Source organism: Dipodomys merriami, unplaced genomic scaffold, assembly GCF_024711535.1.
Source record: "Dipodomys merriami isolate MVZ:Mamm:240054 unplaced genomic scaffold, mDipMer1.0.p SCAF_15, whole genome shotgun sequence".
NCBI lineage: Eukaryota > Metazoa > Chordata > Mammalia > Rodentia > Heteromyidae > Dipodomys > Dipodomys merriami.
Genome location: NW_027202826.1, coordinates 31,916,788 through 32,205,145, shown reverse-complemented (window position 1 = coordinate 32,205,145; position 288,358 = coordinate 31,916,788). Strand labels below are relative to the sequence as shown.

The following is a 288,358-nucleotide window of genomic DNA, read 5'->3' as shown; positions in this document are numbered from 1 at the left end:
AGAAGATACAAGAGATCATCAAATTGCAATGGAAGACAGTCTGAGAAGAAAGAAATAATAGGACTACAAAACCATCAGTAACCAACTAGTGAAATGCTACTACTATCAACTGTTACTTTCAAAGCAAATTGAGCCAGGCATCTATGGCTCATACTTGTCATCTTAGCTTCTCAGGAGGCTGAGATCTGAGGATCATGGTTCAAAGCCAGCCTGAGCAGAAGAATCTGGGAGACTCTTTTCTCCAGTTAATCAGCAAAGAGCTAGAAGTGGAGCTGTGGCTCAAGCAGTAGAACACCAGCCTTGAGCAAAACAGCTCATAGCCAGGTTCCAGTTCCAAGCTCTATAACCAGTATACACACACACACACACACACACACACACACACACACACACACATACACACACAGTATACATACAGTACATACATTATCTAAAAATCTTGAAAAAATTCTTGAAAACCAGGTATGGTGTGATACACCTGTAATCCCCTCAGTTGAGAGACTGTTTGTTCATTTATCTGTCTATAGGGGAGACACAGAAATGGAGGGACAAAGGGTGAACAAATGCACAGTGGTCCTCACTGGACACCGTGTGGAAAATGAATGATACAACTTGTGGGTGGGGACAGGAGGAAAAAACTGGGAGTGAGTGAGGGAAGGGGTGACACTGTTCAAAAAGAAATATACTCTTGACCTGACTTATGCTAACTGTAATCCTTCTGTACAACACCTTTCTAATAACAATAAAAGAAATTTAAAAAGAGTTCGAACATCATTCAAAGGTCCACAGTCCAAGTCTGTTAGGAGCCTCAAGATTCAATGCCTTGAATCCATGTTTAACAACAACAACAACAACAACAAAGTCACACACTTCAAGATCAATGGCACAGAGTAAGTTTACCCATGTGGAATGGGAAGAACAGGAGAATACAAGAAGGAAACTGACTCTAGTCCTAAACCCAGCAGGGATGACACTGGATTGAGCAGTTCGCCGGGCAGTGCACTTGCATTCAGGCTCTGGCAGGTGTAGGCCCAGCCCTCTCCATGTGCAGCTCCCGTGACCTCTGTCCAGATTCCCAGCATTCTATCTGGGGTCTTCACCCTTCCTGGGAGCTGCCAGCATGAATCCTGACCCACATCGCCTTGCCTGGCCAGGTCCCTTTGAAATCTTGGTGGAAGCCTCCATCACCTACAATTCCCATTTTGCATCATTTGCGAAACCATCATTGATTAGAGCAGGCGGCCAAGGCCTGTTGGCTGCTTAAGCTGTTGTCCAGACCCCTTGGTTCGAGGCCTCTAGCAGCAGCTGAGGGTCACAGCAGCAGAACTCCCTAAAATCCTTTCCTACTGCGTGCAGGGTACCCTAGAGTGCAGGGCCAAGTCTTTCTAGTAACTTAAAGTCTGTACCCTTGATGCTGTTATAAGTATGACTTGCCTGCTTGTGAGAGGCTCTGCAAGTCTCTCTCCTGTTGTCTTGGTACAAGATTTGAGACCATGATTTCCCCTGGCAGCCATGTCACCCTTGTCTGCAACTTTAAATGCAGTCCTTGTTGAGCTCAAAGTACACATTGTGCAAATCTTCCACTCTGTGTGTTAGCTTCTAATTCTGATGGTGAACTTGGTTAAAAGTAGCCAGAAAGAACCATGCTATAAACTGAATGCCATACTGCCTTCAATTTTCCTCTACCCAATTAAATTCCACTCTACTCAAAGTCTCAAGATGTGAACTAAATCTACACAAAACCTTTTCCCGAGTGTAAAATGAAGTTCATTTCATCCCATTCCCAGTAGTCTTCATTTTCACTTGATCCTTGGAGTACCTTTACCGTCTCCATTTCAGTCAGCACTCTGGTGTTCTGAGCAACAAAATGGCATGATTGCCAGGTACTGGTGACTCATGCCTGTAATCCTAGCTGCTCAGGAGGCTGAGAGCTGAGGATTCAAAGCCAGTCCCGGAAGGAAAGTCTGTGAAACTCTTATCTTTTATTAACCACCCCCAAAACTAGAAGTGGAGCTGTGGCTCAAAGTGGTAGAGTGCAAGTTTGGAGCAAAAAAAGCTCAGGGACAGCTCCCAGACCTTGAGTTCAAGCCCCTCAAAAAAGGGCATGAATTACTATGTACCTTCAAAATGATAAGACTGCATGTCAATAGTCCCAATTTTCTTTTCTTTTTTCTTCTTTTTTTTTTGGGGGGGGGGTCCGGTTGTGGGGCCTGAACTCTGGGCCTGGGCGCTGTCCCTCAGCTCTTCAGGTCAAGGCTAGCACTCTACCACTTGAGCCAAAGCGCCATTTCCGGCTTTTTTCTTTTTGCTTATGTGGTGCTGAGGAACTGAACCCAGGGCCTCAGGCATGCAAGGCAAGCGCTCTACCACTGAACCACTTTCTCAGCCCCAATAGTCCCAATTTTCTAATCAAAAGACAGAATGGCAAGATGGCTTAAAAATAAAAACCTCACCTTTTTAATCTTACAAGAAAAAGCAGTTCTTTAGGATAAAATGGTGATAAAGATGCACCCAGCAAAACAGATCCTCCAAACTAGGTCAGAGCATCTATACTCCTTTCTGATAAATTAGATTTCAAAAAAAAAATCAGTCAGAAGCTGTAAAGATCACTTCACACACATAAAGAAGTGCAGGTCTAGTGTGGTATGAGAGTAGTAAACACCAACAGTATTTAAGTGGGAAACAAGGTGTTTGGTCAGACTCTGTCCATCCTAGAGAAAGGACAAGCAGGGTTAACATTTGAAGTTCACATAGAAGAACCAGGGACTGCATTTATGAACTCTTGTTTTATGACTACATTTTGTTACCCTAAAGGTACAAGGTTCAAGGAATTCATAGTGAGATTTCAGCTGATACATCTAGAAACAATGGAGACCCCCACAATTGTCCCATGTATACAGAAGTATAGATTCCACTTCACCTCGGTTTGACCTTGTAGGAAGGCTGGTTTGGGATTTGCCTGTATTCATCCAGCAATAAAAGACACCCAGAGGGGTGCACTAGTGTCTCATGCCTGTAATCCTACTAATCAGGAGGCTGAGATCTGAGGATTGCAGTTCAATGCCAACCTGGGAAGAAACGTTCATGAGACTACATCTAATTAATTACAAAAAAAGCCAGAAGTGGAGCTGTGACTCAAGTAGGAGAGTGCTAGTCTTAAGCAAAAGAAACTCAAGGACAGCGCTCAGGCCCTGAGTTCAAACCCCAGGAACAGCACAAAAGAAAACAATAAAAGACACCCAGAAACACCCCACGTCAACCTAGACATGCTTGCATCTGGAGACCTGGTATGGATATTTAAAAACATTTCCTAAGAGCTGAAGCATTTGCATTTTCCACCAAAATGAAAGTAAATAATGATCCTCTCATCTATTTCTGTCTTTTGAAATAAATAATTCTTGGTTTCCTCCCCAGTGCCAGTCGTGGGGTTAGATTTTAAGTTTGTATAAAGCATGACAGCAATGACAGGAGCGCATCAGACTGACTTTAATCCAAGTGTTCACCTGTTTACACTGTGGGTTTTATCTAAAAGATACAATTTCAGTTTGGAATCCAAGGTTTGTTTCTATGTATGTCCACTAGATGGCACTATTGTTTTAAAGGAGCAACAGTGATGGCTCAACTTTCCCACTGAAAGTTTCATCATAAAAAAGTTCTATCATGAAAAATTCAGATGATTCTTTTTCTTTTCTTTTTCTCTTATTTATAAATGACATTCATATTTAGGTTGCATGCCATTTAACAAGCTACATTCGTTACAACCTTATTAAAACTTTATTTAAAGTATCTCAATTGTGAGTTCTTGTCAATGTACTGTTCTTATCTGTTCCTGGCTTAGTTACAACACACGAAAATATCAAAAAGAAAAATCGGAGTCAAAATATCTCAGTCAAAAAAAATGTAAGCCTTAAAAACAGGAATCCTTGCTTAATGAGTCAGAAGTAAAAAAAAATTCATAGAAGTTTAAGTACCAGCCCTAAACATAAAGTGCCTAACCAAAAGATAATAAAAGCCTCAAGTGTGGAAAAATTCACAGGAAGATTAAAGGTGAGTGTCTCCTGAGCCTGTCTGTCTAGTACTTGAAGAACAATGTCGTTGTGTGTTCATGCATTCCTTCCCATCACACATAACCAATTCCAAGTGTGTATTTTACTATTACCTAATGCAAATGGCATAGGAAAATTGCAAATTACATTCCATTCTTATTTGCAGCTGCTGTCATGAATATAAAAATCCTTTTATTAGCTGAAAGTTTGTCATGATTTATCAATAGTTTAGAATATGTAAGGCAGCTTGTTGGGCAATTTTTATAATATTTATGACTGGTATTTTGAAAGTATTTGCTCAGCCTCTTATGGTATTCTGTGCTTTATAAATACATCTTACTTGGGGATTAATTCTTAACATTATCTTTAGGAAATACAAGTCTGTGGGAGCACACTTGTAGCATAATATAATAGTATCATTAATTATAGGTTTTGAACCTTCAACTTAATGATGTTTCTTCCCATGAATGCTTTCACCACCCAAAAAGTAAAAAATTAGCCAGTCCCTATGCAAATTTTTGGAAAAATTAATTGGAAATATCCAACAGTTTGTTTTCCAGAAAGTTAGTGCAAATCAATTTGACCTCATTGAAAATATCATATGGGCAGGGTGCTGGTGGCTCACGCCTGTAATCCTAGCTAATCAGGAGGCTGAAATCTGAGGATCACAGTTTGAAGCTATCAAGGGCAGGAAAGTCTAGGAGATTCTTTTTTTGTGTGTTCTTAATATATATATATATATATATATATATATATAGAGAGAGAGAGAGAGAGAGAGAGAGAGAGAGAGAGAGAGAGAGAGAGTAAAGATACTGTACTGAGGGGTTACAGTTACATGAGCAAGGTAATGAGTCCATTTCCTATCGAGCATTAGGGGAAAAATAAAGGTGGAAGATTCTTATCTGCAATGAACTTCCTAAAAGTTGAAAGTAAAGCTATGGCTTAAGTGGTAGAATGTTACCCTTGGGCAAACAAAAGCTCAGAGACAGCACCCAGGCCCCAAGCCAGCACACCCACAAAACAGAAAATATCATTTCATTTTCTTTTTCTTGTCAGCGGAGGGAAAAGTTTTAAATTAAATTGAAATAGCTACCAATACCTTTTTAAAAGTTATTTTCAATGCCCTCATAGGTTTTGCAAGTCCATGATCTTTCTTACATATTTACTCAGATAAGCTGACATTCTCAAAAAACGAACAGAGCAGTTTGATATACTTCCTTTCCATCGTTTTTCCAAAATGAAATTTCAAACAGCAGGGTTGGATTTAATATTCTATGTACAAATACAAAGTCCTCCGTGCTCTGTAAATGTTACTTATAAAAGCTTTGTACTTTGAGAAGCCTAGAATTCATTTTGGAGCTAGCCAGCTCCATCTATTAAGGACCTGCGACGCTGGGTGGTGAGATATTAAGTCAGAATTCACTGTTGAGTTGCAGGAATAAACAGAGGTCAGCTTGCTAGGTTATCTCAGCGGAAAAATGACTGCGGGTGCCTTCATTTGTTCACCCCACACCACCACTTTCTTCATTCATTAATGCCTCACAGAGATGTATGATTGCCTTTGAAGCATTCAAAATTTTATACACCTCTGATTTTAGTATGCTTTCATGTCTTAATTTGAATCCTTGGTGTTTTATTTCTTAAATATTAAAAATCTGCTCATCACTTTCCACTGTGTGTTGAAAACAAAGGCAAACTCCTTGGTGTGATGTGTGTATCTTTCCTTCCCCTCCCCCCCTTTTTTAGGGGGTGTCAATCCTGGGGCTCGAACTCAGGGCCTTTACACTGTTCTTGAACATTTATGTTCAAGGCTAGTGCTCCACAGCACCATTTCCAGCTTTTTGGTAGTTAATTGGAGATAGGAGTCTCATGGACTTTCCTGCCAGGGTTGGTGGTCCTCAGACTTCAGCCTCCTGAATAGATAGGATCATAGGCATGAGCCACCCATTATTCTATACACCTTGTATGTCCTTCCAATCCTACCCACTCTCCTTTCCCATCCTCCACTTTAGTAATGCTTTCCCTCTGCTTGAGACTATTCTCTCACAATGACCTATACCTCCTAGTTCTTCAAGACAAATCTCAGATTCACCTCCTTGGTGAGGGTCTACTCCTTTCCCAATTAGAAACATTTGCAATCTCCATCCAAGGTACTGCTTGAGGCTTTTGGCTTGTCTTTATCCAGTCTTTGACTAGAAAACTGAAACTGAATTATGATTATGATTACTATTATTATTATTATTTTGTTGGTGATGGGGCTTGAACTCTGGGCCTGAGCACTGTCCCTCAGCTCTTCAGCTCAAGGCTAGTGCTCTACCACTTGAGCTACAGCGCCACTTCCAGTTTTCTGGTCACTTATTGGAGTTTCTTGGACTTTCCTGCCTGGGCTGGCTTTGAATCGCAACCCTCAGATCTCAGCCTTCTGAGTATCGGTGAAGATCTGTCCATTTTTATCTTGCCATTTGAAAGTCTTACCACACTATCTCAGGCATCTCTTCCCATTATCTTCTCTCTTAGATGTATTGGCTTTCTCCATTAAGATATAAACATGTTCCAGTCTCTCCTAAAACCTTTGTGACTGCATCCTCTTCCAACTTGTGCCCTATCTCTCTTTTTCCCTTAACAACTGGAACTCTTGAAAGGGTTTCCTGCGCAGAAGTTTCACTTACTTCTCCATTCCACGCAATCTGCCTTCCATCCTCATCACCCAAGCTAAGCTATCCCACAAGGCTCCCTGGGAACGTTCTGCTTGGTAAGCCCAGTGCTCATCTCTTTGACATTTCCTTGTTTGGTTTCTCCCCATGGTCTCACAGTGCTGACCATTCTTTCTCCTTTACAACGCTGTCTGCCCTTTCATTTCTGTGATGCTTTGTGATCCTGGAGGCCCTGCTCCCAGCACCCTCCTCCCTCCATAATATCCTAACTCTACTTTCTGTGAATGGCAATCTAAACCTCAGAAACAATATTAGGCTAGTGGCTTTTTTGTGCCTATATGCCAGTCCTGGGGCTCGAACTCAGGGCCTGAGTGCTCTCCCTGAGCGTTTTTTGCTCAAGGCTCTCACTCTACCATTTGAGATACAGCTCTACTTCTGACTTTTGGTTTTGTTTTGTTGGTGGTTAATTGGAGATGAGTCTCACAGACTTTTCTGCCTAGGTTGTCTTTAACCCTGGATCCTGAGATCTCAGACCCCTGAGTAGCTAGGATTCCAGGCATGAGCCACTTTTTTTTTACCTTCATTTTATTATATTCATTCTCCTTTTTCTTCCAAGCTTTTATACTTATGTACAGCCAACGCACAGTACATCTTGAAAAAAACCAAAACATCACATTTCCTCTCTCTCCACCCAAACCTTTGTGCCTCATTATTTTGAAAGCTTGTACTTCCTATTCATCAAGTTTCCCAAAGAAACAAGAATGTCTTCCCTGAATTATACCTCCTTGATCCTTCACAAAGCTCTTCTCCATCTCTTTTCCATCACCCTGGCTAACACCACCATGTTTTTACCATGAACTTCTCACTTGTCTTCTGCATCCAGTCTTGATTTCTGTGACTCCATTTTCTATGCTGCAAAAATAAACTTGACCCTGTCATTCTATCTAGTCAGGAGGCTAAGATCTGAGGATCATGGTTTGATCCTCAGCAGCCTAGGAAGGAAAGTTCATGAAGTTCTCATCTCTAACCACCAAAAATACTAGACATGGAGCTGTGGCTCAAGTGGTAGGGAATGAGTCTTGAATAATTATAAAAGTTCAGACGTAGTACCCAGGTCCTGAGGTCAAGCCCCACAACTAGTTCAAAACAAACAAACAGACTTGACAAATAAAAGCCTGCTTATTCTCACTTAAACACAGCAGTTACTCTAATGACTTGCAGGACAACTGCCTTAGGATGGGACATAATGTTGTATGTGACCATAGCTGGCCTCATACCGATCATCATACTGGACATTCCACAGGCCACAGCCTCTCTTGCTGGATTACAGGCGTGAGCTCCTGGTGTCTTACTCCCATAGGGTTTTTGTGGGTTCTAGGGCACATTATGGAGACAAAAGGCATTTAAGAAACCATACAAGACAATACACACTTGAATGGAACATTGCGTTGTCTAACTTGTATTTTAATGGATATTATGTGAACTGGGAAGAGAATTCAAGAAGTGAAAATGAACACACAGGAAAAGCCAGTGTCTCCCCTTTGTGTCCCCATCTGTCTCCCTGGCTTTGTCCCCAGACTTTCCTCTCATCCTAGGGATGAAAGCTGCTATCATTTTCTTGTACTACCTTCCAGAGATCTATTGATGTTCTATTGATGTGCAAGTTGTTAGGTTAACATTTTATCAGTCTTTTTTTTTTTTTTTTTTTTTGTCTTTTGGTGCCAGTCCCAGGGCTTGAATTCAGGGCTTGGGCACTGTTCCTGAGCTTTTTTTTTTTGCTCAAGGCTAGTACTCTAACACATTGAGCCATGGCTCCATTTCCTGCTTTTTGGTAGTTCATTGGAGATAAGAGTCTCGTGGACTTTCCTGCCCAGGCTGGCTTTGAACCATGCTTCTCAGAGCTCAGCCTCCTGAGTAGCTTGGATGACAGGTGTGAGCCACCAGCATCTAGCACCGAGTCCCTTCTTCCCTTCAGCCTGAGGCAGCTCCCTGGAGCTGCTCTCCCTGCTCTGGTAACTGTGGGTCTATTTGAGTCTGAAATTGCCATCTTTTTCAGCATGCAATTCCCCCAGGGAGCACAGGGCCCGGTGAAGCTGAAAGTTGCTATATTTTCTGCTCAGGAAGCATGGGAACTAAGTGATCCCTTTCCTCACACATTCCCGTAGAAGCTGCAACTACTGAAAGCTTTCTGCATGCGCTAACTTCATGGTGTTGCACATAAAATGATAGAATTTGGGGTTTCGGTCAGATCTGATTGAGGGGAATAAAAAGCATACGTGAAACATTCTAAATATCTGGTGGGTTTAGGTCCTATTCGGAAGAAGATGAATTGAAAGTGTTAATATTATAAATCATGGTATGAAAAGTCTATTAAAAAAAAAAAAGCCAGACCTGGTCTATGTATTGTTCCTGAGCATTTTTGCTCAAAGTTAGTGCTCTATCACTTGAGCCACACACCGCTGTTGGATTCTTTTTATTGTTAGTTAATTAGGGATAAGCGTGCCATAGACTTTTCCTGCTGGGCTGGCTTTGAACCAAGGTTCTCAGATTCCAGCCTTTGAGTAAGTAGGCTTACAGGTGTGAGCCACCAGTGCCTGGGTAAAAGACAATCTTTATGTTGAATATGTGGTTTTAATATTAGAGGCTAATTTTTAAAGCACTTCAAACGAATGTTGTCCATTGCCGCATTTTTAGAAGACTCTTCTTTAAAATCTTCTAGTAAAATATAGCTGGAATGTCTAAGACCACAATTTAATTGATCAAGATGAATATTAGGAGAGCCTGGAGCCAGGTGCTAGTACCTCACAGCTGTATCCAGCTACTTTGGAGGCTGAGCTCTGAGGATCCTGGATCAAAGGCAGTCTTGGCAGAAAAGTCTGTGAGATTCTTATCTCCAATGATCTACCAAGAAGCTGGAAGTGGAGGTGTGCTTCAAGTAGTAGAGTACTAGCCTTAAGCAAAACCAAAACAAAACCCAACCCCCCTTAAAACTCAGGGGTAGTGTCTAGGCCCTGAGTTCAAGCACACACACAAAAAAGTTGTATGTTTCATAGATTATAACATTGATTATAAAAGCATCAAAGGTAGATCACATAGCCCATAAAACCATATGCTTACCTTTTGTGTGTTCAGAAGGTTTGAAGTATAATCTCTCAGCAAGTTTCTCTTACTACAGACACTGCTCTCTACATTTGATCTCTAGCATTTTTTTTTATTCCTGTTATTGACTTAGAAAACCCTCCACCAGCTTCTACTCTGGCAACAGCCATTTTATTCTGTCTTTTTCCTAAGACCCCAATATTTCTAGATTCTGTGTAAAAGAGACTTTTTGCAATATTTATTGTTTTGTGTCTGACTTTATTTCACATAGTATAATGTTTTCCAGGTTCCTCTGTGTTGTTGCAAATAAGAGAAGGTGAGTGTGCATATGTGTATATGTGCATGTATGTGTGCATGTGTGCATATGTGAGTATGTGTGCATATGCATGTATTTCTTATTTTCTTTATTCATCCACTAGTGGACATTTAGGTTGATTATGTATCTTGGCTACTGTGAATGAACATGGAATTGTTACATCTCTTGGACATACTGATTCTATTTCCTTTGAATTTATATCGAATAGATCCGTGGGATTTTCATTTTCCTTTTTTCATTTTACTGAGATAGGGATTCTTGTTTGATTGTCCTGGCTGGTCTTGAATTCACAGTCTGCTTGCATGTTCTTCCCACATCGTTGAATTTACAGGTGTGCACCACTGCACCCAGTTTGTAGTTGTAGTTTTAATTTTTGAGGACTGTCTATATGGTTTCTTCTAATGCTTGTAAAAGGGCTTCCTCCTTCCACCTGCTGCCCAGCGCTTGCTGTCTTCATCTTCGGTGGATAGGCAGTTGGAACTAAGGGCCTAATGCTCTACCCTTTGAGCCTACCACTGTCCCTTTTTGCACTGTTTTTCAGATAATGGCTCAAGTTTTTGTCTACAGCTGGCCTGAGACTAGCCCTCCTCCCTTGGCCTCAGGCAAGGCTATTTGAGATGGGGTCTTGCTGAGTTTTATCTCAGGTTGAGCTTAAACAGCAATCTTTCCGATCTCTGCCTCGGTAGCTGGGATTAAAGGTAGGAGCCATACCTCCTGACCCTAGTCTTGTTTATTTTAGCCATTTTGAAACTAGATGTGTTAAATAAAACACTATCAAATTACTGTTGTCATTAAGGTTTCCTAATCAGGATCTCTCCACGCTGAGGTAGAGCTGTTCCCATAACTCCTATGCGTGCTCTTCTTCTTCCCATTGACAGACACTGTAGGAGAGGAAGAAACACTCTGCCCTCTTTGATTGGAATCAGATGAGTTGCTCTTTAAATGGTCCTTCTTGTTCTTCTGGTTCACTTGGTCAAGGTTGCACAGGAACGCTCTGCTTGACTGTTTGGAATCTGTGAGAATCAGCATTCTGATGAAAGAAGACAGCTTCTGTCTTATCTAACTCAGTCATACTCAGTCCTGGCATCCCATCTCTTCAAAACAATATGAGAATGGTGCTCCAAACCGACACCCCTCTCTAGAGGTATGTCAGTGGCTGTCTCTGCAGCTGTTGAGTGTGTGGATGATTACACCACCTCTGGTAGTTTTAAAATGGCCATAAAGCCAGGTGCCCAGTGGCTCACAGCTGGAATCCCAGCTACTATGGAGGCTGAGATCTGAAGATTGCAGTTCAAAGCCAGCCCAACCGGGAAAGACTGTGAGAATCTTATCTTCATTTAACCTCCAAAATCGCCGGAAATGGAGCTGTGGCTCAAGTACTACTACAATGTGCTAGCCTTGAGCAAAATAGTACAGGGACAATGCTCAGCTCCCCCCCCCTCCCCCAGCTCAAGCCCCACAGGACTCTCTCTCTCTCTCTCTCTCTCCCTCTCTCTCTCTTTCTCTCTCTCTCTCTCTCTCTCTCTCTCTCTCTCTCTCTCTCTCTCTCTCTCTCACACACACACACACACACACACACACACACACACACACACGCATTGCCACAAAGTCTGTGCAGTTCAAGTCTATTTCTTCACTTCTAGATTCTGGATCAGTTTTGTCAATTGCTTTGACCAATAAAATGGAATAGCAGTGACAATGTTCATTGTCTTTACCAAGGCTCATGGGGCCTTTCCTCCTTCCCACTCCCCTTGCCCTAGCCCTGCCCCACCCCAGGCCTTGGTATTCATGGCCCAATGTGCTACTGTGTTCCATGCTTCCTTAGTGTTTATCACCGACTGGCCATCTCTATGGAAGACTCAAAGAAGCCCTCTCTTCCCTTGCTTAAAGCTAGGAGTAGGACGGGAGGTGTGGCTCCAATGGTAGAGCTCTGGCCACATGAGCAAGTAAGACTTACTCACTCCCCACCCTTGCATAGAAATCATGGTGGAAGAAGTTAGTGTCGATGTTCCTGCAGGAAATACATTGTTTATTTATATGCCTATGAGGGAAAAAATAACGAGCACATGAAATCCATATTACTGTTTAGATTGTTAATTTCCTTTTAAAATAAGCTATTTAGTGAAAAGATCTGTAGCTTACACAAACCAATCAAGTCAGTAATAGTAGAAAGAGGCTGTGTTTAAATACAGGAACTTCTGGAAAATTCTGTTGTCAGGCAAATTGACTCAAATCCCACTGGGTGCATACACACACAGTCACACAATCAAGTTTACTTTTCCTCCTTTCACCAAAAAACGACCTTTTTTGTTGGTTGGTTGGTTTCTACAAACTATCTCTTCATCTTTGTCTCTTGTTGACTTTCACTGCAGTTGCTCACAAAAATAAAACAAGTGTTTGATGCTTCCTCCACTGATAGCAAGATTGGAATTATTGGAATATCTACTCTTTCCTGGAGTCAGGAAACGATTGTTCTATTTTTCTCTCTCCTTGCATAATGCTGGTGTCTTGGTAGAATGCCATTGAACATAGTTGCCTTTCATTTTTCTGTGCCCTTCTTTGTCTCTTCTGCCTTTGCCATTTGTCTCATGCTTTCTACAGTATGATGCCACATCTCATTTTGGTGCTAAGCTACATGTCATTCTTTTTTATTCCTCTTGGATTTCTCAGTTCTTTTAATATACTTTCTCCCAATTATTTTCCTATCTGTGTGTGTGTGTGTGTGTGTGTGTGTGTGTGTGTGTGTGTGTGTGTGTGTTTGCTCAAGGCTACTGTTTAAGCGACAACCTTACTTCTTCTTCGTTGGTAAGAGTTTCACAAACTTTCCTGCCAGGGCTGGTTTCAAACACTAGTTCTCAGATCTCAGCCTCCTGAGTAGCTAAGATTAACAATATGAGCCACCTGACTTATATTTCTTCTTTTTTTAAAAATACGTTTTGATTTTCATTAAATGGGTTAAAAAGGTGCTCACATACAGCAGATTCTATTATTAGTACACATCAGTTACATAGAAAAAGTGTTGCTATAATGCATAATAAATGCATATAATATGCTTTGATTATATTCATATTCCCTATGCTTCTCTTTACCCTCCTTTGGATTCCCTCTCACTTTTCTACCATCCCCTTTTCCTTTTCTATCATCTCCCCACCCACCACCCAAATTCTATTTATGAGAGAAAATGTGATACTTTTCTTTTTAAGTCTGGCCATTTCCCTTAATTTGATGATCTCCAGTTCCATCTATTGTCCTGCTAAAGACAGGATTTCATGCTTATTTCTGGATGACTAATACTCCATTGTATTTCTGCAGCATATTTTTCTTTATGCACTTGTCCACTGACAAGTACCTTGGCTGATTCCACAACTTGTCTGTCAATAATAGTGCTGTGATAAACATGGCAGCCAGGTGTCTACCACACACAGGCTTTGATTCATTTGGAGATATATTCAAGAATAACAGGACTGCATTATATAGAAGTTCTAGTTGTAGTTTCTCAGGGAATCTCTGTAGTGATTTTCAAAGCACTTGTACTAATATCCATTTTATTAAATTACATCCTAAAACTGCATAATTCATTTTCCCACTAACACCTTCATTCTTTCGTTCCTGCATCCTAACCAGCATTTGTTGTTGCTTATGTCCTTGGTGATAATCACTCTGACTAGGGTGATACTGTCTCAACCTAATTTGATTTATGTTTTCCTGATGAGCAAACATGTTGAACATTTTTTTCTTATAAGTGTTGGCCATTTTTACTTCTTTGGAGATATCTTTTCAGTTTATTTACTTATTTATTGATCAAATTACTTGTTCTGGGAGTTTTTAAATTTTTGAATTTATTATGTATTCTGGATAATAATCATCTGTTGGACAGGTAATAGGAAAAGAGTTTCTCCCATTTTCTGTAGTGTTCTCGCTCTGGTTATTGTTTCCTTTGTTGCTACAAAGCTGTTTTTAATTCAATGCAATCTTTTTTTTTTTTTTTTTTTTTTGGTGTTCTTGCTGAGCTATTGGAGTTCCTGTAAGAAAGCAATTGCCCAAGCCTACATCATCAAGTCTTCCATTGGTGTTTTCTGCTAGTATTTTCAAAACTTTAGGCTTTATATTGGGGTCTTTAATTCATGTGCAATTAACTTTTGTACTTAGTAGGAAAGAGGATCGAGTTTTAGTCTGACTGTGGGTATCCAGTTTGCTCAGCATACTTGGAAAGAGATCATCTTTCTTTTACCGCGTGTGTGTGTGTGTGTGTGTGTGTGTGTGTGCGCACATACACTGGTGTGCGCCAGTCCTGAGGCTTGAGCTCAGGGATTGGGTGATGTCATTGAGCTTCCTTTGCTGTAAGGTTAGTGTTCTATCACTTGAGCCATAGCTCCACTTCTAGCTTTTTTTTTGGTGGGGAGGGGGGGGGTTGTAGTTTATTGGAAATAAAGTCTTATGGGCTTTCCTGCCTGGGCTGGCTTCAGCCTCCCAACTTACTAGGATTATAGGCGTGAGCCACTGGTGCCCAGCTTTGCTTCATCTTTAAGCTCTCTGCCTTCATGCTTTCAACTTGCTGTCCCTTAGTTCAAATGATTTCTTCTGCCTGTCTTTATTTTCTCATGAGTATTGTAAGTATTTAACTATGATTTCTTCTTTTCTTGTTTTCTTTTTCTTTTAAAAAAAAATCATCTCTCACCCATCAACTTCACTGTTTATTTCAATCTCTTCCACTACATTATGTCTACTGTACCTATCCTGAAATGTAGAACTAGAAATAAAAGGCTCATAAATGTGTACGGCAATGAAAAATCAAGATTCAGACACTGGAAATGCTTCTGATGTTCTCTGTGCATTTGAGTCCTATTTGATTTATATGACTTACTCCCTCAGGAACATCCATACTCCAAACAAGCTACAAAATCTGAGCCTATTTCACACATAGTGAAACTAAAGGAAGACACTCTTAGGAGAACACAAAGGCACACTATCTATGTGCATCTGATCATACAAAATAATACCTATTGAAATGAACTCCAGATAATGGAAATAACAGGTTTTTTCCCTTTGTTGCTGCTTTTGTTTTCTTTTTGTCTTGTTTGTTCATTTATCTGTCTTTGGGACGGTAAGGAGAGGCGCAGAAATGGAGGAACAAAGGGTGAACAAATGTAGCAGTGGTACTCACTAGATACTATATGGAAAATGAACTGTACAACTTGTGATGGGAACAGGAGGAAAAAGGAGTGAGTGAAAGGATGACATTGTCTCACAAGAAATAGACTTTTTACTTGACTTATGTAACTATAACTCCTCTGTACATCACCTTTATAATAAGAAAAATTTAAATTCTGCCTGAAATTGATTAAACTTGATTGTCTTTGGTTCTAGAATGAAACTGTATGTAATGCCATTTGTGTATTCCTTATAGAGTGGATGCAATTTCCCACTATGTGGGAAAGTTTTTCACAACAAATGACTTTTCTGTGTTTTGACAGATAAATAAATCAGTTCAAATCATGTTTTAAAATTCAAACCTATTTGAATTTTCATTGATATTTTACTTCTTCTAATTGCAAAAAATATGTACCTTCCCAAAATTTGTAATCTCTTTGAAATCTGAATAATCTTAGGTCTTGACAGAGCAGTGTATGCGTGGGATTTGAAGTGATATTGTACCAAGATTACCACATGAATAGAAATGTATTGCTTTAGAAGTGTGAAGAAGTATTATCAGGCACCAATAGCTCACACCTGTAATCCTAGCTGCTATGCAGGAGGCTGAGATCTGAGGATTGTGGTTTGAATCCAGCCCAGACAAGTAGAGAGACTCTTATCTCCCATTGACTAGCAAGAAGCCAGAAGTAGAGGTGGCTGAAGTGGTTAAAGCACCAGGCTTGAGTGTAAAAGCTAAGCAAGAGCATGAAGCTCTGAGTTCAAACTCTGATACTAGCATGCACAAGCATACACACACATGCACACACACACATACACACACACACACACACACACACACACACACACACACACACACACACACACACACACACACACCAGGCAAGGAAGATAAAAATGAAATTGCGAAGTTCTTTCTTTTATTATATTGGAGAGAGAAAATTACACATAAGGATTGAACTAGAAGAATGAAAGGGGATTTAGACTAGATAAATCTAAGCTTTTATAAGGAAAAATCTAATTTTTCCCTTATAACACCAATGGTTTTTAGAGTCACATCATCATATTCCATTGGTATGGAAACTGTTTTCTCCAAATGTTAATTTGATGATTCAATTACAATTTATTATCCAGAAAAAATGACTCTGCTTGTCTTAAGTGACCCGAAATAATACAATTTTTTCTTCAAGGGATCATAATGAGAGTTGAGAAGTTATGCTCACAAAATGAGAACAACCCCTGTTTCTCATTACGATCCACATAAAGATTTTGAATTTTACAGCTAGTGATTCATATTTGATATTTTCTTATACTGGAATCTGATTTGGCAGCGTGAACTAAACAACACATTCCTTACCTAGACATGGCTTTTTAAAATGTTGAAATGGAACAATATCCATTGTTAATTGGTTTAGTCCTATAAGTAATTTAATATATTTGCCTCTGATAACATACACTAAAAACTTAATCTGATTTAAAAATGATGCTATCCTATTATGGTTTTAAATTCTCAAAAGGAAAATTTCATATACCAGACCACCAGGAAATAGTTAAAAAGTGAATGAGTTGATGACATGACTTGGTTCATTATTTACTTATCTAGTTCATTCTATACTTCACATTTGTAAATGATGACCCAGCAGCTTTTCCAAAAGGAGAGGGAAGACTGTAAGGGTGCAAAGAACTGCCCCAAGTTCAAATTTCTTTTCAGTAAGAAATACAATGGGCTCTATAGTCTCATCCTTAAAATAGGAATAAGCCATTGAAATTGGAGATGACTTTTGTGGGGACCATTGAGAAGATATTTGGAAACCACCCGGTGACCAATGGGGGGAAAACAGACAAAAAGATGGGTACTGGTGGCTCATTCTTGTAATCCTAGCTACTTAGGAGGCTGAGATCTCAGGATCACAGTTCAAAGCCAGCTTGGCCAGGAAAGTCTATGAGACTCTTACCTCCAATTAACCACAAAAAAGTGGGTCTCTCGTAAATTGGTAGAGTGCCATCCTTGAGTAAAAAATTTAAGTGAGAGCATAAGGCCCTGAGTTCAAGCCACAGTACTGGCACAAAACAAGTAAACGAACAGGCAAAAAGTTAACAGGAGAGTGCCTTTAAAAAACAACTAATTTCTAAGCCCAAGAAGTTATTTGTAGGTCAAATCATAGACATAAGTGTGTAATTGCATGTGCTGCTTGTGTTAAGATTTTGTTTTTGTTTTTAACTGCTATAGCTCTCCTTTCTACATGATTTTTGGTGGACAAGCCAGTTTGGTAAATGTCTTCAGGAAAGGACCCCTACTGTGTGGATGACAGTTTAAATGGTCTTCAAATACGAGAGAAGACTCAAGTGGCTTGAGTCAGTTTGAGCTATTTCTACCTCCTTCTGATTCAGTCTTTAAAACTTGTGACCTGAGAGGTTTGTGGCCAGAATTGATGAATAGATGCACATTTGTGAAAACAGTCCATGTGGCTAGGTGTGCCAACAGAGAGGCATGAATCAAAATTGGTGACAAAATCCCTCCTGAAAAATGCCCATTAACATGACAGTTAACCTAGGAGAGGAAAACAAATTTGTGGAAATAGCTGACTGAAGGCAGGAAAGCAGCAACTCAGTCCTGTAGGCATAGTTGAAGAGCCCAGGTTTTGGAGTCAGGAGGAAGGAAACCTAAACCCTAGGCCGGCCACAGGTCCCTAGGGGCCAGGTTTGAGAACTACAAATAGTTATATCTTCTTCACTAGCTAGTCTACGAATAAAGCAGATCAAATTTGTCAAAGGGAGAATAATTTATAGAAGGAAGCTTTATGAAAACAAATATTGGGTCAACCCTGACATTAATCATTTGGTCCCTCTAAAGGACTACATTTTGTTTTTGCTTAATTGCATAAAATGTTTTGTGCATTTTCAGGGAAACTGAATCTAGAAATAAGAAATAGAACATGTGTGTGTGTGTGTGTGTGTGCCAGTCCTGGGGCTTGAACTTAGAGTCTAGACACTTGTCCCTGAGCTCTTTTGCTCAAGGCTAGTGCTCTACCACTTGAACCATAGCTCCAATTCCTGCTTTTTGGGTGGCCAACTGGAGATAAAAGTCTCAGAGCTATTCCTGCCCTGTCTGGCTTTGAACCATGATTCTCATACCTCAGCCTCCTGAATAGCTAGGATTACAGGCATCAGCCACTGGTACCCAGCTAAGAAATAGAAATTATTTAGCATTAAAATAGTTTACAAACATTATAATAGTTGAATCCTGTCAATATCCATTAAGGAGTCCATTTTACAGATAAGAAAGCATATCTTTGGGGAATTCCTTTCCAAAATCTACACAACCCCGAAGTTAAGAAGCAGTGTAAGAAACTGACCCCAGGCTGTCTGGCATAGAGGCCTGTGTTCTTTCCGGTACATCTGAGTCCATTCAAATTTGTAACATTTAAAAAATAACCAGGCTCTGTGTCTGTGTGGCCTGAGGGCTCATGGTATCACTGGCATGTAACTACCAGGAACTTGGCCAAATTGTTCACATGAAAGACTTCTTCTTTAGCTGGGCCTCCCAAGCCAAGGGATGCAGAAAATAAGGGGATCATTAAATGAATCCGAATTCTAGCAAAGAATTTATCACGTATCCCAGATGCCTGGTTATGTCAAAGAACACATCCCTCTCCTGAGAATTTCCAACCTCCTTAAGGTTCTAGACCTGCTCAGTACTCTTCCCTCTTCCTCATGTGCAGTGTTGGTGCTCTCCAGACACTTGCTGGGAGCTAAGGATGGTACTTCCTGTCCTTCCCGTATGGCGGATAGAGTGTTGGGTTCTGAAAATAGCAAACCCTGCTGATGGTCCACCAGCTCTGACCCCAGAATGGTATGGAATTCCCACAGGGTGAGATCTGAGGTCGTCATGATTCTAGAACATGGAAGTGGATTCTGGATTGACATAAAAACTGCTCGGGTTTTTCTACCATGCAATTAATAAAACATAATAGGACAACTAATAAAAAGAGGTTCTACAGGAAACAGGATGAATGAGCAGACCCAGTCTTTGAAGTGAAACAAATAGGGATATTATGTAGGAGGGACTCCGTTTATTGGAAGCAAAAGAATATCTCTTTGACAAATCACCCCAATGCCATTTGCTTTATTGCTAGTTCTATTTTGGTTCTACATATTGCCAAGAGAATGAAGCACAAGTTTCTCCAAACGTGATGTCTCCAATCTGCCCACATTGCAGATCAATTTTCTTCTTCTATGAGTGCCATTAGCAAAATCCATCCCAGGTGAGCCATTCTTTCTGGCCCCTCTTAAATGTCCCTTGAAATTTCCTTCCTGTGAACCTTTCCCCAATAATGCTCTCTCTTTCCCCACTGATCCAAACTCTTCCCCGGGGGAAACCAGTTTTATCCTGTAATTCTGACAGCTCCCTTCGCATTGGAGCAGCAGTGAGGCCATGTTTGAAAGCCAGCGAACCTGTCACTGCCAGGCTGTATGCTCTCTGAGGGCAAAGAAGCATCTGTCTTTTTAATAATACATCTTCAGGGTCTGGAAGGGAATAGATATTTAATACATATTTATCACATGTAGAAAGAAAGGGAAGAAAATATGTCGGATTTCATTTTATAGACTTCTGGGCAAATGCTACCCTTTAGATTTCTTTGCACAAAGCTCTGAGCTCAATGCCTTGAACAGAGTAAGAATTTACCCCCCCCCTTTTTTTAAACAATGTACTTAATCTTTGGGAAAACATGCAAATTGTATTTGAGGTTTTTAATAACCATTTTAATCTTTTTTCTTTAATCCAGTGATTTTTTTGTAACATAATGGGAATTCTGATTGAAATTAAATGTATTTAAATATAATGATATAAAAACCATTCAACTCAAACAAACCAAGACTCAAGGAAAATATGCTCATATTATCCACATGTTTCAAATTAGGTGATTCTCTAGAGCAAAGGTTAATTTTGTAAGAGTCTCTGATGTGTCAGAGCCTATGTTTGTCTATGCTCTTAATACTCCTTTCATGCCCTTTGTATCTCTATTTAAATGTTACTCCCCTTTCCTCTCCGCACCTCACTTTCTTTTTGCAGTACTGAGGTTTGATCTCAGGACCCCACTCTTGCTTGGCTGCTGCAGTACAGCTGAGCCATGTCTCCAGCACTGTTTTCCACTGGCAATCTTCAGGATAAGAATTCCCTTTGCATCTGAGCATGTTCCTGAGTATAAAACCTGTCCACTTTTAGGCCTCTCATCATCTCTGGCCATAGACAAATGTTACTGTGTTCGGATTCTTTCTATGCATACAGTCTTGTAGACTTTTTGGCATAAGCTGGCTTGGCATAAGATCTTTCCCCATTCTCACCCTTGCAAGTGGCACTTGTACTCAGCTAGTATTTCTTTTTTTCCTTCCTTTCTGTAAAATGCTAGGGATGGAACCCAAGGCCTCACAAAACTCGGGCAGGCACTCTAACACTGATCTGAATGTTACAGTTTTGTTTTGCAATCATTCTTTGATGCCCTCTGCCTCTGCCCTCTTCTCATGGATTTGCATAGAAGTACACTATTCCTTCCGGTTACATGGTAAATACCTACTCTCCACCAAATAGTAGGTTCCTCAAGACCTGGGCCTCACTTCTTCTTCCATTCCCACAGCTACCACACTGCCCAGCCTATAATAAGTGCTCAGCCACCAGTCCCTAAATGATTAAACAACTTCAGGAAGAGTAAAAGGTTTAGCACTAGTAGGACTTGATATTTTGTACCTTTCACATTGTAATACATGTGAGAGTCATCAAGTTAGAGGTGATCGCTGATTTTTGAAGGGACACAAGAACAGTGCTTCATGCGTTCTGCGACAGCCCCACCATGGTGAGAGAGAGGAGTGTGGCAGGAAAGGGATTGGAAGGAAACGCATGGATCTGACTGCCCAGTGCTGACTGGATTCAGGTTTTCTGCAAGCTCCAGGACCTGCAGGATGCTTTATCTCAGTTCTTCTGTCCCATTTGCCAAGGAAAGATGTCGACTGTACCATTCTATAGAATTGGGTGTTCATATAGAAGGGAAGACTTGCATTTGGGGAAATGAGAAAGGTATTCAATTGGAAACCAATCTATTAGCAGAGTGTCACGATGAGCCTTTGAGATCTTTGCTCTGTTTTCATGACTGGATTTGTTGCTTCTCAGAACCACTCCAGGGCCTTAAAACAACAGAGGATCCCAAACAGTTCTGATTGGTATGGATTCTTTCTATTAATCACATCAGAAATCTTTAAAATATTTATTAGCTGATTTCCAAATAAATACAGCAAACTGAGAGTACATGTTAAGAAATATCAGCATTCTCTGAAAAATGACTGTGTATTCAAGAGAAAATAATTTAGTGAGCAAAGTATCTTTGTTTCACTTAAAAAAATCCCTTTAATGGCTGGCTTAATGGAACACAGCTGGACCCCTGTATCATTTCTGCATTCAATATGTTGCAATTTGTTGTTGTGTTTGAAGTAAATGAGGAAATTCCAGTTCCACATAGATATATAGTTGGAAAATGGAGATGTATTTTAAACAACCTTTTCAAATAGTTCTGGGAATTACTCTCCTTCAACATGACACCCAAATGTAACAAGTGATAGTTCCTTAAATCTTATCATCGCAATGTGAAATATAAAACCACATCAGTTAGCGTTTCATACTGTATTGCATTAAAATTCATTGCTATATTTTTCACTCTTCATGCACAACTTTATAATGTGCATTATTACTCATTTGGAAAATATGGAGTTCCGTGTGTTATGTAAATCTTCTAATGTTGATACATTTCATTGTATGATGTCTAAAACCACATTAATAGAGATGATTGCAATCTTATTAGAAAAGACTTTAAGCACTGGAAAACTGTCAAGCTCATGGTGGCAGATGCATGTACTCTCAGATCTACTTAGAATATTTTACTGAAGAGAAATATTGCAATAAATATTTATATGACATAAAATATTGTTTACCTTAAAGTAAAAATTTCACTTTATACATCTGGGGGGGGGAAAGCTGGCCAATATACAAATCAGAATAAACCAATTTGTTTGTTGGTTGTTCTTGCAAGTAAAAATCTATTCCATGAAGAAAAATAAAAGCAGCTAGATTAGGTCACAACTCAATTATCCACGGAGTTTTAGTTCAGGACAAACACTGTACATGCTCTGGGGAATAGCAAAAGAATTTTATGTGTGTTTCCTATTTTGCCACACAGAATATTAAAGAGACATAGTCAAGGGCTGGAATTTAATTAGGTGAATAAGTTTTATTGCTTCATCAAAGGCATTCTTAAGTAGAACTGACATTTGTGTCAGTGAAATATAAAAAAGTAACTTGGAGGGTGGCTGAGAACCACTGCCTTGATCACATGAAGGTGCTAGCAAATTTTCCCACCATTGCCTAAGTATCATGACTGAAAAGGCCATCACAGTAAAAACAAGAGTCAATTAATATCTTAAAATTAATTTGGAAGTAGATTTAGCTTTGTAGAACTCCCTTGAAAAGAAGCATCTGAGGATCTCTCTTAGAGACTAGGACCACATCTGATGCCCAAGATGGAGGTTTGAATTTGGAGGTGAGGTTCAGGTGGTAGAGCACCAATATTGAGTGAAAAAGCCAATGGGGAGTGTGAGGCCCTGAGTCAAGGTACTGGCAAGGAAGATAAATAAATTAATAAATGGATAAGTCAATAAATTATAAGACAGGGAGAGCTAAGAGTCTCTCATAGATCTAGATTGTATTCCTAATTGTCTAATCAATTTGGACTATTTTTCCAATGGACTGAGTATTTATGAACATTGTAATTTAAAAATAAATTTGAGAGCCGGGCACCGGAGGTTCACGCCTGTAATCCTAGCTACTCAGGAGGCTGAGATCTGAGAATCTCGGTTCAAAGCCAGCCCGGGCAGGAAAGTCTGTGAGACTCTTATCTCCAATAAACCACTAGAAAACTGGAATTGGCGCTGTGGCTCAAGCGGTAGAGCACCCGCCTTGAGCTGAAGAGTGCAAGGACAGCCCCCAAGCCCAGCATTCAAGCCCCATGACTGACAAAAATAAATAAGTAAATAAGCATAAATTTGAGTATCAAGAAGTAAATATCTACCAAATATCTACTGGGGGGAATAATACTACATAATCCTCAAAACACCATCCATAGATCAGCTAAATTATTTTGGTGGGGAGAGGGTTTGGTCAGTTGTGGGGCTTGAACTCAAGGCCTGGGCATTGTCCCTAAGCTCTTTTGCTCAAGGTTATGGCTCTACTGCTTTGAGCCACAGCGCCACTTCTGAAGCTTTTTTCTTTTCTTTTTTTTTTTCTGGTTAATTGGAGATAAGGATCTCATGGACTTTCCTGTCTGGGCTGGCTTTTAACCACGACCCTCAGATCTCAGCCTCCTGAGTTGCTAGGATTACAGGCAATGAGCCACTGGCACCTGGCTTCTTTGTGTTTAACAATACTGATGCTCAGAGAAGTTCTATCCTACAGCAAATCATTTTCAAAAACTACAATTAAATATGTACATGTTCTTTCTAATATGGCACATAGACAGTTCTCTCAAAACACCCAGAAAACATAATATAGATGAGATATATGATATCTCATATATATGTGATACATAATATAATGTATATTATATATATCATGTACATATGCAATATGACTGATTTTGCAAGTGGTTTGATTTTTTTGGAATACAGATGATAGTAATATATACAAATAGACTCAGGTCATTAATAATCGGAATGGATGAGAAGGGATTTTGTGGTTATTAGCGTTCAGTTTTTTCCTAATGGCATTTTAAAGCAAGGCTGCAGTCATTGATTATCTCAGCTCCTCATCAATCCTGTGACATTTTAGGGTGCAGACACTGTTTCCCCCATTGTGCTGAGGAGGGAGATGACCTCAGACCAGTACTGGTTTCTCTGCACCATTTCTGGCACCGCCTCTTCCATCAACTTTTCCTCAGGACAGTGTAACTCAGACTGTATGACTTACCTTAGAAAATCCAACAAAAACAATAAATAGCACACAAATGCTTTTCTTGATAATTCTCTCTTCTCCTCACCAAAGGAGCTCTTTGTCTCTGTCCTCACAGTCCTACCTTCTCCTTCTGATCCTTCTCTTATCTGACACAAACACGAATTGTGATCATTTGGGTCAAGATCACTGGGACATTTTGTGAAGTTACTTTCTAGTTCAGTCTTCTTGACCCCTCTATCTTCCATCTAGGTCACTGACCCTGCCCTCCCTTGAATTCAGTGTCATCAATCTTCTACCCCTTGTTCTCTTCCTTCTTTCTCCCTCTCTCTCTTTGACCAGCTCTTCTTCATCTCTCCATGCCTACAATGTTGTCCTACTGCCTTCATCCCTTCTATCCTTCCTGGCTGCCTTCCTCCTCTCCCTGGGTTTGCTAACCATCTGAGCACTGATGACTCCTGATGAATCTTTCAGGCTGACTTGTCTCCCACAGGAAGTCTCCTCTGCTCTCTTCCACAGGGCTGCACTCAGAAACCACAAGCCCCAGCCTAACACCTGCAAGATAGACCTTAGATTTCTTCTAAATCTTCCCTTCTCTCCAAGTTGTTCTCTTGGCTAATGGAACCACTGCCTGCCTTGCCCCAGACAGAAACATGGAAATCAGTTTAGTTGACTCCTCCTCCTTCACTTTCTCCTCCTCCTTCTCCCCCTCCCATCCACTCCACATTCCATCTAAGCCTTCTCTATTCAAGTTCCTAGATGTCTCTGGTCTTCCATATGGCATTCTGGAATGCTGCCTTTCCGCATTGAGATCAAATCTCTCTCTCTCTCTCTCTCTTTCTCTCTCTCTCTCTCTCTCTCTCTCTCTCTCTCTCTCTCTCTTCTCTCTCTCTCTCTCTCTCTCTCTCTCTCTCTCTCTCTCTCTCTCACACACACACACACACACACACACACTTCATACCTGTTCTCTCTCTCCTTTGTATATTTTGCAGTGATATCAAAGAAAAATTTCTTGTGTGTGAGCCACCAAGTTCTGGGCAAAGAAAACTTTCTACGATAACACTGGATGGAACCTTCAAACCTTTCCTTCTTAAAATCTAGAATGATTTCTCCACCACTGGACCTGAGACTGGGACCTGGCTTTCCTTGAAGCTTCACTTGAAACCCAACTGCACTTCACTTCTTGTTTCCCAGGACACAGCATGTACTTTGATCCTTTTTCTAACCTCCTCACTTAGAAGAGGTTAGCGAATGGTTGTGGGATACCCTTCCCCTTCCTCACCCTGGTCCTTGTTTTCCTTTGTCTTCCTTGTCCTCCAGATGGCTACATGGAAGTCTCTACTCTGAGCATCTTCTGAAAGGGACTAAGCTACCACGCACTGGATTCATTAGGGTTAGCCATGTTTTTGTTTATTCCCATCTTCCATGAGACAATGACCACGCCCCAAGCTCCTTAAAGTTGAACATCATTCATGTCTTACTTCTTAGCCTTTGCATCCGACACAGATATGGCACACAGAAGGAAGTTAGTGTTTTGTTAATAAACATCTGCACGAGCGCAGAAGCTATTTCTCTCTATCTCCTGAGCCTTATGGGATTCAGGGTTGTCTTTTGCCTACTTCATCTTCTTCTCTGCTAGCCAAAATGCTGCCTTGGACATATAGGCATTTAAAAAAAAAATCATAGCTGAGTTTTTGGGTACTTTGTTTTTTTGGGTTTTTTTTTTGTTTTTGTTTTTTTGGTCCGGTCGTGGGCCTAAACTCTGGGCCTGGGCGCTGTCCCTCAGCTCTTCAGCTCAAGGCTAGCGTTCTACCACTTGAGCCACAGCGCCACTTCCAGCTTTTTTCTTTTTGCTTATGTGGTGCTGAGGAATCGAACCCAGAGCCTCAGGCATGCAAGGCAAGTGCTCTACCACTGAGCCACCTTCCCAGCCCTACTTTGTTTTTTTGGGAGGAGGGGAGAGACTTGAACTCAGAGCCTGGGCACTGTGGCTGAACTTTTTTTGCTCATGGCTAGTGCTCTATCACTTGAGCCACATCTCCACTTCTGGCTTTTTTCTTGTTCACTGGAGATGAGTCTCCAGGACTTGTCTGCCTGGGCTGGCTTTGAACTGTGATTCCCCAGATCCCCACTTCTTGAATTGCTAGGATTACAGGAATGAGTTATGGGGACCCTTACAAGATCATAGTTTTTAATAAGGCTCTCAGTAAGACTAATTCACACCTTATTTATCCTCATTTCGGTGATGTAATGAGGTCACAAACAGCATTTTTCATGCTCACAATATTGATGCTCTATTTTACAAAACATTGTACCATTTATTATTAGAAGTTAACACTCTAGAAACTGGAGTCTAAAAAATACAAGTTTGCTGGAAACTAGGTTCACAACTGCAAAAACGAGATCACTAAATCACAGAGTACTTTAAAAAAAATAAAGATTTCCTAGCTCTGGCCAGGTTGCTAATTAGGTAACTTCTTATCATAATTACTAGGCAGCCACAGATTCTTGCTTGGCCTCACCAGCCCCAGTCTGGTAGGTTGCTTTTCAATTGTGAAAACATCTGCTGAGTTTCCAACCCAAGGAGCCTGGAGGGGAACCCGTCCCAGGGTGAAGGCTGAGGCAGGCAGGCTGCAAAGGGGAGCAGGAAGACCCAGTTCGCATACTCTGCTTTCTGGCCTCCAACCTCAGGCCTTCTTGATGTAATATATCTCCCTGCCTCTTGTCCCAGAGTTGTCCCTCTACCGTGCACCTGGACCTCTCTGCCAGTGCCATGGACCCTGGCCTGTCAGGGGCTTTGCAGCTCTGCCAGAGGCTCAGTGTGACTCTCAATGTGTCTCTCCCTCTGTGTGTGTGTGTGTGTGTGTGTGTGTGTGTGTGTGTGTGTGTGTGTGTGTGTGTGTGTGGTGGGGAGTCCTGTTTGGGGAAGGAGGAACGGAGGGAAGGGAAGAAGGATGGAGGGAAGGGGGAAGGGAAAGATAGATACAGAGAGACAGAAAGAGACAGAGGAGACACGGAGACAGAGAGAGACACAGGGGGAGAAGAGGGGGGAGAGGAGGAAGATAGAGACCCACCAAGAAAACAAGGCGAGGGTGTGGGGAGAGATACACCCAGAGACTTAGGGAGATAAGAGGAACAGAAAGAAAGGAGGAAGATAGACTGAGTCAGAGAGAGGCAGAGACACAGTGCGGTGCGTGTGAGTGTGTGTGTGTGTGTGTGTGTGTGTGTGTGTGTGTGTGTGTGCTGGCGCCCAGCGGGAGAGAGGGAGGGAACGAGGGAGGGAGGGAAGGGGGGCGGCAGCGGGCAGGGGAGGGGGGAGGGCGGGCAGCGGCGGGGCGGTGGGGGGGGGGAGGCTCCCAGCTTCTGCGGTGACACTGGGAGCGGACGCTCACTCCACACTCCCGGCGCGGAGCCACCAGCGAGCGGAGCAATCGCAGCCGCGCCCCGCCGCCGCCGCCGCCGCAGCCCGCTCGTGCGCCCCGCGCGCCCCGCGCGCCCCGGCCCCCGCAGCCCCGGGGAGCCCGCCCCGGCCGCGCTCGGCCCCGCAGCATCCTCCCGCCCGCCCCGCCCCCCTCAGCGCCCGCACACCCTCCGGCCTTTTAAAAGGAGCCCCGCCACCTCCTCGCAGCCCCGCAGCCCCGAGACGCCCCCCGCCCGGCGCTGCGCCCCCACCGCCCGGCCTCAACTTGGGCGGCCGCGCGCGCAGCCCGCCGCCTTTGAAGTTTGCAGCGCCCACCGCAAAGTTGGGACCTTCGGGCCGACTCCTCCGCCTGCGTCCGCGCCGGCCGGCCAGGGCCCCCCCAACCCGGTCCCGGAGCCTGGGCAGCCGCCGCTTGGCCCGACCCGCGGACGAGCACTGTCTGGCGCAGCGCACGTCGAGGAGAGATTTTTCTCCCACTCTTCTCTAGGAAGAACAAACGGAAAATTCAAGGTAAGTACCCAGAGGAAATCCACCGTCCCCGCCGCGCCGGCCCGCCGCCCCGGGACCCGCCCAGGATCCAGGATCGCGGGTGCCGCGGCGCCTGGGAGCCTCGGTCTCCGGGTCGCGGCCCGGACGCCGGCTTTGCGCTTCTGCCGGGTGGGTTGTCGCCTCGCTTCCCTGTCCAGGTTCGAGTCCCGGGCGCGCGCGCCCGCCCGCCCGCCCGCCAGAGCCGGTGCGGGCCCGGGGGGCCCGGGGCCTCGCGTGGGGCTCGCGCCGGCCAGGGTGGCGCGCGGTACCGGACACCCCCGCCCGGCTCGCGCCTCGCGTGTCCGCGGCGTGGCGGGCTGGGTGACCCCGGATAGCAGGGGCGCCCCACCCCGCCCTACCCGCGACCCCCCGACCCCCGCGCGCCTGAGCGCGAGTCCGGGTTCATCCACAATGAGGGTCGGAGGGTCCCAGCGCGTGGGAACCTGAGTGTTGGGTTTTTTCGGGGGGCGCTTGACTACTGAAATTGAGGTGCGGTCTCAGTGAGCGCTTGGCTCCCATGGCGCACCCCGCACCCCACAGCCGTCGCCAGGCCCCGACATTGCGGGGGGGGGACACACACCTCGGTCCCCCCGCCATCCCCGCGGGGTCGGCTCCAGGCCCCCTTCGGGGCGCTGTCCATCCCCTGAGCTGCAAACTGCTAGCTCCCCGAAACCGAGATCGTGAGCGCCAAGTGAACCTGAGCGAATGTCTGGTTTTGATTTTTCGCGAGAGTTTTTTTTTTAAAGCAACTTGGTTGGGTTGGCAAATTTTATTTATTTCTCATTTTTTATTTTCCCCCAAACCCGCTAAATCATAGGGAAGAATTTATGTATATTTTGGTTAGTTACGATGGATCTCCCCAAATCCTTCTCCCTTCCCCTCTCCTCCTCCTCCCCCTGCCTGGCTTCCTGAACCTTTTTTTTTCTTTTGGGAAGGAGGTTGGGGGGGGTCTCCCCACCTCCCCTTCTCTGCCTCCCACCCTGGTCCCCAGAGCGTCTGTGAGAACCTTGGAAATCATCAATGGAATTAAATAGGTCCCAGCTCCATTCTCTCCGCCTCCCTTCAAACAAGTAAAATCCTCCCCGGGTCGCAGAAGTAGAGATAAAACATCGCTGCCTCCCGAGGGAGCGGTTGCTGAGAATTTGATGGGATTCAATTGTTTTATTATCCTGAGAAAAGTGATGGATGATTGCCTGGTTCTACACGGGTAGAACTGGATTGTGCGCAGGGAGGGTGCTTGGCCATTTATTATTATTTCTTTCTGTTTATTAAGACTGATAATAAGGCCGTCACCCTAGCTGAAAGGCAATGTTTACACTTGGTTTGATTTTTTATGTCAGTCTCTTATTACAGTGGTTTAGGGGAGTGCAAACATCACAACCGTATTAATTCCTCACGCTGGCATATGGGATTCATCAGATGTCACAAAGATACTGGCATTTCTACTCCACCCCCCCCCCCCCAAGTTTTAACCCATGAACTTTTATAAGGTTGCAGTCATGAAATGTCATTTACTTCTCTCTGCCTTCTTCAAGTTAAAAAAAATCCTCTCCCACATAATTAATTATGGTTCCACTTCCCATTGTCAATCTAAATATATATTCAGGATTAGAGTAAAATACCGAGTCCTTACTGTTTGCAAGTGTCTCCCAGGAGCTTAAATTCTTATTTGGAGGTGGCAATGGAGGGACCAGAAAAAGTTGGAGAAATTACTGCTATTGCAATTTTCTCTCCCAGGTTTTTCTTTCCTGGAGAGAATGACATTACAAGTTCCTCCTCAGTACAATTCTAAATTTCAGTGTAGATCTTAATCTTTACCACACGCTTGAAACCCAGCAGCCAGCCCGCCTTGTCTGTCTTATTGTTTTCATTTTTTTGTGTGTCAGGGTGTTTTACTCATTAAACCTTTATGTCAAAGACTTAGGCTCAGCGTGGCAGCCACACTCTGTTTTAATTAGTAACTATCATAAAAAAGAAGCTAGAACTCTGTAATGGGTCTCAATTGCTATGAATTATGTGTGGTTTAAATTATGCATTGATTTCAGCAGAAATGAAACCATGAATACAAAACATCTTTTAATCACTTGCAGATACAGCTTTTATCTCTGAAGATGTAACAAAATATATAATTGAAAAATACCCTTTTATGAGTGCAGGAAGCCCCCCACCCCTTACTCAACCCCCAGTTTATTTGTCCTGCCTGGTACTTAACTCCCTGTAGCAAAGTTTGAATGTTGAAAAGACTAACGTCCTAATGGGAGCCAAAGTGGTCACTCTTCAGGTAACTTAATGAAGATACTTTTCCAATGGGCATCAGGAACCTAGATACTCAAATGTTAGTTTTCTTTCTTTTATTTATGAGCCAGACTCTGCATATGTTTTGGGAGTGGGAGTAGGGGGGGAGAAAATGTGCTGTTTAAGCACTTTGACCAGTTATTTGAAAGGAAGGCGATAAGTAGAGAAATATATGCATACTGTAGTTGTCTTCCTGTGTTGATTTCCTCTGGCTAGAGGTCAGAATTTGAAGATCAATTCTGTGTGGTCATTATTAGAGCAAGATTATGTATTCACTTTGACGTGACGGGTGAATGGATAATGGAACTATTAGGCCAGAACTAGCAGAGACCAGAGACACAGAGTGTGAATTACATAGAATTTGCACTGACTTTTCATCTCTCTCTTCTCTAGTTTCACGATGAGAGGGGGATCAATTTGATTGCACAAGTATCTCTTTTTCTCTTGTCCCTCTTTCTCCGTGTCTCTTTCTCATACACACTGCTTTTACTGTTGATGTTGTTGTAATTTCCCCTGTCTTCTGGCCACATCTTGCTTTGAGAAGTATGTACCCTAGAAGCAGCCAGTTAGCAAGTGGACTTTGCCAGGCACAGATGCCATCAGTTAATAACTAGGGAAAAGTACATGCCGTGATTATCTGTACTGGGTCAAAGAAAAGCACACCCTGCAATCATTCAGCTAATTCATGGTCTATGAAATGATTTCTAGAAACTTTGAAATTTATGTTGGAAGGGTTGTTCTGAGAAGAAAAATTTCTTTTCCTGTTGGTTTACTCATTTAGTTACACACACACACACATACATACACACACACACACACACACACACACACACACACAACCACAACACAGTTGAATAGTTACAAGCTAAACGTGCACCAAATATTGGCTCTGAAAACTCCTCCAGGATCAAACTCCCCTAGTAGTTTAAACATTTCATTTAAAAATACTCACCCTTTCATGCCCTGAAGTTAGGATTAATTCTGCTTTATTTTTACCTTTCAATTACAAATGGAAGTGAAACAAACCTTAGGATGTAGGCAGTCCTCTGTCCAGGTTAATTTCAGTACAGGAAGAAAAGTACATTAACGACAGGTGTTATTAAAAAATATAACAACATGTCCCCAAGTATGTCATGGAAACATCAGAATACTGACATGTTATTGTGCCACAGAGTTGTATGCTAAGCATAAATCCAGTATGATTTTTTTTGGGAAAGAACTGAAAATTTTCAGGGAGTCTGTGTTTTCAGATCCATATAATACCAGGCATCAAAACACCCTTCCAATGAGATGGGCCAACAAACGCCCAGTCCAGTGAACCAAGCAGGTGTATTTATGAGATGTAAAGTTGAAAGATTCACTCCTTCCCTTTAATTTTGGGTAATTTATTATGAACCACAAGCCAATCCAATATAGACATATGTGTGTATGTGTGTATATGTATGTATATATACGTACGTGTATATATATGGATATATACATATATATACACATATGTGCATGTGTATGTGTGCATAATTGTTTTGAAATACTTTGAAACCATGAAATACTTGTGGCAGTATAAATCCCCCTGAATAAAAGTATGTTACTCATTTTTTTCAATTTAAAAATTAAGGGTAAAGAACTTGATCAATGTAGAGTAAAAGCAAACTAGCACTTCATATTTCTGTAGACATTCTCCTTTGGAATGAAGAGATGGATTTGACCACAGGACAGTTAAGTTACAATGTCAACTTTTTTTTCTCCAGGAAATCACTGAGCTACATTTGATTTAAACTTCACTTTATAGTCTACAGACCTCCCCCTTATAGGAAAAGTACAGAGACTTCCAAGATTATGTGATAATATTATTTCAATAATTTCCAGATCTTTTGGAAATGGATTTATTTTAGTAAGTTGGTGAGTAGTTCTTAGTTTTCATTTGTTAATTTCTTCCTGTAGCAAGCTTGAACATGAACCATATCTAATGTTTCATGTATTTTCTTAAGTATTTTAGTCTGACATGCAAAAACTCTGAAATAAATCTTTGCTTTTAGAAAAAGAAAAATATGTCCCTCATAAGGTACTATAAATACATAGGTAACTAACCCAAACGTTTCCATTGGTTCTTCTTTTGAAATATTTTGCTGACTTTTTATGATTATGAGGAACCATCATTAAAATATCTAGAAAGATTTTTAGAAAAATAAGGTTCCATAAAGTTTGGGAAGAACTCAAAACATGATTAAGTATAGAAATCAACTCATTTGAACCAAAATCCTAGGCACTGCGTCAGTAATGTGGAGATAGCTTCACATAATAACCAATTCACACACACACACACAAAACCTCATTGAACAACATGCATGTTTGTCTGTTTCCTATCTGGAATTGATTTCAGTTAATATCACAGATAGTAGTGATGTATGGATGCAGTGGAGATGGTTCACATTTCTTTCTACAGAATTTCTTCTCGTCTGCAAGGAAATCAAGGCAGACGCTCACGTCTTTCAGCTGCGTGTGCACTGGGAGAATTTGCGTTCGACAATCTTAAAACGCAAGCCAAAACTATGGGCGTTATCCAAATGTGCATTTTTACCAAGATCTGAAAATCATCATCGCTCCATCTTGTTTTCTGAGGCAATGTTCCTGTCTCCACAGAGGTAGATAAAACAAAGACTGGTTGTTTCTTTTTCTTTCCTAAAATAAGTATAAAGTCTGAACTCAGAAAGTGTCCTGTCTTGTTTTGGACATCACCACAGCGGCTATTTGTTTTTCAATTATAACACAGGAAGTAAGTTCTTTATACGCAGGGACTGTGTGTGCTGTTCAGATCATTGACAAAGACCACGAAGGAGCAGCTTTAGGGCATTTTTTCTGGCAAACATTATGTCTAGGAGGGAAAGCTAATGTCAAAGGGCAGATTTCTTCGGGACTACTCTCTCCAATTTTAGATGCTTGGAGTGTTCAGAGACAGTGGAATGGGAACCATTACAGCGTAAAGCCCACTGCAGTGGAACATAAACCTAGCCGTGTACAGATACCTCAGAGACAGACCTGATGACTTCCTTGAGTTCAAGTTGTATGTGAAGAAAGTTCATAACCAAGCACATTGCTGTGCATTTGACTGGACCAATACCAGGCATTTCTGATTGAACCATCATACAAAAAAGTATCACACAAAAAATACACACACACATATAAATGTGCATGATCTCATGACGTCTCTTTACATTGAAAAACACATAATAAAGGCATTTTGACTGGTACAGATGCCTTGTTATGCTTGTATGTAGATCGAAATGCGATGTGAATGTTGATAGCACTCAGTAAATATAACTTCATGAAAATAACCGTCCTTATGCTTATTACTTTCTGTCGGCTCTGAGGCTTGAACTCAGGGTCCTGTTCCCACTGGGCTTTTTCCACTCAAGGCTGGTGCTCTACCACTTATGCCACACCTCCACTTCCAGCTTTTTGCTGGTTAATGGGGGATAAGACTCTCTTGTCTTCCCTTGGCTAGCTTTGAATTACAATCCTTAAATGTCGGACTCAAGGGTATCTTGGATTTCAGATGTGAGCTATTGGCACATCTTAACCTTTTAAATGAATGCTGATCGCATTGTCCAGTTTTGAGATTGGGTTGATTCCCAAGGAATGCTTGTCACATACCACACTAGTGACAGAGATAAGAGACAACAGTGCTAGCTGAAGCACTGGATTCCTGGGGAAAGGGAAAAGCAGCGATCACTCTTGATCACTTAGCCCCACTTGGCCTCTGGTAAATCGATTCTATAGGTGATCCCATACTGAGTTGGTCAGCCTGCCCAAGCCCAGAGCTGGCACAAGCAAACAAACAACCCAACCAACCAAAAATCCCAAAAAGTAACTCTTTGGTTTCAGGAACAAACACAAATGAGACTTTTCTGACATTTTTAACTGGAGGTTAACGACCAAATTAATCTCTATGCTCAAAATTTGATTAAAACATCTTTCATAATTCACAGACTCCAAAAATACCATTTATTTAGTCCAAATCCACGGCACCATGATTGTCTGCTGTCCACAGCACTGTTTGGTTTTGTAACAATTCACTAGGTAATAACTTTTACATAATCATTTTATTAGATAAGCCCCCACGCTTCCCACCACAACCAGTTTCACAAATTCTGCTTCAGTTATGAAAAGCAAGATCTTCAGTTTGCTGTATTAAATCTACTTAAAGTCATGAGATCACCTCCTGAATGCAAATCTCTTTTTCTTTCTTTAGCTCTGTTCTTAGTCTGACTGACCAGCCATTATAGTCCAAGTGGCTGAATGTTTCTCTAAGCATTTTTCACTGAGCTCTCTCTCTCTCCTCTCTCTCTCCTCTTCCCTCCTTCTCTCCGTTCTTCCACCTCTCCTCCCCTCTCTCTATAGTAGACAAGATCCTGGAAACAAATTATTTGGAAAAGGAAACAAAAGGCTACATTTCTTCACTAATAGGAAAAGTTGGGATTAGAAAAGATACATGTTACAGATTTATCAGAAATGCATAACCCATGATATTGAGATTTATATTTCAATTATTTTAAGTAGGTTCATCACTAAAAAATAATTTTTAAAAACCCAGTCTGTTCCAAAACTAACAGTATGTAGTAGTTTTTTTATGGCAAACATTATGTCTAGGAGGGAAAGCTAATGTCAAAGTAGTAATAGTAGTCATTCAGCACTTTCCCCAGGGCTGTATTATTTATGTAGCATTTTTGGAAGGTAGAACTGAAGTTAAGTCAGTTCTAAGATCTCTCCCCTCTCACCTCCTTCTGCTCAAAGTTAGGTTCTACCACTTGAGCCATAGCTCCACTTCCAGGTTTTTGCTGGTTAATTGGAGAAAGTGCTCCCTCAGATTTGTCTGCCTGAGCTGGTTTCAATCTGTGATCCTCAGATCTCAACCTCCTGAATAGCTAGGATTATAGGCAAAAACCACCTTTATCTGGATAGGACTTTTTTTTTTCAAATAAATGTTTTTTAAATGAATTGTATGACTTTGTATATGAGAGCTATTATAGACATAACTGAAAGCATCTTCCACATATTCTAAAAGTTTAAATTCCTTATAGTAAGAGAAAATAAGCTCAGATGCTGGAAGTAGTCATGCAAACACACATTATTAATACTTTAACTTCTAAATTTAATCTATACTTAAAAAAAATCTCTACATTTAGGGGCCAGAAAGGTAGCTCAGTGGTAGAGTGCTTGCCTTGCATGAAAGAGGCCGTGGGTTCAATCCCTCAGCACCACATACGCAGAAAAAGCCAAAAGTGGTGCTACGACTCAAGAGGTAAGAGCGCTAGCCTTGAGCTGAAGAGCTGCCCAGAATTCAGGCCCCACAACCGACAAAAAAAATCTCTATATTTAAAGTTGAATCACACTTATAAAAAAAAAATGACATCCACTAGGCAGTTCTGAGATCTTTATTTCTTGTCAGCGCCCTGTACAATGATCACTGATCTGTGCTGCCCTTCCTTGGTCTTTTCTTTAGGAGAAAAGAGAAGAAGAAAGAGAGAGAGAGAAAAATCTTTCATTCATATATTACTTCTTTAGGAAGAAAAGATGAAATACTTGTGGATCAGTATTTGTGGTTTATTGCAGGTTTGCATGCATATATCCTTTCACAGTCATTGGCTATAAACTGTTCATTAAAAATAACTGTAGGAGCTTGCCACTGGTGGCTCATGCCTACAATTGTAGTTGACGAAGCTGAGATGTAAGGATCAGAGTTCGAAGCCAGCCTGGGCAATAAAATCTGTGAGACTCTTATCTCCAATGAAGCACCCTAAGAGCAAGAAATGGGACTGTGGCTCAAGTGGTAGAGTACTAGCCTTGAGCAAAATAGCTCAAGAGCAGCACCAGGCTCAGAGTGCAAGCCCTAGGACTGGCTAAATGGCAACAATGGTGAGTGTCTTCATGCTGTTTGCCGCTGGAAAGTGTTCTTTCTCTAGTGATCTCTCATCCAGCATAGGTACTACAGGAACTAACTCTGATCTTCATGGCTGGAATCTCCACACCTGAATCTTAGACCTTTTGTTCCTTCCAGTGTAGCATGCTCACCTGAGCTAGGTTTTTATTTTGTGTGCACTTGTGTGTACGTGTGTGTGTATGTGCCAGTCCTGAGTTTGAACTTAGAACAAAGTAAGAATGTGCAAGAATCACAAGATTGGAAAAGACATAGCCATCCACAACGTGGTTACTAAGAATGAGGTCCCTGAGCTATCGGCATTCTTGTGTGTGAGCTTGTTAGAAAGGACCAGTTCCCCAAACTGACTTTGCATTTAGGTAGGAAACTGAACAACCTGTGCACATCTTAAGATCTGAGAAGTATCCTGTCTTTTCTTTTCTTTTTCTTCTTTTTGTTGAGACTGGGACTCAAACTCAGTACCTGACATTTTGCTCTACCACCTGAACTATGCCTCCAGACTCTACCCTGCCCATTCTTAGATAAGAATATATCCTCATCAAATCAAAATGTGCATATTTCAGAGGCATTCCTAGATAAGACCATGTGTATTTATTTACTTCTTTTTGCTTTGTGCTGGTCCTGGGGTTTGAACTCAGGGCCTAGGTGCTGTCCCTGAGCTTTTATGCTTAAGATTAGCACTCTACCATGTCTAGCTTTTTTGGTGATTAATGGCAGATAAGAGTCTCGTGGACTTTTCTGCTGTGGTTGGCTTCAAACCATAATCCTCAGATCTCAGCCTCCTGAATTGCTAGGGTTGTAGGTGTGAGCCATTGATTCCTGGTTTGGAAAAGGTATTCTTATTTCTGTCTACACAACCCTCAACATCAAGGAGATACTCCTAACATATTGTGGCTATATCACAAGAGAGTGTCAATGTTAAAATTGTTCCTGAAGCACGGAGTGGTGTCATTAAGTCATATAAAGCATGTGTTGGGAACTTCCCAAAAGGCAAGGAGGCTTCCTCGCTTGCCAGAGTCAGAGAACTACATCAAATGTGATAACATGTCCAGGAGTCTCCGCTCAGGACTGTGGCTTGCTGTGTTGATTTAGATGGTTTCTTATCAGTGTCTCTCTGGGCGCGGTTAGTATCTCCACTCCTGTTTATTAGATAGAGCTTTGTGTTACTGCACTGCGGTCTCCTTCCCTCTGATGCGTTGTACCTGGGGCCCATCTGGACAACCAGAGGGTCTTTAATCCCTTCCATCTTGAAACCGACTTTAAAGCAGCCATGTCTCCTGTCATCTGGCCAGTCCTAGCAGGACTGAGACAGCCTCTAGGACCCAGGGTCTGTCTGCTGGTCCTTGTGTCCCTCTTGGGGGTTGTGGGATGGGCAGCTGGTGGAAGTTAACCTGCAGATGAGGAAGATGGCCAGCTGTGAAGCTTCGATGTCTATCCTGCTCCACCCAACCTCCCCATCTTCCCCAGTGTCCTCTATAGGTTAAAAGTTCCTTCTGGTGGCTCATGCCTGTCATCCTAGCTATTCAGGAGGCTGAGATCTGAGGATCACTGTTTGAAGCCAGCCCAGGCAGAAAAGTCCAAGAGACTCTTATCTCCAATTAACCACCAAAAAGCCAGAGGTGGAGCTATGGATCAAATGGTAGAATGCGAGCCTTGAACACAAAAGCTCAGGGACAGAGCCCAAGCCCTCAGGTTAAGCTCTGGGTTGGGCACAAGAACAAAAACACAAAAAAAGTTCCATCTATTTGGAACATTCTAGAGCTCTGCAGGGTTTTACACTTCACTAAATCTCCGATGAAATGCTCTTCCCCAGAGCAGCCTGTTCTGCGCACAGCCTAGAAAGGCTTCTCTCTTATCCTCCTCCCCATTTCCATTTCTTCTCTAGCCCCTTTGGCTGCCTGACTTTCTTTATAGGGCCATTGTTCACTGGAGTGGGAATATTAATTATATCCACTTGTTTATTTACTCATCATTTCTCTTATCCACTAGTTTCCAGTGTCTTGCCCTCCATTACATCCCAGAGCCCAGCACCCCGTCAATGCCCAAGTGATCCAGGGCCCCTCTTCCTGTGAACTCTGCCATACACCATGTTCGCCTCTTGAACAGGGTTGCTGCCTTGTTGGTGGGCGCTGCTTGTTTCTGCGTCATCAGGAGCTGGATTGTACATGATGCCTTTGATCAAAACCTTCTGTGGTCCATGTGTTCAGCAGCTGCAGCTGCAGATGTGTTAGGAGATAGAGCAAGATGGCTGCTTTTCCCCTGCAAAGCAATATTCAAAGCTAGGTTTTCCATAACACATAGACTGTCTCAGAATTTGGATAGTTTACATGCCCTCGTTGGTCAGTGTGTTGAGAAAAACTAAAAAGCCTTTCTTTCTTTCTTTCTTTTTCCTTTCTTTCTTGATTGCTTGCTTGCTTTCCTACTTTCTTGCTGGTCCTAGGGCTTGAGCTCTTGGCTTGGGTGCTCACGGTCCCTGAGCTCCTTTTGTTCATGGTTAGTACTCTGCCACTTGAGCCACAGCACCATTTCTGGCTTTTTCTGTGATTAGAGATAAGAGTCTCATGAACTTTCTTGCCAGTGCTGGCTTTGATCTGTGATCCTCTGAACTTAGCCTCCTGAGTAGTTACAAGGCATGAACCACTAGCAACCAGCTTAGAAATTTTTAAAATGACTCAAGTACCTGAGATAGAACACAGACAAGAAATCAGGGTAATTGCTGGCTGAGGAGTGAAGGGATTTGAACTCAGGGCCTTTGTGAACTCAGCAGCTTTGTGAATCCACTTTCCTGGTAGAGCATTTGGTGGTGGTTGTTTTATCTTTGGGTCTGTCCTTGTCATTAGCAAAACCAGAAACGGTGTCAGTTCAGCAAACAATGTGATCATTCCTCTGTTGCACCTGTCCTTCAGACTGGGGAGACTCACCATTTTACCCTTTGATGTATTACGAATGGATAACAGTGGTCACTTTTTCCTTGCACAAACCTCGGGAGGCGTGGTGCACAGCGACCACCTTGCCACTCACATCTCTGCTTTCTCGTGTACCTGTGGGTGTCTGATGGGCTCTGATGGGAGCTGGTTGCTTTCCAGTCTTCCCTTCGTGGAGCCACCATGCTTTTCTGGGCTCAGACACCATATTCCCACTTATCCTAGGCTGAAAGTCATCCTGGAAGGTGCCCAGAGGGCAACAGGCAGGAGTGGGTTTGAGGAAGGTTCATAGGTTTTATTTAGCTGATCTGTTTGGACATATAGTCCAAAAATGGTTCAGTCACATATATTTGATCTTCTTCCTCCTTTTCCTCCTCCTCCCTCTCTTCTTCCTCTTCCACTTCTATTATTATTGTAATTATTATTATTATTATTATTATTAGTAGTAGTAGTAGTAGTAGTAGTAGTAGTTTGGCTATACTGGGATTTTAGATTAGAGATTCATGCTTACTAAGTAAGTGCTTTGCTGCTTGAGCCATACTTTTAACCCTTCTTGAACTGTTTATTTTATTTATTTATTTATTTATTGTCAGTCATGGGGCTTGAACTCTGGGCCTGCGCGCTGTCCCTCAGCTCTTCATCTCAAGGCGAGTACCCTACCACTTGAGCAACAGCGCCATTTCCAGTTTTCTGGTGGTTTATTAGAACTAAGAGTCTCACAGACTTTCTTGCCCAGGCTGGCTTTGAATCGCAATCCTCAGATCTCAGCCTCCTGAGTAGCTAAGATTTACAGGTGTGAGCCACTGGTGCCTGGCTGACCTGTTTATTTTTTCAGAGTCTCACTTTTCCCCACAGCCTAGCCTGGGAGTGTCTTGCTTTTTCCTCTAGATGACTACAATCCTCCTGTTGTATTTCCTACACACCTAGATATCAGGCACGAACCACTACATCTACTATTGAGGGGAGGAGGGTGTCTCTCACAAACATTGTCACCCATGCTGTCCTGGGACCATGCTACTCCAGATCTCAAGTTACCAAGGTGTGAGCTACTGGGATCTAGCCCAATTGTTTTTTATTTTTCTTCTTACTTTCTTATTTTTCTTCTTACCTTCTTCTTATTTTCTTCACACATCTGTCTTCCTTTTACTGTTACCAGCCATTTTTCCCCCACAAACAGTCCCTTACCAGAACTTAAATATGAGTTTGGACTTCTTCCTGCTTTGGTTCTTTTTGAAGTGTTAGTCCATTTGAAATATCCTGTGCAGCTCAGATCCTACCCAGAGTGTGGCAGATCCATTTCCCACCAGGACAACTGAAATCAGGATTTTAATATTTCTAACCCATGTAGCGTACTACCTTGCACACCAGGCTTTCTTTTCTCTTTTCTCCTCTGTGGTAAACATATTATTTGATGTAAGAATTTGTTTTACTCTCTGGTTAATTTCATTTCTCGATTTCTTTCCTCACTTCCTTTGTGTGCTTTTATTGTATGCATTCCTGTAATGAATGTGATACCCTCTCCTCAGTTCCTACCTTCAGCTCCCCTCCCGCCACACACACGCTGGTTTCCTGTCTATTCGGCACCCAAATCACTCCATTACGCTCCATCTGGCCTCCAAAGTCGATTCCATCCTCACTCTGCCAGATGCAAATGCAAGGCCCTTCATCTGAGCTTTTGGCTTTTACAAAAATTAGTGTGTGTGTGTGTGTGTGTGTGTGTGTGTGTGTGCTGCTGTTTCTATAATCCTGTCCCTACAATCTACTCTCTGCATAATGACCAAGTAATTGTTTAGAAAGCATGGATTAGAACAATGTCCTGCCTTCCTTAAAAGGTTGGCCTGGTGTAGAGTCCAAACACAATTGCAAATTTCCACCTTGTAGGCACATCTTTCCCCCCCCCCCCCATCCTTCCTCCTCACTAATGGTGTTTCCTTTTAACAAAGCTCAGGGCTACCTCAGGACCTTTGCACCAGCTGCTTCTCTGCCTGGAGTGCTCTGTCTACTGACATGTCTTCCACTGACTTCCCTTTCGCATTTAAGCTCATTGTAAATGTTTCTTCTACCAAACGCTCTCTAAATATTTAACATGAAGTGACTGTCACCTCATAGACCTTAATATGTCCATTTTGACCTTCTGTATAGTGATGAGTGCCGCCTGTGCTGACTTCTGATTTATGTTTGTGTGCATGTAATGTCTGACACTATCCCTGGAAGATGCCATTGACATTTTTGGGCTCTGTTGCCTTGGGGTGTGTGTGTGTGTGTGTGTGTGTGTGTGTGTGTGTGTGTGTGTGTGTGTGTGTGTGTGTGTGTGTGTGTGATGTACATATATATTATATTATAAGTAGATTGTTAGTTCTTAGGAGAGTTCTTTCAAGCTCCTACATTACCAGATTCACTTTGGAATATCCACTTGGCAGCTGGCAGTTGGTCATGGACAACTTGCTTGTTTGTTTTCATTGATTTTTAAACTCCTCTGTCCTTACTTTTGGTTTTGCTGTGGCATTCTTGAGTATCTCACTGAAAGCTCATTTCTTGGCCAAAGTAACTGTTAAAAAAAACACAAGGAATGGGAGGCATGTTTTAGGGTGCCTGCCAATGAGCATTAAGTGTCAGCCAGTACAACTCCAGGTCTCAAATGGAAAAGAAATCAAATTTCTAAGCCAGGCACTGGTGCCTGCAATCATACCAACTCAAGAGGCTGAGATCTGAGGATAATGGTTCAAAACCAGCTGGGGCAGGGAAGTCCGTGAGACTCACAATCACCAAAAAGCCAGAAGTGGAGCTATGGTTCACGTGGTGGAGGAGTAGCCTTGAGTGAAGGCTACTCCAGGGACAATGCCCAAGCCCTGCGTTCAAAGTCCAGGACCGCTCACACTCACAAAATCAAATTTCTAAGGGTTCCGTATCTGAGAATCTTGACACTTCTTGACTCACCTTCTAGGCCTGGTACAGGCAACCGTTCCCCCCCCCCCGCCATGTTTCTTCTTTGTTAAATTGCCATGGAAGATGTGATGTGCAATTTGTAAACTGTGTTGGGGATCATCACACGGGAAGTCATTTGCACCTGTTGCTGATCAGCAGGAAATGAGGCTTAGTTAGCCTCATTTAGCATTTAGTTAGCCTCATGTTAGCAAGAAGAACAAGGAGGCTTTTGTTCTCCAGGGGTCCTTTGCTTCTCTAAGGATAGTAGAAATGGGTCCAGCTATCTCAGCTCTCAAGAGACTTTCCATAGAAATAAGGCATTTATCATTTTGACCCTCCCCAACTTTGTGCCTTTTCATACATTGCATTGAACTATTTGCTAACAGTGCATCAGATGTGTTTTAGGAGGTCTATGTCTCTTGTGAAATGGAGTCTGGATACCTGGATCAAAACTAGACCTCTCTGTAGCCATTTATTTTGGTCATTTCTACTGTTAACTGTGCACTTATTTATTTACTTTTTATTTTGGTGGTGGTGCTGTCTCTGAGCATCTGTGCTCAAGGTTTGCACCACTCCACTTCTGGCATTTTTTCAGTTTAGTGGAGATAAGCGTCTCAAAGACTTTCCTGCCCAGCCTGGTTTGAATGACAATCCCAGCTTCCCGATAGCTATATTTCCAGGCGTGTGTCATTGGTGCAACCGTCTCTTGATGCTTTTTGTTAGCATAAATGATGATGAAGCCATAGAGATACTGACTTTATAGTGAGACCTTCTTTCAAGGAGTTCCTACTCAGAATTCAACACCAGATTTCCCTGACTGGCCCTGTTAGAAACTGCCCACTGTGGATATAAGAGCAGGTGAATGACAGGATGGAAACTTTATTTGAATCCTTGGTATGTTTCAATTTTCTGTTGCTTTTTAAAAATATATATATATTAATTTAATTTCCTTTTAGAATGAAAGTTGGCAGTCACCCAGGGAAGAGCCTGAGGAGATCACAATCATTGATGCTGAAATGCACCGGAGGGCCCCTAAGCCATAGAATTACAGACCTAATAACACTAAAGCCCTTCGTAATCGCCCCACATGTGATGCCAGCCCTCCTTTAGAGAACAGAGAGCACAAGTCTGCCAGGCAGGGCTGGCCCTGCTTAGCTGGAGGAGGGAGGAGCTGGCAGCTGTGCCCAGGCTCTGAGGTCATGGCAGGATTCGAGCTCACCTCCCTAGGACCCACACTGCAAGGCTGACCGAGAGCCATGCACTTCCTTGAGGAAACACCAGCTATAACCAGCGATAGCGTATGCTTTTTTTACCCCCCTTTGCTTCAAATTTTCAACCACAGCAGAAGGTATTTTTGGAGTTTTACGACCAACCAGCTTCAGGAAATATTTTCATTGTTTGCAAAAGGCAACAAAACAAAGCTGCTTCTGGGAATTCAACTTAAAAACAAGAAATTAGGATTCTTGTTGAGTTTCTGCCTGGAGATGATTCTTACATTCGGGGTTGGGCAAAGGGTGGGCTTTGTATAAAAGTTTTCCTGCCCAGCAAATCACGACAGACACAAAGGCCAACGTGACATTATTAATTATTCTTATTCTTATTTCTTCTTCCTTATAGCTCACATGCCATAGATTTCCAATCAGGTGTTGCATGGATGTTTCAAACAAAAAACAAAAATGCCCTCTTGTTTAAAAATAGAAGTTAAAAAGACTAAATATTTGCATTGAAAAGGGGGGAAAGAAAAAGAACAGAAATCTCTGCCCACAGACCATCCCTTGAAATTATCCCCACTAAATTATAATCATGCACTTTCTGCTCTCTGTAATTAAACATTAGATTTCATTTATTTTTCATTTATTCCAGATGCAGTTGCTTCAAGTCATTCACAATACCTATCCTTTTGGCTCTATGGAAATGTGTGTCAGTTTTTTGGCCTATAGATGATGGGGAGTTTTAAAAATATTTTTTATTGTTATTATAAAAGTGATGTACAGAGAGGCCACCGTTATATGAGTCAGAGAAAGAATACATTTGTTTTTTGGACAGTGTCATCCCTCCCTTCATTCTCCCAGTTTTTCCCCTCCCACCCCCAACTACAGGTTGTATAATTCATTTTCCACATCATGTCTAGTGAGCACCACTGCTGCATTTGTTCATTGTTTGTGATAATGTTTTTTTAAAAACTAGATTCAGTTATTTCTGCAAAGAACTTGCAGCCCCTGCATCTTGCTGGCAGAGTGGTAGGCCATTTGCTTTGATCCTGTTTGCATAGGTAGACACAGCTTTTGGCTGCTGTTCTGAGGGGGCATATAGCACCCAGAATGGTCACATTGATTTTATCTGTGTCAGTCACCCCTATTCAGAGAGCCATGGACAGTGAGATGAAAACACAAAGGGAATATGCAAATTTCTTCCAGTGATGAAATACTGTAACTACAGTATAAAGGTTGTGAACACAAGCTTCCCAATACTTTGACACAGTTTCCTATCTTCTCTCTCTCTCTCTCTCTCTCTCTCTCTCTCTCTCTCTCTGTGTGTGTGTGTGTGTGTGTGTGTTTGTGTGTCTGTGTGTGTGTGTGTGTGTGTGTGCACTTAGAGCCTGGATGCTGTCTCTGAGCTTTTTCACTCAAGACTAGCTCTCCACCAATTGAGACAGTTCCACTTCTGACTTTTTGGTTAAGCGGAGATAGGAGTCTTACAGATTTTCCTGCCAGGGCTGGTTTTGAACCGTGATCCTCAGATCTCAGCCTCCTGTGTAGATAGGATTACAAGGATAAGCCACCATTCGTAGTTCCCTATCCTTAAGGTTTTCAGTTGCCATTTATAGTTAAATCCATTTAAGGCAGTAAAAATAATTCAGATCTGTTTCTTCACATCACCATTTATACAGTTTCAGACTAGAAATTGTGCTCACTAAATAAACTAGGTTAAACAGTTTAACCAGGATTATCAAGTAGATTAGCTGGTTTCAAGTAATTGCAGGTAAATTATATTTATTTTATCATTTTGTTTTATCATTTTACTTTATTTTATTTCATTATTTTTTTTCTTTCTTATATTGCATGTTTTGTGCCAATATTGAAGCTTGAACTCAGGGCCCGGATGCTATCCTTGAACATTTTTGCTCAAGGATGATGCTCTACCACTTGAACCACAGCTGAGAATCAGATGAGAATCTCCCAGATTTGTATGCTGGCTTCAGACTGCCACCCTCAACGCTCATCTTTCTGAGTACCTAGGATTAGAGACAAATTTCACACTACCAGCAATGTAGCTTCTATAGAACCCCTGAAGCCAGTCCCATTTGCTTTTGGGTTTTCTGTGTTTTGTTATGATAGATATCAGCCTGGGTGTTTGTTTGATGCAGTGGAACATTATTCAAGTGTGCTTTTATGTTTTACTTTGCTTGTCATTTGGCCATTTTACATTTCATGAACATTTCTGTGGGTTTGGGCAGGGGGAATGGCTGTATCAGGTGCCTATTACTATTTATTTCAACTATGGTAAAGCTCTATAGAATAAGAAGCTCAAATTGATGCTGAAAATTATTTGATAGATTCTTGGTACATTTTTAATCATCTACTTTTGGGTTTTGCACAATAGTGCAAATACTTCATAACCATTCTAGATATTTCTTTTCTTTTTCCTTCCTTCCTTGCCTTCTTTCCTTCCTTCCTTTTGCTAATCCTGGGTCTTGAACTCAAGACCCGGGCACTACCTGAGCTTTTGTGCTCAAGGCTAGTGCTCTACCGCTTGAACCGCATGTGACTCCACTTCCAGCTTTTTCGTGGTAAATTGGAGATTAATGTCTTAAGGATATTTTCTGCTTGGGCTGACTTTGAACTATGATACTCAGATTTCAGCCTCCTGAGTAGCTAGGATTGCATGTGTGAGCCACCAGTGCCCGGCTTGAGGTAGTCTATTTTCTAAAGATTGTGGAAGAGCAAAGAATTAAAATGTTTTTCTTTTCTCTTTTTAGTTTTGGTAGGACTTGAAGGTATGCACCAAACATGATAAAGGCCTTTGAGTCATGAGCAATGTTCCAATCCAAACAGTGAAAATCACTCTTCTTGGTAACCAGGATGACACACAGAGTGTTTCTGGATTGTGCAGAATTATATGGTCCAGTTGATTGGCTCAAATAGAAAATGAAAGATATTTGGCATGATCTCAGCAACTGTCTACCTCGGTTCTAACTCTAGCCTCGGTAATAGAAAGGTAGAAAGATTTCTGGCTGAGCATCTCCTGCATTAGCTACCAAATGGCCATGAAAAGTTGTATAATTGAGAAAGAAGGGCTGAAAAGTCTGATTGATGTTAGTTAACTTAAGCTTTAAATTTAGGCAAGCCTTCGATACTCAGAAGTAATCAGGAGGGGAAAAAAATGTCAGAAGCAATAAAAAATTAAGCCATTAGAGGGCACTTTTGTAACCTTATAAGAGGAATCTGTACTTTTTTTTCTTTTTTTCTTTGGTACAGTAACTGGGGCTTGAACTCAGCACCTAGATGCTGTCCCTGAGCTTTTTTGCTACTTGAGCCACAGCTCCACTGCTGGTTTTTTGTTTTGTCTTGTTTTGTTTTGTGTGTGGTTAATTGCAGATAAGAATCTCATGGACTTTTCTGTCTGCCTTTGAAATGAGATCTCAGATTTCAGCCTCTCTTGTAGTTAGGATTACAGGTATGAGCCACCCCTCTGGTGGCCAGCGTGAGTCTTGTTCTTAGAGATGGACTTTGTTCTTAAGAATAATTTTTAGTTATTTATTTAAAGTCACTAATTTTAAATCGTAAATGTCCAAGAGACACTTTTATTACCAAAAAATCTGTAAAATCTGCCTTCATTTAAGCCAATTGTAAAGTTTTTTTTTTATTTTTTATTTATTTATTTTTTGTCAGTTATGGGGCTTGAACTCTGGGCTTGGGTGCTGTCCCTGCACTCTTCAGCTCAAGGCAAGCACTCTACTGCTTGAGCCACAGTGCCACTTCTGGTTTTCTGGTGGTTTATTAGAGATAAGGGTCTCACAGTCTTTCCTGCCTGGGGAGTGGATGCTGTCCCTGAGCTTTTGTGCTCAAGGCTAGCACTCTGCCGGTTGAGCTACAACTCCACTTCTGGCTTTTTTGGTAGTTAATTAAAGATAAGAGTATCATGGATTTTCCTGCCTGAGCTAGCTTCAAACCACAATCCTCAGATCTCTGCCTCCTGAGTAGCCAGGATTACAGGTGTGAACCCTTTGACACCTAGCATAAATATGTATAATTCTTATAACTAGTTATTTTTTTTAATTTAAAAAGGTATCTATTCCCTATCGTTGGTGGTTTAAATAACATCTACGTCAGTTAATAAACTATACAAACCAGTAAAAGAAAAATTAATGAGGAAAAGCTTAGTGTTAAGAAGTATGGAGAGTCGGGGATTTTCCTTTGCTTCCAGGCTAAAAATTAATCTGCCATAGTTTCTCGGACAGTAGAAGAAGGCAAGAGACTGTAGGATCAAGGACTTGATTTCTCAGAGCAATGATGGTGGGAATGCCACCAGCACTTTCATTCATACATTCTCTGGCCCCCAAATCCCACAATATAACAAGAAACACAGATAGTGCAAGAGTTTCACGGCAGAGAGGAACTTGAACCTAGGTACTTAAATCTTTTATAGGAGAGCAAAAGAGCTATCTTTGATTCCAAAACCTTACCCTTCAGAGCTGTTCATGGACATACTAGGCATCCCTAATCCACAAATCTGCAGTCGGAAATGCTCCAAAATCCAATATTTTAAACACTAATATGACTCTACTTGTCAAAACTTCAATACCACTAAACTTGTTTCATGCACAAAAGTACTATAAAACATTCTATGAGTTTACTTTCAGGCCATGTGTCTAAGGGGGGTAAATAATGTATGTGCTTAGATTAGATACCTAAAGCATCTTATTATGTAGATGCAAATACTCTAAAATTTAAGGAAGTTCTCAGTCCAAAATATTTCTAGTCCTAAGCATTTTCAAATAAGGAAAATTGCTCCTGGATTGGAAGGATCAACATCATGAAAATGGCAATACTTCCCAAGGCTATTTACAAATTAAATGAGATACAGTATTCAGTATTCCAACCTCATTCTTCAATGAAATAGAAGAAGCAATCCAAAAATTCATATGGAACAATAAAAGACCCTGAATAGCAAAAAAATGATCCTTAACAGAAAGAATAGTGCTTGAGGAATACCAAGAGCAAATTTCAAACTCTACTACAAAGCCATAGTAATCAAAACAGCTTGGTACTGGCACAACAAGACCTGAGGAAAATGCAATTTACAAGCATCCTTTATTTCTTAAAATGGAAACAAAAATACAAATCGTGCCTTCATCTTAAGGTTGTCACTAACAGTAGCTAAGACAGAACATTTTCGAAAAGTGCCAAGAACACGCATGTTTATACACAATAGAGTGTATTAATATCATCCCATTTCTTAAAATTAGCCAATTTAACAAAGCAAATGGTCGTCCTAAGGATAATGAAGGATGCCAGGGAAATTCTGAGCATTCCTGAGGGGCTGGAGCTGATATCAGTACCCCAAATATCCTAGGGTGTTGGGCTGCTTAGGCAGGCAAGTCATCCAGTAGCTCTGTGAAGCTGGCGGCTTTATGGGCAACCTTAGAACTTAATCAGTGGGGTTGCCCCTGAGTGGCCCCTGGGAAAATACACCCCATTATCTCTCACACTAGGCTACCAGAGTGTGCTTGCTTTCCTCTCATACAGCAAGACAACGTCCGACAATTTCTGAAGCAACTCTTTAAAAGCAGTTCTCCTCTTTGTTAGTGCTAGTGGCTCATGCCCATAATCCTAGGTGCTCAGGAGGCTGAGATCTGACGATCATGGTTTAAACCAGCCTGGGCAGGAGAGTCCATGAGTCTCTTAGCTCCAAGTAATCACTAAAAAGCTGTAGTAGAACTGTGACTCAAGTGGTAGAGCACTAGCCTTGAACAAAAGAAACTCAGGGACAGTGCCCAGGCCCTGAGTTAAGCCCAGGACTAGCATGTGTGTGTGCACACGTGCACGCACACACACACACACACACACACACATACACACAATTGATCTTTTTGGCTCTCAAGAGGAAAAATTTGGATACTACAGGAAGAATAATGTGAATGGGTTTATTTGTGCTAAATTAATAAATATTGCTAAACATGTTATTCAGGGTAGAAAGGAGCAAGGGTAGATGGGGAGGAATAGTGGATACTATATAACATAATATATAATAAATGTAATATAGTATATATAGTTTAATATATAATAATATATTATACAATAATAGGTGATGGTAGTCCCATTCAATTTATCTACCTTATTCCTATTGAGAACAAGTTTGCTGAGGTTTGGTTTAAACCATCAATACATCTCTTGTTGCTCTAACTTGTTATTAGTAACTTATGAAAGATTCCACTTACATTCCCAGCTTCTCTTGGATTTCTCCTTCACAATCACTTGAATACTGAGGGATAGATTATTTAATAAACCTAAAGGTACAGGTGGACCCATTGCAACAATGAGATGTACAAGTAATTATGTAGAAAAACGAACTTTACAACTTTGGCGGGGTGGGGGGAGTAGGGGAGATATATGGGTGTGGGGGGGGCGGGTTATGGGAAGGGATAGGAAGGGGAGACAAACAAGGAAGCAATAATGCTTGATAAGAAATGTACTCATTATTTTGCCCATTAATTGTAACTCTTCTGTATGGTATTTTCATAATAAATTAAAAAAAGAAAAATATGAAAAAGTTATGAAAGACAACTCAAGTATGTAGAGGATATACCATGTTCATACAATGAAAAAAATTAATATGCAAAAAATACAAAATAAAAAATAAACCTAAGGGACCTGGTGTTATTAGTAGTGTGCTAACTGGTTTGAGGAGGATGTTAGTACTCCTGTAGGAAATCAGCATCCATTTGTAGAGGTAATGGATCATTTCCATCTAGCTAAACTCTCCAGGAAACTGAGGTCCATGCGAGTCATGTACCATGGTGAAGATCTTTCATTTAGTTAGGTAATATGACAAAATATCAGGTTTCTTAGTTCCCAGTCAGGTTTCCTTTCAAATGCAATGCAGTGAAGACGTAGGGATCGGAAGTAAGCAGTGACTTTAGCTTTCCTGAGAGATGTAATACAGGATGGAAGATTGGGCCTACCCAGATCTGTATCCTTCTCTGATTCATTCCAGTAGAATAGCACCTACCTCACCTAAATGTGGCAAGGAACTTGGTGAATTTAGTGCATGGTGACATTTAGTCATTGCAGAGATTTGGAACGGAAAACACCAAGAAATAAAATGTTTGAAGCCAGGTGTCTGTGGCTCACACGTGGAATCCTAGCTACTCAGGAGGCTGAGATCTGAGGATTGTGGTTCAAAGCCAACCTGGACAAGAAAGTTTATTAGACTCTTATCTCCAGTTGGACACCAACAAAGCCAGAAGTGGAGTTGTGGCTCAAGTGGTAGAGCACTATCCTTGAGAGAGAAAGCTCAGGGATAGTGCCCAGGCCCTGAATTCAAGCCCACAGGACTAGCACACAGACACACACACAGACTCACACACATACAAACACACACACACACATTTGGAAATAAATAAATATACTGAGAAAGATTATTATGAAATACTGTTCACACTTTTATTTAAAAAACAAAAAGCTTATTTCTTCCAAAAAATTTTAGTTTTTAAAATCTATTTTTTATTTATTTATTTATTTTTTTGGTCCGGTTGTGGGGCCTGAACTCTGGGCCTGAGCACTGTCCCTCAGCTCTTCAGCTCAAGGCTAGTGCTCTACCACTTGAGCCACAGAGCCACTTCCGGCTTTTTTCTTTTTGCTTATGTGGTGCTGAGGAATCGAACCCAGTGCCTCAGGCATGCAAGGCAAGCGCTCTACCACTGAGCCAACTTCCCAGCCCTTAAAATCTATTTTTGAACATACTCAAGGCAAAAATAAAAGCAAAGCAAGCAAATGTTTCAACTAGATGCATATTAGTCATATCCATAGTAATGACTATTTCAGTTGGTATTCACCTTATCTCAAATTACTGTCAGTTTTACTTTTACATAATTTAATGTACTTAAGTGCCCAAACATTGTATATCTCTAATATTTAATATTTTCCAGGTGTATGCTAAGTCAAAGAAGCAAGGAAAGTAATTCTTCACATCGATTTTTCTGTGAGGGGAAAAAAACAACATATACCTAATTTTCATGATAAGCAAAACTTTTTAGTAAGCATTTAAATAAAAGAACTTTCCCAGATAGGCTGCTTAATGAAAACAGGCACTTGGAAGGCAGAGGCTGTGATATCGTTACACCAATGGGAAGTAGACAGCATCAGAAGTTACAGGGCTTTTGATAAAGTCAGAGATAAATGCTGAAATATAACTTAGTGAGATTCATGAACAATGTTATCCACAAACATTCCACCTCTCTCTAGCTTGTTTTACAGGGAAGAGCCAACCTTTCTAATGGGGTTGATACAGCTTTTGATGTACATGTTGTTTGGAAGGGGCTAAGGTTCTGTACCAATTAGAGATCAATAAATAACTCACCTAATAACTTACCTATGGAGGAGTTTAACTTTATAATATCTCTGATCTTGGAATAATAATAATAGGGCTGGGAAGGTGGCTCAGTGGTAGAGCGCTTGCCTTGCATGCATGAGGCCCTGGGTTCGATTCCTCAGCACCACATAAGCAAAAAGCTGGAAGTGGCGCTGTGGCTCAAGTGGTAGAGCGCTAGTCTTGAACTGAAGAGCTGAGGGACAGTGCCCAGGCCCAGAGTTCAGGCCCCATGACCGGACCCCCCCCCAACAAATAATAATCTTTAATTTTAAGGAACTTTTTTTTCACTTGCAGTAATTTCCTGTCTTTGGATGGGTCCCTGTGACTTATGTTGTAAGTAGTAGTTTTACTCTCAACTAGCATTTAGTAAACTCACTGCTAAGGGATGATTCTGGTTCTGATCAAACTCTTGCAAACCTTTTATAACTGTGCAAGGGACTGACCCTCAGAGATCACTGCAGGTCAAGCTTTGAGACATTGTTAGAAAGCATTTTCCACAGTGATTGTACTGGTTTGTGCCATAACAAAGTGCGAATTCTCTGTCTGAGTGCCCAGGCACGTTAACATGCTCAAATTCCTTTTGTTTCACAGTCTTTTTAATAGCTGAAATCTTGGTTAATTTATTCTCAGCATCATGAAATATTTGAGGATACACACACACACACACACACACACACACAAGTTACCTCAAGTTTATGTGCTTGTATCAAAGAAAAAAAAATTTGTCTTGAGGAGGCTACTCTTAGAAGGGGCAATGCCTATGTACCTCTCATCATATAAAATATTTTCTGAAATGAACGCTAGGAAATGGTAACAAGAGTTTTTTTTCTTCGTTGCTGTTTTCCTTTTCTTTTTGTCTTGTTTCTTCATTTATTTGTCTTCGAGAGAATAAGGGGGCACAGAAACGGAGGGACAAAGGGTGAACAAATGCAGCTGTGGTCCTCACTGGACACTATGTGAAAAATGAACTCTACAACTTGTGCATGGAAATGGGAGGGAAGAACTAGGAGAGAGTGAGGGAAGGGGTGACATGTCCAAAAAAGAAACATACTCTTTACCTGACTTACGTAACTATAACTCCTCTGTATATCAAATTTATTTATTTATTTATTTATTTTGGTTTATTTATTTTTTTGTCAGTCGTGGGGCTTGAACTCTGGGCCTGAGCACGTCCCTCAGCTCTTCAGCTCAAGGCAAGTGCTCTTCCACTTGAGCTACAGCACCACTTCCAGTTTTCTGGTGGTTTATTGGAGATAAGAGTCTCATGGACTTTCCTGCCCAGGCTGGCTTTGAACTGCGATCCTCAAATCTCAGCCTCCTGAGTAGCTAGGATTACAAGTGTGAGCCACCAGTGCCTGGCTGTATATCACCTTTATAATAACAATATTTGTTTTGCCAGTCCTGGGGCTTGAACTCAGGGTCTGGGTGTTTTCCCTGAGCTTCTTTTGCTCAAAACTTAGCATTCTACCACTTGAGCCACAGCACCGCTTCCAGCGTTCTCTATTTATGTGGTAGGAATCGATCCCAGGGCTTCATGCATGCTAGGCCACATTCCCAGCCCAACATTAAACAATTTTAGACACAAAAAATCTCCAAGTTTCTGCCAAATCCAAAGCCTCACTGAACATGTTAGCACATTTCTCACCTGCAGCACTGTCCACCTGCAACACTCATGTCAGTGTGGCTTCTCGTTGACAGGATGGCACTGCTCCACTGGGGGCTGCTGTGGCTGCTGGTACCGCTCAGCTCAAGAGCCCAGAAGCTCCCAACGCGAGATGAGGAGCTCTTCCAGATGCAGATCCGGGACAAGGCATTTTTCCATGACTCCTCTGTCATTCCGGATGGAGCGGAAATTGGCAGTTACCTCTTTCGAGACACACCTAAAAGGTATTCCCCCTGTGGACTGTCTGTATCACTCAAGAAACAAAGAAAGGCCACCTTTCAGAGGTAGATTCGATAATCTGAAAAGCCACGGATGGAGAGCATTTCCTCTTTGCTTTAAGTAAGGGAGAGAAAATGGCAATGATGCTTCTGATCTTAATGAAGTCTGTCTGTTCTCCTACTGTAATTTCCTTTGGAGTGGAGGCAGCCATCCCTACATTTCTTGCATTCCAGAATTATTGTTTTTTTATTTTTAGGATGGTAGGACACATCTAAGGACACCAGGGTTAAAATGAAATTATTTGAATACACGTGATGTTTTAAGGGTTTACATTGCTTAAGAAAGATAATATTTAACAAATACAGCTAGATTTTAAGAGAATCATTCCAGTGATAAAACTGATACCATTCATTTCCTTTATCCCAGCATGAGCAAATTAATAAGTTCACATAATATTTCTAGGTATTTCAGAGATATGGTTTTTATATTATATGTGTTTTTATATTATATGTGTTTGAATTACATAGATCATAAGTGATTTATCACATATAGTATATGACACATATTATATATGATATATAATGTATGATACATCTATATAACATATATAGATATGTTATATCTATGATATATATCTTTTTACATATAATAGGATATATATCATATTGTCATATATGTCACACATACAACATATCATACATATTATATATAGTTGGATATATAGCATGATATATGACATTATATATTATTTATATATTACTTACATATAATATATATGATGTCATATATAATATATGATATATGATGTTATATATCGTATATGTGATACCATATACAGATAATATATCATATGTAAAAACAATTATACATAAAATTACTTAATTTTCTATTTTGTGACCCCTCTCTACCTTTCACTGTTAATTATTGGATAGCTATATTTCAGAAACAATTTCTCCTTTGAACCTGAGACTCATTGACATTCTAAGAGATAGACTTCCTTACACCATTAGTCATACAATTCCAAAGATCCATAGCTGTCTGTTCAGCGAACAGTGAACAGTAGTGGGTGAAGGCTGTGTCTTAAACCCCTTCTACTTAGTGCCCCAGCAGCATCAGCCTTTGGTTCATTGAAATGAATGTTATGATTAGTTTTTTTCTGAAATGAACTAGTCTGTGGGTATCATTTCAGCACTGCCTGAAATGGTTTGTTTGAATGAACGTGATAGATAAGGAACTGAGTGAACACTTAAGTGGTTCTGTGATGGAGTCTCATGAACTAGAGAACTCTTATGTGGTAAAAGCACAGAAAAGTAAAGGCATGGTGTCAGAGTAAGAGCCCTATGCCTCAAACTTTGGTTAGAACTATCTGAGCAGATGTGGATGAGTTCAGCCGTGAAGAGCAGCAATGTTTGTGAGCACATGAAGTTGGTATTATCTAGCCAGAGGCCCTGGAACACAGAAGTAGACAGCCGTGAATATGACTTTTTGAATTAGTAATGACTGTGTGAAGGGCCCAGAGGCTCATGGACAACATTAGCAAATTCATGGAAAACCAGCACCCGTCCTGCAGCGTGCCTGGACATACTTTTGGTTTTGACCTACATTGCATTGACAGGGTCTATGTGCAACTACACCTAGGGTTAGATATAGGTAAGGACTGATTTTTAACACAAAATGCCTTGAGATTAATGTTTTCCCATGATTTCTTATTATATTTGTTGCTAGTAAATTCAGCTATAGTACCTTGAACTTTTGGATTTTCCCTACAGTTAATATTATCTTTTTTATGTGAAAGTGCCATTTTTATTTTGCCAGATGATTAAAACTGAGAAGCATGATTTTTTTTCCAGTAAGTCTTGATAGTCCCTAGAGTCCCTTTTAGAATGCTCATGGTGTGAATCATCCACCTTCCCGCAGGTATTTCTTCATGGTTGAAGAGGACAACACCCCTCTGTCAGTCACGGTGACCCCATGCGATGCACCTCTGGAGTGGAAGCTGAGTCTTCAGGAGCTGCCTGAGGAAGCCAGCGCGGAGGGCTCAGGTAAGGCACTGGCTGACCTGGCCCCTGATCCCTGCATGGATGGCAGGAATGATCTATGCAACACAACACCTTCTGCCAGGAAGAAAAGTCATCTGGTGGTTCACACCTATAATCCAGGTACTTAGAAGGCTGAGAGCTGAGGATCCTGGTTCAAAGCCAGCCAGGGCAGAAAAGTGAGACTCTTGTCTCCAATTAACCAACAGAAAACCGGCAGTTTCCAAAGGGTAGAGTGCTAGCCTTGAGTGAAAAAGCTGAGGGACAAGGCCCAGGCCCTGGTTCAGGCTGTACAGGAGAATCTGGAGCCTCTGGGAAAGAGAAATAGCTTGAGAGGACATTGATCTTGCTAGAACAAAAATAGAAGAGACCATCAGGGTACAAGTTGCAGGTGATGGGTGTGGACTAGCCTTATCATTATCCTTGATGTTTTTGTTGAACATTTGCATCACTGGGTGGACTTTAGTTCTGGTACCTGGATTTTGCTCTCAGAAGTTCTGATGTAGCTGAGCGCTGGTGGCCCGAGTTACTCAGGAGGCTACGATCTGAGGATTACAGATCATAGCCAGTCTGGGCAAGAAAGTCTATGACACTCCTATCTCCAATTAACTTTAAAAATAATCTATAAGTGACGCTGTAGATTGCTAGCCTTGACCACAAAATTCAGAGACAGAGCACATGTCTTGAGTTCAAGTCCCATGACCAGTATCATCACATACATACATGCACATTATGATTTAATTATTGTAGAGTATAGACTAGACTTTGGGTTTTTTTTTTCCCCAGCATTCTCCCTGAGAGTTGTAGGTGATCTTAATACTCAGCCAAAGTGAAGACCTTTGTGTTCCAGGGAACATGGAGTTGAGAGTCATTTGGCAGTAGTCACAGGCAGGATGTAAAGAAACTCAGCTGCAAGAGGGAGCTAGACTCCTAAAGAAGATGCTGATATTGCAGAGCAATTTAAGAGCCATAGAGTGCTGCTGCTCCTTAGATGGGCAACACAGCCTAAAGACAATAGCTGGAGAAGCTGGGACAACTGGCGTTCTACAAAAGGTGCTTACACGCTGTGGGACTGAGGAAATGTGGGAAATACCCATAGGGAATGATAAGACTAACTCTATTCACCACAGCCAAGGCATGGAACCAGCCCAGATGCCTTTTAATAGCTGAATGGATCAAGAGATTGTGGTGTATATGTGTGTGTGTGTGTATGTATGTATGTATATATATATATATATATATATATATATATATATATATATTCAATGGAATTCCACTCTTCATTAGACAGAGTGATATCACATCATTTGCAAAGAAATGGAAGGACCTGGGAAAAATTATGTTAAGTGAAGGGAGTCAGCCCCAAAGAGGCAAAAGTTACATGTTTTCTCTCACATGTGGAAGTTAGAACAAGTTTCTAAATATATGATAAATACCTTGGGGTGGTAGGCAAGTGTATACAAATGTATTCACTGAAATAGGGTAGATTCAAGTGGGGGAACTCAGTGTCATTCTTGAGGTAAATTAATTAAAATCTATCTAAATTTATCTTTATTAAAATTCTTTAATAAAATAAGCACCAGGAAATGGGTACCTGAAAGGGTTGGGTGAGATTAGCGGGGGGGGGGGGGGTGGGGGGAGCGCGGAAGGGGGGAGGGAGAGGGAGGGAGATAGACAAATGAAGAGAATAAATGGGGAGAATGCAGTAAAAAAGTCAATGTAGCCCACAAAATTAAGAAAGTGAGGAAGGGGTGGTTAGGGAGGTGGGATGAGAATGTTAAAGGGGTAAGGCTGATCATGACACATTGTATTCATCCACTGCTTTGTTGAATGACAACTCCTTGGTCCAACTATGTACAGATAACAAATTAAACAAAAGACGTTTATACTGACATATATTAAAGTTCATACAATTGCTAAAAATAAGATAAAAGACATGGATCTGCTATCTGCTATTAACAGCGTTCAGCCCATAGTTTGGAAATATGAAATTCTGTGTATCTCACTTCAAAATAACAAAGTTTGTTTCATTCTGGTTAGGCAGCCCTTCATTAGGGACTGGAAAGTTACTTGTTGTTAATATTTGATAATGACATTAACAAAAAATGGAAAAAGTACTTTGCCTTTAGGACTCACCTCTATTATCCCTTAGACTTAAATTTTAGCTACTTAAGAGTAGCCTGTATTAGAATCAGATTGTCCAGTACAGCTGCCAGCACTGAATTAATGAAATAGTGAATTAATGAAATAGCTAACCATCAACATACAAATGGATTCACTCCTGTTCGTAAATAGATTGACAACTGGGATTAATAATCTCTAAATAAATCTCTAAATATACATAATAATAAGAATTATTAACTATTAATAATCTCTCTATATATATGTATATAGTCTGATCTAAAACTTCCACCAACATGATTCCTAAAAATAATTAAATTCAGAAAAATTCAGGAAGACATTATACAGAAACACTGTTTACAATGGTAAAAAAAATTGAGCAGTAATATTATTTTATGATATAATATTAAGTAAGAAACACAAAATTCAAAAAGCAGGTTTGTCCAGTTGCTTTACCTCACGAGCTTCAGCGAAAATGAACGGCAATTGTATCAACTGGACCAAAATGTGGAAGGGGAAAGACTGGATGTGAAAAACCAATGTAGGAATAAAATACTCTCTGAATAATGAAAATGGATGGTGTGTGTGTGTGTGTGTGGTGTGTGTGTGTGTGTGTGTGTGTGTGTGTGTGTGTGTGTGTGTGTGTGTGTGTGTGTACTCTCTGAATAATGAAAATGGATGGGGTGTGTGTGTGTGTGTGTGTGTGTGTGTGTGTTGCTGTACTGGGGATTGAACTCAGGGTTGGGTGCTGTCCCTGATCTTTTTTGTTCAAGGCTAGCACTCTACTATTTGAGCCACAGATCACTTCTGGCTTTTTGTGATTAATTGGAGATTAAGAATCTCAGGAACTTTCCTGCCTGGGCTAGATTTGAACCATAATGCTCAGATCTCAGCCTCCAGAGCAGCTAGGATTACAGGCATGAGTCACTAGCACCTAGCTGAAAATGCATGGTTTTTTAAATCTTGTTTTTTTGGGTCACATTTTAAAAATTATGAACATGTCTTCTTTTTATCCTGGAGAAACAAAAGACAAGCCAAGGTCGTAGGTGCATAGGCTGGGTAAACCACAGTGACACACAGCCCGTGTTTCTGTCATATCTTCCAGGTGACCCCGAACCCCTGGAGCAGCAGAAGCAGCAAATCACTAATGAGGAAAGCACAGAGCTGTTCTCCTACAAGGGCAATGACGTCGAGTATTTCATGTCCTCGAGTTCTCCATCTGGCCTATACCAGTTGGAGCTTCTTTCAACAGAGAAGGACACACATTTCAAAGTATATGCCACGACCACTCCTGCATCTGACCAGCCATACCCTGAATTACCCTATGACCCCAGAGTCGATGTGACTTCTCTGGGCCGCACCACAGTGACTTTGGCTTGGAAGCCGAGCCCCACAGCCTCTCTGCTGAAACAACCCATCCAGTACTGTGTGCTCATCAACAAAGAACATAATTTCAAGAGTCTCTGTGCTGTGGAAGCCAAACTGAGTGCGGACGATGCGTTCATGGTAGCACCCAAGCCTGGTCTGGATTTCAACCCCTTTGACTTTGCCCATTTTGGATTTCCTTCCAATCCTCTGGGTAAAGAACGCAACTACCTTGCAAAACCATCTCCAAAACTTGGCCGCCATGTCTACACAAGGCCCAGGGCGGACATTCAGAAAATCTGTATAGGAAACAAGAACATCTTCACCGTCTCAGACCTGAAACCAGACACTCAATACTACTTTGACGTGTTTGTGGTCAACAACAGCAGCAACACTAGCACAGCCTATGTAGGGACCTTTGCCAGGACCAAGCAAGAAGCAAAGCAGAAGACTGTAGAGCTGAAAGATGGCAAAATTACTGATGTGTTTGTGAAGAGGAAGGGAGCAAAATTTCTACGGTTTGCTCCGGTCTCTTCTCATCAGAAAGTCACCATCTTCATCCACTCCTGTCTGGATGCTATCCAACTGCAAGTGAGAAGAGATGGGAAACTTCTCCTGTCTCAGAGCGTAGAAGGCGTTCGGCAGTTTCAGCTGAGAGGAAAACCCAAGGCAAAATATGTTATCCGTCTGAAAGGAAACAAGAAAGGAGCGTCCATGTTGAAGATCTTAGCCACCAGCAGGCCCAGCAAGCAAGCATTTCCATCCCTTCCTGAAGACATGAGAATCAAGACCTTCGACAAGCTTCGCACCTGTTCTTCAGCCACGATAGCTTGGCTAGGCACCCAGGAGAGGAACAAGTTTTGCATCTATAAAAAAGAAGTCAATGAACATTACAACGAAGAGCAGAAGAGAAGAGAGCAAAACCAGTGCCTCAGCCCAGCAACGAGGAAGAAATCGGAAAAGGTCCTCTGTAAATATTTCCATAGTCAAAACCTGCAGAAAGCAGTGACCACTGAAACCATTCGAGGCCTCCAGCCAGGCACATCTTACCTGCTGGATGTTTATGTGATCGGTCATGGTGGGCACTCTGTCAAATACCAGAGCAAAGTGGTGAAAACAAGGAAGAGCTGTTAGTTGTCTCCCACAGAGGGATGTGAGGTAGAACTCTAGGAAGGAGGTTGTATCACTTGATCTAGAAACTGACTGTACATGGAAAGAAGCATGTCAACCTGTGGAAGCTGACACTGATTGTAACTCAGAGGAGACGTGTTCTGGGGTATCCAGTGGTACCTACATGCATTCCAATCCAGAGGACATCTTAAAGGAACAGTCACCTCCTACCCCCCCCTTTGCCCACTGCATGAACCACTTCTAAATTATTTTATTACCTGAAAGTTTTAAAAGATAATGCCACTCATTGCCCCACTCCTGCAAAAGAAATCATTTCTCTCTATAGATGCTAGTGGATATATAAATTATTTTATAAAGTCTCGTTTTAAATGTCAGTGTGTCTATGATTGTAAACTATTCAATTCTTTCCTGTCCAAGTACAGATGGAATCTAAGTATTATTAAGTGGACAGCCCTCTAGTCAGTTATATTGCTATTGTAAATTCTCATTTGTTAAGTAAAATGTTGAAATTCTATATGTATCTCCTGTACAAAGTGGACATACATTATATTCGTGTACATATAATTAAAGATATTAGATTCTCTACTGTTCATTTTCCCAAGCAGCTAACCTTGTGTATTCAGTTTCCAATCTGTCCCTAAAACTGCACCTTTCTGTATTTTGGCACCAACATGATCTCCTTTGAACAGACAAGGGGACACTACGTTTCTCTACAGAGACTATAGTTAAAAGGAGCCAAGCATTGTTTGGGATGAGCGTTACTGCAGACTTGTTTTAGAAGAAGACATGACAAATGTTCCCTCGCAACCAATGAATTGTCCTAAAGTATATCAGATTTTAAACATTTGCTTTAGGTTGCAAAATTGAGGTACTCCCAAGTATTTTTAATCTGCTTGAATATATATTGAATATGTAAAATATTCAATATATATTGACTATATTATATCATATGTATGATATATAGCATACATATATTACACACACACACACACACACACACACACACACACACACACACACACACACACACACACACACACACACACACACATATATTGGTCGTTAATTGGAAATAAGAGTTTCATAGACTTTCTTGACTGAGTTAGCTTCAAACCATGATCCTCAGATCTCAGCCTCCTGAAAATCTAGGATGACAGGTGTGAGCCACAAGCACCCGGCTTGAATATTATTTTAACCTCTACTTCAAGCAACTTACCAAACACCAAAATAGACTCTAGTTAGGAAGAAGATGACTTTGAAAGCTGCTCTTCCTAACATTGACAGGTTGCTGCCTTTAACCACGATTTTTTCTAGTGGTTCCCCCACACACACACCAGAAAAAAAATGTGCCTGCAGTGATTTAGGCAGATATAATAACTGAAGAGCCTATACAATGGCCGCTTGGGATGGTTTCATTCTCCAGAGATTCGGTCTGTAAATTGTGAGAACACAAGTCCAAGATTCAGAATAGCTTGGAATTTCTAACAGCTTTAGGAAAAGCTGTTTCTTCATATCTTTTCTGATCTATAAAATTGGGTGGGGGTATATTTAAAGAAGATGGCACAGTTAGAGACCAAAGTAAGACCCTAGTGCTTTTCTTTGGTATGATTCGATGACTTAACATTGTTCTGTACGTAAAAGTGAGGACAGCAGTGATCTCTCCTCATTGTCCTCTGTGTGTTGGCACTCAGGGGCTAACCTTGTGCAGTGTGGGACCGTCTACCACTGAGGGAGTAGCAGGGGGAATCCTACAGAAATGGGGTGTGCTCATCTTAGGAGAAAATATACCCTTCCTCAGTATTAATTGGTCCAGCCAACAATGACTGTACCTGTACACAGGAATGACATCCCCAAGAAAATTTTAGAACAAAAAGAACACATATATGCAGTGACCATGTAAACAATCACCTTGGAAGCACACAAAATAAGTGGGTATCGCAGATACGTCATAGTCTATGTTATGAATGTGGGCCTTAGAGCCCCAACTTTCTCACATTACCTGCATATATATTATTGAGGGCAGTGTGTTAAATAGTGAATCAAAAAGTTACTGTTGGTTATGCTGGCTCATACCTGTCATCCTAGTAACTCAGGAGGCTGAGATCTGAGGATCATGGCTTGAAGCCAGCCAGGGCAAAAAAATGTCTGTGAGATTCTTATCTCCTATTCATTTCCAGAAAACCAGGAATGGAGCTGTGGCTCAAGTAGCAGAGTGCTAGCCTTGAGTAAAAAAAAGCTCAACAGCCCCCCCCCCAAACCAGGGCCTGAGTTCGAGCCCCAGGACTGGCATGCACCTGCACATGTGCACACATACAAAGGAGTAAAAAGTTAACAGCTGTTTCTGGAGGTAATGGGTTTAACTCTCAGATATTGTTTAATGCCCAGGAACCTGGGAACCAGGCCAAGCCTTTTGACTTTTCATCCAGCTGTGATGGTGGTTTCTACAGATTCTAGGTATATGCAGAAATCTTTTCATGGCCCTGGTGAAATTTTCCTTTTTACTTGAAATTATAGACAAATGAAAGATACACTGTAAAACGCCTATTATTCATAAAGAAGGGGGAGACCTATTAAAGTGAAGTGCCCATATTTACTAACATTAGACTTTAAGAGACCTGAGGGAGCTAGGGTCAAGAAAAAAAACCTTGCTGGGTGCCAGAGGTTCACGCCTGTAATCCTAGCTACTCAGGAGACTGAGATCTGAGGATCCTGGCTCAAAACCAGCCCAGGCAGAAAAGTTTGTGAGACTCTTATCTCCAATAAACCACCAGAAAACTGGAAGTGGCACTGTGGCTCAAGTGGTAGAGCTCTCACCTTGAACTTAAAAGCTTTGGGACAGCACCCAGGCCCAGAGTTCAAACCCCCCAAAAAAGAAAACCCTCCCAAAAAAAGAAAAAAAAACTTTGTTCTTCATTAACAAAAGAACCAAAAGCCAGCTAAGAAAACAGGTGGCTAAGACCTTTAATTCTAGTTACTTAGGAGGCTGAGTTCTTAGGATCACAGTTCAAAGCCAGTCAAGACAGGAAAGTCTGTGAGACTCTTATCTCCAATTAACCACTAAAAAGCTGGAAGTAGAGCTGTAGCCCAAGGGTCAGATCACTAGCCAGGAGCACCCAGGCCCTGAGATCAAACCCCAAGGACCAGCACAAAAATAAATAACAGTAAAAACATGTCTTGTCTACATTAAGCTCCAGGAGAGCTATGCTATGGCAGGCATTTGTAATCCCTGAGTACAATCATGACATTTAGGGCTGAGAAATCTTTAGGACATTTAGTTCTCATTTGGTTAACTTTATTTTTCAGGTACCAAATAAGAAATTCGAGACGAGAGACATAAGGATAAATTAAGAAAAGTTCTTAAAGTCAAAATAGCCAAGCAGTGGTACTCTCCAGATTCCAAAATTCTAGCCAGATCATTAAACACCAATTCTTGCTGTAGAAAAAAAAAATTATTCTCAAATCGACACAGCCTATTTTTCTTACTTTGGATTTCCAAACAGCTTATTTTTTTTCAAGACCATTTCAGAGTTTCTTAAGAACTATGTGTTATCTATAATTGACCACTCTAAATGTGCAAGGAAAAGATTATGGTGATTTTGTGAACTTTAGAGATACAAAGATTTCTAAATTAGACATGCATGCTCAAAATCTTGAGGTTTTTAAGATTGTGAATGACTCAAGCCTATCCTCCTAGCCCCTCAGGAAGCTGAGATCTGAGGATGCTGGCTCAAAATCAGCCTGGGAAGGTAATCCAAGAGACTCTTAACTCTAATAAATCAGCAAAAAGCCACAAGTGGAAGTATGGCTCAAGTGGTAGCCAGCCTATCAATAAAGCCAAGCAAAAACTCAAATGTTCTGAGTTCAGGCCTCAGAGCAGCACACACAAAATAAGATAATTGATCTGTAGCTTTAATGGTGAACCCTGTTACTCTGGATGCAAAATTATTCAGAAGCTATACAAATCATAGCACACTATTTTCTTGCTGAAATCACTTCATAGTTGATATCCAGATCCATTTTTTAAATGTGTATGCAAAGATTAGTGGAGAAAAAGACATACTAACATTTTTGTTACTCATACTCATGTGTATATATGTATATATGTATATGTGTGTATATACACACATCTATGTGTATATGTATATATGTATATGCATGTATATATATATACACATATATGTATATATGTGTATATATGTATGTATGTATAGATATAGATAGTTTGTGCAGATAGATAGATAGATAGATAGATAGATAGATAGATAGATAGATAGTTTGTGCTGGCCCTGGAGCTTGAACTCATAGTCTGGGCACTGTCCCTGACCTGCTTTTGGCTCATGGCTAGTGCTCTGCCATTGAGCAACAGCTCCACTTCTAGCTTTTTTCTCTGAGTAGTTTATTCGAGTTAAGAGTATCACAGACTTTCCTGCCCAGGCTGGCTTCGAACCACCATCCTCAGATCTCTGCCTCCTGAGTAGCTAGGATTATAGGCATAAGCCACCAGCACCTGGCATCATAACATTTTTTAAGTTATAATTTTGGTATTAGGAATAGTCTAAAAGTCTAAAACACATTCATACACTTGAGTTTTACAGTTTGAGAAAGTCTTAATGATTCTTAATGTTTTGTGGAGGATGGCAGACCCCCAGGGAAACACACACACACACACATGTGTGCACATACACACACACATACACACACACACACACTTTAACATACATTTCAAGATGAACACCAAAGCAAGCTGAGTTCCCTTTCAGTACTTCACGAACTCTTCTAGAGCCCCAGCTCTACTATCTAACTCCATATAGGTAGAATGGAAGGTCAGTTAAAACCTGAATTCAGATTCCTTTACTCCCAGCTGAACATTCACACAGGACTTGGTTTCAAGTGTGTCTTCATTTTGGAGAGTCACAACTCATCTATGGGTCCCATGTGGGATGGCTATAAAACAAAACCAGAATAGGACACGATGTCTCTCTTATCACTTGGGAGCTCACTCGGGAGCTTCTTCCTTCCCCCACTGTCCTATGGTGCAGCAGATATAAAATCAACTGCAAATTTGCCTCTTGCTTCTCTCCCAAGACCAAGCAGAATGACTGCCACCCCTCACCTGTCTCTGTCATTGTTAAAAGAATCTTGAGTTATCGCCATTGAATTTTCCCCAAACAATTTTGGCTAGTAAAATACACAGTAATGTGGACGTTAGCCCTTGTGTAGTTCGAAGGCTGAGAAGCAGAGAGAATGGTTTTCTCTAAGAAATTACTTCTGAGAAGAAGTTAGAGGTGTAATACAAGCCCTGATTTGATTCAGGGTTTGAATTCTATCCTACATACAATTCATGCTGGAAACCTTCACCCGAGTCATCATCTTCTATTTAGCTGTCAGCCCACTGCCTTTTCCACTTCCTTAGGAGTGGATAAATTCACTCAAGAAAATGATTTCTTCCTATCCCTACAGTTGTCCTTCCCCACCTGTGAGAAACAATCTTAGTAAATCAAATTTGAAAGACTTTTTAGATCCACTTTTGACCTTTTCCTAAGGTCTGGTCTGCATATTTTGATGTATGCTCTCTTCAAGGTCAAAGTAGATAAAAGGCAATTGCTCCATTTCACAGAAAAAGCAATAGCTTCAAGATTGAAGGATTCAAGATCTTAGGTATAATGACACTGTGATATTGTCATTAAAGACAGTATCACTAAAGACAGGAGGAAATCACCCTTCCTATAGTGTCCGGGAACACCCCTGAGTCCTAGTAAAAGATCTACTTAAAACAGAATTTAAGAATAAAGTATCAAGCTGGGTGCAGGTGGATCATGTCTATAATCCTAGCTACTCAAGAAGCTGAGATCTGAGGATAACAATTTAAAGTCAGCCCAGACAAGAAAGTTTATGAGATTCTTATTTCCAATTAACCACCAATAAAATTGAGACATGGATGTATGGCTCAAATGGTATAGCTCTAACCTTGAACAAAACAACAGTAATGTGAAGCTCAGGGACAGTGCCTAGGCCCTGAGTTCAAACTCCAAGACCGGTGCATGTACATGCGTGTGTGTGCACACATGCACACACATACACACAAGATTATAGTATCAGAATGTGGCTCTTCAGTCTGCCACAGAGGAGAACCTTCAGGAAAGTCGAAAGTTCTGTTGAAACTTGAAACATCTCATGCTAAAGCCGTGCTCTGAGACTCTTCAGAACTGAGAATCACTTTTGCCTGAAAACAAAGGTATAGAACAGAGAAGGGTATGGGGAAATCAGATCTCATAATGGGTGATGGAGCCAGATGGAACAGTCTAGAAAATATAACCATCTCACAAGTAGATGAATGGGTTGTTTTCATCTTGAGTTTGGAGTAAAACTGTCTGGGGGCTTGGAAGGTAGCTCAGTGGTAGAGTGCTTGCCTTGCATGCATTAGGTTATGGGTTTAAGTCCTCAGCACTACATAAGCAGAAAAAGCCAGAAGTAGCTCTGTGGCTCAAGTGGTAGAGCATTAGCCTTGAGCTGAAAGCCGAGACACAGTGCCAGAGTTCAGGCCCCAGAGTTCAGGCCCCACGATCAAAAAAAGAAAAAAAAAGAATCAAAATGTCTGTTCTCTCTCCCCCCATGAATACCAGACAAAATTAATATCCAATTCAATTACCATAGTTTGTAAATAAGCAAATAACCATGTCTTGTCTAGAATTACCTTTTAGTATTACTCTCTCTATTTGTATAAAATAACAGAATAATATGAACATTTGTTTGCGGATATACTTGACAAAATCCCCAAATTGTTCATATTTAACTATTACTCTAACCAGATCTTGCTTCTGTGAGAAAGTGCTTGTAATAAAGAAAACCAAGTACTTCCATACTTAGCAGGCCTAGAGATCGGAGTGCTCTACCTCCTCTCTTTTCTAGAATGTACTATGCAAAAGGATTCCACATAGTGGCCTCTTCACCACACAGATGAGAAGTTCCATTATACAAGACAGATAAAGAGCTTTTAAAAGCAACATCCCACCCCAAGAATCTCATGGGTCTCTGTGTATTTCTGGGTTGGTATCTAATACTATGCAGATAGTTGGAGCCAAAATAACTAAGTTGTGGCTTAACCATCTCATTGTTGTAAGGCTAGACACAGATCACACTAGGTACAAGTAGATTGTGTAATCTTCAACCCATGGTTTTTTTCTATTAACTGCGTCCCCCTACATCCCAGAAGGTTTTCCTGGATGCAGTCAGAACATGGCGAGAGAGAACACAAGCATACATACACTAAAAATAAAATAAATAAAAAAATAAAAAATAGCCAAATGAAATGGAGCCAGCTTAATTATGGTAAAGTGTCATGTTCAAAATATATTTATAAAGTGGCGCCAGTGGCTCATGTCTGTAATCCTAGCTACTCAGGAGTCTGAGAGCTGAGTATCAGAGTTCAAAACCAGCCTGGGCAGGAAAGTCCGTGAGACTCTTATCTCCAATTAATTCCCAGAAAACCGGAAGTGGCGCTATGGCTCAAGTGGTAGAGTGCTCGCCTTGAGTTGAAGAGCTGAGGGACAGTGCCCAGGCCCCAGAGTTCAAGCCCTAAAGCCACCAACCCCCCCTCCAAAAAAACACCCCCAAAACACAAAAACACACGTACATTTATAAAAACAATCCGTTAGGTGTCCATGGCTCACACCTGTAATCCTGACTATTCAGGAGGCTGAGATCTGAGGATCACTGTTTGAAGCTCGCCAGAGAAGGAAAGTTCATGAGACTCCTATCTCCAATTATCCACTGAAGAAGCCAGACATGGAGCTGTGGCTCAAGTGCTAGAGCACTAGCCTTGAGCTAAAAAGCTCAGAGAGAGCATTCAGGGCCTAAGTTCTAGCCCCAGTACCCACATACAAAAAAAAAAAAAGAAAGAAAGAAATTATGCCTTTCCATTGAGCACTTCAAAATGGTCATACTGAATGGCTTCTTTCTGCCCAATAAAGCCTGGTCCCTCTTCCAGTAAAGAGGTGTAAATTACAGGGCAAATTGCAGCTTGCTGAATTATGCCTCCTCCCCATAGCACAGGATCAGGGTTTCTCTTGGGTGAAGACAAAGAAGATCTGTGGGCAATCATCAGCTTTGGGAAAAGACCTGAGAGGTAGGAAAAGAGGGAAGGAGGGCAAGAATCACAGCATTTCCATCCAGGCTGCATTTTGGACATGTCTCATTGACAAATGGCAGAGAGCTGAGCTTCAAACACAGCTGTGTACTGAGCAAACTTGACCACTCCAAATACCAACTTCTTGGGTGAACATTCCAGGATACCAGGGTTGAAATGTGCAGATAAACACTCTGCTCTATGAGGGATTTTTTTTTTGGTGCCAAAGCATACAGAATATTTAGAGTCTGCTATGGAAATCTTGCAGGAACAGAACTTCTCATTTTCAGATCTCTAAGGACTTGAAGCCATTCTTAGACTACTTACTGCCTTTCATAAAACCCACTCCAACTTTAAAAGTCTCCTGATGGCTTACCTATATGAAAAGAAAGAGGAAAAGACTGTATTTTGACTCCACTGAATTTTCTCTTCTCCGCTGAAGTTTTGCAGACTAATAAAGAGACAGATCAGTGGGGGAAACAGTGCTGAAATGGGAATTGGGTATTTTTTTATACTTCATTTGTAAAATGAGAAGAGTAGTGATCTCTAAGTTTCCTTTCAAGAAAAAAAATCAGGGAATCTAACAGCCTTTAAGAGTGTACTGAGTGCCAAGCATTTGAAATATAATCATTTAATCCTCAGAATACAGCTCTGCTGGAGATTTTATTGTATTTTTATTGAACAGTTGAGCAAATCAAAGAAGCAAGAAATTATATAATGTGCTCAAGGTCACAGATGGAGCTGGAATTGATTCTATGGTAGGGCTGGCACCAAGTATATGCATTTTCTATGTTCATAGGATGCTTGTGAGTTCTACAGCTTATTAGTAAGGTAGAATCAATCAGACAAAAATATTTACCCCAAAGATTATAAACCTTGCTACAGTAAAGCTGCCAGCACAACCATGTTCATTGCAGCACTATTCACCATAGCCAAAGTATGGAATCAGACCAGATGCCCCTCAATGGATGAATGAATCAAGAAAAAGTGGTATGTGTATACACAATGGAATTTAATTCATCTATTAATAATAATAATAATAATATACCATTTGTACAGAGTGGGAAGGCCTGTGAAGTAGACCCAGAGACACAAAGGAGCCATGTTTTCCCTTATATGTGGATGGTAGATTGAGCTTACAAACTTAAAAGTATAAATATGTTGAGTGGTATACAAGTTGTACAGTTGTATTAACTGAATATGGTAGATTCAAGGGAAAACTCAGTGTAATTCCTTAGAAAGACAAAGTCAAAGCTTAGCAAAATAAAATATCAGGAAGCAGGTACTTGAAAATGGTGGGGTGGGTGAAGGGGAGAGGGGTAGACAAATGAAGAAGAGAAGGAGATAAATGCAGTCTAATGAAGTAAATCCTTCAAAATTCAGAAGAGGGAGAGAAGGGGTGGGTAGGGAGGGATGGGTGAGAATGTTGAAATAGGTACAATAAAAATATACCGTATTCATAAACTGCTTTGCTGAATGACAACTCCTTGTTCACTACTTAAAGATAATAATGAAAAAATTAAAAATTAGAACATGAAGAGTGCATTGACAAAAATGGGAGAAAGTGAAGATACATTCAAAATGGGCCTGGATATCCAGAGATTATCTTCATGGGCAATATAAAGAACTAGAAAAAAATAATGGACAAAGTATTGCTAATTTCCTATACCTGTGTAGAATTTTCCTATCTTATACTGAGTTACTTACCACCCCAAAATCTTGCTTATTGGTTGCTTTTATCTCTTACTATACAGAATTTGCTGTAATAGCTATAATGCAATGTGAAACATAATGTTAATAAATCTTTATTTAATCCTTTTTTGTTTTTACCATAGAAGGAGTTGTCTTTGTTTTCTGCCTTCTTCCTTACTTATGTACCATCTTTTGTTATAGTTTATTATTGTTATTATATATGTTAATTTTACAAAGTGGTTACATGGTAACCTTTCCATACAAGCATATAGTATTATTTGATCCCATTCACCCTGCTTACTGCCTTAGAGAACAGACAGCTGTCCACAGAACCCACTGGCAGGAATCTACTTTGAAAGTTTGTTAGATGTGAATACATTCTATGTAGAACCTGGGAAGTTCTTGAAAATTATGTTCTTTTGACTTTGTTCCTATGTAAACTTCACCTCAAGTACTTGATGTTGAAGAAGCTAGCCACATCCACTGCTGGAGTCAGGCTGGAAGCTAGAGACCTTTGTGCCTGGCATGGAGCACAACAAATCCTGGGACAGGACAGAGGTAGCATCATCTGGGTTGGGATTAGCAGGCTGTGGTTTCTTTCATTAACCTTTCTCAGACAGATGCTAAGGACAGATGAAGACCCAGTTGTCCCTCTTGGCCTCTTTTAATATAATTTTTTTTCAAATTGCCAAAGTGAATTTTGTTTTATATATGTATATTATATAACTATAATATCTAATGTAATTATTATATCATTATATTATATATCATAAATAATTCTGACATAATTACATAGTTACATACAAATTAATATTTAATAAACATATAATCAAACATATAATTATGATTTATGACATGATTTTATATATAACTATGTTATATATATTATATGTAATATAATTATATGTAATATATTATTGTATATAATATATAATGCATATATAATGCATAATATAATAGATAATATATTTTATCTATTATCTATTATAATATATTATATAATACTTATGCATATCATATATTTTATAAATAAAATATAAAATATAAGTATATAAAAATGGTTTATTTGCATATATTATGCAATATAATTACATTATATACTATACATAATTACATTATGTTATCGCATATTATACTATTTTATTATAATTCTTAATATTAATTATAATATATTAACTAATATATTATAATAACATATTATATTCTTAATATTAGATGCGCATATAATACATTATATATAATTAGTTAAAAATATATATATAGTGTGTGAAACAACAACAGCAACACATAACAGGAAATTTCAATTATCACTCTATTTCCACAAAGGCAACCTCTCTTCAAAATGCTTTGTTGTACTATGTGGTTCTGTGACTGGTTTTTCCCATTTTGGGGGGGTGCGCTGGCTTGCACCCCCCTGCACCCTGACTGCGTGGCTGGCGTCGGTCCCTCTGCTTGAGGGAGGGAGGCCACCCGGGTACCCACAGTCAGGACCCAGCGAGCGGCCTGTGGCCTGGCCTGCGCTTCCTGTTCACAGGACCTTCCTCTCCCCGCCAGCAAAACACTTCAGAAATCCTCTTCATCTTCAGCTTATTAGTATTTGGGCAGAGTAAGGCGGGGGAAAGGGTACCCCTGACAATACACAACATTGCTTGGGGGGTTAATGTGCACATAATTGTAAGAATCAGATAAATATAGTTAAGTGTAGGTTCGAAGAAAAATGTTTTAAAGTCCATTTTAAGTGCGTTTTATATTAACATTTAGACTGAGCGCCGTTTGGAGTGATCCGGTGTTTCTGTTTCACAGTCATTATGTTGACATTTGGCAAGTCAAGCTGACATGTTTCATAGAAATTTTCCTTCGGTGCATGTGGCAGAGAGACTGTGTTAAAAGCAGGTCACCCCTCCCCCCCCCACACACACACAAACACACATTTCTCTTTTCTATTTCCTCCCAAACCTCTGCTCCTCCAAGCTTGATCCACTTAGAGCAAAGAGTCAAGTGTTTTTGTGTTTTTCTTTTTAAACTCATTTTGTTGTAGCAAAAATACTTAACATGAGATCTACCCTCTGGGCACATGATTAACACAGCCCCAGAATTCATCCATCTTACAGAACTCAATCTTCATCACCAATGATCAGTAATTCCTCATCACCTGTCCCATTCAACACACCTGACTGCTTTAGATACCTCAGCTCAGTGGAATCATGCATTCTCATTGTGTCTTCCAGGTTTACTCATGCTGCATCTGAGTCTTTTTAAGGCTGTATATACTTCATTGTATGTATGTGCCATGTTTTGAGTATCCATACACGTGGTTTTCATATACTGGCTATTGTGAAGGATGCTGCAGGGAACACAATAGCCTGGGAGCCTTTTTAAGACTATGATTTCAATTCTTTGGATGTATTTTCAGAAGTTGGAGTCCTAGATCACCTGGGGATTTTATTTGTAACCTATTGTGACTTTCATACTGAATTCCGTAGTGGCTGATCAGGCTGCACTCCTATCAGTAGTGTGCCTGTGTTCCAGTTTTGGGGCAAGGGGGGAGGTAATGGTTCCATGGTAACCAGTTGTACAAAACACTTTTTCCCTATGCTTTTCCATATTTCTGTGTCTTTTCTGAAGAAAAGCCTAAGTCCTTAGTCGCATGTTTGTTTTTTTTTTTGTTTTTGTTTTTGTCGGTCGTGGGGCTTGAACTCTGGGCCTGGGCGCTGTCCCTCAGCTCTTCAGCTCAAGGCGAGCGCTCTACCACTTGAGCTACAGCGCCACTTCCGGCTTTCTGGTGGTTTATTGGAGATAGGAGTCTCATGGTCTTTCCTGCCGGGGCTGGCTTTGAACTGCGATCCTCAGATCTCAGCCTCCTGAGTAGCTAGGATTACAGGCGTGAGCCACCAGCGCCCGGCCTTAGTCGCATGTTTAACCTGTTATTAGTATTTCTGTAACTGTGTCATAGAAAAAAAAGTGCTTTCTTTTTCTTTTGGTACTTTTTTATTGTAAAAATACTGTACAGAAGGGTTACAGTTACATGAGCAAGGCAATGAGTACATTTCCTATCGAGTATTGTTGCCTCCTCCTTTGTTTTTCCCCTACCCTCCCTTCCATCTCACCTCCATAACTACTCACTACCCCTCCGCCCCTCCACCTAAGTTGCAAAGTTCGCTTTCAACATAGTGTCTTGTACATCTCATTGTTATAATGGGTCAACCTGTATCCCTATTTAAACATTCTGTTTTTTCCCTTCCCCTCCCCAAATTAGGGAAGTGTATATACAAGATGCAGGGCACCGACATCAAATACAGTGAAAACAGGGGTTATACCATGGGGGAGGAACATACAAAGAAAAAAAATTCACATGGTACATCATAAATACTTTAGAAACAATAGCAAGGAAGAAAAAAACATTTGTGTCCCTATCTTGGGGTTCATTTCGCTTAATATCATCTTATACTTGGTTATTAGTATTTTTGTAATTGTGTCATAGAAAAAAAGTGTTTTTTTAAAGGTATGTTTTGGAGCTGGTGTTCTTATCAGATAAATGGTTTGCAAAGATTTTTCTCTCAGAGGTTCCAGAGGTGGCCTTTTGACTCTGTGACTGGACAGAGGCTTTTCTAGTTGTTTGTGTTTTAGGTTTTTTTTTTTTTAGTTTTGGATGTGTCTTGATGTTACATTCATGTCTTTCTGAAGTCAGTCTTCACCTGACTTGTGTTTTGAGTCTCAATTACATATCCTGAGGTGTTGGAGAGTTTCCTGTTGAAATCAGAGGTAGTGGTGAAGGAAAGATTCACCTTCTCTCTCACTGTCCTCAGTGGAAGCATCTAGCATCTTTAGGTTACCTGGAGACTTTCTCCTGCTTTGCACTGTTTGGGCTATAGACCTATTGAAGACAGGCAAAAAAGGCGGGGCAGGGAAGTGCAGGGTTAGCTTTATTTGTCTGGGGTTCGGTGTCTTGTCACTTATCTCTGCCCAAGGACTGCAGGTAAACACCATGTTAGTTCCATTTCATGCTCTGTTACAAATTCTGCTTAAAGAAACAATCAGAGGTGGTGCTGGTGGCTCCCACCTATAATCCTAGCTACTAAGGAGGCTGAGATATAATCACAGTTCAGAGCCAACCTGGGCAAAAAAGTTCATGAGACTATTATCTCCAATTAACCATCAGGAAACCAGAAATGAAGCTGTGGCTCAAAGGGGCAAAGTACTAGCCTTGAGCAAAAGAGCTCAGGGACAACACCTAGCCCTGAGTTCAAGCCCCACTACCAAATCCCCAAAATAAAGAAGTGATTAGAAAAAAGTAAAATTAACTGCTCCCTAGGACCCTATAGACAGCTAAATGAAGATTTGATTACTATATTTAAAGCATATAGAATAAAAAAGAGATATTACATGTGCATTTCGGGTAAGATAAAATATACACTTGATGCTAACATCTGTTTTGTTTTACTAGTCCTGATTTTATATGTATTTACCAAACTTTATATTTATTTAATATAACTACACAGAGGAATAAGGTTATTCATAAAACCATATAGAAACTATAATAGCCATAACATATTTGGCTTGGATTGATGCTTTCAAGTCCCAGAATAAGAATGGCTTTTAACTTTTCTTTTTATTTCCCCTCCCTGCTTTTGTCTGGCTTTCTTGCAAAGTTTTTTCCTTGTTTCATAAAACCAGTTGGGGATGCATCTCTCTTCTTCTAAGAAACAAGTTGCATAACATGAAAAGTTACTGTTTTCTTACTACTTGGTAAAGCATTGCTGTGTAATAGCTGGAGCTCTTATCCTTCTAGGATCTGAGTCTTTATACGATTATTTATTGATTGTATTCTATTCAGGTTTTCTATTTTCCTAAGCCAACACTTCCGTTCAGATTTTCTTTTAAAATGTGGCATTTGACATGTTTTGTGAATGCATTGTTTTAAAGTTGTTCAGGTAATTATGTAACGGTGTTTGCACATTTGTTTTTGTTTTAGTTCTGCTTTTTTTTAAAAAAAATATTATTTTCAGTGATGTCTTAGTTGCTGGACTCTTCCCAAGAACTCATCTCTTTGGTCTGTTGTCTGTTTTGTTTTATTAGAAGCAGCTTCTAATTTCATTCAACTTCTAAATTATTTCTTGGGGAGGCATTATTAATTGTGATATTATCTCTATTTCTGTTTTTCCAAATCCCCTTGTACTTATACTGGTTTTTTATATTTATACATTTATTTATTTATTTGTCTGAGACAGAGACACTATATCTGTTGCATTTGTTAATTGGCTGGTATTCTTCCACCTCAGTTATACCTCCAACCCTATACTGCTGTTTTTATTTTTTATCTATTTATTTTTTGGGGTCCGGTCGTGGGGCCTGAACTCTGGGCCTAGGCACTGTCCCTCGGCTCTTCAGCTTAAGGCTACTGCTCTACCGCTTGAGCCACAGCATCACTTCCAGCTTTTTTCTTTTTGTTTATGTGGTGCTGAGGAATTGAACCCAGGGCCTTTGCATGCAAGGCAAGTGCTCTACCACTGAGCCACCTTCCCAGCCCCTTTATTTTTATTTTTAAATTACATGAATTGATAATTTAGCTTTTGTATTTGTGTGTGCTAATTCTGGGGCCTAAACTCAGAGCCTGGACCCTGTCCCTATGCTATTTTTCTCAAGACTAGTGCACTACCACATGAGCCATAGCTCCACATTAAGTTTTTAGGCTGGTTAATTGGAGATAATATTCTCATGGATTTTCATGCCCATGCTGTCTTTGAATCACAATCCTCAGATCTCAGCCTCCTGAGTAGCTAGGATTTACAGGCATGAGCCACCAGTGCCTGCTTTGATAATATTTTTACTTTTACTTTTTTTTTTTTTTTTTTTGGTCTGTCATCGGGCCTGAACTCTGGGCCTGTGTGCTGTCCCTGAGCTCATCAGCTCAAGGCTAGCACTCTACCACTTGAGCCACAGTACCACTTCCAGGTTTTTCTGCTTATGTGGTGCTGAGGAATCAAACCCATGGCTTCTGCATGCACGGCAAACACTCTACCACTGAGCCACCTTCCCAGCCCTTATTTTTATGTTTTAAATGTTTGAATAAACTCACTCTGGCCATGTAATTCCTATGTCACAGTGCAATTCAACAACTTCTCTGCTTGCTTTTATATGGGTTGTTGTGATTATTCCATTTTCTATCACCTGTGAATTGAGATATCACTTTCTTTTGGCTATTTAGATTGACCAAATTCCACTGTGGTCAAATCACGTGCTCGGTTCAACATTTGTTCTTTTAAAGTTTTAAAGATTTTTTTTTTTTTTTTTGGTTGGTCGTGAGGCTTGAACTCTGGGCTTGGGCACTGTCCCTACACTTTTCAGCTCAAGGCAAGTGCTCTCCTGCTTGAGCCACAGGGCCACTTCTGGTTTTCTAGTGGTTTTTATTGGAGATAAGTGTCTCACGGACTTTCCTGCCCAGGCTGGCTTTGAACCTTGATCCTCAGATTTCAGCCTACTGAGTAGCTAGGATTACAGGTGTGAGCCACCAGCACCTGGCTGATTTTTTTTTTTTTGGTCACATATGTTGGCTCATGCCTGTAACCCCAGAACTCTCAAGAGATAAGATCAGGAGGATTGTGGTTTAAGACCAACCAGGGCAAAACATCATCAAGACCGCAACAACAACAAAAAATGTGCACAGTGGTACACGTATGTAATACCAGCTAGGTAGGAGGCTTACTAGTAGAATCAAGATCCAGGTCCAAACACAAGATATCTGAAAGATAAATATAGCATAAAAGACTGGGGCAATGGCTCAAGTAATAGGTCACCTGCCTAGCAAGTTTGAGATTTAAATTCAAATCTCCTATTACCAGAAGGAAGAAGACAAAGAGAAGGGGGAGAAGGAGAAAGGGGAGACATATATAGATATGTTCTTTCTATCTTATTCATGATCAAATGCTCCATGAGGGTTTATAAAGAAATGAACATTTATAAAAAGTGAATATTTTCATTATGGAAACTACTGTTTCCATAGGCAGAATGACTAGTCATGCAGTTTGTGGTTTGTGTCATTCAACTTTGTACTTATCTTTTTCTTTTTGGTTTGTTTTATGCATCCATTTTTGATAAAAAAAAATTATTATAATCTCCAACAGGTGTAGATTTTTAAAATTTTCCATGTAACATTCTTAGTTTTTGCTTTATGTAGTGTGTGATCCCATGTTTTAACATGCTCAAGATTTCATAGCTTTCGAATGCTGTTCTCTTAAGTCATTTGGGAAGAGAATCTATACCATATGGTTACTTGCTTAACCAATGTGTTGTCTAATATTATTTCTAATGAAGTTTTCATAGGTTGATAATTTGCTAAAACTATTTCTATCCCTGTAAAAAAGATATGTTTCGTGTTTGTGTGTGTGTGTGTGTGTGTGTGTGTGTGTGTGTGTGTGTGTGTGTGTGTGTGTGTGTGTGTATGTGTGTATGTGTATGTGCGTGCTGATTCTGGGACTTGAATTCAAGGCCTTCATTTGGTTTTCTTGCTAACAGCTGGCTGCTCTACCACTTGAGCCACAGCCTTAGTCTGGCCTTTTCTGGTTAATTGGAGATGGAGGCTTATGTTTTTTCCTGCCTGTGCTAACTTTGATTCACAATCCTCAGATCTCAGCTTTCTGGATGGCTAGGAGCCATCAGCACCCAGCTATATATTTCTTTTTGAACAACTTAGTGATGAAATAGAAATGGACTGTTAAATCAATGATAGTGTTTTGCTGATTTTAAAAGTTAAATAATTATTGAGTTGAACTGTATTTAATTTTATTTTTGTGAGAGTCCTGGGGCTTAAAACTCAAGGCTTGGGAGTTATTCTTGAACTATTGTGCTCAAGGGTAGTGCTCTACCACTTGAGCTATAGCTCCACTTCAGCTTTTGGGGTGGTTAAATTGGAGATAAGAGTCTCAAAGACTTTCCTGCCTGGTCTAGCTTTCAACTGTGATCCTCAGACCTCAGTCTCCTGAGTACCTAGGATTATAGGCTTGAGCCACCAGAGCCTGCCTAAATTTCAAATTTTAAACTCTTCGTGGTCAGTGGGAAAATGGGTACATGATTAGTTACATAGATAAATTACCACAGAGCAAACTTATTCTACCAATCTCTTAAAGAGATAGCTTTCCCTAGCATCAAGCCCTAAATAAAGCTTGAGAAGAACTATTCTATCTAAGGTGATGGTACAGAAAGAAAACAATGATGAATTTTCTCTTCCTACAAGGGAGTGATGGACAAGTCAGGACAAGACTTGGGAGGTTCCGGGCAAGACATCGCTCTCTTATATCTGGGACTGGCAATTTAGGCAGAAGGGTACTTACTCATTTATCCATGCATCACAGGCCCTTGCACACTCCTGAGAATTCAGATGGCATCTAGAAGATTGGGATCAGCAAACCTTAACCAAATTGACGCTTTTGTCTCCCCTCGAGGGCTGTTGTTGATTGCTTGGAAAGCCAATATTTCCAGACCATTTATTTCAAATTCATCCCACTCCAAGGTGTTATTTTGCATGGCCAGCACTCCTGTACTACCCCTGGCACAGCTGTTGATTTCTCTGTAATTAAAATCCTCACAGGGAGAGCCGAAAACTGGCCTTTTACCTCATGTTCTCATTAGTTTGGCTTTTCCTTCACATTGGATCTCTCTTTAGGTTTGTCAGAAGGAGACTTTCATTACAGTCTTTTGGCTGCAATGTTGTTTTTACCAGAGCAAATGGAATTTGAAAATCCCAACCAATCGCCCTTCACTGTTTTGCCAAGGGGAAAAGAAAAACATGGCTAATTGGTCTTCCAAAGGGTGTCATTTCAGTCCTAACGAGTGAGTGGTTGGTCTTCAGGGTCTATTGTTTAAGAAAATTTGCACAAATTTTAAGTCACAATTTTAGTGGAAGATGTTGAGTTTGGGATTTTGTGTGAGGTTTAATTTCTAGAACTCAAGAAGGTAGTAGGCACACTTTCCTGTGTTACTGACAGCCGTTGGTTGGTTGGTGAGTGTCAGCTTTGAATGTCTAAGACAGAACTGAAAATTGCTTCTCAGAAGATGTTTGTGGCCCTCACAAGGCCATCTTTGGCTAGTATTTGTCCTACTTTTGACTTCATCATGTCTTCTTGAATTCAACTTACCCAGTCACATTTGAATGTTACAAGGCACAAAATTGGAGCTGGTGGCTCACATCTGTAATCCTAGCTACTCAAGAGGCTGAGATCTGAGGATCATAGTTCCAAGCCAGCCCAGGTAGAAACGTTAGTGAGACTCTTTTTTTTTTTTTTTTTTGTCGGTCGTGGGGCTTGAACTCTGGGCCTGGGCGCTGTCCCTCAGCTCTTCAGCTCAAAGCGAGCGCTCTACCACTTGAGCTACAGCGCCACTTCCGGTTTTCTGGTGGTTTATTGGAGATAGGAGTCTCACGGTCTCTCCTGCCCGGGCTGGCTTTGAACCGCGATCCTCAGATCTCAGCCTCCTGAGTAGCTAGGATTACAGGCGTGAGCCACCAGCGCCCGGCTGTTAGTGAGACTCTTATCTCCAATTAACCACCAGAAAACCAGAAGTGACATTATGTCTCAAAGTGGTAGAGTGCCAGCCTTGAGTAAAAGAGCTCAGGGACAGTGCCCAGGCCCTGAGTTCAAGCCCCAAGATAATAAATAAGTAAATAAATAAAATAAGATAAAATAGAATACAAATTGGTGTGTCTACCTCTAGGTTTTCTTCTTTCAACTCTGGTTGGATGTGTTTTTGCTAACCCAGAGGAAAGAGAGGAAAGATACCTGCTTCCTGTCACTAACTTTTATCAGCAAGGTATTGGGGGGCGCCTGGTACCAGGCCTCCACACTTAGCCAGATCATACCCAGGACCCATAAATCAACCCAAGGTTGCTAACACCATTGCAGACAGCAGGATCCAAAGAGGAAATTGCATTGAAATGAAACCTGATTTCAGATCAAAGAAAACCTCAGCCTTGCAGTACTTCTTTTTTCTCTCTCTCTTTTTTTCTTCTTGTTGACATTAGTTTTACTCTAGTTTCCTGTTACACTGCTTTTGCCTCCTTATAAACCAGGACTGGATCTCTGTAAACCGTAGCAATAACAGAGGGTTGGAAGGCATGTGCATTCAGAGACTAACACTTCAATGACTTCCATTTGACTACATAGCAAAATAATCATAAAGAATTTATCACTCGGATAAAAGAAGGAAAAAGCTGTGTTAATAATAGCCTATGTGCATCTGTAGCTGGCAGGCTCTGTTCTTTAACTGTATTATGCAAACATTACACTCTATCGTGGCCCACGGCTGTGAGCATCCCGTGCCAGGGCCCCACGGTGAGCCTGTTTAATGTTATGACTCCAACTTCAGTGATTACATTCTCTGACACTCGCCTGTTGGGGAAGCTGATGTCGCGGATCTTACTGTTTTGGTCTTCACTCCTTAAAGCCCTCCCTGTTTGCAGTGCAGATAAGGTGGATGTTTTGATAAGGTGAGGAATGTGAAGAAACAAATGGACACCATGGTGAGCCACCCCCTTTGTGACTTGTTAATTCAGAAACAGAATGGAAGCCATCTCACCTTAGATGTTTCTAGTAAGACATAAAACCCACAGAGACACAGATATTACAGTTGGGTAATTGGGGGAGGGTTCTAGAAGCCATGCAGTCTAGCACTGGCATTTTGACGCTCCACAGAGACTCTATGATGAAGCACAAGGCCCAGGCTCACATAGCAAGTTACAAAGACTCTTTGTGTGTGTGTGTGAGTGTGTGTGTGTGTGTGTGTGTGTGTGTGTGTGTGTGTGTGTGTGTGTGTGTGTGTGAGTCCTGGGGTTTGAACTCAGGGTCTGGGTGCTGTCCCTGAGGTTTTTTCTCTTCTCAAGTCTAGTGCTCTACTACTTGAGCCATTGTTCCATTTCTGGCTTTTAGGTAGTTAATTGGTGATAAAAGTCTTACTTTCCTGTTCAGGCTGGCTTTGAACCATGATCCTCAGATCTCAGCCTGTTGAGTACTAGTACAAGCATAAGCCACTAGTGGTCAGTTCCTTTTTGTCTGGCTCTTCTGTTCACTCACACAATTCCAAATGTTATCAACAATTGTTAACATGATAGTTGCAAATGTTCAAAAGTATCTCCGGTGAGCAAATATAGTCATTATATTAAATGTACATTAACAAAAAATGAACTACATAATTTGACAGTGGGGATGGGGAGGGGAAACAGGGGAGAATAAGAGAAGGGGTGACATTGAAAAGATGCACTGCACTCACAACCTGACCTATGCAACTCTGACTTCTTTGCATAACTACTTAATAATAATAATAATAATAATAATATTAAATTATCTACTCAAAAATCATCACAGTTACCAAAACTCCATGCAAATCTAAACTCTCTTGAAATAATGTAAGTAGTGGTGGTCAGGAGGGAACACTTTTATTGATTTATATTTTTCCCATTTGCCATAACAACGATCATTTAAAAAAATACTTCCATGGAGCTTTACTTTAGAAATAGTGATTGGAAAAAATTATATTAAGTGAAGTAAGCCAGACCCAAAGAAACATAGGTCCCATGGTTTCCCTTATTTGCAATATCTAGTATATGTCTGAGTCAAGCAGAAAAAGTCAGATAGGGTGATGTTAGGGAAATGAACCCTAAGATATGTATTCAAATATTTTTTTTCTTTCATGCATTTGTTTCTAACACATTTATAAGATGATTTCTTTGTTGCTTTGTATGTCCCTCCCCCACGGTATAACCCCTGCTTTCACTGTATTTGATGTCGGTATAATTTGTGGAGGGGAAGGGGAAAAACAAATCGTTCAAATAGGGATACAGGTGGACCCATTGCAACAATGAGATATACAAATCGTTATGTCGAAAACAAACTTTACAACTTTGGTGGGGGGGGCAGAGAGGATTGGGGGGGAGGCTGGGGAAGGATGGGAAGGGATAGGAAGGGGAAACAAAGGAGGAGGCTACAATGCTTGATGGGAAATGTACTCATTATCTTGCCCATGTAATTGTAACCCCTCTGTACAGTATGTTCACAATAAAATAAATAAATAAAAATAAAAAATAAATAAAAATAAATAAAAAAGAAATAGTGATTGGCAACAAAAATATTAGAGTGAGAGACGGACCCCTCCAACAGTTCTTCTTCAAGCTGCTGAGTCCTGGCCTAATCCAAGCCCATTTTCTCTCAGTAAACAAGTCCAGGCCAACCCTTGCTGAGGAGTTAAGGGGCAATAATCTTCAATAACAAGTGTAAAGCTTATGAGGTACCTGTTGTTTGTAGGCCTCTGGATGGAACTCACACCCCTTCTTGGCAAGGCTAAAGGCAATGAGGACTGATAAACACCAGAGCTGGCTCAGAAACAGAAACTCAATTTGCTTTTGTAAAACAGGACTAAGTCACAAACAGTATCAAAGGAGGAGGGGCCTCATCAGAGCTGACCCTGAAGATGGGTTTTTGACACAGAGCAGATAACAGGAAGGTCTTACCAAGCAGGAGCAGAAGATGGCCAGCAAGGTGCTGTCTGGGGACCAGCCTCAGGCTCCTTCATTGCAAGCAACATTAGTGGCATCGCTTTTCCCACCATTGAAAGCCGGCATGGAAATCTACCTTGGAAGATGTTGCTGGGGAGATGTCTTACTGTTCCACTCTGGCTGTGAGGAAGGAAGGATTTGCAGTCGCCATGCAACAGGGAGCAAGAGACAGAGGAAGGCTGAGTTCAACATGGCAAACTTGAAACTACCATTCACAGTGGAAGCCAGGCACCAGTGGCTCGGCCCTGTCATCCTGGCTACTCAGGGGCTGAGTTCTGAGGATGCCGGTTCAAAGCCAGCATGGACAGGAAAGTCTGTGGGACTCTGATCTCTACTTAAGCAGCAGAAAGCCTCAAGTGGCTCTGTGACTCAAGTGGTATAGAGTGCGGACTTTGAGCACGAAAGTTCAGGAGGAGCACACGGGCCCTGAGTTCAGTAGCTGGAATTATAGATGTGCACTGCCACACCTAGCTTATTTGTTGAGATGGGAAAGTCTCATTAACTCTTTTGCCTGGGCTGGCCTTAAATATGATCCTTGTGTTTTTCTCTTCCCAAGGATCTGAGATTACAACCATAAGCTACTGTTCACCACTTAGCACTTCTTAAAGACCCAGTTTGTCATAAAAAATGATTTGGCAATATTATTCTTAGAAAGTGGCAGAGGTCACACATTAAGTATTTGTACAATGATACACATTTTAGGTCACTTCTACCCCCGTTCTCTTGCTTAATTTTCACCATAACCCTATCAGCAGGAATTTTATCAATAATTTCAGAGAAGGATACTGAGGTTTAGAGACAGGAAGTAGCTTCTTAAAGGTCATATACCTGCATTAGGACTGTGTTGTTGTCAGATCTTAAATCTGCCTATCTTTAATTCTTCTTCTTCTTCTTCTTCTTCTTTTTTTTTTTTTTTGTGCCAGTCTGGAGGCTTGAACTCAGGGCCTGGGCTCTGTCCCTGAGCTTCTTTTGCTCAAGGTTAGCACTTTACCTCTTGAGCCACTGCGCCACTTCCAGCTTTTTCTGTTTATGTGTTACTGAGGAATCGAACCCAGGGCTTCATGTATACTAGGCAAGCACTCTACCACAAAGTCACATGCCCAGCCCTATCTTTAATTCTTTTATTTTCCCTTGGGTTGGCCCTGAGGCTTGGACTCAGGGTTTCAAGTTCTACTTCGGCTTTTTATGCTAGAGGCTGGCACTCTACCACTTACGCTGCAGCTCCACTTTTGGCTTTTTGCTTGTTAATTGGAGTTAAGAGTCTCACAGATTTTCCTGCTCAGGCTGGCTTTCAGCAATGATCCTCAGATCTCAGCCTCCAGAGTAGCTAGGGTTACAGGCATCAGCCACCAGCCTATTTTTAATTCTTGATGGATGCCCTTGTCATGAGAATATGAGCTCCACAAGGCAGAGAAATCTGGCTAGATTCCTCTGCCTTTACTATCTGGATGCCCGCCTAGCTAGAATTCTCTTGTTGAATGGAGTTTTGGTACATATACCACAGATGTTTTAAAAATTATAGGAGCTGATAAAAATTGCCAGTATCCAATCATAGAGATGAAAAAGGTATTCACTTTTAAAATCGGGTTTTACTGCTCTATGGATCTGTTTTCTAGATTTTGGATTTTGTGCTGTTGGCTCCATTTCTACAATGATGTGAACAATGTGTGGATTATTTGAGACTACTTGTGACATCATTATTATAACAGTTATCATCAGAACAGCCCAAATCTTTATCACCATTTTTACTAGTACACTAGGAGAAACGTTATTAACCTGTTCATACAATGGATAGAAATGGCCATGATAAAGAATGAATCGATTATATGATTTTGGAAATTCCTAGTTCAATTACCAAAAGAAGCATTAGACATTTTTCTTTTCTTTATTTATTTTTTGGCACTGGTCCTGGGGCTGGACACTGTCCCTTAACTGTTTTGCTCAAGGCTAACAGTCTTCCACTTTAGTCCCAGCTCCACTTACAGCTTATTTTGGTCATTAGAGATAGGAATCTCATGGACTTGGACTTTTCTGCCCAGGCTGGCTTTAAACATCAATCCTCAGATCTCAGCCTCCTGAGTAGCTAGGATTATAGGCATGAGCCACCCGCACTTGGATACCATCAAACTTTTAATGCTGTCCTGGACTCAGGATGTTAGCTTCTTCTGAGATTGCTGTTATGATTTGAAACTACAATGTGTTAAAGGTTTGATTATCAGCTAATGGGCTTTTAGAGATGATTGTATCATACAAGCTCTAATTACATCAATGGATTAGTTCATGGTTGGATGGGCTATTGGAGGCAGGGCCCACTTGGGAGAAGAGGTTGCTGGGGCTGTGACTCTGATGGGTATGTCTTGTCCCTGGTCCCTTCCTTTCTGTCTCTCTGCATCCTGCCTGCTGTAAGGTGAGCAGCTCAGCTCCATCATGTATTCCCCACCAGGATGGTACAGCCTGGCTGCAGAATCACAACATTGGAACAAGAGAATGATGGACCGGAATCTCTGAAACTGTAACCCCAAATCATATTTTTCTCCTTTAAGTTGATTTGCTTATGGTTTTTGTTTGCTCATTTGTTTAATAGCAATGAAAAGGTGAATATAATTGCTGAACATTTTCTCTAGGGAATAAAGGTCCATCAATCTCCAATACACTCAATTATTTATAAACTCTTGTCTTTTTGACCTGAGTGTTCCAGGTAGGCACTACATGTGAACTTGAAACACGCCTCAGCTCAATACCATATAGCCTCTGCAATAATATCAATTTTCCTTCTAAATATCTGTATCCATTACTATGATATCAAGATGCCTCAAACTCTTTCTCTCCCCAAAATGGAAAGCTGCCATAATTATGTGACCTCTACAAGAGATTTTTTTAATGTTCTCTTTGGATAATTCTGATTTAATTTTATTATGCCTACAAAATAAGGGAAAAATGCAGGCTACATTTTATGTTTAGATCACAGATCTAAATTTATTATGAACAGTAGAATATAAGCTTCCATCCAATGTTAAATCAGCCCAATGACTGGATATACCATTCTTTACAGAGACATTCAAGGGGTGAGAGTTAAAGAGTAAATATTTATGCTGACAATAAGTGAGCTTGTAAGGTGGTCCATGACAGGGTAATGCTTTGGAATCAAAGAATTTCCTGATCTCTGCAGAAGCTTGCTTTAAAAATAGAAACAAATTAAACTCTAAGCCACTAGAAAAGTGGAGTCTCCATTCAAACATAATGATGTTGAATTCCATGGTAATGACCTAACTGGCTATTTATGCTAAGCAAGCAGCATTAACTGAAATTATTGCACTCATAATACTCAAATAGAAAAGTCTTTGGAGAGACTCAAAGGGTTCATTGTTAATTGACAAAGGTAAATTGTAATTCAGAGTGGGGAAAGAAAAACATGGGGGAGATGACAATACACACTGCTGGAAGAGAATTGTAATGTACGTATGCTATTCCTGTTCACATCAGATGACCTTCTCAGGGTTAAGATAGATGCTCCATTATTTACCCCTACTTGTGTACCTAAATTGGATATGAGGTCAACACATGTATGGCTATTTGTTAAAATATTGCCAAGGTTGTGGCCAGTGTTTCTATTACTCATCAACAACACAATCCTAGCAAGACTAAAGCAGTGCCTTGGTTAAGAATCAGACTTCAAGTCCTGTCCCATTCACCATCAAACAACCAAAATGTTTAGACTTTTTTTTTCAGTTTTCAAGATGAAAACTAGGCTCTGGTAGTAATCCAAACATTTTCTACCTTTTTCTTTTTGTTTCTGATCTGTGGAAACACATTGCATCTCTCTTTAGTGACTGGGCACATATTTTCCTGGCACTCTTACTAATGACCATTGTGAAGTCCAGGCTCTAGTAAACAAACAAACAAACACTTTGTCTTCAGTATTCAGAAAAGGTGTAGCAAACAAATAAAATTCAAAATGAAAATGAACTCAGGCACCCATGGCTCATGCCTGTAATCCTAGCTATTCAGGAGGCTGAGGTCTGAGAGTAAGTAAAGTCTGAGAGACTCTGTCTCTATTTAACCACTCACAAGCCAAAAGTAGAGCTGTGGCTCAAGTGGTAGAATGTTAGCCTTGAGCCAAATACAGTTCGCTCACAGTCTGGATCCAGGCCCTTAGTTTAAGCCCTAGAACCAGCACAAAAATACCCCCCCAAACAAACATGAGCAATGTTTTCAGGGGTTCCTCAGCTGGACGATATGAAAACAGTAAACTAAAGTCCTTTTGTCATTCACTAGCTTTCTTTCATCTTATATATTTATCAGGGTCAAATGCACAGATTTAGTTAAGAGATTTGCCTCCAATCCCTGTTGCAGGCTGCTATGATCAAGGACTTTAGCAAAGAGAAGCGCATAGAGTGGAATCTGCAAGTACAAACTGAGTCTTCCTAATTTCCCACTGAGCGCAATCCAGGGATGATGAGATCCCTGCCTGTCCAAGGAAGAGACTTGAGAAGGTGTTGTTAGTTTCAATACCATATCAGCCCTTAGGATGAGTGCACTTACAAGTTATCTTCTGCCAGTACATGGCTTGAATTCAGAGCCTACTTCATGTCCTATAGCTTTGCTGCTCTACCACTTGAGACTCAGCTCCACTATAGCTTTTGGGTAGTTAATGGGAGATGTCTCAAGAACTTTCTTGCTCAGGCTGGGTTTAAGCTGAAATTCTGGAAGCATTTAGTCATGCTGAATCCTGAATCCTACAAGTGAGGTGCTATATTACCAGATGGCTCAACAATTCACTCCATATTTTTATTTTAAAAACGCAAGCTTACTCTTGTATGTTCTTCCTCCATGATATAACCCCTGTTTTCACTGTATTTGATGTTGGTGTCCTGCATCTTGTATATACACTTTTCTAATTTGGGGAGGGGAATGGAAATAACAAAATGCTGAAACAAGGATACAAGATGACCCATGGTAACAATGAGATGTACAAGACACTATGTAGAAAACAAACTTTACAACTTGGGATGGGGAGGGGGGAGTTGGGAGGTGGGCAGAGAAGGGATGGTAAGGGAAAAACAAAGGAGGAGGTAACAATGTTGGATAGGAAGTGTACTTATTACCTTACTCATGTAACTGTAATCCCTCTGCACACTATTTTTACTGTAAAAACATAAAAAAGCAAGCTTAATCTGTAAAACATACACACACAACATGGTTTTTGTTTATTATTTATTTTTATTTTTAGTTATCTTCACTTTGTTAATGAGGAGTTATTAAAGTTGTATTTTGGGATCAATTGACTATCTTTTAAAAAATGTTCATACTTTTAAAACTTTAACCAGGGTAATGAATATGTTTACATTATAATTCAGAGTGCATATGCCTACTGCTGGCACTGAAGAGGAATTCTGTGAAACAATACTTACACCTATGAGGCATAATACTTTATGATACTTTCTATTTTTTAATTAGACTTCATTTATTTTGAATATACTGCTGCAATGTAGTAAGGTGTTGGCTCATGAATGGATTATAACTCAACCTCTGATCAGTAATATGTTGTCTGACCAGTGATCATTTATGTGACATTGTTCTGTAATTTTTTTTTACAATTTTTCCTACAATTTCTTTTAGGCTTGGTACTGTCAGTCAAATCATCGTTTTTTTCTCAGTCACTTAAGGTCTAGACTGAGAAGCATTCCTTTCCCTCCTGGAATTCTTTAAAAACATCACAGAAGGATATCCGGCCTCCCCCTGAACTCAGACACATCTGTCACTGGGAGTCACTCCCTCTTCATAATGTGCAGAACTGAGATGTCAGTTGTCCCAATGTCCTTCTCTGTACTTTTAGGGTATGGGGGTGTAGAGGGGGATCCCAGGTGTGCTGGAGTCTTCCTACCTATCTGTGCAGTCTGTTCAATAGCTCTCTTCTGGGTTGCACTGGGAAACTGGGAGAAACTGGGAGAAACCTCAAAGTTCAGACAGGAAAGTGTGGTCTATGCTCACAATACAACATTTTAATGATTATTCTGCCTCCAGACTACCCAGACTTTAAAGCAGGGACGGAAGTGGGTCACACTGCACTCATCAAATACTGTCTCCTCCTCCATTTTCTCGTTTCTCAGTTTCCCAGCAACTGAGGGCATATTTTGGCTTCACTTTGGGTCATAAAATCATCACACTCTTTCAGACATGTGCTTGGTGGCATGAACCTTGAGGTGTTTATTTTTTCAATATAAAGCTTTCATACTTCAAAACATTTTCTTTCAAGCTGTTATCTCAGCATTTCAAAAGTCTACTGGAAATTGAAGAACCAATGGCTACCTTTTGTTTGCTTGTTTTCAATCTTATCATAGCTAAAATTTCCTCAAGCAATAGTTTTCTCAGGTTTCCCCTCCTAAGACAAGGAAAGGATTGTCTGAAATATATTTTTAAATATAGACCAGCCCCATTTACAACTGTTAACATTTAAGCAAGTCAGGCACGTTTAGGGACAAAATTCCTTACTTGTGGGCATTACCCCTTTCAAAGACAACAAGCATGACTTGAATAGCATCCTTTCCTGTTGTTACAGCTAAAACTTACTTGAAAAACTTACCACTAACCAAGTCAGATCATCAAGACACTATGACTCATTCTTTTAGGTAAATGTATAATAACAAATTACCTGCCCAGGAGAGGATTTTTTGTTTAACCACTTCTTTTTTTTAATTATTAAATATTTTATTGTTATTGTAAAGGTATGTACAGGAGGATTATAGTTACATGCCAGTTAAAGAGTACATTTCTCTTCAAACAATGTCACCCCTTCTCACTTTCTAGCCCAGTTTTTCCCTCCCATCGCTACCCACAAGTTGTATAGTTCATTTTCCACATAGTGTCTAGTGAGTACCATTGCTACATTTGTTCGCCCTTTGTCCTCCATTTCTGATTCCCCTTCACCCTTCCTAAAGACAGATAAAGGAACAAGCAAGACAAACCATCTTTCATTTTAACATATGTGATCTGTGAACTTGAAGTAAGTATGTTCAGAAACAGCTAAATGCAGGTAGCTCACACCTCTAATCCTAGCTACTCAGGAGGCTGAGACCTGGAAGATAGAGACTAGAAACTAGCTTAAACCAAAATATCTGAAAGATTCCATCTCCAAAATAACCAGGAAAAGGCTGGGATGGAGGCATAGCTCAAGTGGTAGAGCATCAGCCAAGCAAGGTAAGTGAATACCCTTTGAGTGCTGGCACAAAAAGAAAAGAAAAGAGAGAGAAAGTGAAAGAGAAATAGAGAAAGAAAGAAAGAAAGAAAGAAAGAAAGAAAGAAAGAAAGAAAGAAAGAAAGAAAGAAAGAAAGAAAGAAAGAAAGGAAAGAAGGAAGGAAGGAAGATTAAGAAACAAGGAAAAGAAAGAGAAAAAGAAAAAGGAAGGAAGAAAAAGAGGAAGAAAAAAGAAAAGAAAAAGGAAGGGAAGGAGGGTGGGAAGAAAGAAGGAAGGGGGGAAGGTAGGAGGAAAGTAGGAAGGAAGGGAGAGAGGGAGGAAGAAAGGATGAAGGAAAGAATACATCTTAAATTGAGCATATTCAAAATGTTCAAAAAGTGCCCACCCATCACGTGCCTTCCTATGAACCAGTGTGTCATTCTTTGGTGTGTGTCTGTTTGAGGAAAGGATTGCTTTGCAAATAACTCCACTGTTTCCTATCCCTACTGAAGTGCGGAACCTCTCTATATTCTTTTCATTTATGTATTTTTTTTTTTTTGTTCCTGTCCTGGGGCTGGCACTCATGGCCTGGGCACTGTCTCTAAGCTTTTTGTCTAAGACTAGCACTCTACCATCTGAGCCATAGCTCAACTTCCAGCTTTTTGTTAGTTAATTGGAGATCAGAGTCTCACTGGCTTTCTTGCCTGGGCTGGTTTTGAACCCCAATCCACAGATCTCAACCTCCCAAATAGCTAAGATTACAGGTGTGAGCTACCAGTGCTTGGCTTTCTCTATTCTTTTATCTTCAGATTTTCTCATTTGCTTTAAACTCACTAACAGAATCTATTGTGTTCAGTTAGAGGACTACATAGTAAAATTAAATCTGTATGGTCTCACATTTAATTTCTTATTCTCAATGGATCTTTTTAATTTCATCATGGGTAAAGAATTCCTCACTCCTTCATGGTATTCAACTATATATGACAGATTAGTTTTCTTTCTTATTCCTAATGTGTAAAAACAGATACATTAGCCCCCTTACAATATTGTATTTTGAGGTTTAATTTTAATTTAGCTATCTTATAGACACATGAGAATTTCTGCAAGAGATAACTTGTGGTTACAAGCAGGAATGGATAGAAGTGTGTCATAGAAGGATAAAAAAGAAAGGATCAGTGTAGGAAAAGAATGATGTTCAAAGCTAGTACTGCGAGAGTAGGGAATAGAAGGAAATCTGAGAATCAGTCAAGAAAAGAGTTGATCCATTTGTTTATTCTACTACATCAGTAGATGAAAGTATATTGTCAAAAACATGGGACCAGCAGAGACAATGTCATTGAAGCCAGAAGCCAGAGAGGGGACAGTTAATATTTGCAAATGACTCCACTCAAGGAGAGATGTAGTAATGAGTGTGAGTAGAAGAATTAACCCTTTTAAGGAAATGTGATATGTTCTTCCCAATGTCTCAAGAAACTAGTAAATACAAAGCAGGATGAGTAGTTTCTTCTATTCATATTTTCATGTGCGTGAGGTCCCTGCTAGTAAATCTTTATTTGCAAGGGGGAATGGGAAATGGAGGTTTTAAGAAGATGTTAGGTATAATCAAAGGGTCACAGATGTACAGTGGCCCTGGGCCTACATGCTGTCCCTCAGCTCTTCAGCTTAAGGCTAGTGCTCTACCACTTGAGCCACAGCACCACTTCTGGTTTTTTTTCTTCTGCTTTATGTGGTGCTAAGGAATTGAACCCAGGGCCTCATGCATGCAAGGCAAGCACTCTACCACTGAGTCACCTTCCCAGCCCCACAGTAAAGATTTTGAGGGCATAGTAACCTGCTTGATATCAGAAACTCTCCTATCACATTTCCCACAACTTAAAACTCTTCATCAAACTTAGCACAAGAAACACTCAGGCTTTGAATCACTTTTATATGAAGAGTCCTGTATAACATAAAACTATACAAAACCTGTATGTTTTTCTTCTACTAAGTTGTTTTTTGTTAGTCTAGTTTGCAGAGGTCCAGACAGAAGATGATGGGGGAAGGTAATATTTTCCTCTGCTATATAGGCTATTAGAAAATTATACCTATGAATATATAACCAGCATTCATAATGTCCTCAATAATGTACTATCTAGAAATGAATTGGGCAAAATTATGTGCATGGTTTTCAGGAGACAAACTTTATAAATAGATCTCAATAAATAGAAAGTCATTATGTTCTTTGGAGAAAATTTTGAAGATGTAATTGTAATGAGAGGCAAGCAACCGATCCAGGCTCAAGACTTTATTGGGGAATAGACCTGCTGGGCTGCTGCAAGCAGGAATGGAGACAGCAGCTGTGGACAGGTATGGGCGGAATTTAAACTCAGTTTTAGGGGGTAGTCACATGGGTCACATTACATGAATGGTGGGAATTCATAGGGGAGAGTCAGTTCTGAGAAGGAGGTGTTCTATGGGCTACAGGAATTGTGGGGAGAGTCTCCATCTGAGGAGGAGTGTAAGAAGGCTATTGCAACTGGAGGAGGAATTTGTCCCTCACAAGGGGAAAACATCAGGGAAATAAAAACTTAACAGATTTTTGTAAACAGGTAGGAACACAGGGAGGGAATTAATAAGCAAGCTGACGCTGAGACCTTAATTTTTTCTTGATTTATTTATAAATGTAGTACAATCACAAATATATCAAAATAGTTTCCTATTTAGAATAAAATGGTTTTTATCTTGGGACTTTTAGCTTAATAGTGTGAAATTATACTATATGAATAAGCAAAGTAAAATAACTGGTAAAACTGAAGGAAAAGGGCAATGGAAATTTAATATCTCAGATATTAAAGTATAATGTTTCAAAAAATAAAGCAATGTGGAACTGGGACAGAAACAGGCAGATGGAATAATAGGACAAAATAGAAAAACCCCAAAAATAGACTCTAATACATAAAGATGGTTAGGGTATGTCAAAGGTAACATCTAAAATAACGTAGAATTAGAATGATTAGACAAACTTTGAAAAAAATAAAAGGAATGAAGTTGAATCCTTTCCTCATAAGGTTCTATGGGATAAATGCTGAACTGAATTTTAAATGTAAATTACAAAATGTTAGAAATATGCATATTTTTCTTGAGTAAATAAATAAATAAGTATGCATATTTTTCTCTTCTAAGTGAATTCTTAATCTTGACATTTGTCTGACTCAAAGTCTGAAAGCCATGGCCCAATAAAGGCTCCCCAAAACTGAGATCCACAAGCCAATCTTATTATTATCATTATTATTATTTGAAAATTCTAAAAACAGAAGGGTTACCATTACATAATTCATGTGATGAGTAAATTTCCTTTTGGACAATGTCACCCCTTCCCTCAATCTCTCCCAGTTTTTCCCTCCCATCCCACCCACAAGTTGTGTAGTTCATTTTCAACAAACCAATCTTTAAAATTAGGGCAAGTGCATAAATCGACAATTCACCAGAAAGTTAAATGTGCTTGACTCACTAATATGGAGAAAAATGTGTACACTTACAAAACATGTGTATCTTCTCAAGTAAAAGAAGATGAAGTTAAAATGCTGCTCTCAGATCACACAATCTAATTAGCCCATAATCTAATTAGTGATTTTGATTGCAACTACTTTGGGCGATAATATTGGAAATGCGAACTCAAATTTTTGCAAGTAAGAGAACAAAAATGATGCTATTCCAATGGAAAACATTTGCCAGAGCTGATTAAAATGCTGAATGTCCATGTCCTCCAAATCAGCAGTCTACCCACTGGAAGTTTATAATGTAGATTATCCTGCCCTTACAGAAAATGCAGAGTGATAAGAGCATTCATAACAATCACAAAAGCAAAAACATAGAAACTTTCCTCCAGCCCATCAAGACAGTTCTGGCAAAATTAGCTGTGGGCCAATGACATCACGAAGAGGATTGCAGTCACACCAAACAGAAAGAAACAGGAAATGGAAGAAAAGAAAAGAGAAAGGGAGACGGGTTTAAAAAAAAAAAGAGGAAAGAATGTGGATCCTTTATTATATGGGTATGGAAAGAGTTCTAAAACATTAAGTATTAACAGCAAGGTAAAGAAGAGTGTTGTGTCACCTTCTATACAGACACCTAAGAATGTATATATGTTGAAATGTTAGAAGTTCACATAAAAAGTTTGTAGAATGTCAATGATAGAAGAATAAAAGGATCTCTAAAGTGTGTTTTAGAAGTGGGAGGGAATGGTGGATTGTTATTGGGGACTTTGACTGTCAATCAGGCTTCCTTTGTTCATACCAACTGCTCTTCCCAGTCATGTCCCTCCCCCCAGTCAGTACCTCTGTGTTTCCATGGAGACATTCTCTTTGTCTAGCAAAGAAGACTTGACCTTGGGCTTTCCCCCCAGTTTATCAAACCTTCAGCCCTGAGCCCTCTGAGGTAAATTGTCAACTTCTCATGGACTACCATGGAAAGCAACTTGACCCTCAGGAGCCTGTCCATTGTCACTCCTCTAAGAAACAGCGAATCTCTGTTATTGTCAGAGGAGTTTGTGCTCAGCATAAAAGTCAAAATGGCATTTCATTCTTGTGTCTAATGAGTGGCTAGAATTCAGATGTCAACAATAGCCATGCAAAGAACAAAAAAAAAAAAACAGCATTTGCTAAGTTTGAATGCCAAAAGTCAAAATAGATCTGATAGAGAGATCTATGGAAATGAGGCCAGCCAGGAAGCAGGAGCTGTCTAACCCAAGGGACGCTGGGCTCAGGTGACTCCAGTGAGATCTGGATTAGGAAGCATGGAAAAGGGAACATTCTAGAGTTCAGAAAATTATTTGGTGTGAAGATTTGGGAAGGGAATAACAAAGGAAATTTTTTTTCTTGCCAGTCATCTTGCCTTAAAAGTATGAACAGATATTAGGAAATGTGGAATAGGAATTTCTTGAGTTACCATAGTTTTAAAATCCCATAATTTTAGAAATGTGAAGCTTATGCATTCATAACTGTGTTTAAGACCTGTTCTTTCTTTTTCTTTCTTTCTTTCTTTCTTTTTTTTCTTTCTTTCTTTCTTTCTTTCTTTCTTTCTTTCTTTCTTTCTTTCTTTCTTTCTTCCTTCCTTCCTTCCTTTCTTTTTCTTTTCTTTCTTTCTTTCTTTCTTTCTTTCTTTCTTTCTTTCTTTCTTTCTTTCTTTCTTTCTTTCCTTCCTTCTTCCTTTCTCTTTCTTTTTTCTTTGTTTCTTTCTATTTTCTTTTCTTTCTTTCTTCCTTCCTTCATCTATCTATCTATATCTGTCATCTATATGTAATTTTTTTTAAAAAATTAGTGTAAGATTACCATATTGGGCTAGGTGCCAAGTGGCTCACACCTGTAATCCTAGCTACTCAGGAGGCTGAGATCTGAGGCTTGTGGTTCAAAGCCAGCCTAGGCAGGAAAGTCCAGTTACCCACTAAAACATGAAGAAAGCTGGAACAGAAGTTGTAGCGAAAGCAGTAGAACACTGGCCTTGAGCATAAATCTCAGGGCCAGCACTCAGGCCCTGAATTCAAGCCCAGGACCAGCACGAGCACACACATACACATATATACATACACCTTATCATATTGAATGCTAAATTGGTTAAAGTCCAACAGGATGATTAATTCTGGGTTTATGAGTCCACCAAGCAAAAATGTCCCACCCATACACATATGTTAATCTCTGCCAGGGACTGCCAGACAATTCCCCCATCAAGATGACAGCTGTCCTGAAGGCACATACTTCGTTTGGTGTCATTCTCTGCTGGGTACATCGTGGTGTTCCACAAAAGAAGTGACCTGGAGTGCTATACTGGTTTCCATTTCTGTTCTGAGTTCAGCCATATTTGGACCCAAATGAGAGGTAAACAGAAGTCTAGGACGTGCACACACTGTTAGGTGGAAATCATTTTGTGCAGAATGATGGCTAGAATGTTTCTAGTGGATCCAATATGTATGTTTGCCACTTCCAAGGTATTCACTACAGATTCATTTTCAATCCAAAGGTCAAACACTAAGTACATAAACTCAAAATCTATGTTGGAGAAAAAAAAAACACTTCACTTTTAAAAGTTGAGAGCAAAATGAATACTGACCCCAGTGGTGCCAAAAACAAGATTTAAGGACATTTTCCTTGGCTATTCCCTAGGACCTTGGCTTGTGTTGTTGGCAGCTTTTCTACATTGTCATGAACTGAAAAGCTGACCAGTGGTTTTTGAAATACTAAGTATAAGGATTTCCATTTCCAGAACCAGCTGTTAGTATGTGTAAACTTCATGCTCTTCTTATCTAATTATACCACTCATAAAAATATTTTTCTCTCATATAACTGATTATGGAGCATTCATAATTAAATGCTTTAATATTCTATCTTTATTTTAAGCTCTTCCTTCTCCTCAAAGCATTCCATTATGCGTAATAACTTGTATCACAAATCATCTCACCTTGCCAGCAAAAGTGTGAAAGCCACAGAATGCAGGCACAATGTCTGTGGCATGCCACCAAACATTAAAAGCCACAAATGTGTTTTCCTTGAGGAGCTGAAAGAATCAAACCGTGAGGGCTCAGAATGGCCTGGAAATTTTGGATTCTGGCAAAGGTATTTGAATGTCAGAAAAACAAATCCCGAAATGCATAACTTACAGAGAAATTCTGAGCTCTGGCTTTTCTGTGGGTGTTGCTCATGACTAATGGGGTGTTGCAATGTGAACTTGGATGCCGTGTCTCCCAAAGGCATGTTCACACACAGGATGGGGAGAACCCCATATCTCTGTAAGTGTAGTGTCACACTTGGGAAACGGAGGCGGAATTAGTACTGGCACTAGGATTTGTCTGCTATTTCCTACTAAGCAAGCTCAAAGGCCCTAGTCTTCCCTTTCTTGATAAAACAAAAGGCAGAAGAAAATCAATTCTTTCTTACAGAGTTCACACCATTCTAGCAAATAATACAAGTGTTTATATGATCTCTTTGGTTTGTAGATCGCCTACTGGTTGTCCTTATGGATCAGTTCATTGGATTATGAGATTATATCAATCTCATTTTCCACTTATAAAGACAAATTAATACTTGATCACCAGAGCTTAGAAGATGAGAGAGAGGACTTGATAAAGCCCTGTATCTGCAAGGAATATTCACATTGCTTCAGATTTTTCTCAAAGATAACACGTGAAGATTTCCATCACAAGCATTTATCATTATCCAAGGCAGATTTAACGTCACTAAAACATATGAACTATTGATGAAACAATAAGAGCTCTGCCAGACACTCTGATGTCATATCCTGGATTTTTGAAGGCTACAGTGTCTGAAATTATGTAATAGTTAAAGCCAAAGACCAGTCACAACTTCATTTTCTTCACAATATACATAACTAATCAAAACTACCGTGTACACTTGAACTCTCCAACAGGAAGGTTCACACGCGTTCAGCCAATAGCTACACACTCCTCCATTGTAGCTTTCTTGACTCAATTCTCTCTCTTCCTTGAAATCTTAAGACATTGCTTATCATGGCCCTTCTTCATTTAGATAAAAACAGCATTGCCCACATGCGATTTCAACCCTTGCCTTCATCTCCAGCAGGAATGAAGAAGAGCAATGGACAGTAATCTAAAAAAGAGTAGAAATTTCTCTCTTAGTAGAGAAAAGGTGAAGGATTATCCAAGTCTAAAATACAAAGAATTGGCTACTCTGTATAATAATGTTTTCTAGGATAATAATAATGAGGGTATTACAACAACAACAGCAACAGAGATTAAGCTTAGCCACCCTACCAGTGTTTGATAGGCACCAGTCATACTGCTAAGCACTGGATGTTACCTTATTAACTCTCACTTTTCATGAGTTTAGCCCACATAAAGGAAACATTCCTCTATGCATAGACTGGCAAAGATCCTACTGAGCGATTTGTAACTATATCCCAAAATAACTTTATTAATAACAAAAACATTACAATCTCTTGTTTCATGAAAAACAGATAAATTAATTTGACATTAAATGTCATCATCTAAATATTATTTTTCTTTAAGAAAAAAGCACCAAATTGTAATACACAAGACCTCTTCAGATGTATATAAAATACTATATATACTGAAAAGAACCCCAAAGATGAGGAAACGAAGGACCTCTTCTTAATTTGTCTTATCATTTTCAGATGACTCTGTATTCCTTACCTCATATATGGTGTATACCCATGCACAACTGAGAGAAGGTGAGAGCAGAGCACAGAATCAGTGGAAAGTGGGTGAAAAAACACAGCAGCGGGGCCTATCAGCTACACTGGACATTGATGAAAGTGAACTAGGTGACTCAAGGGCAGTGATGGGAGGGAGGGAATGAGAAAGAAGAAGGGAACAGCTGATACTAAGCAAAAGGAAAGAAATGTACATGCCACCTGATATATGTAAAGGTGACCCATCTGTATATCACCTCAAAACAACAATAAAACATTTTAAATGTCATAATATATATCTTTATTTTGCCTCTAGTATGATATTTTGAGCTACTAGCAATAAAAATGCTTTATTCCTTATAGTCAATTTCCTCTGTGTGTGTATGTGTGTGGGTGTGGGTGTGGGTGTGCATGTGCCTGTGCGTGTGCTCCAGTTCTAGTGCTTGAACTCAGGACCTGAGTACTGTCCATGAGCTTTTAGGTTCAAGGCTAGTGTCCCACCACTTGAGCCCCAGACCCATATCTTGCCTTTTGCTGGATAACTGTAAGTAAGAGTCACAGACTTTGCTGCCTGGGCTGGCTTTGAACTATGATCCTTAGATCTCAGCCTCCTGAGTAGGTAGGATTACAGATGTGAGCCATCAACATCTGGCTTAGTCGATATTTTTTAACATTTGACTTCATGTTCATTGAAGTACTCTTAATGCCTAAAGTAAAAGAATCATCAAAGACTTTTAAAATTAGGTTAAATCAATTTATTCAGCCAACCATTACTTTTAAGATGAACAATAAAGTAATTCAAGACTTGTGTTCTCTGCCATGGTGTTTTTTATTCTACCTTAAGAATTTCTCTTGAGATTCAAAATGTTTGAACAGCACTTTCCCAATGTAAGCACACAGAGTAACCCGTTACTATCCTCAGAGATTTGAGGCCACAGTTCACTGACTCTGCAGGAGAGCTTTCCTTGAGATTATCTAAGGTCTGAATCTATCTGATAATCTCCTTTCAACTCCATTGTCAGTTCGAGCTCATCTTGGACAGGAAGCAATTTTGTTTTGTGATAACACGTGAACCTTTGGAGGATGCTCAAGATGCAAAGTTTATATAACACCAGCCCAACTGAAGACAGATGGAGTGCCCGTCGAGCCCCATGGACCCAAAACAACAGAAAGTTGACCTTAGCTAAATATCTTACAGCTTGCTTTGCAGTTTCAGTTCTTTTCAGAGTTACCAACCACTTCAAAGTTATTGCAGACTTACAGATTTTTCAAAATACTTCTTTCTGTGATAATACAGTGACTCTCTATTTTGTGTTTCAGTTGGAGAAATCTGTCTTGGGACCAAATTTGTATGACTTTTTTTTTCATCGCATGAAGAGAACTATCAAGACTGAGAGTGGTTTTTAATATAAAATATATTCTCTACATACTTTTATGATATTCTAGTTATGAAAGCATTCAGAATAAGTCCATCTTGGTGTCAATAACAATATCACGGCCTTCATGGACAAATTGAATCCAATCTGCTAAGAACTACAGCCTTCCTATGTAGCTTTTTAATCATCTTTTAAATACAATTTTTTAAATGATGAGGTTATCCAACTATTTAACACTTCACATTGAGCAGGGGTCAATTTACATGGATCATTTAGGAAAGATTCAGTTCCACAGTGGTTACATTTTTTCTTCTGTTTGCTACAAATAAAAACAACAATTAGTATCCCTCCCGTTTAAGAACATTACAAAAACACATTAAATCAGTTGACATTCACAAGTTTATAATGAATTTCTTGTGTTGTTGTGTTGCCAAAATTCAGGGAATTAACCAATAGATTGCAGTCGAATCCAGAGCTGAGGGTAGTTTATGGGGTTTGCCAAAAGGACAATCCCTACATTGGGGAAAATAAGCTAAGGCTTTTAAAAGGCACTTTGGAATCCTTTGATCACTTGGTCAAAAACTATTCCACACAGTGAAAGAATTCTGCACGTTTCAAGGTCCTGTTGGCTCCTTTTGTGACTTGTACCCCACACCTGTACCCACATGTCTGTTGTACTTGGATGGCAGAGAAGACAGCACTGACTTCACTTGTGGAGGGTGCTGTGAAGTCTGGAGCTCTCCTGTTTCTGTTTCCTACTTAGTTTTGTTTGGTCTCAATGTCACACACACAAGATTGAGCCAAGCTGATGTGCTTAATAGTCCCTAATACAATGAAAGAATAACCAGTCAGGTTTGGTTCTGGTAGATTCATTTGAATTTGGATAATTTCTGATCATTGCTCATTATCTACCATATTCAATAGGTGCTAGTACAGCTTCTGTAAGAACACTGGCTTTCAAGTCTAGTTTTTAAAGCTTCCCATTCATGCGTCCATCCTTCCATCTATTTATCCTATTTGGGGGTGGCACTGTCACAGTTAAACTACAATGTGGTCATTGTTGTGGATTTTCACCATAGTGCAGAAGATCACTGAAGAATGTGTGATTTTTAGTTCATACATTCAACTAAACAAAGAGAGAAATTTGGACCTCTGTAAATTTTTACATATTAAAAGAAGATTGTGCCAGGCGCTGGTGGCTCATGCCTATAATCCTAGCTACTCAGGAGGCTGACATCAGAGGATCACGGTTCAAAGCCAGCCTGGGCAGAAAAGTCCGTGAGACTCTTATCTCCAATAAACCACTAGAAAATCGGAAGTGGTGCTGTGGCTCAAGCGGTAAAGCGCTCGCCTTGAGTTGAAGAGCGCAGGAATAGCACCCAAGCCCAGAACTCAAGCCCCATGACTGACAAATTAATTAATTAATTAATTAATTAAAATAAAATAAAAGAAGATTGTGGGGTACCAGTGGCTTATGCTTGTAATCCTAGCTCCTTAGTAGGCTGAGATCTGAGGATTGCAGTTCAAAGCCAGCCTGGGCAGGAAAGTCTCTGAGACTTTTATCTCCAATGAAGACAGAAGTGGAGCTGTGGTCCAAGCGGTAGAATGTTAACTTTGAGCAAAAACGATTAGAGACAGTGTATAGGCCCTGAATTCAAGCCCCAGGACCGGCAAGAAGATTTTGTTGTTGTTGTTATTGGTCATGGGCTTGAACTCTGGGCCTGGGAGCTGTCCTTCAGTTCAAGGCTAGTGCTCTACCACTTGAGCTACAATACCACTTCTGATTTTCTGGTGCTTTATTGGAGATAAGAGTCTCATGGACTTTACTGCCTGGGCTTTGAACCATGATCCTCAAATCTCAGCCTCCTTGGTAGCTAGGATTACAGACATCAGACACTAGCTCCTGGCCCAGCAAATTTTATCTTATTTTTAGTTCAGAGTTGAATTTTTCCTACAAATTGTATGTGAAACTACTTGGGTGTGGTAACATTTTTTAAATGTATATTGTACAGAGGGGTTACAGTTACATGAGTAAGGTAATGAGTGCACTCCTATCTAACATTGTTACCTCCTCCTTTGTTTTTCCCCTATCATCCCTTCTCTCCCCACAGGGATCCCCAACTCCCCTCCCCCCAAGTTGTAGAGTTCGTTTTTAACATAGTGTCTTGTTCATTTCATTGTTGCAATGGGTCAACCTATATCCTTGTTCAGCACTTTGTTATTTCCCTTCCCTTCCTCAAATTAAAAAATATATATATATATACAAGATGCAGGGTACCAGTAATACAGTAAAAACAGGGGTTATACTGTGGGGAAAGAACATAGGAGAGAAACAAAAGAAATCACACAGTACATTATAAATACATTAGAAACAACAGCAACAAAGATAAACCCTCTTGTGTCTCTCTATCTTGGGGTTCATTTTGGTTAGGACCTTCTTATATGGTCATATGTGCATACTTTTTTTACCTTTTCTACTTGTCTGGTAAGGTTATCCTAGACGTATACTAGTTAGTACAAATAAAAGAAACCATGGGACCTATGTTTCTTTGGGGTCTGGCTAACTTCACTTAGTGTAATTTTTTCCAATTCTTTCCATTTCCTAACAAATAGAGCGGTGTCATTCTTCCTGATGAAGGCATAGAATTATATATATATATATATATATATATATATATATATATATGTATATGTTTTTCCCCTATCATCCCTTCTCTACCCACAGGGAGAAATATATATATGATATATATATGTATATATATATATATATATATCATATATATATATCACATTTTCTTGATCCATTCATCTCCTGAGGGTCATCTGGGTTGGTTGCATATCTTAGCTATGGAGAATAATTCTGTGATAAACATGTTTGTGCTGGTAGCTTTGGTATGACCTTGTTTGTGATCATTTGGATAAATGCCCAAAAGTGGGATTGTGGCCCAGCAAAATTTTTAAAAGAAGAAGTATACTTCAGAACCTCTAACTTCTATAAGCTTTCCTAAGACTTTGAGGACTCTGGAAATCTATCTGCATGATTAAACTGTTTTATAATTTTGGGGGGTATTAATGATGGAACACAGAACCTTCTACGTATTAGGCAAGTAGTGTGCTGTTGAGCTACACACTGACCTCTATAAACATTTAATGAGAGATTTTGTTCATGATTTGATTCTGTGGATAAGCCTGATGATTCTTTACTCCAATTTTCTCCCAGTTGTCCTGTTGGCTTAGTGGGTAAATGGCCTGTGGCATTTTCAAGAGACAGCTAAGAGAAAGCTGAGTGTTGATGGAAGCCCCTTTAGTCTGAGTTCCTGAGGCTATTCTTCTCTGCTCACAGTATTTTCTGCATGGTTAGGCCATCACTAGATGACCCTTAAGTAAAAATGATTTCAGGAATACTGCTACCTCTACCTGGGACATAAGAAAACACTGCAGCCAGGCTCTGGTCACTCCTGTAATTCTAGCTACTCAGGAGGCTGAGATCTGAGGATTGTGGTTTGAAGCCAGCCTGGGTGGGAAAGTCCCTGAAGTTATCTCCAATTAACTAGCAAAAAGCCAGAAGTGGAGTTGTAGCTCAAGTGGTTAGTGTCAACCTTGAGTAAATAAAGCTAAATTACAGTGTGCAGGCCCTGAGTTCAAGTTCTAGGACTGGCCTGCTCCCCCCACAATAAAATAATAATAATAATAATAATAATGGAAAAAAGAAAATACTACAAAGCTAAACATCATCACCTTTGCATTTTCTACAGTGACCACTGTTAAATATTTGGATAATGTTAATTCAACTAAATTTGAAAGTTACAGGAGAAGAAACTATCTTTGTGTTATCAGGAATATACTTTATAACATAATGTGTAAACATAATGTGTTTTTTTTTCTTGGTGCCAGTCCTGGAACTTGAATTCAGGGCCAACACATACACATAACTTGAAATATTACTGTTCATACATTAAAAAATAAAACAGCAGAATAATATCTTTTCCAAACTTGACCATAAAACCCTAAACATTTATATACCATACTAGTACTACGTAAAACTAAATGTACTTTTCTAAACTGCTAATATCTGTTCATGAAGTTTATAAGAGGTGATTTTTTTGGAGTAAGATTGTGCGAAAGGACCAACAGATGAGATGGAATCAGAATGAAATTCTCCTAGGCCAAGTAAGCAATACAGTTTAAAAGAGACTAATATTCCAGAAACACAAAAATTCAAAGCAATGGACTGGGGCCCTCTTCTGTCTGGGCTATTGTTAGGAAAGAAAAGAAAAAACAGAAAAATCAAAAGATATAAAATATCTTTGGTATTTCTAAGCCTTATAAGGAAACCACTGGGCTGATCTGCTCTCTCAGTCTGTTCTTTGGCTTTTTTGGTGTTTCCTAATTCCTGCTCGTGCTGCCTTACAAAACCTGCTGTTGTGTAGCTCAGTGGAGAGCTTTTCCATCTCACACACAAAAGACACTGCCTGATAGATGAATGGATAATTAAAGCCAATTAGGGTCTTAAACTAAATTTGTTAATTTTTTCTGCCTTTGGACATAATAAAAATGGTCTAGCAATCATTCTAGGAAAAAAAGTCTAAACTATATTTCCCTCATTTCTACAGAAAATATCTCTAAATCTTTGTCATGACAAGCAATCACCAAAAAGAGTTCAGTCAAGGAACAAAGCAACTTGTTGATTGTGGAAATGTGTTCAGCATATCATATTCTCTTGTTTTGTTTTCCTAGATTTTTCTGGATGTTTGTGGTTCATCTCAAACATTCTCTATGAATTTTTTAATTATATACATAAATTATGTAAGTACATAAAAATGTTAACATTATTATCTCCAAATGCTGTGTGGCAGTTCTGTGGTGATTCTTTTATTTGTCCTGTATTTCATTTTCATATAGTTTAAGTGTTCTACAATAAACGTATTTTCAGGAAAAAATTAAAGTTAAATGATATTGATCAAGATGCATTGTACTCATATGCTGCTTTGTTGAATAGCAAATCCTCTGTACAACTACTTAAAGGTAATAACAATATTTAAAAAAATAAATAGTTCAGACAGGTATTTTATGTAGTTAAAGAGAAAACTCCTTGAATAAAATGTACCCTTATTCAGATTTTCAATGAGTCATTCTTATGAAATGGTTCTAATTGGAGCTTACAGGCAGGAAGCTGGCATTTCTGTGATTTGCTCCCAGAAATAGTATTAATTGATTTAGTATCCTTAAGCTCTTTACTTAATCTTCTAGCTCACCCTTTGTGAAGAATGGATAATAGCCATTCTTGGAGAATTACAATGGAAAACAAGCATAGATTTGTAAAGTGTCTTAAAGCTAAATTGATGTACTAAGGACCTTTGTAATTTGGGGTATTGTTTAAGAAAACTAAGAGTATAGTAGTTAATTGTCCTAAAGTGTCTTTGTTCATGTGGCAAAAGTAAGCAGAACTTTCTTTAATGTATAGAGTTAAGATTCGGAAAGGAAGTGACATTCTTTAATAATTGCACAGGCATGTGTAAGAAAGAAGAGAGAGCAATAGTGATCCTACAGCCTATTCTTCCATAATTTCATGTATGCTTTTATTTTTTTTTCAGGCGATTGAGGTTTGCAGGGTCTGGGATTTCTTGAAGAATGACTCCCAGGGCAGTAGGATGGGAGAAACATATTAGAACACTGAATAACTGTTTGCATCAAAACCTCTTGTGTGTATGGAAGCAAACTGACAAGAGAGTATCATTTCACTAAGTATCTTTGTGTGTGTGTGTGTGTGTGTGTGTGTGTGTGTGTGTGTGTGTGTGTGTGTGTGTATGTTTGTGTGTTTATGTGTGCATGTGTGCCTGACAATACTGGGACCTGATCTCAGGGCCTGCCCTCTTGCTCACCTTTCACATTCAAGGATGATTATCTACCATTTGAGCCACATCTCACTTTGGATTTTTGCTAGTTAACTGCAGTTAAGTTTATTGGATTTGGCTGACAGGGCTGGCTTCCAACTGTGATCCTCAAATCTCAGGCTCCTGATCAAAATAATATCTTTTCCTAACCTAATCCAATTTAATTTAGTTATTGGTGTGTGTGTATGTATGTGTGTGTGAGTGTGTGTATGTTGATGAGGGTTGGTGATGGTAATTTTTATAATTTCTGAGGCTTAGAAAATAATAGGCTAAATTGAACTACTGATTAAAATCAAATGGTTTTTGAACTAACTTCTAGAAGCAAATGATATCAGCTTTTATCTTTTCAAATCATTTGCTTGTGGGCAAATCAACATATATTAAAAGAAAAAGAAGGCATGCTTTTAAAATAATCACAAGTGTAGAAAAAGAAAATAGCATCACAAAACCGGGGGTGGGTAAGAGGGCAGCCTTTTCCCTAAGGGCAGAAAGACCTCTTAAATATTGACAAAAGGCCTATTTAATTGATTGAGAAAGTAGATTATGTCTTTGATTTCTTTTGAGTAACTTATGGTTGGAAATCAGTGGTGCCACATGTGGTTCGTGTTGAGTTCATGTCAATGCCATTCGTTCCCCAACTGCCTCATTTCTACCAACACTAGACTGTACAAAAAAAAAATCACAAGTTCAATCTCTCAGAAGCAGAATGGAAAAACACAGGGCATCAGATGACCTTGCCTGAGCCCTGAAGTGATATTATGTCCTTGCCCTAATCTTTTTCCCTTCTGGTAACTGAAGGGGGCCCATCTTGTATTGAGCAATTGCTGACAAAGTTCAGAACTACCGAAAGCAACTTTTGTAACTTCCAGACCCATTCATTCCAAGACCCAGCAAAATCTGGCCAAGGGACACATGTACACTTATCTGCACCCAAAGAAACTTTCTGCCCTTTAAATGATCATAGCGGAGTTTTATCTTGTAAAACTTTGCAGCCTAATCATATTCTTTTGCATACTATTTTGCCTTGTTATAAATCCTTATGGGACAATAATACCTTAGGAATTATAATAACTGCTATCTAATAAACATTTCATATATACTATTTGTTTCTTCATGTGTTATGGTCCTTATCTCATTTCCAGCCAACAAAATTCTCAATAATTATTGTAATAGTTATGGCAAGTATATTATTGGCTTTCTATCCCTAATCAACATGGTAATTCAGTCAAAATATCCATTTCAGACTTTACCGAATTATGGAATGCTAGCTATAATGAATTACTGTGTAGGCATCCTGGTGTAGATTTGTAAAGTCTAGGTAATTCATCTGGTTAAATTGTTTGTACTTACATCATTGTAAGTGACCTAAAGTTTTTTTGTGTGTGTTTGTGGGGATTTACCTGGTATTTCAGTAGTGAAGAGTCAGAAAGTTCTAGCTTATGCTGCTGCTGTTATTCTCTAATCCATCCATCCATCCATCCATCCATGTATCCATCCATTTATCATGTTTGTTTAATGCTTTTCAAGAATGCTGACTAGTAGGACATATAGCAGTGAGCAAAACATACAGTAATTGCCAGGCACCAGTGTCTTACACCTGTAATCGTAGCTACTCAGGAGGCTGAGATCTGAGGATTGCAGTTCAAGGAGTTCACATGAGGTAGCACTAAATCTGTATAATTTTAAATTATACAGAATTAAAGCAAAGTATGGGGGAAATAACTAGGATGTGAATACCAACATTTCCAACTTAAGGCAAAGAAGATGCCACTGAAGGATGGCTCAGAGTCTATGCTGACTTCTCTTGATCCAGTGCCAGCACCCCTGGCCCCATCCTTCTGTTCCCTAAAGGTCAGAACAGGCATCTCATAGATTCACACGGAGACTCAGAGATTAAATAGCTTCATTATTCAATTTATGGTGAGGAGGACATTTAAGATGCAGAGGGGACATTTCAAAGGGAATGGCACAGGGGGAGGGCAGGCAGAGGGAGTCCTGGCTGGTGATAGGCAGTAATACACAGGGACTATCTAATGTCCACTGGTAACCCTGCCCCCCACCCTAGAATTGTCCCTACATGAACACAGAAGAGAAGAAAGATTTCATGACAAATGAATTCTTTATCTTTACTTTGGAGGAATGGTTTTGTTTCCATTTAAGCTGTTAAGGGATGATAAAGCTGTGCACAATATTATATAAATATATTAAAATTCAGCTTGAAAACCAGGCACCAGTGCCTGACATCCTAGCTATATCCTAGCTACTCAGGAAGCTGAGATCTGAAGATCATGCTTCAAAGCCAGCTTGGGCAGGAAAGTAAGACTCTTATCTCTAATAAATTATCAAAAAGCCACAAGTGGATCTGTGGCGCAAGTCGTGGAGCACTAGCCTTGAGCAAAGAAAGCTTAAGGATGAGTTCAAGCCCCAGCACTGACAAAAAAAGTCAGTTTGAAATCCAATGGCTTACAGGGCCATGGTATAAAAAAAAAAGAAAAAAAAATCAATCTTGAGAACATGAGGAAAGAGAAAGAAAAGAATCTTTTTTTCCAAAACCAAATTCCTTGTGCTTTTAATATTCTAGCCAAAGATAATATTGGGTTTGAAATATATAGAGGCATTTGAAGAATTACATACATCTCTAGTTATTTGTACAGAGGAACATACTTCTGAATTTCCTTTTGGAAGGAACACGAGAAGCATTTGAGTTAATTTAAACAGAAATGCAGTATCTGAATTGCTTTTTAAATAATTTTCTTCAGGGCTAATAAACATGGATCCCTATTTTATGGTATGAATAAATCCATGTCTGACTTCATAGACAAAAATGTTCAATACCAAGGAACCAAATTCCAAGCTGGATTAAGTTGCTCTTCAATGATGTTTAATCATGGTATTTATGGAGCATTGTGAGATATCTGTGCAAATGGAAAGATACTTGTAATCAAAGGTTATTGGATGAGGAAAAATGGTGAAGACGATATTAGAGGAGGAAAATTCAACCTTCACTCTGCAGCTGCCTTCATATTGGAAAAACTTAGACGCAAAGAAGGAAACTTGTGCTGACGCATCCACAATCAAGTGCTTTGATTCTTGGGTTGGAAATGAGAGACAGAGGGAACAGTGTGTGTCAAGTAAACCACAAAGATTCATCTCACAGGGAAGATACATTTTAGCCAATAAGAACAGGATGGTGCTCTTGGCTTATGCCTATAATCCTACTTACTCAGGATGCTGAGATCTGAGGAGCTGAGGAGCTGAGGATCATGGTTTGAGGCCAGATCAGGCAGGATAGTCTACGAGACTCTTTTTTTTGTTTGTGAAAATACTATACAGAGGGGCTACAATTACATGGGCAAGGTAATGAGTTCATTTCTTATCAAGCACTGTTGCCTCTTCCTTTGTTTCCCCTTCCCTTCCCTTCCCATTTCCCATCCAAACTCTTATGTCCAATAAACTACCCATAACAAAAGGTAAAAGTGGAGCTGTAGCTGGCTCAAGTGGTAGAGCACTAGCCTGGAACATAAAAGCTCAGAGACAGAGCCCAGTCCCTAAGTTCAAGACCCAGAATATATATATACATACATAGAAAGACAGACACAGACAGACAGACAGACAGATATATAGACAGATAGATAAGATAGATAGATAGATAGATAGATAGATAGATAGATAGATAGATAGATAGATAGATAGATAGATAGATAGATAGATAGATAGATAGATAGATAGATAGATAGATAGATAAGAGGAGAAGAAATGGCAAGTAGATTCTTGGGACTCAATTATGGAGTGGGTCTATCTCAAGCATGAAATTCCTGTGTGTAATGGTTAAGTTGAAGAGAGATAAATTGAATGAGTACTTGCCACAATGGTTTTTCTTCCTCATTACACTTGAAGGAGTGGAAGCTGTGTTCCTTAGGCTCTGGGAGGTTTGTGGAAAGTCATCAAATGTGGAGGCCATGGACAGTGTGGGCTGGCCTGTGTTTTGTCGCATACATAACACGTGTGTGATAAAAGGCAGAAGAAGCAGCCTGGGGGTAGATGTTTACCAGAAAATCCATTAGGTTAAGGAATATATTTACAGAAATTGTCTGGAGACAATTCCAATTGTCTGGAGAGAGTATAAGAGAGAATTTAGTTTTACAGTGATTAGAAAAATAAAAGGCTGTGTAATTCTGGTTTTAGTTACCTAATCTAGTGAAAATTTTATTTTTTCTTTCTTTTTTTTTTTTGGCAGGGCTGGTGGAGAAGGGTTGGCATTGGTAGGGATTGAAGTTAAATGACAAACTTCTTAATTCATGCTTCAAGCTTTTTGCTTTTAGTTTGTTTTTCAGGTAAAGTCTAATGCTTTTTTTCTCCCAGGCCTCCCACCCCACCTTCAGGGTAGGTGGTACTACAGGAGTATAGCATCATGCTTGGTCTTGAAATTTTTACTTTGTTTTTTGCCTGTCTTGGGGCTTGAACTCAGGGCTTCGACACTGTCTCTGATCTGTTTTGTTGAAGCCTAGTCCTCTACCATTTCAGCCACAGCTCCATTCTGGTTTTATGGTGGTTAATTGGAGATAAGAGTCTCACAGACTTTTCTGCCCAGGCTGGCTTTGAACTTTGATCCTAAGATCTCAGCCTCCATGAATAGCTAGGTATACAGGCATGAGCCACTGGCGCATAGCTGAACATTTTACTTTGTAAGGCCCATTCACACCTGTTGTAGAATCAACCATGACAAAAAACTATAATCACTAATGGTTGACATTACCAAGCTTTATTTACTGTATTGAAGTAAGAGCAGCAAACCTCTTTAGCATACTTTCCAACAAAGTGCCACTTAATCTTCTGAGAACAATTTCTATGGTTGAACAATAACAAATAATTGATGCTCCTAGAATGTAGAGCCAGGTTGAATTTCCTTTTGTGAATTTGTTGGTAACAAACATGGTATTCTCTTCTATGCACATGAGGAAGTGAGGAAAGCTTGTTAGTAGCTCTCCATGACAACCACTCTTAAACCAGCTCTTCACTAATGCAGACTGGAAGTGAAAAGTGAATTTTGAAGTCATAAGACAATATTGCAAGATTTTTAAACAGTGAAGAAAATCAGCCACAGGGCTTTTTTCAGCAAGCATACAATTAACTATGAACTTGTCCAGGGTGATTATTAAAAGTCTAGTTGAGTCAAGCTCCAGTAGTTCATGCCTGTAATCCGAGCTGCTCAGGAGACTAAGATTTGGAAGATGAAGATTTGAGGCCAGCCCTTGAAGAAGTCTTTAAGATAACATCTTCAAAATAACCAGTAAACCCAGGTAATTTGAGGGAAGGGTGGAGTTTTGGTAGATGGGAGTAGCAGACATTGGTCAGAATGCATTGCATTCGTAAATTGACCTGTTGAGTTGAAACTCCTACTTAAAGATAATTAAAGAAAAAATAAAAACCAGCCAAAAGCTGAGCTGAAGGTATGGTTCAAGTGGTAGAGCACCAGTCATAAGCAAGAAAACCAAACAAGAGTTTAGGGACCAGGTTACAATTTTCATGAAATTTGTATAATTTCAAATTAAAGTAAAATCATGTTATAAACTGTTCAGACAAACATCTATATACTAGTAGATTTTCCATGCAAATAATGAATGACTTCTGTACTGTTAGAAAAAAATCAGTAAGTATTGTTTGGTTGATAAACTGAAACATTGAGCTATATTTTTAGCATATGAGAGTGTGTACTTTATTTTTTATGAATTTCTTTTAATCCTCAGTTAATGACTTACCAAAAACAACTTGAAGAAAACCTGCCCTATTGGCCAGTTACCAGCTAAAGATAGAAAAGATAGAACTTAGTTGTGGACTTTGGAGAACTGAGCCTCTGAGCACTCTCTATGGATGCAGAGTAGAACTGGAGGTGGGCTAAAATGACAGAATTCAAGAAAAAAACAGTTCTGTGACACAGAATAGACCTTAGGAGTACAAACTCTCCACACTGAACCCATCAACCAACTTCACTTACAAGTTCCCTGTTTTCTCTCACACCTTTGACATCCTGTGGAAAATTATATTGGGAATTAGGAGTCTCTGATTCAGAATGCCAACTTAAAAAAAAATCCCAGCTGGGGCTTGATGGCTCACATCTCTAATCCCAGCTACTCAGGAGGCTGAAACTGAAGATCATGGTTTGAAGCCAGCCCAAACAGGAAAGTCTTTGAGACTCTTATCTCCAATTAAGCACCAAAAAAAGCCAGAAGTAGAGCTGTGGCTTTAGTGGTAGAGCGCTAGCCATGAGCAACCAAGGTCTGAGCCCTGAGTTCAAGCCCTAGGACTGGCACCACACACATACACACAAAACACTGAACACACACACACACACACACACACACACACACACACACACACACAATAACAAATAAAAAATTGAATTTGCCATGAGAATTGTCTCAGATCTTCAAAAAGATCAAAAGCTGTATGAACCCTGGCAGACACCTGTGGGAGTTTTCATTAAGTTTCTTGAGGTTCAGGGCTTTGTGTGGGTTTGCAAAAGCCACAAGCTAGGAGATGGACTTGAATGATGTAGCATAGATGAAAGGCAGAAATAATAGTCTTCTGACAATAAATTTATTAAAAATCTATCAATGTTACGTTTATTACACAGAAATGGGCTTCATATTTGGCATAAATCCATTCTCAAATCTTCATCATCAGATTAGCTCCACAAAGATATTGGATTTAACAAATACCAAGAGATTAAAAGGGGGCATCCAGGCTGGAGAAAGAAATGCAATATAACTTGACACTTGGGTTTCATGGCGACCGGTTTTCAAAGGGATCTTTTACATCAGTATCATTAGATCAGGGCTTTATATCAAGGCCCAGATTACTAGACAAATTATTCCAGCTTGAAAGAGTTAAGATGTTCTTGAGATGTGAATAGCTCTATTGATTGGGAGGGTCAGATAAATGCTCTTCAGTATGCTTCAAATATCTTTCTTATTATATTGTTCTTACTGCCTGCTTCTAATGTGGTAATTATGGCCAGCACTCAGCTATCCTTAGTGATGGAAGGCAAGAGTAGTAGAAAATTAAAATCTTCAAAGTCAGCAGGCAATTCTATTTAGATATTAATTTTTTAAATAAAGAGCCATGCTTGTGAGTAGAAATTTAAAGATCGACTGATTACTCACTTGTAGCTATGTGATGTGAGGCTCTAATTTCTATTTATTTAAAAGGGATAGTAAGAATTTCTACTACTTTACAAGATTGTTTCAATGATTAGGAATTATAGAAAGCACTTACTTATGCTAGGCCTCTTGTAAACTATCAGATCATGGATAGAGGTATGTCTGTGTATTTAATAAATTACATTAAGCCAGGCAACAGTGGCTCACTTTTATAATCCAAGGTACTCAGAAGGTTGAAATCTGAGAATCACAGTTCAAAGACAGCACATACAGGAAAGTCTTTGAGACCCTTATCTCCAACAAACTACGCCTCTCTGTGGCTCAAGTGGTAGAGGAATAGTCTTGAGCAAAAGAAGTTTAGTGATAGGGCTCAGGTCCTGAGTTCAAACCTTAAACCTAGCACACATACAAAAGGAAATTTCATTAAGACATTTATTGGAGTGACACTTAATTCTATTTTCCCCCTTTCTTTTACCACCATGAAAATGGTAGAAGTAAAGACACTTAACAGTGTACAGTAATTATCTTTAATGAAGAATTGACTGAGTTTTCTTTTGAAAAAGATTAGATTTTAAACAAAGAGACAGAGAAAATTATTCCAATAACAAAATAGTTATTGGCAATGTTAAACTCCAGGGGTTAAAATACTTCTTTTTTTATTGCCTTTTTTGTGGTTGTTGTTGGTTGTGAGGCTTAAACTCTGGCCTTGGGCACAGTCCCTCAGCTCTTCAGCTCAAAGAGAGCACTCTACCACTTGAGCCACAGCACCACTTCCAGTTTTCCAGTGGTTAACTGGAGATGAGAGTCTCATGGTCTTTCCTGCCTGGGCTGGTTTTGAACCGTGATCCTCAGATCTCAACCTCCTGAGTAGCTAGGATTACGGGCTTGAGCCACCGGTGCCCTTTCTATTGCATATTTTGAAGAAGTATTATTAAATAGTTGTACAAAGAGTTTTCAATTCCTATGAATACAGTGCATATTGATCGATGTCACCCTTCCCCTGGTGTTCCCCATTCCCCCTCCCATCTGTACTCACAAATTATGTCACCCCAATTTTACATATTCTATACTAAATATAATTTACATATTCATATAATATATGGAAAATAATGACTGCAAAATACTTTTTAAATGCCATCTCAGCAATACATTCCTTATTTAGTAAGAAGACTAAGTCCAACTTGGGTAAGAGGTTTATGATGACTGGGGTGAATCTAATAGCCTGCTCTAATACTTTTAGACTGTATAGTTTTGAAATGATGAATGATATAAAATTCATGTGTTAATGGGACTTTACTTGAAAATACAGGTGTTGTCCTATGTACCTCATTAAGATAAAATCAACCTAGAGTAATGTGGGCATGTAAGTCCCTATCATTGTTGTTCTAAAATTGTCCTTTGCAGAGCAACATGGAGAAAAGATACTCTGAGAAAATGATGGTGACGATTCAGTTGTGACAGCCAAAGTCAATGAAGACCACAGCAGCCCAAGCCACCAGAAATCAGAGCAATGCATGGGCTGGCATTTCCTCAGCACTGCTCATAGGAATCCAACCTGCACATACCTCGATCTCAGACCTTGAGTCTCCAGTACAAGACAGGCACTTCTCAGCATAGGGATGTGCCACTGTGCAACTTTGTGAGAATAACCCTACTAAATACAATGGGGAAGAAGAAATATAGAAATAAGAAGAGCTTGCTGATTTCAGATGCACAATAAAGTTATTGATGTTTAGAACTGGAAGTAACCTTCAAAACATACTGGCTTATTCTGCAGCTGAGGAACTGTAAGGTAGAAATCCGGAGTGTATAGAAATAAATAGATGAACAAGGCAGGCTCCCATTCCTGGTCTTTTTTTCTCAGTTACTTACTTATGGTTACTTGCAGGGACAGCAATCTACTACCAAAGTCAGGAAATACTACACATTAATGGGGGGAAAAAACAACAAACGCTGATATTCAGGTTGGGCAAAGGCCAGGTTTTCATTATGGGATTGTCAAGAAAGGCTTACCACAGTGGTGTGTGTGTGTGTGTGTGTGTGTGTGTGTGTGTGTGTTGCCTGACTTTGGGGGATCCGAAGGAGAAGGAAAATGGATAGGAAGAGTGGTGGACAGAGCATTGCGTGGAAGAAAATCACGGGAGCACACATGCAGGCCAGGAGCACTCACAGGGATAGGTGTGGGGTTGGCTTGAGAGGATTAGGAGCACAGGGAGTGCCGGTCCCTTTGGGAAGGTGAGAGATTTTCCACTCTGATGGTTAGGAGGTAGACCAGGCTGCGGAGAGCCTGAGAGTGAAGCAGGAAAACCACGTGTACATATGGATCTATGGGTCGAGGGTCATGGGCTCGTGCTTTGCTGGGTGAGGGAAGGCCCTTTGACTTGGGGCCCAGATGTCTCATCTGTCAAGATTCAGGACTCTTTTCCTAGGCATCATCAGTGAGTGATCAGATCTGCCTAGAACAGCATCTAGGAACATGTGATTTTTTTTTGACTGCTGTCGATGCTTCAAACCTATTTTGAGTGAGTGCATACATAGTACAGAGAGAGACTCCACCCAAAACCTCCAAATGTGAACATTTCTGTGGGACATGTCAGTCTACTGTCACTAATCTCAAGCCGCTTCAAGAGTTGGGTGCTAGAGTATTGTGAACATCAAATGACATTGTTTCCCAAAGGTAGAAGCGGTTTTAAAAGGAAATTATCAACTCACCTGACTACATTTAGAGGAAAATAAGACACGAGTTATTATTCTATTGAGAAAATATTGTATAATAGACATTTTATTATATATGCATTAAAAATTTTTGTAATATCCCCATTCAATTTTTATTTTCAGTCTACTATCCTTCTAAGAAGCTATATGACCCTTAATCATGAGACAATTACTGCACAATGATAACAACATGTATATATATGTATATACTCATACTTATGTGTATATATTTATATAATACATTATATATTTATGTGTATATGGATATACACATAAATATATGTATATACACAATGCCTATACACATATAAATATGTGCATGTACATATATACATATATAAATCACATACACATATATATACATATATAAATATAAATATATAAATCACAAGGCTTTAGGATAGCATAAATTCCTACGTTAGGAAAATGAATGAAGAATTAGTTTTGAATGAAGAATTAGTTAAATTCAAGTTAAAGCAATCACACTTGTTCTGTTTCTTCCCCTCCTACCACAAATTAGTAAAGATTTTCTATTATGTATTATAAATATTAAATTACACTAACTTATTTTATTAAAATATTGATTTATTGTTATTCCTTTATATAGACATATCTTTAGTTTTGCTCTGATGTGAATTTTTGTGTCCCCTGAAAATGCATATGTTGAACTCCTCATCCCCAAGGTATTGCTATAATGAAGTGGCAGCTTTGGGGGGTCATTAGGCCATGAGAGTGGAGCTCCCACTGCTGGGGTGAGCAACCTTATGAAAGAGGTCCCAGAGAGACATCCTTCCCCTTCTGGCCTAATATAGCAGAACACAGACTCTTAGGAGACACCCAATCTGTTTCATCTTGATCTTGAACTACAACTGAGAGAATTAACTTTTTACTGTTTATAAGACACATTGTTTATAGTATTCTGTGAGAACAATGTGATTTGAAAATATTCTCCCCTTAAAAACCCATTTTAACCCAAAAAGTCATTATCAAAAATAGCTGCATTTGAACAACTTATGTTGGATATAGTTTATAAGGCCATATGGTTTGTGGACACATTCTCTCTGTTGCTAATTACACACTGGCCCATTGATTTTATATATATATATATATATATATATATATATATATGTACATATATATACCATATATATTTTTACTCTGCTTTTGAAGTACTTGCAACTAATTCAAAATACTTTACAAGTAGAAGTGAATTTGGTCCCAAATGTTTATCTCCAAGTTACAGATGTTTTCTTTCTTCAAAAATTTTTTTGCCTTAGCTGCATTAAAATCCTTTTTAATTTTATAATCAGAGTTAAATAAATAAACGTTTCCATTGGGAAAATTATGGACTTTCACCAGCTGGAAACTTCACTTAGGTAAATTTATGTTTATTCTGTAGTAACACCATAATGCATGGCCCTAGCTTGAAATCACAGTGTGAATTTAATCTGCAAGCTCAGTCTGAGGCTCCTGTCTTTCATAAAACTGAACACTAACCCACCCCCAAGAATGAGTTATGATTTGGTGCTAAAACTGAGAATATCTACAGATTGTTCTGAAAGTAATATCCCAATTGGGGCCACTTTATCTTTTTACAGTGGGATATTTAATTTTACTGTGCTAAAAATATTTGTCAAAGGGGCAAAAAAGTTTTTGCAAAGAAAAGACCTTTGGTTATTTTCTCTAGTGTCATAAGGCAATTAGTGTTTCAATTACTTTGACTAGAAACCAAAGTATTTTAAACATTCAGATGAATTTTAAAGGGAAGGAAAATAAATGAACCAGGCCAATAAATCATGCTTGAATTTAGGTATTAGATTTAGGTATTGTGTTCATTCCCATTCTCTTTGTCAAGCATATTGCAGATACACTGAATATAACTAGACCCACACATTAGCCATGCCATTATAAAACTATACATATATATAACTATATATAATAAATCTGTGTGTGTGTGTGTGTGTGTGTGTGAGAGAGAGAGATAGAGAGAGAGAGAGAGAGAGAGAGAGAGAGAGAGAGAGAGAGAGAGAGAGAGAGAGAGAGAGTGTCCTAGGGCTGGCACTCAGGCCCTGGCCACTGTCTCTGAGCTTCTTTTTTGCTCAAGGCTAGCTCTCTACCACGTGAGCCCCAACTCTATTTCCAACATTTTGGAAATCTGAGTGTTTTTGGAGACCGGTTTTTTTGAATCTCACAGACTTCCTGCCTGAGCTAGCTTCAAATTGCAGTCCTCAGATCTCAACCTCAATAGCAAGGTTTAGAGGCATGAGTCACTGGTGCCCAGCTCATAAAATGACTTTATACATCACTGTGCTTACTCCATTTCACTGAATTAAAAGAGAAGAAAGTTGGCCTCTTTTAACAGTAGATAAGCAAGCAAAGTGCTCTCTGAGTTACACTCAATGCTCATGTATATGCAAAAACATATGCATATATGTGTATGCACATAATATCCCCAGAGACTAAAAAAAAAACTAATGTTCAAGACACTGCTTTTGGTCAGTGTAGAACCAGAAATCATTTAGGTTTATTATTCTACTTCCTCTTTTCTTACATTTTTTTAGTTTTATGTTTTGATCTCATTTTTCTACATTTTAATTTTTAAAAAGGTACAAGCAATACAAGAATCCATTTTTCTTGTAAAACCATAGAATATATGTTTAAACTTCCTTTTAAAATTCACCTTCAACTACGTGCTGGTGGCTCACGCCTGTAATCCTAGCTATCCAGGAGGCTGAGACTGCGGTCCAAGATCTGAATCTAGCAGGGACAGGAAAGTCCATGAGACCCTTATCTCCAATTAAACCCCAAAAAGAAAAAAGCCAGAAATGGAGCTGTAGCTCCAATGACAGAACATGGGTCTTGAACACAAAAGCAGGTGCTCAGGTCTTTTCACAGAAATACAAAGAATTCAATGTGTATTTTGACTTTTTTCAGTCTACTTTGAAAGATTCAGATCTCCTCAACATTTTACTTGCACCTGTGTCTCCATAAAAAATGTGTAGCATGGGTTAGTGAGTTTTGTCATTTTTCACACAAGTAGAATGCTATATAAATAAGTGTGCATATTACTTTTTTTTGGTGGTATTGGGGTTTGAACTTATGGTCTTGGCCTTGCTAGGCAAGTGCTCTATCTTTTGAGCCACACCTCCAGCTTTTCCTGCTTTTATTATTACTCTGATTACTGCTTTGAATATTATGTATGCTCAGGCAGGCCTGAGCCACCATCTACCTATTTGTCATATGTAACTAGCTCAGGTATGCATCACCTTTTCCAGCTATTGATTGCAATAGAGGTCTCATGTTTACACCTAAGTTGACCTCCAGATCTCTGCCTCTCACATAGCTAGAATTAAGGAATGAGCCACAAACACCTGGACTGTGTACATTTATTATTTTTATGTCATGTGACTGAGATCTACCATATTAAGACATGTAGATCTATTTCATCTGCTTTAATTATCAATTGTGATTATGATATTTCTTTTTAACATGATTTTTTAAATTTTAATTTTATTGTCAAGGTGGTATACAGAGTGGTTACAGTTACATAAGTATGGTAGTGATTACATTTCTTGTCTAGCGTTAATCCCTCCCCCATTTTTCTCCCTCCTTCCCTCTCCACTGCCATGATTATGATATTTCATTATCTGATTCCCTTGTCAGAAAGTGTTTGTCATAGCAATTGCAGTAAGTATTGTGGCAATATTCTCTATAGACATGTGTGCTAGTGCTTCTATGTAAGTAGAAAACTTGAGGCCAGACATGGTGGTTTGAACCTGTTACCCAAGCTATAAAGAAGGCAGAGATCAAAGTTTCCTGTTTTGAGGCAAGCCCAGGGATTTTTTTTAAGTTAGTGAGACTGGAGCTCATAACCTAAAATAAATAAACACCAAAAGAGCAAATAATTTAATTAACAAATGGGCAAACAGGAAGTTCTCAAAAAATTACCAATTGGGGCTGGGAAGGTGGCTCAGTGGTAGAGTGCTTGCCTTGCATGCATGAGGCCCTGGGTTCCATTCCTCAGCACCACATAAGCAAAAAGAAAAAAGGAAGTGGCGCTGTGGCTCAAGTGGTAAAGCACTAGCCTTGAGCAAAAGATCTCTGCGTGAGGCCCCAAGTTCAAGTCCCCAACTGACAACAAAACAAAACAAAACCTTTTTAGAAGAAGGAAGAGGAGAGACTGGCATTAGGAAAGGATAATATAGATGAGTCGAATTTGATCAAAGTACATAATATGTACGTTAGAAATTTAATGTGCTGAATACCTGTGACACACTCTTATAATCCTTGCTACTCAGGCTGTTGAGATCTGCAGATCACAATTCAAAGCTGGCCCAGTCTCAAATCCTTGAGGCTCCGATCTTCAGTTAACCAGCAAAAACTCAGGAGAGGCATGGCTCAAATAGTAGAGTACCAGCTGTGAGGAAAGAGCAACAGAAGTGGAAGGCCCTAAAAAGAAAAAGAAAAAGATCACAATGTAACCATTTTGTATAATTTGTGCTAATAAAAATTAAATTAAGGAAAACCAGGCATGGTGGCATATGTCTTTGAATATCAGAATGTAAATGTTATCAATGGAATCAGGCTTTTAGTTGAAGACTGAAAATGGAGTAGCTATTCCTTTTTCTGCCTTTCTAGGTTCTTATTTTTAATTAATTAATTAATTTTGTTTTGGTCATGGGATTTGAACTCAGGCCAGGGTGCTGTCCCTGAGCTTTTTTGCTCAAGGCTAATGGTCTATCACTCTAAGCCACAGAGCCATTTCTGGTTTTCTGGGGGTTTATTGGCGCTAAGAGTCTCATGAACTGTCCTGTATGGGCTGGCTTTGAACCACAATCCTCACATCTCAGCCTTCCAAGCATGAGCCACTGACACCTGACCCTCTGCCTTGTTGGTCCTGAATATGCAGTATCTATGAGTCTATAGGTTTAACCTGAAAGAGCCACCTTAACACTCTGTATTTCTATGTGTTTCCTATGACTTTGCTGGGATGAATTGACCAAAGCTATGATAATTGACAAGGGTCATTACCCAGGTGATAATACATACAACCTGGACTTCTCCATTGACAAGGGAATCCTAGGTGAGTTCAGGGGTTCAGGGGTGATCTGTAGGTGACAGCTGCCGCCCAGGTGAAGTTGAATCAATCAGAAAATTCACCTGGGTCCTATATGCATGTATACATGCATGTATATACACATACATGAATATGTATGTGTATTTATGTATATACGCACATTGCCTTTTTAAATTTTTATTTTATTTTGTTGTAAAGATGCTGTACAGAAGAGTTACTGTTACATAAGTAAGGTAATGAGTACATTTCTTGTCAAACATTATTACCAACTCCTTCATTTTTCTCCCATATCCTCCCCCCCCACATTCCCCCTCCCCGCCCACCAAAGTTGTAAAGTTCATTTCCAACATAGTATCTTGTGAGTATTGCTGATGGTTTGCTCTTTGTCCTTGTTTCACCATTTTGTGATTCCCCTTTCTTTCCTGAAATCAGGTTGACTTTTAGTTTGCAAACTGGAAACCTCTATTTAAAGAATAAAATAAAATAAAATGAAGCCCATTAAAAGTTATAAAAAATTAAAAATAAAAAAGGATAGAGGAGGGATAAGCAAGAGTAGTGAAATTAATTTGAACAAAGTACATCATATTTATATATGAACATATCACAGTGAAGATCCTTTGCATACTTCACATATGCTAATACAATTTTTCTAATTTGTTAATATAGTTAATAAAATGAATTTTAATACCAAATTGCTTTTTTAGTCAATTTCAAGTCTAACATTATATTCTATAACATTATATTCTTTTTACTACTGTGCTAAGTATTGATTAGTACTAAGTAACACATTATTTAGGAGTTTTATACTTGTGTTCAAAGTGAATTGGATTATAATTTATTTCTGTTAGTACTATGTTCTATTTTTATTACCAGAACACTGAAGTTTGTGAAATTAATCCATTAGATTTAACATAATCTCTAAATTTTGAATATGTACTTATTTGCATCCTGATGCAAATCTGAGTCTGATAGTTTTTTTGTGTAGGTATATTATTAACTATCATTGAACTTATTTTTTATTGTTTGGTTTGGTTTTCTGCTATTTTCTGAGCCTGTTTTGATTATTATGATTTATTGTCAGATGGAATATTATTGGGATAGAAAATGTTTATCCTTTATAAAAAAGTGATAATATGAATCAATATTTATGAATGGACTAATAAAGCATTTTTGATTAAGCATCCTCTTTAAGTTTAAATTTTCAAAGCTGGCTAAATTATCTTCTTCTCAATTGAATTTTGCTGTATTATGAGTTTGGGGATGCATTCCCTTTTGCAAAGTTCCATAGCTACTACATAAATACAAGCATAAGAAATATTTTACATCCCCTATCTACCTGACAATCATTTTAATTTCATGGGCCAAATTTGTTCCTCAGATCTACTTTATTATTATTATAACAGTTATTATAATATAACCTCCACTGAATTGAATAGGAATTCAGGGAGACTGAGGGCAGAACTTGGAATCACATTTGCAAAGATATTGACTTTTCCTGATGCATGTTTTATTGGGAAATTGGACAGCTAAATTGGCAAGGATTATCTATAATAAAGTATTTGAACCTCATGTATTAACATATATTGGGAAAAGAAGAAAAATGTTTTACTGCGAATTGCTACTTTAAAGATTTGGATTTTCATTTCCTATGGGTAGGAATAAATCGGGAGAACTACGCATCCCCACATTTTTCTCTACAGATCTTTTAAGTTTAAAAACATTGCAATTGCATGAGAAAAATATTTGTATCATATACAATAACACTGAACTGCAGGAGAGGCAAAGGGGAGGAAATAAAGTGGAAGGAAGAAGGGTATGGAGTGAAATATTAAACCTGAGAATCCAAAATTCATTCACCAAATAGTTTTAAGATTAACTCAGATTATTTCACCTCCACATGCTTATTTCATGAAAATTACGGTAACAATCTCAAATATGTCTTTTTTTATTTTCTAAACTTCAGAAGGTCATACAAGGGGCTCATAATTTAACATGTCTGTCTTAGTGTCCAGTGCTTCTTTATCAGGGTCACCCCTTCCATTCTAGCTGTTCCCTCCTCTTAGACTTATTTCCTGTTTCCACTTCCTTTATCACACATGAACATTGAGTATTCTGGCTGTATCTCTCCCTGCTCCCCTTCTTACGTGTCCATCCACCTTTCCTCTTGCCCCTCCTCATTCGAACTGGTTTCAACTTCCAGACATTCATTTTGCTGAACAGTCCTTTAACTGGTCAAGTAGTTTACTCCTTGGAGTTGTTCTCCTGCATATATTACAACTTGAGTCAACCTAATTGTGTATATATGCAAATATCCCTGTGTGTGTTTACAGTTGAGGTTGTATTTTGGGCCTAAGATCCACATGGGAGAGAAAAGACAACACACCCTTTGTATAATTGGGCTTGGCTTATTTTTCTCAGTATGATATTTTTTCTTCTTCATATTCTTTTTTTAAATATTTGAGCTTCAATTCTTGGCCTGGGCACTGACCCAGAGCTTTTTCATTCAAGGCTAGCACTCTACCATGTGAGCTACAGCTCCACTTTTGGCCTTTTGTAGTTAATTGGAGATAAAAGTCTCACAAACTTTCCCACCTAGGTTAGTTTTGAACTATAATCCTCAGATCTCAGCCTCCTGAGTAACTAGGATTAGAAGCCTGAGCCATCAGGGCCCAACTCATGGTCTATTTTTAAGATTGACATTAATAATTAGAATATATGTCATATGCATAGGCAAAACTCAATTTCATGTATCATAATTCAAGAAGAATTCCCGTTCTGCATTGCTTACTCTGGAAGCCGGATTTTGGGTGACAAAACAGAGGTAGTGAATAATCAGTCCTGTTGTAATTATTTAGTTTGTTTGGATGGAAAATGTTTACCCTAATGAGTTGTTGAGTCATGAAAATCCAACTTATGAATTTAACAACCATTAAATATAGCTTAACTTTCTAGATGGTATACTCCTATTGTCCTGGCTTCCTGGAGACTGAAAATTGGAGGATGGTGATTTAAGTCCAACACAGACAGAAAAGTTTATGAAACTCCATATTCACAGTAGCATCAAGTAGCATCAAGTATCAAGGATACTGTTTCTATCCTTCCAGCTACAACAGGAAACTTAAAATAGGTGGATAATGGTTCAGGTGCAAGCCCGGGCACAAAACAAGACTGTGCCAAAATTAACCAGAATAAAAAAGGGCTCACATTGTAGCCCGGTATAGAGAGCCAGTTTATTGAGTAGGAGGCCTGAGATCAAGCACCTGTACTATCAAAAGGAAAGGAATAACCTAACTATTGCATACATTTCATGTCTGCTTTAGGTTGGGGGAGTGGAGACTGATAAAAGTTTTCTAGAAGCATATTCAACATTATGTATCATGTTTTCTCTTAATTGATACATAATAGTATATTTTGATTTTTTTATTTTCTATGCCAGTCCTGGGACTTCAGCGCAGAGCCTAGGTGTTGTCCCTGAGTTTATTTGCTCAAGGCTAGTGCTCTACCACCTGAGCCACAGGGCCACTTCTAGCTTTTTGGTGGTTAATTGGAGATAAGAGGCTCACCAGGCTGGCTTCCAACTGTGATCCTCAGATCTCAACCCCCTGAGTAGCTAGGATTTATAGGCATAAGCCACAGGTGGCCAGCTACAGTGTGATATTTAATGAATATGTACAATGTAGGACAATGAGGATAATTGGTTTATCCATAACCTCAAACATTTGTCATCATTTCTGTGGAAAATTCAAGTTCCTACTGGCTAGTAGAAATATGCAATTACTATTCTCCTGCCAACCACAATTCTCTACTCTACTGTAATTCTTTTGTTCAACTTCACTTGAATATCCCTTACTCTCTTCTATGACCCCCTCCTGTTCCCTTCTCTGCTAATCACTATTCTATTCTCTACTTCAATCACATCAACATCTCTAACTTCTACATATAAGTGTGAGAACATGTAATATTTGTCTTTATTTTTTTGGTGTGTTTTACTTAATCTAATGCCTATAGGGCCATACATATGGCTGTAATTGATAGGATTTTGTAGTTGAATAGTATTCCACTCTCTGTGTGTGTTTATCTTCTTATCCATTCATCTATGAATGGACATGTAGTTTAATTCTGTATTTTGGATATATGACTAATTTTGCAATAAATTAGAGCAGCTGTCTTTTCAACATTCTGGCTTCTGTTTCTTTGGATAGTTAATAGTAGAATTACTAGATCATATGGTAATTGCATTGCTTGTTTTTTTGAGGAGATGCTAATCTATTTTCTTTTCTTTTTTTTTTTTGTGTGTGTGTGTGGGGTCTGATCGTGGGGCCTGAACTCTGGGCTTGGGCTCTGTCTCTCAGCTCTTCAGCTCAAGGCTAGTGCTCTACCACTTGAGCTACAGCGCCACTTCTGGCTTTTTTTTCTTTTTGCTTATGTGTTGCTGAGGAATCAAACCCAGGGCCTCAGGCATGCAAGGCAAGCGCTCTACCACTGAGCCACCTTCCCAGCCCCTGCCAATCTATTTTCTATAATGGCTCCATTAATTTCCACTTCCACCCACAGTGGGCAAGTTTTCCTTTTTTAATTAATCGTTGTCTTCACTTCTTATCTTTAGTCTTTTCTTTTTTTATAAGGATCAGTCTTAGTGGGGTAAGATGATATCTCATTTTGATTCTGAATTACATTGCTCTGCATATGTACAATTCTACAGTTTCTTTTGTTGTTGACTTCTAACTTTATTCTATGCTATGGTTTTGAGTTTGTAATTTTTGTTGAGATGTGTTCAGTAGTCTGTGGCCTAGTATTCCTATTCAGAAGAGTGCTGATAAGAATAGACATTCTGCAGCTGTTAGATAAAATGTTCCAGAAATGTCTATTGATCTATTAGTATGGTTTGTTGGTGCTCTGTGCCATTAATGAAAATGGCATGCTGAAGTTCCGGATTAATGTTGTATAATCTGTTACCCATTAGTGGTAATAAAAACATTTGCTTTATGGATTTGTTTTGTGCAGTTTGCAGAGTATATGTATTTACAATTGTTATATCTTCTGGCTGAGTCAATCCTTTTGTAATTATTAAATGACCTTCTTTGTGTCCTTGTGCAATTTTTGACTTAAAAATCTGTTTATTTATAATTACTGCTGCTACAATCTATTCCTGTTGGCTTGGCTTCTGTTTGCATGAAACATTTTTTCCAGCCCTTCATTTTCAGTCAGCGTGTCTTTCCTGCTGAATTAAGTTTCATGTAGCATCATTTAATTAGCTCTTGACCTTTTTCGTTGGTTTTCTTTCTTTCTTTTATCTTTTGGTCAGTCATGTGGCTTGAACTCTGGGTCTGGGCACTGTCCCTCAGCTTTTTACCTCAAGGCTAGCACTCTACCACTTGAGCCACAGCACCACTTCTGGTTTTCTGGTGGTTTTATTGGAGATAAGAGTTTCACAGACTTTCCTGCCCTGGCTGGCTTTGAACCATTATCCTCAGATCTCAACTTCCTGAGTAGCTAGGATTACAGGTGTGAGCCACTGGCACCCAGCCTGTTGTTTTTCTTTTAATTCTTTCAGCAAGTCTATACTTTTTAAGACAAGATTATTGATAGCTAGCAACCTATTGTCATTTCATTGTTCTCTGGTTGTTTTGACAATCCTTTATTGTTATCTTCCTCTTTTGCTGTTTTTCTTTGTGGTTTGGTGGTTTCTATAGTGGAAGGTTTTCTTTCTTTTCTTTCTTTTTTTTTGGGGGGGGGTCTGGTCATGGGGCCTAAACTCTGGGCCTGGGAGCTGTCCCTCAGCTCTTCAGCTCAAGGCTAGCGCTCTACCACTTGAGCCACAGTGCCACTTCCGGCTTTTTTCTTTTTGCTTATGTGGTACTGAGGAATCGAACCCAGGGCCTTTTCTTGCGTGTGTCTCCTGTACCTAAATTCACACATTTTCATGATGGCAGTTACCCTTGACTTCCAGAATTAGGGGGCTACAAACATCTCTTCCAACACTGGGATGCATTCCCTCTGTCTATCTCTATCTGAGAAAAACCTTAACTTAACTTACTTTATTGTTATTATAAAGGTGATATGTACAGAGAGACTGCTATTACGTAAGTTAGGTAATGAGTACATTTCCTTTCAATCAGTCTCTCCTGTTCCCTTGCTCTCTCCCAGTCCCTCCCTCCCATCTCCATCCACCAGTTTTATAGTTCACTTTCATCAGTGTCCGATGAGCTCCATTGCTTCACTTTTTCACCCTTTTCCCTTTGAGTTCTGTACCCTCCCCTAACCCTCCTGAAGATATACACTCGAAAACACCATACATAAAGACAGTAATCACAAAGTAAAACAGTTTTTAAAAAAGAGAGATCTCTTGTTTCCATATCTTGGGGTCCATTTAGAACACATTTTAATGGTATGCCCATTTCCAAGATGGTAAGGAGCTGTAGCTGCTTACAACATAGATGATAAGATGTACTGTGGCTCTTTTCCCAGCTCTCTTTCCCAGCTCTTTCCCAGGTCTCTCCCAGGCCTTTCCCCACTGCATGAATGGGCAACGTGGCCTGGTGCCAGCCAGAACGATGAATAAACCTTCCCTTTACCTGAATACCATGTGCGTGGTATGGCAACCTCTTTTTAAAAACCTGGCAAGGGCTTAAAGTCAGGATAGGTGGGATTCCTCTCTGTTTTGTCTCCCCCCTCCTTTTTTTGCTCTGAGGAATACCCACAGTTCTGACAGCCTTTTGTGAACCCATCTGTCTGCTGCGGACACAGCTCATCTATACCATTGCTGGCCTTCACATCCATGTCCTCGCCACTTCTCTACAGTTCTCTGTCATTCAGTCTCTGTCCAGATGTGGCGCCACACCAGAGAGCTCCTACGGCCTTTAGCTGAAAGGCCCGTCACCTCTGAAGCTGAGGACGCTTGGTTTTGGGGGTTTGGCCATTTCTCTCTAGAGGGCTCTGGGGGAAGTCGGGACGCCGCTTCTGCCTGGTCAGCTCTCCTTCACTCACCAGACTGACTCTCCTACACATTTAATGGGGTGCTGTGAATCACGCCTAAACCATGAAACCCCTTTGAAATGCCTCCTGCGCTCCCTGGAATCCCAGAGCACCTCAATTTTATGCCATTCTCAGATGTACACAGTTTTTGCTACTGCAATGGTAAATGGTCAGAAGTCTGTTTAATTTCAGGCTTTCTTTGCTCTCTCTCTCTCTCTCTCTGCCATTCATGTCCAACTTTCCCTATCTATCCCTTTTTCTTTTCTACAACATTCTGGCTTATGCCCTGAAGAGTGTGACACAGGCTGGGTCCTGGGGACCCCCGTCTAGGTTCCCTCTCAAAGGCAAGCCATTCTAGGTTTGAAAATTGTCAGTTTCCATTATTTAGGTTTTCTTTGCATTTTTTCAGAAATTCACCATCTTGAGTTCACTATCTTGGCGCCACATGGTGGGTTAAGGATTGGGTCTCATCTAACTCTTAACCTTCCACTAAGCTTACTCCTCCATCCATCTATTCTAAGGTGCCTTGCTAACAAGTTGCTCTTTTCACAGGCCCTGGTAACTGAGGGCCAACCATCTGATGTGCTTTGTTAGCAAAGATGTCTAAACATTGTTGTCAAAAATTTTAGGTTTTGAGTTTTGCCTTTTTTGTTTGGTGTTATGTATTCTAGTACTGACTACGTGATTCTAAAATACTGGGCATATCTGTGCTAAGATTCTCAGCACAACTAACAAGTTTTGCCATTTCAGAATATTTGTTGGTCAATTCTTGATAAGAACCAGGTAAACTCTACTTATTCTACTTGATCTCCTTGTTGCTTTAATTGGAAATAATAAAGGGCTTTTGTGGCAAAGATGCAGTTCAAAGCTAGCCTGGGCTGAAAAATTCCTAAGACTCCATCTCCCAGCTAACCTGCAAAGAGCCAAGCTGGAAGCATGGCTCAAGACTCTAACCAGCAAACACTGAAAGTGGTACTATAACTCAAAGTGGTTCAGTGCTAACCTTGAGCAGAAGTGCTCAGGGACAGTGCCCAGGCCTTGAGTTCAAACCTCCTTGAATATCAACTGGGACAAGCCATCCCAGCAACGACCACCTAGACTCAGCCAGTCTGGGGAACAAGGGAACATCGATAGGAGTAAGAGGAGATGATGTCATATCAGCCACTTTGTTCCTGCCCTTTCAAAATTAACCAGAGCTGGGAGGTCAATAGAAGTAAGAAGCCTGCCCATCTAGTGTCCATACCTGTCTACTTATTAACTGGACAGGAATTCATATTCTTGCCTTTGTTACCTGACTTCTCTACCTAGTCACCAGATGTCAGAAGTAGCTAGGGACATTTCTACCAACATTTTTCAGCCCCAAGTCCTTCCTCTTGCCATTTATTTGCTCTCTATTATTTCTTTTCCAGCCCCTCAATGCCACATGAGACTTCTCCAGACTTCATCTAAGGACTCACGCCACCAAGGGACAGCTGCTGCTGGCTGCCTTCTCTGGGAGGAGACCAAATTCCAGCCTTTTACCCCTATTGTCGACGCCCCTTGTCAGAGAGAATCCACGCCCTATTTCATGATTATTAAAAGACTGGAATGTAAGGTCCACTCTTGGATGGCAAGCAGACTCCACCCTTCTCCCAGCAAAGTCTCCACCCAGTACTTGGGTTACCTAGGCAACTGGCACACCTGGAAGAGGTCACATCTGCATCCGCTAAGGTCACATCTGAATTGGATGTGGCCACACCTTTCTCAGCCTATACCCTAGATAAGGCCTAGCCCAGGCCCAGACGCCCTCTTTTCCCAACTCTCTTTCCCAGCTCTTTTCCCAGCTCTCTCTCTTTCCCAGCTCTTTCCCAGGTCTCTCCCAGGCCTTTCCCCACCACATGGAGGGCCGGCATGGCCTGGTGCCAGCCAGAACGATGAATACACCTACCCCTTGCCTGAAAAAAAAATATGTACTGGGCATGGGTTTTTGGTGTACCAATACTAGGACTTGAACTCAGGTCCTGGGCCCTGAGGTTTTTATGCTCAAGGTTGGCCCTCTAACACTTGCGCCACAGCTCCACTTCCAGCTTTTTACTGGTCTATTGGAGCTAAGAGTTTCAAGGAGTTTCCTGCCTAAGCTGATCTCAAACCATGGTACTCCAATCTCACTTTCCTGAATAGTAAGATGACGGGCATGAACTACCATTCTCATGGTCATGAGCTTCTACTAGGTGACAATATAGCTGCTGGAATTCCTACAATTATCCAAATTGTGTTTGGGACTGGTGAGAGCTATAGGAGTTGCCTGTGTACTCATGCATGGCAGCAATGGAGAACCATTAGAGAACTAAAATTTCTCCATAAGGAGAAGTTTGTTTTGGCTACCAGATGCTCTGGGAAAGAGAGACAGTGTTGATAATTGATCAACTCTGGAAAAGCTGTTTTAGCACCTAATGAAGGACTCGCTTAAGAGCTCATTCTCTCAGGGTGAGAAATTACAGCTTGTTCCTCATGTGGATTTCATGATTTGCTTGGTGTACATTTCCCTACATATATTGAAGTGGTTTCATCATTTTTCCATTTCCTAGCCTTAAGTACAAAGATCAATTCTGGCTCTCTTTCCTTCCTGTGTCTATTATTGTTCAATATGTTCCTCACAATTTTTCTTGCAGGCCAAGCTGTCCTGCCAATGTCTACCCTCTGGAATCTTGCTGTTGAATCTGTCTTTGCTTATAGGCTTGCAGTATGTTATGTTGAGTTTTACCAACAAACGGATGCTTACAATAGGCTTCCTTTTTAAAAACAATTTTTTTTCTTGTTGTGAGTTCTGCACTGTTTTTGCATTACTCTGCAGGACCAGTATGCTCAGTTTCTAGTCTGATTGTCCCATTTCTGTGTTCCCTTCCTAGTGACAGAAATTCTGTGAAACCTCCTTTATAGAAAGATGTCCTCTTGGAAGTGGCGCTGTAGCTCAAGTGGTAGAGTGCTCGCCTTGAGCTGAAGAGCTGAGGGACAGCGCCCAGGCCCAGAGTTCAAGCCCCATGACCGACCACAAAAAAAAAAAAAAGAAAGAAAGATAGCCTCTTGCCCAAATTCACACTGTTTCCATGGGTCACAACTACAGGCTGCACGAGATACCTTTGTATCCATTTAAACAGGCTTCCTTTACCCACTCTGAAGTGGCACCAATTGCAGGACTATTTTCATGCACTGTGTGTCTGTCTGCTGTCTGATAACTAACAGCACTTATTCTTCAAGCTCGGTACATGATCAGGAATTCTAGGAATACTTGTGGCAGATCTGAACCAAGTCTATCTACTTATCTATACATCTACCTACACAAGTATCTACACATCTATCTGTCTGTCTATCTATCTAGCTACCTCTCTATCATCTCTAAGAGTAATAATCTGATATCCCTACTCAGATTTTTTCCCCCATTTTTCTTTGACAGCGTCTCCCTGAGTTGTCCAAGCAGGCCTCCTGATTCTCCTGCCTCTGACTCCAGAGTGCTGGGGTTACACGTGCCACCATGACTGGATTATGTTTTCCTTTTGTTTTGAGTTTTTTTGTGTATTGAATTTTTGTTTGGTTTTGTTTTGAGTCATGACAAATAAACACATATGTACATATGTGTATATATATGTACAGATGTACATACATATATATACATATAGGGAGAGAGAAAGAGCAGCAATCTCCTTCAAGAGCATGCCCCAATGACCTTCCTTTCTTCTTCTAGTCTCATCTCTTAGAAGTTCTTTCTAACTCTCAATAGCACCTCAGACTGGCAACCAAGCCTTCAACACATAACTTTTGGGGACACATTTCACCACCAAACCATAACCCCCTTATTAAGATGGACAATTCAAGATCTATTTTTGCCATGTCTGTTTGAGAGAAGAAAATAACAATTTGCCCTTATTCCTTTCTTCCCAAATTTAGATTAGCAGGAGAAGCATTTGTTTGTACTTTGAATCTTTTGTTAAATTTGATATTAAGTATCCATTGATCTTTTTCCTCCCAGGACAGTGACGGATTTCCTGTTCATCCGTGTTGTTTCCTGAGTACTTCTCTCTATTTCCTTCTTCCCAGGGCTCATGTTATTGACTTCAGGTTAGGGACCCCAAGAATATGATCAGAAAATGTTCCATAGGGTCTGTTTATTGTGAGTTCTTTGAGTGTGGGGATTGTATATCTTTTTTATCTGTCTTTTGGAATGGTTCTGGACTTTGGACCATCCAATTAGGACACTTCTTGTGTCCACTGTCAAGCCATAAAAGAGTTGTTGTTCCTCTTTCTGTGTCACTTGATAGATATTTTTGGTTTATAAAGGAGTTGAATATTGCCAGAAATATTTACTGTTTGGTCTTGCTGAAATATGAGCATAAGATATGAAAGTGTCTTTTTTAAAAATTAGAGTTATATGATTAGAAGTCATCTTCATTGGAAATTAATATTTAAGCTATAGGCATATATTACTTTTTAGCATTTCTATTGGACTATGATTCTTTCATGGGAACTTGTGGGTCAACTGAAATATTCCCAGTCCCAGCTGACAGTATGTTTCACCAATAATGCTTGCTTCCTTTTTAAAAAATAATATACTCTTTCTCTCTCTCCCTCCCCTTCACTCACATTTTTATGGATTTCCTTCTTGCTGGAACTTCAGTAGGGTTGCTGGGGCTTACAGGTAACAGATAGGAATAATCTAGATTGGGATCTAGTACATTCTAGGCACTTGGTACTCAGAAGCTTAACCTTGGTTTCCTCCTACCATGTTTGTTCACCCCCCCCCACCCTTGGGAGGGGGGCGGATGAGGGGAGGGAGATTCCTGTTATGAACAGCATGGCATGGTATTTGGGGGTGAAATGACCAGCACTTGTTTCTTTAATTTTCATTTTACAGCTTAATTGACTTTATTTCCAACAGCCTGTAAGTTTTTGCTAACTTTTAAAAGGATTTTTATGATACTTCCTTGGCACTACAAGTATGTTGTAGAACTAAGAGATGAAGGGGGACTTAATGTTCAGATTTTGTTTTTTCAGGTTTCAGAGTAAGAATTAGACACCCTTACTGTGGTTTTTTTCTTCATTTTTGAGACAGCACCTCAATAAGTCATCCAGGCTGGCCTCCTGATTCTCCTGCCTCTGTCCCTTAAGTGCTGGGATTACACATGTCACCATGTCTGGACATTCTTTCTCTTCCTTCCTTTCTCTCTCTTCATTTCTTTATTTTTTCCCTTTCTTTTGCTTGGTCCTGGGGCTTGAACTCAAGGCCTGAGCCTTGTCCCTGAGCTTCTTTTGTTCAAGGCTAATGCTCTACCACTTGAGCCACAGTGTCACTTCTGGATTTTTCAGGAAACTAAAAAGAAGTAAATTTTGGTGTTTTGTTTTCCCAGTGAAGCTTTTACTCTACCATGACACTAGGACATAAAATCCCTAGTAACACAGACACAGTTAAAAGGATTGACTAGAATGTATGGCTAAAATACTTCATGTAGAATTGTAATTCAAGTCTTCCCCTTAATGAAAATACAATACATTGATAAGTACACAGCTTGAATGTAGTTAAGTACAGCAAACTTTGGTTACTTAGGTCTAACAATGAAAATGAAAAAAAGTCCTCCCAAAGGCAAATTTGAGAATTAAGGAGAAATATATTTGAAACCATTTCTCTTGAGTCAATATTGTGCCATATATTTCTAGCATAAGTAAATCAGGTATATGATAGTGCTTTGAATATCAACTTTTTGATATTCTTATTTACTTTTTTAAGACTGCATTTAAACTTTTGATATAAAGCAGACTTTTAATTTCCCATCTTTCAAAGATAATATTTAAAGGTCACTCTAGCTTTTAAAGCTTTAAGAAATGACTCATTATACTACCATGTCTTAGAAGCTTCAAAATCAAATTTCCGGTCAGTTTTGTACATGTCGATTTGGCAAACATATCTTTTTTATGTATTGCAATGGAATAATAAAAAGCTTTTTATTGCTTGTTGCTATGCTTTAGTTAGTTGATTTTTAAAAGATTCCACTTAATATACACAAAAATGTTGCATGCTTTCATGACATACACTGAATACTTGTGTCCATTGTAAGACAAATCTCTGACCAAGATTCATAAAAGATTTGGAAAGTTTCTTATTTTATTGATTCCATGTTTGGTCTAATGTTTTATTTTTTATTTTTTTTTTATTCAGTAAGGATTCCTGCACTCAGACATGAACATATTTTAATTTAGCAACTTTCTTCTTGAGACAACCAAAATGGAGCTATGGTACCCAAAACAAAGGTCGTGTGCCATGAGGGTTGTATCAGGCTGAAAGCATTAAAAAAGCTATGGAAACTTCTGTGCTCAGAGACAACTGTCAGAGAATTTGACCGAGAAGTGAGCATGGCTTGAGGCTGGTGGAAAGGTTGTGTCTTAACAAATTATTACCTTCTGGTAAATATGTCAGAAATTCGTGGCCAAAATACCAATTATGTTACCTGAAATTTGGGGTAGCTAAGTTGACCTTGGTCCTTGTATTTGGCAAGAGAGTAATTAAAACAAGATGTGAACATGGTAAAGGTGATAGGAAAATATATTAGAAAAGAAACAGGACAGAGAAAGAGCCCATGGCATAGACTTGGCCTAGGAAGACAACTCTTCAGCCCATCTCCACCATCAAGGCTGTCTTCTAGGTTAAAAAGAGGTTACAAAGTGGGGCCTGGAGCTAAATAGTAGTGAGACTTGGAGAACTTAGATAGCTTTCTGACTGGTGGGTCTCCTTTTTGCTTCCTCTAAGGAGATGTACTCATTCTTTTGTAGCTCCCTGCCTTCATCCTTTGTCAGGCAGGTTTTGGTTTATGAGTTCATCCTGTCATCTGCAAATTCTATAGGCTACAAGTCCCTGATTGGCTGCTTTTCAATCAGCTGGGAGGGAAATTGCTGAATTCCAAGGGGAAAATGCCAGGGTCCCCTCTCTGGGTTGTACTATAGTTCCACTTAGATCCAGGGTATGTAGCCAGGATGGGTGTAAGCCCTGCTTCAAAGGACCCCTGAAAAAGCTACTTATTGCAGATGCTTGTGAGCCACAGTAAAGAATGGGTTCCATGCTCAGCAGACTAGTAAGAAATTCTCAGATCATCATCTGAAACAACTTTCTTTCCAGAACTATTTATGTGAAGAAGATCATGGAAGGAGATATGGCAGGGAGAGAAAATAGCATGGGCTAGGTAGAATACAGAGGTGAGCAAAGCCTGTGAAACTGGTCAGGTAGAATGTAAAAATGGACCAGATGAAATACAGGTGGAGGTGAGAAGAGAGAGGAGAGAGAGGAGAGAGGAGAGGAGAGGAGAGGAGAAAGGAGGGAAGAGAGAAGAAGGAGGACATAGAGAGAAGAAAGAGAAGAGGAGAGGAGAAGAGAGGAGGGGAGAGGAGAGGAGAGAGAGGGAGAAGAAAGGAGAGAAGAGGGAGAGAGGGGGATTCAGACAATAGGGTCCATTAAAAGTCATCAAAAGTACCCTAACTAAAGGTGTAAACTCCATTCCCACCGGTTCTCAGCAAGCTATGCTCACTGTCACAGGGAATCCTAATAAACCTTTGCTTTTACACTCCTGTCTCCTATGAACTTTTACCAATCCCTGGCTCAAAAACGAGTAAACCCTCAAACATGACAGTTTACTGAACATCTACTACATGTTTCAAGGCCATCTTCTAACACTAAATCCGCCCCCAGCCCCAATTTTATGTTTTACTTATTGATTTACTTCTCCATCCAACTGTCGGGTCCAATTCTACGGCAGGTCAAAGGCACCAAAACGGAAGCATGGTCAAGTCATTGTTCTTTTCTCCTCAGACAAAGCTACTCTGAGATTTGTAATGCTGCGCTTACATGATACCCCCTCCCCCAGACTTTTTTTTTAAAAAAATCATATATATTTTCTATCTTACATCAAAAATATCTATTTGGGAGCTTTGGGCGGTGTTTATCTGAAATCCTGAAGACCCAGTAAACTTTTCCCCATGATGTGTGTTCCTCATCTTAAACTTTTGCCCAAATCGCCTGCCTGTGTGATGAATGATTCCCAAGAACGTCAAATTTGAGCATCCAATTATTTCCAAATAGACTTTTGGGTAGAAAAACTACTGAAAATACACGAAAGTAGACAGCTGGTCTTGCAGAATGAAAGGGGTTTTTCATCACCAGATCACTCTGTCCACCCAACAAGCTTTATTGAAGACACCGAGCCAAGCCTGTAGCCATATTTCCCCGTAGGGGGACCGGCTTCTATTGTTTGGGTATCCCTTCCAGCCTCCCCCAGTCCTGAGAACTCCTGGCCGGTCTGATGATTCTCAAGCCAGGGGGTGACTTAGCAGTAGGCACCCCGGGGATGCGGTAACTTTCCAGAGGCCTCTTAACCAAACAAGAACCCTACCGCTGGCTTGCGATCGGATGGGGTTTTGCACGGGCTGGTGGTAGTGTGCACAGCTCTCTCTTCTGCACCTCCCCGAGCCCATGTTTTCCTTACTCTCCTAAGAGTGAGTTCCAATCTCCGAAACCAGCGGGAACATGACACCAAACTGCCCAACTCAAATGGGGGAAGCGTGGAAATTTCCTAGGCTTCGGCAGGGTTCTGCCCGGGGCCGCCGGCTTGGCTTTGGGAGGATGCGCGCGGCTGAGTCTGCCCTTTCTTTCCGCTTTGGCTCTGAAGCCCAGCGCGAACACCGACCCGCCAGGGAGTGGGGTTCGGAGGACCGCCGAGGCCTGGACACCTCGGGCTGGGCCAGGGCGAGAAGGCCGGCAGCCCGGGAGCCCGGAGCTGGGGGGCTCGGGGCTCTCCAGGGTCCGCGCCGCCAACTTCCGACCAATCAGCGCGCGGCGCTCAGAGCCGCCCCCCCCCTCTCCCCACGTCCCGGTGCGCCCGGCCCGCGACCCCGGCCCGCGCCCTCGCGCCCCCCAGCCCGGCCCGCGCCCCTCAGCCCAGCCTGCGGCCTCCCCCTCTCCCGCGCTACTCTGCGACCCCCCCAGTGCTCAGCTTGAGCTCCCCAAGTCCGGCCCGCGTCCCCGATCCCCTCCTCCTCCCCTCCCCCAGCGCGGCCCTCACCCTGGAGCCCGGCCCGCGCCCCGCGGCGGCTTCGGGCCCCGCCAGACCCCGGACGAGGAGGGGCTGAGCCGCGGGGGATCCTGGATTCGCCGGAGAGGTGGGGATTGTGGGAGGAAAACTCCATTTCCTCCTTCCCCGCCGGCTTCTTCCCCTCCGCCGCCGCCCATCCCGCACCCCAAGTCCCCACGTGTCGTGTCCCGGGGCCCGGCGCGGACGCGCGGACGCGCGGGGCGAGGACCGCGCCATGCTGGGCCTCTACGTGCCCGACCGCTTCTCCCTGAAGTCCTCCGGGGTGCAGGACGGCCTGGGGCTCTACACGGCCCGCAGAGTCAGAAAGGTGGGTGACCCGGCGCCCTGCGGGACCCCCGCCCCGACGGCCCCTTCCCGCGGGCCGCGCCCGCCGCCGCGCACCTGGGCACCCGGGCAGTGCCACGTCGGTGTGGCCGGCCGGCCCAGGGTGGGGCGCCGCCTCCCCGCGGCCAACTTCTCCTTTCCCCCAGCCAGGAAGCCGGTCCACACCAGAGTCCCCCCTCCTCCTCTCTCTTCCTCCCTCTCTCCTCTCTAATTCCTCTTTCCCCCTCCCTCATCCCTTCTTCCTTCCCCTCCCTCCTCTGCCCTCCTCCTGCCTTCTCCCTCCTCCCTCCTCCTTTTCCCCTCCTCCCTCCTCTTCTCCTCCCCCCCCCCCCCTCTGGGGTTCCTCTTCCCTCCTCTGGCTGTAGCTGTCCAGGCTTTGCCAGGCCAAAGGGCTGGTGTCATTTGGGCAGGCAGCCCTCAGCGCCTTTCCTCAGCCTCAGGATGACTGTGTGGTCCAGCCAGGCCTGCCCCTGGAAGAACCAGTGTGGAAGGAGGGGAAGGGGGGCTGTGAGGAGCCCACCCCACCCCTCCCCCAGCCTGGGAAGCAAAGGACCCCCGCCCCCCGTGCAGACTGTGGTGGGCAGCTTCTGGAACAAGCCAACCAATGGGCTCTGGATCTCCCCCTCCCCCTCCCCACACACATTTACATTTTTCTCTGGTTTTGGGTCAGAGCGTAGTCTTTAGGATGCTGACTAGGGAGAGAGGTCACTACTGTATTCCATATCTTTGGATTAAAAGTTGCAAAGTTCAAACATCGAAAAACTTGTGCTATGGTTTTTGCACAGGAAAATTGACATCTGGAACCTTAAAGGCAGGTGTGTGTGCACACGCGTGTGCGCGTGCATACTGAGAGCCACATTTTACCCAGTAGATACTTTGTGCTAGGCTTTATACTTGGGAGTTGACCTTTATTATATGATTTCACCTGCACAGTAATCCCTTGAACACTTTTAGTTCTTGTTTAAGAATCTCTGCAGTTCTGTTGCCTGCTGAATTAGTGAGGAAGGCTCCATAGTGTGGCTGCTGCATGTGTTAATTTGTGAGAATGTTCAAATGTAAAAAAAAAAAAAAAAAGAAAAAAATTCCAGCAGTCAATACTTAATTTCTATTAGAGATAGATATTGTCACATGACCAAATGTTAAAGTCAACCTGCCTCCAAGGCCAAATCTAACCATCAAAGCACTTCTGAATGCAGTTGAAATTCTGTTTTTATTTTATCCTCTTAGTATGCAAATTACCCAAAAGGGCTTTTCTGGAAAGTCTTGGTTGTCAGTGTAATTACCTAACAAACTGGACACAGTTCTATTTGTGTGTGTGTGTGTGTGTGTGTGTGTGTGTGTGTGTGTGTGTGTGTGTGTGTGTGTGTGTGTGTGTGTGTGTGTGTGTGTGATTGTGTGTGTCTTAGTCTTGGGGCTTAAACTCAGAGATTGGGCCCTGTCTCTGAACTTCTTTTGCTCATGGTTAGTCTCTACCACTTGAGCCACAGCTTCACTTCTGGCTTTTTCTTTCTTTCTTTCTTTCTTTCTTTCTTTCTTTCTTTCTTTCTTTCTTTCTTTCTTTCTTTCTTTCTTTCTTTCTTTCTTTCTTTCTTTTCTTTCTCTCTCTCTTTCTCTTTCTTCTTTCTTTCCTTTTTTCTTTTTTTGTAGTTTAGTAGAGATTAGAGTCTCATAGACTTTCCTGTCTGAGCTAGCTTATAACTGTGATCCTTAGATCTGTGCTTCTTGATAGTTAGAATTACAGGTATAGGCCATAGGCCTGAACGTAGTTGTTAAAGATCATGTTATTTATTGTTATAACTAGCAAGACATCAAACAATTCTTCAAATGTAAAAATTATTACATGATTCTGGGCTTTTTTTGTTTGTTTTATATCACTATTTAGATTATTAGTAACAATGTACTTCTGAGTTTAAAAAACTAATTTTAACCTTTTCAAAAATGTATTTGGCTACTTCTTGTCTATGCAGTGTCTAAGTGGGTCCAACATGAAGCTGTGTGTAAGAGGTGTAAGTTGTATGTTGAGAGAAGGGTGAACCCTAGGCCTTGTTGTCATAGGGTGACAGCAAAAGATGCTGGGACTCAGGGAAAGTGAATTGTATGGGGACTATACTATGATTGCCATTGTTGAGCCCTTTTATGTCATATGTATTATTTCACTGGGCTCTTCCAATGAGCTTAAGGCCCTCCCTGCAGCTGTCAGTGTGATCATGTTCAAATGAAGACATTGCTGCAGTGGTGTTCCGTGCTGTGACCCTGGGGCAGGGACAGCTGTGGTTGTGGTTGTGAACTCACACATATTCTGACTGAATGCTGCTTGCCACTGAGTGATTTGTGGATAGAATTGTTGGAAATAAAACTGAAGTTGTTCTGGAAAACCTAGGCTGCAAAGTTACTGAAACATACTCTTGAGTCTGACCCTCCCCCCTTGCACGCAGGAGCCCAGGGCCCCCCACACTGTCATCTCCAGGCACATATCATATTTTATCAGACACTAATCTCCAGTGTCTCATTGTTATCCCCAATTTACAGATGACAATATTGCTCACTAATTATACTTGCTGGAATTTTGATAGTTTTCCTTATATTGGTCTTTTAATTTTTTTGGGGGGGGGTCCGGTCGTGGGGCCTGAACTCTGGGCCTGGGCGCTGTCCCTCAGCTCTTCAGCTCAAGGCTAGCGCTCTACCACTTGAGCCACAGTGCTACTTCCGGCTTTTTTCTTTTTGCTTATATGGTGCTGAGGAATCGAACCCAGGGCCTCAGGCATGCAAGGCAAGCGCTCTACCAATAAGCCACCTTCCCAGTCCCTCTTTTAATATTTTTTCTCCTTTCCAACTTCTTCTTCTTTTTTTCCAAGTGCTAAAACATGTGATCTTGAAAGATAGCTATTTTCTTTTCTTTTGCAGAAGCCCTTTAATTGCTTACTTAGCCTTAGTATATCTGAGTTAGTAGGTAATTGGGGAATTTTCTTTTTTAAAGAGCTAAAGACTAAAAGAAAAAGTAAAGAATAGAAAAAAGGATGTAGAAATAAGATGAAATGTATGTCTACCAATTTCTGGTCTCCTAATTCCAGTAAAGAATATTGTTGAGGTGCCAGACACTGGTGTCTCATGCCTATAATCCTAGGTACTCAGGAAGCTCACATCAGAGGATTGTAGTTTCAAGCAAGTTCCAGGCAAGAAAGTCTGTGGGACTCTTACCTCCAATTAATCACCAAAGTGGAAGTGGAGCTGTGGGTAAAGTGGTAGAGTGCTAGCTTTGAGCAAAAAAGCTCAAGGATAGCGCCCAAGCCCTGAGTTCAAGCCCTAGGACTGACTTACATACACACAAAACAGTATTGCTAAGGGCCTTTTCTCCTTAGCTGAGTACATACTGTCTGTAGTGAATTTACTCTGATGGTGTGGTGTGACTCTACTCCTGGCTTTCTTCCCTCCAAACTCTGTGTCATTGCCTAAGAAACTTATTTATTTATTATTGATTGATTGACTGATTGATACTGTAGTTTAAATTCAGGGGTCACACTTCTCTCTGATTTTGAATAGAGTCTCTTTCACTTTTCACTGAGGTTGTCTGGACTATGTCCTCTTGTTTATGTTTCATGTGTAGTTGGATTGTAGGTATGGCCACTGAACCCAGGTTCTTCTTGCTTGAGCTGGGGGGGAGAGGGTCTCATGATCTTCCTGGGCCGGCCTGAAACAGTGATCCTCTGGAACCTCAGACTCCCAAGTAGCTGATATGACAAGTGTGATCCACTTGGTTGTAATGAATTCTTGATAGCATTCTGAGTCCATGAAGGCTAAGACATTCTCCCATCTTACTTTGCCCTTTCCAGGAATACTTTTCAGTTCTTGCTTTAAACTTTACAGATACATGGGATCTCATCTATAGTCTATAGATGCTTTTCAATGCCAGAGTTATTGATAGCACTGAGATGCTTCTTTCCTGTCGCTGTTATCATAAAGCATCACAAGCTTAGTGGTTGCAAACAACATGGATTTATTATCATTTGGTTTTGGAATGTATAAGTCTAGAATCAGTGGACATGGCTAGTTTTGGGGAGAGATTGCAAGGGAGAATCCATTTCCTGACATTTTGTGGTTGTCTAGAGGCTGGCTGCATTTCTTGGCTCATGGCCCCACATCAGTTCAACCTCTGCTTATGTTGCTATAGCTCTGTTTCTCACTTTGACCCTCTGTCTCTGTCTTAAGGACCCATGTGACTGGATATGCTCCAGATACTCTATAATAATCCCCTTTATCTCAAGATCCCTACTATGGCCACATTTGCAAAGTGCCTTTTCTAATATACAGTAGCACATAAGGTAGCACAGAATCTGGGATTGGGATGTAGCCCTCTTTAGCAGCCTCTTTGAGTCTACCTTGTCTCCAAACTATAATTCTTTTGTGCCCCAGTTATCGGACACATTTACAAGATCAACTAGGATGAGTCCTTTCTCATAGGCTGATCTTGATCTCAATAGGTTTAGAGTACTCCCTGTATATCTAGTTGTATTGATAAACATTCCGTTTCCTTTGCAATATTGATTCTGGCCTGAGTCTACATGATTAGCATTCCAGCAGCAAAAGTCAGGTGAATAGGTCCTTCAGAACAAAGAAGAAGGAGCAGAGTAGAAAAAGAATAGTGTGTGCTAGTACTGAAGGTATTAACACTGAGATTTACAGTCACTCAGCAAATCGCTGCCTCTCAGGGTCTACTTACTTCCAGGGGACCATCTCTCTGTCTTTCAAACCCAAGGCAGCACTCTGTTTCTCACTGAAGGAATTACACTAGAGACATCTGGTAAACAACAGTCCCAAGTAAAATAATACTTGAAATAAAGACTCACTCCTTAATTTGTAAAATAGAATAAGCTAAAAAGATGGCTAAGGTCAAGGTAAGTTATATAGCTTATATAATACTTGAAATAAAGGCTTAACATTTGTAAATAGGATAGGTTTGTAAAATAGGATAAGCTAGAAAAAGTTAAGTTGAAGTTGTATCGGTTAGAAAAATAATCTGAGAAGGAAAAACATAAAATGTAGGAAAAATAGGTAAATGGAGGAAAAGCTACCATGCATAAACATCAATACAAGAAGACTAGATTTTGTTGGAATAAGGTTCTTTGTTGATGGGTTTAGAAGGTGAATCTGGTAAGAAATAATGGAATTTTATCCTACAGCTCTAATTCTGCCAGTGGATGTTTATCGCCATTTCCTGGTGGCTGCAGATAACTGATTTGGAGATAGAATCAGAGTTGAAATCATTATTGTATGTCTGCCTTGTGTGATATCTCCTGTGTTCACAAATTCATACTGCACCTCAGTGGCTCATGGTGGCTTTGTGTTTTGTGTTGTTTTGGATTTAAGAAATCCATAACCAATCCACATGTACTGTTTGTTCTGAAACTATGTGTGTGTGTGATGATAACAACTACAATTAATGAACTGATCCAACAAATATTATGGAGCAGTTGTAGTTCTTAGAGATGGTCCTTGTGTCTAGAGGCAGATGACAGTATTAGGTGTTTTCACTTAGTTCTTGTGAAAGCCTGTAAGTCAACCCTTATTCCTGTCTCATGGTCTTGTTGTTTGTTTTGGTGGTATTGGAATTTGAACTCAGGACCTTGAACTTGCTAGGTGTGATATGACTGAGCCATACTAGCTCTACTTTTTATTTTGTTTTATTTTATTTTTAGGATAGAGACTGTTCCTGCCCAGACACTCGACCTGTGATTCACCAGGATTCCTGTTGTCTCTGCGTTATTTTGAGCATCCAGATTCCTTCTGTGGAGATGGGGTCTTGAGGACTTTTCTTTTTGGGGTAGTCTGGCACTGTGATGCCCCAATGTCAGCCTTCTAGATAGTTCATGGTTTATTATTACCTTCTGCGGTGCTTGGTAAAGATTAAGTACATGGCAGAGTGGACTGAAAATTGAACCACATCCATTAGCCAACTCCTCAAATTTATTACAGACATACCTTATTTTTCCATCTCTTCTGTAGATTGCCTTTCACCACATTTCACCGCATTTCAATTCAACAGCCAATGTACTGAGTATCTGCTTTGAACAAGGCAATGCCTGAGGTCTCGCAGAATGTCCTGGGAAGGAAACTGAGAGGAGGGAAGGATTGGCCTACTCAGTGGAGGATGGATGGTATTTGTCAAAGTTTTGCTCTGTAACGATGAAATAGAGGTGCTGGAGCTTTCTCCTCAAAATAATACATCCTGCCTCTAACCTTCGCTAGCGGACTGATCTTAATCAAGTTATGTAAACGCTTCAAGCCTCACTTTTCTTAGTTGTCACGTAGGAAAATTTCCACAAAGGATTACTGTGCGGGAGCATGGCACCTGTGAGTGCAGTATTATTAATTCTTTCATGGTGTTGCATTTCTTATGCAGCTTTTCTTTCCTGCTAGCAAATACTGGTTAGGTCCCATTTTGAGTCAAGAAATTTTGTGTATGTGCGTGCGTGCGTGCGTGCGTGCGTGTGTGTGTGTGTGTGTGTGTGTGTGTGTGTGTGTGTGTGTGTGTGTGTGTACTGGAGTTTAAACTCAGGGGCTTAATGTACCCTACCATTTGAGCCACACTCCAAACTCTTTTTTGTTTTTGTTTTTCAGACAGGGTCTCACGTTTTTGCCTGGAGCTGATCTCAGACCAAAATCTTCCTGACTTTACTTGCCCTGTAGGTGGAATTACAGGGCTGAACCATGATGCTTTGGCTTTTTGGTTGAGAAAGGGTGAGGGGCATCTTGCTAACTTTTTAGTAATCCTCCTGAGTAGCTGGGATTAAAGATGTAAGCTACCATGCCCAACCCTTGAGAAATGCTTACTGTTTTCTTATGATGGTACTGGGGGTTGAACTTAGGGCTTTATGCTGGCTAAAAAAGCATTCTACTATTTGAGCTATGCCTCTAGTCCTTTTCTCTCTCTTTTTTCCCCCCTTGGTACCTGTCCTGGGGCTTGAACTCAGGGCCTGGATACTGTCCTTAGGCTTTTATTACACAAGGTTAGCACTCTACCACTTGAGCCACAGCTTTTCTATAGGCTTTTTTTTTTTTTTTGAGTAGTTTATTGGAGATAACAGTCTCATAGACTTTCCTGCCTGGGCTGGCTTCAAACCATAATCCTCAAATCTCAACTTGACAATTAAGTTGGATTACAGGTATTAGCCACTGGCACCTGGCTGCTCTGGTTATTTTTGGTATAGTATCTTGCTTTCTGCTTGTGTCCTAACTGGATTACTAGTAATTAGGGACTAGTAATGAGGATGATGAGTGTGCACTACCCTGTGTCTCTTTTTCTGTTAAGGTGGATTTCACCAGCTTTCCCCCAAGCTGGCCTTGAACTACAGTCCTAATCTCTGTCTCTTAAGTAGGTTGGATTGTAGGTGTGAGCCACTGGCTCCTGTGAAAGGAATTCTTTTTAGTAACAGCATTGTTGAGGCTATTGGTCTGAGACATGGTGCTGAGTACCCATCTTGGCATGAGTGGATGTTGAGTCTTCGTGGCGGGGGGGGGGCGTCTCTAGAGACAGAATAGGCTTCTAGCTCCTTGTGAGTATGCTTCCTAAACTTTGTTTTAGTGTCAGCTCTGTCTTGATATGAGTTACTAACAATCTCTGAGTTTCTTTTCTTTTTCTTTTCCTTTTTTTGTTGGTCGTGTGGCTTGAACTCGGCCTAGGCACTGTCCCTGAGCTTTTCTTCTCAAGGTTGGTGCTCTACCATTTTGAACCACAGCTCTACTTCTGGTTTTCTGGTGGTTAACTGGAGATAAGAGTCTCATGGACTTTCATGCCTGGGCTGGCTTGGAATGTGATCTTCAGCTTTCTGCTTCCTGAGTAGCTAGGATTACAGGCATGAGCCACCAGTATCCAGCATCCCTGTTTCTTTGATATGTTTGGCTTACTTAGACTTACTGTCTTGATCTTCAAGCTCTCTTTGTTCTACCCCTCAGGTTAACATTGAATACATTTTTGTGGCTTGTCTTTTCTTCATCTGGGCTCACTATCTGTAGTTCCTCTCTAAGCTTTCAAATTTTACTCCTCCTAGGAATTGGGTTTTCTGTTGTTCATTAAGTAATTTATATTCCTTACAAAACTGCATTGGTTATTATATTTTTCCCTAACAAGGTTCATCAAAAGCTCCCCTGGAGATTTTGTTATTTTCTTCTTTTGGGCAAAGAGAAAGACTCCACTGAAAACAGTCCCAGGCTGATTGGGAGAAAGCTCACAGCAGGATCAGGAGCTCCCCCAGAACTTCCTGTGCACCCCCCCACCCCCGTCTGTGTTCCTCCTTCAGTCCTCTGAGAGAAAGATAGGCCACCTGTCCATCAAATGTGACTTTGCAAGTTCATTCAAGCCATACTGCAGTGGCCAGTCACTCAGCTTTACACACCTGGGGCCAACACACAAGAGGTTGCACACCCAGGGTTCACACATCTGGGCCACGTGTCTGATAAGTCATGCTTAAGTCTATTACACATGCTTTGAATGTTTAGGGGTTTGCAGCCATGTTTGGTACACTTAGGGGCTATGCCTCACCGTTTGCACACTCAGGACTACACCGTACTGTTGCACACTCAGAAACTAACCCTGCAGTTCTCTCACACCCCCTCCCAGATCTCAACTTGAACAAAGCCTGGGTTCTGTATGAGAACCAGCAGCCAGCCCCCCCTTGGTTTGAGTTCACAGGGCTTCAAAGCACACACGTAGAGGAAGCATGTAAAGAGACGTGTGCCCACTAGGCTGTTGGGAAGATTGGCAGGCGGATTTAAACGATTTAGGAGCTGTCTTCCTCTGAGAATGGCAGGCCTCCTCCTTTCTTGTGCAAAATAGGGATGAATTTGTGACTTTTATAGAAACCAGGTGATTTTGTGCCTGGTGGGTTTGTCTCTCAAGTCAGCCAGAACTCAGTGCTTTTCATATTAAGACCCCTTGCCAAAGGCTGTGATGGAGACTGAGGTGCTCAGTGTCTCTGGAAGTGGAGTGGGTTTAACTCTTTCAAGTGGGCTCTTGGGCTGTAGAGTCAGACTTCTAGTTTAGAAGCAGATGAAGCTGGATTTTAAGTATGTAAATACTTTTGTTATGTAAATTAGTTAATATTTTGGGATGTCCCAATCTATCTTATTTAAAGATTCAGAGGAATTATTATTTTTATTGTGTGTGTGTGCTGGTACTGGGGCTTTCTTTTTGTGCTGGAACTCAGGCTCTCATGCTATGCTCATGCTTGGCTTTTTGCTCAAATTGAGTGCTCTACTACTTGAGCCACACTTTCACTTTGGACTTTGTGCTGGTTAAGTGGAGATAAAAGTCTCATGGATAAAAGTCTGCCCAGGCTGGTGTCAAACCTTGATGCTTAGATCTCAGCCTCCTGAGTAGCTAGGATTACAGATGCGAGCTACCTAGCTGAAAAAAGATTCATATGGAAAAAACGAATGTTATTGGCTTGATTATCATGCTAATCTTCTTTCAATGTAATCATTGCTACACAGGGTGAAAAGTTTGGACCTTTTGCTGGGGAGAAGAGGATGCCTGAAGACCTGGATGAGAATATGGACTACAGATTGATGTGGGAGGTGAGTTAAATTCTAAAAATATATTTCTCCTGATACTATTTCATGCAGATATATAGCCATGTGAATTGGGTCTATAGTAATTCCAGCTGAGTCTTAATTTTGGAGCTGAGCATTAAAAAAACTATTAGATGGCTGAAATTACTAGACAATTCTCTTAGGACTCTGAAAGTTAGAGCCCAGCACTGAAAAAGTTTTCTGTCTTGAAGGATGCTTTAAGTTTCAAAATAAATATTCTCTGGATTTAAAATTTGGTATTTATAAGTGAACTTACACTTTTCCTATTTCCTAATGAAAGCTATAATTGAATAGAAACAATTCTGAGTTCTACGTCAGACAAAAAAAAATCCCACCTTAAAATGTATCTTCCTTCTAAAAACATATATTTAAGAAACCTTGACACTGTAGATAGCCCTTGCAATCTGATATTGCTTTCATGGATACAGTTGTATAAGTCTATGTATATATTATAAGAATTTTCATCCTACTTGTGGCCACTTATATTTATTGTTACTTTTGTCTAATGATTAGAAGAAAGGACTGAGGAACAGAAATAGGAAAGTTGAAGTAAAGAGACCATTGAAAGGAAATGTTGGAAAATTAGATACTAGGAATTACATTTAGTTATCTGTCTGTCTGTCTGTCTACCTATGTACTAGGACTGGTATAGAGAATTCAGGGCTTGGGTGCTGTCTTCTCTTCTTCTTCTTCTTCCTCTTCTTCTTCATCTTCCTCTTTTTCCTCCTCCCCCTCCCCCCCCTCCTCCTCCTCCTCCTCCTCCTTCTTCTTTGTCAGTCCTGGGGCCTGAACTCTGGGCCTGGGTGCTGTCCATCAGCTCTTCAGCTCAAGGCTAGCACTCTAGCACTTGAGCCACAGCACCACTTCTGCCTTTTTCTGCTTATGTGGTGCTGAGGAATCGAACCCAGGGCCTCATGCATGCAAGGCAAGCACCCTCCCACTGAACCACTTTCCCAGTCCTGTCCTTTTCTTCTAAAGGCTGGTGCTTGTACCACTTGAGCTATCATTTCACTTCCAGCTTTTTTGAATCTCACGGACTCCTGCCCAGGCTGGCTTTGAATGGTGATCCTGAGATTTCAGCTTCTTGAATAGCTAGGATTGCAGGTATCAGCCACTGGAACCTGTTTTCTTTGAGAAATGAAACAACTGAGAAATGCCAGGTGGGCCCTCAGCATCGGGGCTCCTAACCCAGGAAAAGCCCAGGCATTGGAATAGAGAATGCTACATAGAGAGTCTCTCTGTGTAGGCACCAATCGCTATCTCCAGAGGAAAAGAAATGATAAGATATTTTATATATATACAAAAAGAGAGAGCAAATCTGAAGTCAGGCTGACAGGCTGGAAATTCAGACAACTGTGAATGCTGTAGTCTATAGGACAGAATTTTTTCTTTTGCAAACCTAGTATTCTTTAGGCATTAGAAGAGAGTCATGTACATTGTGAAGGATTGAAAGTGAGGAATATAGAATATTGCACTCACAAAATATCTATACAGCATGTAGATTCATGTTTGATGAAGTGACTGAACACTGTAACTTGGCCAAGTGATATATAAGGTCATCATAGTGTATTGCCTACAAGCAAAGTACATTTCCCAGAATCATGCCTGTTACTGAGACTTCTAAGACCGGATAAGGAAAAAGCTTTCTAAAAGGCTTCCTCTCTATAAACGATGGAAATTGAGATTAATAACATAGTCTGGGGTATAATTTTAAGTGTGAAATGTTTTTGATACTGGCTTCATTTAGCACACTGTTTTAGTTATATGATTTTATGAACCTAAAAATATGTCTTAATGGCCATCACTGTGTTTTTTCTTCTCCCAAAGGTCTTAATTTTCTCAGCAGTTAATTCTTTTGCCATGAACGTTTTCATAAATCAAACAGCACGCAACCCAAGATAACTAAGTCTTAAATGATAAAAATAGCAACCTTCAACAGGTTATTAATGGCTGTTGATATTTATTTTCTTGTCTTATCATTTTTGCATGATGATTTGGTTAACATAGCCAGTTATGAGGCATTTAAAACAGATAATGATTATAATTTTTACCTTAGAAAGAAAACTTGCAAATGGGAAACTTAAGACTGCTTTTATATTATGTGGTGGCAGTTCATAATATAGCATCTATAGCTTTGCATTGTCCCCATGATTTTTTTTTCTTGGTGACAGTTCTGGGGCTTGGGTGTTGTCCCCGAGCTTGTTTGCTTAAAACTAGTATTCTTCTACTTGAGCTGTAGCTCCATGTCTGGCTTTTTGATGGTTAATTGGAGAAGAGAGTCTCATAGACTTTCCTTCCTGGGATGACTGGAACACAGATTCTCATATCTCAGCCTCCTGAGTAGTTGGCGTTACAGGTATGAACACCAATACCCTGCCCTTTTTCTTCTATTAGCTTTGAGTTTAGTAGAACTCAGAGTAAGCACAGAGAAAGGAAAATGACTTCTTTAACTATTGGTTCCTTTTCTGGAGCCCTTGAGTCCTCACAAAGTGAGACAGCCCTTTCGTTCATCAAGTAAGAGAAAGACCTCTCCATTTTCTGGAGGACAGATTGAGTCTAGATATCGAAAACATTTCTAATATGCCCTGTACCTCCATTGATCACACCTTGCATCTCCCAAATGGCTCATCCTTCTCAAACTGAGAGTTACCCGTATTGTGACTATGGAACCTGAGTCAGATGCTGGTGCCAGCATCTGGAGAATGTCACATGAGACAGGATAGATCATAGTTTATGTTTGTATTTGATCGTGGTGATAGTGGTTCTTGCAGACAAGGCATGGTTTTAAGTGGCCATTTCATACCAAAGAACATGGAACTACCACACAGGAATGAGCTAGTGAGCTTTGGTAGCCTGGGATTGGGTGACTCACAGTGGCTGCTTGAAGCTTTTCCTCCCTCCAGAGGCATAGTTTAGAACTGACTATGCTCATGCTTCAGAGCTATTTTCCAAACTCAGTTTCTTTCTGCATTGGCCACTAAGATTTGAAGTTATTGTTGGAGGAGACTCCATCTTGTTTGTCATTCATTCTTCTCGATGGTCTCAGATTTTCTTTTCTTCCCTCCCTCCCTCCCTCCCTCCCTCCCTCCCTCCCTCCCTCCCTCCCTCCCTCCCTCCCTTCCTTCCTTCCTTCTTTTCTTTTTGTGCCAGTCCTGAGGCTTGAACTCAGTGCTTAGGTACTGTCCTTGAGCTTTTTAGCTCAAGGCTAAGACTCAACCACTTGAGCCATACCTCCACTTCTGGCTTTTTGCTTATTAATTGAAAATAAGAGTCCCATAGACATAGTACCCAGGCTGGCTTCAAATTGCACTCATGAGACCTCAGCTAGCCAGGATTATAGAAGTGAACCACTGGCACTTGGCTGAAGTTTTATTTTCAAGCAATGTTTATTAAAAGAAGAATTCTGGATTTTTCAGGCTTCAGGTCAGTTGTAGAGCTGGGAGGTTGGAAGCCAGAGCTTATATCTAAATGCTTTCCATTGACAATTTGGGGGAATGTGATCAATTACCAGTATTGTGTTTTGTTCTTCCCTTACCTATTTTCCCCCCACCAATTTAGAGCTCAAGATACATTTCTTTTCACACTCTACTCTTTCATATTCACCTTTATGACCAAAATGCATTCATGTAATGTTGTCTGAATTTTCAACAATACATTCCTTTAGAATTTCCACATCATCCTGTCTGTTTAGTGTCTTCTATAAAGACTGAGAATTTCAGCTGAGAAAAAGTATTTCAACTGTTACATGAAATATTTCCTAAATACTGATCATAAATGAAGGAGATATTTCACATAACAATTGAAATACTTCCTCTTCAGCTATTGGCTCAAGCCTTTACATTATGTCATTGGAAGAATATTATATGGTGTAATTGCTTTGCCACTGGTATTGATGTACATTGATTTATTTACTTTCCCATTTATTTGTGTCAATACTGGGGCTTAAACTCAAGACTTTGTGCTCTTGCTTGGCTTGTTTCTGATCAATATTGGCACTTTACCACTTGCCACACCTTTAGCTCTAGATTTTTTTGCAGGAAGTAAGATTCTGTGGCCTCACTTCAAACCTCAGTCTTCAGATGTAAACCTCCTGTTTAGCCAGGATTACAGGTGTGAGCCACTGGTGCTGGGGCTGCTGATCATTCTCAAGACAATCTATAAATTAAACATTGGTGCTTGTAGTGTCTGGTTTTGAATCATCTGCACAGCTCTGCCTTGTAGGACATGGTCATTTCTTCCTTTTCTGAAGCATTTCTTTGACATTGGCCTGTAGAAGCTGGCCTGGTAAGTTCTGAAGTTCTAACATGACTTTCCCAGTGGAATCCTTCATTCCTGAACTGTGTCTCCATGTGAATCCCAGGGGGCGCAGGGCTGTTCCAATCTCTTCTCTCTCCCGGTGGGACTGGGCTTCATTGACCCTTAATCCTTCACCATTCATGGATGCAACAGGCCATCCAGCGGTGTTATAATGTCACCCACGAAGGTAGATGCTGTCATGGCCCGGTCACCCTGGGTGGCCTTTTGGGGCACAAAGCACTCTTATAGAACCAGCTAAGAAGTATTGTGCAGAGCCCTTAAGAAACAGATAACCACCTAAAAATTCAAGAGAAATATCCCAATTGTGGGTGGAATTTTTTTATATAGGAAAATACAAAATCTATTTAAGTCTGGATCAAATTCTTGTGATGGTGTTATCTGTAACATACACTAAAGTAAGTGTTTTATCTCCACACCAGGGAAGTTAGGAACAGAACAGAACAAACACTATCAGACTTTTGAAAAAGGCCTCTGGACTTGTGAGGGTTCCAGATGTAAGAAACACAGCTGCAATGTCAGGTGCATGGCCTTCATGTGCCTGGCAAGGGCAACAGTGGAATTTTCTCATTCACTTATTTCCGAAGACTCTCCCTGGGAGGAAGAGTGAGGAGAACTATTTTTACGTGTGTTTGAGGCCAGTGGTGTTCCTGGATCATTAATCACTACAGTATTAGACTGCTCATATTTTATAAGAGACAACATATCAAATGATTGTACTTCTTTCTGTTGGTAGAAAAGACTTCCTACCTGTGAGTACATAATATGTTTTTGAAATAGAGCTGTCAAAATGTAAGCGAGGTAAGCCACGCTCAGAGAGACAAAAGGCATATGTTTTCTCTTATATACGGGAGCTAGATCTAAAATACAATGGAACATGACAAATTATGCAGGTCTCTAGGCATCCGCATACAGCGAGAGCCGAGGAGGATTCTCTTAGGGGAGGACCACAAAGGCACAAGGCCTCTGTGCCTCTGACAAAATAATATTTATTGAAATGAATTCCAGAAAATGGAAATGAGGTTTTTTTTATCTTTCTTGTTGTTTTTCTTTTCTTTGTGTCTGTTTCTTTGTCTGTCTTTGGGAGGGTAAGAGGGGGTGCACAAAGATAGAGAGACAGAGGGTGAGAAAATGCAGCAGTGGTACTCACTGGACACTATGGTGAAAATGAATTATACAACTTGTGGGTGGGGATGGGAAGAAAAAACGGGGAGACAGCAAGGGAAGAAGTGACATTGTCCAAAAAGAAATGTACTGATTACCTGACTTATGTAACTAGAACCCCTCAGTATATCACCTTTATAATAACAATAAAAAAGTAGAAATTAAAAAAACATGATTATGAGATTTGCAGGTGTTGTACAAATTTTTGCTCTGCTATAATTATAGTAAATTATTATTTCAAAATAATTGTGCATACCAGGTGAGCTGGTGCTCTTTCCACAACCAATGGGATTTTAAACATCTTGATGTCAAGGAAAATACATACAGATCGTGTTTGGAAACTTCTTTCTCAGTTTCCAGTCTCTACTTGGTTATACAATGGGGATGATCTCTAACTGATGACTGTCTCTCATTGGTTCTATTCCGTGAACTACACACACAGGAACCCGATGAAACTGGAAAATGGCCACCTCACTAGTGGGTATGTGGTCATTCTCTGTGTGGTTCCAAAAAAGCAGGATTGAGAGCCCAGGCCAGGGTAGAAACTTCACGCTCTTTGTATTAGATCTTGATCTTACTACTGCCAGTGGCAACAATTGGGTCTGTTGAATAAGTACGGAGTGCGTTTTCCAGCAATATGTGTAGAGAATCACAATTTCACTCAGACTCACCGGGCAGCCTGACTGGACTGCAAGGGACAGGGCTTGGAGGGAGCTCTGCCTTCTGTGGAATATTGAATCTGATGATGGCAGGTCTGCTTTCTATCCAGCAGGTGGTAGGGCATAGAGGGGACATCTTTTGACGTGTGTTTCCTTGAATTGTGGTAACCAGTACCTGACCCAGTGGCTTATGGATCAGGGCCTCAGTGCTTAGCTGAGGAAAGCACTACCCTGATGCTGGGGTAGTGTTAACCATGTGCAGATTGCTGCCCTGTTTGAGGATGAGGAAGAGCTCATGTCCTACGCCTTCTCCATGGTTGAAATGGTAGAGTTTTAGGTCAGGAAATCATTACAGAATAGGTTTTTATTTTACAGGGCATCTTTATTTTAGAATAAAGTTCTCTTCTATAAATTGTTTCTCAGTGACAATCTAACTTCCAAGTTACTTGAAACCAAAATGGGAATCTGAGAAGGACTTGTGAAATATTCAGATAATGTAAGCAGTATAAAAACTTCAGACCTTCTTCACCTTGGCTCATCAGTCGTTCTGATATAGGTATTCAGGTGAAGGCGAATGAATCAGAGCTCATCAGAGATGCTCTAGCCATATCTCATCAAAGAAATAATCTGATTATTTATTTATTTATATGTGTTTATATATGTATATATGTATGTTTTTATTTATTTATGCTGATCCTGGGGCTTGAAGTTGGGGGCTTGGCACTGTCCTTGAGCCTCTTTGTATTCAAGGCTAGTGCTCTACCACTTGAGCCACAACTCTACTTCCAGTATTTTGTGGTTAATTGGAGGTAAGAGTCTCGTGGACATTTCTGCCAGGCTGGCTTTAAACTTCGATCCTCACAATCTCAGTCTCCTGAGTGGCTAGGATTATAGACATGAGCTACCAGTGCCCAGCTCAAATGATTCTCAGAGACAGTTTTAAAGTAATAAGAGAGAAAACATGATAGTAAAAGGATGGAGAAAGATATGTCACACAAATATAAATGAAATCAGTTTTGACCCAACTGGCATTCTACAGAAGGGACTTGAAGGTTGGCAATGTTACTAGAAGTAAAAATAGGCCTGTTTAAAATGCTAAAGCAAAAAGCTGAGCATGGTGGAAACAGACAGCGATGCACGGTCCTAATGGGAGTAAGCATCAAGGACATATGGGAAATCTCTGTGATTTAATTAGTAGTACTTATTCATGATTGGATTGACTCAATGAGTCATTGAACCAAGTTTATCTGGAGCACTACAAAAGTCACTGTGTGATGGGTCATAAAATACAGGGTAACAGATTTCAAAGGTTGAACGTTTTACCATTTAGTATTCTTAGAAAGAATGTGAAAGCATGTGCAGGTGGCTCATTCTTGTAATCTTAGCTACTTCAGAGACTGCGATATGAGGATCATGGTTTGAAGCCAGCCTAGGCAGGAAAGTCCATGAAACTCTAACCTACAGTTAACAACAACAACAACAAAAGCCAGAAGTTGTTGTATGGGTCAATGACAGTGCTCAGGCCTGAGTTCAAGCCCCAGCACTAGATACCCTTCCTCCCACTACCCCCACCCCCACCCCCACCCCTGGAAAAAGAAAAAAAAGCATATGTTTGGAGCTAAAGGAAAAGAAACAACTCATGGGTCGATCCCTTTACTTTTTTACTGCCTTGGGTTTTCCAATTTTGTAGATGTAGACACTTTTTTTTATGAAGATGAGAATTTGACTACAGTAGTCTTTGAAGCAGTTGGTGGGTGGATATTCAAGTGAACACTTTGTTCGAGTGTTTTCCTCTTTCCTTGCAGTTGTTTTGTGACTACAGCTGGTCTGCTCTTGGGAACTTGGCTCAGTACCAGCTTTCCATGTGTTTTAGTTTTTTTGGGAAAAAAGGTTTTCAGTTGTTTCAAATCTACTAAATTTTTTTTTCTTTATAGAAGTCCTTTTTAGGTGTTTGGAACAAAGAAGTCTTTTTACCAAGTGTTTCCGTATTGTAGATGATAAGATTATTGTTGTAGGCTCCAAATAGAACCTTTTAGTATAGATGGAAAAATACCACCTAGGAAGATGCAGAGGATTCTGGAACTGCTGAAAGAAATTTCTAGTACTTCTTCCCTCTCTGTGCCCACTGGGGACTACTCAGGGTGGAGGCGGGTGTGTGCATGCTGCCTGTCTGATAGAAGCATTCTTTTTGTTTGTTCTGGGCATGTTCATTTTCTACTCCTCACACCATGGCTTCTACCTACCTCAGCCAGCTTCTGGCATTTTCTGTCAAAAAAAGTAAAAGAGTGTTGATAGCTCGGTGCTGGTGACTCACCCCTGTAATCCTAACTACTCAGGAGGCTGAGATCTGAGGATCACAGTTCAGAGCCAGCACAGGCAGGAAAGTCTGTGAGACTCTTATCTCCAATTAACCACCAGAAAACCAGAAGTGGAGCTGTGGCTCAACGTGGTAGACCAATAGCCTTCAGTGAAAGAGTTCAATGACAGTAGACCTGAGTTCAACCCCCAGGACTGACAAAAAAAAAATAAAGAAAGAAGAAAGAAAGAAAAAAAAAGAGTTAATAATTCATGGATAGTAAGTGAAATAAAGGTCTCAGAAAGACAAAGGGCAGATAGTCATAGAGGATGGTTCCAATGGTGTAACTCCTTTGAACAACTAACTTACAGTTTAACAGAATGAATACTAGGGAACTGAAGCAGGTTGCCAGGGGCCAAGGGACAAGGAGACAGGTGCAGGTGAATGGAGAGAGAGATGGTGAGATTTAGTGTACACATGTGAAAATGGAACTAGGCCGCTTGAGGGGATGGGTAGGGGTGGGAGAGATGGTGGAGAATGATGGAAGGGGTGAAATGATCATGGTGAATTGGACACACACCGATATGATGAACTAAAACCCCTTTGAACAACTAAAAATATATCAAAAAATTTAAAAAGCCCAAACAAAACAGCAAACCAACTTCTGTGTTGTTTCAGTACATGTACTGTGCTCTGGTTCCAATCATAATGAAAAGCAGTATACATATTAAAAATAATAGATGCATTTACAAATGATAACTATAACTCCAACTTATTTAGATAATAAGGAAATATGTTATACCCATATGAAATTCACTTGTTGAGCAACTGTGGGATGGTTGATGCATCAGCTTAATGTCACCTTCAAGTTCTTTCTACCTCTTTACTTTGTCCACCTTGGTAGTGGCCTCACTAAACTCTGGCTTTTATTTCATATTGTTATTATAATCATTATTTTGTGCCAGTACTGGAGCTTGAACTTGGGGCCTAGCATTCTCCCTTAGTTTTTTTCTCTCAAGGATAGTGTTCTACTTCTTGAGCCACAACTCCACTTTAAATTTTTTGTAGGTTAATTGCAGATAAGATTCTATAGCCTGGCTGGGAAGATGGCTCAGTGGTAGAGTGCTTGCCTTGCATGCATGAGGCCCTGGTTTGATTCCTCAGCACCACATAAGCAAAAAGAAAAAAGCCGGAAGTGGCGCTGTGGCTCAAGTGGTAGAGCGCTAGCCTTGAGCTGAAGAGTTGAGGGACAGTGCCCAGGCCCAGAGTTCAGGCCCCATGACCGGACCAAAAAAAAAAAGAAAAAAAAAAGATTCTATAGCCTTTTTTTTTTGCCTAGGCTGCTGTAACCTCGATCCTCAGATTTCAGCCTCCTAAGTTAGCAAGGATTAGAAATGGCCTTTGAATCATGAGCTCACTTCAAGGAGATTTTTTTTGGAGAAGAGGTCGTAGTAACAGTAAAGCTTAGAGATGCAAGTCTTATGTACAACTACAGAAATCAAGTTATCTGTCTTTCTGAAAGTTCCCTTCTGGTATGTCTAGTTAGCATTTTGGACACAATACTTTTTTGGGATTTCAGATATATGTTAGTCATCTCATTGAAATGATTTGAAAATAAATTCATAAGCTTTTTAATGCTTTCAAATAATCAAAGGTTAGTTCCTTATTTTATTTTTGTCTTTGTTGTGGTATGGCCAGAAAATAAGTTTTTTTTTTTAACACAGTACTTTTTTCCTGGGCTGTAAAAATGAAGTTGATTTAAAGATAAATTCAATTTAATTGAAATCATTTATCTGGAGTTAAAAATTAGTATTAGGAGCAGACAGGCAACTGAATTGTGAAGTTGGAAAGTTAACCCAGGAATATAGTTTGCTATCACAGGGGCAGCTGAAGGACTGGCAGGCTAAACAAATGTTAGTTTTAAATGTTATTTATTTGCTTGAGATTGCAGCTTGAGTGATGAGGCTGTGAAAACAGCCATTGTCAGAATTGTGGGCATTCGAGGAGGAAATTATTTGCTTCTTGCAAAGGCTACCTGTGTTTCCAACACAAAGTATTCCTTCGATTTATTCAAGGCCATACAGGTTAAGCTGAATCACCTCAAGCTCTCTTTTATTGTTAAGCTTATGGTTGGGCCTACCTTGTCCCCCCCCCCAACTTTCCCCCCAGCAAACTGGGAAAAAAATTCTAATTTTAGGAAATCATATGTGATATTTCACAGATGAGTTAATTTTGTTGTTGTTTGGGTAGGTTTGATGACACAAATACTCAAGTTTTGCAGGAAACTTTCCTATATATGCACTTAGGGCATAGGCACTGTCCCTGAGCTTTTATTCTTAAGGCTAGGGCTCTACCACTTGAATCACAGCTCCACTTCTTGCTTTTATGGTGCTAAGTTGGAGATAGGAGTCTTACGGATTTTCTTGCCCAGGCTTGCTTTGAACCATGATCCTCAGATCTCAGCCTGCTGAGTTGCCAGGATCACAGATGTGAGCCACCTGCACAAGCTCATTTTATCTATTTATGTATTTATTTTAAAGAATTCTTTTGAATTTGCTCTTATAAGACATTGTAAATTTTTGTCACTATTCCCCTAAAGTTATATAAAGCAGAGTATATCCTAGTTCCCATTGGCGATAGACAATGAAGCTGGTTTTTATTTGTCTACATTGTGGGATATACTCAGTAAAGGCCCTAAGGCTTATGGGAAAAGACAGGCTTAGTGACATGATACACAAAGCTTTCATTGACACATTGAAAGTAGGAATTGAATAAAAGTGGTAGTATAGTTTTATATCTATTAAACAGTTACGAAGTGATAAGTTCTGCAATAAATATAGCAGTTTACGTTTGGAGAGACCTAGGTTTGCTTGTGGAAGTCAGCAGCTCATGATTTATTTTTGAAGTGTTGAAAGGAAGGTTGTCAGAATTGGATAAATTACCTGAATTGGCTAGAAGATTGTAACCTTTGATGTGGTGAGGTCACTTCATAGCCTAGGTGGTAAACTGAGGAACATGGGAGATGGTTGAGGTATGAGGGTTCTGGGATTTCTTGGGTGCATTTTTTGCATTTGTTTAGTGTTTCTAGAAGGTTTGTTTGTTTGCAAACAGAGTTAGAATCTGTGTAATGTGCAGGTTGCTCCCTAACTTCAGTTCCATTAGACTATTAGAGCCAACTGCTGATTTAAATAAACCATATACGTTCCCTTAAAATTCTGACATCCATGGTCCTTGAAACCACTTGGCTTCAATACTTACACACTTCAACATGGTACCTCCACCAAAGGAGCTTTTCTCTGCAAATTTCATTTTGTGTGTATGTGTGTGTGTATTGGTACTGGGGCTTGAATGTAGGGCTTTGTACTCTTGCTTAGCTTTTTTGCTCAAGGCTGATGCTTAACCACTTAAACCACACTTCTCACTTCTGGTTATTTATTTATGTATTTATTTTTGCTAGTGAATTGGAGATAAGAGTTTCACGGGACTTTCCTACCTGGGCTGGCTTTGAAAGTTAATCCTCAGATCTCCATCTCCTGCCATACATGAGCCACTGGTACCCAAAGATACTTTTTCTCAATTAGGAATTGCTACCAAAATACTTTTACCCTTTAACTCTGCTCCTTGGTTACTCTGTCTGAATTTGTCACTGTCAACCCTTTCCATTGCCTTAATCATGGTCCTGTCCTCTTCGATCTAACTTCTGCTCCATCTTTCTACACTACCAGTTTTCTTATGGACCTGAGGATTCTCCTTCTTAGCTGACAGCAGTCAGATTTTTCTAGCGTCTCTGTTTCCCGGACTCACATTGGGGGTTGGCTCCATGCAGTGTTAGAAGTGCCCTGATTCACTTAATGAGGCCTAGAGAGAGATTCCTGCCCTATCTGGTCCCCTGGTTTCCCTACACGGGAGCAGACACAAGGCTGTTGGGGCCCTTTGTCATCTCAGACACATCCTCAGCACAATGCTTCAAAAAACCCCACCAACCAGCTCCTCCTATCTTCATTTTCATGTGCTGTCTGTGTTTGCTTGATGCCCACCTGGTGTCTGCACTTGTCCGAGTCCGGGCTTCAGGTTGGCTTATATGTAGGCCACGTGCCTTGGGTCACGAAATTTGGCCAGGAAGCCCATCTTATATATTCTAGCTAGTTCATTCGCAGGCCCCAGACCAGTGGTAGGTATCACTACAGGTACAGAACAGTGTTCATTTGCTTGCCAGAATGAGAAGCAAGCTCATTTTAAATGAATCAATTCTATTTTAACTGTACTATTTTAACTGTACATCCAGAGCCAGGCAGCCTGCTGGACAGGCTGTATTTAGCATGGTAGATTCCTCTTTCCTCCTCCATACAATTGCTTCATGAATAGTGGAATGGCTCTGGTCTCAGCTCTGGGAACTATGCATACATTCTATCAGTGATAGAGACGCAGGTGCTTTAGACAGACAGACAGACAAGTGTCTACCTACAGTGTTAGTGCAAGACAATGACCTGGTCTCAACTTGTCTGCATCCTACCTCTACTTGGGTTACATTTTTCTTCAAAACAGTTAGTGGTTCTTCAAAACAGTTAGTGGTTATAATAAGCAGTTTGTTTTGATCCTGATTTTCATTCATTAAGCATATAGGCTTTGGTTTAACTTGGTTGTAGTTTCTGTCTTACAGTGATATTTCCTTAATAAACAAGAAGTGTGTGTTTTTTAAAATTTATTTTGTGAAATCAGAACTTTTTAAAAAGGGAAAACAATGAAATGAACTTTAGGAAGCTAGCCAGGCACTGATGGCTCATGCCTGTAATCCTAGCTACTCAGGAGGCTGACATCTAAGGATTGGGGTTCAAAGTCAACCGGGGGAGGAAAGTTCATGAGACTCTTTTCTCCAGTTGACCACCAGATAATCGGAAGTGGAGCTGTGGCTCAAAGTGGTAGAGTGTTAGCCTTGAGCAAAAGAGCTCAGGGACAGTGCTCAGGCCCTGAGTTCAAGCCTCACAACCAACAACTGGTAGAAAAAAAAGAAATTAAGGAAGATAATGTTTCCTTTGTTTTAATTGTCTCTGTGGTTCTGAACTGAAATACTATCTTGAGTTTTACATATTTAATTTAACCTCTGTCCCATCTAATTAAGTAGAGATGGAAATGGAAAAGACATTTCCCTTTTCTTGCTTCCTACCTTGCTCCCTGGGCTTTGCTAAGCCTGGATTATTATGGATTTCGCATATCAATTTTTTGGTTCCAATAATAGAATTTTTTAACTATTGGACTTCTGAGGTCTTGATTTTAATTCCTTGGACAGTTGACTGTGAAAATCTTCATTAATTTTGAAATAACCTTATAACTGGTTAAACGTATTCTTAGAAAGTAGAGCTCAAGATATACCTATTAAAATTAGTTTATATCACTAGTCCCAGAAAAATTACAGGCCTGCTCCTGAAGTAAATTTCGATTATTTTTTGAGAAATCATGGCATATAGGAAAAAATGAAGCCTCTCGCTTAGATTTCTGAAATTATTAAGTTATTTAACTGCAGAATTTTGGAGTGAAGTAGTACCTACATTGTTGGAGAGAGCAATCCTGGAAACCTGCGGAGGTAAAGAATTAGAATTAGGTCAGATGTACTCTTTAATGGTTACATAAACTCAGGAAAGCATAATAGATATATTGACCTTGCATTCTCACTTGGGCTTTTCTTCAAGGCTGCTGCTTTAGCACTTAAGCTGCAGTTCCACTTCTGGCATTTAGATGGTTAATTGGAGATTACAGTCTCAAAGACTTTCTTGCCCTGGCTTGCTTCAAATCATGATCTTCAGATTTCAGCCTCTTGAGTAGGTAGGATTACAGGTGTGAACCACAAAAAGCTAGCCTACAATAGCTTTGATTAGGGTGAACCATTCGAAATTGGTGTCATGATGACCTTTTGAGGAGCTGGAGAAATCTGGGCTTAGAATTGCTGAATGGTTGGCCATTCATGGCCACAGGTCTTACTGGATTTTAATTTAAAGGGAAGTTCTATCTATGCAACTTTTCATTGATTCATGAAAATTAAGTACATATTTAAGCCTGGCATCTGTATAAGGTAAAGTAATGGTAGAGATATTTTTTTCACTCTAAGAATATTGTGGAAAAATGCACATATTGTTGTGCTGTAAATCTGAAACTCTATATCCATTAAACAGACATCTTTTTCCCAGCCCTCAGAAACCTCCATTAGACATTTAAATTCTATGAATTTGACTTTTTTTAGATATTTCAGATAAGTGGAATTGTACAACATTTGTTTTCTTTATGGTTTGGCTTAGTTCTTTATGTGGTGTGTGTGTGTGTGTGTGTGTGTGTGTGTGTGTGTGTGTGTGTGTGTGTGTGTGTGTGTGTGTGAACTCAGGACCTCCTCTTGCTTTGGTTTTCTGCTCAAAGCTGGTCTTCATGAGATTTACAATGCTGTCATGTGGCAAGATGGTGAAGGCATAGCTTCCCTGCTTGAGGAGAGATCTGAACATACACATACACACATATGCACACACACACACACACACACACACAGTGCCATTTAAAACCAGATTTCTATTCTGTGAAACTAGAGAGAAGCGTATTTCTCATTAATGTGGGAAGAACTTTCTCACAGTTGGAAGACTTCCATAGTGGCTCCACAGCCTGGAGAGAAGAGTTGTGTGCTTCCGAAGCATCCTGCAAGGTCTGATGTAGCACCACCGGCTGCCTGTGCCACACCTCTAATGGGTATGACCCTGGAGAGGTGGGTACACACACACACACACACACACACACACACACACACACACACACACACACACACACACACACTCACACTCTGCCTGTGCCCCCTTGCTCACAGAGGGTGCGAGACAGTAGACAAAAATACTTCCTCACAAGCAGCCTAACGTACATTAGTGAAGTAAATATTGCCTTTAGAATCTGGAATATCAGTCTGTCCCTACTAAGGAAAATCTGCTGATAACACTCTTTCCAAATGGCCTCTCTAATGTTCTGGGTTCCCTCTTCTGCTTCCTCAACTTCTTTGTTTTTTTGATCACAACATTGTTTTTGTTTGTTGTTGGTTCTAGGGCTGAAACGCAGGGGCTGGATGCTTTCTCTGAGCTTCTTTGGCTCAAGGTTGGTAATCAACCACTTCGAAATACAGCTCCTCTTCTGGCTTTTTTGGGTAGTTTATTGGTGATAAGATCAGGGACTTTCCTGTCTGGGATGGCTTTGAACTGTGATCCTCAGAGCTCAGCCCCTGAGTAGCTAGGATTACAGGCATGAGCCGTAGGCACCTGGCCATTCCAACCTTTGATATGTGTGTCATTTACCTCCACATATGTGCCTTTGCTTTTGTGAATCAGTCAACTTGGCCTAGCACCTCCTTTCTGGTGATTGCTCACTGCATGTTTCTGCTGGGCTGGCTTGGGGGTGTTTCCTGACTGTTCTGTCAGTACTCCAGGAGACCTGCAGATCTGGAAGGTCACTGGTGCTACACACTACATCTGTGGTGTCTGTTCCTCTCCGTTCCTCCTTGCACTGATGAGCCCGTACAGTACCGGCTAGATGTGTCTGATCGTTGATTTCTTCATGCAACTAATCAGTATTTATCAAATGAAAGGAATTTAACTATGTGTCCTAGTGTTTATGGGTAGCTGGTCAATGGATTTGGGAATAATAAGAGTAGGGTATATGTATTTCTTTCAGTTGAGGTCATCAAAAATCATGATAGAGTTAGAACTTAAATGTAGTTAATTTGCCTGCTCAGAGAGAGGTCTTCTTCTTTCTTCTTTCTCCTCTCCTTCTCTCCTCTTACCCCACTCCTCCTCACCTCCATTTCCATCTTCTTGTTTCTTGCTGATCCTTCTCTCTCTTCCTCTGTCGTTCCCTCCCTTCCTTCCCTCCCTCCTGCCTTCCTTCCTCCCTTCCTCTTCTTTTCTTCCTTTTCCCTTTCTCCTCCTCCTCCTCTTCTTCTCCCACCCCTTGTTTTGGATACAGGTCCTGAAGCTTGAACTCACAGCCTAGGCACTGTCCTTGAGCTGTTTTGCTCAAGACTAGCACTCTACCACTTGAGTCACAGCTCTTCGTGCTTTTAATTGCAGATAGGATTCTCATAGACTTTCCTGTCTGAGTGGCTTTGAACGTCACTCCTGGGATCTCCTCCTCCTGTGTAGCTAGGATTACAGGTGTGAGCCACCGAAGTGAGTCTGCCTCCTCCTTTCTAGAAATGCCTCTGCCCCTTCTGTGCGGTCTTCACAGCCAGGGCCTTCCTTAAGAGCTTGCCAGGCTGTTTCAGTTCTATAGAGTTTATGCATTAATTTGTCAAGACCTCTACTGCGTGGATTTTAACAGATTTCTCATCTTCAAGAGTGTTGAATTGGCTGCTTTTGCCATATATAGCAAGATAAGTTCAAGATACCTTGCTCAGTTTCTATACTGTTATTTTTTTGGTGACAATGGAGCTTGGACTCCAGGCCTTGTATGTGCCTAACAGCACGCTACCATGTAAGGCACACTCTTAGGCCTCTTTGCCTTTTTGTTTGTTTTGGTGCCTATTCTGGGACTTGAACTCAGGGCCTGGGCATTGTTCTTGAGCATTTTTTGTTCAAGTCTATCATTCCATCACTTGAGCCATTACTTCCAGCTTACTTTGGTAGTTAATGGGAGGAAAGAGTCTCATGGACTTTCCTGACGTGCTCTCTCTGCACCATGAGTCTCAGATCTCAGCCTCGTGAGTAGCTATGATTATAGGCATGAGCTTATATGCTTGGATTTTGCTTTATTTTTAAGATAGAGTCTAGCACATTTTGCCTGAGGCTGGCCTTGGACTGCTATCCTGCCTATGTCTCTGAAATAGCTGGGATTATAAGAGTTTACCACCAGGCTTGGCTTGTTCTTTGAGGTAGGATCTTGATAATGTTAACGTGTGTGTGTGTGTGTGTGTGTGTGTGTGTGTGTGTGTGTGTGTGTGTGTGTGTGTGTGTGTGTGTGTGTGTGTGTGTGTGTGTGTGTGTGTGTGTGTGTGTGTGTGTGTGTATTTTTGCTGGTCTTGGGGGGCTTGAACGTGGCCTGAAAACTGTCCCTGATCTGCTTATACTCAAGGTAAGCACTCTACATTTGAGCCCAGTGCCACTTCTACCTTATTTGAATAGTTTATTGGAAATCAAAGTCTTACGGAGTTTCCTTCCCAGTCTGGCTTTGAACCAGGATGCTCAGATCTTAGCCCCCTCAGTAGCTGGGATTACAGGCATGAGCCACTGGCTCTTGGCAATATATTTCCCTTTAAACCTTTGCTGATCTTGAACCATGATCCTCCTGTCTCTACTTTCTGAGTAGCTGGGATTACAGGAATGAGCCACTGTGTTTCATTTACATGTTAGTTAATTTACATACTTGTCTTTCTGACTATTATGCGTTTGTGCTAGCCAATTGATGCCAACCATCTGTTGACTTATTAATGTTTTAGCAACACAGACTTTGCTTGTATTTCACATAGATTGCATTTTTATATTTGCCCAGACCTTTTGTAGATTTTAGGTAGTAAACAGCATGTGAGAGCAACAGGCAGGCTGGAAATCTCTTTCAAACAGGTTTTATTTTTTCTGTAGCTTAGCATATGAGCTATTGTAAAGTTACTTACTTTCAGAATCTTTGGCAACAAATTACAGCTCTAATTTATGTTTAATATAAAAGACCTGGGTTAATGACTTTTTTTTCTGGAGTTAAGTATATTATATAAAATCATTTGCATGCATATCACCTCATTGCAACAGTGCAGCTCACCAGGCAGGGGTGATTGCTTAAAACTCTACCTGAGAACTTCTGTTCCATTTTTTATAGAAAGAAGATTAATGTTCGTGGACTTGAATAAATTCCTTTTAATGATTTGGCTTATCATTTCCTTGCTGTATGATAAATTACTACTGGGAATGTGCTTTTGTTCTCTGAAGAGTTTTTAGGGATGTGTCAGTAATTAATGTTCTAATACATGCGTTTGTTACTTTTCAGTGTAATGAATTGTCTTTAAAACATCTTTTCTCCTGTCCGCCCTAGAGGTAAATTGAAATGCATACATACACTTTGGTCGGCATTTCAGAAGGTAGCTTTGTAATTGATAAGTCTCAGGCATTTCAAAACCCAGAGGAGTGCTGTGTTGACATATAGCCCAGGACGTGAGGACTTTCAACTTTTTTTTTCCTTTTCCCCCAATTTGTGTACTAATTTGTTGATCCTGGGCTACCTACAAGAACACTGTGTGGCCTGTCTGTGGACTTCATACTAGGATAAGGAAGTCTGGGAACAGTTCACGCAGTGACCTCTGTGTCTTTAGAGGACACAGATGAAAGTCACAGGTGAAGGTCACAGAGCTGAGCAGCTTCTTATGGTACCATCTGTCTCTGCCACCTTGTACATAATCAATGTAGGAAGAATTCTGGTCCCAGGGAGAGCAGCATGCTGCTCTTGTGTTCTGTGGAGTTGTGTCTTTCCCCAGTGCTGTTGGCAGGCCCGTCTCATCCCTCTGGAGACAGAGGACTCTGGCAGCTTGACTAATCTCTCATTCTAGCCTCTGGGTCTATATATCTTGTGGAATTATTTTCAAAAAGTGTTTGATAGCCTGGTGCCAGTGACTTAACTATAAGCCTAGCTATTCAGGAGGCTGACATACGGAGGATCGCAATTTGAGGCTATCATCTGAGGCAGAAAATTCCTAGATTCCCATCTCCAAAATAATCAGCATAAAGTAGGGCAGCATTTGAATTGTATTCAATGTCTACTATGTCAAAAATGAACTATGTACCTTGTGGTTAGGGCCAAGAGAAGGAAAACAGGAGAATGAAGAGAGGGTGACATTGGTCAAGAAACGTAACCCCATTGCACAATTGCTTACTAATAACAATAAAAAGCAAGAGTCATGGCCCAAGTGGTAGATCACCAGCAGAGCAACAGATCCTGCAAACTACAGCAAGGGTAAAACACAAAAGAAACCTGATAAATTCATTACTACGAATTAGCTCACCAGCAAAACCTTGGCCTATTATGAGGCCGTTGTAGCCATTTGTCCTCACCCTGCTCTATGCAACTATTCATTTAGTTGAAAAAAAAAAAATCCTTATTTAGGGGCTGGGAAGGTGGCTCAGTGGTAGAGTGCTTGCCTTGCATGCCTGAGGCCCTGGGTTCCATTCCTCAGCACCACATAAGCAAAAAGAAAAAAGCCAGAAGTGGCGCTGTGGCTCAAGTGGTAGAGCGCTAGCCTTGAGCTGAAGAGCTGAGGGACAGTGCCCAGGCCCAGAGTTCAGGCCCCACGACCGGAAACCACCCCCCCCCTCAAAAAAAAAGATATGAAAAAAAAACCTGACTGAGCTTGGTTGTGAGGGTGGGGCATTGTTCTAAACTCTGCAGAACAAGGAACATCAACACAATCTCTGCATTAGAATATCTTCCTAAAACAAATGCTAACATCTGCTTAAGGAATTGTGATTTTGAGGGGGGGATATTGACTTTTTGTTTAGATACCAAAATTAAAGAGCTTTCTGTAGGTGAAACTATTAAAAGCAAATATAGTAAGTAATAATGTATGAATCAGGCAGCTTTTTAAATGGTTTTTCTTCAATTTATTTATTTATTTATTGCTCATACTGAAACTTGAACCCAGGAACTGGACAACACCCTTTAGCTTTTTCTCTCAAAGTTGGTGCTATGCCACAGCTCCACTTCTAGTTTTTTCCTTGGTCAGTTGGAAATAAGAGTCTCACGGACTTTCCTGCCTAGGCTGGCTTTGAATCATGATCTTCAGATCTCAGCCTCTGGAGTAGTTAGGATTACAGGTGTGAGCCATTGTATCCTGCTTCAGAGTTTGGAATGTTAATGAAGGTAAAACAGTAACTCCGGGGAACGGGATACTGTCTGCCCAGAAGTTGTTCTCAGTAGGGGTATTTTCCAGTCACCCAGTCCACACTCTGGACTGGAAGGTCCTGGCAGGTACAGTTCGTTGGTCATTTAAACTTCATAGGAGGGTTTTAATATGTGCATTCAACAATTTTTTTTCCTTGTTTTTGTTCCAACAACTGCCAGGGGAAGTCTTATCTCTGGACAAAGAAAGTGTTTTTGTTGCCTTGTAACTTTAGATTGGCTTAACGTAAAGGGCAGTTTCCTGGAGAATTAAAAACACTCCCTGGAGAATGCCTGAGATTTGTAGGCACACGTTAAAAAACTCAAAGCAGAGTTTCACAATGCCATTGGAGCATCGATTCCCCCAAATTCTTTTCTTTATTGTGTTCTGCATCTGTATTTTTAATGGTTTATTATGTTTTTATGAGGTGAAAAAAAGCAATAGAAACATTTATGGCCAATAGTTTCCTTATGTGTTAAATTCTTCCCCCAAGTCTTGATGGCTCAGTACGCACTGGTTCTTCGGCCCCTTGTCAGGAAGAAAATAAATAAAAATCAACACATGTAATTTTAGGCTGAAGATGTGGAGAAAACTCATAAAATGGTTCTGATGAAATTGTACAAGTGTATAATTTTTTTAAAAATTATAAGAAGAACGGATTATGTCTGTTTGGAACCCGAGTAGAATGAAAATATATAAAATGCATGTAGTGTCTCTGCTTTTTCTCTCTCCTTTCTTCTTCCTCTCATTGAATTTTAAACAACATTTTTTACATTAAACAGTGTTCAAATTACATTTAAAGGCATTGACACTATTTTCATCTAAGCAATAATTGGGGAATACAATAATTAATTATCACAACAGAAATGAACGGAGTAAGCAAAGGCTGACTTCGTTGTACAGTCTTAAGCGCCTGACACCAGCCCATGATGTAGGTGATCCTGGATGTGCATTGCTTCAGAGGACCTTCCCCAGGGACTGGCTGGCCACAGCAAAGCTCACACACTAGGCTGATCTGCAGGACTCTTGAGATAAGAAATGAGTATTGTTTTAAGCTGCTGTAAGTGATAACGTATTGTGCTGATGATTTCTTGTAGCAATAAGTGCTTCCAGAAGTGGAGTATTTGGTTGCCTTTCTCTCCCCTCCCCCCCCCCCCCCCCCCGCCCTGCTTTCTTCATTTCTTGATGTAAGAAGTGTGAGAAGGTTTCGGGAGAGTAAGATAGAATGAAAAGTGTGATTATGTTTCTGGATACCATCCCTCTCTGTCTGCCCCATACCAAAGGTTATTCAGTAATTTAAAGGATACCATTTACAGTAGCAGAACACCACATATATACACAGATATAATTAATGTATATGAATATACATATATATTTATATATAATATATAAACTTTAATATGCAATACATGTATATATTTATACTTATATAAATATATAATTTATATATTTGTGTATATATGCTGATATATGAATGTATATATTTTTTAATCAAGGTAAAAAATACGGTCATTTATGAGTGTACCATAACCAGTAGGAAGCATAACTATGGTCTGGATATTTGTTTTCTGTTGTTGCCATACAGGTCAGGACAGATTAGTAATTTGAAACAATACCTGTAGTTCTGTAGGAATGAAGCCCATAAGGGCTTTCTGCTTAGGGTCTTCCCAGGCCAGAGGAGCGTGCTAACAGGGCAGCTTCTCACCTAGAGATCTTGAGGATCAGTTTGCTTCCAGGTTCTGTCAGGTTGCCCTCTGATTTTAATGGGGTCGAGAGGCTGAGGTCTTCCCTTTACTGCTGACCCTAGGCCAGAGACAGTTTTCAGCCAGCTCTTCTGTGCCATTCTCCTTCCAGCCATGGAGAAATTCCCTTACCTCAAATCCTTCAGTTAACCCTCCAAGAAGCTGCACGTGAAGGTGTGTCTCAACTGGTAGAGTACAAGCCTTGAAGAAAAACCAAAAAAGAGTGCTCAGGGCCTGAGTTCAAGTCTCAGGACCAGCAACAGGAGAGAATGCACAGGGTTTCTCAGATCCCAGTCTTTTTACTAACATCCAGACTGCACTGTTGTACACACAGAATTAATATAGAACTCAAGAGCACTGATCAAAATAAAACCTCTTTTGTTTTTTTTTTGAAATTATAAACATTTAGTGCTTCAAATACTTGAAGCTGAAAAGAACCTTAGAAAAGCACGCTGGAATGGTAAAAAAAAAAATTGTGACTAAGGATCCAAAATTCAGGGGCCACCCAAGGCTCGCATTTCCTCACTTTGGGGGAGCCATTGACCTCACTGAGTTGGGCTGTGGTTTTTTCATCTCTAAAATGAGCATGATGAGCAGCGTGGTCTCTACCTCTGCCCTCCCAGAATCCATAAAAGCATCAGAGAGGGAGAGAGACCACAGTTCTTCCTGTAACACCACCATGCCCTGTTAGTCCCGGAGGCCACAGGGCCCTCACTGACCAGCAGGCACCTTAAAGACAAGATCCTGCTTCTGAAGTGTTGCTGGGAACCTATGGACCATTTTTCTGCCGTGTCACCTTTTCAAGGAACCCACATAAAGGGCAGCTGAGTTCCACCATTTGATTCTTGGACACCAGAGTCAACAGAGCCTTTGTGTGGCAGCGGAAGACCTGCATGGCCTTCCAGCCCCTCTGACTTCTTCCTCAGGTCTCACTGAAACTCAAGGCCTGTGACTTCCTACTATGCATCCAGCACCGCCCGCTCCCTCATTTCAGCTTCTGTTGCTGACGCAAGCCTTCTGATTTCTAAAGACAGGCCCCCTTGCATTTCTGCCTTCTTCGTACAAGACTACAAGGGATGGCTGATGGGGGACTTATCCCCATCCTTACCAGCACTCCCTCTCTTTCTGTGGATGTCCACACAGGACACACATGGCACATGAAGGACAGACAGGATACACCCGATCCAGGCACTGTTTCTATTGATGCAGCCACAAAGGCTTTTGGGGCTGTCATGAAAATGAAACTTCACTGGGTGTATAACTAAGTAAGTCCTATACTTGAGCTCTTGACCACTCAGAGATGGGAAGTCTTTTATTTCATTCGTATTTCATTCATATTTATAATAAATAAATATATAATGCCATACAGAAATAGACATAGTTTCCCCTGCCTAGTAACTATATTCCCAGCCAAGACCATTTTCCTTGAATGTGGGTTTCGGGAAGATCAGGTGAGGCTGTCTGGATCAATAACATATTCCACAAGGTAGAAATTGCTCACCTGGCTTGGAGTTGATGCCATCCCCCTCCCCAGCTTTGTGTTTCTGGCTTTCTCAGTGTGTAGCCAGCTTGTATAAAACCCAAGGTCTCCCCTCCTTCTGGATCCTTCTTTCTGATGCCAGCCTGGTTCGGGTGCCAACAGTAAACTCCTTTATCCTCTCTAAAAAGTGGTCTTGATCTTTGCTGGTCTGCTTTTTCATGCTAATATAATGTATATGCTACATTGTATTATGTATATTTAATATATGTATTATGTTGTATATGTTATAGATCATGTTATAGATCATATACATAATATATTAATATGTAATAAATTATATGTTATAAAATAGATATATTATGCTATATGTTATGTTATATATAAAACAATAAAGATAATATAAATATGTTATAAGTATGTTATGCTATATTATAACATATTTACATTATACTATGATATATATGTTATATATGTCATAGTATAATATAACATTTATATTATCTTTATTGCCTACATTCAGATTATATATAAATTTATATATAAAATATACTTTTTATATAATAGATTTTATTAATTTTAAGTATTTGTATAGAGTTTCAATTGAACATGCCATTTTATGAGTAGAGTGCTAAGATTTTGTCTCCTTGGGCTGGCTTCAAATGGAGATTTATAGGTATGAACCATCAGCTTACCACACTTAACAGGTGAGGAGAGAGAGTCACAACCCCAATGATTGCAATACACAGTCAAGGATTCTTTCCTTTGTCTCCCTACATGAAGGAGAGGAATTCATGGGCCAAGGTGATTAGATGCAGTTTAGAGCAGATCAACCACATTTTGTGTGTGTGTGTGTGTGTGTGTGTGTGTGTGTGTGTGTGTGTGTGTGTGTGTGTGTGTGTGTGTGTGTGTGTGTGTGTGTGTGTGTGTGTGTGTGTGTGTGTGTGTGTGTAAGCACCAAAACAAGCAAAAGAACTTCATGGAGAATCCTTTGAAAAACCAATAGGATTAAAGAAGAAGGGAAAACATGGGCTTTGCATAGAAAGTATAAATCATGGCAGTTTCCTAGTGATTGATTTCCAAGCGAGTGTTTCTTTTTGGTTTAAATCTGACAACACTATGCTGTCAGAACTGATCACTTTGCTGAAGCACACTTGCTTTTTTGTGTGCCTAAAGGTACATTGAAGTTTGGTTCATAGTTAAACACTGAAGGCAAGTTGTGCCTTATTTAATTAAAAAATTACAGAAGAATTTCCTAAGATTTAGGTTAAAAAAGACATACTCTAGACTGCATCATGCTGTGAATTTGAGGTCTCAAAACCACTTTTTTGCACAGCCATCTTAAAAGGGGAAATATAAGGTGGGTACCAATAGTTCATGCCTGTAATCCTTGTTACTCAGCAGGCTGAGATAGGAGGACCATGATTCTAAGCCAGCCAGGGCAGAAACGTTCCTATGAGACTCTTATCTCCAATTAATCACACAAAAACTGCAAGTGGTGCTGTGGCTGAAGTGGTAGAACACTAGTCTTGAGCACAAAGAGCCTCAGGGACAGCACCCAGTTCCTGAGTTCAAGCCCCACAAAATTGACAAAAGATAAGGTTACACACACACACACACACACACACATATATACAATACAACATAATTTATCACTAATGGTATTATTGCCATCTTTTTAGGAACCAATGCTGTTAGTTTTTGCTATTTTGCTAATTTTTTTCAGGGCAAATATGGTTGCTTTTCCCCTGGAATTTCAGTGTCTTGTAGTGGGTGAGTTTAAAATCCCATGGCCCATTTAGCTGGTTGAAGATACACCCTTCAATTATGTGATAGTCCTTTTCCTTTTGAAAAGTAAGCATCCAAATAACAAATGAGCTTTCCTGTCTACAGTTGACTCAGCTTTACAAACTCAGTATTGAAATTTGAGGAGACAAGGTTTGTTTATATTGCTTACCTATTTCTAGTATTTCTTTGAGTTATGTTAATTTTCTCCAATTGAGCTGAATCTTTCTGTGGTTACCTCAGTCTACCTGGGTGGGAAGATGAAGTCAGCTGCGACTTTTTTGGTGGTCTGATTGCATCATTTAATTGCATTTAAAATTCCATGTAACTTTTAAAAAAGTTGTTGTTGTAGAGTTGATATACAGAAGGGTTACAGTTATATGAATTAGGTAATGAGTATTGAGTACAATTTCTTTATGACCCATGTCTCACTTTCCATCACTTTTTCCTAATTTTTCCCTCCCCTCCCTGTCCACAGCTATCCAGTTCATGTTCCATGTGGTGTCCAGTGAGCTCTACCACTGCATTTGTTCATCCTTGTTCTACCTTTTATGTGCCCTCCCTTTCATTCCCAAATATAAACAAGCAAACAAGACAAAAGGAAAAGAAAACAAAAACATCAACGATGGTAACTAGAAAAAAGGATCTCTTGTTTCTTGGAGTTCATTTCCTAGAATTTTATTCTGTATGTTCACTCTCTACATAGCTATTGAGCCTTCATCCACCACTCCTATACATCTCCTACTTTGGCCTCAGTATGTGATGACCAGAGTCCTGTATAATTTGTCATGTCCCAGTGTATGTGCATATGTGCGTATACATATATATATTTATTTAGATCAGACAAGGACCTCATATCTACAATATATTTAGGGCTCAAAATATTACCGATAATAAACCCTCAAAAACTCAACAACCCAGTCAATAAATGGGCTAAAGACTTAAAGAGAGATTTCTCAGAAGAAGAAAAAAGAATGGCCAATAGACACTTGAGGAAGTGTGCCATATCTCTGGCCATAAAGAAATTAAATCAAAACAACATTGAGATTCCTCCTCACTTCAGTTAGAATGGCTATTATTAGGAAAACTAACAATAACACATGTCAGTGGGGATGTGGCCAAAAGGGAATTCTATTACACTGTTGGTGGGAATGTAAATTTGTTCAGCTGTTCTGGAAAGCAGTATGGAGTTTCCTTAAAAGACTAAACATACAGCTCCCCTATGACCCAGCAGTCTCACTTCTGGGCTTTTATCCAGTGGGCTACAAACCAGGACAAACTAAAGGTACCAGCACAACCATGTTCATTGCAACATTGTTTACCATAGCCAAGATATGGAATCAACCTAGATGTCCCTCAGTGGACCAATGGATCAAGAAAATGTAGCTTATACACAATGGACTGCTAATCCATCAGAAAGAATGATATTGTACCATTTGTAAGGAAATGGAAAGACTTGGAAAGAATTATATTAAGCAAAGTAAGCCAGAACCAAAGAAACATAGTCTGCATGTTTTCCCTCTTTTGTGATAACTAGAATTTGTCTATAAATCTACGAGTAAACACACTGAATGATCAGCTGTGACTTTTGTTTGCTACTGTTAATCTTCAGTCTAGAGAAAGTCTAGATTTGTGGTAGCCAGTACCAGCATTGAGCACAGGCTGGAAACGGCAAAGTCTCTGTGTGCAAACTTTCCTTTTATGTAGAGTGTCAGACTCAGAGATAAAAACCAATTATGTGGGTTTTCTTCTCTTTCATGCATGTCTTCTTTTCCTTTTCTGCTTCAGTTAACCGTTTGTGTAAATGGCATGGGGTATCTGAACAAACCAAGTAGATTTGAAATTGAAATAAGTTTTATTAGGAGAGGAGAGCAGTGGAGGTGTGGCTCAAGTGGCAGAGTGCCAACTTTGCGTGAAAAAGCCAAGCAGTAGTGCAAAGCTCTGAGTTCAAGAAGTTCAAGTACCAGCACCAAAAAAGAAAGTTGTCAACATCCTGTGAATTATTGGCTGTCATAAGGATTCATTAGAGAATGTAAGTGCCACAGGCCGAAATTTTCTTAATAGAGACCCAGAAACACAACAAATCAAAGAAAGGTTGGACAAATGGGATTGAATAAAATTGCAGAGCTTCTGCATAGCAAAGGACATAGCTAGCAAGATCAATAGAAAGCCCACGGATTGGGAGAAGATCATCACTAGCCATACAACGGACAAGGGTCTCATATCTAAAATATACCTGGAACTTAAAAAATTAAATCCTACAACAACAAATCTTCAAAAACACAACTATCCGATAAATAAGTGGGCTAAAGACTTAAAGAGAAACTTCTCTGAAGAAGAAAGAAGGATGGCTAATAGACACATGAAGAAATGCTCAACTTCCCTAGCCATAAAAGAAATGCAAATCAAAACAACATTGAGATACCACCTCACTCCAGTTAGAACGGCAAAAATCAAGAACTCTAACAACAACAGATGCTGGAGGGATGTGGACAGAAGGGAACCTTACTTCATTGTTGGTGGGAGTGTAAACTTGTTCAACCACTTTGGAAAGCAGTATGGAGGTTCCTCAAAAGACTCCACATAGAGCTCCCCTATCACCTAGCAATCCCATTTTTGGGCATTTACCCAAATGATCACAAACAAGACCACACTAAAGCTACCAGCACAACTATGTTTATTGCAGCATTATTTACTATAGCTAAGATATGGAACCAACCCAGATGCCCCTCAGCAGATGAATGTATCAAGAAAATGTATATGTACACAATGGAATTCTATGCCTCCATCAGAAAGAATGACATTGCCCCATTTGTTAGGAAATGGAAAGACTTGAAAAAATAATATTAAGTAAAGTAAGCCAGGCCCAAAGAAACATAGGTCCCATGGTTTCCCTTAATTGCAATATCTAGTATATGTCTGAGTCAAGCAGGAAAGGTCAGGTAAGTTGATGTTATGGAAATGAACCCTAAGATATGTATTCAAATTTTTTTTTCTTTCATGCGATTGTTTCTAACACATTTATAAGATTATTTCTTTGTTGCTTTGTATGTCCCTCCCCCACAGTATGACCCCTGCTTTCACTGTATTTGATGTCAGTATAATTTGTGGAGGGGAAGGGGAAAAACAAATTGTTTAAATAGGGATACAGGTGGACTCATTGCAACAATGAGATGTCCAAGTCGTTATGTAGAAAATAAACTTTACAACTTTGGTGCGTGGCGGGGGTGGGGGGAGAATTGGATGGGGGGTGGGGGGAGGATGGGAAGGGGAAACAAAGGAGGCAGCTACAATGCTTGATAAGAAATGTACTCAATATCTTGCCCATGTAATTGTAACCCCTCTGTACATTATTTTCACAATAAAAAAAAGAGAATGTAAGTGCCAATAAATCAATTTATGTTAATTCATTAGAATATAAATGATAGTAAATCAGTAATTGTCCATTTGTATTGAGGGTGACATGTTTCAGAATTTTAGTATGAAGTTGAATCCATGGATTTCTTTGAAGATGAAATGTTGTGTGGGAAGGGAAGAGACTGCCAGAAAGTTCATGCATCTACTGGAGGGAAAATAAAAATGAGTTACTAATTCTGAGTGGTTGAACATAGATTGAGCCCAAGAGCCTGGGAAAAAGCTAGAATACATGAAGAACAAAAAGTGTTCCTGGTGAAAACTCAAGTGTGCTCACCAGTCTCAGCCAGAGAAATCTTGGCTATGTATCACATCATAGAAGAAAGAGTCCAGCCATCAAACATATCTGATATATAGCATGCTTAAATCTGAGTCAGAGGTGTGAATAAGCGGTCCTGGCCTAGTTTATCTAAGCAGTTGTCCTCTCAATTGGTAAAAGCTGGTAAGGTATTGGTGTTTCTTTAATATATATATTTTTCTTTGGTGCTATTGCTGGGGCTTGAACTCAGAGCCTCACATTCATGCTTGGCTTTTTCACTCAAGGCTGACTCTACTTCTTGAGCCATAACTCCACTGTGGCTTTTCTGTTCATTAATTGCAGTGAAGAGTCTCTTGAATTTGTTGGTCCAGGGTGGCTTCAAATTCACGATTCTCACAACTTAGCTTCGTGAGTAGCTAGGATTATAGGCATGAGCCACTAGGGCCTCACAGTAAGTTAGACTTAATTTCAGCAACAGTTATAGATTGTAGGTTACACTTCCTTTAAGAACACATTTCTCTCAGATATGTAGGCATTTTGCTGCCTTCTGGGTGCAGTGTGGTCCTCTCTTAACTTAAGTAGTTTTGTTTCTATGATCATGGCTATGGAGATACCTGAGGGGAAGGACTTGATTGTTCACTATTTAAAATTATGTGATGATTTGGAGGAATGCATTATGAGGTGGTGAAGTCAGCAGTGTGCTTCATGTAGCTCTTGGTGGGGTTGCTAAGCGGTTCTGACTTTCCTGGAAAGGTGGGATAGGGCAGGGTGGGCTCTGAGCTGAGAGATGAGCAGGGAGGTGGTGCAATTCCACTGTGCACATGTAAGTGTGTAGAATGGAAACATGAGGTCTTTACTGTCCCAAATTCCTCTCTTAGTAGTTACAATATTGAAAATTAAATGTGGCTTCCTAGTAAGGGTCTGGCATTTTATTAGAGAATTCTGAGGGATTATGAAAACTTCTTTGGCATTTAAACAAACAGGACTCCTTAGCCAAATATGGCAGTCTAATAGATTGTAGGAAGAGACTAACTGAACTTTTCACATACAGTGTATGCTAGACTCTTGAAATAACCATTTTCCAGGCATTCAACAGATGACTTTATCACAGCTTTATGGATGAGCATTACTGTTTCTGCACAGTAACTGTGCGGATGGATCTGTGTATGCACGTGTGACCTGGCATTGGCCAGTTTGTCTGATCTGAGCACTCACCACTTCCTGGGTTGTTTCTACTTTCCCCCTGCCTCTCCCCTACCTTCTTCTTATTGTTCTCAAACCTAAGCTTTCTTAGCTTGTCCAAACCTAAATTTTCTACCAAGTTTCTTTCCAAACTACGCTTTTCTGTTTGCTGCCCTTCTGCCTGGCAGCCTCTTTCCTCAGCTCTTCCTTCTGGTTGAAATTCTTCTCAAGTTAACTCATCAAAAGGCTTTATCTGACCACTCTGTCCAGTGTTTCTCCCATTGCTAGATTCTCCCGTCTCCCCTCCTACTTCAAATGTTCACACCAGCTAATCTTTAAAGAAGGCTGTGTCTAGGTTTAAGGGCTGTGAAGGCAAGGGCTTTGTTTTGTTTTGTTTTTTAATTTAATTTAATTTTATTTGTGAACATACTGTACAGAGGGGTTACAATTACATGGGCAGGATAATGCGTACATTTCTTACCAAGCATTGCACCCTCCTCCTTTGGTTTACCCTTCACATCCCTTCCCAGCCTCCCCCATCCCCCCCAAAGGGCTTTGTTTTGTTTACTGGAAGACTTTCAGTTCTCAGTAGTTAAGGATGTAGTGATCTTGGTTGAACAAATGAATGAGTATCCAGAAGCACATGCAAACACACATACACTGTTGGGTCAGAGTTTTCCTTTCAAAGAGAAAAAAATTGAAATTGGTTTTTCCTCCCCTCAGATATGCAAAGATTAATTTGCATTTGCATTTGTGATACTTGGTGTTGGAAATACTGTCGCTCATTTTTTCCTGTTCTCCACTGAATTCTAGAGGTGGATAAGCATGGAATGAGAGCAGGATGGGGATTGGTGTATGTATTTTTACTAAACTGGGCAAGTGCCTAGTCACTTAACAGTGAAGGGTTTTGAGAGAAACTGAATTCCAAGCAACTTGCATTCAAGAATGTCCAGTGGAATACCTGGGGTTTTGGTATTTTTTTTTTCCCCTTCGAAGAAATGTTGAGTAGATCTGACATGCAAAGTCTTAACATTCCGAGATAAAGGAAAGGAAAAAAAAAAAAAAGAAAAGAGAACACTTGGTTGAAACAAAACTGTCTGGTACTGGTACAGCTACTTAAAGATCAGGAAGTAATAAATGAAAGATAATTTTAGAAAAAGAAAATACTACTCTCATTAATTCATGAGCAGGCCATTAAAAGATGAGATGGGATTTATTTTGCTCATCCACTTAAAAAGCTTGGACGAAATTATGTGTTCTGTTGGCTGTCGGATCCCATGGTTGGTTTAGCAAGTTCCCATTTATGGAGATGACTCGGTTAGCCGGTGGAGGGAGAAACTAAAGGTGGCCCCAGCTTTTACTCCTTCAATTGGGAAGTGAGCAGTACCACCCTCTTCTGCCATTTTTGGTTCTCTTCTGCACAATGGTGGTTATGACCCATGTATTCCAACGTACCTACAACGACAAATCATTTTAACTGGAAAATATCTGTCCATACTGGGTATTTCTGAGAGTTGATTACAATAGTGAGTCATCTAGATATACCTCACCAAATGAATTAGTGGGCTTTGTGAAGACGTGTTTAAAGGAAGAATGTTTGTTAATCCAGCATTTATTCAAAACCAGTCAATTAAAACGGTCTGCGCTTGGGGACAATGTCTCATGCCCTACCCTTGGTATATTTAGTAAGGTTCATCAACAGATGTCCATGGGAATTCAGGAGACTTTTCTGTTTCAGGTGCGTGGGAGGAAGGGAGAAGTTCTGTACATTTTGGACGCCACCAACCCCAGACACTCCAACTGGCTGCGCTTTGTTCACGAGGCCCCCTCGCAGGAGCAGAAGAACTTGGCTGCCATTCAAGTGAGCTGATTCACGTTGTATTTGGACTCTACACTGTGAGGGAATGAATTAATTTATAACTCTATTCCCTGTCTTAAATTTACTTCCCAGTGACCTGGTTCAAATATCAGTAACTAACTTATAAAAGCAGAGAAATCACATGTAGTCAGCCTGTGCAGGGTAGGGGGAGCTGAGTGGGACGCTGCACCAGGTCACTTGCTTTTATGAGAATTCTTGAGAGAGGGCGTTATATGCTCTGATACTGTGCTTGGCAGGTTTCACTTATCTAGTATTTTCATTTTATCCAATGAATTCTTGATAGCATTTTTGGTTTATTTGGTCCAAAAGATACTGAGTTACTGTTTAAAAAGGAAGCTTGACAATGACAGTTCATTTGGGTATGTTGTGCACAACTAGACTCTGAGTCTCTGAGGATCATGGGCTAGGCAAGGCTCTTCAGAACCCGTAAGGGGTGTGTGTGTGTGTGTGTGTGTGTGTGTGTGTGTGTGTGTGTGTGTGTGTGTGTGTGTGTGTGTGTGTGTGTGTGTGTGTGTGTGTGGATCATGGGCTAGGCAAGGCTCTTCAGAACCCGTAAGGGGTGTGTGTGTGTGTGTGTGTGTGTGTGTGTGTGTGTGTGTGTGTGTGTGTGTGTGTGTGTGTGTGTGTGTTCGCACATTTTCTTGATCCATCCATCAATTGTAGGGCATCTAGGCTGTTTTCATAAGTTGGCTGTAGTGAATAGTGCAACAATGAACATGGATATGTAGGTGCTTTTATTATATCCCTCAGGGGCCTGGGTGCTGTGCCTGAGCTGTTTTGCTGAAGACTAGCACTCTAATACTTGAACCACACCTCTATTCTGGCTTATCTAATAATAAACAAAATCTCACTGGCTTCCCTGTCCAGCCTGGCTTCCAACCAGCCTCAGATCTCAGCCTTTTGAGTAACTAGGATTATAGGCTTGAGCCACTACATCTGGACTTTTATGTTATCTTGACTTGCAGTCTTTTGGATAAATGTCCAAGAGTAGTACTACTGACCATTGAGGAGTACCATTTTGGTTTTTTTAGTTTTTTTCCATACTGCCTTCCACATACCCATCCAAAGTGTAAGAATATTCCTTTCCCCTTGCAGACATCCTTACTAACATTTGTTGTAGTTTGTTTTCTGGATAATGGCCATTCTGACTGGAGTTTGATGGAATCTTCATGTTATTTATTTATTTATTTTTGTCGGTCATGGGGCTTGAATTCTGGGCCTGGGCGCTGTCCCTCAGCTCTTCAGCTCAAGACAAGTGCTCTATCACAGGGTCACAGCACCACTTCTGTTTTCTGGTGATTTATTGGAGATAATCTCATGGACTTTCCTTCCTGGGCTTGCTTTGAACTGTAATCCTCAGATCTCAGCTTCCTGAGTAGCTAGGATTATAGGCGTGAGTCACTGGCGCCCAGCTCCATGTTATTTTGATTTGCACTTCCTTCATGAGAAGAGATGTTTAACATTTCTTCATCTACTGGCCATTTATGCTTCTTCTGAAGAGTTTCTATTTAGATCATTTGCCTCCTTTATGAATTTGCCCCTTTATTTGCATTTTTATTAAGTGAATCTTTAAGAGGTTTGTTCTTTGAGCTCCTTGTATATTTTGGTTACTACAGATAGAAAAGATCTCCCATCCTGTAGCCTGTCTTTTTGGCTTAGTAACTATATCCTTTCCTGTGCAGGAGAATTTTAGCTTGATGCAGTGCCATTTGTCAGTTCTCTCTCCTATTTCCTGAGCCTCTGGGATTCCACTCAGGAAGTTGATGCCTGTGTCAGTGAGTTCTATTGTTTTCCTTATTCCTTCCCCTAATAGTTTCAACATTTTAGGTCTCACGTGGTGGTTTCAGATCTTCTTTGAATTGGTATCAATACAAATGAGACACAGGGCTCTTGTTCCAGTCTTCTATATATGGAAGCCCAGTTTTTTCCATCATTCTTTGTTGAAGAGGCTTTCGTTTTTCCAACATATATGCTTGGCTTCTTGGTCAAAGATCAGATGTCTGTAGGTATGTAGGTTCATTTCTCTGTCTTATAATCTAGCCCATTAGATCTATTTTTGTGCTAATAGCCTGGAATTGTGAAATCTCTGGCATTGCTTTTTTTTTTTTTAACCCCCCTCTGGATTGGGCTACCTTGGATCTTTTTTTTTTTTGGTCAGTCGTGGGGCTTGAACTCTGGGCCTGGGTGCTGTCCCTCAGTTCTTCAGCTCAAGGCTAGCACTCTACCGCTTGAGCCACAGCACCACTTCCAGTTTTCTGGTGGTTTATTGGAGATAAGAGTTTCACGGACTTCGCTGCCCAGGCTGGCTTTGAACTGTGATCCTCAGATCTCAGCCTCCTGAGTAGTGAGCCACCAGTGCCTGGAACTACTTTGGATCTTTTGAATATGAACTTTTGGATTGTTTTCTCTGCCTCTTTGGAGATTATACCCATGAGATTCTCATGGGTATAATAGCAATAGTTCAGTTGCTTTTAGCAGGATGGTCATTTTCACAATACTTATTCTTCCAATCCATGGACATGGAAAGTCTTTTCCTGGTGTCTTCAATTTCTTTCTTTAAAGTTTTGGATTTTTCATTGAAGAGATCCTATACCTCCTTGTTTAGGTTTATCCCTACAGTTTTTAATGTATTTTTCTGAGGTTATTGCAAATGGAATTATTTCCTTTGCCATCTGCTCATTGTTAGTATAGAAAAAGGCTACTGATTTTTGTGGCCAACCACAAATATAAACTGATTTATTTATTTTTTACTTGTAGGCATTAATTTTTCTTCAAATATATTTATATTTTGTAATGACTTCTTGAGCATTTCATGGGGAATTTAGAGATGTTATAAATTTGTTTCTTTATAAATGTTACTCTTAGAACAATTACTTACAGAACATAAAATTTACTTTGTGCATTCCTAGAGTTGGTAAGTTGTTCTTTATTGTGTTCATAGAGACACAACTAGAATCTCTTTTTCTGCTTGAAAAGTGATCTTCAGCTTTTTCAAACCTCCTTTAGTTTGAGAAATTTCTTCCAGTTGGCTCTAATTACTGTAGAAACAATATTCTCTGTTCCAACTTTCAAGCTTTGAGTTCTGCCTCAGACTCCTCATCCTTGATTAGAAGTGCCCCTCATCTCTACAGTTTACTTAATAAAGGTCCTTAGGTAATGGAAAACTTGTTCATAAGTGTTAATCTTTTATCATCCACATCTGCTATTCTACAATGCCCCATAATTTGCATATTATAGATACCAGCATATCTCAACCACATTTTCTCTGATAAAGTTTCTGTGTTCATTTGGTGCCTTTAAGTGCAGTGCTTTTCCTCTATGTCATTTGTATTTTTTTCCTTGAAAGACAAAAGCAATTAAATAATTGTAATTGGAGCATGGTAAGGATGAGATTACCACAGAATTAGAAATTCTGTGAAATTTCATTTGGATTTTATTAGACTTTAAGTCTGTTTAGAGGCTACTGTGAGTGTGTTTTGATACAGAAGCAGTGACAGTGTCTTTAATTTCTTTTTAGCATTTGTGTCTTTTCTTGACATGGAAGGTCAGTATAGTACTAGAAACACACTTTTGTCACAGACAAAAACAGGGATCTTTGTTAGATCCCTTGAGGTAACATCTTTCTTAGTTGAACAGTAGCTGGAATAGCAGACTTCTGGGGTTCAAAATCATATCTGAGCTGAGGGTGAAGAGTATAATAGGTCACATGGCTGGCAGCCATCTAATTGGTTGGGATAGTCTCCTGAGGATGGCACTCCAGAAACAGACTTGGTAAGATAAGATGATAATGTTTCCTGCATTACATTATGCATCACTTGCATTCCAAATTGCATCCGAAATTTAGGGTATTCAGGAAATTTTTTATTTTAGCATTCTGTCCCGGGAGTAGAGTAAATGAGAAACACTTGTGGCTAGGCAACTTGCTTGGTGGAAAATGTCAGTACTTGGTCTGATTCTTTTGGATGAAGAAATTAAGAATTTGAGGTTGGTTCTGGCAGAGGATTGGAGCTCCTTTTTAGATACTCGTTGTATTTTTAGTTTTGCAATATATTTCATTTTGGAAAATTTGCCTTGGAAATAATGGTTGAAGTGGCTGAATGGCTGAAGAAGGATCTAGTAAGCAAGCAATTCTTGCCACATGCATATTTTTCAGAATAGTCAGTTGGACTTTAAGTTTAGACTTCTGAAGAGCTGCCAACCATGACTAGAAATATCTAAATGTGAAAGATGAGCCTTAAATAAAACAGAAGCTTCATTAAATAAATGGTGATTCTTATTAAATATTACTTTTCTCACACTAAAGGAAAATATGTATATATAGCATTTGAAAGAAAACTTAACCTCAACAGTATTTTTGCAGGATTTAAGAAACCTATTTTTTGAACAGTTATATGCTTAATTATTTCATTAAAGTAGTGAATCATCAGTCCATTTAGAATTGAACTTTTGAATTCTTTGGTAACGTCAGAGATAGAACTGTTCCATGGGGCTGGGAAGGTGGCTCAGTGGTAGAGCGCTTGCCTTGCATGCATGAGGCCCTGGGTTTGATTCTTCAGCACCACATAAGCAAAAAGAAAAAAGCCGGAAGTGGTGCTGTGGCTCAAGTGGCTCATGTGGTCTTCATGAGCTGAGTTGGGCATCAATACAACATTACTCTGATTCTGATGTCATGTTATACTTCCAATACCACAGAAGGTATTTGGCCACAGCGGATTGAATCTCCTTTTTCTGCTTTGCTGGAGGACATACCAGTGTAGGTAGCTTATCCTGGGGACTTTCATGTTGACATGACATTTTACTATGGTAGACCTGGGAGATAAAATGTGCCTAAGCAGAGAAACAACTTTGATATTCTTACAGCACAGATAGACTTAATCCGTTGTTATCAAGCCACTGTGGCCCACAATTTATCTCAAAAACACTGATGCAGAATTCAAGTAGAAATACTACCAGTGATGTAACCAAGCAACAATAAAAAGAAACATCTATCACAGCTTCTTCTAGCTCTTCTATATTTCTGTTTCTTCTTATCTGATCTGAGCAAACAATATGTCTACAATATTTTTTTAGCATCCATGTGTTTTTCTTCAGTAACATAAAGATAGCAGTTACGATAGCTTTCCTTAAATGGTCTGTCATCCAGTAATAGGACGTACTAGTGTTTTATTAGTGTAAGCTGCTATTATTAAATTATTTAATGACAGCATAAGTTAAAGACATCTGTTGTCCAGTATGATGATATGTGTACAGAAAAAAAATAAAGCCAGGAGCTGGTGGCTCATGCTTGTAATTCTGACTTACTTAGGAGGCTGAGATCTGACAATCATGGTTCAAAGTCAGCCCGGGCAGAAAAGTCTATAAGACTCTCAAAACCAGAAGTGGCACTGTGCTTCATTGTGATAGAGTGCTAAACCTTGAGCAAAAGAGTGTTCTAAAGCTCCAAGTTGAAGCCCCATGACTAACAAAAAAAGTATATTTTGAATGTTATCACCCTAATAACTATATGAGATAATTTTTGTTAATTAACTGGACTTAACCATTTTACAGTATATATATGATTCAGAAGCTTATTTGATATATGATGAATAAATTTCTCTATTAATTAAAACAAATAAAAGTGCATGTCCTTGCACCTATATTGGTTTTAAATATTAACCCTTTTTGTGGCTAAATGTAAAGAAATTTATTATTTATTTGTTTACATTGTCATTTAGATTGTAGATTATTGGTAGGACAAGTAGCTATTTAGGGAAAATACAGGAAAGAAAGAAATGTATGTTAATCCTTAGTGACATATAGGAAAGAAAATGAAATATATAGGAAAGAAAATGACATATATGTTAATCCTTAGTGATGATAGCTAATACATTGAATGACTATTATGAGTAAGCAGTTATGTATGTTTATTTAGTATTTACTGTGATTCTATGAAGTATAATTATTTTTGTTGATAAATAGGAATGCTGGAAACTTAGTATTATTATCTAAGGAATTTGATTGAGTCTATATAGCCAGTTAGATGTTAGGTAGAATTTGAACACAGGTATTCTATTCTCTCTGTCCATTCTCTTTAAACTTCATGTTCAAATACCTTAAAATTGAGATTAATGAATGCAGGCGTAAATATTTATTTTATAAAACCCTTTTCAAAGATATTCTTACATAGTTTTTAAATCACTGGAAATATGCAAAATGGTTTATATTTTCAAATTATTTATGTCATGTATTCCTTGATTTTTGAAAGTTCCCTGCCCTTCTGATTTTCTTGCAAACACTGCACCTGCTTCTCATTTCTGCAACAATTCTGCCTATTCTGTTATTGCCTCTTGTGTGCTTTTGCCTCCTTTTGGTCCATCTTTGTCAACAGATAATGTCTTAGAGATGTAGTAAAGTTAAGATGTAGAGCTCTTGAAATGAATAATAACATTTCAAAATCAGAGTAGTTTAGGTGAGTGGAGTGCTGATTAGGTGTTTTTGATCCTAGAAACCATAGATGAAGTTTCCTTTCTGCCTCCACTGAAGATCAGAGATCAGACCTGTATACTCAGGTTAAGGCAGAATGCTACTAGTGTAAGACTACTTGACTCACTCTTTTTAGAACATGGCTTTTCAGGGTGTGTGTGTGTGTGTGTGTGTGTGTGTGTGTGTGTGAGAGAGAGAGAGAGAGAGAGAGAGAGAGAGAGAGAGAGAGAGAGAGAGAGAGAGAGAGAGAGAGAGAGAGAGAGAGAGAGAGAGATTGAGAGAGAGAACACAAGAAGATGAGCAAGAGTGAGAGCAAGAAAAGACAAACTGATAGAGACAGACAGAGAGGGTATTCTGGCATCTTTGTAAAGTCTTTGTATAAATAGCACACCATACATTCATTTCTGTCCAGTACTGTTAGGCACACAGACCCAATCTGTTGCAGTGCGGTGGGGACTATAGAAGGATGAGAATACTGGGGAGGAGGTATCATTGAGGGTCATCTTCAAGGTTAGGGCAGTCTTCAAGGCTGGGGACAACAGTCATTAATGGGAAAAATCTTCCATATGGGGCCATGTGCCAAGATTAATGGACAAAGTGAGCATGATATAGAATTAGAAGGAAAACAGAAGCAAGCTCAGTTTGTATAGGAGTAAGAAGGAAAGTTTTTCAATTTAATTTTTTATTTTTGTGCTGATCCTAGGGCTTGAACTCAAGGCCTGAATGCTGTCCCTGAGCTTTTTTACTCAGTACTCTACCACTTGAGGCATAGCTCCACTTCTGGCTTTTTGGTGGTTAACTGGGATAAGAGTATCCTAGATTTTCCTGACTGGGCTGGCTTTGAATCCTGATCCCTCAGATCATAGCTTCCAGAGTGGCTAAGATTATAGGCGTGGTTCACCAGTGCCCAGCAAGAAGGGAAGTTTTTAAGTAGTAGACAGACCATGAGTCAGACAAATTACTCATTTAACTGATAGCTACTGGCACATGCTTCTTCTGGGCACTGTGCTCAACACTGCAGTTACTGTGGCTACAGGGTGATCTGCTACCTGGCTTCATAGCAGTAAAAGTAACCATTGCAGCTCTGTTCCTCTGCATGAATTGACTGTAATACCTACCTCATGGGATATGCCAATGTCCATTAGTCAATATTTTCATTTTCACTATAGCTTGATTGTTTGGAGCTTTTGTCTTTATAGTTTTGTTATCGTATACCACAGAGTTACATCTTATTTTACTAAAAAATAATCATTATCTTTAGTTCTGCAGAGGAGTTACCACCCAACAAAGCAGTTTAGGAATACAGTATATCTTGATCAGTGTCACCCCTTTCATTATCATCTCCCATCTTTCTCAGTTCTACTCCTTCCTCAGTTTTCTTACTTTATAGAATATACATTCAATTGTATGCCTGCACTTTATTTTACACTTTCTTTTCAGAGGGTTACATTATGCTAGTTTCGTGCATACATATAATATACTTTGAACTTAAATGGTATAATTCCTTAGCAAAATGAACTCACAGTCTAACAAAATGAATATCAGGAAACTGGCATAAAGTAGGTGGGGAGAAGTCAAGTGGAGGGGTAGAGGAATGTAGAAAGGAAGGGAGGAGAATGCAGTCATAATATTCAATGCATATCTTATGAAATTAAGAAAATGGAGGGAACGGGTTGGTTTGGGAGGGATAGAGGAAAACGAAGAAGGGGGTGACATTGGTCAAGATGCATTGCACTCATAAACTGATTTGTTGAATGGTAACTCCCTTGTACCACTATTTTAAGATAAAATAGAATTTTTTTAGAAAGGGAGAGATGGAGGTGAGCAATACTAAGTGAATAAGTAAATAAATGAATCTAACTTTTTTTTTTTTTGGTCGGTCGTGGGGCTTGAACTCTGACTTGGGTGCTGTCCCTGCGCTCTTCAGCTCAAGGTGAGCGCTCTACCACTTGAGCCACAGCACCACTTCCGTTTTTCAAGTGGTTTATTGGAGATAAGAGTCTCAGGGACTTTCCTGCCCGGGCTGGCTTTGAACTGCGATCCTCAGATCTCAGCCTCCTGAGTAGCCAGGATTACTGGCGTGAGCCATCGGCGCCTGGCATGAATCTAACTTTTTTTTGGGGGGGGGTCCAGTCATGGGGCCTGAACTCTGGGCCTGGGCACTGTCCCTTAGCTCTTCAGCTCAAGGCTAGTGCTCTACCACTTGAGCCACAGCTCCACTTCCGGCTTTTTTCTTTTTGCTTATGTGGTGCTGGGGAATCGAACCCAGGGCCTCAGGCATGCAAGGCAAGCACTCTACCACTGAGCCACCTTCCCAGCCCGAATCTTTTTGATTAAAAAAAGGGCAAAACCCAAAACTGTGAAGCTATTCTTTATGGGGGACTCTTGAATCTCATATTTAACATTAAGTGTATTCTTATTAATAATTTAATATTTAATATTTATTATTTGACTTAACAAGTTATGAAAATAAAAGACATTTAACTTAAATTACTTTAAATATTACATTTTTATTAATAACAATTTAATACTATACTGTTATTTGACTTAAATTGTTATTTGACTTAAAATTAAAGCATATAAAGATATTTCATGTAAGTTATTCTTAAATTTGCAGTAGTAGGAGCCCAAATTACCCAAGATGCTCATGGGGTCCCTTAGATAAATTTCTATGTTGATTTGTGTCTGTGAATGAAGTTTCTCAAAGGCAGCCCCGATATCCATCACCTCCGCTTTGCGGATCCTCCTGGCACCATGGCTCCTGCGGGGTCCTGGGGAGCTCTTGCTGACCTGGCCCCTTCTACAGCTCCCACACCCGGCGTACCAAGCCCAGTGTGCCTCATCAGTTTGGCAGAAGATCCCATCTGTTTTCTTTAAAGTAATAGAAAGCAAATGATTCCACTTGACCTCTGGCCTATACTTTATGGGCATGTGCGTAGTTCGTTTGGCAAAGAGTTACAGTTTTACTCTGAGAGCGCTGAGTGTGTACTTCAGGGTGTGTGTGTGTGTGTGTGTGTGTGTGTGTGTGTGTGTGTGTGAGCGTGCACATTTCAGTCTTCTCAGTACTTTCATCTCTTAGCCAGATTGCTATGGAGCCAGGGACATCAAATGTTGATTTGCAATATCATCCCGAACTAGCAGAGACTTGAATTCACATACTTTATTCATTGACATCCAGAGAATTGAGAGAAGTGGGACATGGATGAGGAAATAGCAAAGGTGAAAGGGATACATGTATCTGCTGTCAGGTGAAACAATAGGGTGTTTTCCATGTCACACTTAACAAATACCATAACACAAGATCAGTATTTGAGACATAACATTGAATTTAAGCATAGTAGAACCATATCCGCATAAGATGTAAAAGGTATAATAGAAGTTAGAAAAGGAAAATTGAGAAAGTTTTAGTTGCTAGAAAATACAATGAAAAGAAATGTTTGTTAGAGATGCAGTGAAAGAAGCACCCTGAATAATCCATTTACCAGGGGAGAAAATGAAACCAACTATCTTGTGTGTACACACGTTTTCAAGCATTAAAACTAAAATCTGAGCTGGGTGCTGGTGGCTCACACCTGTAATCCTAGCTACTCAGGAAGCCAAGAGCTGAGGATCACAGTTCGAAGCTAGCCTAGGCAGTAAAGTCTGTGAGACTCCCAACTCCAGTTAATCACCCAAAAGCCAGAAGTGTGGCTCAAGTGGTCGAGTGCTAGCCTTGCATGAAAGAAGCTCAGGGACAGTGCCCCGGCCCTGAGTTCAAAGCCCCAAGACTAACACAATGCAAAAGCAAACAACAGCCTGGCCCCTGCTCCCCCCACCCTCCCTTCTCCACCCCCAAAAAATCTGGACATGCCAGACTAAGCATGCTATATACCACATGTTACCTGATGAGATCAGTTTATTTTCTGGGGTGAAATGAAGGAAGAAGTACTTTGTTTGTCCTTTCAAAACTAGAGATACCTCTGATGGTGAGTTTCAGATTGTTTTCAGTGGTTCTCCTTAAAAGTGTTATTGAAGTTTGTCAACAAAGTGGAGTGAATTAGAATGAGTCTGACTCCAAATACTACAATTAGCCACATTCAGTTCTTTATCAAGGGAATTGGGGTTCCCAGGGAAAGTTCTACTCAAACAAAACTGTACAGTACTGTATCCAGTGAATGAAGGAAATAATACGAGGTTAAATATGGAGTGCTACCTTTTATCATTGAATTAATAAACTATTTAAAAGAATGCAGGCGATTGATCTTACAGTGAGTACCCCATTCAGTTACTGTAACTTGCAAAGCCAAGCTACACCTCTGTCACCAACCATGAGCGTACACTGATTCTGCAAAGTCCATCGGGTCACAAAGCCTTAGTGCCCGGGTCCCTCAGAACCTGACTTAATCACTTGATTCTGTCTGAGTTCCCCACAGGAATGAGTCAGAAATGACTTGGAGAATGAGTAAAGGAGACCCACTGAGAGCTGTAAGTGGAAGTGATTTACTGCATGGAAGGCACAGAGCGCCAGGGAAGATGAGTTCAAAGATCCAACTGTGGGTTTCCCTTTTACTTGGAGTTTTGTAGACTTTAACCCATGCCTACATGTCTGGGAAATAATCAAATAAATCAGTATTATGGTTGATTTTTGCCCACACTAAGTGCTGTCTTATATTGTACTTCATTAAAAGGCTTTTTTCTAACTGACAGGTCTGTGACTTTGAAAGCTGGTATTTAGTGATCATTTTATTAAATTTACCCTAGTATGTAGGGATGAAAACAGTAGCTTTTTCCTGGCTTATTTTCTTGTGGTTAATTAAGGCTTTTGAGATAACAGCTGTCCATTTTATAACAGCTTTACATATCTGTTTGCTTTATTAGTTTTACAGATAGAAGGAGGCTGGAACAAAATGACCATGATTGTTTTTGCCAAGTTCAGTGTTTGCTTCTCTAAGCAATAGTGTGTAAACCCAGATACACTTTTGAGAGCGTTCTCTATGTAACTTAATTCCATGCTTATTTCTGTACTTCAGAATGTGTTATGCTTATATAGCTTCAGTTTTTCCTTATGAAATTTTAAGTGCATATCATCTATATATCTGTATATATATGCTATATGATATATAAATACATACATAAAACATACATATAAATACTGTATATGCATACATACATATCTATGGGTGTGTTTATATTAAACTTCTCTATATCTGCTTAAATTGATGGTAGAACCTGTGTCATGTTGTCTGTAAAGGTGGTGTATACTAGTTCTATTAAGCAAAGTTTATGATTTCTTAAGTATACTTCTAGAAAGCAATTACTAAGTAATGACAAAGCAGAACAAACATGAAAATACCCATTATTCAGGCTTTACAAGTGAGAGTTTGATCCATTATACTCAGATCTCAGCCTTCTGAGTAGCTAGGATTACAGGTGTGAGGTACCAGTGCCTGACTCCGAGTGTATTATTTTTAAGATAATATGAACAGACTCTTGTAAAGCAAGTGGACTTTCAGAATCCTTAGAAACATTTGAAGGCTTTCTTCTTCTGATATCTCTGGTTTATGTTAAACTGTAGCTGCATTATATGACCACAGTAGCTTGTCCTGATGTTACAATAAGCATGGGAAGAAAGAGCTGGTCTGGAGAAGTCAGCCAGCTGGTCACAGGGTGGAGATGGAGAGTGGTAAAGTGAGACATAGCATCCTGACAGAAGTTTTGCCCAGGGAAAGCCTTGCTCTGCCTCTTACAGTGAGCCATTCTGGGACCAGTAGGGGCCAGTAAGTGGAAGTTTGTTGACTATTTTATTTAATATAGATCCTGTTTTACTTCTAGAATCATATTCAACTGTTTCCTTGTGGTGATTTTTAAAATATTCAATTTTATTTGCATTTGTTTGAAACTTTCATTGTTTTTCCTAAGGCCTGATTAATATGATGGAAATAAGAAATTGTTATATTCTACTTGTTCATTATTTTAAATTTATCATATTTTTGCTTCACATCATTTTTCTTTATTTACTACATACTTTTCTTGCTCTTCAAAAATCTATTTTTTTCTGTTTCTGGTACCAGGGCCTTGAACTCAGTGTGTTATACTCACTTGGTTTGGTTGTTCAAGGCTTGCACCCTACCTCTTGAGTCGTAGCTCCAGCCCAGCATTTTGCTAGTTAATTGTAGCTTTCTGCCTAGACTGGCTTCAAAAGTTAATCCTTCAGGTCCTAGCCTCCTGAGTAGCTAGGATTACAGGTATAAGCCACTGGATTTTAGCTCAAAAAATAACTTAAAATTCTATTTTGATTAAGTTATTTTATCAGTTTTGCTAGGAAGACATCTCTAAGAAATAGACCTGAAATTCAGTAGTTTATAGCAATGAAGTAATGTGTTCCTTCCTTCCTTCCTTCCTTCCTTCCTTCCTTCCTTCCTTCCTTCCTTCCTCCCTCCCTCCCTCCCTCCCTCCCTCTCTCCCTCCCTCCCTCCCTCCCTCCCTTCCTTCCTTCCTTCTTTTTCTCTCTCTCTTTTCTCTTTTTTTCTTGTTCTAGGGATTGAATCCAGGGCCTAGCTGGAAAATTGTTCTACCACTGGAGCCATGCCTCCTAACATTTAATCTATTGTTACTAGTAGTAGTAGTAGTAGTAGTGGTGGTGGTGGTATAAATAGGGTATCCCTAACTTTGCCTGAGGGCCTTGAACTTTGACCCTTCCCACTCTGCCTCTGAGTAGGTGGGATTACAGGTGTGGACTATCATGCTTGGCTGACCTCCATATGGGCTTTTAGAGTCATGAGGTTTCCATAACTCAGTTCCACCTGAGTCTGAAGGAACTGCTCTTACCAGGGACATTTGTCTTCCTAGCAGAAGAGAAAGATGGCAGTGGCCAAAAGTGTGCAGAAGTTTGTGTAGTTTTCATGTGTCCATGCTCAGTGTGTATCACCTGCGCATACCTGATGTACAAGTCTCGACAGAAGCTCCTGGTCACAGGAAGTCTGGTCTTCTCCATGGGGATAGAGTGGGTGATTGGAGTGTTTCATCTGAAACAGTTATGTCTCACATTCCACAATAAAACAGCTTTGAAGTGACACTCATACGTAGTTTGAGACCAATTCTGGGATTTAGCAAGGAAAAGCAAAGTGAGAGGTATTAACTATGAAATTCTTACTGTGCTACTTTATTTTCTGCACCTTCCCTATTTGTCTTTTATTGTGATTAACTATTGAGTACTAGTCCATCTCTTTTATCTGGCCCAGTATATCTCAGTAGCCCAAGAGTTGATTTGAAGGTTGCTTTCCTTTGGTTTGGCTTGCCTATTAGTCACTGTAGCTGGAGTGGGTGGGCTTTTACAGTTAGTACGAAAAATTGTGCCTCTGCCATTTGTACAGTCATGGTTTCTCCTACTGTGGCCAGCGGCCTGCCAGCAAATAACCAAGTGAAATCATAAACAGATACAGCTGGCCTGGTATTGGTGGCTCATGCCTATAATCCTAGCTCAGATCAGAGGATTATGGTTCAAAGCCAGCCCAAGCAGGAAAGTCCATGAAACTCTTACTGGAAGTGGTGCTGTGGCTTATGTGGTAGAATGCTAGCCTTGAGCTGAAGAGCTGAGGGACAGTGCCCAGGCCCAAGCCCAGAGTTTAAGCCCCATGACTGACCAAAAAAAAAAAAAAAGATGGAGCTGAAATAACAACAACAACAACAATAAAAAACCAAAACCAGTATCAAAAACATCATAGCCTCCTCTGGGGTTGTATGTATTTATTTATTTACTTTTAATTTTTTGTTGTTATTATAAAGGTGATGTACAGACGGTTACGGTTACATAAGTAGGTAATGAGTACATTTTTGGGGGTGATGTCAGTCCTTCCCTCGCTCTCTCCCTGTTTCTCTCTCCCCTTCCCACCCATAAGTTGTATAGCTCATTTTGAACGGTGTCTAGAGAGTATCTACTGCTGCATTTGTTCACCCTTTGTCCCTCCATTTCTGTGTCCCTCTTTACCCTCCCAAAGACAGATAAATGAACAAACAAGACAAAAAAAGAAAACAACCTACAGTAACAAAAATACCTCTTGTTTCCATTTCCTGGACTACATTTCAATAAATATTATTTTATATGATCAGAGGCATATGAACATTACATCTTTGTGATCCTCTCCTAAGAATATCCTCCTTTGGTCTCACTGTGTATGTGGAATTGTATTTATTTGCACACAGTGGGGATCAGTGCTTTTTTAAGTAAGACAGAGTAACTGTTGCTATCTTTTTGGAATAGCAGAACTAAACTCTCGGTGCATGAGGTCATGAAATCTAGCATGGTGAGATACAGGCTTGGGGAGGGACAGGAGATAAATTGTCAGAGATAGTTGAGGTTTATAAGTAATGCCAGATATTGAAGGCAGGTAGAAAACTTGAAAAGTAGATTTATTTCTTAGATATCAAGATGCAAATGTTTTTATGGAGTGAAAGAGTTAGAGAATATTAGACTGGAAATCTTACACCAGGATTCCTTCTCACCCTGGTCAGAATGGCAGTCCTCAAGAAAACAATAAATGCTCATACCCTGCTGATGGGAATATAAGCTAGCACAACCATTATGGAAATCAGTATGGAGGTTCCTTGAAGCAATGAAAGTAGATCTTACCTCATAACCCTGCTGTACCACTGTAGAGCGTCTATCTGAAGAAGAATAAATGAATATAAAGAAAGATACCCATGTTTCCTATAGCACTGTTCACAGTAACTAAACTGTGGAGTCAGCTGAAATACTGAACAATGAAGGAATGAAGAAAATGTGGCACATATCACCACAGAATATTACATATCTCCAAATAATGGTGAGATTAAGTGGTTTGCAGTTAAATGAGTGGAACTGGATGGGGATCAGCATACAGCATGAGATAAGCCAAGCCCAGTGTTCAGTGATTTGTGCTGTACCAAGAATTATAGTTGTACAGAAATTAAATCAGTGTTCATAATTAGGAATAACTTTCCATATTTCTTCAGTTAATGAGATTTGAGAACTTTGAAGAATGTTCTAAATATTTTAGGAACATTCTTTTTTTGTAATTTTTTTATTGTGATAAGTGAGTACATAAATTTCACAAATTTCACATTATTGTGGGATAGTGATACTTAATTAAAGTCACAAACACATTCTAACCTTCATGGAGCAAATTGTCTCTATTGTGGTCTATAAAGTTTATGAGTTCTATGAGCTTTGATAATACAATTATTTCTTCTACATCGGGTGATATGTACATTCCTTTTGCATAGTGTCAGCTGAGGAACATTCTTTAATAGGTTAATTTGCTTCAGTGCTTTGAACTCTAAAATCAAGTTTTCCTTCACACTGGGTGAAAATGATAATCATTTGTCTCTTTCCTGGAATTTTCTGAGATATATTTAAACTTACAAAGTACTTTATTCTTGTAAAAAACATCTCTGATAGGGCTGGGAAGTTGGCTTAATGGTAGAGTGTTTGCCTCGCATTCATGAGGCCCTGGGTTCGATTCTTCAGCACCACATAAGCAGAAAAATAAAAAGCTGGAAGTGGCACTGTGGCTCTAGTGGTAGGGCGCTAGCCTTGAGTTGAAGAGCTGAGGGACAGCGCCCAGGTCCAGAGTTCAGCCCCCACAACTGTTGAAGAATGATGAACAATTTGATGGACATATGTTCTCTGTAGAAGATGAATGCTCTTTTTCATTCACTCACATTCCTCTTCTTCCCTTCTCCCTTCCCTGCTGACTCCTTAACCTTAACCTTAACATAAGGGTTCAATATGTGGGCAGTGGGAAGACTATGCTCTGTGGTGCATTGGATTGTACTTCCGGGTGGAGCTTACTTTCTTTGTCCTGTCCTTCCTTTGTCTACCATGAAGGTTCAATAAATTCGGGCTCTTCTTTGCTTCAGCAGCTAATCTAGGCACTGCCCCAGGATGATTCCTCAGCTCTGTAAAGGTGGACAGTACGAGTGCTTTCTCCTTGGGGCTGCTACCCATGCACACGCAGGTCTGTGGCTTTCCTCATGGTTGGCCCAAAGCCCAGAGGTGCGTATTGTACTTGGTGATGTCAAATGTGAAGTTACTCTGGGATCTCCTTGGAAAGAGAGTTCTGTAGTATTCCCTCTTCTGTGTCTGTCACTGCTTCCTTTACATATATGTTATTTCAGCCTTGGCTGATTTCTGCCTTCTAGAATTTTTTTTTAAATACTCAGACTAGCTTCTCAGGTAGGCTGTGATCTGAAGATCGTGGTTCAAAGTCAGTTTGGGCAGAAAAGTGTGTGAGATTTTTGCCTCCAATTAAGTACCAAAAATCTGAGAGTAGAGCTGTGCCTTGAGTGATAGAGTGTACTAGGCTTGAGCAAAAAAGCTCAGGACAGCACACAAGCCCTGAATTCAAGCCCCAGGACTAGCTCAACAACAAAAATCAGTTATTATAATGGTCAACTTTGTTTTCTTCTCTCTTCTGTCATCTTAATGGGATTTGAGAAGCAAAAAGATGAGGTGTGTGTGTGTGTGTGTGTGTGTGTGTGTGTGTGTGTGTGTGTGTGTGTGTGTGTGTGTGTGTGTGTGTGTGTGTGTAGGTGTGTGTATGTGTGAAAGAGGGAGAGAGAGGGAGAGAGAGAGAGAGAGGTCAGTGAATACCTCAAACTACCCAGATGTCGATTATTTTTGGCCAGTTCTGGTCCAGTCTTTTGGAAATTCTTTCATGGAAATAATTTATTTGCCATTCTTGTTGGCTTTGGAACATGAAGGTGTTTTTTTTTCCTATTCCATGGTCACCTTTAATATTATTTATAATGAAATTATCCACATCTCATTCCTGTCAGTCTGTGTGTGTGTGTGTGTGTGTGTGTGTGTGTGTGTGTGTGTGTGTGTGTGTGTGTGTGTGTGTGTGTGTGAGACACCATTGCTTGACAAATGACATTTACAGGCTTCCACAAAATGTACTATTTTTGTATAAAGCCATTTCATATTGCAGGCTTTATTTATAGAGTTATGTATATATCCAGATTTCTTCTAATATAGCTATAAATTCATTGTCTTTTTATAGAACATACTTTTTACTGGCTAGGTAACTGAGTATGTCAGTGTCTCTATCAGTCAGATATACCGAAAACAAATAAAAAAATACCAAAACAAAAACCATGATGCTAACATTGTGTGATACTTGAGTATATCTTACAGTGGTTTTGTAATTGCTCCCAGGAATAATGAATGGCTCAGCATTTGGTTTCAACTTCTGTTTCAGGAAGGAGAGAACATTTTCTACTTGGCACTTGAGGATATAGAAACAGACACGGAACTTCTGATTGGCTACCTGGACAGCGATATGGAAGCTGAGGAGGATGATCAGCAGATTTTGTCAGTGACAAGTGAAGAGGAAGAGGAGAATACAACAGGACAGCCAGCAGCTGGCAGGAAAGGTGCTGTGCTGATCATCAGAGACTTGAGAGAAGAAAGTCGTGGAAGCAATGGTGCTTGCACTGTTAGAATTGTAGATGCATTACAGTATGGTGTTGTTAGGGAAGTGTTCTTGTCATGTGCTATGCTCTTCTTCTGACTAGCTCGAAAAGCATGTTGGTGAGGTAGCAGATGGACTCTGTAGGACCACTAAAGTCAGTGCTGGGTTGCATTGTTGGGGGAAGAGTTGGAGTGTGTTTGTAAACCCCTTAACTTTCTGGTTAGGTGATAGACAGTGGAGATTTTCAACTGTTGCCCTGATGTTGCCATAATCACTCCTAAAATACCTGGTGAGTCACTGACTTTTGTGCAAAAAGGTCAGAGCAGAGGTGAAACAGAGCCTTCAGTCTTATTTGAGATCTTCTTGGGTTCTAGAACTTTTGGGGAGTGTTGTTAACTTGTCCTAGCTTGGTAAAGGAAAACTCATGATGACCGTAGGTCAGACCTGCTTATTAATTGAGTCCTTTCACTGAAGAGCTGTCTGTCACTTGCTTGTCCACTGTTATGGAATGAGCAATTATTTTGGGACCTAGTTTCTGTTATGTCATGTTTTATACCTGAAGGAAGTTTGAAAGAAATAGGAATGATGTATTATTGTTGTAATAGGTTTGAATAAATTTATAAAGACCAGAGATCTTTTGCTCAGAGTTCTGGGGTCTAGGAAACACGAGGTGAGGCACCATGGCTTCTGGTGTCAGGTGAAGGCCTGCTCTTCTCCGATAATGCTTTTTCTAGTTGTGTCCTCAAATGACACAAAGGGATGGAAGAACAGAAGGGTGGCTCAGATCCCTTGCACATCTTTGCAGGACACTGATCCCACTGATGAGAACAGAGGCCTCAGGACCCCAGTGAGACCACTGAAGTTCTCACTTCTTCATACTTTTCCTTCGGGGCTTAGGTTTCAGCGTGTGAGTAGATGAATTTAGAGGGTGTACAAGTGTTTAACCAGGCCGTGGTACTTACTCAGTAGTATTTTTCCATTTTGCATAACAAGGTCAGTTCAGAGGTGACATTGGTTTTACTTGTAGCAGTGATCGTAGTGCTTTCCAAAGGAATCTTATATTCTAGCTATGGTGTTTTGTTTTTTGTTTCAGTTGGATGATTTAAAAACAAGTTTCGTCTATTCTGTTTTCCCAATATGCATTATGCTGTTCAGAATATCAGATTTGGGATGATAGCGATTATCTCTGCATTTTGTTTTATTTAAATTTATTTTTTCTGCTACCTCCAGTGTTTGTTACTGTTATAGCCATTGTTTTAATTTATAAGTAAGTTTCCAACTTATCTTTTAGTGCCCAGAATTTTTTATTACCAAAATAACATTCCATTTTTCCTTGTAAAAAGATTAAGTAGAAATTTAAAAGGTTTTCTTAAGCATATGAACCAGCAATGTGTGTTTGTACATGTGCCAGTTCAAGCTCTAGTGCTTGAACTCAGGGCCTATAGCTTTTCCTCAGTATTTTTGCTGTTGGTTGACATTCTACATATCAGTTATAGCTCTGGTCTGGCGTCTTTGCTGCTTAAGTAGAGATAGTCTGGGGATTTTCTTTTATTTTTTATTTTTTTATTTTTTGTCAGTTGTGGGGTCTGTATTCTGGGCCTGGGTGTTGTCCCTCAACTCTTTAGCTCAAGGCTAGTGCTCTACCGCTTGAGCCATGGTGCCACTTCTGGCTTTTTCCGCTTATGTGGTGCTGAGGAATCGAACCCAGGGCATCATGCATGCAAGGCAAGCACTCTACCACTGAGCCACCTCCCCAGCCCAATTTTTAAAAATTTTTTAGCCTAGGCTAACTCTGAACCATGGTCCTCGGACTCAGCTTCTAAAGTAGCTAGGATTACCAAAGTGAACCAGTGGCACCATTTTAGAATTCTTAGACCCATTTATGAAAGCAAAGAAACAAAAACTCCAACAGAAGAAACAAAGAAAGTGTAGAAGGGTTAATTAAAAATGGAAAGTGTCCAGGTGCCAGTGACCCTCACCTGTAATACTATTTACTCAGGAAGATGAAATCTAAGGATTGAGTTTGAAACTAGTCTGGGCAGGAAAGTCTGTAGACTCTTATCGCCAGTTAACCACCAAAAAGCTGGAATGTGGCTCACATGGTAGAGCACTAGCTTTGAGCAAAAAAAAGCTCAGAGATAGTACCCAGGCTCTGTTCAAGGGTGCACATCAGTGTGTGCATGCACACACACACACACACACACGCGAAACATAGAAATTGATTTTGTATTCACTTTGTGAAACACTAGTGAAAGGATTTTTAAAATAAATTTCTGTTTAGAAACACTTCCTGCTTTGTTTTATAGATGACAGTTAATACACATTTTCAGTGTAAAACACAATCGGTGTGATTTTAAAGTGAGGGCTGAGCAGGCAGCTACTGGCTGTGAATCTGTGCTATAGAATGCTTCCTTCTTCATATACAGATCACTGGGGCTGTGAAGAGGAGCATGCCTGTTCCCAGTGCAAATTGAATTTCCCCAGTGAGGAAATCCTTGCTGAGCATGTTCAGACCCTGCACCAGAGGGCCACGGAGGAGAAAGAAGTTAAATGCAAGAACTGTGGGAAGAAATTCCCAGTCAAGCAAGCTTTGCAAAGACAGTGCGTATATTAAAAGCCTATCTTGCAAGTTATAAGCTAAAACTTGGATTGTTCCATGTGACTAGACTCATAGTTTTTAGTGTGTGTGTGTGTGTGTGTGTGTGTGTGTGTGTGTGTGTGTGTGTGTGTGTGTGTGTGTGTGTGTGTGTGTATGTGTCTCAGAGAGAGATAATTCTGCATTGGTATAGCTCATCTCTTCAAACTGTAGTGTGCTTACTCTTGAAAATTCTGATTTTGAAATTCATAGGTAAACACTATTCTGGTTAGTCTTAATGTAATAACTTATCAGTAAAAATCAATCTGAAATTAATCAACACTTTCCTGGAATTGAGTTCTGCATCAAGCAGTGCTTTGAGGTGATAGGCGAAGTTTCAGTTGTGTCCCTATGAGATGGACTTGGGAATCAGTTACAGAAAAGTTTAAGAAATGGTGGGAGGAATGCATAGCTATTTTGAGGAGCTTGTTTTACTTTATAGACCTTTGGAGGAGTAGTGTAAACATGACCAGGTAAAATTACAACAGTGCGATTAATTAAAATGCTTTCACCCATGTTTCGATACTCTTGTTAGTGTAACAGTGATTAACAACCTTTTTTTTTTTTTTCGGTTTGTCATGGGGCTTGAACTCTGGGCCTGGGCACTGTCTCTCAGCTCTTCAGCTCAAGGCTAGTGCTCTACTAATTGAGCCACAGTGCCACTTCCAGTTTTCTGGTGGCTTATTGAAGACAAGAGTCTCACAAACTTTCCTGCCCGGCTAGCTTTGAACTGTGATCCTCAGATCTCAGCCTCCTAAGCAGCTAGGATTACAGTTGTGAGCCATTGTCCTGGCTTACATAAAATTTTTTATCTGTTCATTTAAGTATTTCTTAAGATTATGTTTGTTATCTTATTATGAGTAAGAAATCTTTGCCACAGACTTAATGTTCCTTGGTTTCATCCATGTAAAATTCTAATACATGCTGTTTCATATTAGGATTATTTCCATGTATATTATGTGCACCAGCTTTTGCTTATGAGTTTTGAAAATAAAAATTCCAGCATAGACTTTATAAATGTTTAAAAAATCAAACTTTTATAATATTAGGAGATGAGATATTTAGAAATCCCACTATAGTTTCTTTGTTATTGTTATTTTATTTTTTATTATTGGCAGCATGAGGGTTTAAACTCAGGGCCTCACTTTTCCTCCACTTTCTTGCTCACAGCTAGTGCTCTACCACTTGAGTCATGTCTCCAGCCTGGCCTTTATTGGTTAAGTGAAGATGCAATCACTGAGACTTCTCTCAGGTTTCTAATCTCCATCTTCCAGGTCTCAGCATTCTGAGAAGCTAGGATTACAGTTGTGAGTCACTAGTGCCCAGTACAGTTTTTTTTTTTAATGTTTTCTTTTTAAAGAAAGAAGCCTCACAAGGGCTGTGTATGTTTTGTAAAGCGACTTTACAACCTCAGTCTAGTTTTGCTGCATGTAGTATTATATATTTGAAAAAATATCCTTGCTGGACTAAATATCCTTGTGGATAAATGAGTTCCCCTTAAAAATTTCCAAAGATAGAAGACAGAGTGAAGAGGGTTGTGGACATGACTTTACTTAGAGTTGGTGTGTTCTCATGTGTTTTGTCTTAGAGTTCTGGTTTTTGTTTCTGTCTTTTCCCTCATTTCCTCTCAGTGCTCTTCACTGCGCATCGAAAAGCAGCCCAAAGGATTCTTCACGAAGTTTTCAGTGTTCTGTTTGCAATTCTTCCTTCAGTTCAGCAATGAGGTTTTGTGTCCAAGTTTTAAAATGACTGTTAAATAATCCTGGGTCTTTTTTTATATTTTGCATGTGACTGATTACATGGAATACATTGTCTTCACCTATGTTAAAATGCATGAGCTTGTCCTGAAACTCTGGTAGAGGATGTAGTCCTGGGGTGCATGTAGGACAGAGCCTGCAGTCCTGTTTGCATTGTCCACATACATCTCCACCATCTCTTCTTCCTGTCCCTCTTGCTGCTTGCTTTGTAGTTTTGAGCAGCACCAAAAGACTTGCCAGGGAAGTGCCAGGTTCGTATGCAAAGCAGACAGCTGTGGAAAGAGACTGAAGAGCAAAGATGCCCTAAAAAGACACCAGGAAAACGTCCATGCTGGTATGTCGTGGGAACATGGTTTAAAACTGTAATCTGCTTTTCATTCGCACTCCTGAGAAGAGGACAGGCTTTTTCCATTGTGTTTCACACAGATGTGGAAGTGTTGTTTTTTTCTTTGTTTCTTTTTCTTATATTGAATGATATTTTTCAAGTTGATTTCAGCAGCATGTGCTATTTTTCCATTTCTGAATTAATCTTAACTGGACACCAAACAATTTATGAGTTGTGCTTAGTGTCCACATCCACAAAGAATTGATGTGTGTGTGTTTTAACAGTTTCCATGTTTCAATGTGAAATTTTGTTCATAAATCGTTGAACTTGAATATTATAGATGTATCTTAAAACGATTAAGGGAGCCACTTCTACCTTAATATTGTTACTGGAAAATTGATATCCTTTAATGTGTACATGTCTACAATAATAGGGAAAATTCCTCACTACATTTTGACCACGGAATTGAACATTATTTTAATTAATTCAAATTGACATGTGCATTTAATACAGCAGGTTCTTGTTGAAATTCCTTCTAATAGTTGAGCTAAACAACCAAACCAGTATTAAACTGGATTGTCACTTAGTTCATCATCCCAGTACTTTGAAGACAATTAGTAAATGGAGTTGGTTTGAAATGGATTTGTTGCATCCTGTTGAACATTGTTTATTGTTAATTATAAAGGTGATGTACAGAGGGGTTTCAGTTACCTAAGTCAGGTAAAGAGCACCTTTCTTTGTGGACAGTGTCGCCCACCTTTGACCTTGTGTATGCGCCTTGAAGAAGTTGAAACGTTTGAAGTTTCACTTGCTTTGTGTATGTCCTGACTATGTGTATAACCCATGTGTTGAATTTTCCCCTTTGCATCTTTCTGGAAAGGAAGAAATTCTCCTCGGAATAAGGAAAAAGGTCCGCTTCTTTTCTCCTTCTTATTCTCAGGGCCAGAAGAGCAGATTAATTGGTACCCAGTGTATGAACCGTGGGTTTGTTCATCATCTACAAAATAAATCAAGCTTAATAATCATAAGACTATAGACACTCATTGACCATGCCCGCTGGCCTCAGCTCCAGTTTGAGCTCTGCACCAGAGTTCTGGGTGGTGGAAGGCAGAGCTATATGAAATAAACCTTAGCTTTGTTCCCATTGCTCAAACTTTACATTGTTCTTTTCTGTCTTTTCCTTTGACGAACATATGGTAGCGATGTGCAAAAACGCATTCTTCAAATTTAAAGTATACTGAGGCCGTCTCTGTGAGTGCAGAGGCAAGCATATTTTTTTGGATAGACTTGCCTACATATTTTTTTTTGAACAAAATGATGTTCTGGTTAAAATGCTGTTCTTAATTTTCTCCATTTATGTCTGCAATGTATTGTAACAAAACTTTCATGTTAGTTTTAAAGTCAGCTTTGCTGAACTAAGTAAAAATCCAGATGCACACAGCGGCTCTGGCAGCATTTGTGTTCTTTCTGGGCATGTGGTTTTCATGCTGTATGCTCTATGTACTTTGTGAGGCTTCTTGTAATTGGCCTTGGATATTAGAATATAATAGATTCTGAAAATTCATGGTGATTTTGTAGGAAATAATTTATACATAGAAATTTATTTTTGGTCCTTTGTGGTAGCTCATGATAAAAGATTTTGAAATCTTGCTGAATTTTAGCCATGGGTTACAATGAACACCTTTCGTCAAGGTTGGGACATGATTTCAGTTCTTCATTTGTGGCCTCTTTTTATTTATTTAATTTTTTTCTGTGAACTCGGATGTTTGGGGAGAAAATATTCCCTATTAGGAAAAGCGAAGGAAGCAGTTTCACATAGATAGTGTATAATTGCTTAAAGGGACAAAGCCTGTTCGGCTGGGCTTACAGGCACACACCACCATGCCTAACTTGTCTCACTAACTTTATGCTCAGGCTGGACTCAAAACATATTCCTGCTGATCTATATATCCTGAGTAGCTGCGATTATATCTCTGTGCCACAATGCCTGGCTCTTTGCTTTTCTTTCTTAGTGCTATGTTATTGTACAGAATACTAGCAAGCTTATTTTGTTTGTAGAAAGGAATGTGTCAAATGGAAGATCTCTGTAAAAAGGGTTTCAAAGACAGCTTTTTGTCTTTCTGAGTTTAATGAATAATTGTCTATACATTGAGCAGTGTAGAATTCTCTGCTGTCCAAAAGAAATCACAGATCATATGTATGGATCATTTGTTTCATTTCTATCTTAGGAGATCCTAAGAAAAAACTCATATGCCCAGTGTGCAATAAAAAGTGTTCCACAGCCTCCCGCCTGCAGGAGCACAAGAAGGTGAGTATGGTGGTGATGACTTTCTAATGTCTGCCTGCCAACTACCCATTGATTTTTGTATGAAAACAGCACTTTCCGTTAAACAATAAATCCTACCATATAAACATAAAATGAATATAAATATAAAATTAACATGCAGAAATGTAAACTGTAGAATGATATATCCTCCAGAAGCCAGTGGCTCACTCAGGAGGCTGAGGTCTGAAGATCACAGTTCAAAGCCAGCCTGTGCAGAAAAGTTCCCGTGAGACTCTTTCCTCCAATTAACCACTCAAAAACTAGAAGTGACACTGTGGTTCAAAGTGGGAGAGCACTATCCTTAAACAAAAAAATCTCAGGGACAGCACCAAGGCCCTGCGTTAAAGCCCCATGATAGACAGACAGACAGACAGACACACAGACAGAAGAAAGAAAGAGAAAGGGTATATTCAGTTGTGTGTGATTTAAAGGTAGTTCAGATAGACCTCCAATACAAGGTATCATGTTTAGCTGAATCTTTCACTCGCTTTGGAGTCAGGCTCTTTGAGTTGACATTTGCTCAGGAAATGCAAATCAACAAAAAATAACTACTTTCATGTATTTCTTGTGTTCTGGAAATGGTCTTTGGCTCTGAAAGTAAATGCTTATTATAGGTGAGTCTGACATAACAACTAAGCGTTTACTATTTTGAAAGCCTAAAAATAACTTGCCCAAGAATTGTTAGTAGAAAGTGATTATATTAGAAGAAAATCAGTTTAATATTTTATAATAAGTATAAAAATTACTGTTTTGACATGAAAAGTCCATATGAAAAATATTAAGTTTAATCATGTTAACAACTAGTTATACAAAACTCAAAATAAAACATATCTACACAAAGAATTAACATAGAATTCAGATTTTTGTTATATTACCACAAGGTCTAAAGTATTTCTTAATGTCACATATTTTTTAAAAATATCTATGTACATGAAAATGCTTCTCTAGTGAGCTAAGAACCAAGGAAAGGAAAGATGGTATTAACGAACATTTTACTTTCATTGCCATTTTATTTTGTTTCATTTTGTTCAATTTTACCTCTTTATGTATATAGATATATTGCAATTAAATTATTTTTATTATCATTAAGTAGTTGTAAGAAGTAGTTGCCATTCAACAAACAATTTATGAATAAATGCATCTTGATCAGTGTCACCCCTTTCAACATTTTCACCCATCCTTCCCAACCCGCTCCTCCCCACTTTCCTTAATTTTGTAGGATATACATATTGCAGTTTAATTTGACAGAACGTAAAACTCAGTTCATGTAGTAGTAAATCCAGCCATGTGTATGGTTTATCTTGTAGTTTATGAGGTAGTAAATCATTGTGTGGTGTGTGTGAGGTGGTCTCCTGCAGGCTCAGTGATTCTGACCTGTGAGAGAAATAATAGAATAAGCACTGGGCCAGCCTTTCTCGTGTCAGCAAGCCGCGAAACTTCCAATTTCTAAGTGGTGATTTTATTTGATTGAGTGAGATCATTAAATACCTCCTGAACGTGTGTGTGTGTGTGTGTGTGTGTGTGTGTGTGTGTGTGTGTGTGTGTGTGTGTGTGTGTGTGTGTGTGTGTGTGTGTGTGTGTGTGTGTGTGTGTGTTTGTCAGTTATGGGGCTTGAATTCAGGGCATAGCTCTTTTTGCTCAAGGCTAGCAGTCTATCACTTTGAGCCACAGATCCGCTTCTGATTTTCTGGTAAGAGTCTTACGGACTTTCCTACCTGGGCTGGCTTTGAATGGTGATTCTCACATCTCAGCCTCCTGAGTAGCTAGGATTAGAGGTGTGAGCCACCAGCACCTGGATATTTGTTGCTATTGATAGAGGCTTTGCCCATGTCAGGCCCATTCAAGTATCAGTATAGTTATTGCAGTTCCTTTATAGGATGTCCTTATAGAATGCTAATCCCTGGGCCAACTATTCTTTTCCTGCTTCCCTATCTCCTTCCTCCCTTTTGGTGGTGTTTATTATGTGGGGTTTATTATGTTCTTTCTTATTTCTTTCTTCCATTTTTATTTATTTATTTTTATTGTTATTGTAGCTCTAATATATAGAGGGGTTACAGTTACATGAGCATAATCTTTTGAACCATGTCTCTCCTTCCCTCCCTCTCTCCCAGGTTTTTCCTCCTTTCCCTATCCACAAGATGTACAGTGTATTTTCCATGTAGTATCTAATGAGTCCTACTGATGTATGTATTTGTTCACCCTTTGTTCTACCTTTTCTATGCCATTCCTTACCTTCCAAATACAAACTAAGAAACAAGACAAAAGGAAAAGAAAACAAAACAGCAATAACAGCAACTAAAACAAAAACACAAACACCTCAACAACCTACTGGGCTAAAGACTTAAAGAGAGACTTCTTAGAGGAAGGAAGAAGTAAGAATGGTCAACACATGAAGAAATGTTCAACATATCTGGGATATCAAATGCAAATCAAAACAACATTGAGATTCCACCTCACCCCAGTTAAAAATGCAGGCTGGGATGCAGCCAAAACTGTTAGTGAGAATGTAAGCTGGTTCAACCACTCTGGAAAGCAGTATGGATGTTTCTCAAAAGACAAAACATAGAGCTTCTCTATGACCCAGCAGTCTCACTCCTGGGCATTTATCCAATGGACCACAAACCAGGCCACACTAAAGCCATCAGCTTTAGTTTATTACAACATTGTTTACTGTTTACAAGATATGGAATCAAGCCAGATGTCCCTCAAAGGACGATTCGATAAAGAAAATGTAATATATATACACAATGGAATTCTACTTATTCATCAGAAAGAATGATATTGTAGCATTCATAAAGATTGGAAAGACTTGGTAAAATCATATAAAATGAAGTAAGTCAGATCCAAAGAAACATAAGTTGCACAATTTCCCTCATTTGATATTGCTATAATGTGCCTATAAATCTGTAAGTAACATACTGAATGATTAATATATAAACACTAGGAAATGATTAATTATATAGGTCTTTAGACATCCACACATTGATGCCAAAGAAGAATATTCATAGGAGCAGATTACAAAGGCTCAAAAGCTCTGTGCATATAATCGAATAAAATAGAATTTTATAAAATTAACTTCCAAGAATAAGGATACAGGTTGACCCATTGTAACAATGGGATGTACAAGACACTATGTTGAAAAGAAAAGGAAGTTTACAACTTGGGGCGGGGAGGGAAGAGTTGGGGAGGTGGGGAAGGAAGGGATGGTAGGGGAAAATCCAAGGAGGAGGTAAAAATGCTTGATAGGAAATGTACTCATTACCTTACTCATGTAACTATAACTCCTCTGTACTGTATTTCTACAATAATAAAACATAAAAATTAACTCCAAGAAAAGGAAATGAGATATTTTTTAGTTATTATCGTTGCTGTTTTTGTTTTCTTTTTTGTAAGTGGGTTCATGACTTGAACTTAGGGCCTTGTGCTAACTCAGCTTGATTGCTCAGGGCTACTGCTCTATCACTTGAACAATGCCTCCCGCTTTTTGCTGGTTAATTGGAGGTAGAGTCTTGCAGATGTTTTTGCTCAAGGCTGTCTTCAAACTTCAATCTTGTAGTTCTCAGCATCTTGAGTAGCAATGGTTATAAGTTTATGTGGTGTATTACATTTGTTTATTTTTGTATGTCTGAGCTGTTCTTACATCCCTAGAATGAAATTGCCTTGATCATGGGGTATGGTCTTTTTAATGTATTGTTGCGTTCAGTTTGCAACTATTTTGAGAATTTTTGCATCTATGATCATCAAGGAGATTGGTCTGTAGTTTTCTTTTGGGTCTTTATCCAGTTTAGATAGCAGGGTAATATTAACTTCATGGAATGAATTTGATAGCGTGCCTTCTCTTTAAATTTTAAGAAAACTTTTGAGTAAATAAGTATTGGTGTAATTTTTCTTTAAAGGTCTGGTAGAATTTGGCAGGGAATACACATTGTTCTAGATGGTTTGCTGGTAGACTCTTGCTCAGTATAAGTCTGTTTAATTGTTCATTATAAGCTCAGTTTAGGCATGCCATATGAGTACAGAAATTCAGTCATTTCTTTGAAACTTAAAAAATGCTTGCCTATTATAAAAGGAATAATATACCCAAAGATTATATATTTCTAAGTCTAAATTTATACATAACAAGTGTTAATATATGCTAGTTATTTTTGTATAGTGTCTATAGTTAATTCAATGTAACTAAGCTATTTCTCATACTTGAATAGTATACATGTTAGCTTTTCTTTACTGACGTTTTTACTAGTAACATATCTCTATTGTATTTTTAATTTATGTGACAAGTGAACAAAGTAGGGCTGAGTGATATAAATAATTTGGGCACTGCAGTAGTAACTGTCCATATGTTTACACTTTTACATGAGCTCCATGCCATTTATTAGGTTTTTAACAGTCAATTTAAAGGTTAACTAAATCTTTTTGCAGATTCATGAGATATTTGATTGTCAAGAATGTATGAAGAAATTTATTTCAGCTAATCAGCTAAAGCGTCATATGATCACCCACTCAGGTAAACTATATCATTTTTCAAACATTTTGAAATCACTCCAGTAGCATTGTTCTTTTCAGGAACTCAGAACATGTAATAAAAAGCATAGTTGTATGTTCTAGCTTGGTCATGTGGTTTTGAACAAGTGACTTAATTCTTGAGATCTGTTTATGCAAATCAGAAGTGGTTTGACCAAAAGATACCACAAATCTTCCACTCATTTTTTGCTCTTTTTTTGAAGCTCAGATTCTTTATTCATAGTGCATTCCTTGAAAAATTAATTATGAAGTTTAAGTTCATTTATTTATGTGCTGTGCTACCATAGTGTTTGGCATTTAGTAGAGATTCAACAATTATAGTCTTTTTTCCCATCCCTAGATACTTTAATATCCTAAATATGGCACTAATCAGTTTAGCCTAAATTTTTAAATTTGCTTTCAGAAAATATTTTAATGCCATAATTTTATTTCATGCCAGTTTGAGTTAATAGGTCTATTTTACTTAAGCAGACATAAAAAGAAACAGCTTTGAAAATAATTTTTGCCTTATGGAGTCTCTTCTAGAATTGAGGGTTCTAGAAATTTGAGATCACTGAACTCAGAATGCTTTTGAATTATCTCTTACATGGAGATATCCATAGATAAGTGTGTTAAGCAAATTAAAATTGGAGATCAAAAAATTGTTGGCTCTCAGATATGCTTTGAACATCAGTACAACATTCAAAAAATGGACTTGTCAACATCCTATGAATATTACATAAATATGGCTTTTACCTACTGTCTAAATGTCTAGCTCCTGCTGTGAATGGGAACTCTGGCTTCTAGGAGGCCTGTGGACCCCGCAGGAGGTGGCTGAGTTCTTCTCCCTCACTGTCAGGCCTCTCAGCACTCAGGCCTGTGACCCTCACTTCAACTCACCCCTATCACCACGTTGTTCATCTGGAAATAAAGAAACACTGCCTGAACTTTTCAAAACAGGCCTTCAAAAGAACTCACTCAGTGTCACTTGTGACCAGTCACACAGACACAAACTCAAACTCAGATGAACTAGGTGGTAGGTTTTATTTCTTTCTGTGTATTTGATTTTTTTTGTGTTATATGACCATTCTTGAATTTAAGGTAAGAATATTTTCCTTTTAATTCTTCATCTTTATGGAATGTGAGCTTGTCTGTCTCCATTCGTTTTTTTTTAACAGAGAAACGGCCTTACAATTGTGAAATATGTCATAAATCTTTCAAGAGGCTCGATCAAGTGGGTGCTCACAAAGTAATACACAGTGAAGACAAGCCTTACAAATGCAAGCTCTGCGGAAAGGGGTTTGCACACAGAAATGTTTACAAGAATCACAAGAAGGTAAAACCTCAGGGATATTCTTTTCTTGTATTAATTCGATGATAGGATTTTTAATTGCTCACCAAATAAGAAAGTTTTTCTCTATTAGTGACATGCTATATGTCATGGCATAGCTGGATGAAATCTTGCTTGTACTTTATAACTACATTATGGATTTTATTCTGTACTTAAACTGTTCTCATAGCAAAATGTCACTTGATTTGACTTCAGACAGAGGTGTAATCCATGGTTGGTTGGCTAGCTTCTTCCTTTCTTCTTGCTTGCCTACCTTCCCACCTTCCTTTCTCTCATTCTCTCTTTCTCTCATTCTCTCTTTCTCTCTTTCTCTCTCTCTCTTCCTCTCTTTCTTTCTTTCTTTCTTTCTTTCTTTCTTTCTTTCTTTCTTTCTTTCTTTCTTTCTTTCTTTCTTTTCTCTCTCTTCCTTTCTTTCTCTCTCACTTCTCTCCTTCCTTTCCTCCTTCCCTTCCTTCCCTTCCCTTCCCTTCCTTCCTTCCTTCCTTCCTTCCTTCCTTCCTTCCTTCCTTCCTTCCTTCCTTCCTTCCTTCCTTTCTCTTCTTTCTTTTCTTTCTTTCTTTCTTGTACTGAGGAAATTGAACTTAGGGCATTGCAGTTTGGCAAGCAAGTGCCCTACCATTTGAGCCATGTCCCTGGTCCTTTCCATTTTGTTTTTCTCAGATAGTGTCTTTTGCTTTTGCAAAAGATTGTGATCACAGTTGTCTTACCTCTGCCTCTTTGTATAAAAGAAGGTGTGAACCATCATACCTGGCTTCCTTTTAAGATAGGGACTTGATAATTTTTTCCTTGGCTGGCCTCAAATCACAGTCTTTGTATCTTTCCCTCCTCAGTATCTTAGATGACAGGTGTACACCACTGTGCCTGGCTTGATCCCATTGTTTAGGTTCTGAGATAAGAAGCAGGTCATCAAGATCAGAGGTCATGGACTTGATTTGACTCAGGGACTTGCCCAGGCTAAGCAAGTGTACAAACACGGATCTGTTCCTTCAACACACTCTGAATTTATTCTTCATCTGGATTGCTTCCATATTCATTTCCTTAAGCTGCTTGGTACTTGCTTATTACTTCTTGCTACAAACCTTCCTACCAGGTAAAATACCCCAAATCCTAACTTTTATATTACTCTTTAATATACCAAGTGAATTTCCAGTGTTCATGTAACATTATCCCACATGCATCTTCTCCTGTCGTTCAGACTTCTAAACCATGACCTCAACTTCTCTTTCCAACATTTTATTCTATTTTCTGCATCAAGCACACTTAAAATGATTCAACATTTTCTTTTACTCTGCAGACGCACTCTTGCTTCAAGGTTTTAACTCTTGCTTACAGTTCTTATACTTTACCTTTGTAAAGTATATTATAGTGTATATTAGTGTATATATAGTGTATATTAGCTTTTTGAAAATCTATTTTGTGTCAAGATATAGTATTTGAACTGGGATCAGGAAGTGTGTCCAAGAATATTCAACATATTAGAATTACTTGTAAAAGTATTTGTGAAATGGCAGATACTTGCTTAACTGAGTTTGGTTGAAATTGATTTATATGCTGCTAAATTTTATAAATAGAGAAACTGATAAATTGCTAGATTCTCTACAGAAGTTGTTATTTTTGGATTTGTCATATTTCATGGACCTTGAAGTTACATCAATATTTATAGGGGACTTTTTGAAGATAGTACTGTTATTTTTGAAATCATTATGATCTGCACTTTAGCTTTTGTCCAAGAAGAAAGAGAGAAGGTAGACTTAGCAAAGAATAAACACGATTTGATTGATAGTGTCTTCAGTCATCTCTGCCTCATTTCTGGCTTACTGCCCTCATGTTTAACTCAAGCATTATATGTACAGAGGCAGGGCTGTATTCATTACTGCAGTCTTGGAATTACAGGACTGTAAAAAATTATCTGGCGAGTTTCCTGTTCAGTCTCTGGAACCCTCTTGCTCCTTTCTTTGATGAAACTGATCTACCCACATTTATGAGATTTTCACAGTTTGGCTTATGTTATATGCCATATGGGAATTTGGCAAAGGAATTTTGCACCATTTTTCATACTTTTCAGCCATAAATCATATGAAAGTAATAATGATGTCTTGGGAAGGACAGAAACCATGATGTCTGTTGTTTCCGAAGTGGAAAGCACATTCAATCCTCAGCCTAGAAAAATGTGTTTCCTACTGTGTTATGTTTGGTATGGTTATGTGAAAATGTATGAACTATTCGCCAAGAATCAGCCTTTTCTTTCATCATGATTCATTAGTGGCTACTTAAAAACCTGTAAAATAAGGATATGCAAAGGAATCAGAAAAAAAAAAAGAACATTAAGAATGTTTGATCATCCTATAACAAATCCTGTTATTTTAAGTAAATTATTAACTGTTCCCTTGGTTTGGTTTGTTGAGTGTGTTCCCTCTTAAAGTTAACTTTTGGCATGTTATTATACTTTTTTGTCTTCTTTTGAGCCTATTCTCTCTTTTAAACATTGAGATATTTTACATGAAAGGATTGTTATCATTATTATTATGACAGTGAAATCTTAAACAATTTCTTTTTGTTACAACTTAGTCTCTCCTTTCATCTTCTTGTCAGGTATACAGGCTCAGTAGTTGAATATTAGCTTTTTGCTATTTCATTCTTTCTGACATTCATTGGACCTAACAGAGACGTATCGTATGGTTTAGCTAAAATAAAAGTAATGTATCTGGATCTACCTATGTTTTGATGATTTAAATCACAATTGGACAGACATTGCAGAAGCAGGGGGCAGAACCTTGTCAATGAATCATCACACACTGTTTTCTTCCTTATTATCCAATTTAACACAAAGCCCGTTTTGGAGGAGTTGTGTGTAGGGTACCCTCTCCTGCGGTGGACCAAAGAATCTTGCTTTGTGGAGCAAGCAGTATAATTGCTTGATCATAGAAATGAAGATAGAAGAGTTTTCCTTGAGGAAATCACAGATAAACTTCTTGGGGACAGGAGCTGTTTGAATAAAAAGCCTTCTTCCCTGGCCTAGAGATTTACGTGGAAATCGAATCACAGCTTGGAAAAAATTGAGCTTTCTCAGTATGCTTCATTCACTCATATCCAAAAATAATTTGTGGATCTTGAAGTCAATTTATTGAGTGATGAATAGTCATTAAAACTTAAAATAGAGCCAGGCACTGGTGGCTCACACCTTTAATCCTAGCTACTCAGGAAGTGGAGATGTGAAGATCACTGTTTGAAGCCAACCTGGGTAAAGTCCCTGAGATTTTTTTAATACGTCTTTTATTGTAAAAAAAAAACTGTACAGAGAGATTACAGTTACATGAGTAAGGTAATGAGTACATTTCCTATCAAGTATTGTTACCTCCTCCTTTGTTTTCCCCTACCATCCCTTCCCTCCCACCTCCATAACTATACTCCCCCCCACCTAAATTATAAAATTCATTTTCAACATAGTGTCTCGTACATCTCATTGTTACAATGGGTCATCATGTAACCCTATTTAAGCATTTTGTTTTTTCCCTTCCCCTTCCCATATTAGAGAAGTGCATATACAAGATGCAGGGCACCGGCATCAAATACAGTGAAAACAGTGGTTATACCATGGGGGAGAACATACAAATAAACAAAAATCACATGGTACATTATAAATATGTTAGAAACAATAGCAAGAAAGAAAAACCACTTGTGTCCCTATCTTGGGTTCATTTTGCTTAACATCATCTTATCTGGTCATTATCTCCAATAAACTACTCGGAAAAAGCCAGAAGTTGCAATGTGGCACAAGTAGTAGAGTGTTAGCCTTGAGCAAAAAGAAGCCTAGGGATAGTGCCCAGACCCAGAGTTAAATCTCTGAGACTGGCAAAATAAAATTTTAAAGACCTCATGAAATAGTACAAGAATAAGTCATTTAATGACAGATGTATACATGTGCATATTAGATTTTGATAAAAAAAGTTACTTCTTTGCTCATGGTTCCACAATGTGAAAGAAGTTCTAGTTTTTTTCTGTGGCATTCCATTAGATTTTAAAGAAAATTAGGGGTCTTTCTCTAAGATCTCAACTTAGCTTCTAAAACCAGAATATGTTATATAAATTTCATGTGGTCAAGAAAATCTTAAACACAGCTTAAGAAGAGGTCAAGCTGGAGACTTAGAGAAGTCAATTGTTACACTACAGCTGCCCACCCCTTTCTTTTGCAGCTCTCTTGGTTATGCATGCTCAGAGCAGTCTTTGCTCATTCATTCCAGGTATGATGTACAAAATTACCCATTTTGGTGCCCTGGATACACTTCCACAGTGGTTTGATGCTCAACTTCTTAGAGTCATGCAAGATTTGAACTTGACAGAGTAACTGATAATAGGGGACTTATCTGATGCTCATTTTTGAATGGCAATTTTGTAATTTATGGGTCTTTTCTTTTTTTTTTTTTTTTGTCGGTCGTGGGGCTTGAACTCTGGGCTTGGGCACTGTCCCTGTGTTCTTCAGCTCAAGGCGAGCACTCTACTGCTTGAGCCACAGCGCCACTTCCAGTTTTTAGTGGTTTATTAGAGATAAGAGTCTCATGGACTTTCCTGCCCAGGCTGGCTTTGAACTACGATACTCAGATCTTAGCCTCCTGAGTAGCTAAGATTACAGGCGTGAGCAACTGACGCCCAGCACACATGGGTCATTTAAAAAATTGTTTCATGTTTCTTTTTTTTTTAATTGAAGGAAATCAAATAAATGAAAGAAGGCTAGAAAAAAACCTTAGATCAGGAAGAGCCATATATGCTGGTGGCTTGTCACAGTAGGGCTATGAATTTCCTCTAGCAAAGGGGGGGATTTAATATGAGGGAGACAGGGAGCTTTACCAGTACCAGCGTGTCTTCTAAATGCACCATGATGTCATCAGTCTTTAATTGTGAATGACCCTGATGAAAATAGTATTTGGTACATGGGGCTAGAATCACATGAATGTAGTAATTATCATATATTATGTTAAAGGTCTTTGGAAACATTTTTGAGACATTTTAGTGGTGCTATAAATAGTGTAACACAATGTCTTAGGTTTTTTCCTACATCTGTAACAGTAATCAGGCTTGCTGCAGGAAAGGAATTGTATATGGATGCATATTTTATGGACTCATGCATGTATTAATCCAGTTGCTACTTTGGCAGACATTGGTGTCATCACTGACTTGGCATTTGGGCAGGGGATGTTCTATAGCTCAAGGATCACTTAATTCATAAATCACTGGGAAGTTTGGCACTCTTTAGAGATGAAAGATTTAAGGATAAAGCACCTTTAGAAAAGCTGAATCTCATCTGGTACGTACAAAATACATTCTAGCCCCAGAAATTCTCTATACGCATACACTCATACACGCATTTTACTACTTTCTTAAATGGGATGTCTTCTGAGGGTCTTTGTATGGATTAAACACATGGATTTTCTGCTGGAGTTTATTTCTGGTCTTGCCATCCTAATCCAAATAGTGTTGTTGGTAGCTCTTTGTGACAAAATGTATTTACTCACCTGGCTGGGTACTGCTAACCTACTACTTGGCCAAAAGCCAATAGCATATTTTTACACGTTTTTCTCTAGATTTGGGGGTGAAAAATGAGGAAGAATGATTTAGCTAGTCTATAGTATTTTGGGAAGATAGAAGAAATTATGTGATCCAATGTGCATTTTTAACACATTTCGGTACTGTCTAGTTATTGTAGAAATCCAAATATCAAAGAAAGATGGGGGTGGAGATTGATGAAAGTCGTGACACTGATCGAGATTCATTGTATTCACACATTGCTTTGTTGAATGGCAACTTCTGTGTACAACTACTTAAAGATAAAAATAAAATAAAAAAGAACGAAGATATGAGGAAAGCAATGATCAAATACTGCTTTCTGATGAAAGCCATTCCTGATGTTCTGTAGAACATCTTCCCAGATTCTCTTTGCCATTACTGAATATATACAGCGCAAGTAGTCTTCTAGACATGTTTTGCTATCCACACTCATACTGATATTCTTAATGAAATAAAATATATAACACCCATTATAATTAACCATATGATATATTTATGATTATTTAGGAGTTTCCTCAAAATATTTCTCCCAACACTTGTCAGATACAACTATTTATGTGAAATAGGCTATTCAGTGAGTTTGCCCACTGTCATTTTGTCTAGAGTGCCGTCCTGACACTCACAAAATGTTTGCTCCCAGTTACATCATGTGAGGTTGCTACGTTCTTACACTTTAGCTATTATCGGATGGGCTAGCACTCTCCCACTTGAACCACAGCTCTACTTCTTCTTCTTCTTCTTGTTCTTGTTCTTCTTCTTGTTCTTGTTCTTGTTCTTCTTCTTGTTCTTGTTCTTGTTCTTCTTGTTCTTGTTCTTGTTCTTCTTCTTCTTCTTCTTCTTCTTCTTCTTCTTCTTCTTCTTCTTCTTCTTCTTCTTCTTCTTCTTCTTCTTCTTCTTCTTCTTCTTCTTCTTTCTTCTTCTTCTTCTTTCTTCCTCTTCCTCTTCCTCTTCCTTCCTCTTCCTCTTCCTCTTCCTCTTCCTCTTTCTCTCCTCCTCCTCCTTCTCCTCTTTCTCCTCCTTCTCCTCCTTCTTCTTCTTTCTTCTTCTTTCTTCTTCTTCTTGTTGTACCTAGAAATAAAAGAGTCTCATGGACTTTCCCACCTGGGCTGGCTTGGAACCATGATTCTCAGATCTCAGCCTCCTGCGTAGCTAGGATTATAGGTGTGAGGCACCAGCATCTGACAGATACTTTTAAATTTATTTTATTTTATCTATGAGTTAAATCTTAATATCATATGAAATCGAAAATACTTTATATTTCTAAGTTTAGCCTCTATAATCTAGCTTTGAAATATTCCCTGCCTACCAGACATTTTTTTGTATTTTTTAAAAATTATCTTTTTTTTATTGTGAAAATACCATACACAGGGGTTACAATTACATGGGCAAGATAACGAGTGCATTTCTTATCAAGCATTGTTCCTCCTGATCTTTAAGGAGCTATATAAAGGGGTTTCAGTTCAACATATTGGTTTACAATACAGTGTCACCCCTTCCATTGTTTTTTCTCAACTTTCTCAACCTCACCTGCACCTGTCCCCTCCAGTAGCCTGGTTTAGACATATCTTAATAGGCATTGGAACATTTCCAAAATTGAACCCTATGTCTTTCATTCAGATTTGTTTCCCACTAAGCTCTTTCGTGTACCCATTAATGGCCTATCCATCCTTGTACTGCTTAGGTTACAAATATTGAGCTCATGCATCTTTCCTCCTTTGTGTGGCTCACGTTTCATATTTACACCCCACTACAAAATCTACTGTCTTTCATAAAATACCAGTGTCTGGTGTTAGCCTTAAATCACATATTCCTTGGTTAACTATTGCAGCTTCTCCTTTTCTGTTTTCCTTGTATCTATATGTGTACTTAACAGAGTTGCCACAGTGTCCCGTTAAATGTCAGTCTAGACATACCTCTCATATGGCCAAAACTTAAAGAGATTTTATATTTCTCTTGGAAAAAAAGAAAGACAAAGTTATATAGTTCTCAACTTGGCTCTTCATGATTGTTTCACTCCCACCCACCCTTTTCCCATTTCTCTGATTACATCTGTTCTCTTCTCTGCCTTTTTCTTGAGTCCAGTTAAATGGCTTCCCTGGTGGTACCTTCATTGGTCACCCACTCTAGCTGGGTCCTGGTAGCTCATGCCTGTAAAGGTACTCAGGAGGCTGCAATCTGAGGATTATAGTTGGAAGCCAGCCCAGGCAGGAAAGTCCCTGAGACTCTTATCTCCAATTAATTACCCCCAAAAAAGTCCTGAGCAAAAACATCTCAGGGACAGGACCCAGGCCCTGAGTTCAAGCACCAGGAGAGGAGTGCATGCATGTGCATGTGTGTGTGTGCGCACGCACACACACACACAAACACACACAATACCTGCTCCTGTTCCCTTTAGCCATTAATTAAGTCTCCCTTCCCTCAGTTGTCACCCTTTCCCCTAGAATTCTCTTGATTTCTATTTAAAATTACTACCCCACTCTGTATATATACAATGGACATTTGTCCATGGAGGGGCTTCTGGGTTGATGCCATATTTTGGCTATGGTAAACAATTCTGCAGTGAACACGGTTGTACTGTTAGCTTTAGTGTGGTCCTGTTTGTGATCTATTGGATTAAGGGCCTAGGAGTAGAAACTGGGTAATAGGGAAGCTTTATGTTTAGTTTTTTGAGGAACCTTTAAGGAACCTTCATATTGCTTTCCAGAGTGGTTGAACAAGTTTACAATTTTACAAACAGTGTAGTAGAGTTCCCTTTTGGCCACATGTCAGTCGGCATTTATTATTGTTACTTTTCTTGATTTTGGCCATCCTAGCTGGGGTAAGGTGAGACCTAATGTTGTCTTGATTTTCATTTCCTTTATAGCCAAAAATGTTGAGCATTTCTTCATGTGTCTATTGGCCATTTTTACTTCTATGAAGTAGTTTCTCTTTACATTATTAGCCTCCACTTATTAATTGAGTTCTTGTTTCTTTAAAGGTTTATTTTTGATGATTTAATTTTTTGAGCTCTAAGTATATTTTGGATATGAGGACTTTGTCTGATGTATATATAGCTAGTAAACATACTCTCTCATTTTGTGGGCTTTCTATTTTGCTTGTTAGCTATGTCCTTTGCCTTGTGGTATATATGCACAATGGAATTCTACTCATCCATCCAAAAGAATGATATTGTACAATTCATAAGGAAATGCAAAGGCTTGGAAAAAATTATATTTAGCAAAGTAGGCATAACCCAGAGAAAAATAGGCCGCATGCTTTCCCTCATTTGTAACTAGAATGTGCCTATAAATCTACAAGTAAACACATTGGGTGGTAAGCAAGGGATTACAAATGAATTAACTGCAGTTTAATAGATTCTATGGAGAGCACAAACAGTATAATTATTTAAACAGACTTAAGTCAACAAAATAAGTGGAAATGTGTACTTTCAAGAGGGGGTGGTAGAGGCAGAGGAAGAGGGGTAGAAGAATTAAAGGGGAAAGGGGAGACAAGGCAGACAAGAGTCTATTGTATTTACCACAGAATTGAGAAATATAAGGGAAGGGGTGTGTTGAAGGGGTGAAGATGTTCAAGTGATGACAGATTAAGATGCATTGTGCACATAAACTGCTTTGTTAAGTGGCAAAGAAATGCAATACATAAGCTAAAAATTAAAAGAGGGAAGGGGGTGGGTTGGGACGGGTGGGTGAGAATGTTGAAAGGGGTGACATTGATCAAGACACACTGTATTCATAAATTGGCAACTCCTTTGTACAACTATTTAAAGATAGTACAAATATTCAGAAACTTAGCACTCTAGTTTTTGGAAATGTCCACTACCTTCTTTGCCGATCTTGGTAGCATGTATTAATTCCTACTATAGACTGTATTCCATCATTTGCCACCAGTGTCCAGGCTCCTGAGTAGCAGGAGGTTTGTTTTTGTTGTTCACTGCTGTATCCCAGAGCTTATGTAATAGGACTAGCACCCATAGCCCAGGCCTAGTAGAAACTCATGTGAAGAATGAGATTGTCGGAAGGCTGACCTTTGATTTTCTTTTGAAGTTTTTGCTCTCCTTATTTAATGGGTCATTATTTCTATTGTAAATGTTTTCTTTGCTTGTCACCAAATAGTTTTTTATTAAGTTTTAAATTTAAATTTAAATGTTAATCTGAGTATTTTTTCATGCTTATGTTTTTCTCCATTCAGAGGTTACTTAAAATGTACTCATCTGCTTGTAGAAGTACATTTAGGATGTTATTCTACATTTAAAAAAATAGCAGAATATACATATTGTTTTAGAAGTGAGCAACGGATCCAACTTAATTTTCTTCTCAGATGTTAAGACAGTAGATGTTATTCTATTCTCTTACCAGTTTGAAATGCCATCTTGTACTCAATGTTCATATATAATAAGTGTTTATTGTTATTGTGAAGGTGATGTACAGAGGAGATTACAGTTAGGTAAGTCAGGTAAAGAGTACATTTCTTTTTGGACAGTGTCACGCCTTCCCTCACTCTCCGTTTTCCCTTCCCATAATGCTCATATATTTTATGCAATGGCACAAACTTATTATTTTTTCTGTATTTTTTGTTTCAACTGTGTATTTCCCTATTCTAATTTCAATTTTGGGAACTCCATAGCACACCTGAATAGTGTTCATTTACTGTGATTTTCAATCTGTTTTCTCCATCCTTTATGTTTTCCACAACTGAAAACAAGCACAGTAACCCTTCTATAACAGATGTAATATTCGTGAGTAACACTGCATCCTGACTATTGTAATGTCTGTTTTAATTATGTATATTGTGACGTTAATATTCTTTGAATGAAGTGACTTTCCTTTGGATGATTCCTCGCAGTTTTCTACTACTTATATTTTAAGAACCCATCCTTTTATGCTTTAATGGAAGAAGATGGCTCAAATGTTTATGCACTTTCTGTTTTTATGGTTGTTTAGCATTAATGAGCTTTGATTGTCCTACTATCCATAGTAGAATTAGATTGTCTCCACCAATTTGTGCCAGATGGGTTTATACTGATGTATAATAGAAAACAGGTGAGAGAGCAGAGTCTTCCTGCTTTGTTGCTCCTGTTTTTTCTTTTGGGTTTTTCCCCCTTCTATTTGCTGATTTTTAATTATTGTTATTATTAAGTAGTTGTACAAAGGGGTTACAATTCCATAAGTGAGTTGCTCCTCTTTATGAAGTTTAGACCCAACTACTTTCTTGTGCTTGTTTTTGTTCTGCTCATAAAATGCTGTCTGTCATCTCCCTTTGAGCTTCACAGTGACCGTGTGGGCACATCAATAGCATTCTATTCACTTACTTACCCATTGGAATTGAATGAATGAATTGTAGTGAGTAGAGTAACATTTGACACTAGTTGAATATTTAATGGGACATTAGAATATTGAGATATTAGGAACAGGTATCAGATTTTTAATGGGTGTAAGAATTTGATTTCCTTCTGTGAACGAAGCTCATTTGTGCCACATGCCATGGTGGGCCAGTACTATAAGAAGAAGCATTGTACACTTCTTTGATCTGAATTTTGCAGTGATGAGTTCATGTGCCTTCGACGCACCCTGTCTTTCCTCCACAGACACACTCTGAGGAGAGACCATTTCAGTGTGAGGAGTGCAAAGCTTTATTCCGGACCCCATTTTCCTTACAGAGACACCTGCTAATCCACAACAGTAAGTCCCCATTTAGTCAGTGGGGAGCAGGGAGAAATCATCTCACGTTTTATTCTTAGGACCTTTGAGAATGTAGGCAGCCCAGAAGTGCACCTAGATATAAAATGAGTAAGTAATCTGCTGTTAAATGTAAAATGAACTTATATTTCTCCCGTTCATCTTTCCTTCCTATACTGTTGTTTTATTTTTCCATAATATAATTTATAATTTATACTTTTTACAAGATATCTCATATCTTCTTAATTTTTACTTGTATATATATACATATATATATACGTATGTATTAAAAGAAGAGACCTTAGATTCCGTAAGGTATCTGTGTGTGTGTGTGTGTGTGTGTGTGTGTGTGTGTGTGCGCGCATGCACGCGCTGCTACGCAGACTTGAACTCAGGACCTTCCCGCTTACAGCTGGTGCTCTCTACTTGAGCCAAGCCTCCAGTTTTTCAGTGAGGCATCTTTACACATTGTTTTGCCATAGACATATTTGTTCTCTTTTAACTGTAATGATTAAGCATATATGTCTGCCTCTGTGAAAACATGAAACTATGTGCTGTACTTGCAAGCCGGAGAGAACTGGAGTATATCTAACTTAGCACTTCTTTTGGAGAGGGATTGAGACTCTGGGAAGCCCCTGAGATTCTGGGTATTGCCATCCGGGCTTCTAGTAGTTGGGTATCTCTCCTACTTCCTGTGCTGCCTGCAATTTCTTACTTAGTGTGGTAGAAAATGAATTGTTAAGGTTTTGGATTTAGTTCTAAACATACCATCAAAGTCTAAACAGTTGCATTAACGCTATTTTTGGAATACTAAAAGTATATATTGATGACCTCACTGAAGGACTTAAGTCTTGAGAAGAAGAATTTATAGCTAAACTAATGTACTGTTTATTTTTTATTTTATCTATTTATTTTTGCTGATATTAAGGTGACATGAATTCAGTCCTCATGTTCTTGCTTGGCATTTTTTTTCACTTTAAAATATGGTTTTATCTTATTTTATAATTGATAATATAAGTATATATATGTATATATATAAACCATATATAAGTATATGGTTTTATCTTATTTTATAATTGATAATATAAGTAATATACATGTACATTTATTAATCTTATATTTCTATACAAAACACAGTCTATACTTTTATACTTATTTCTCCTTTTTTTGAAAAAATATTCTATTATATATGTGTATATTTCTTTTTTTTTAATTTAATTTAATTTTATTTGTGAACATACTGTATAGAGGAGTTACAATTACATGGGCAGGATAATGCGTACATTTCTTACCTTGCTTGGCATTTTTTGCTCATAGCTGGTGCTCTAACACTTGAACAATGCCTTCAGTTCTGACTTTTTGCTCATTAACTGAAGAGTCTTGGATTTGTCTACCTGGGCTAGCTTCAGACATGTATCCTCAGACTTCAGTTTCCTCTGTAGCTGGGATTACAAGCATGAGCCATTTGCATCAGGCCTAAACTAATTTTTTGGGGGGTGCTGGTCCAGGGACTTGAACTCAGGGCCTAAGTGCTGTCCCTGAGCTTTTGTACTCAAGGCTAGTGCTCTACCACTTGAACCATAGCTCTACTTCTGGCTTTTTGCTGGTTAATTGGAGATAAGAGTCTTGCCGGACTTTCCTGATCAGGCTGGCTTTGAACTGCATTCCTCACATCTCAGTTAGTATTACAAGTGTGAGCAACTGGTGTCCAGCTTCTAAACTGAATTTTTAATGTGATTCTTTGAAGTAGATGGTACAGTTAGAGATTTCCTTTACTTCCTTATCAAAAATTAAAGAGAAATTACATACCAATGGCAATTATATTGCTTGTTCTTAACTTTGTTCTCTACACACATAAAGTTCCTATGGCAGTTTAAATATTAAATTTCAGAAGAAGACAGTACAAAGTAATCAATCTTGCCAAATGACTGCACCTAGAAGAAATTTCTCTGGCCAAGTTGAAATGTGTAGATGAAAAATAATAAAGACAGTGAGCTTTGTATACAAACTGAGTAGTAATAATCTTGATGAAATGCAGTCTGCTTCCTTGTGCTTTCAGGTCCTCTTGTGTGCAACTTGGAGCAATTTCCAGTTTGCCTATACAGAAAAGCAGTCTGTTTCAGAAATAAAATTTCTTGTGCCACAGCGGGATTGTCCATTCCATTTCACCCTCATTTCATTTAAGAAAGTGTTAGGAGATGGATGGATTTTAGCATAAGGATTTAGGCAAGTGAACCAGATTTTAGCATAAGGATTTAGGCAAGTGAACCTCCTTCATCCCTGTAATTTATATGGTTAACTTCAGCCTGGTGATCAAGGGTTTTTGTTTTCCATGAATAAAATTAAATTTTGTGGACCAGCAAGGAATTTGTGACAGGAGGAAGCTAATGCTTTTCATTTCAGCCTATTGGTTTTCCTCAGCCTGAGAAATAAGATTTTCAGTAACTGTGTTGTAGACCGTGGTGTGTGCTATATATCTAATGCACGTTTAGTGACAGGCTTTGTATGGTGAAATTTGGCCAGGAAAAATCATCCTTGTTCATTAAATGAGCTTAGTGTAGAACTGTGTTAAAGTGATGGGAAAACCAGAAATGACTAAAGAAAAATAGAAATACTAGTCTTAGTCCTGAGTTTGAGCTCCAGTATCCTGCCTGGAAACAATAAATCAATTTAAAATACAAGTTTTTATGGTTACGAGAAATTGTTGGAAGTCCAAAGGTGATTTGGGTGGGAGGGAGTGAATGAATAGGTCTCTCTTGTTCTATCTTGAGTTTCTCTTACTTAAGTTTTCATCTCAAAGGTGAAAGAACCTTCAAGTGCCACCACTGCGAAGCGACTTTTAAAAGGAAGGACACGTTGAATGTTCATGTCCAGGTAGTCCATGAGAGACACAAGAAGTACCGGTGCGAGCTCTGTAACAAGGCCTTTGTTACGCCTTCTGTGCTTAGAAGTCACAAGAAAGTAAGTAGAAGCCTGTTGTGAGTTTGAATGACCCCAGGTTTGAGGTTCCCATTTTAACCATTATTTGATGTCTTTATATACATGTGTCTACATAGTTACCCAAAAGGACAATGCCTTTGTGTCTACTAGCTATTCACAAAAGGCTTGTTTCTCCATTGTTCAGGCTAGATATGATTTTTTTTTTTGCCCCTGAAGCAGAAACACAAAGGTAGATACAAATTTTTGTATAACCTTTAGCTTCCCTGGTAGGTGGGTTATAGAGAATACTTAGCAACCACATCTTATCAGTTGTTATTCATTGTTGAACTAATATAGATTATGTAAAATGAATATAATGAGTAATAATAATTTTAGTTTTCATAGCTAATACAGATGTTTATATGCAAATAACTAGACTGGTTCCTTCCAGGACTGGATCCTTCTAGAACAGGATCATTCTAGGACTGCGTCCTTCTAATACTGGATCATTCTGGAACTAGGTTCTTCTATGACTGGATCCTTCTAATACTGGGTTCTTGTAGGACTGGGTCTGTCTTAGTGCTTTATATTTACATCTCTAGGGCACAATAAAATTCCTAAAATGGAAGAGAAACAATAAATTTGCAGTACTTTTTATTTTCTTTTCAAACATTCATCTGACATTAATTAGTGATCTGTTTTCATGCTTTCTTGTTCATAGTATAGTTTAGTAATTTACTTCTAATGAATTTTATTTTATTTTTTTATTTTTATTTTTGTCGTTAGTGGGTCTTGAACTCTGGGCCTGGACGCTGTCCCTGAGCTCCTCAGCTCAAGGCTAGTGCTCTACTATTTGAGCCATAGCACCAGTTCCACTTTTTCTGCTTATGTGGTGCTGAGGAATCAAACCCCGGGCCTCATGCATGCAAGGCAAGCACTTTACCACTGAGCCACCTTCCCAGCCCTTACTTTTGATGAATTTTAAAGTTAGCTATATTTAACTTATATAAACAAAACTGAGTATGTTTTCCATCTTTTTATTAAGAGACTTAATGCCCTTTAGTCAAATTTCTAAGATTGGTGTGATCTTGACTCCTGTAAATAAACAATAGAATCTTATGACTATTATAACCGGATTTCAGAGAAATTAGTAGTGACTTCTTTGGAATAATCCAGTGTTATAATAGTAGATATATATGTAATAAATTCTATGCCTCCATCAGAAAGAATGACATTGCCCCATTTGTTAAGAAATGGAAAGACTTAGGAAAAATTATATTAAGTGAAGTAAGTCAGGCCCAAAGAAACATAGGTCCCATGGTTTCCCTTATTTGTAGTAACTAGTATAGGTTGAGGACAAGCAGAAAAGGTCAAAAGCTATGTACATATGACCATATAAGTTGATGTTAAGTGAAATGAACCCCAAGATAGGGACACAACTTGCTTTTTCTTTCTTGCTATTATTTTTAAGGTATCTAAAATGTGCTATATGATTTGTTTGTTTCTTTTGTATGTTCTTCCTCCATGGTATAACCCCTGTTTTCACTATACTTGAAGTTGGTGCCCTGCATCTTGTATATACATTTTTCTAATTTGGGGAGGGGAAAGGGAAATAACAAAATGCTGAAGCAAGGATACAGGGTGACCCATTGTAACAATGGAATGTACAAGACATTGTGTTGAAAATGAACTTTACAACTTGGGAGGGAGGGAGAGGGAAGGTATTGTAGGGGGAAAACCAAAGGAGGAGGTAACAATGCTCAATAGGAAATGTACTCTCATTACCTTACTCATGTAACTGTAACCCCTATGTACCCTATTTTTACAATAAAAAAACTAAAAAATAAATATAATACATGTGTAACTATATAAATATATATAATTTCTCAACAACTGTATACTAATCAATAAAGATTGACCATGTTTTGCCCCTTCTGTAAAGAAATGTGAAGACAGGTCTGTTATGTGTCAAAATTACACACACACACACACACACACACACACACACACACACACACACACACACACACACACACACACACACACACACACACACACACATACACACACACACACTACTTTCAAGTGAACTGTAATGTGGACCTGAGAGTAATGGTTTATACTGAGATGGAAAGGGCATGGAATTGTCGTGTAAAAGATATTGTAGTTCAAATGGAAAATGAAATGGTTGTCCAGTGCTGAGTCCAGAAGACGTGTACTCTAGACAGTGCCCTTGGTTGGCTCACCATGACAGTTGATTCAATTTGTTGCTCTAATTTCAATATAAATTCTTTCAAGGAAAAATGGTTCTGAAGGACTAATTTACTGGGTGTTGTCTAAGGACTCACTTTACATGGCTCTTTTTTGAAATCACGAATAGGACTGTACACATTCAAATATAGATTATAATATAAATATTCCAAGTTTTAAGTTAAATATCCACAAGACTGTGCAAATAATTAATGTTAACTGTTGATTTACTATGCAAGATGAGACTAAACTGTATGTGAGTGTTCACCAGTTGGTGTAGAGGCCTGCCCCGTGTGTGTGTGTGTGTGTGTGTGTGTGTGCGCGCGCGCGCATGTGAGCATGCGCACGCACGCGTGTCCCTGCATGCATACATGCTCATGTACGTGCACATGCCAGTACTGGGGCGTGAACTCAGGGCCTTATACTCCCACTTGGCTTTTTCGCTTAAGTGGTGTTCTACTATTTGAGCCACACCTCTACTTCCACTTTCTGCTTTGCGGATTAATTGAAAATTAATACATTTTCTGGCCTGGGCTTCTTACTAACTGAGATCCTCATATCTCAGCCCCTGAGTAGCTAGAATTATAGGCAAGAGCCACTGAAGTCTGTCAGCTTTTTTAAAAAGCCTTCTCTATTTTTTCTCATAGAGAACAGTACTTGGGTATAATATGAACAGATGCATAGATGTGGACACAGCCCTGTGTGCTTTTTGTTACTGTGGAAACCAATATGATATATTATCTGCTTCTGTTTAATTTTCAGACTATATCTATTTTTTTTTGTCGGTGGTGGGGCTTGAACTCCTGGCCTGGGTGTTGTCCCTGAGCTGTTCAGCTTAAGGCTAGAGCTCTACCACTTGAGCTATAGTGCCACTTCCTTCAGACTATATCTTGCAAAAAAAATAAATAAATTTTATGGGAGCTGGTGGCTCACACCTGTAAACTAGCTACTCAGGAGGCTGAGATCTGAGGATTGCAGTTCAAAGGCAGCCCTGGCAGGGAAGTCCATGAGACTCTTATCTCCAATTAGCCACCAGAAAACTGGAAATGACACTGTGGCTCAAGTGGTACGTACAGCACTATCCTTGAGCTGAAGAGCTCAGGGACAGCATCCAGGCCTAGAGTTCAAGTGCCATGACCGCTGACACAAATAAATAAATAAATAAATAAATAAATAAATAAATAAATTCCTCAAAACCGTATCATAGAGAATACTAGAAGCAAATGCCTCCCCTCTCCCTAAAGGTCCTTGCCCTTGTCCTGAGTTGAGGAACATTGGAGCTTGGCATGTAGTCCTGTTTCTATTGTGATCTGAGTAGAAATCGGATGTCTTGATGAGACAGAGAGGCTGGTTTCAAACCCTGCACGTGTCCCTTCTTAAAACTCTCTGACACTGAAATTCACCTTTTCTAGTAGGATCATGAATTCAAGATAATGTTGAGAGCAGAAATGTTCGTATTGACTGTTAATGTGTCCTGATTTTGAAAGGCAAGTTAGATTTATATTCCTTCCTGCTTTGTGGTAAAAAAAAAAATCAGTTCAGACAAGTGGTACTTAAGTTACAAATGACTTTATTGAGATTAATTCTGTCCTCACAAAGAATGTGAGAAATGCTTCGAAAGAGGAGTTTCACGGTAGTACATGAAGCGCAGCCGCAGCCTCCTTCCAACTGTGGTTTTTCCCTGCATATGTTGGTTTTGAATAACTTAGGAACTCCATCAAAGCCTAAAAGGTAAACTCCTGAATTATTTTCAAATTAACACTAATGCACGATCTGAAGGGTTTGTATTAACTCCTGGGAATACCCATGATAAATTGTTTAAATTCTCACCGTGATATTAAATCATTTTAATGAAACATAATCCTGAAAAATAAGGAATTACTGTTGTCAGAGGCACTTAATCATCTTTGCTGAATTCTCCATTTTAACCCCTTCCTGTTCCTCTTCATTTAGACACATACTGGAGAAAAGGAGAAAGTTTGCCCGTATTGTGGCCAGAAATTTGCCAGCAGTGGAACCCTGAGAGTTCACATCCGCAGCCACACAGGTGAGGCCGGTGGCCCAGGCACAAGCAACAGAGAGAAACATTGTAGTAGGGTAGCCCTCTCCAAATCCACAATGACACCCTGATGCAGAACTAATCTCGCTAAGGAATTTTAAAACCCAAATCTTTACTCAAAAGAATTCTCAGCAACTACTTTTCAAAATTAAGTAAAATTCCTGAAGTAAAGACACTTTTATTTAATATTTTGTTTGTAACTTTAATGTTGCTTTCTATAGGATTCCAATGGATGGAATAATGCTTTCGCTTTTTATGAAAGTTGAAGGCCTTCTGTCTCTTCTGTAACTCAAACTGAAAGTGATTGTGTGTGTGTGTGTGTGTGTGTGTGTGTGTGTATACACACATGTACACACACACATACTGGTGTGTGTGTATACACATGTACACACACACACTGGGGCTTGAACTCAGGGCCTCAAACTCTCGGGGTTTTTTACTCAAGAATTGGCACTCCACTATTTGAACCACAGCTCTAGTTCTGGCTTTTTGCTGGTTAATCGGAGATAAGAGCATCTCAAGTCTGTCTGCCTACATGACTCTGAATCATGATCTTCGGATCTCAGCCTCCTGAATAATCAAGATTATAGATGAGAGCCACTGACAGACACCAAGCCAAAAGTGGTTTTTTAAGATTGAGTGCCTCTTTAATACTGTTATATCTGTGACATGGCTCGAAGATCTCTTTGTTCTGGGTTGTTTCCTAAAGGGTCTCCTTCTTTTCCTGTACAATTTCTCCAAACAAAGTGGTTATAGCTAGTGATGATTGATTGAATACTGATTATTTTTTTCTTCCTTCCCTCCCTCCCTCTTTTCCTTTGTTTCTTTTTTTTTTTTTTGTACTAGTCTTGGGGCTTGAACTCCACCTAGGTGATGTCCCTGAGCGTTTTTCCTCAAGGCTAGCACTTTAGCACTTGAGCCACAGCACCACTTCTGGCTTTTTGATGCTTAGTTGGAGATAAGAGTTTTATGAACTTTACTAATGTAGCTGGCTTTGAATTTAGATCCTCAGATTTTAGCCTCCTAAAGTCACTAGGATTATAAATGTGAGCCACGGGTAACTAAAAATACTGACTATTCGTAAGAGATCATTGTGTAGATTTTATTTACCGTGTAGATAAATACTTGAACTATGACTCTAATTTCTGTTCTGGTGATGACTTTACACTAGTCTGAAATTACTTTTCAGTAGCCAGGCTGTGTTTTTCTCTGGTAAACTGGAAGCTTGAAGCTTCCTACTCAAGAGATACACAGTCTGTGACTTTCTCTAACCCTTGTATACCTATACACTAAGATCACTGCAACAGCTGTGCTGTGAATGTAGAAGTATTAGCTCAAGCCCTCCAACTTACCAACAATATTAGACATAGGCGAAGGAAGGGACAACAGTGGAGCTCTTTTTTTTTTTATTTTTGAAAATTTGTGGCTAAACTGAGAACATGTATGTTATCTTAGGCACTTAAATACAGTAGATCCTTAGTATTTGCAGGTATATGCAGATACTGCTGTGAATGCTCAAGATAATGCTCAAGATAACTCTAAATTCACTCCAGTTTTCCTATACCATACCTAGAGTAGGTCTAAGCACCCATTCGTGAAACCACATTGAGGTGGCTATGCTGGTCACAAAATGGCTATTGTACACAGTAACACTACTCACCAACAGTGACATTTTATTTGGCATTGGGCTCCTTATCACAACTATTTTGGATATTTGGTTCAACTTTCTGAAACAGGCTGCCTTTCAACAAATGTGAACCTTTTATCTTATGACAGAACTAAGCACATTGTCTTTTTTTTTCCTTTCTTTTCTTTTTTCTTTTTCTTTTTTTTTCTTTTTTTTTTGTCAGTCATGAACTCTGGGCTTGGGCGCTGTCCCTGTGCTCTTCAGCTCAAGGCGGCGAGCACTCTTCTGCTTGAGCCACAGTGCCACTTCTGGTTTTCAAGTGGTTTATTGGAGATCAGAGTCTCACAGACTTTCCTGCCTAGGCTGGCTTTGAACCGTGATCCTCAGATCTCAGCCTCCTGAGTAGCTAGGATTACAGGCATGAGCCACCAGCGCCCGGCTGTCTTTTTTTTTAACATTGCTTTTTTGGATACCATTTGCTTTTTGGGAATACGTATTTTCCCAAAATTCAGGGCAAGAAAATGCTCAGCACATGACATAATCTAAACCCAATAAGTGTAACAACAGGGGGATGACAGAGAGTTTCTATCTATTGAACCATGGGTTACCCGTTTGAGGATTTAAGATGTTTATTGATTGATTGATTGACTTACTGTACTTGTAAGAAATCAGTGAGTAAAGCATGCTTCCCGTACTTGCAAATGACGCACTTAAGAACTAATTATGGGCCAAGAATTCATGGAATGACTGTGGATGACTAGGTGCCCCACAGAAGGAAAGAAAGCTCTTTTCACTCATAGCTTACTTAAAATGACAGGGTTGTTAGGACAGAGTGTAGCAGAAGCAGATAGCAACAAATGAAGAATAAGTGAAATTATGTATACTAAACCATGAAGTATTTAGTGTGGGCACATCATAGACATTAGTTAATAGTTAAACCTAATCTCTAAAATCTGATTGGCATTTGTTAAGACTACATCTCCCAAGTTTTAAAATGCATTGCAGTCATTAGTATTGGGTTGCAAGGATTTATTAAATGATATGATTTCTGAGGTTGTATTTTCTAGTTCCTAGGTTTGTTTCTTATAGTAACACTGATAATTTTCTAGCTCAGTATCTTTTATTCTTCGAATTTATCAAAATAAATGGTTAAACCTGTTGAAATTCTCATAATATAGTTTTATAAACATCCTATTTCTGGGCTCTTGATAGGAAATTTCATATCATGTTTAGAATAATTATAATTAATATATGAACTTTGGAGGAATACATTTGGGATGCCAATGTTCCTAATTAAGTCTTTCTTTTAATAAATATCCAAAGGAAAGTTGGTTAAAATTATTTTGGATTGTATTTTGAATCCTCAACTGTGTATGTTCTACAAACTTCTTTCTTGAAACTAAACCATAGTGACTTCCAAAATACCTTTCATAAATTCAGTTTTCCTTGTCTATCTAAAATTTGTTTTTGTCTTCCTTTGGGATTAGATGTAAATCTACAGTTAGTCTTTATTTCTAAGTCCCAAAAGAGAGTATGAGCAATGAAAATTTATACACTTGCACACACACACACACACACACACACACACACACACACACACACACACACACACACACATCCAATATCAATATTGACAGACTGGTTATATAAATTATAGTTTATCTATAAATTGGCCTATTGTGTAGATAATAAAAACATTACAAAATGCATTCACCAACATGAGAAGAAATGAAAAAGATTAGCTATCACATGTAAGGCTTTTCTAATACATTGAAGGAATCAAATTTATTTTTCTCATAGTAATCAAACCATCCATTAATATTTGGGGAAGTACAGTTACCCTTTTTATGACATCAAATACCACTAAGCTTGCAGGAAAACTATGATAGTCTCTTCATTACACTTACACTAATTGGTAACTTGCAACAATGTTACTTTGTGCAGCATTAAAAGCAGTGTCCTCCACACTGATTTTCTTATTGGCTCTTGCTCATTCTACAAGAAAGTGATATTTAGCTACTGAATTATTACCTTTTAGTTCTGGGAAGAATCTTAGCATTTATGTCTCTGTTTCATATTTTGGTTAAGCATTTAACTTTTGTAAATTTCTAATGGCTTCATGTTGTAATTGATTTTACCTTTGCTATGTTAACCATGGACCCAGCTGTGCCCTCAAATTGCCTTCTTTCTAGAGCCTCTTCCTTCTTCTGCATCTCTATTCTCATCTCCCTTGCTGTAGGTGAAGTCTGAAAACTTTTTTCCTTCTAACAACCACTCTGTGTTTACAATGTAGTGATTCATGGCATGGCTAGTGTACCCAATGCATCTCTTTTTGTAGGCTTTAAAATACATATTCCTGACTTGTAGAATAGCTCACAAATCACCTGGTCCTCTCACTGGGAGTAATATCCAGCAAAACATGGTAATTATCTAAAGCCAAAAACTCCATGTGCTTCATATAGAAGTAAACCAAGATTTAAGCTTTCTTCCCCAACATGACGTTTCTGACTTACTTCCATATTTCCTCCTCCTTCCCTCCCTCCCTTCCTTACTCCCTCTTCCTTACTCCTTCCCTCTTTTCTTCCTTTCCTTCCTCTCTTTCTCTTCTTATACTGTGGTTTGAATTCAGGACCTTCTACTTGAATGGCAGGCATTCTACTACTGTACTGTACTAATCTACCAGTGTTTCTTCCTTTTTTTTCTTCATTTCCCCACATTTTTATTGACACATATTAATTGTACCATGTGGGGAATTCATTGTGATATTGTGATAACTCTATGTATGCTATTGATTCTACTCGTTCCTTTTGTTTTCTTGTGCCTCTTTCCCTATCTTCCTTGTTTTATCTTTCACATATATATATTTTATTTTTAAGTAGTTGTACAAAAAAGTTGCCATTCAGCAGAGTAGTTTAGGAATACAGTGCCTCTTGATCAATGTCACCCCTTTCAACATTCTCACCCATCCCTCCCACCCCAACTCTTCCCTCACTTTTCTTAATTTTTAGGTTTTGTATTGGATTTTGTGCCTTCTAACAAAGCAATGCATGTATACAATGCATCTTGATCTGTGTCATCCCTTTAACATCTTCACCCCACTTCCCACCCACTCTTCCCCTTGTTTTTCTCAAGTTCTATGGTATATACTGTACATTCTACTGTATATTTCTATATACAGTATATTCTACTGTATATATCTACATTCTACTCATTTCCCCAGTTCATTTTTCTATCCCGCTTGACCCGCGTCTCTTGCAAGTATCCACTTCCTAGTGCTCATTTTGTTAGGCTTTGACTTAGTCTTTCTAACGAATTATACTATTGTGATCAATTCTTGCTTTTAACATACCCCCTACTCTTTCTCCTATCCTGAAATTTACCTCAGAATTATAGACACAATGTTTAATGCAATCTTGACTTGGAAACTTGAGAGTGTGCTGTTTGTTACCTATGGCTTACATACTCCAGATAGAAAGTTTCCTGCCAGAAAAAAAATCAGCTATTTATAATAATCACTATTTATTATTTAATATCCACAGTATAGATTCTGGAGCCAGATTGGAGACTTCACTCTTGTTTCATTTTCTCTCCTTCTGAACGTAGTGAGTGGCATTACCTCTTTAAATTTTAGTGTTCTCAACTGAAAAAAAAATAGGAATAATGGTAGTTTGTACAGCACAGTGTGGTTCTGAGAAATAAATGCAGGTGCATTTGAAGCCCCAGTGCCCAGCTCAGTGTGAGTATGTGACAGGCAAGCTGCCATGCTGATGGTAAGCTTTGCCTATGTCTTTACACTTTGGCCTCTACCCTCAGGTGGCTTTCCCGTCAGTGTCATCTGGCCTATCTGTCCATACACTTTTACACCAGGTGTGGGTCATGTGATATAGATGATGGTTTGATTGAAGAGGGGAAGGTCTGAGGTGAGTGAAGGTCTGTTCATGTTGCTGCTGTCCTCCGTGAAGGCCAGCACTTAGCTCTGTTTCTGGTGGGCAGCTCTGCCATTTATCATGTCGGTTTCCTACATCAGAATGACAGAGATGGCACTGTGCGGGTCAGCGGAAGTGGGAGACCACATTCTCCTGTGGGTTTATAACTTCTTGGGGGTCACTGAGAATTGGGCTCATTCAGCTAGGGAATCTACAGACTGTGACATGAATTCCATCAGTTGTTCATAAATTATGAAAGAAATCTTAGGAACAGCTTCTGGGTTTTTAAAGCTTTGGGCCAAAAGGTTAATTACTTCCCTAGAGTTCCAACCAACTTTCCATGTCAATAGGTACCGGCTGTGTTGGATTTTCTGTTACAGGCGAGCTTACATGCTGCTATTTGAATGTAGTCATAAATCACTGTCTTTGTAGTATTTAATTGTTTTTTTTTTTTTGGTAAATACCTGTGACTAGCTTAGAAATAAAGAGCTGTGTATTATAATTGGATTATATTTTTAGTAAATCCACTGTCGTTCTTTCTTTCATAATATTTCTTTTAAATGAATGATTTACTCTTTTTACAAATGTTTTGAAACATTAGAAAGATAGTAGCTGTGAATAATTAGGAGTAATAGTGGGATGATGATGGCCTTAATAAGTTAAAAAACAAGTATGATTGTGTGAAAACACAAATGAACATTTAAGTGTTTTTCCCTATTTTTAAAGAAATGAAATGACTGCCTTGTGTTGAGAGAGAATTTATTTTGCAGTATTGATTTTCTAAGTGCTTCATGAGTAACATGAGCTACAGATAATCTTCAGAATTCATCGACTCATGGTCTGTACAATCTGCATAGAAATTAATGATTTCCTTCATATCACACTTCAAGAGCCTCAGTTTCTCTTCAAGAAGTATTGATTGGCATTTTGGTATTCATAGGTAAAGTCTCCAGACCCATGGTTTTTGCTTGCTTAGCATCTTAAGATAATGACTGAACACCAAGCACAGTAGAGGAATGTGCCATTTGTTTCTTTTTGTAAAAATTCTTTTATTGGCATTCAGTTTCTACCCAGTTGATTTTTGAGTTAATAAAAAGCAGAAACAACAATTCAAAAGAGATGCATTCATTTTCTTCTTTCAGGAGAAGTATCATCTCTAGTTTCCTTTAAAAAATTTCAAAGGCGTTATTTTCCTTTTGTGCAGTACGGGGTTGGAGCTCAGGATTTCATGCTTCTTAGGTGTTTGGCCGCTTGATCCATGTCCCAGGCCAAAGACCCTATTGTTTTAGCCCATAAGCATAGTACATGTATCAAGGTTTGCTTGAATTTGGAATAATTCAGAGGAAAGAATGGAAGAGTGACATTTATCTTAGAATTTAGTGTTATGAATAACCAACTAGTGAATTAATAATACTGTCACAGACTCAATTAGATGAAGTATCATTTGTAATATACCACTGTTAATGTAACTTACATCTTTCTTTTTTGATATTGGGTATTCTGAAAGATTGATTAGGCCACAGTTGCTGTTGTTTTGTCAGTTTTGATGCTTAAATTCAGGGCCTGGGTGCTGTCTCAGAGCTTTTTTAGTTTAAGGCTGGCACTCTATCACTTGAACCACAGCTCCACTTTCTGTTTGTTTGTTTGTTTTTGGTAGTTAATTGGAGATAAGAGTCTCATGGACTTCCTTCTCAGTTGGCTTCATGCTATGATCCTCAGATCTCAGCCTCCTGAGTAGCTAGGATTACAGGTGTGAGCCACTGTACTGTGCTAACACAGTTTTAATCAATTCTTTTAACAAGCTTATTGATAGGTAAGTCATTAGATGAAAGGGGGAAGAACAATGGAAGGTGACGTTGATCAAGATTCATTGTACATGTAAACTGACATATTTAATTAAAACCCCTTTGAATAACTACTTAAGGGTAATAAAAATGATTAATAAAATGTGGTGTGTTTGCATATTAAAATCATCCTATCCATTGTCTACATTTTAGCCTGAGGAAAGCATGATAATTTCAGAAAGTGTTTATCAGTTGTTACATATTTTAAATGCTAATGGCTCTCTTTAACCTATACTAGTTTCACAAAATCATTTGGAAACTCCTACTTCTAACTAAAGTGGATTCATTTGTCTGAAACTTTTTTAACCAAAATTATCAGTAGACTGGTTAATTATAAAGACAGCATGATGACAGAAGAAATAGATAACACAAAATATTTTTTAACTATCTTAAAATTGGGAGGTTTTGGGGGAGCTGAGCTATTACAAGCAACATATATCAAAGCTTCTAGTGTCATGTTTGTGGCTGGGTGTTGGGTGTTTTCTCCGCGGGAGGAGAGACCACAGCAGGTGTTCCTGGTGCTACCCAGGTTGGTGACTTCTGTCCTGTGCCTAGAGATCTCTGGAGAGCTGGGCATATGTGGGTGAGGACAGCTGGCACGGGGCCTTGTCGACTACTTGACATTTCTTCTGACTCAGGGACTCCGTTTCCTCATAGGTGAGCGTCCCTATCAATGTCCTTACTGCGAAAAAGGATTCAGTAAAAATGATGGATTGAAGATGCACATTCGAACTCACACCCGGGTAAGACTGCATGCTGTCTTACGGCTCTTATATACCCAACTCACCCTGGGAATCTAGAAAATATGTGATGTACCAGGAGAACATTAAAGTGATTGGTCTTCGAACTTTACAACTTTGGTGGGGAGGGGGGGAGATGGGGGGAGGGGTAGGATACGAAGGGATGGGAAGGGGAAACAAAGCAGGAGGCTATAATGCTTGATAAGAAATGTACTCATTATCTTACCCATGTAATTGTAACCCCTCTGTATAGTATTTTCACAATAAAAAAAAAACATACACAGGTTGAGATGAACTATGGATAATCAAAAAAAATAAGGTGATTTGTCTTCAATTCTATGGTTATATTTAGGATAGACATTTGAAGATAACTTTCTTGGCTGTACTAGGTAAAGTGGTTTGTTGTTGTTGTTGTTGTTGTTTGGGGAGGGGGAAAGTGGGTGACAGTCCTGGAACTTGATCTCAGGGCCTGGGTACTGCCCCTAAGCTTTTCCGTGAACCACACAGCTCTACTTCTGGCTTTTTGAGAGATTAATTGTAGGTCAGAGTCTCACACTTTTCTGCCTGGGCAGGTTTCAAACAATGGTCCTCAAAGCTTCAGCCTACAGGGTAACTAGGATTACAGATGTGACTCACTGGTACCCAGCAAGATTACTGAATAAGTGAATGAATAAATAAAGGCAAATCATCATCATCAACACCATATCCAAACCCCCAAAAGGTCCTGATCCTTGGAATTAGAAATCAGTGTTAAGAAGTTATAGATGACCAACTAACAGATACATAGATTTTAAATATTTTATGATTAGAGAACATGAATAGATTGTTTAGTAGACTGTATCAGTAATAGGAATATTGTTGGATGGAGGTAAGTTTGGGAGCATCTGATCACTATGTGTACTTATAAGCAAGTGTATTTGCAGGAAAAGTGTCACAAGTCAATGAAATTGTGGGCAGGGGATGGCAGGGACATGCCATCTGGACATGCATCACTGAGCATTCTTAGGGTCCACGTGCTGCGTCTCCCTGGTGTCTCACTCTGTCTGATGGGGCCTTTGTCCCTCTACCCCTGCTCATGGACAGTTGCCAGTTGGTTACAGGTGCCTTTAGCAGAATGGAGCACCTGTCTCACATGCTTGAAAACAAGAATTCTGTGCAGTTTATCCCACGTCTGGGTGTGTTTTCTTAGCTCACTCATTTCCACATGTAACTGAATGTTACCTATTCTTGATTTTTCTCTGTGCATCTTTTCACTGCTGATGGTTCACACTGTTGTCCTAGCTACTCAGGAGGCTGAGATCTGAGGACTGTATTTCAAAGCCAACCCAGGCAGGTAAGTTGGTGAGACTCTTACCCTTAATTAACCACCAAAAAGCCAGAAGTGGAGCTGTGGCTCAAGTAGTAAAGTGCTAGCTTTGAGCAAAAAAAATGCTCAAGGACAGTGTCCAGGCCCCACATTCAAGCCCCCTACTTTCTCCTTCCCCTTCCCCCTGCCAGGAAAAATCTTTTCCATGTAGAAGAAAAGAAAAGAAGCTTTGCCACCCACAGTGGGTTTCTTATTCCGTTCTATTAAAAGCAAAGTCATACTATGACTCTTAGAAACTAGAATACTTACTAATATAAAACTACTTTGTAAGCTTCAAAGGATTAAACAAATAGCAGTGCTTATGATGATATGATTTAAATGTAAATAGTCAAAATGCTTATTTCAAAGTGAGCATCACAAAAGGAGTTTTAAATTGTATTAGGAAATTATTTTGTGTGTGTTACCACAGAAATATCAATAATGTATTATTCATTTAGAAGTTGCCAACACTTAGGTAAAAAGAATCCTTGTTCTTTGTAATGTGCCGATATTTTGTTGCCCTGATTACCTTAAGATAGACATGATTATACCATAGGAAATGCTACATAACTCCTTAATGGAAAAAAATACCTTTTACTCTGAGTGTCGGAGGCTCACACCTATAATCCTAGCTACCCAGGAGCCTGAGATCTGAGGATCATAGTGTGAAGCCAGCGTGTGCAGGAAAGTCTGTGATGCTATTACCTCCAATTAGCCATCCCAAAACCAGAAGTGGAGAGGCGGCTCAAATGCTAAGGCAACAGCCTACAGTGAAAAAGCCCCAGGACCAGCACAAAAAGAAGAAAGAAAAGTAAAAACAGAAAAGCACTATCAGGCATTTCTGCTTCTATATTCAGATGAAATTAGAAGATTTATTTTGGTTCTCAAAGTTTATGATGATGGGGGGGGGTGAATGTTTGAGAAGCAAGGGTATTAAATTTATTAACACTATTGAAGCTAACTTTTAATTTGCTTTTGGAATTAGTAACTGTTTTATTATTTCTAAGACCCACATATTTCATAGAGAATTTGATACACTTTGCTAGTGAATTATGTAAGGTAAATTTGGCTTTAAAATATCACGGTATTTTATTTGGCTCAGACCCTGGCTATTCATGAAATCTAGCATTCTTAATTTGTCATGAAAAGCTGCTTTTTCTTCGTGAAAGAGGGAAAAAATCAGACTATTTGAAAAATAACTTCCTTTTGGGGGACTGACCGCTTTATTTGTTCCCCCCATTTTTCCCTCTTTTCTGGAAGTTCTTTTTGATGGTCATGAACTAATTTGGTAGAGTCCCCTGGATTTTTATTTTCTGTTGAATTGGGGCTCATGAACTCATCAGTTCTCTTAAAAGTAGTAGCAGAGAACACGTTAAGTTCCCTAATTAGAAATATTTTTTCTTGGCATGCACAATGAGGTTCCTAAAATAAGGACTCTTGCTGGAATGCAATGAAGGCTTCTTTGGATTTCTATAGGCTTGGAGAAGAAGAAGTTAACATTTTAAAGAAAAAAATAGAATACGTTTTCTTTTAAATTCATTGGCAAAACTGACAACAGAAAGGTGGAATTAAAATTCTGTTTGACGATATTTAGCATTTCAAGAGCAGAGTCGTGTTTATATCAGGGTGTGAACAACCCCAAGAACTGAAGAGATTTATGTTGTTGTTGTTTTTAATGACTTTATTTTTGTGTATATGTTTTTGATTTGTTTGTTTCTTTTGGTTTTTGTGGTGTTGGGTTCCAAACTCAGTGCTGCATATTTATAAGACAAGCACTGAACTGCCTGCTTCACTCTACTGGCCTTGCTGAAGGTTGGTTAGCTCTGAGACAAGGTCTAGCTTTATGCTGGGCAGGCCTGAACTGCGATCTTTCTCTGGCTTACCCATGCAACTGAGATGACTTGCTCTGGCCACCACACCTAGCCACTGTACTTTTCCTGCTTATATCACTGTACTCAGCCATTGGTCAGGGTGAAGTCTTTTTTGCCTCAAACCATGATCCTCCAGTCTTTACCTCTTAAATAGATAGAATTATAAGCTACTGTCCTTAGCTTTTCTTTCAAGTTTTTTGATGGTACTTAAATTCTTACTCAGCAAGTCTATGATTTGTTTAATCTGTCTTGGGGATTAAACTCAGGACTTAGGCACTGTACCTTAGCTTTTTCCCTAAAGGCTAGAACTCTAGCAGTCCACTTATGGAATTTTTGGGCAGTTAATTGGAGAGAAGAGTCTCATGGATTTTCCTTCTTGGGCTGGCTTTGAACTGCTATCCTCATATCTCAACCTCTTGAGTAACTAAGATTACAGGTGTGAGCCACTAGTGCTCAGCTTGATTTTTTTTTTTAAAGGGCAATCAGATGTAGTCCTGTGCATCTAAACTACTAGAGGCAGTGATGGTGTGAAACAGTAGTTTCCCAGACTGCCACCTGTTCCTTCCTGTATGCACCTACTCCAGTCCTCAGCAGGAGAGGAATCTCTCATTCTTGAATCCAAGCTTGTCTCTCTAGCTTAATCAATAGAATGTGGCAGGAGTGATTTTTTTTCTGGTAAGTCAGAAGCTAGGTCAGTAAGAAAAGAGACAGCTTCTGGACTATCCAATGTCCTGTTTCATCACTCACTCGCATATAGAGCTTGCTTGCTGATGGGTGTGGAGTTGGGCTGGCTAATGCTTAGGTGGACATTGTAGCTCCTCCAGCTCCAGCCTTCATTACCCTGCTTAGTGCTCTCCTAAGAGAACAGATTAGAATGCAAGGAGATGGAAACATGTCAGTGGGAGATAATATTAAAACCCATTTCCTTTGTTTAAAAACAAAACCAGAAGGGAATTAGGTTATTTTCAAGTTATACTCCTGTGTTATTCATGAAAATCCCATTACAACAAATTGCTGCCACTGCTTTGATCACTGTGCCAAGGCTTGCTGATCTGCCCTGTGTCCTGGGTGCAAAATTCCTTTGTTCTGTACCTCTCCTAGATCCCAGGTACAGAATTTCTTTATTGTGTAAATGTTTACTAAGCCTGCTGTATGTTAGATCTGTGTTAGGTACTAGGAATCCATGGGGAAATGTGTTATATGGAATGCTTTGAGGTTGCAGGTGATTTCATGTGAAGACATGCTGGAGTGAAGATTTAAGACACGTGTGTGTGTGTGTGTGTGTGTGTGTGTGTGTGTGTGTGTGTGTGTGTGTGTGTGTGTGTGAGCATGCACGTGTGTGGGAGGAGGGAACAGGATAAAGGGTATTTAAACACTGGAGGAAAGTGTTGAGCTGTGGAGAATGCTTAGAAGGTTAGGTAGCCTCAGAATTGAGGCTTTTTTAGGTCTTCTAAGTACTATTTATTTATTTATTTATTTATTTATTTTTGGTCAACCTTGGAACTTGAACTCAGGGCCTGGGCACTGTTTCTGAGCTTTTCTGCTCAAGGCTAGTGCTCTACCACTTTGAGCCACAGCACCATTTCTGGTTTTCTGGTTTTAATTGAAGATAAGAGTCTCACAGACTTTCCTGCGCAGGCTGGCTTTGAATTGTGTTCCTCATATTTCAGTCTCCTGAGTAGCTAGAATTGCAGGCATGAGCCACCAGTGCCTCTAATACATTTTTTTCTTTTAGAGTATCATGTCTCTAGCATTTTAGTGGCCATTAGCCTCACCAGTCATCAACTAGCTCAACCTCAGAGTCACACAGATTTTTTTATTCTCTGGTTATCCTCAGAGCTCAGTGATTCTCCCCAGCGTCTTGCTAAGTTTTTCGTCCTGCTTCTGTAGGTTTGGGCTGAGATAAAGGAATGATTCAGGAATAATACAAACATTAGTGCCTTTTCCTGGATGCAGCTTGCTCTCCCCTCTTCCTCCAGAGCTAGTAATCAATACCTGCGCCTATAATCAATCCAAAGGATCTGAATCAGATTCATTCCTGACCAACCTGAAAGAAGAGCCCTCAGCACTGAGTAAATAACTGTTGTTACCCAGTAGGGCCCAGCAACACAAAGGCAAGGGTTATTCATTGTAGGTGTCTTTTCTCCCAGCTCTTAGCACAGCTGGAAGGGATACTTGTCCTTTAACTGAGGTATTGCTGGAATTGATGAGCTCCTTACCATCTGAGCATATGAATAATGAAAAAATAAAATTTCATTTGAAGGGATTATTTATGGAGCACTTAGTCAAGTGATGTATATTGCTTTTCTTCTGGACAACAGGAATTAAAGCAAAGCCCTGTGTTGTAACTTGGAAATCCTTAGGAGGGACCCAGAGGCTTTGTTGAATAGCTCACATAATTTCTGCCAAATGAAAAGCAAAAAGAGTTTGTCTTAGGAAACTCTGTGACAGTTTCTATTTAACTTTGCCTAACAATGACTTCAAAACAGTTGTTGAAATTATAGAGAACTGATTAAAGGAACCTTCCTTGACTAAGCAGTATGTTTCCAATTGGAATTGTTTGAGATTTGGACATGCATACACTTAGTCTTGGTTGGCCAACTAAGTTTTATTGAGACAGCTTCGGTGTCATGTTTCTATAAGGAAGGATAGGTCAGTGAAGGATGCACCAGGACAGGAAGCATGATGGGAATATCTCAAGGGCATGGGAAGTGCACATAGGAGGTCTCCATATCTAGAAGGGGGGAAGGACACATGCAAGGAAATGTGTGGGGTGAATCAGAAGTGAGTCTGCAAGGGTGGAAATTTCACTCAGGACCTCTATATCAAGTGGAAAGGGAGCCATCGAACAGCTAAAATTCTCCTGAAGGAAAATAAGAAGGATTAGGCAGAGAGGTTTGAGGAGGAGAAAGTGGTTTTGTTTCTCTGGAAAATGATGTGCTGCTCTATGTGATGCACACAGGTTCTAAGAAGTCCAGCAGTAGAGATGTTTCCTTGTTGTTTATTTTACCAGGCATCTGATCTATTATTTCAGAAGACAGAGGGAAAGAGAGACACACAGACACACAGAGACAGAGATAGAGGCATAGATAAAAAGGGAAGAAGGGAAAGGGAAGGAGAGACAGGGAGGGAGAGGGGAGCCAGTTTTCCTCTAATATCTCATTAGAGCCAGTGTTCTACAACTACGTAGAGATAACAAAACCCCAAAATGGTATAAATAAGAAATGAAATGGGAAAAACCCACTGAACTAATCCACCCCATGCTTGACTGAAACAATAAGAATACAGATCAACTTTGAGATGTGTCATAGTTACTTTACAAAATCCAAAACAAACCCAACTCACCCCACACTAGCTCCTCCCTGCCTACACATAGGACAGAGCCCTGATAGATGGTGATTCTAGGTTTGCTGCACCATCCACCACTTCCCAATTTTTTTTTTTGCTTGTCCTGGGGTTTGACTAAGGGCCTGGTCCTGAGCCTCTTTATGCTCAAGTCTAATGCTCTACCACTTGAGCCACAATGCCACTTCCAGCTTTTCTGAGTAGTTTATTGAAGATAGGAGTCTTAGGGACATTTCTGCCCCAGCTGGCTTTGAACCACAGTCCCCAGATCTCAGCCTCCTGAGTAGCTATGATGACAAGCATGAGCCACCAGGGCCTGACTCTGCCTCCCCTTTCTGCACCTCCATTTTTCCTCACCACCCAGGTGCATGCTGGACTTTGACCAGCCAGGACCATATGTCTTCCTAAAATAGCTCCATCTTCTTGGGTCCATGGTGCTTTTTGAGGATATACATATGTGCTAGATTCTCTCTTTTCCCCATTGCACTGGTTCTTTGAGGTCATAGCTTTTCTTAATAATCCTGGTCAGCCAGGACAGTCTATGCAGCCCCGCCTGCATTGCAGTGCATTGCCAATGCATTCATTATATCAACTCAGTTTTCTTTTGTAATCATGACCCAAATCAAACCCTTCCCTCCCCAACTGCTTCTCTCAGGTATTTGTAAAGTGATGAAAAATCTGACTTAACAGCTTCTCTTGCTAAAGAAAGTGTAAGATGGGAACCAGTGACTTATGTGTGTAATCCTAGCTACTCAGGAGCCTGATCACTGAGGATCACAATTTGAAGCCAGCCCAGTTAATCACAGAAGAAGCTAGAAGTGGAGTTGTAGCTCAAATGGTAGAGTGAGCACAAAGAAGTTCAGGGACAGCACCCAGCCCTGAGTTCAAACCTTGGTACTGGAACAAGAAAGAGAGACAGGGAGGGGAGAGGAGGGGGGGGGAGGGAAGGAGGGAAGAGTAAGAGAGGGGGAGGGAGAGAAGGAGAAAGAAAGGAAGGGAGAGAGGGAGGGAGGGAAGAAGGGAGGGAGGGAAGGAAAAACTAAAAGGCAGATATTTCCCTAGTTTATTTTGTTGCTTGAATTTAATCTTGTTCTAACTAGAGTGTTCTGTTTTACTGCTTGCTTTGCTATCAGTAAATACATTAACAGAAAAAAGACCTGTGGTCAATTAATTCACCTCCTCCATCATTTTAAACCCTCTTAACCCACAGCTGGGCAGTGTCTTGCACTGACTGACCTGCAGATGTGTTGTTTTCTCCCTTCCTAGTGGAATTCCAGGGCCTTGCTGACTACTCAGTGCAAACCACAAGAACTCACTTGGTATCTGCAGAAGTGACTATAAAGCATCAAAGTCAATATTCCTGTTCAGTCAGTGGTGGTTCAGTGAAGGTGCCTCTTTATTTCCCAGGGGCTTCTGTATCCATCCAAGGGCACAGGCCAGAGACCCAGTGGTGTCAGAGAACCAGTTCATCTCCCTGCCTCAGGAAGCCCTATTTGGAATAATGAATAGAGTTCTTTCAAAGATGCCTGTGACAGGCCTTGGTAAATCAACAAAGAACATAAACAAAGAATAGATACCATAGAGCAGTTTTCAGATTTAGTTACAATAAGACTATAAATATTTAGCATTTAGGCTGATTGTTGCTACACCACTACTATTTTATCTTAGACTTTAATTATATATTTCAGGACTAAGGGGAAAGTATATGCTGTCTGCAATCTATAAAGAGAATTTTTTAAATCATTTTTAAGCAAGGCAATATACAATTAAGTTTTTAAAAGAAATGGAGCCATTATTCTTAGGAAAGTAGCACAAATTTTCAATACTATTTTCTTTGTGAAATAAAGTTTGATACTTGTTCTGTATTCTATTCAGAGAGTTCTAACTACTAAATTGTTGTAAGGGTCTTGAAATAGCCCAGGTAAATAATACTGTGTGCCTGTACTCTTACCTATTTGAGAGACAAACATAGGAGAATTGTAATCCAGTGTTCTTCAGGAAAAAAGCTACAGACCCTATCTGAAAAACATATAAAAAGGGGTGAAAATGTGAATCAAGGGATAGAGCACTTTCCTAGGTCCTAAGTAAAAACTCTGGTAACTCCTCCCCCCCAAACAAAAATCATGTAATAAGAAACTTTTTATGCAAGGGTCCCATCCATTAATGGATTCCAAGAACAGTGCTATGCTGACATTCTGACATGATTTTTTTCCTTTAAGTCACCTAATTATATTTTAATAATTTGTGTGCCTCATCAATTCTGAATTAAATTATTCATATGCCTATCATGATAATAGACAAAAGCAGATTAAATGATCAACATTAATATGACTCAACACATTAGATACCCTTACTGGGTTCTGATTATATGCCAAGCATTAAGAGAAGCAGCCTCCTTCCCAGAGGCTTCAAGAGAACTTAAACCTGCTACCTAGAATATTGTGTTCCTCACTGTCAGCCCTTGTCCTTCCCTCAGTTCTCTTCTCAATGATAAATTACCTTTCTTTAGCATATCTTTGAAGACTTCCCACTGGAATCATATTCTCTGTTCTATACTGTGTTCTATACTATGTGTTCTATACTGTGTCTTCCTATTATGGGATATCTGTAGTATGAATATTATTCATTTTTCTGTCATCTAAGTCTTCCTCTAAAGACTATTCAAGTGAGGTCCAGCTATAGTGACACTTGCCTATAATCCCAGCTACTCAAGAATAAAAGATTAGAAGGATAAAAGTTCAAGACCAGCCGGGACAAAAAGTTAGACCTATTTTAAACAGTAAACTGGACATGCTGGTACATGTTTGTAATTCCAGTGAGGCAGGAAGAATGGGTAGAAACATCGTATTCAGAGGCTGGTCCTGGTCATCAACATGAGAACCTATCTGAAGAATTAAAAAAAGTAAAAGAGATCTAGAGGTGTGACTGAAGTGGTAGAACATTTGCCTATGAGACCCTCAGTTCAAAATACAACATCACTTAAAAAAACTTCAGAGTTTATTAATATTGAAAGTTTAATGCAACAGTAGGTAAAATATTGTGAGATTTGATCTTGGTGGGTAAGCAGAAGATAAGCAATTGTACAAAGCAAATGAGTACACTGTGTTCCGTGACATCATATCCTGGGGAAATTAATGCAGGGGTTTGGTTCAGGAAGAACCCAGTTGGTCTTTTATGAATATTTGGATATGATTAAAGGTACATAAGTGTTCTCTGAAATCATCAGTGCCTGGAAAGAATAGAAAGAACGTATATGTATCTATGCATAGATTTATTTATTTAATTTTGTTTCCCATCTCATATGTTCAAGGTTGTAAAATAGGAACCAGAATGGAGAACAATTTCCCAAACATACTTTGCTCACCACATGTTATTTATTTATATTGTAAAGACCTATCAGACGGACAGATTGTTTTCCCAAGGTTTTCTTTTTCTTTCCTAAAGCTCTGGTTTGCAGTGATTGTGGTGCTGATTGCTCATGTCCTTGACGCCAGACTCCACTGGGTGAGAAGCCTGGCTTACTGATCTGAGATTTCATGTTCTGGAAATCTCAGAGCAGAAGTAATGGGCATGGGGAAGACTCTAGGGTCTGCTAGTCAGGTCTGAGGCCTTTCACCACCGGGCAATATCTGACCCAGGAAGAGTTGAGAGAGACATAATCCCTCCATCCAAGGACCTGTGGTTGCTGTCACATGAAACTGACTGTAGTCCAGTGTTCCTCAGTGATACTGTTCTCCTTTACCCAGGAATGTTGGAGAGTTGAGAGCCTCCTTGAGGTTCACTGAGTACCTGACCATCCGGCCGTATAGCCTATGACACTAGACATGACCCAGGTACCACCACACCAGTGTATTCCTGCAAGATGGAGCTGGATCCTAGTACAGAACGCAGCAGCGTATTAGTAAGGACAGTTGTAGAGATTTGTCTCTATATGCATTGCATGGATGTCACGAGCCTCTGCTGGGGTGTCCTGTATCATCTATTTGCATAAATATTAATATGCACATGCACACATTGACCTCACACCTTTCTTGGAGTACTTCTGCTCCTGTCCTCGCTCTGCTCAGGGAATGGAGCCTCTGTCAGTGTAGAGTATTGTGAGCATTTGCTGGAATGAGTGCTAGACTGCTTCGGATATATTTTTGTGTGTGTATGTACAGTCCTGGAGATTGAACGCAGGACCTGGGTACTGTTCCTGAGTTGTTTTGTTCAAGGCTAATGTTCTACCACTTGCACCACAGCTTAACTTTCATATTTTTGATAGTTAATTGGAGATAGGAGTCTCCTGGAATTTCCTGCTTGGGCTCGTTTCAAAACCAGATTTGAGCCACCATGCCCGGATTGCTTCGGATCTATTTTATTTAGAGACAATAGAGTAAAGGGACTTAAATGAACATGTGTTTCCAGACATGTAAGGGGAGTACTATGTCAGTGCCAAAAAAATGACATTCCACCAAGAATATAGTCTTTAACATGCGGGACAGTTTATCACCAAGTAACATATGACTCAGTGACTGAATTTTGAATTTTGAAAATATTCAATCCTGTTTCTATTTCCCCATTGGCAAGACATGAGTGAGTTCTCCAACATCTGTCCTGTAAAATGCCTTTGCTTGTGCTGGGGCTGCTGCATGCAAATGTCTATTTGTTTTGTACAATACTGGACTTCAAGCCCCATTTGGTATCAGGAGATGGCTGATGGGTATTCTTGTGTGCAGAGATCAGTTGTATACTTCGTGTAGGAAGAGGGAAACATGTACACTCATTGAATTCTCTGAGAACCTCATGACAACTTAGTTCCTGATATATCAGAGTAAGAATTGCATTAATTGAATCATCTGCCAACTATATTAACATTGACTAAAGAGAGAGGGTACCTGGCAACTGGGAGAAAAATAAGGATGAAGAAAGGGGAGAGAGCAAGCTACTTGGAGACTGTGCCACAGTTCTTTTCCTGACATTGAAGGGGCAAGACATAAAGGATTAAAACAATACAATCCCCCCATGCAATGGAATAGATCTACCAATCCATGAAATTAGTTATGTCTTAGAGACAGAGAAATTAGCTTGAAGTTAGTCTTTTCTTTTTTGCCTTGTGTATTCTGAAATCCCAGCTACTGAGGAGGCTGAGATTGAGAAGATTGTGGTGCAAAGCTGGCCTTGGCAGAAAAGTTCATGAACCCTTTTCTCACCTGAGAGCAGGGTGTGATGGCACAGGCCTTTGATCTTAGCTACAGCAGGAAGCCTAAAATTGGTCGATTACACTCCAGACACAAAGCAAGACCTTATGTCAAAATAGCCAGTGCCAAAAAAGGACTAGAGGTATTGCTCAGAAACAATCCAAGGTCCCATTACTGTGCCCTCCAAAGTTCTTCCTTAAAAGATACCAAACACAGCCTTCTTATGGGGAAAATGTTTGGTTTGGTCCATCTTTAGTTTGGTCCTTCCTTCTGAAGTCTGCTGTGCTGACTGCCACACCCTCCCTTTTTCCCTTCCCTAAGTACTGAATGCAAGTGCCCCCAGGGGGGTAGTCTCTTTTGGGGAAAGGGCTAACTAAAACTTCTCATAACTATCCCAAGTTCCTTCTACCAGTAGGATTATAGATTGTGACTCTTTTTACCCAGGAGACATAGGAATGGGGAGGGAATTGTGCAAGCTGATCTGTTCAGGACATTGCCCTACCAAGTGACAGCTGATGACTGTACAGGGACGATGCATACAACCCCTCGATGGTATCTAAGCAGGCGATCACCATAGACTACCATTCCTGACTTCACGGGCTGCTCTTTCATGCAGAGGCTGGCTTGAAGTTATCTTTCTGGAATCATGACCCCACCCTGCCTCATTTGTTCCAAACTGGAGTATTCTGCAGAATGTAGGACCATGAGCTACCTTCCCTAGGCTAGGCCTAGGTAAATAGGGATGGTTGGTCACACCCGTCATAGTTCTTGAAAAGAAGTTAATGAGAGGTTCCTTCTTGAGCAGTACACAGAGCCCAGCCAACTAAGAACTAGCTGTAAGAAAGGGAATGGCTGTCCTTGATGATGGTAGGCCATTGTACTTTGCAAATAAAAATGGTGCTTTGTAGAGGTTGGAAGTCTACACCTGTCTGCCTGATTGTGTGTAGTATCACCAGAGACGACATAGTTTTCACAAAACACTCAGCCATCCATGAAAGGAGATGAAGCTTAAGACTACTTCCTGGAAGAAAAACAAGCAAAAATGAAAACTATAGCAGACAAAAAGGATAGGAAGAGTGAAGATACTTATCTGAATCTTAAAAGTGTTTTGCAGCTGGCACCAGTGCACCAATCAAGCCTGTAATCCTAGCTACTCAAGGCTGAGATCTGAGGACCAAGGTTCAAAGCCATCCTCTACAGCAAAGTCCTTGAAACTCTTATCTCCAATTAAATACTAAAAAGCCAGAAATAGAACTGTGCCTCAAGTGTTAAAGCACTATCCTTGAGAACAAAAGCTGAGGAACAGATCCCTGATTTCAAACCCAGGACTGAACAAACAAAAACAACCTGTTCTGCAGTTGCCTTTGGAAGTTTAAAACATGTGAAATTCAGATTTGGAAAGTACAGATTCTCTTATTAATTGAAATAACCCTTTTGTGTTGGCTTTCTTTCTTGTTCTTTTACTTCTTAGACTCTGCTCTTTGGAGCATTTTATAACTTTGTAACAACTTCAGATCTAGCTACATCTCTGCCAGGACAGCCCTGTAACCCTCACCTGTGAAAATAGACAGGCTGTTTTTTCCCAGCATGTTTGAGGTCTGAGAGAAACAGGTGTATGCTACTAGCTCCCTGCCATTGATGTGGCATGTTGGCTCAGACATATAATTTAAACTGATGCGATTTCCCCTGACTCCTGCCTGCCCCTTGATGGTTTTATTTCACCCGTTGACATGCCTTGGCTGCAGCGCAAGGCTGGCTGGCTTTGGATGAATTAGCTGCATGTGAGATAGTGCCTTTCTGTGGTGTTCCTCTTGTTTTCTAAGTTGTGTAACAGGATAACTATGTTACTCCTTGAGAATTTGATAGCCCTTTTTCTGAGGCTTTGCATTTACATAATTCCTTTCTCCTCCAGACCTCTGCAGAAACTTTACGGTTTTATTCAAAGATGGATTACACTTGCCTCCATCATTTATGTCAGAGGCACGCTCATTGTGTGGGAAGTAGGAAATTGAATTAATTCAGTTCTCTGTGGGCTGGCTAGATATTCCTCTGAAATGTAGAAGTTGTGACTCTGTTGGAATCTCATCTTCTATCATTCTATGTATGCAAATGGCATGTCTCCAAAGTTATCAATGTACATTCTGTCTGTCATATTTAATCTATGTAGTAGCAGAAGCTGTCTGTGGGTGGATAGTCACTTTAAGTCCGTCTCCCTAATCTTCTTGGTCTTCTCTTTGCAGATCTGTTGCCCTCTTCTTGAGCATAAAGACCACAGTACAACACTCAGTACTCATTGGGGCCTTTTTGTGTGTGTGTGTGTGTGCATGTCCTAGGGATTAAACTCAGGTTTTGGGTATTGTCCCTGACCTTTTTTTGCTCAAGGCTAGCACTCTACCACTTGAGTTATAGATTCACTTCTGGCTTTTTACTGGCTAGATGGAGGTAACAGTCTCATGGACTTTCTTGCCCAGGCTGGCTTCAAACCACAGTCCTCATAACTCAGCTTTCTGCATAGCTAGGATTACAGTTGTGAGCCACTTATGCCTAGCCAGCTCCGCAGAGACTATTAATTGGTTAACTCTCATGGGAATTGCCTGCTTGCTGTCAGATCTTTTCTAAAGAGAGCATGGAACACATAGGTAAATTGGTGTGTAAGCTTAAAATGACCTTTTTTTTAGAGGAAGTACTTAATACAAGCTATTAACTGTATCAAATTACAACTTTGTTTGGAGAGGCCCTATTAGTAAATTAATATTTTGGAAAAAATTATTTTTAAAAAGCTATCTGGAATGTGTAAGACTGATTTTGGACAGCAAAAATTTTAAAATAAAAACAAAGAGAAACATGGAAGACAAAAGAACGGGGTGGTAGCATCAGCAACCCGCATCTTCACAACAATCAATGTCATGATTTTCATAGTTGGCTTCCATAATTATTTGCAACTCAATCTTTACTTTTAACTTGCTTATTACATAAATTCCTTTACAAGGGGTTTCATTGTGCAATTTTATACATGTGTATTGTATACCCCATTAAATTCACCTCCTTGACTACTCCTATTCAATTTGCCTTGCCTTCACTTCTAAAACTAATTTCAGCAGGTTTCCTTGTCATATTCATGATTGTGTATGAAGTGTTTTGGCCATATTCACTTTCCTCTACCTTCTTCCTTCACTCTGCCGCCTCTCCAGTCTCCACTTCCAAACAATCCATTTTACATTCCTGTCATTCATTTTTAAGGACTGGATGTGTCTATGAGATTTGTTTGGGGAACAACTTACATGTGTATATATGTATATTTATATATATATATATATATATATATATGGTTTTAATCCTTTCCATACTATATTTTTATCATATTTATTTACCTTATATTCCTTTTATCTTTCCTCCCTTATATTTTCATAATAGCTCATACTAAAAGTTGCTTTCCTAACTTTTCAAATGGTGAGTGTAACGTTTTCCTTGTGATAAAGTTCTCCTATGTGTATTGTTAGTATTTGGTAAGATTTGCAAAATAAACTACAGTTGGAAATTGTGCAGAAAAATAATTCCTCTGTTGGCATTTCAGTACTTCCTGCCACTTCTTGCTTCAGACTAAAGGCATTCTTTACTAGGCACAGCCCACATTGTTCTCAGAATTCACATTAGCAAATGCATTTTCACCTGCCTTTATCAGGTGCCTCATGGGTATAGGAAAGTGTTGCAGTCCACAATAGTGATCACTCCTGTCTTGGGAGTTCTTAAACTATTATCAATACTTTTTCCTTAAACACAACACATAATTCTGTTGGTATATGTCATTTATAGTAACATAGCTAGGGTCTTTTCACAAGTAGGTAATCACTTGTAACAGCAGCCCTGGACTTGGAGCTTTTTTTCGTTGGCTGAGTGATATGCTCCTATAACCTGAGCCAGGCAGTCTCTGCTCACAAAAAGTGCATTAAAAGATAAGGATAAGCTGGGCACCAGTGGCTCATACATGGAATCCTAGCTAGTCAGGAGGCTGAGATCTGAGGATTATGGTCTGAAGGCAGCCCAGGTAGGAAAGTCTTTGAGACGCTTATCTCCAGTTAACCACCAAAAGTCTGGGCATGGATCTGTGGTTCAAGTGGTAGAGCACTAGACTAGAACACAAAAGCTCAGGGACAGTGCCTGAGTTCAAGCCCAAGGAGTAGCGCCAAAATACATGCATACATGTATAAATACATAATACATACTTACACAAAAGTATTAAGTCATATACCAAGAAGTTCAGATGGAGGGCCGTGTGGCAGTTTGCAAATTCACTGGCTCAACTGGGTCACCAGGGACTCGCATTTCTAATTGTTCCCTTGAAGTAGCATCTTGAAGTAGTGATCTGCCTCCATTAGTAGAAGAGATCTTTCCCAAATCCCCCAAAGACTTTACACAGCCTGTGTCCTGCTCTAGCCCAAACCCTTGACTGTGAAGGCAACGAAACTGGCATGGTTGGCTTGGCTTGTTAGACCTCTAGCAAGTCTAAAGTTGGAATCCTCAGGGACTCCCTCAGCATGCCAGAGCCCAGGCCACACTCTACCTAGCTGTGGAATCACCATGGTGGAGGTGGGTGACACACCTTAGTAGCTTTAAGTCTCTTCTGGTAATCCCAGCTTGTAGGGACAAGTCTGAGTGAGACCAAGGTTCAGGGTGGCCTGGGAAGTAGCCTTTACTCCCAGGGAGTGGCAGAGGCAAGCACCCCAGAAGAATCGGGGTTGTACCCATGGGGATGAAGACATGGGGAGAGGAGCCCACAGGAATGCTGGGCAATAGCCTGACTTTCTTTTTCTTTTTCCTCTTTCCTTCTTTCCTTCCTTCCTTCCTTTCTTTCTTTCTTCCTTCCTTCCTTCTTTCCTTCCTTCCTTCTCTCCCTCCTTCCTCCCTCCCTCTCTCCCTCCTTCCTTTCTTTTCCTCCTTCCTTTTCCTCCTTCCTTCCTTTTCTCATCTCTCCTCCCTCCTCTCCTTTCGCTTTCATTCTTTCCTTTGTTCTTTTTTGTGCCAGTCCTGGGACTTCAACTCAGGGACTAGGCACTGTCCTGAGCTTCTTTTGCCCAAGGCTAGCACTCTACCACTTGAGCCAGAGCTCTGCTTCTAGCTGTTTTGGTGATTAATTGGAGATGAGAATCTCACAAACTTGCTTGCTTGGGCTAGCTTTGAACGGAGATTCTCAGCTCTCAACCTCCTGAATAGCTAGGATTATAGGCGTCAGCCACAGGTTCCTGGCTATATCTTACTGTTCTAACTGCATTCATGCAGCCCCAACAGAGCACATTTAAAGGCTAGAATGTATGATTCTTTGCTTGCTTTTTGGCAAACTGTATCATGTCCATGCAAGTTACAAGAGTTTCTGGCTACACAGTCATTCTACTTCCACACAGGATCCTGTGAAAAGTAATAATTCAAGTAATAATCCCTAAGAAGGGACCAGGTACCTGCCTTCTTTTTATTTGAACTGTACAACTCTTGAACAACAATGACAAAACCCACAAATATGTGTGTGTGTGTGTGTGTGTGTGTGTGTGTGTGTGTGTGTGTGTGTGTGTGTGTGTGTGTATGGTTTTGTTTACTGTTCTTATTTTTAGTTTTCTATATGTGGATTACACAATTCATTTCTCCTAGTTTATAGGAAGTGTGTTTTCCATTAGCCACCATGCAAAACCAATTATGGATGTGTTATGTTGAAAACCTGCTTTAAATAATCGTTCCTACCTTTTGAGAATTACAACTTTTAGGTGCATCATTTACTGGTCCACGAGTATGTTTTGTGATTTGCTGAAGGATCACACCGGCTTTAAAAATAGGACAGTGAAAAAAAGCCACAAAAGGCTATAAACATCTGTGAAATTTTTCCCTGGCAGGACTGCAGTTAGAGGGTGCAGCTGCGATGCATACACTTGCAGAACTAGTGCCATGAAGAGGTGGTTAGATGTATGGCCTGCTGTCCTTTGGGCTGTGTACTTGTCCACTTTGCTGTGTGTAGGAGGAACCTATGGGCCACACTGGCAAACCGGTCTCTAAATCTCATCACTGATGAACCACTGCAAGTTGCTGCTGTCTGGGGCTCCCTTGTTTTCTTAGATGATCTATTTATTGTGTGAAACATAGTGTCAGGTGCACATGCTGGCCCCCCCATCATCAGCTACCGCATGATACAAGAGTATTGCTACCCTGGATGCCGGATGCCATAAATAGCCAAAGCTTGCTGGGAAGATTTTTTTAAAGGTGGTTTTTGGAATCTACTGCTCATTAGGGTGCTGTTTCGTGGTTGATACTAAACTTGTCAGAGAACAGAGCTGTCTCTGAGCAGCTGAGAGGGGTGAATGTGTACAAGGTCAGATCCAAGGGATTTCCCCTGAGGAGATAAGGATAGAAGTGACATCAGAAAGAGGAGAATGGTGATGTTTAGTATAAAGCCAAAGTAGGGCTTCTTTTACTTATTATAGAAAAAATTTCAGCAGAATAGTGAATCCTCCTCTATTCTCAAGTAAGACACTTATTCATGCTTTTTCCATGAATATGTTGTATTTTTACTTGCAAAATGATGTATTGTGTGTGTGCATGCACATGCACACAGAAATACACACATGTGCATTCCAGTACTAGAGCTTGAACTCAGGGACTTACTCATGTTCTCTCTTGATGTTTTTGCTCAAGGCCAGTGCTCTACCACTTGAACCAAAGTTCTACTTCTGGCTTTTTGGTGGTTAGCGATAAGAGTCTCAAAAACATTTCTTCCCAGGCGAGCCCCCTGAGAAGCTAGGATTAAAAGTATGAGTCATGAGTATTCGACTTTAAATGCTACTTAATTCACAATGCTATATATGATTCTGGTGGCAGGTAGCCTTCTATATATGATGTATTGTAGACTGTGTTTTTATAGATATTCCATGAGCAAAGATATTTTTATTCTAGATAGCACTATTCAAAGTATGGCTCACAAACCAGTGGCCATTCACAAATTCTGTGTTTCTGGTGTATAATAAAAGTAAAACATGGCATAGAATGTTTAGGACATCATAAAACCTTAACATACCTATGATATTCAAGTGCATGCTAATTTCTGCATTAATTTGTTTCTTATGTTATGACAGCATCACTGAAAATGACTGTGAGAAACATCGTATTTCAGTACACATAGCTTCCAAAGCTATTTGTATATTTCTCTATTCAGCTACACACTGCTCCTGGAATTTCACCTTCCTACAGAGGACTGTGTCAATGTATGGAGATAATTTGGGTTGTCATAGCTGCTCTAAGGGGGATTGAGGTGGGGAAGGGTGTGTTATTGGTGTCTACTGGGTACTGGGGCCATCCTCTACAACAAAGCATTGTCTGGTCCTAAATTTCAGGGATGCACAGGTTGGAAAGTCTTCTGTAGACCATAGGACACAGCTTCAGCTGCTCTGGGCCTTGTCTAGAGACAAGACAATGGACTTGCTATGTGCGGCCTGGCAGCAGCCTTAAGCTGGTGGCATGTGATCTGTCTTCCATTCGAGGTTCCATATTCCACATGGAAATAAAAGAAGACACTTTGCAGATGAGGGAATTTGAGGGTTATCGTTTTGACCCTTTAATAATAGAGTGCATTCCTTTAGTTTATAAGTTGTCAGTTTCAGGTATGCTTAGTTTCTAGTTTGTGTTTCAAGAACCAGTAAAGCCACAACTTGGACAAGCAAAACATTCATAATTTTTGTTTATTTAGAAATTTCATATTTATGACATCTACTGCACGTCCATATGTCATCAGTTGTTTTGTTTTGTGCCAGCCTTGGGATTGAACTCAGGGTCTGGGCACCGTCCTTGAGCTTGTTCTGCTCAAGACTAGTGCTCTGCCACTTATTCTACAGCTCCACATCTGTCTGCTTTGATGCTTAATTGGAAATAAGAGTCTCATAAACTTTCCTGTCCAGTTTGACTTTGAACTGTGATCCTCAGACCTTAGCCTCCTGAGTAGTTCTAGGATTATAGATATGAGACACTATTAATTCTTAAGTTTTTCTTTTAAGTTTTAAAATGAGAAATGATCAACAAAAGCCATCATTTTCCTGAACTTTAATAGGGTAAGTAAGAATTCTTAGCTATAAAGTACTTTAAATGGTAGTCCAATAAAATGGATTTGGAAGAGTAAATGGTCTTTTTATTTTAATGTGTGATTCACTACCACCATATCTGATTGCCCTTAATAATTGTATGTCATATCCAAGTTGCCCTCATGGAAATGATACCAGTGAGTGTGGACACTGTAGGTTTGTTAGGGCATCAAGTTAGATATAGCAAAGCATGTACTGGGAACATTCTCATAACAACAGAGGAGCTACTATTTTGTTCCTAAATTGAAGCTGCCATGAAGCAAACTCAGGGTTCTTTATATATATTCCGTTATCATCACGAAATAAGCACTCATCATTCTATGATTTTCTAACACTTTTGACCTTGGTCTTTGACTTCAAAGGGGAGGAAGCTCCTTTGTTTTATTTTCTGTCTCCATTTGCCTGTGGTTTGATGAACACCACCAATGGAAACCTTTAGGTTGTCTACTTTTTCATGGTTAGGTTCATACAATGATGCTCAATAGTCTTTCCTTTTCTTTGCATATGTGTATTAAGGTCAGTCTTTACTGCTTCCTGGTGAGCAATCTTTAGCTAAACTAAAAAGAAGCCCCTGTAGATTTATCGAAAACATAACTTTTATTTCTACAAGCCTCTCTTAAGTGGTATTGAGACATGTTATTTCAGTTTATCTTGGCAAAAAGCAAAACACAAAAATGCTCTATAACCTGTGAAGCTTTTTTCTTTTGGTATAGAAGGCCATTAACAACACAAAAATGACTTTTTATTAGCATTATTCCAAGGTACAGGCCACAGAGCCCCATAAATCCTATCTTCTGAATGAATTCTGCCTGATCCTATTTGATTACAGCTAGACAGATTAGACTCATGATGAATTTTGCCTTTGATAGATTACATAGCTCAACTGATGAATAGATGGCCTCTCTTTTGTAATAATTCCCCAAAGACATTGACAAGCTATTTTGCAGTTAAACCATGTAATCATTCAGAAACAGAATTAATCAAGAACCTAATTATTTTGTCTCTAGTTAAATCCAGCTAGTGAGTTCAAAAAGATGTTATTCATAGTACATATAATGTAGCATATGTATATTATGTAGAACATAATATAACATTCCAGCTATGAAAATTATAGAAGCACTTTCTGTAATAATTTATAGAATAAGATTGCATGCTTGCTGGGCACCAGTGGCTCATGCCTGTAATTCTAGCTACTCAGGAGGCTGAGATCTGAGGATCAAAGTTTGAACCCAGCCTAGACAGGAAAGTCCCTAAGACTTTTTTTCCATATATATTTTTTATTGTAAAAATACTAGGGGTTACAGTTACATGAGTAGGGTAATGAGTACATTTCCTATTGAGCATTGTTACCTCCTCCGTTGTTTTTCCCCTACCATCCCTTCCCCCTCCACCTTCCCAACTCCTCCCACCCCTTTACTCCTCCCCCAAAATAGTAAAGTTCATTTTCAACATAGTGTCTGTACATCTTATTGTTACATGGGTCAACCTGTATCCATATTTAAGCATTTTGCTATATCCCTTCCCCTCCCCAAATGATAAATATGTATATACAAGATGCAGGATACTGGAATCAGATACAGTGAAAACAGGGGTTATACCATAGGGGAAGAGCATGCAAAAGAAACAAAAAAGAATCACATAGTGCATTATAAGTATGTTAAAAACAATAGCAAGAAAGAAAAAAACACTTGTGTCCCTGTCTTGGGGTTCATTTCACTTAACATCATCTTATATGGGCATCTGTACATAGCTTTTGATCTTTTTTGCTTGTCCTAGACATGTATAGTTATTGCAAATAAGGGAAACCATGGGACCTATGTTTCTTTGGGCCTGGCTTACTTCACTTAATATAATTTTTTCCAAGTCTTTCCATTCCTAACAAATGGGGCACTGTCACTCTTGCTAATGGAGGCATAGAATTCCATTGTGTATATATACCACATTTTCTTGATCCATTCATCTACTGAGGGTCATCTGGGTTGGTTCCATATCTTAGCTATGGTGAATAATGCTGCGATAAACATGGTTGTGCTGGTAGCTTTGGTATGACCCTGTTTGTGATCATTTGGGTAAATGCCCCATAGTGGTCATAGAGGAGCTAGGTCATAGAGGAGCTCTATGTGGAGTCTTTTAAGGAATCTCCATACTACTTTCCAAAGTGGTTGAACAAGTTTATACTCCCACCAACAATGCAGTAGGGTTCCCTTCTGGCCACATCCCCTCCAGCATCTGTTGTTACTAGATTTCTTGATTATAGCCATTCTAACTGGGGTGAGGTGGAATCTCAATGTTGTCTTGATTTGTATTTCTTTTATGGCTAGAGAAGATGAGCATTTCTTCATGTGTCTAATAGCCATTCTTATTTCCTCTTCAGAGAAGTCTCTCTTTAAGTCTTTAGCCCACTTATTAGTCTGGCAGCAGTTTCTTTGAGGATTTGTTGTTGAGGGATTTAATTTTTTGAGTTCTAAGTATATTTTAGGTATGAGGCCCTTGTCCATTGTATGGCTAGTGAAGATCTTCTCCCAGTCCATGGGCTTTCTTTGATTTTGCTTGCTATGTCCTTTGCCATGCAGAAGCCCTGCAGTTCAATGCAATCCCATTTTTCCAACCTTTTTAAATTTGTTGTGTTTAGGGAGATAAAAAATAGAATGGAAGAAAGACAGCGTTTTCAGTAAATGGTTCAGGCAAAATTGGTTAAACACCTATAGAAAACTAAAGCTAGATCCATATTTATCACCCAGTACCAGAATCAACTCCAAATGGATCAAAGACCTCGAAATAAAAGCGGACACCCCGAAAACATTACAGGAAGGAATAGCACAGGCCAAAATTTTCTTAATAGAGACCCAGAAACACAACAAATCCCTGAGACTTTTATCTCCAATAAATTACTCAGAAAAATCTGGAAGTGGCACTGGAGTTCAAGTGGTAGAGCACTAACTTTGAGCAAAAGAAGCTCAGGGATGGTGCCCAGGGCCAGAGTTCAAGCCCCAGAGCCAGCCAAAATAAAAGATCTCATGCTCATATTAAAGACTCTTAGAATAGAGGGAAAGGTGGGAAAGAGAAGAGTACTGAAATTAGAATAAAACAGTGTTAAAATGATATGTGTGAGTATCATTTCCATAGGCTGAGGCCTTTGGAAGTTCAGCCTGCTTGTGTGGTGTTCGTTTTCTGTTATTTAACAAATATCTGAGACAATGTACTTATAAAGCGGAAAGGTTTATTTTAGTACAAACTATCAGAGGTTTCAGTCCATTGGTCACGTGGCCCTTTGAAATTTGGCCTTCCATGGATCCACCAAAGGAAACTGAAGGACAGAAGGCGAAAGCCAGTGTGATGAGCTCCAGTGGGGTGTGGGTCGCCTTGGACACTGGGAGAGCTGGTTTCCTATGGTGGTGTGGGAAGGAAGACAAGCTGTGTGTTCAGATTAGAGAGTTACCTGGAGTTACTGTGAGGCTCAGGCACTCTTGACAAAAGCTGGACTCATCATGAGAGTAGGGAATGAAAAGGATCTGCTTGTGGCAAAGGTTGGTGCTGGGTTATTTAACTACTTTGAAGCAAATTGCTGACAAGGAAGAAGTTTTCCTCCTTGGGTGGTGGCACAGTCCTTTCTTCAGGTAGATGTGGAGCTTTTTAAAATTCCCACTATTTGCCTGTTGAGAAAACCCTAAGGCTAGAAGTAGATGTCAGGTGTTCTGTGATTGATAGCAGAAGCAAATGCAAATGAGCACGGTCTGGAGCTTACTTACCCTCAATGTAGGGGTCATAGGATTTTTCAACAGATAAAGACCACCCAATGTGAGCTTATGATTTCAGATTCCACAAACACATAAGAAAACCGAGCAGGAGATGGGAGAAATCACAGAGTAGAACTAGATTTCCTTAGAACTTAAGATAATGATTTATCTGATAAGGAAAATGATCTAAATGTCTGGAATATTTTGAAATAAGCATAATTAACACAGGTGCAAGAGAAATTCTTACAAAAATTAAAATGGAATTAGAAAAGAAACAAATAAAACTTAAAGAAATTAAAATAGGATTAAATATTCCAATGGTCTTTTTAAATAACAAGTAATTAGTAGCTAAACAGAACTGATCAACTAATGCTAAATTTCCCTTTATTCTTGGATTCTCTTTCACTAGTACCTGAAGTGCAACATAAAGATATGGAAATGTAAAGCAGTTAAGAGACATAAAGAATAGAATATTATACATCTAAATGGATTTGTAGACAATTAAAACAAATGAGACCAAATTACTAATTAAATAAAATCAGAGTTTATCACCAATTGATCCTTGAAATGATACAATGATAAGAAATCATAAAAAGCAATCCAGTAAAACTGAACTGTACTGATTATAAAAACTAACAATGATTCTGTAATTGGGCATTAAAGTGGGCTGAGTGTTCATGTCTTCTCCAACTTCGTGTGTTGAAAGTGATGGTATTAAGAAGTAGGGTTTTAGGCCATGATGAGGTCATGACAGCTCTACCTTACCTTTATAAGGAGCAAAACAGACCAGTGTTTTCCTTCTGCTGCATGAGACAGAAAGTCTGTAACTCCACAAAGGGCTTTCACTACAAACCTCCTGTGTTGGCAACACATTCAACCTCCAACCTCTGAAGTGCAAGACATAAATTTGTAAACCAAGTATTTGCGGCTCATGCCTATCATTCTAGCCACTCAAGATGTTGAGATCTGAGGATCATGATTTGAAGTCAGCCACATGGCAGACAAATCCAAAAGACTGTTATGTCCATTTAACCATCAAAAAGCCAGAAATGGAGATGTGGCTTAGGCAATAGAGCACCAGCTTTGAGCATAATATGCTGAGGGAGAATGAAAGGTCCTGAGTTCCCTCATTATGGGAAAAGGAAGGGATAGAGGAAGGAAGGAATGGAAGGAAGGAAGGAAGGAAGGAAGGAAGGAAGGAAGGAAGGAAGGAAGGAAGGAAGGAAGGAAGAGAAAGAAGAGATCTTTGTTTTGGTTACAAGTTACCTATTCTATAAATACATTTTCAAGTTAAATACACTTTAGATGAGTTTATTAGACCATGTTAAGTAGGGGAATTGCTTAATCATGGCTGTAGAATTGTATATACTCATGAAACCTAATAAGATTCTCAAAATTTATAAAACCAAGTAATAGGCTTACAAGAATACCAAGGATCTCAGTGTGAGAAGATGTTTTATTAACTTGTAGACATATGTGGCCAATCCTATACAAGTTAGACATGAGACCTCCTGCTTCTAGACAGTTAGCTCTTGGGAACTGCCCTCACATTTTCCACTTGCAAAACCTTTCTAGCAGCATCATTTGTAAGGATGAAAGGTAAGGTACCCATCACTTGAGAATGGTTTAAAGTTAATTATGTTGTAACCATTGAATGAAACATCGTATGTCACATTAAAAGTGAGTAGTTGCTGCATGTGTTGTAAAAGGATTAGAAGCTTGTAAAGATAATGTAACATGGAGCAAAAGTGAAGTGTTTTCTTAAAACACAAAATTATGCCAGTATATTTTTTCTGTACTTTTATTTGTGAGTGAGTATATGTGTGTGGCTGCCAATCCTGGGACTTGAACCGGGCCTGGGCACTCTGAGCTTTTTTGCTAAAGGCTAGCACTCTATCACTTAAGCCACTGCTTCACTGCTGGCTATTTTAGTGGTTAATTGGAGATAAAAGCCCCATGGACTTTCTTGCCCAGGCTGACTTTGAACTACAATCCTCAGATCTAAGCCTCGTGAGTAGCTAGGATTAGAAGCATGAGCCTCCAGCACCCAGTAAATACTCCCTTCTTCAAGTGGTTTGATTTTTTTTTGAATACAGATGATAGTGATATATACAAATGGACTCAGGTCATTAATAATCGGAATGGATGAGAAGTGACTTTATGGTTATTAACGTTCAGTTTCTTCCTAATGGCATTTTAAAGCAAGGCTGTAGTCACTGATTATCTCAGCCCGTCATCTATCCTGTGAGATTTTAGGGTGCAGACACTGTTTCCCCGTTGTGCTGAGGAGGGAGATGACTTTAGAGACCAGAACTATTTTCTCTGCACCATTTTCAGCACTGTCTCTTCCATCTCTTTTTTCCTCAGGACAGTGTAACTCAGACTGTGTGGCTCACCTTAGAGATCCAACAAAAACAATAAATAGCACAAAATACTTTCCTTGATAATTCTCTCTTTCCTGCCTAAAGAGCTCTTTGTCTCTGCTTCATAGTCCTATTTTCTCCATCTGATCCTTATCTGGCTCCTTCCTACATCTAACACTAGCTGTGATCATTTGGGTCAAGATTGCTGGGACATTTTGTGGAGTTATTTTCCAGCCGGTCTTCTTGACCTATCTACCACCTTTTTTTTTTTTAATTGTAAAGGTTATGTACAGAGGGGTTGCAGTTTCATAAGTCAGGTATTGAGTCAATTTCTTTTTGAACACTGTCACCTCTTCCCTCATAGTCTCCCAGTTTTTTCATCTACTACCTTCCATTTAGGTCACTGACCATTATGCCCTTCCCTGGCTTCAAGGTCATACCCTGCCCTGGCTTCCAGCTCATCAATCTGCTCATCCCTCTTTTTTTTCATTGTCAGATATGGATCTTGAACTCAACAGCCTACACACTGTCCCTGCGCTATTTTACTCAAGGCTAGCACTTCACCCCTTTGAGCCACAGCTCCACTTCTGGTTTTTGAGTGGTTAATTGGAACTAAGAGTCACAGGGACTTTTTTGCCCAAGTTGGCTTTAAAACAGGATCCTCAGATCTCAGCCTCCTGAATAGCTGGATTACAGGTATGAGCCACCAGCATCCAGCTTTTTTCCATACTTAAAAGACAGACCAATACTCTTATTTTGCTTAGGAACTTGTCATCCACATCTAGTGAAACTACAAAGAAAGGCAGGGAATAATGAACCATTCATTAGAGTGGGCTGTTTGTCCTGTCCCTCCAGAGCTGGAAGTGTGCTTCATGAGGAAGACCAAGGTGGCCACCTGTACTGGGAATGTTTTACTCCCTTCAGGTAGCTGGTGGGCACATGTAAATCTGTCTTACTGCTTACATAGTGTTGTTGGTCTACAAAGAGAAGCTAGTTTTTTAATACCAGGTGTAAGTACAATATGTTATCATAAGAGGAAATTGGAAGCAAATCTTTATAAGACCTCATTCCAAATCAGTGTTTGTAATAATACTTCCAAGGTATATTTTGAAAAAGGAAAAAAGTTCTCATTGCAGTTTCCTTAACTCCAAAAAATCATCCTACTGTTACACTCAGTACTAACTTGCCATTCATGTGAATTGGACCTACTTAATTTGTGTGTTTATTTATTAGTTAATTTAATTCACAAATCATTACAGGCTAAGATGTTAGTTTCCAGTGACCATTTATAACTAAGGAAATTTGGACACATCTTCTCTTCCTTTTGCCATCTATCTTTTCCTTAAGAATCTGGCCGACAATAAAATTCCTCATTTAAAAACTTAATTTTGGGTGGGGTACTGGTGACTCACACCTGTAATCTTAGACTCTCAAGAGGTTGAGCTCTGAGGATTGTGGTTCAAAGCCAGCCTACACATGAATATCTATGAGACTCTTACCTCACAAAAAAATGCTGTAAGTGGTGCTGTGGGTCAAGTAGCAGATTGCTGGCTAGCCTTAAGCAAAAGGAGCTTAAGGATAGCACCCAGGCCCAAAGTTCAAGCCCCAGGATCAGAAAAAAAAGAAATTAATTAATTTAGATTTTTTTGAAAGAGCATTTAACCAGGATAGGGGATCATGAAAATGACAGTACATCAACTAAAATCAAGCTTTCGATTTTGAAACTTTTACCCAATCTTCTCTTGAAATTTTAGTTTAGCCCCCAAATCCCTATGAAATGGTGAATTACTTGCACAATCAAACTCAGGGATTCTCTGCTTCCTCAGCTAGTGACACCCTTATTATCCCAGTAAATTTTTATAGCAATACTAGGCCAAAGGAAATAACTGAAAGTTTGGCTCAGTAGCTCCCAACCAAAAACCAACTTTGACACCACTAACGAAGTACAGCTTGGTCTTACGTTGTCATTAGCAACTACCATCAACCAGGAGCTTTCCATGTCCATGAGAAGGTGATTATTGCTTTATCTTGACATTTTGCAATAGCCACAATCCCCCTCTGTGACTTTGCTACAGCGTTTCCAAGGCTTCAGTTCACCCGCTGTCCACCCCAGCTCTCCTCCCCAGGGAGGACTGATCATCCCTCACTAAGGTCTTCCTGGTCTCTCTCATTGCTTGCAGGAGAAGCCGTACAAGTGTTCTGACTGCAGCAAGGCCTTCAGCCAGAAGCGGGGCCTGGATGAGCACAAGAGGACACACACTGGAGAAAAGCCCTTCCAGTGTGACGTGAGTTTCCATTCTCTTTTCTTTGCCTGGTGTCTTCCAATAGCAGAAAGGGTGCCCACATGTATGGGTACTTGGTGTATATGTGAGTGTGGGGGAGAAGCGGTATGCGTGCACAAGTGCATCTGGGTGTTTAGTTTGTATCCTCTACAATCATTGCCTGTTAACGTCCGTGCTGTTTATAGTTTTTTATTGCATAATTCATAACATCACATTGTAGCTCTTTTACTCACTGTGGTTTTCTAGTAGGAAATAAACTTTGACTTTCTTTAAGACAAGCTGACACTTGCGGCAATGCCATGAACTTGTTCTCCACTAGGGTAAATTTACGATGAATTGAATCAGCTTTCCTGTGTCTGTCCAAGTCTTGGACAGGCTAATGACATTTGAACCAAAGATTTGGCTAGTTATAGTTATTATTTATTTTGTTAGATTCAGTATATTTCTAATATATGTGTAAACTTCTTTGTGTTAAATAAGAATGTAATTTTCTGCTTATAACATGTGAATTGAAGCAGACTCATTTGACATTTTTGTTTACATTATTTTTGAAGGATAAATACCACTGTTGTACATAAATGTAATCTGAGCATTGATTCATTTAGGGAGAAACATAGTTTCTTAACCAATTCTTCTACCAGAGTTTGCTCATGACAGAGTTGTCACAAGTGCTAGGCAAAGCATGAGAATACTTACTTTTGACACCTACATATCAAAAAGTATTAATGTAGAGGAGGAAGAAGAAGCATTAAAGCAATAATATGTGAAATAGCACAGCAGATTGATTCTCTGTAAAAACTGAGAGAAACTTGAGAACTTGGTTCCCTAGGCATTTTCCTGTGGATAAACTATCCTGCACACTGTCCCCATGGAGGAAACACAAACACAAGATGCCTTCTTTTCCTTCTGTGAAACTTCACTGGTAAAGTTAAGACAATGAAACATTCCCAGTGGGTCTACTCAGAAGAGTACTTTTATTCACAGTGCACTCCTGTAAGGAAAGAACTACTTGAAGAGAAGGAAATGTGTGCACACGGCACCTTATTCTGGACTGTAGTTCTAGCTCTAGCTTTGTTTCAATTTGTTTAACTTGTGGCACATTTATAAAGGCTCATTAAATGATTTAATTGTGCATCTGTTGGGTGCCTGAACTTATGTGTTAGTGATGTATGAATGTTACCTTCACATTCAACCCAACTGGTATCTGTGTGTTGAATATGTTTATAAAATATTTCTTCAGAAAAATAGAGACATAAGCAGCAAAAAGTAGGGCTAAAAGGTGTGACTTGGGTGTTAGAACACCAGTGGAGCAAATGTGAGGCCCTGAATTCAAATCCTAGTACAACCAAAGGAAAAGCATTAGCCCTTCTCTTGTTTTTTTTTTTTCCAAAAATTTTCGCAATTTAGCTCTTCCTCGTAAGTTTGCTCCATGTTGAATTAACCTTTGAATATGTCATATCTTAGGGTTTCTTCCAGTTGATTTCTCAATCATCTGAACATCCCTAAAGCACCATAGTTATTTTCACACAACATCCAACCCCAGTAGTAAACACAGTTACCAAATAAGTTGACCATATGTCCTGATGCTGATTTTTTTTCCTAGAATAATCTGCTTAGCTTATCTGTCGTTTTCAGATTTTTCTCTAACACTGTCCTAAACTTGCCTCCCAGAATCTAACATAGATGAATGACGATGATGATGATGATGATGATGATAGATAGATAGATAGATAGATAGATAGATTTTAAATAGAAGATAGATAGATGATAGATTTTCTATATGATATATATGGATAATATTCATTTATACAAATCCTCCAATAACTGGAGTCTCATTTAGGTTGGAAACCAAAGCTTTCCGGGCTCTACAGGACCCTGTGTGTGCTGCACTCAGCAGCCTCATATCCTAAGCTTTCTGACATGACCCTTGCTCTCTAGTGATGTGGCCTGTTTATGTCCTTTGCACACACCGAGCATGCCCGACATCCGGGTCTTTGTATTTGTTGTTCCCTTTACTTTCACATCACTCCCTGCATGTCTTTATGGCCTGCTCCTGAACTTCTCTTCAAGTGTCTGTCCAAATTAATTTCTCCTCTATCTTTATCACCTTAGCTCATATCCCAGCTTATTCTTTATGGGATTTATATCTACCCCAGATGTATATCTGTGCTAACATTCATCTATTAAGCAACATGACAATAGGAATTTGTTTCCACTATTTCTTGCTCAGTCTTCAAGCCTATGAATTGCCCCACATAGAAGCATTTAGTGGCCATTTGAAGGAATGAATGAATGAACCACTGTGTTACTTCATGTCCACCTCACTGCTGGCTTAGAATAATAATAATGCTGTTTGTTATTTGAAAATGTTTATAGAAAATTTGAATTTCTATTTCTTAAGGTCTTTTCTATTAATAGGTGTTTCACTTTGTTACAAAATAAAATCTATTTACATTTACTTCTAGCCTAGTATAATTATAAGAATAAAGATTTCTCATTGTTTGGTGTACAAATCAATATAACTAGAAATAGAGTAAAGGTTCAGATGAGACGCAAAAGTGGAAGGAAAGAAATGGGAATATCACCACTGTGCTATGTGAACACTTTCTTGTCCTCTATTTTAAAGTAACTGTAAAAATCTGTAGAGTTGGCTGATGTATACAGAGCATCATTGGGAATCCTTTAATGACTACACTTAAGCTCTTGAACACAAAGCTTTCACTGTCTAGGTAGTGCGTTTCACAAGTGTGATATCAGGTACTCAGTGGACATTGAATCCCCAGTCTGGCTCTCATTCAATAGTCCATTGGATTGCTCACATTGCGTCTCCTGTGTGGAGCTTCTGGGCCTTCCTTAGCTCACAGCCATTGTCAAGGATTTCAGCATCTTGCTCAACTTCCTTCTTACTTTCTTCTGCTTGCTGCTGCTGTGATTTTTTCCCCTGGGACTCCGGAAACAGACTTTACTTGCTATTCCTCCTGTAATCTGGTGAGCTGAACTGTCTAGGAACCCTCTTTATATTCTCAATGTCATTTTTTTTAATGGTGTCAGCCAGACAAATGGGAAATGTAGAGTCTGTTCCCATCTCTGGTTGAAGTTAAGAGCCTTCACTAACCGTTGGCCCTTGGGAGGTAATGTAGACTCTGAGCCCAGACTGTCTGGATTTAAATTCTGGAAACAATGACCAAGTTCGGTGAACTTGGGAAGTTTGGTTAAGCTTCCCTGTCTCTGTTTCAAAATGGGGAGAAATAAAACTCATACCTGTTTTAAAGAGTGGTAGTGACGATAGAGTGAGCTAGCATGTGGGAATTGTTCAAATATTGTGCTAGACACCAGGGTAACAAACAAGATCTCAAAATCTGTGGTCTTGTGGATTAGACAATTAAATAAATGATGAGTTACAGTCAATGATTTTAAAACAGACTAGAATGAGAAAGAGGAAAGCTGTTATCCTATAAGAGTATTCAGAAAAGACTAAGTGACCTTAAATGTGGGTGGGAGTGATCTGTGTGGAGGGAACATTTCAGGAGAAGGAGCGACCTGGACGGCAGCAGAAGGTGAGAAGCAGGAGGTAGGAGGAGCTGGAGCCCCGCAAGGGAAGGAGACTGCAGGGTAATATGAAAGAGGGAACCCTGGAGGTCTATCAGCAATTGGAAGAAATTATCTGTGAGCCTGGTGTCCACTGGAAGCCAGTGAAAAATTTAGTCAGTAATTCACTTTGACATTGGGCTTAAGAAGGAGACAAAGAAATAGAACATGCGGGCTAGGCACCAGCGGCTCACGCCTGTAATCCTAGCTACTTAGGAGGCTGAGATCTGAGGATCGTGGTTCAAAGCCAGCCAGGGCAGGAAAGTCATTGAGACTCTTACCTTCAATTAACCACCAGAAAACCAGAAGTGGCACTGTGGCTCAAGTGGTAGAGCACTAGCCTTGAGCTGAAGAGCTGAGGGACAGTGTCCAGACCCAGAGTTCTAACCCCACAACCAACAAAAAAACAAAAAAAAGTCAAGTATTTTTAAAAAATCTTCTTTATGAATATGAATATTAAAGCAGAAAAATGATTCTCCATTTATTTCGCTTGAAAATACTTTTCATTGATAACCTCTTTAATTTCTTTAAATTTTCATCATTTGGGAGAGTATTTATATTGCTTATAAGATTGGCCTCCCTCCCTCCTTCCCTTCTTACCTACCTATTTCCTTCCTTCCTTCCTTCCTTCCTTCCTTCCTTCCTTCCTTCCTTCCTTCCTTCCTTCCTTCCTTCCTTCCTTCCTTCCTTCCTTCCTTCCTTCCTTCTTTCTCCATTTGCCCAAGAAGTGAAACTCCCCACAGAAACTTTCTTATTTATTTCATATATAATATATTTGATATGCAATATATACACACATTTACATATAAATTATATATGCACACCTATTCATATGTTCACATATGAACACATAATACACATGTGTATAAGAATGCACATGTGTTGTATATTTATACATGAATGTATCATTTTGTCCATGTGTGTATGTGTATGCGTATACACATAACCTTTATACAATGTTAACTAGTTACATGCTGTTTAAGTAGTTGTACAAAGGGGTTTCAATTCAGCATGGCAGTTGGTGAGTACTGTGCATCTTGATCAATGTCACCCCAATGCCATTCTTCCCATCTCTCCCACACATCCCCTTAAATCATCTGGTTCCATTTTTCTCCCCCATCAGTCCTGAGGCTTGAACTCTGGGCCTGGGTATTATCCCTGGGCTCCTTTTGTTTAAGGCTAATGTTCTCCTACTTCAGCCCTAGCACCACTTCTATGATTTTCTATGATTAATTGGAGATAAGAGTCTCACCGGCTAGCTTCAAACACAACCCTCAGATCTCAGCTTCCTGAGTAGCTGTGATTATAAATGTGAGCCACTGGTGCACAGCACCTGGTTCCATTTTTACATATGTACATTGAATATTATGACTTATTCATCCATCCTTCCTCTCCATCGCTCTGTCCCCTCCTCTTAACATCACCCCATCCTAGACAACACATGTTCCACTGTCTGGTATTCTTTTTGTTCAACTATGACCTAGTTGTTCAAAAAAGTTACACCATTGGAATCTTCTGTGTATACCATAATTCAGTGAGATTGTATATATTTGCATATGATCTTCTGTATGTATTCATATGCTTATAATTTATATCTGACTTCCATATCTGAGAGAAAACATGGTTCCTTTGTGTCTCTAAACTTGACTTAAAGAACATAATTTTTCAGAGTACTTTTGCAAAGCCATTTTCCTTCCTCATTATATCCATTATGCTTTTTATAGTATTTTCACGTCATTGAAGTATGTCTTATTTTATAAGCAATTCATATGAATGGAATGTTTTGTAACATCAAACTTTGAATTTGATTTTATTTCCTTTAATAGTTTAACTATACCTTACATAGTCCTTTTTCATTTATACAGTTTTGATTATGAAGCGGTTTAGTGTAGACTGAGCCAGGTGTCATTATGTCAGAGCTTATGTGAAGTAAACTTGTTCCAGTCTTTAATCAAACTACACACACACACACACACACACACACACACACACACACACACACACACACACACACACACACACACACACACACACGGAATAGGATGGGCTAGTGGGTAATAAATGTGCACGTGTTGCTTGAAGCAGTATTAGCCAGTGGCACCACAAGTGGGATCCTGAATGGGAAGGATGACTGGTGAGAAATGTCTTGTGTTATTTATGCCAAAAGGAGAAGTGTCTCTAGTCTAGAAGGTATTTTGCTTTAGAGGTAAAATATACCTTCTTGAGATAAGAAAGGTGTGTTACAACGGAGTCATTTCTCAAGGGCTGTTTAAGTGTGCAGGTGGAGGGAGGGGAAAATAACACTTGCAACTGTATTTTTTTTAACCTGGTGTTAAATTCCACTGTTCCAAGAACAGTTTGGAATAAATGTTAGTGCATACTTGAGAAGGGATTTTTATAAAGTATGTGGTATAAATAATAAATACTTTGGTGTACCTGAGGTTCTTCAGTATAATGTGGTTGGTATATTTGCGTCTTTTCTAGGTTTGTGACTTGGCTTTTAGCCTGAAGAAAATGTTGATCCGACACAAGATGACTCATAATCCCAACCGTCCCCTGGCAGAATGCCAGTTTTGCCATAAGAAGTTTACCAGGAATGACTACCTCAAGGTGCATATGGACAATATCCACAGCATAGCTGACAGCTGATGGCACCCGGAACGCAATTAAACCATTCACAGGGGCTCCTAATAGGAATCCCAGATTTTTCTTAGGTGATCACCATAACAGAAGCTGCTGAAAGTCACTGGCTGAGCTCATAGTTCTTATTTACCTATTTTGGACTTTATAGATATGCACATAAACACAAATTAATTTTAAAAGGTTTTTTGTTTGTTTCTGTGCCAGTCCTGGGCCCTGTACCTGAGCTTTTTTGCTCAAGGCTAGTGCTCTTGAGCCACATCCAATTCTTTTTCTTTTCTCTTTCTTCTCTTTTCTCTTTTCTTTTCCTTTCTTTTCCTTCCTCCCTCCCTCCCTCCCTCCGTTTCTTCCTTTCTCCCTCCCTCATCCTTCTCCCTCTTTCTTCTTTCTTTCTTTCTTTCTTTCTTTCTTTCTTTCTTTCTTTCTTTCTTTCTTTCTTTCTTTCTTCCTTCCTTTTTTCTTTCTCTCTCTCTTTCTCTCTCTTTCCTTTCTTCTTTCTTTCTCTCTCTTTCTCCTTCCTTCCTTCCTTCCTTCCTTCCTTTCTTTCTTTCTTTCTTCCTTCCTTCCTTTTTTTCTTTCTTTCTCTCTCTTTCTCCTTCCTTCCTTCCTTCCTTCCTTCCTTCCTTCCTTCCTTCCTTCCTTTCTTTCTTTCTTCCTTCCTTCCTTTTTTTCTTTCTTTCTCTCTCTTTCTCTCTCTTTCCTTTCTTCTTTCTTTCTCTCTCTCTTTCTCCTTCCTTCCTTTCTTTCTTTCTTTCTTTCTTTCTTCTCTCTCTCTCTCTCTTCTTTCTTTCTTTCTTTCTTTCTTTCTTTCTTTCTTTCTTTCTTTCTTTCTTTCTTTCTTTCTTTCTTTCTTTCTTTCTTTCTTTCTTTCTTTCTTTCTTTCTTTCTTTCTTTCTTTCTTTCTTTCTTTCTTTCTTTCTTGTGGAGGGTAGTTTATTGAAGCTGAGTCACATGGACTTTCCTGCCCAGGCTGGCTTCACTCCACAGTCTTCAGATCTCAGCCTTCTGCATCGCTAGGATTGCAGATGTACACCCTCAGTGCCCAGCATCAAATCTTAGTTTTACTAAGCCATGTTACCAATGGAAAAAAAAATATCTCTGTAGCCTTGCAAAATACTAGTTCTGTTGTTTATCAGATATCCTGACAGTGTTTTCTATCAGTTAATAATGATGCTTATTAACATACTTCCCCATTAGACATTATTATTTTATGTGTGTATGCGCGCACATGCGTGTATGTGCCCATGTGAGAGTGGGTATGTGTGTGAGTACTGGTTAATTCTGATTCAGACAGAAATCATGATATCTATTTGCAGATAAGCATCAAGTAAAGCATTTTTCCAAGTCTCAAGCTTGATAGCAGAATAAATTCTTGCTCTTTTGTGTAACAGTTACATACAACAAATAAGTTTAAGGAGATACTTAAGATCTAAAGTAACTCTTAAAATACTGTTCATCTTAGAGACTCCTCAGGAACCATTATTTCTACTCCTCCTGTAGATCTGGAATATTTCCTAATGGTCTATGGAAAAAAAAACAACAACTGTAACCCGTCCCTGTCCATCAGGCTGTTCCTCTCAAGTTTCTATTGGTTATCTTAAGAACTTGACAATGTAAAAACAATATAAAACACAAAGAATGCAGGTTCTCTGTACGTGTGCGCTGGTAGGGACAGGACAGTAGTGCGGATGGCTGTGTGAGCATGGCACACATCATCCTTCCCTCTGATTCATGCATACACACCGAACATCTCAATGAAGCTGTGATGGAGTTCTTAACACATTGCCGGCTCATTTTGCAGAAGATGTTTTCCAGAACCATGGCAGGAGATGATTCTGAAACTCCTGAATTATCCTCAGTCATCTTATATAAGTAGGAATTCAGAATACAAGCACAGGTCTGGCAGCTGTTATCCTTAAAGGAAGTGGCAGCAAGACCATAACCTCTCCCTTTAGGGTATATTTCACTAAAATGTTTGGCTGCAGCACGCAATGAACACTTTATTTGGGCAGGTGATAGAATTAAAATCTAATAGTCATGTCCAAATGAGGCAACCAAAAACAAGAAAAAAAATAGCTCAAATCATGCAACTACTGAAAAGAGAGAAAGTAGAATTTAAGGAATTTTGTGGTTATCAGGGGAAAGTTATCTGAAATCTCATTTTAGAATCATATTAACAGCCAGCCCGGTTTTTTAAAGAAACATAAAAGCTCAATCTAGATCCATAAAGCTCGTAAAAATACTAAATTTGATACTTAACTACGGATAACTTTTTAAAAATACAAATGCTGGCATTATAACTTAGAAGGTATCTAAGCAGTGTGGTTGTGAGTAACATTTTTGTATCTGAAGTTAAACACTGTATTTTATTTAAAAAATAAATTTTAGTCTCATTTCTGACTGCATCATTTGTTTGAGCAATGTATTTTAGATCTGAAGTGTTTTCCCTTTATCATTGTATCATTCAGTACAGTATTACAGGTAGGTTCAGAGATCATTCATAATATCATTGGGTATACCAACATATTTTTGAATACTGAATTTCTCATTGCACAGTCACTGGCTTATATTTCCCTTGCCTTTCCCTCCACCATTTTCTTATTTTTTCAAATCTAGATCCTCCAATCTCAGCATCCTGTAATTACAGGAGTGTACCAATTGTTTGAAACTTTAGTCTTTTAAACGTAAGGACAGGGTGAGGTATTTCAAGTCTTCATTTATTACATTATTTATTATTTTATTTATCATTTATTAGGTGTTAACTTTTACTGTGGAAACTGTAACTGAATCTCTAAAGCTCTCTAGCTTTATCTGATAATGTAGGAGTTTCTGGTGGCTGTTCTTAAGCCACACTGCTGGGTAAATCACTTCCTGCAGGAAACCAGGGCATATGAGCTTCAATTTACTGGTGCTTGCTGAAGTTCATGTGCTCATGCATTGTCCAGAGCCTGTCCTAGGTCTCTTTGTGCAGTAAGCTGATTGGTCAGCTACCATTTCCTCATCCACCAGTGGCAGGAAGTCAGTCAGAACCCCAGTGTGGCTCAGAAAATATCAACTTTGTCAATTTGAATATTAATTAGACCATATCTTGTTAACAACCTGAGAAATTCTGAGAAAACTTTGAAAGATTTAATTTTACTATTCCTTGCTACTGTAGTACAAATGCCAACTTTCATTTAATAAAATGCACAAGAATGCTGAATTATAACTTTGACTCTTGAGGAATACATTGTTTTTATTTTATGGGGTCACAATCAATTTTGAAAATACCTCAAAACCCAAAGTTTGACCATAGCATCAAACCCTACACCCAGAGACACGGGCTCTCTGTGCCAGGGCAGGGCCCTTTGTGTCCTGGATATAAGCTTTCATGACAATGAACATTGCAATAAGGCTGGAGAGAGTAGCATCTCTATTTTTTATAAACCTTCCATTTTCCAGAAAGGATTTAGGTGGCTTAGAAAGGATTTTCATTGTGAAATGTTTGATGGCTTAAGAGTATTAAAAGACTAGAAACCTCAAAAAGCCTGGGATGGTCAGGAATTCTCCATATGTCGTGCACTGGGTAATATGAGATTGTTTTCTTGATTTATAAAGAAAAAATAAATCAACACCAAAGTCCCATTTTTATAAGAGAGTACACTTCAAAGGTTCAACTCTCATTACTCTCTCCACAACAATTTTTACATTTCTAACCAATGTTGTTTGCATTATGTGTTGGGTTCCCTTTGAGTTTCTCCTGGAGGTAAACCATGTCTGTCATGAATCTGGAGGATATGGAACCCAATGTCATTTTTGTTGTCAGTTGTGAGGCTTGAACTCAGGGCCTGGGCACTGTCCCTGAGCTCTTTGGTTCAAAGCTAGTGTTCTACCAGTTTGAACCAAAGCCCAACTTCTGGAACTCCACATCTTTATGTAAATAGCTTAGGGCTAATAAAAGTTCTTTGCAGTTTCCATATTACTAGAGAACAGAATAATTTAATTGCCTCCTTTTTTTGCATGCCAGAAAACTTTCTTCTTTATTTTATTTTATTTTATTTTTGTCTGTCATGGAGCCTGAACTTTGGGCCGGGGTGCAATCCCCAAGCTCTTCAGCTGAAGGCTAGCACTCTACCACTTGAGCCACAGTGCCACTTCCAGCTTTTTTTCTGCTTATGTGGTGCTGAGGAATCGAACCTAGGGCTCATGCATGCAAGGCAAGTACCCTACCACTGAGCCACCTTCTCAGCCCCAGCTTTCTTCTTTAAACAAATCTTTTTTCTTTCTTTTTTTGGTCGGTCATGGGGCTTGAACTCTGGGCCTGAGTGCTGTCCCTGTGCTCTTCAGCTCAAGGTGAGTGCTGTACCGCTTGAGCCACAGCGCCACTTCCAGTTTTCTAATGGTTTATTGGAGATAAGAGTCTCACAGACTTTCCTGCCCAGGCTGGCTTTGAACCTCGATCCCCAGATCTCAGCCCCCTGAGTAGCTTTTTTTTTCTTTCTTCTGGCCAGTTGCTTGTGTCAATATTTCCTCTGTGTTTCTGGTTTCTACCCACCCATCACAGTGAGATATTTACCATGGCTTTGACAAGGTGTGAGAAGTGGAACTTGTTCATCAACTAAAACAGATGGGAAGCCAAGAAGTGTGTGACATACACATGCAGAAAAACTAGATCTCTCCTATCAATCATGGTTCACAACTGACAAAGAAAAAGTGACAGTTATGGATGTAACTCTTTGAGAAACAATCTGGACCTTTAGCATCATGGGAAATCTTGTGTGGCTTTGCTCTGTAACTGCTGAATGAATGAATGTTATAAATTGTTGCTCAAAGGGTACTCCCCTGATGTATCCCAGAAACCATCCATTTTTCTGGCTTCTCCGAGTGCTGTGTTGTGCACCTGCTAAATATTTTTGCCCCAGATAGGATGAGAATGCTGGTGTATCTCTGGTGCCTTTTGCAAATAGGAATGGTCTCCATAACTCGGGTAGATCCTTGGGAGGTGTATTTGTCAGCTTGAAACATCGAAACTAACTTTTCTGTTTTGGTGAAATGCAGTGATGTTTGCCTGTCCCTCTACTGTCTCTGCAAATGTTGGACACGGGCCTCCCACTCTTCTAGAGACAGCTTCAGCGTAAGTGGCCTCTTCCTCAAAAGGTGATCTAATTACTGAACAAGCGTTTCTCATCTTACTAGTAATAGTTTTACATGCTTCTTAGTTTCACCTAAAGCAGATCTTCCTATGTAACACAGTATGTCATTGATCTTTAGAACACAACAACAATCTTATGAAACAGAATTAAGATTCTAAGAAGAATATGTAATTTTTTTTTGCCTGTCCTGGGGCCTAAACTCAGGGCCTGGGCTTCTTTTTACTCAAGGCTAGTGTTCTACCACTAGAGCCACAGCACCACTTCTGTCTTTTTCTAAGTAGTTAATTGGAGATAAGAGTCTCACTTTGCTGTCTGGGCTGGCTTTGAACCAATCCTCAGATCTCAGTCTCCTGAGTAGCTAGGATTATAGGCATGAGCCCGGTTGGTTAGAAAATACAATTTCTGTTGACAGGCTAATTTCTGAACTAAAAAAAAGCAAATCTCTTAGGTTTTCAGTACAATGACACCAGTTACTTTACTCAGTCTGAATGTCAGCAGGCCACAGGTCATATTTAGTTAGTCATGTGACAACCCATAGCATCATGAGATCACCTATAGCATCCTCAAATGTTCTGATTGTATCACTAGGCATTGTTTGTGAGCCAATGGATTATATTCTAGCTCTGACTACTATACATTATAAAGAGACCACATGCCTTCAAATATTTATAAGGAAATCATAGATTAATGGCAGTATCAATAATGTGAACAAAAGCCACTAACAGGAAAACTAGTAATGCTGACTCCCTGTTCCTACTCTTACTGCTTTGTGATCCACATTGTAACATAAGAATAATGAAGAGCTCATGAGATCAAAGTTAATGGTCACAGCAATCTGAAATTATCAGTACTATTTGACATCCATTGTCATTAACTGTAGTTGATTGTCATTAACTATAATTAATTCAAGCCTTAATACTGTGCTTCAAATTGCAGTTCTTAAAGGTACATAGCTTTATGTGCTTTAGAATATATACCGTAGTATAGATAACATATGTACCATAACTACCATATATGACATAATATACCATATTAATTCAGTAGAATATGTGTCTTTTGTAATTGAAACTTGATTGAGAATACATATTCAAAAGCACCAAAGACTGAAGGTACATTCAAAATAGACTTTAAAAAAAAATAGTTGAAGCAACAGTTTAGAACAGAGTCAAGAATGAATAATTGGCGCAATCACCAGGATCCAGTGTGCAGAGCACTATAGATATATGATTTTTCAGTAAAAGTTTGAATTACTACTAATGCCAGCAGTTATGAACTTTTTCTTTTTTTCCCCCAACATAGATGCCTCAGGAGCCAAGTACAGATCATAGTGCAATTGAAGATAGGTTTTCACAAGTAGAGGGCTGTATTCACTTAATGACCTATTGAATAGAGAAAATATCTTAGTGCCAAAGTAAAAGGTTGTGTGGTCAGAGAAACCCTTAGCCTAGGGAACCCAAGTATTTTCTAGCATTTAGTATATCTGCTTGCCTTAGCAATTCAGGAGACATTTTCATTATACTGCATAGTAGTCAAACCTACTCTTCACTCAAGAGAGAGGTGCTATTTCTCTCATCCAAGCTGGCTAACCTTGAAATCATATGTATGTGTCACTGCCTATATTCCTTGGACAAGCAGAAAATGTAAGACACATCTTGCAACACCACCAGACTATTTATTACCAGCATTTCATTTGGGAAAGAGGCACATGGCATCATATTTGTATTTAGGAAAATCATCTGGCCTTTAATCCACTAAAGGCCAAACAAGCATTAAGACATGTCAAACGCATGGGCTTTTCCACCTCACTTTTTCCTGGAAAGCACATGTTTTCTGTGCAGGGGTCACTGTGACACGTTCAGCACTGCACAGAGCCGTCAAGCCTGGCCTTGCAGCCACATCGCTTCTCTCTGGGAACTCTGCTGGCAGCGTTCGGCACCGCTGTAGAAGTCTGAGTAATGGAGCATTAAATACCAACAATCTGGAGATCACAAGGACCTGATCTCTTTAAGCCCCACAGGGATCTGAGAAAGCATCCTAATAAGCACACCAAATGCAACTTCAGTTGAATCTTGAGGCAAGAAAATCCTCAGACACTAGTGAGAGCATATGAGCCTCTGGATTATTTGTCTTATAAACAGCATATTAAGACATCTTCTAAGGCTGCAGCAGTGTGGGAGAAACCGTGCCAGGCTTCCCTTCAGGCTGCCATGTCTTTTCTTAGGGTGTCAGAAAATGGAGGCACCAAATGGAACCACGTTCATTGCATTTATTCCGGACTTGAAAAAAGGAGATGTACAACAGAGGTACTTTAAATTTTAGATTCATGATAGCATGCACTCATACGCGTGTGTGCACACACACACACATACTCGTGTGTGTACCAGAACTGTGGCTTAAACTCAGGGAGCTTTTTTGCTCAAGGCCAGTGTTCTACCACTAGCTCTACTTCTGGCTTTTTTGGTAGTTAACTGAAGATGAGTCTCATAGACTTTCCTACCCATGCTGGCTTCATACTGCGATCCTCAGATCTCAGCTTCCTGAGGAGCTAAGATTACAGGCATCCAGTTTGTGATTTTTTTGAAAAATATCATTTTCGTTTGAATTACATACCCAGGTGGAGAGTTGATGCTCTGGGATATGTTTGTTTTCAGTTCTATCATGACTGAATGTGTTTTCTCTTCTGCAAGCGTAGATAATCATTTGTGTTCCACAAGATTGTTGCAGAATGTTAAAGAAAGCAGTGTAGATTTAGGCATTGCTGGCTCACATTTAAAGTCCTAGCTACTCAGTAGGCTGAGGTCTCAGGATTGCAGCTCAAACACAGCCTGTGGAAGAAAAGTCTGTGAGACACTCGTCTCCAATTAACCAGTAAAACAAATCCATAAATGAAGATGTGGCTTAAATGGTAGAGCATCATCCTTGAACAGAAAAATCCAAGCCAGAGTGGCCTGGCCCTGAGTTGAAGCCCCAGTACCAGCACATGTGTGCACAGCATGCACACACACACATGTAGAGTGCATAGAAGCTACTGAAGGTAGCTCCCTAGGTGTGGCCCAGCACCCAAGGTCTGCCTTTGGATTGAGTTTCAGCCACTAATTCTGTATATAGCTATAGGATTTTTATGTCATGAGCCATGCTCAAGAGTGCCTACATCAGACTAAGCTCAGAGAAAACAATAGTGGGGAAAGCTGCCAGACTCACTTCCCCTCCTGAAATACTACACTCGTGTCCTAGCTCTCTGTTTATATTGTCATCTATGCAGTGCACTGCGGGGAAAAGAGAAGTCATGTGAGAAGAGCAGCAGTAGACCCCTAGGTAGGACCTTTACAGAGATGCACTGATGAACCCTACTCTGCCAGGCCCCCTGTGTGTCAGATGGACCCCATCAGCAGCAAAGATGTGTGCGTGTGTGATTAGCACAAAATCTTTAATGTGGCTATAACAACCATCTGTCCCATGAAGGAAGTACTGTCTCTAGCCCCCATTATCTGCCACATTCACAATGCACACCAAACAGTGCTGAGAAGTGTGGTTTATTTTATCAGTTAGTTCCTTCCAAGCACAGAACCAGAGCTGGCTCTTGGCTGCATGAGTAGAGTTTGTAATCTCTTCTTCCGTGGTCCCATAGGCCCCTCCACTTCGAAAACAAAAATTGGCTTTGTTTGCACAATGATTCTTCTTTGCATTTTATGTTAAATCCCCATGTGGCAAAAATATTTTAGATATAGCTGATTGGGCATGTTTTCTAAAGCCGCCTGACTTACTAAAGTAAGACAAATGTGATTCAAATGTGTCAGTGCGGGTTCATTGGGAACAAAGTTTCATTTAACCTAATGCAGCATCCTACACATGGAATGTGACCGGAAAGCGTAGTCCATCACTGTATCCCAAATGGCAGGCCATTTGACTCACTTCAGTTATGAATGCAAAATAGTGAAATGAACAAGAAACATTTACCATCTCATTCTTCTTTGCTGAAGAAATATTGATATTCCTAGAGTATAATTTAAATATAATATATACAATATAAATATGTATCTAAAATGTTTATTGCCAAATGTATTGACATAATTCACTTAAAATTCATACAGCTCTATTGAAAAAGAAAATGTTTTGTCTATTGCTTAATCCTGTAAAATCACATCCATAGAGGATTTAATGTCTGGTACTAAGATCATGTTCAAACTATAAATAAATAAAGAAAAGTTAATGTTCTTGCTATCTGACCTATGCAGTTGGAAATATACTATAATACCATAGGTTTTCTGTAAAGTTCCTGTAATTTTTGTTCGTGTCTCTATGACTGAATCTTTATAATATCCTCATACTATTTGGTTTTATCTTCTTCCTTCTTTTTATTTCCTCATTTACTTCATTGTCCTCCATTCCCTCTCCATAACTTTCCTCTCCTCCTCTCCCCTCTCTGCATTCCCCTCCCTTCCTTCCCTTTCCCTTCCCTTTCTCCTGTGTTTATTCCTCATTTAATTACTCTTTCACTTTTCTACTTTTTATGAATGTTTCCAAGGTATGGAAACAGTATCTTATACTCCATATTCATGTTTTACTGTTATAATCTACAAGTAGTGATTTCCTGTGTTTTTTTTAATTAATCCACGTCACTATTATTTCTCATTGGTCTAAAGATTAAAATGTGTCTCCACAGACTGTACACTTCCATTTTGCCTAGGGTGACTAAGGCAGTAAGTTGAAGAGTTAAATGTATTACTGTTTGCCAAAAGAGGATCTGCAACTCAGGCAGACAAATCTCAGAGATTCTTATCTCCAATAAACCAGCAAAAGCCAAAAGTGGTAGAGCACCATCCTTGAATTAAAAAAAAAAAAAAAAGCCAAACAAGAGTGTGAGGCCCTGAGATGCAGCCCTATCACACACAAAAAAATGTTTTCTGTATTTCTTAGTCTATTTGGCCTGTTAAGATATAAATATCATAGGCTTGTGACAAAGAAGGAGTAGGAAGAGGAAGAGGAGAGGAGAAGAAGGAGGAGGAAGGAAGGAAGGAAGGAAGGCAGGAAGGAAGGAAGGAAGGGAGGGGAAGACAGGAAAGAATTTATTTCCCACAGTGCTGGAGTCTGGGAGGACCCATCTCTTAGTAAATATCTTCTTTCTGTGGGCAGCTCTTTGGAGTCTCTTTGTTTTTTTTTAAATTTTCTTTGATTCTAGGAATCAAGTCGATTCTAGGGATCAAACTAGGTCGCTTACTAGACAGCTCACAACTGTACCTCACAGCTACATGCTCAGCCCTGAGGTCTCTGTCTCTGTCTCTTGTCTCTCTATCTCTCACCCAACTGGCCCTGGGGCTTGAACTCAGGACCTGGGTGCTGTCCCTGAGCTTTTTTGTTTAAGGCCAGCATTCTACCATTTTGAGCACAGAATACAACTGTCTAGTAGTTAATTGGAGATAAGAGTCACAGACTTTCCTCCCTGCACTGCCTTTGAACCATGATACTCACATCTTAGCCTTTTGAGTGGCTAGGATTGCAGATGTAAGCCACTGATGCCTGGCTCCTGGGATATCTTTTTTTTAAATTTTATTGTCAAGGTGATGTACAGAGGGGTGACAGTTAACATACAGAAAGTAGTGAGTACATTTCTTGTCAAACTTGTTATCCCCTTCCTGGGGTATCTTTTATAATGGGTTTAATCTCATTCTTGAAGACTCTGTCCTCATGACCTATTATCTCCCAACAATCCCATTTCCAAATGCATAACTTGTGTAGTGGGTTTCAATATATGGATTTTGAAGGGGATGCAAACGTTCATTCTGTAAAACCATATAATCAGTCCACATAGCAGCATGAAACATACAGGCAAAAGAGACTTCATGTATTTTATAATTTGCACATTAATTCAACAGAATACTTTGAGTAAAAAAGTACTGAAGTAATGCAACACAAGTTTGGGTGAACGTTTTATAACATCTTATAAAATAAAGATAAGGCTTAGTAACCTTTTAATAGTCCCAGTTCATAGCCTCCAAATGTTTTTTTTTAACAGCTCTTACCACATTTTTTTAAAGATTATACAGTTCTTTTATTTAAGAATGGTCTAGCATATGGTCAGACCCAATGAGTGATATTTATTATTATAATCTTATGTATTTAAAACAAAAGCCTTAGGATGATGGGTTTAAGATAAACATGAAGTTAGCAGGATGCTACTCCAGCATAAGGAAGGTCGATTTTCTCTTTCCTTTATTTATTGGCTCTGTTGGATTTTTAAAATTTTGGTTGTTCTCCTCATAACAATAAATCACCTTGGGTGCCATCATTATTTTCTTCTTCTTTTTTATTTGTAAAAGTGATGTATAGAGGGGTTACATGTCTTGGCTATGGTAAATAATACTGCAATGAACATGGTTGTGCTGGTGGCTTTAGTGTGGCCTTGTTTATGATCATTTGGGTAAGTATCCAGGAGTGGGATTGCTGGGTTATAGGGGAACTCTAGCAAATGCTTATTCTGCATCTGCATAAGTAAGGTTATGAGTACATTTCTTGTCCAACAGTGTTACCCCCTTCCTCATTTTCCTCCCATCCCCCCCAAGTTGTAAAGTTCATTTCCAACATAGTGTCTAATGAGTATCGATGTTGCATTGTTTTACCCTTTGTCCTTTGTCTTACCATATCTGTGATTCCCCTTCTCTTCTTCAAATCAGGTAAACATATATGCAAGACACAGGCCACCCAAACCATAAACAGTGACAACAGGGGACAAACCAAAGTGTGTGTAGGGGGGAATGAAAAAAACGGGAAATTACTGCATACAGTACACTAAGAAAAACAAACACAAAAAACCCTATATCCATATCTTGGAATTCATTTCAATTAGCATCATTTTATATCTTAATATGTACATAGATATTGACCTATTTTGTTCCCTTGCTAGGACTATCCTAGACTTATGCTTTACTACAAATAAGGGAACCCTTGAAGCCTATGATTCTTTGGGTCTGGATTACTTTACTTAATATGATTTTTTTCCAAGTCTTTCAATTTCCTTATGAGTAGAAAGATGTCATTCTTTCTGATGAAAGCATAAAATTCCAATGTGTATATATACCACATTTTCTTGATCTGTTCATCCACTGAGGGGCATCTGGGTTGATTCCATGTCTTGGCTATGGTAAATAATGTTGCAATGAACATAGTTGTGCTGGTGGCTTTAGTGGGGACTTGTTTATGATCATTTGGGTAAATGCCCAGGAGTGGGGTTGCTGGATCAGAGGGGAGCTCTAGCAAATGCTTATTCTGCAGTTATATGAAAGGACTGTCAAAAGACAAAAATAGTATTCATTTTTGAAGGTCATTTTCCCCCTAATTAATTGCTTTCATGAATTGGTGATAGTATTAGTCCTGAGAGTACATTTCTAAAAAAATCATATTCCTAATTTACTTGTTTTTTGGTGAGGTAGAGTAATTCAACTAGAGCTTTGAACTGTTTATGCACAATGGCAATGAGATATGCATGAAACTTATTTTTAAGTATTTAGCACTGGAAACATGAATGTTAAAGTAGCACCTGTTTAAAGAAACTCTGAAATAATTGTGATAACCATTGGACCTTTAAAGGAATATATCAAAGGAACTTGTAGGCAGCCTACAGAATGGGAAGAAAACCTTTGACAGCTATAAACAGACTACAACAGGGAGTTGCAAAAATAGACTTCATGTGACTGAATTATCACGTTAATAAATGGGCAAATGAACTGAACCAAAAAATCTCAAGGAGACTGAAAAAGTACATATGACCAGTAAATACATGAAGAAATGCCCAACACCATTGGCAATAAAGTGCAAAATGAAAACATTTGAGATTTCATCTCACTCCAGTCAGATTGATCATCATCAAAAACATAGCAACAAATGCTAGCAAGGATGAAGGTAAATGGAACCCAATTAACACTGTGTGAAGTTAAATTAGTACAACCACTATGGAAAGCAGTATGGCGGTTTCTCACTTAAAGAATAAGACTACTATCTTGGTGCCTGTAATCCTAGCTACTCAGGAGGCTGAGATCTGAGGATCGAGGTTCAAAGCCAACCTGGGCAGAAAAGTCTGTGAGGCTCTTATCTCGACTTAACCACCAGAAAACCAGAAGTGGTGCTGTGGACCAAGTGGTAGAGCACTAGCCTTGAGCTGAAGAGCTGAGGGATAGTGCCCAGGCCTAGAGTTTAAGCCCCATGACCAACAAAAATCAAACAAACAAAAAAACTACTATATGACCCAGTTATGCCACTCTTGAGCATATCATAGATGGAATCTAAGTCAGAATGTAATGAAGATATTTATTCACTCATGTTTAATGCAGCACTATTCACAATAGCCCAACTGTGGAAGCAACCTAAATGTCTGAGAGCTGATGAATGGATAAAGTGAATGTGGCATATATACACAGTGGAATATTATTCAGATATAAAGAAGAATAAAAGTATGTAACTTTCAGGAAAATGTCAAGGAAAAAAGATCTTTTGCTTTCTTTTATATGGAGAATCTAAACCTAAAAGACTTACCTGTACTTAGTTATAACATACATATACATATATGTATATGTATATATATATATATATATATACATAGAACATAATTGTAATTGTGTTACTGTTTGGGGGATGTAGGGAAATGAGAAGAGGGAAAGAGAATGATAGAGGATGAGTAATACTGAAATTGATTGCATGTGTGGATGCAGATGGCATAAGGAAACTCACTGAAAGCAGTTGAATAACACAGCATGAGGGGATGGGGCAGAAAGAGCCATCTAGGGTGTTAATCTCATTGAAGTATACTCTGTGCCTGTGTAAAATTTAAAAAACATGCATTACATAGCTCTCTATAATTTGAAAAACAAAATGGTAAATAATTAACAGCTAAAGTGCTAAAATATACTACATAGAAAAAACAAAGGAAATTGAAGATGGAATAACTCATATGCCCACCATTTGAGGAGGAATTACACAAGTGAATTTCTGGATATGTTTATTCTTTCAGATAATTAAATACAAAAATTCTAACAGTTTTGAGGTTTATTTTTCTGTGTTTTTCAAACACCACCTACTAAAAACGGCCAGAACTGTGTTGTATTTTCAGCTGAAATAATTATCTTCTGAAGGCCAATCCTCTATGAATTACATGATGTACTAAGATATATACCTATATCTACCTATAAGATATATGCATATATGTGTATATACATATATGTGTCTGCATATAGATGTATGTATATACATATATGTGTATATGTGTATATATACATATATGTGATATATATCATACTTTTATCCTAGAATGAGGATGGTTAATATATATGTACATATATATGTATATATAGGATATGTTAGCTATGGACTGTACTCGCTTCAAATTTTCTATGATTTCGCAATTAAATTTCTGATACTGCTGGAATTGAGTGAAAACTAAAAGAATGTATGCTTTGCATGATGGCTCAATGGTTCATGTGGGAGGGTTGGAACATAGTATACATAGTATACATACATAGACAATGTATGTATAACATAATGTCATTCATTTATACTCACTAAATACACAATCATTACCCTTATTTCCTATCTTCTTTTCCTAGAGATATCCCCTAACCAGGTCCCTCTTTCTAGATCTGAGTTAACCCAGTGTGTATCTGGATATATGTTCATATATTACACACACACACACACACACACACACACACACACAATCAGTTCTGTGTATGTGTGTGTTGAGTTGTTAGAATATTTAATCGATTAAAATATTTAAATGTATTATTATATTTCAAGCTTTACTAAGCAAATGAAATATTTTACTGTCATACATGTAATAATAGAGCATATGCCTTCTAAAATTCAGGGAGGAGGTTGCAAACAAATATTCTAAATTTTAAGTTTGACAGAACTTTAAATAACCATCTTATTTGGAACAGGATGGGGCACATTGCTTGCTCTATATTACTCCTTGGAAAATAGGCTCTTTGGGAAATAGCACTTGACTCTGTTACATATCACCTTAAGACTAAGCAATTGAAGGTGAAGGAAATTGACTCCAGAAATAACAGAGACAAATTAGGCAGAATCTATTGATTTCAGATTCATTGGATGGCCACCTGATGGAACTATTTTTATTTAGAGAAAGTGAAGCCAGACTATTCTGTTCTACAGAATTACCTTTAAATAGCCCAGCCATTAGATGAATAATTTTTGAGAAATTTGAAACAAATGCTTCTCATTGTTTGGGTTACTAATATTCCAGTTCCTAGGTTTATGACTAAAACCAAGAACATGCCCATATTTTTTAATCAATGAATGCTGAGTGTGTCTGTCCATTTAGAAAATAAAAATGCAGTTATAGAGTCATGAGTATCCTATAACCTCAAAAATCTACATAAATTATTAGTATCTGAACATTTTCCCAATCTCTTTCATGGATGTAATAGAAAGGAAATTTCTCCTGTAAGTGACTAATGGCTTGTATTTATGCCTTCTGGTTTATAAAGAGAAGTAGTTAGAAATCTAAATTTAATATCTACTTGTTTTTATTATAAAATATTACCCATAAGTTTACAGATTTTTTGCAGTTCTGTAGAGGATTCATCTCTGGGTTGGATTTAGTCTGTAATCTATCAGTTTACAGCTGTTTCTTTAAGGGCTTCCAACCAGAATGAATAACTAAAAGATAAGCACTCTTCTTTTAGTGATATGAGTTCCCACTGCAGAAATGTGTGTTTGTATGTGTGTGTCTATGTGTATGTGTTTGTGTATGGCAATACTAGGCTTTGAACTCAGGGCCCTTTTTCACTCAAGGGTGCAGCTCTCTCACTTGAGCCCTAGCACTTGAGCCATACCTCCACTTCCTGCTTTTTGCTAGTTAATTGGAGATAAGAATTTCTTGGATTTGTCTACTGGGGCTAACTTTGAATTGCGATCCTTAGATCTCAGCCTCCTGAGTAGCTAGGATTACAGGAGTAAGCCACCAGCAGCCAGCATAAACAGTAATCCTCAATGATTTTAAATTTATAGCCAGAGACAACAGGTAACACAGCTCTAGTGCTATAAAGCACTGTAAAGCTCAGTTTACACCATCGTCAGATTATACCTGGGGTTTGTCACTTCACTTGAACTAGGGAAGGTCACTCACAAAGTTCAAAGAAGAAATAATTAAGATAATACACAATGCACCAGTACTTGACACAAAGTACTCAGTATATGTTGTAACTTTAGTTATCAGTGTAACTGATAAAAACAATGGTTGACATAAAAGAAGTCTTACAAAACACATTCTAATTTAATATACTAGATGTGCTCTTTTATTTTCTAATGAACTCTGTTAAATTTAGGAAGAAGCTATATTTCTGTTCTCTTTTTTTTTTCATGCAGTTGGTTTTCTCATGCAAGAGGTTAGGTTAGAAATAGCTATAAACTTTTGGACATTGAGTTCCAGCTGACAAAATACTTGGTGTATTGTGAGTTGATGTGGTGGTGTGATTAATAATGCCTACACCATAACAAGTTATGCAAGAAATGAATGACATACGTTACATACAGAAGCTGGGGCAGAGAGTGCAGTCATATGTTTAACCGTGATCAGACATCGTTGGATACAAAACAGACTTACTATTCTTTGGTAGAAGACTAAGAAGCATTGTTTTCTCAAACAAAACCAGAGTTTAGCCTCATGCATGTGGATGAAAAGTGAAAATGGTACTTGTGTTTCTATATCTAGATTCTCTAGTAGGATCTATTGAAAAAAATCTAACAGCAGAAACCCTAAATGCAGGACAATCTAAACACCCACGATTAAGTTAGCTCTTTCATACCATTTTAGAAGTTAAATCAATCTATTTGTCTAGAATTGGCAGGTACCAGGAAACCGAACCAGGATCAGATAAGACAATATGATCTATACCAATAGAAAGAAATTTGGGTGGAACTTTTTCTGTTCTGTTCTTTTGTTTTGTTTTTGCATATGGGTTCCAATTTAGAAAAACAGCTTTTAAATGATGATCCTTGTTGGGTTTTTAGAGTATAAAGTAAATGTCATTCCATAGTTTAATATTGGAAAATATTTTCTTTGGTGTTTAACATCTGATAAATTTCAGTCTCATCTGTTTTCTTGATACCCTTAATCATCAGGAACTAGGTCTGCTTAGAGTCTTACTCAAGTCACTTGACGTCTCTGAACTTCTATTTGTTCACATAAATGTCTCAATGAATTGGATAAATTGTTGTTAGCGCTGAAATTTTGAAATTTTATGTATATTCAATCCTGGGCTTGAACTCAGGGCCTGGGCACTGTCCTTGAATTAGTTTTGTTCAAAGGTAGTGTTCTACCACTTGATTCACAGCTTCATTTCTGACTTCCAGAAATAAGAGTCTCTGAATTTTCTGCCTAGGCTGGCTTCGACCTGGGATCCTCAGATCCCAGTCTCTTAAGTAGCTGGGAATACAGGCATCAGTCCCTGGCACCTACCAGACTCTATATCTCTGAAAAATCCAGTTTAGGTATAACCTTTATAACCATAAACCTTTAATTTATAAAGTAGTTGATATAATTTGAATTACTTAGTGTTGCTATACAATGGAAATAAGTCAGGATTACTCTATGGACTTAGTTTTGCCTCAAAGAATCATACAGAAATGTACCCTGAAAGTCCTGAAGAAGATAGAAAGGTATAAACACCATGGTAGACATCTATTATTCCTTTACAGGGCCTGCATTTCCATTTCTTATTATTTTAGCAACAATTTATGACTATCCTAATTATTAATCTTGATCACATGGGGTGTAGCTACATTTTAATGTGATCTTATTTATGTTCTTATCTTTGTGAATAATAAGTACTTGGAATGCCGATATCTGAAATAATTTGTAATTTTCAGTGTGCTCCTTCTTAGGGCACAATGATTTATATCACATATGTGTAACTAAGTTTACTTGTGTATTACTAAGATTCCTCGCATTCAAGGAATTGAGGGCATTTCATTCATTCTGGTGAACTGAGTAGCTATCCGCTTTT

The 288,358-nt window shown here is 39.5% G+C and overlaps 2 protein-coding genes across 4 annotated transcripts; both read left to right on the top strand.

Moving 5' to 3' along the window:
• Positions 1–27,832: 27,832 nt before the first annotated feature.
• Positions 27,833–61,007, top strand: Ndnf (neuron derived neurotrophic factor). 2 transcript variants are annotated; one of them, XM_070022529.1, is made up of 4 exons: positions 27,833–28,186; positions 53,576–53,764; positions 55,677–55,801; positions 59,022–61,007. In XM_070022529.1, the coding sequence occupies exons 2-4, from the start codon at positions 53,577–53,579 to the stop codon at positions 60,413–60,415; spliced, it is 1,707 nt and encodes a 568-aa protein (XP_069878630.1). In that variant the 5' UTR covers positions 27,833–28,186; position 53,576; the 3' UTR covers positions 60,416–61,007. The 2 variants fall into 2 exon arrangements, with proteins under 2 accessions (XP_069878630.1, XP_069878631.1); XM_070022530.1 differs by lacking the exon at positions 53,576–53,764 and having other exon boundaries at positions 59,022–61,006.
• Positions 61,008–136,620: 75,613 nt separating this feature from the next.
• Positions 136,621–270,582, top strand: Prdm5 (PR/SET domain 5). 2 transcript variants are annotated; one of them, XM_070022051.1, is made up of 16 exons: positions 136,621–136,713; positions 146,217–146,300; positions 178,221–178,343; positions 196,040–196,214; positions 198,679–198,853; positions 200,519–200,611; positions 200,857–200,978; positions 203,198–203,277; positions 207,715–207,799; positions 208,974–209,131; positions 220,293–220,386; positions 223,184–223,344; positions 227,506–227,599; positions 235,666–235,751; positions 263,881–263,985; positions 270,055–270,582. In XM_070022051.1, the coding sequence occupies exons 1-16, from the start codon at positions 136,621–136,623 to the stop codon at positions 270,217–270,219; spliced, it is 1,893 nt and encodes a 630-aa protein (XP_069878152.1). In that variant the 3' UTR covers positions 270,220–270,582. The 2 variants fall into 2 exon arrangements, with proteins under 2 accessions (XP_069878152.1, XP_069878153.1); XM_070022052.1 differs by lacking the exon at positions 200,519–200,611.
• Positions 270,583–288,358: the final 17,776 nt, after the last annotated feature.

Excerpts from the sequence above, each read along its gene's own strand:
- Ndnf (XM_070022529.1), top strand. The coding sequence starts at position 53,577 with ATGGCACTGCTCCACTGGGGGCTGCTGTGGCTGCTGGTACCGCTCAGC. Across the intron at positions 53,765-55,676 it reads TTTCGAGACACACCTAAAAG|GTATTTCTTCATGGTTGAAG; the intron begins GTATTCCCCCTG and ends ACCTTCCCGCAG. Across the intron at positions 55,802-59,021 it reads AGCCAGCGCGGAGGGCTCAG|GTGACCCCGAACCCCTGGAG; the intron begins GTAAGGCACTGG and ends CATATCTTCCAG.
- Prdm5 (XM_070022051.1), top strand. The coding sequence starts at position 136,621 with ATGCTGGGCCTCTACGTGCCCGACCGCTTCTCCCTGAAGTCCTCCGGG. Across the intron at positions 209,132-220,292 it reads TTTACAAGAATCACAAGAAG|ACACACTCTGAGGAGAGACC; the intron begins GTAAAACCTCAG and ends TTTCCTCCACAG. Across the intron at positions 223,345-227,505 it reads TGCTTAGAAGTCACAAGAAA|ACACATACTGGAGAAAAGGA; the intron begins GTAAGTAGAAGC and ends CTCTTCATTTAG.